General features: G+C 35.9%; 1 protein-coding gene and 1 long non-coding RNA gene across 13 annotated transcripts; one reads left to right on the top strand and one right to left on the bottom strand.

Moving 5' to 3' along the window:
- Positions 1 to 70,711: 70,711 nt before the first annotated feature.
- On the bottom strand, positions 70,712 to 79,794 carry LOC101694604. 2 transcript variants are annotated; one of them, XR_001177158.2, is made up of 4 exons: positions 79,708 to 79,794; positions 76,261 to 76,412; positions 72,892 to 76,133; positions 70,712 to 71,350 (listed from the first exon to the last, which is right to left on the bottom strand). It is a non-coding gene; the product is annotated as an uncharacterized LOC101694604 (long non-coding RNA). The 2 variants fall into 2 exon arrangements; XR_001177159.2 differs by having other exon boundaries at positions 72,892 to 76,412.
- Positions 79,795 to 79,847: 53 nt separating this feature from the next.
- ZEB1 (zinc finger E-box binding homeobox 1) lies at positions 79,848 to 269,680 on the top strand. 11 transcript variants are annotated; one of them, XM_045069141.1, is made up of 10 exons: positions 79,850 to 79,944; positions 120,064 to 120,223; positions 136,084 to 136,226; positions 204,374 to 204,574; positions 231,668 to 231,727; positions 245,021 to 245,158; positions 256,755 to 256,860; positions 263,191 to 264,998; positions 266,859 to 267,039; positions 267,157 to 269,680. In XM_045069141.1, the coding sequence occupies exons 4-10, from the start codon at positions 204,416 to 204,418 to the stop codon at positions 267,750 to 267,752; spliced, it is 3,048 nt and encodes a 1,015-aa protein (XP_044925076.1). In that variant the 5' UTR covers positions 79,850 to 79,944; positions 120,064 to 120,223; positions 136,084 to 136,226; positions 204,374 to 204,415; the 3' UTR covers positions 267,753 to 269,680. The 11 variants fall into 11 exon arrangements, with proteins under 11 accessions (XP_044925075.1, XP_044925076.1, XP_044925070.1 ...); XM_045069135.1 differs by having other exon boundaries at positions 231,665 to 231,727; XM_045069136.1 differs by lacking the exon at positions 79,850 to 79,944 and adding an exon at positions 80,025 to 80,103 and having other exon boundaries at positions 231,665 to 231,727.
- The last annotated feature ends 18,678 nt before the right edge of the window (positions 269,681 to 288,358 follow it).

Below are 288,358 nucleotides of genomic sequence, written 5' to 3'. Positions count from 1 at the left end.
TTTACTCTATAATTCAACTTGTGGAGACTTGGTATCTTAACTTTTAGTCTTCCAATCCATGACTATGGTATCATAGATTTAGGTATTCTCCATAGATTTTGGTATTCTTAATTTACTTCCATGATGTTTTTAACATTTTTGCACATTTTTCATTAGATACATTCCTAGATATTTGATAGTTTTTATGTTATCCTAAAGGGTATATTGTTTTTCATTTTTATAGTTCTTTGTTGTGATACACAGACATAAAACTTTAAGACTTTAAGACTTTATTTATTTATTTGACAGACAGAGATCTCAAGTAGGCAGAGAGGCAGGCAGAGAGAGAGGAGGAAGCAGGGTCCCTGCTGAGCAGAGAGCCCAATGTGGCTCGATCCCAGCACCCTGGGATCATGACCTGAGCCGAAGGCAGAGGCTTTAACCCACTGAGCCACCCAGGCACCCCCCACACCAAAATTTTTGTATTGATCCTTTATCTAGTGTTCTTAGGAAGTTAACTTATAAATAGTAATTGTTTGTAGCATATGTATACTATGCATATAATGGCAGTTTTATTTCTTCCTTTTTAATCCTTCTACTTTTTTCTTACCTTATTGCACTGGCTAGGACCTCTGTTCCTACGTTAAATGAAAATGGTGATGTTAGGCATCTTTATCTCATTTCTGATTTAAAGAGGAAACTTTTGATACACCAAACTTAAGTATAACACTTTCTCTCAGGTTTCTTGTACATGCTTATTCATCTAATTAAGAAACTTTCCTTCTATATCCAGTTTGCTAAAATCTTTCTTTTTAAATCACTGTTAGGGCTTTAATTTTATCAAATGTTTTTTCTGCATCTTTACATGATAATCAAATTTTCTCCTTTATATAGTTAACACGGTGAGTAGTATTTTATTAATTTTTATAATGATAAATCACCTTGCATTCCTAGAATAAATCCAGCCATTTGTGTTTTGTTTTTGTTTTTATAAATTGCTGAAATAAATTTGTTAATATTTCGTTTAGGATCATGCATCTATGTTCATGGGAAAAACAGCCTACGATTCTCTGTGTTCTGTTCTGCCATCCTTTGATAGCAAGATTATGCTGGTCTTATAAAAATGAACTGGAAAGTACTCTCTTTTTCTAATCTTGGGAAGAGTTTTTCTAAGACTAATGTTATATCTGCCTTAAGGTTTAAAAATGTTCACAAATGAAGTCATTTGTACCTGGAGACTTTTAAGTGGAAAGGTATTTAATTATAGATTTTAGCTTTTTTTCTTTTAAATATTATTTATTTGAGAGAGAGAGAGCGAGAGAGAAAGAGAGAGAGATAGCATGAGCAGGTGGGGAGATGGAGAAGCAGGCTTCCCAAGGAACCAGGAGCCTGACAGGGGGCTTGACCTTAGGACCCTAGGACCACAACCTGAGTGGAAGGCTGACTCTTAACAGACTAAGCTATTCAGGTGCCCCTATAGATTTAAGTTTTAAATAGATATTCAGATTTTTATTTTTATTTTTGTATCAGTTGTGGTAAAGTGTATTTTCTTAGGAATTTTTCCATTTTATCAAAATTTATAAATTTCTTGCTTAAATGCATTTTCAACGTATCTTATTATCTTTTAACTGCCTGTATGATCTCTAGTGACTTCCTATTTTTTTTCTAATCCTGATAGAGTTTTTGTCGGCCTTTTTTTTTCTTTTTCAACCTTCAAAGAACATAATCTTTCAGAGAACCAAATATGAACATTGTTGATTTTTCCCTATTGTACTTACATTTTCTATTTTATTAATATCTGCTCATATTATACTTAATTCTTTTAACCTACATTCTTGAGTTTAATTTTCTTGGAGTTTCTGTCCCTGGTTTTTGAGCTGAATAATGAGATATTTTGAAAAACTTATTTTTCCATTGTAGATCTGGTGGTTATACTTTTTTGTCTAGACACAGCATTAGTAGCATTCAACATATTTTGCTATGCCATATCTTTATTTTCATTCAGTGCAAAATGTCATAGTCCTATTGGGATTTCTTTTTTGACTCAATGTTTATTTAAAATAAATGGCTTAATTTCCAAATAGTTGAGGATTTTCTAGTGATTATTTTTTGTTTTATCTTTAATTTAATTCTCCTGCATAAAATAACATAATTTTAATCCCTTGGAATTTGCTGAATATTATGTCATCTATGTGTACTTCAATTTAAAAAATACATGAAAACCTAACAATACAAATTATTGAAAAAAAAAGAAATATGATGTGAGTTGTTTTATGGCTTAGCAAATAATTAATTTTGATCAAATTTGGCAAATACCTAAAAAGTATGTTCTATTATATTAGGTACACTGCTGATTAGGTTAATTTTGTTATTTGCATTGCTTACAGTTCTTAATCCTCTCTTCAGTTGTTTATAGTTAATTATAAAATTAGTTAATTACAAAATTTGTTTACAGACTCATTTACATTTTGTTTTTGTTTTTGAATTTTCATTTAAACTTATTTTAGATTTAGTACTCTTGTAAAATTTTCTATATTTATTTTAATATTTTGAATATAGTAATCTCCATTACTTTTAAGTACATATCTGATAACTACAATAGCTGAGTCACATGTAGGTCTTATTTCTCAGTAAGCCTAGTGTTTTATTTAATGATAGACATTATGATTTAAAAATGTATGGCTTTGGGTGCTACTATTTTTTTCCAAAGAGTCTTTGCCCTATCCTCTGTGAGGTATCTACAATGCAATCAGATGAGTTGCCTTGAAATGGAGTTTCAAACTTTGGAAGGGTTGATGCACTCTCCAGAGATCCCAGGGAAAAGCCTGGGTGTTTACTAGGGTTCCCTTCCCTTTTGGTATATTCTCAAATCCAACTTCTGCTTCCCAAGCACCATGAGACTGTCAAAAATTCCACTCTGTGTTTCAGTTGTTTCTGTTTAATTTCCCATACTCTGCCCTGCAAAGCTTAAGAGTCATTAAATGCTTTACAGAGACCGGTGAGGCCAAATGTTGAGGAAATGTTGAGCTGCCTTCACATTAGTCCTTCACATCCTGGCTGCTTCAGTAAAAGCAGTGGCCAGCTCAAGAATTCAAAATTTTCTCTCTAGTTTGAAAAGAAAATCCAAAACTTTAAGATAATTCTCCATTTATTAATGCTCTTTTTACTCCATCTTTACAAAGTTCAGCAAATCCAAGGTCTTATTTACTTAACATCACAATTTCTGTAACTTGGTTAATTTGGTGTGTTTTTTAAGGAAGCTTAGTTACTGGAGACTTATATCCTAGCCTCTATGAATCTCACTGGACTACCTAACTAGTTAACCTTGTTAAATTGAATTTAAAATTATTTTACTACACTTATTTTATTTTCTAAAAGATTTTAGGGGCACCTAGGTGGTTCAGTAGGTTAAGTGCCTGCCTTTGGCTCAGGTCCTGGATTTAAACCCTGCATTGGGCTCCCTGCTCAGTGGAGAGCCTGCTTCTCCCTCTGACTCTCATGAATAACATGTGACCAACTGAGGTACCTCTAGATGTCCCTAAAATCTTTTAAATATTTATTCATTTGAGAGAGAGTGCGCGTTCACATGTGAGCGTACATGAACAGGGAGAAGCAGACAAGTAAGGAGAGGGAGAAAGAATCTGAAGCAGACTCTGCACTGAGCACAGAGTCCTGACTCGGGGCTCAATCCCATGACTGTGAGATCATGACCTGAGCTGAAACCAAGAGTTGGGCACTTAACTGACTGAGCCGCCCAGATGCGCCATTTTACTGCATTTTAAAAAGTTGATTACTTACGGCCCATTCACTGTTAATCCCTGCTCTGTTAAATGGCTTTACAGGTGTTTGATCACAAAATTAGAAACAAAAGCTTTGGAGTAGTTTTAGATTCTGTCCCATAAGGCTCATGCCATCTAAATTTCTTTTGGAAAAAAATTGTCTTGTTTTGTTTTGTTTTAATTAAACTTTAAAATAGGTAATTTTATAGCAATCTCATTTTGTGGATTAAAAACTCAAGTCAAACCTCAGAAGTCAATCAGAAGTTTTGACTTTCCACCTAAAGAGCTAATATAATATTTGTTAAAAATTGAAATATATAAAACATTCAGGAGTGAGGAAACACACAAGAATCTGAGCCAAGATTTTTTAAACTTTCAGGGTAGGATTTTAAGTTTTGTTATAAAGCTCCTTTTTTAAAATGTAAAGATTTAATCAACACTCTTTTTGTTAAAAGATTCATTTAGAGAGAGAGTGGGGGGGGAAGGGACAGGGAGGGAAAGAGAGGAGGGGGAAAGAATCTCAAGCACACTCCATGCTGAACATGGAGCCTGACCCAGGGCTCGATCTCAGGACCCTGAGATCATGACCTGATTGAAACCAAGAGTCAGATGCTTAACTGACAGCCACCCAGATGCCCCAACATTCCTTTTTAGTAAATTTCCATGTGTTATTTATCAGCTATTAAGTCATGGACTGTTTTGTTCTCTGTGTCCTATCACATAAAATGTTTTTGGGAGAGAAATTTGATCAAAATCAAATGTGGCTGGATAACAAATGGATTCATTATATTGAAGGTGAACACATGCCTGTATTTTAGAATAGATAATTTAAACCAAACATGACACTATGAAAATTAACATTTGTTTTTCCTCAATACTGGGACACAGAGTAGTATTCTCAGGTCTTATTTCCCAGTTACAATAACATGAATAGATATTGATGGAACCTATTATCTCAGCAATAACACATATTACAACCAGTGATTATTTATTAGCAGTAAAATGTTTCTCCAGGGTTTAATTTAGAATGCCTGAAATGAGATAACAAAATCTCAGTCTTGGAAGTGATTCTCTATATAGTTATTGTTTGGGGAAATTTTTATTGCTTCACAGCAGTTAAAGATCCTTAATTGGCTAGTTTTTTTAAATGAAGGCATATGGTGAAGTACGAAGGTCTTGGAAGGCTGATGTGAATGAATGCATGGAGAACTCGAAGCTAGACTTTTACAAACAGATAGAAATGCTGGGCATGGATGAATTAATCCACCCAATTCTACTCTTTCATGATCAGGGCACAGTCGAACTTCAGGTGTGGACAGATGGAGCTTTGGGGGGGGTGGTTATGGTACAAAACTTGGCTGATCCAGTGGGTTCCAACAAACTGTCCTAGAAGATATCAGCACTGAGCAAGGTAATTCTACTTTAGACTTGCCAAGCAACAGAGAAGTCATCTTCCTGCAAGTTCTCGTGATAGCAAGGCAAGCTTCTAGCCCTAAAAATGCAGAGTCAGGGAGGAGCTCAGGAGTGCAGGAGTAAGAGAAGGATGCAAGTCTGGGATTTTGGAGTCACAGGTGTGAACTGACTAAAAAGCATTAAGTAAGAATCCATTTACCAGATTCAAGAATACAAGGTCAATGTAGGCACTAGAGAAAGGCTGACTTGATGCTGAGCCCCAAGCTGACACCTAAAGGTTTCCTATGTTCTTCCTGACTAGGAATGGAATCGGTCTTAGAGCCTGGGGCAAAGACGAGTCTCCAAGTCGTCCACTCAGTGATGCCGACGATGGGAGAGGAGAGCTTTAAAATCAGGGAATTGGGTCGTTCTTTACTCTACAGACCTTTTTTTCTCTGTGGACTTCTTTATCCCTTTCCAGGATTCTTAATTTGGGAGATCATTCAAGATCTAAAGGCAATTTTTGCCTAGATTACCAGGTATTATTCTTGTGACCCTTAACAAAGGTACAACAGGGACCAGGCATCATCTTCCTGGCATGGCTGTAGTTGGACCAAGATTTTCAGATGGCCCAGAGCCCTGGGTTTTTCCCTCCTCGCTTCCTTTGAATCTGCTGACTGAGTACTGAGTAATGGCTGGAAGTATCTATGACTGAACTAAAATCTTCATGCTTCCAAAACACTAAGATAAATTTCCTTAATGGGACTGCTGGCTAGCAGAAAAAGATTCTATAGAATTCTTACTTGTACTTCTCTCCAAAGCTTTTTTTTCTCTGATTCCAATCTCCAGGCTCTTAGTAGATTGCTTAATTATTTGGAAAGGTGCTGAGCCAGCAGGTGGCCTTGCACAGCCTGGGTCTTTGTCACCGTTGAGAGCAGCCTGTGTCCTACGCAAGTCTGCATCTCAGTAGACTGGCCCCTTCAGGACCACTCACACATTCTTCGTGTTGGGCCTCTTTAGTCCTGAATATCAGGGTGATGACTTGGAAAGAAAAGGTGCAGGCAAGGTAGGAGAGACTTGGATCTGGAAAATGGGCACACTCAACACAGATAAGCTATTGCCCAACAGCAGGCAGTCAAGAGGAGCACAGCCTAGGGGGTAAAGGATGGTCTTCAGGTTTTCACAAACCCTAAGTGGAATTTAATTGCTTCCACTGACTGGCCACATGCGTCCAGTACTTACTTACTACAGCCTACTATGGGCTCTGGTGCTGTACTAGATGTGTGCCAAGCCCAGTTATCTCGGGGGGGGGGGCAGGGTTTCTAAGTACAAGTCAGAACAGAATGAAATAAGGAAACTATTTCTTAAGTATAACATTAGGCACTTTCGTTCTAAGGATTTAATTTAATCCTTAAGACATTCCTGTAGATATTATTACCTCCAGTTCTGAAGAATGACAAAGGAAGCACATTTCATGAAAGTAGGATAAAGTAGAATAAAACTAGAGTGGAGATGATCATCTGTGGGACCTGCATGAAATAGAATCTGTGAGTCTCTGCTTCCTTACCTGTAAAACAGATCAGATACCTGTCTTAGAGGATAGTTGTAAGAAGGAAATTGGATTCAATGGCAAATCCTAAAGTCCCTACTGTAGCCCAAGAGGCTGGCAGAGCCAAGGACTGGAGCCTGGCCAGGATCACATACAACAGTGCTGGCGCTGGCAAAAGCTGGCTGGGGTCATCCTGGCTGCAGGTAACATGCCTCAGAAATCCAGAGCTCACCAGTCCCGAGGGGTCTGGAAAATCAGGGCAGGAGTGAATGGAAAACAGATTAGTCATCAGCACAAAGCAGGAACCCAGTCACTGGATCTGAGGTATGATGTCAGGGAAGGACTGGTCGGATGACTGGTCAGATGGCTCTGCGTTTCAGCAGGACCTGTGGTATCAGCCCCCGACAAGAAAGAAGTCAACCATCAGAATTCATGGCTCCCATCTTCCTATCTCCAGAGTTGTGGCTCTTGGTTCTTCCTTCCATGACTCAGCGACTACTCAGCTGTTTGATCTGCCTCCAGCCTTGTTTCTCTGACCCCAGAGACTGACTGTCTATGCTGCTGTCTTCCCGCTGATGTCAGCTAGGCTCATACTCACTTGATGCTGAGTCATCCCAGCTCAAGGGGGCCTGGGACTGCCTGATGAGTCACCAGACCTGTGGAAGGCTGAGCCTACCAGTGGGAAAAGTGGTCCCAGCTGGGGAAAGAAGTAATTTGCGGCACAGAGTACCAGGCACTTCCTGAAGTGATCATCTACCATTTGTAGAACATGGTTGGTCTCAGTGTTGGTCTCTGTTCTCAGTCTTTTCTATGACTAGATAGGATGGTATCTAGGCTGTAATGCTGCATAGGAGAAACTCTTCTTGCTCTTGACTTCTGCAGATTATGATGGTCTCCTTCTAATGGATCCGTGAAGGACACTCCAGCCGAGAGCTCAAAAATAGGACTTTCTCTAGCTCCTGTTCACTAATTATATCATAATTAAATAACAGGGAAGAAAGTTTGCTTTGTTTATGCAGTATTTATGTTTGTCTTAATTTATGAAATAGGACCTGGACTACATTACAGAACTGTCATACTTCTCTAGGTTTGGACTCCAATGCAGAATCCAGCCTGAAAAATTCTCTTTCTTGGACACCCACCAAGTTTGCACTCATCTGTTACTTGAACCCATGTCCACAAAACACCAGCAGAAAAGGTATTCATTTTTTTTTTTTTTCATTTCAATGTACACATTTACTTATTAGGGTAAAGCCAATATTTTTTTTTTTTATAAACATATATTTTTATCCCCAGGGGTACAGGTCTGTGAATCACCAGGTTTACACACTTCACAGCACTCACCAAAGCACATACCCTCCCCAATGTCCATAATCCCACCCCCTTCTCCCAAACCCCCTCCCCCCAGCAACCCTCAGTTTGTTTTGTGAGATTAAGAGTCACTTATGGTTTGTCTCCCTCCCAATCCCATCTTGTTTCATTTATTCTTCTTCTACCCACTTAAGCCTCCATGTTGCATCACCACTTCCTCATATCAGGGAGATCATATGATAGTTGTCTTTCTCTGCTTGACTTATTTCGCTAAGCATGATACGCTCTAGTTCCATCCATGTTGTTGCAAATGGCAAGATTTCATTTCTTTTGATGGCTGCATAGTATTCCATTGTGTATATATACCACATCTTCTTGATCCATTCATCTGTTGATGGACATCTAGGTTCTTTCCATAGTTTGGCTATTGTGGACATTGCTGCTATAAACATTCGGGTGCATGTGTCCCTTTGGATCACTACATTTGTATCTTTAGGGTAAATACCCAATAGTGCAATTGCTGGGTCATAGGGCAGTTCTATTTTCAACATTTTGAGGAACCTCCATGCTGTTTTCCAGAGTGGCTGCACCAGCTTGCATGGTATTCATTTTTTTTTTAAAGATTTTATTTATTTGAGAGAGAGTGAACAAGCACAAGCAGGAGGAGAGGCAGAGGAAGAGACAAAGGGAGAAGCAGACTCTCTGCTGAGCAGGGAGCCCGATGTGGGACTCCATCCCAGGACCCCAGGATCATGACCTGAGCTGAAAGCAGATGCTTAACTGACTGAACAACTCAGGTGCCCAGAAAAGGTTTTTCCGTATGAATCAGAAGAGATGTGAAGGTGGAGAAGGGGATGTGTCAATGACAAACCATATTTGAGTGCGGACGCCTGGGTGGCTCGCTTGGTTGGACGACTGCCTTCGGCTCAGGTCATGATCCTGGAGTCCCGGGATCGAGTCCCGCATCGGGCTCCCAGCTCCGTGGGGAGTCTGCTTCTCCCTCTGACCTTCTCCTCGCTCATGCTCTCTCTCACTGTCTCTCTCTCAAATAAATAAATAAATAAATAAATAAATGAATGAATTATTAAAAAGTTGTGAAGATGCTCACAGGGGAGGAAACGGCAGTGTTGAATTGCTGTATTGTACATTTGAAACTAATATAACACTGTATGTTAGCTAATTGGAATTAAAATGAAAACTTGAAAAAAATAAAAAATAATAAATACACAAATAAAAAGACCTAAGTGTTTGTAAATATATGTGAAGAAACATATGGGAATAGCCGTATGCTTAACTCATTGAAACTACACTGTGAATAAATCGTCTTTCCAGCAACATCTTCTTTCATTAAGATGTGTTTGTAGACATTAAGTGTTTGTAGACAGAAGTGTAGACTTTAAGGTATTGGAATGGCCATATGCTTAACTCATTAAAACTATACTGTGTGTTAACTTAAAAAATGTTATGAAGCATTTGCTTTTTTGTTTAGAACATCATTTGCCATATCTCTGAATTCAAGTTCCTCTGCTTGGTCATAGCTCAGGTAAAAGCTTGCTTTGATCACCGTGGTCGTGAATAATGTCTTCCTTCTCAGAACTCCCACAGACCCCCTTATGTTTCTCTCTCATCACACTCATTGCTTTGTACTGGGACAGATCCATGTTCCAGAGGCCCTGAGGTTTAAGCAATTTGAGGAGACCTCTTTAGGAGAAGTAATTGAAAATGCTTAACACAAAATTAGATATGAAAATGTGTATTTATTTAGAATAAAGAAATCACAACAAAATCAAGTCTTAATGAATTAACGAATACAATGAATATTCAAAATCCAGAAAAATAACATTTTTGTTCAGTAGCTACCTGGTGGAGCGACTTAATTGTAGAGAAAATGGAGATACAATTCAGTCTTTTTTCTGTTTTTATTGTTGATAAGTGGAACGACTAGACTGTAGAACTTCACAGATAGATGGATTCCCTCTTTGTAGTAGTGCTACCAGCTTGTGCCTCGAGACCTATGTATTCTATTATTTTGTGCGATTACCAACAAAAAGAAGGAAAGGATGGCACCTGTTCAAGTGTATTACCACTTATCCTGTTATTAAAAGTATTCCTGACTTTGGAAAGTTCTGATCTGACCAGCACTATTAGAACCAAATCCTCCATTTACAGTTCTACATGTCTGATTGGAAGAATTCTCCAGACTCATTTCTGGCTGCACACACGGCAAACCCTAGCATCTCCTCCAGGACCCACCTACTTCCTGGGCTGAGTGCCACAGGGCATGTTGCTGTCATGGTAAAGCCTCTGTTCTATACCCTCAAGCCATGAACTCAATGGGTCAGCACGGGGGGGGGGTAGTAAGACATTTCTAGAAATCACTCCTAAACCAGTGTAGCTGGCAATCAATTCATTCTAAAAGGAAGTATTTGTGAGCCCTGTATATATATTTCAATAAACTCAACTACATGTGTCCTCAATACAACTTTTTTGTTGGGTCTCAAAAATATCATTGGCCATTTCAATGGTAGGGAAAGTCAGATGAGAGAGAGACAGTTTAACTTTAGTTTTAAAAAAAACTTCTCACTTTTCAAAGTTTACCGAATGTATGACCACGTAAGTATGATTATAGGGTCTCTCCCAAAGCTTTGGAAAGGGCCTGTGGAAGTGAGGGGCACTTACACTGAAGCTTCTTCATGTTAAATCTGCCTCTGATTTAACTTTACATTGTAATAACTTATGTCCTCATTAATTATGCCTTCATTATTGGACCAGGTTTTACACTTCCAATTCCTAATACAAATAGAAGCAACTCATTGGGATTGACTAAGTAATTCATATACATTAATGGGCATGTTAGAAGAACCTGATCTCCCTCCCAACATGACCTGAGCATGCAATGGAATATTCCAGGCTATCTACCTCAAGACTGCTGCTCTTCCTTGGTGGGTGGAGGTGTTGGGGCACCAGACACTAGTTTTGGTCTTGAGTCTCTCTGGAACCACAGGGCTTCTTCCACTGTCTCTAGATGTCTGAGGCTTCTTGGTGAAGATTTCTGGAAGGATCATAATTGATTAGTTTAAATAATATACTTTTAAATATAATTTAAAACTGATTACAGTAAGAGAATGGTTGATTAAATTACGATGCATCTGAAAAACGGAACTCTGTGGTAAAATGGGTGAGATAGAACTATGACTTTTGAAATGGAAAAATATCCAGGGTGTATCATTACGTGGGGAAACAAAACAAAACAAAACAAAACAAACAAACAAACAAACAAAACAGGAAAACGCTCCACTCCAAAATCAGTTCAAAGCTCTCCAAGCAGCACCTTGGCCTTCCAGCTTGTCTGCTCAGATATCCCCACTAACACTCACTCTTCTGCAGCCTCCATGGAACATCTACCCCCAAACACGCTCTTTTTCCCTTTCCTTCCTATTCAGTTTGGATTCCAAGATCCATTATTTCAACTATTCTCTTGCATTCTACACTCCCTTGTCCCTTGTACCTTTGCTTTCCCCTACCATTTTTTTTATTATGGTAAAATACACAAAACATAAAACTCACCATATTACCAATTTTTAAGAGTACAGTTCAACAGCATCAAGTACATTCCCACTGCGGTACAACCATCACCACCACTGATACATGCAACTCTCTTCATCTCGCAAAACTGTCTCCATTAAACACCAACTCTCCAATACCCCTCCTGCCAGTCCCTGACAGTCACTACTTTACTTGCCAACTTGATTCTGAGCAGTCTAGTTACTTCACATAAATGGAATTATATAGTATTGGTCTTTTTGTGACTGTTTTATTTCACTCACCAAATTTTTTTTTCAGTTATCTTGGAATTGATTTATACCAAGAGGAAAAAGTCGTAATGTTTTCATGCAATATATACTTCATTCTTTAAATGATACTTGTAACAAAGGGCAGAAAGAATTAAGGAATGCAGAACTTGTGATCCTTATGAAACACCATCATTTTGGGTTGTGCAAAGTTTAAAGAAATGTCTCAAATATTTTGAAACACTATAGTAGCCAATACATAGTATTGTACCTTTGGTAGGAATAGGAGTGCAGTTTAGGTCATGCTGGGACTACTCAAAGTCTTTACAATCACTGAGCAAGAAAAGCAACATTGGACTTCCATGCTGACACTAAGTCATCTAACAAGGCTCATCCCCGCCACAGAAGAACTTCCCTCCTTTCCGAGGCTGAGTAATATTCCACGGTACATGTATACCACACTTATCTGGACACTTGTGTTGCTTCCACATGATAGACAGAATTTTATTTTTTACATTTTATATCTCTTTATAGATATTTCTGTTTTGTTCACACATTGTTTACTTGGCTTTCTCCTCATCTTTTTTTAGTTATTTGAACATCCTTAAGACAGTTGTTTTTAAATCTTTGTCTAGTAGGTCTATCATCTAGTTTTCCTCTGGGACAGTTTTTTTCATCCTTCGAATGGATCATACTTTCCTATTTTTTTGTATTTTGTGTGTGTGTGTGTGTGAGTTTGTTGTTGGTTTTGTTGTTTAAAACTGCAAATTTTCTTTTAGTGATGTGATAACTTTGTAAATCATATCCTTCTCCTGCCCCAGGGTTCACTGATTTTTTTTTAATCTTTTTTTTTTCCCTTTGATTTTTATAGGATGTCTCTATACTGAGGATCAGCCTGAGGTATAAACTTAGGTCTTCTCAGGTCTTTTCTGAGCCTGCGCCTTTCCCTGGGTATGTATAGTAACTTTCTAATGGTCCCTGTATATGTGGTTCCTTTTGAATATTCTAATCTTTCATGTCTGACTCCCAACAGGGGACAGAGATAAAAATGAAAGAGGGGAGTCACCAGACCTTTAAATGCCCTGGAAGTCACTTCAGGCAGAGGGGGGGGGCGGTGTGCCACAATGGTTGCAGTCCTCTCTCTCTGCACACCGCATGCAATCAGAGCAGCAATCGGGGATCAGTGCACAGGACAGGATTTTTATTGCCCATCCCAGCTTCCCAAAGTTGCACAAGCTGCTTTAGGAACACACAAGGCTGCTTGCCAGGGAGGGTGGCATTTTGGGGTAGCTGAAAGGATGTGGAGGTGGAAAAGGCATAGCCGCTACCACGCTGTGAGCTGAAATTGATTGAACTTAACCACAATTTACTGTCCAAGTTTTCCCTTGGAAGTTGCTTGACTTCAGAGTTCCAAAATAGTTAGTTACACAGGAGATATTCGGTCAGTGCAATTATTGTCTAAGTGGGAACACAGATTCCTGTGCTCTCTGTTCTGCCGTCTTCCCAGAATCCTCACCCTAACTTTGGTTTTTAATGACACTTCCCTGTCTGGCAAAAACTTCAACTATGGACCAACCCAGTCCCACTCCTCCTTCTTGTTTGCAATCAGGCAGTTGAATCTACTAGAGAAAATCATTTTCCTGGATATATTTCTAACCACCATAAACTAATGGTCACCAAGCCCAACTGGAATCTACCTAATGCCAACTAACCTTTTTCAAAAGAGTTGTATCCACTTCATATTTCTCTTAGTCTTTTTCCATTTTAAAAATATGGAATATTTTAAATGCTCTAGAACATAAGTTCTATGAAGCTGGGGGTTTTGTTGTTGTTGTTGTTCAGTTATCTATCCCCAGTTCTTAAAAGAGGGTTTGGCACATGCTAGGTATATATTTTGAATAAAATGACCCAGATAAGTATACAAATTAAAATAGAAAGGGCAATTGTACCCCGTTTTATCAGATTTTAACATATTACCATATTCTCTTCACATTTTTATAAGAAATTAAGTATTGCAGGTAAAGTGGAAGCCTCCTATGTACCCTTCCTGGGTCCTATTCACCTCTCTCCATCCCCATGAGAGTTTCTGTTGACAATCTAGTCTTTATCTTTCTTTTGTTCATTTCTGTTAGATATTGTCAAATTACTCTCCAAATATTTTGTACAAAGTAATATCTCCAACAGAAACATTTGAAAGTTCTTATTGTTCCACATCCAAGTGACCATTTGGTATTGTCAGAATTTAAATATTTTTTCCAATCTCATAATGTGAAATGACAGATTTCTATTTTGCATTTCTCCAATTACTGGTAAAGGTTGAACAATTTTTTATGTTTATTGGTCATTAGACAATCCTTTTCTAGAAATTGCATCTCATATAACTTTGACTATTTTTAAAAATCAAGACTTATTCTTTAAGAGCACTTTAATATTCACAACAAAATTGAGGGGAAGGTACAGAGACTTCCCACATACCCCTGCATCCACACATTAATTATTAACCTCACCTCAAAAGTGGTATATTTGTTACAGCTGAGGGACCTACATCAATAACCTACCTTATCACCCAAGGTCCACAGTTCACATTACTGTTCTCTCTTGGTGCTGTATATTTCATGGGTTTGGACAAATATATAATGACATGTACCTATCATTATGGCATCATACAGAATTTTCACTCCCTAAAAATCTCTTATGCTCTGCTTATTCATTCCTCACCTCCCACAATACTTTGCCTTTTTATTGAGATTTCTTCCTTCCTTCCTTTCTTTTTTTCTCTCTCTCTCTCTTTAATTTGTAGGTAACCATTATACACTCTGGCAACTAATCAGCTATATGCATTGTCAATATCTTTTTGTTGTTGTTGTTGTTTATCGTAAATTTATGGTGTCTTAAGGGGTTTAATATTTTAAAGGAGTCAAATTTATCAATTCTTTCCTTGATTGCTTTTGTATGTTGAGAACCCTCTTCTCTCTACCTTCAAGTTTTAGTAACATTTATAATGCTATGATCTAAGTTTTTAGAATGTTACTCTAAACACTTAGTATTAATTCAGCCTGGGAAATAAGCTAAGAACTAAGTTTTATCTTTTCCCATATTGATAACTAATTTTTCCACCACCACTTTATTACTGCACTGGTCAGTAACACAACTCCTGACAAATATTAAATGTCACTGTATACATGAGACTGAGTTCTGTATTCTATTCTGCTGGGCATCTTGTCTATCTCTGTGCCAAAATCATATTAATCAGCATAATTTTGTAAAAAGTATCGATTTCTTCCCCAGCTTGTTCTTTAAATATTTTTAAGCTATTCTTGTCCTTTTCTCTACTATATGAATATTAAGGATACTTGTCGAGTTCTATATAAAACTGGGATGATATTTTAAATGGAATTGGGTTTTATGCTGAATTTATAAGTTAATTTGCAAACAATTACTTCTTTATTACAATGAATCTTCCAATCCAAAAACATCACCTTTATTCAACACTCCTCCATTTACTTGAGACTCCTGTTACTTAGACAATGATTTATTTTACTTATAATTGTCTAGTACAACTTTGTTGGATTTATCCTTAGGTAAAGGTTTTTGTTGTCATTGCAAAAAGTATGCTTTATGTGCTGCTTTTGTAATGGATTATTTGGAGAGTTATTGATTATGCTGAGCACATATGAAAAATTTGGACCAACTTTCAATTTAGTTTTAGAATTTTATATTGGTTTATTACTAGAAATAATATTATATTCAGGTTTTAGATGTATATAAATATGCGTCATGGCTTTCTTTCAAATTCTTTTACCTCCTATGTTTTTGTTCATCTACTGGATTGTCTAGAATGTCTCGCACACTGTTGAATAGAAGTGGTGACATGAAATAGCCTTATTTGGTCCCTGACTTTAATGTGAGTGTTTTTAAAGTTTCAACAATATGCATGATTATTGTACGTTTTGAATATTATGTTCCCTCCTGTTCCTAGTTTGCTAAGATTTTTAAAAATCATCATGAACTGATTTTTTAACATATGCGTTTTCTGAATTACAGAGATAATCATAAGATTGTCTTAATCTCTGTATCAAAAGATTTTAGAATTCTTTCTGAAATCACCTTGCTACTTCTGAGATGAACCCAACTTAAATGTAAGTGCTACTGAATTTGATCTCCAGCTATTTTCTTTAGAATGTTTTGTTGCTGTGCTCATAAATGAAATGTATCTATACTTTTCTTTTCTTAACGTTTTCCCTGATCCCAACATCACACTACGTTTAAAAAGTAGCTAAGTAGCTTTTCTTTTTTTTCCCAGTTCTCTGAACTAATGTGTCTAAGTTGGAGACTATCCATACCTTGAAGATAAAATACTCAGCTATGAAATCATAAGTACCTGATGTCTTTTTGGTGGGGAAGAGAGCTTTGATTACTGATTTAGTCTTTTTAATGACTATCAGAATATTCATGTTGTAAAATTTTTCATTCTGTTAATTTTTGTGATTCTTTATTTTAAAGAAGTTTTTAATCTAAATATTTAAATTTGGAGCATAAACCTGTTCATAATAAACATTTATGTTTTTTAAAAAATCTTGATCTGTCATTAGTGTTTTAAGTGAGCTGGGGGAAATCAGAGGAGGAGACAAACCATGAGGGACTGTAGACTCTGGGAAACAAACTGAGGGTTTTGGAGGGGTGGGGGGTGGAGGTTTGAGTGAGCCTGGTGGTGAGTATTAAGGAGGGCACATATTGCATGGAGCACTGGGTGAGGTGCATAAACAATGAACTTTGGAATGCACACACACACATACAAAAATAAAATTAAATTAAATTAAACAAAAAATAAAGTTAGAGAGAAATCTTTTAAAAATCAGTTTTTTATTGTTTATCTTCTCTAATATTCCCTTATTTTTCACTTAATTAATTTTTATAAAATTACTTCTATTTCTTGCCTTCATTTTACATCTCTCTTCTAGCTTCTTAATCAAATCACTAGCTTATTTAAAAGAATATATATGTGTATAAATATATGTATTTTTTTAATAAAGGTATTTTGATGCTATACATTCAACTTTAAGTGCCATAACTTTAGTGGTTTATCATATAGCACATTCTTTGCTGCTTAGTGCTACCTGTAATTTCTAGTGTGATTTCCTCTTCAACTTATGTTATTTAAGTTTCCAAGCATATTTTCTCTATCTTTATGTTGTTGATTTCTAACTTAATTTCATTCAGGTTAGAGAATTTCTATGTCAACACTTCTTTAAAAAGCATTATTTCCTTTGTTATTTGGTACATAATTAGTATTTGGAAATACTCTAAAGTTTTTGAAAAGAAAATAAATCTCTTATGGGAAGGGATGTGTAGCCCTCTCTATAAAACTATTAGATCAAGCATATTAATTTTGTGTTTTATGATAGAAAAATGACTCGTCCACACTATTTGTAAGCAAAGGTACACTGTAGTATTGTAGGTGAGAACAAATCATGTAGTGAATATCAAGTAAGTTATGAATGAGGTTGCAGAGCAACGACTCTTAGATGCAACTTATAGGTTTTATTATTTTGTACTATGGTTGGTTACACTTAACAATTTATCTAAACCTTATCTTGAAACTTACACTAAAGCACTAAAACAGAATTCCAAAAGCCATCCGAAGAAAAAATGTGGTTTGAAGTTTCTGAATCTAAATCAGCCTTGGAAATATGTCTCTTCATCTCTAGTATACACAGTGCAAAACTTTATATAGCTTGTGTGGTGGGCAGAAGGGTGACCCCCTTGGAGATGTCCATGTGCTAGTCCTAGAAGCTGTGAATATGTTACCTTACATGGCAAAAGGGACTTGGCCGACATGATTAAGTTAAGGATTCTGAGATGAGGAGATTATCCTGATTATCTGGACCAACCCAACGTAATCACAAGTGTTCTTAGAAGTGAAAAAGAAAGACAAGAAAGTCAGAAAGTTTTATAGATGCAGACAGCTGGCTCTGAAGATAGAGGAAGGTGCCACGAACCAAGCAAGGCATGTGGCCTCTAGAAGCAGAAAAATGCATAGCAATGGATTTTCTCCTAGAGTCCATGGCCCTTGATTTTAGCCCAGTGGGAACCATTTTGGTCAGAAATGTTTGCTTCCCATTTTCATTCTTATTATAGGTTATCTCAACTTAATATTTTCCACCATATCTTTTGTTTTCCTTAACAATTTTTGTTTGCTCTATTCATTTCTTCTAATGGTTCATTAAAATCTTCAACGAGGATTATAAATTTGTCAATTTATCCATGTGATTTTGTCAATTTTTGGCTTTACATATTTTGATGCTATGTCTTGAGCTAATTCTTTTTTTTTTTTTTTTTAAAGATTTTATTTATTTATTTGTCAGAGATAGAGCGCGAGTTAAAGCGAGCACAGGCAGACAGAGTGGAGGGCAGAGTCAGAGGGAGAAGCAGGCTCCCCGTGGAGCAAGGAGCCCGATGTGGGACTCGATCCCAGGACGCTGGGACCATGACCTGAGCCGAAGGCAGCTGCTTAACCAACTGAGCCACCCAGGCGTCCCAATGTCTTGAGCTAATTCATGATTGGTTTGTTTTTTTGGTGATTATTCCTCTATTATTATGTAATTTCCCATTTTATCCCTTCCAGTGCCTTTTGCCCTAAATTCAATTTGACCTCTATTAATATTGTACTAATATAGTAAATACAGTAGAATTCACTCTTGCCCAGCACATGCTCCCTCAGCGTTCATCTCTATGTGTAAAAACCGCTTTCTACAAGAACCTGTGATTTTCTGCTCGAGGGCTTTTTTCCCCGGCCATGGTAGAAAACTTATCCATAAGGCAAGCCAAGAAAGCCAAAGAGCTAATGTCCCCAGAGCCACTGCTCAGCAATGACGGTTACAGAGTTGGTCAATAAACACTCAAGCTTCCTTGTTCCTCAGGTGAGTTGGCTCTGAGGCACATTTTCTCTGTCTCCCAGAGTCCCTCAGGAGACTGTTCTCCAGTTGCCTAAAGTGGTAAGTGGCTGACAACACCTCTTTGATCAATCAGCTTCTTCTTTCCCCTTTCTCATGTCTCCACTTCTCTGCAGATGTTTCTTGAGATGCCCTTTCGGTTAACTACCTTCACTTGAACCCTTGCCTCCAGGCCTGCCATTTAGCTTCCTTTGGCTTATTATGCTTCTAAGTATACATTTTCTCGCTCTTCATTATAAATCCTTTATGTGTTTTAAGGTTCTTTTCTTATGAGAAGCATATAGCTGGCTTAAAAAAAGGAAAGCCCAATCTGGAAATTTTTGTCTGTTAAAATTTTGATCTGGAGGTTGACCAGCTCCTCTCATTGGCTAAATATGGCCTGGAATCTGTTTTTGCATGGCTTGCAAGCTAGGATTTTTTTTTTTTTTAGGTCTTTAAAAGATTTAAAAGATTGAAGAAACTGTATGTGACCCACAACACCAAATATATTTATTATTTGGTCCTTTACAGAAAAATGTTGCCAGCTGCTGGTTTAATCCACTCATATTTTTTGTGACTATTGGTATATTGCATGTTATTTCCAACACTGGTAATTTTATTTTATTTTATTTTATTTTAAGATTTTATTTATTTTTAAGAGACAGAGAGAGAAGTGTGAGAGAGATCATGAACTGGGGGAGAGGCAGATAGAGAGAGAGAGAGGCAGGCTCCCTGATGGGCAGGGAGCCCGATGAGGGGCTCCATTCCAGAACCCTGGGATCACTACCTGAGTTGAAGGCAGATGCTTAACTGACTGGGCCACCCAGGCGCCCCAACAGTGTTAATTTTAATTTATTCTCATTCCCTTTGTAGTTTCCTTTTTTCTTTCTTCTGTTGGATTGATAAAGTTTTCATCTTCCTATTTCTCCCTTCCACTTGTTCAGAATTCTATTCTTTCAGAGATCACCATTAAAATTTAAAAATACGTTCCTACCTCTAATTTCTTTTTAAAGCTAAGTCTAAAGCTGTTCAGCATTTTAACCTTCTCCCACTGAATACTTCATATTGTTATTTAAAGTTTCAATTTTGGGTGTGTGGATGGCTCAGACAGTTGACTGTCAGATTCTTGATTTGAGCTCAGGTCATGATCTCAGGATTGTGAGATTGAGCCCCACATCAGGCTTTCCACTCAGCACTCTCTCCCTCTCCCTCTGTCCCTCCCTGCTCATACACTCTCTCTTTGTGTCAAAATACACACACACACACACACACACACACACACACACATTCTTTAATCTTTTATAACTCTAAAAACTTTTCAAGTAGTCAGTACTTAATAAACTATCTTATTTCTACTGACATCTGTGTTCATCATTATCTTGTATCCATACCTTCCCTCTGGGTTCATTTTTTTCTTTTTAAGTGTATCTTGCAGTGACAGTCTATGATTGGTTGATTCTTTAAATCTTTGTGATTATAAAAATGTCTATTTATCTATTTTTAATAGTTTTGTTAAAGATAAAGTGTTAGATTGATAGTTAATTTCTCTCCGGGTCATAAAGACATTATTGCCTTTTCACATCTATTGTAGTAATAACAATCTTCCATTAGTGCATCCAGTGATCCTTTGCATGGAATCTTTTATTCCTGACAGCTTTTAAGGTTTTTCTCTTTACTCTTGATGTTCTTCAATTTCATTGTTTTATACTTATTTTCATCTTGCCTGCTACTAGTGTGCTTAAAAAAAAAAAAAGATTTATTATAGAGAGAAAGAGAGAGAGAGCCTGTGTCGGGGTGGGAGAGGGAGATTCCACACTGAGCATGGAGCTTGAAGCCAGGTTCAACCCCACAACCCTGAGATCATGACCTGAGTCAAAACCAAGACTCAGACATTTACCAGACTGAGCCACCCAGGCACCCCAACTACCAGTGTACTCTTTTTAAAAAAAATTAACCTACAATATATTATTTGTTTCATGGTACAGGTCTGTGAATCATCAGTCTTCCACAATCCACAGCACTCACCATAGCACACACCCTCTCCAATGCCCATCCCCCAGCTGCCCCATCCTTCCAAGCCCCCTCCCCTCCAGAAACCCTCAGTTTGTTTCCTGAGATTAAGAGTCTCTTATGATTTGTCTCCCTCTCTGGTTTCCTCTTGTTTCTTTTTTCATGAGCGTTCATGCTGTCTTCCAATCCAGGAGGGTCACAGAAATGAAGGAGGAGAGTGTGTGATAAGGAAGGTGGAAGTCGGGCAGGGCCACCAGTCAGAGGACACAAACAGTGCACTTGCTCTGGTCACAGGGGCGGCTAACTGTGGAAAGTCAGGGGAGTAAGAGAACTAGCCAAATGGCTGAGAGCTTATTAACTTGCTCAGATGGATGCTTCGATACCAGCACGTCAGAGTCAGTAAACGGCTATTCCAACGGGAACATGGTACAGAGCACGCATCCCTTTGCTCCCAGTTATATTTGGGTGCCCTAACTTGGCAGAAAAAGGCCTTCACAGTCATCACTCCATTGTTGTCCTACTCCTCGCTCCCTCCAATGAGAACTGATCATGCTTCTCTTTGAATTGGATCTTCCTGTTTCTCATAGGCTGTGGCCAGTCCTCTTCTCCTGTACAGAATGTTTTCCCTCTCTTCCCCTTATGTCTCCTGCCTTTCTCCTACTTTTCCTTTAGGTCTTTGCTTAAACAGGGAAACTCATAGGAAGTGTTTTCTGTCCCCCAAGATCAGACAGAGACAGCACCTTTCTGATGTGTCTGCACAGCACCTGTTTACCCCCATGTAGCACCTGTCATACAGTTTTGAAACTATCACTTTTCACTATCACTCCCCCAACAAGACTATACGGTCCTCAAAGACAAGGGCTGAATATCATTCACAGATGTACCCCAGCACCTAGCACAACGACGGACACACAGAGGGTAGTTTGTAGATGGTTCCGGATGCATGATGAGTAAATGGCTGCAGAATGGATGAATGTGAACAGGTCCAAGAAGGCAGCTGAGTCACGGACAGCCTAAGCAGGCATGGTTATGCAGCTGGTTAAGTCCCAAATGCACCAAAGAAGAGTATGTGTTTGGCTCTGGAGTCAAGCAACTTTGGAGGAGACCAGGAGGTCTTGCTATCACAGCTGAGTTGTATTAAGCAAGGTGAGGTCAAAGGCAAGGTAAAACCATCAAGTAGACAGAGTTGGTCTATGGGAATTCCAGCCTTTCCTTTCTGATGCTTTCACCGATTCCTGCTGTAGCAGTTCCTTATTTAAGCTGACTCCAGACAACAAACTCCTGTCACCTTTTTCCTCCTTTCTACACTACCAGCTCTCTAGACATCTTATCTGTGAAATCCCAGGCACTGATTGGTGAAAGACGCAATCATGAGTATGTTAACCACAAGATGTTCTCAGAAACACAGGCAGCTACCCATTCTGCTGCTAGTCAGATGGGCGAGAACCTCTGCATTCACTTCACGGAAGATCAGAGAACCTCCTAGGGGGACACAAAATCAGCCTGAGAGAGGCACTGAGGTGTTACGGACAAAGTGCCTGCTCTAATTTCAGTGGTCTGGACCTGATCTTTAATGATGCACAAACCATATGTATACATTTTCGACCAACTGGAATCTATCATTTCTCTTAAGTCAGCTATTCTCTGGGCTTTGTTCCCTGTAAGGGAAGGAAACCTTGAGATATTCTCTCTTTTCAAACCTACATCCTCAGAAATCTATACCAATACTTTAATGAAGGGACTCGATTCTCCTCCAAGAACCACTCTGTGACAAAAGTATGTTTGGGTATAGCCTAATGTACTCATAATATATACAGCCACACAACAGAGCTAGAGTCCTGGTAGCCTGTTATTTACAGTAATTGTAGATTGTGAGTGGACATTTTAAAGAGAAGCTTACAAGTTAGTTGTACTTTCTGGTAGTAATTACCTCCCACAAACATGACTCACTTCGGCAGTTTAAATGCAAGAGTTGGGTGTCCCAAAATCAACAGTCTTATAAATAAATCTCTGAATCATGCACTGAATGCATAAATGCTTAAATATTTCTCCCTGATCTCAAAGACAGCTTTAGATTTAAGATTTTATGCCTTAAAATTCCTGAAGGGGGAAGAAGCACAAAGTTTAGGGAAGTCTCTGCTGTACTGTACCAAAGTTTCTGCACTTTGGAAGTCAAAGTCATCATCTTTGCAGGAAGAGACAGAAACTCCAGCAACCACAATGTTGGGTGTATGGTTTCTTCAATCCAGGAGAGGAGGCTGCTTTTTGTGCTAATGCAGCCCATTTGTTTCACTCACAGGATAGACTTTTATGGTAATACAGCAACCTTCAAGCTGTTGGGTGGGACAGCCCAGATGTCTCGGGGGTAATAGAACACGTAACTGAAGAAACGTGGCTGTGTCAACGAGGAATGGCAAAGAAAGAACAATCCGTGCCAGAATGACATATTCCCTTTTTTGGAATGCTCCCTCAAAGGCATTGTGTATCTCAACAAGCTTTGGCTTTCCAATCCATGAAACATATTTTTTTACATTAAAAAAAAAGCACACTTTGAAAGTATTAGCAGAAATTTCGGCACTGATGTCATCCACCTACTAGATTCATTTTTTGGTTAAGTCCTAAAGTTTTCTTTGGGTCTGTTGGAAATGGAGCTATCTCAGAATTCTCCATCTTTTTCTCACTCTATCCATGTATTTAGCACGTAATGTTAATCACCCACACAGGCCGAAGAGTAAAATCTAGATTCTGAACTCTTACCCCCTGCCTTACTCGTGTCGCTATAGATCCTGTTCTTTATCCCTGTTCAAAACTGCCACGCGGCAGCTGGCCGAGCACTAAATCCTACAGAATGTGCAGTGTCAGAAGAGAACTGCTGCTGTTGAAATTCTTTTTCAGGGTTTTCCTGAACTTGATGTCTATTTTGTTCCTGTTTTCCTCTCTCCAGCTGCTTCTGTTGCATTCCCATCTCTTGGAAAGATTCAGAGAATTACAAGGTTCCTCTGTGGCCAAGGGGAGAGACGCCTGCCAGGATACTGAACTTCTGGTGAAGGTTACTGAATGCGACAAAATGAACTAAGTACAGTAAATTATAATGTTGGCGCACACAGATGAATAGCCAATGGCGATGGCATTTTGTAGAGAGATCTGATATCACATAATAATAACACGACTACATCTAGACAGAGAGGAGCAGGGTGAAATACCTCTGGGGCATGCAGCAATTCCGTGGTTATGCAAGGAACAACCCAAAGCTCAGATCATCCCAGAATAATCCTCATGACAAAGAACTGGCATGGGCTGCACGTATTAGAAACACCATGTATAGCTCAGCATCACAGGCCAGAAACTTACCACCCAGCTCTCATTAAAAGCCCTTTGAACAAGAGGGAAAAACCAGGCCCACACAGTTTATTCTTTTGAATGCAAAAAATGATCACCTTTAATTGACTCTGGATTCATAGCATGACCAAATATGGGGCAAATTCCCTTTATATATCCATAGGGATTCTTACAGTATCCAGGATATTATTTCTGGTACAAGAAAAGTTTAAGTTTGAATGGAAAAAACCTATTTTGGAGGACATTCATCCCATGTCCATTCATAAATCATTTTTTAAACAAGAGTAATTTACTGCTAAGGACAGAGCTCCAAGGGACCTTAAAAGGCATCTGGGCAGAAGAGATGTGGTCTTGAGGCAAATCATAAAAGACTTGGGGTGAGGGCACAGGATATTCACTGACCCTCCGATCCGAGGCTCCTTGGCCAGAGAACAAGTGAGGTCTTATCCCCATAGACAGTAGTAAATCCTTCATTTTTTAAAATTCACTTTCAAAATAGTACCAAACTGTATGAATTTTCCCTGTAACTAAGAGAACGTACCTTACAAGGATTTGTAATTACATCATTAATATAAAAAAATGTGTTAATCTGATCCTAACAAATAGAAGAGAATGTACGAACATGCTTCCAGGAATAAGTGGGGTAACTCTTTTTTGCAAATGTTATTGCTACGTTCCGGAATTGGAAAACTGGTTCATACAAAGATGTTAACTTTTCCCAAATTTTCTTTCTCTCAGGATCTCCTCAAATGCTCTCAGCTTCACCTGCCTGCCTTTGCTTCACTGACCGTCCTGTGTTGGCTTTGCCTGGGCTCTCTCTGGGGTTTCTCTCTGATATGTAGACATGACACGCCGTGGGACTCACTGGGCATTGCTGGGTCATTTTCAAGCTTGAAGTGTATGGAATAGGCTCCCGGGGAGGTGATATTTTAACCAAAGACACATGAGGGCCGGCAGGAAAAAATCTCTCTTCCTCCCCCTGGATTGACTGGTTTGAAGTCCAACTTCCCAGAAGGCAGTACCAATGAGGTTGCGCAGTGAGCTGCTCAGAGCAGCAGTGAACTAGGTGACTGACACCTTCTTGCAAAGGCTTCCTCTTCTTCCTTGCATCACTGCCTTGTCCCTCACAGTGTCCCTTGCAGTTGCACATCCTAATATGCTTAAGTCCTTTGTCTTGGCTTCTACTTTTTGGAGAAGCTGGACGAAGACAGGCTTTTCCAGGGAAAATACTACTGTGCAATTCATTTGGAAGAATAAACCATTACAAATAGTGTTCAGTTGCTTTATTAAATATAAACAGGATAAAGGACTAGCCTAACAAATATTAATATGTATTATAAATCTGCAATGACTAAATCCGTATGCTTTTCATGTAAGGAGAGCTAGGCAGAAACCTCAGCTAGGTAGAGCAACTCAGAATCAGATGCCTACTGTGTGTCTGGCCTATACCATGCACTGTAAATGAATGATCTCAGTCCTCACCAGGGCCCTGTGTAATAGGTATCATTTAGTCATCATTTGCAAATTAAAAGAAACTCGAGGCCTAAGTACTGTCCCGTACTCACCCAACCAATCACCCAACCAGTATATTGTAGAGATAGGATTTGAAGTTTTTTATAATAGGTACATAGTAATATTTAGTGAAAAAATAAGTATATATATGTATATATATGTGTGTGTATATATATATATATGTAAAATTCATAAATAATAAAAGTTAAAATACATAGATTAAAAAGTTTAGGAGGAAAGCAGTACATATTCTGTTTTGTTTGTTTCCAGCTTGGGATTAAAGACTTTTTTTCTCTCTATAACTTTTTGTACTGTGGTAGACTCAATGCTACATGATCACACAAAGCATTTTACTCTTGCTGTGGACACACCGGAGGACTACATTTCCCAGCATCCTGCCAGGTATGGTCATGTGACCCATTCTGGCCACTGGGATATGGGCGTTAGGTGTCAACTATTGCCAGGCCTGGCCCTGACAGGCTGCACAGACTCAGGCTCATGGTTCCAAGATCCCAAAGGACTCCAGACCCCCAGAAGGCAGTGGAGCCTCTAAAGGAAAGAGGTTAGATCCTGGTTGCTGCTAGAAGAGTAACCCAACCAGCAGGAATGTGAGATGAAGGAGAAGTCTTCTATTGTGTTCATTTCTCAGAGAGGCTACCAAGCTTCAGGGTTATTTGTGTTAGAGTCATTTTACTTATTATTTTTTGGGGGGTAGCAGCAGAGGGAAAGGGAAAGAGACTATCTTAAGGGGGCTCCCCACTCAGCATGGAGCACAAGTGGGCCTCAGTTGCACAACCCTGAGATCATGACCCGAGCCCAAATCAAGAATTGGAGGCTCAAGTCAGTGAGCCACCCAGGGGTCCCTGTGTAACAGTCATTTTAATTATCTTCATAAATATACATACTTGTCATTTTTAAAAAATTGAAAGTAATTCAAACAAAATACAGCAACATTAGTTATTTTGCCCAAGAATTCCAAATTTAGCTGGTGATTTTTTTTTAACTCCCTTAAAATTGTAAGAATTGAATTGCCCATTCAAGGCAGTAATGACAGCAGCACTAGAAACAACAATAATTAACTCACTTTAGATGTAAAACGTCACAAATTTTCATAATTGTACATAGTCACGTAACCACAATCAATATCTGGAAGTTTCAATCACTCCTAAAAGTTCCCCTGTGGTGATCACCTCCCCCAGGATCCTGCCCCTAGGCAACCAGGGACCTATAACACTGTATTTGCTTAGAGTTTCACACAAATGGAATCACACAGACCTAACATTTTGTGATTGATGTTTTAAAAGATTTAATTTATTTATTTGAGAGAGAGAGTATGAGCAGGGGAAGGGGCAGAGGGAGAGGGGGAAGCAAACTATCTTCCCAGCAACCTGAGGTGGGGGGAGGTCCCAGGATCCTAAGCTGAAAGCAGATGCCTAACCGACTGAGCCACCCAGGCAACCCCATGATTGACGTTCACTTAACCTAATGTTTTTGAGATTCAACCATGTTGTTGCATATATTAATATTCTAACTCCTTTAATTGCTGAGTAATAGCAATTAAATATATTATAAATAATATTATAAATAATAGCAATTATAATTGCTATTTAATATAATATATAATATAATATATTATAAAAATAGCAATTAAATATATTATAAATAAATAATATATTAATGTTCTGACCCCTTCTTCTTGCCAGTAATAGAGTGCTCTAAGTTCTAGTTGTGTGCCCACAGCCCAGTTCAAGACTACCTTCTATAGGTGTGGCTGCATAACTAAATTCACTCCAGGGAGAGGTGGGCAGGAAGAGTAAACAGTATATCCAATTTCCAGGCAAGCTGCTCCCAAATGGCAAGTTGCTCATCCTGAATTTCTCCTTCCTGCAAGCTGGAAAATTTGATAACCACAGCAACCTTGGAAGCAACACGGTCAGGGTGGCGGAGCACCCCTATCGCCCTGACTCACCCACCTATGGATTGCTATCAGGGAAATAAATAAATTTCTATCTTACCTAAGCCACCGTAGTTTGGATCTCTTAGTTACAGCAGCCAAGTAATTATTAGTCTGACAAATGTGCTCCCCATGAAGCAGGGGCTATATTTTATTTCTCTTTGTAACCTCATCATGATCTAGCTCAGTGGCTTATATTGAATAAGCTTTCAGTAGCTGTTTACTAGAATAAATATTGAATAAATGAGCAAATGAATTCCATGTATGTGTAATGTTAGCACTGAGAGAAATATTTAAAATTTCAAAATCCCACATTGCTTTTATTTTTTAAACAACATCAAATGAAAGTATGTTCTGCAAGATTTGGCCTTGACACATCACAATATGCCTAAAGCTAAAGTTGGTAATGTCAAAAGTACAGAAAACAAGATGGTTTTCAAAAATGGTACATATATCATAACACTTCAGAGTTTTTTCAAGTTTTAAAGTATTATAGAATTATAAAATAATACAATCAAGGATAAATTATTATGTATCAACCATTTAAAGTAATTTTACATACAAATTTACATTTTCCAAGTGTAATTTTGTTCTTTCCAAGAAAAGTGATCAATTTCCAAATCAGTTGAAACATTGCTATAACAATTAACTAGAAATATGTTTCATAAAGGGTAATCAGTATGAATCTAAGGGCTTGATCTCCCACTGAAACAAAAGTGGCACCTTGCTGACAAAATCTGGTCAAAACAATTCATAAATTTATCCTGCATTTCTTGGAAAAATTAGCTGTGTGAAAAACTATAAATGGTTTAAAATGTTATTTAATTCATCTCTAGTTACTATAATTAACTTAAAGACCTAGGTCAATTTTTTCTTTGTGTTATTTCACAAATACAATTTTTAAAAGACCGTTGCTATTCATGACTAACCTATTTAACACCAGTCATTCTTTCTGCTATTAAAGCTTTAGTGAAAAGCTCTCTCTTGCTCTCTTTTTTAAAGATTTATTTATTTGAGAGAGAGAGAACACACACATGAGTAGGGGGAGGGGCAGAAGAGAAGGAGAGAATCTCAGGCAGACTCTCTGCTGAGTTTGGAGCCCAATGGAGGGCTCAGTCCCACACCCTGAGATCATGACCTGAGCCAAAATCAATGTCAGAGGCTTAAGCAACTGAGGCACTCAGGCACCCCCAGGAGCTCTCTTTTTAATGTGAAAGCAACAAAATTTAGTGTACAGGCTAGATGTTGATATAGAAATACCGAGTTTTAGGGCTTATACTATTGTCAAATGTCAGTGTCTTGTTTATACCAGAGAAGCTAAGCCCGTCCAGCTCTTAGGAAATCCTACAAAGGGTTCCCTTTGCTCTTACTCCACTGGGTGAAGTTTTTTCTTAAGGTCAAACTAATCCTTAGCAACTATAATTGTATGTTATTACCATCAATTTACTTAGTAAAATTAAGCACTTGTTAGAGTACATTCTAACCCTAAAAAACAGCAAATCAATCTCCATCCCCAGTAAATGTTGTTTTAAATGTAATGATTGATTAGCATCCTTTTAATCTAATAAACTGTAAATGGTATGTTCTCATTGAACTCACATTGATATCTCAAACTACTTACCCTTCTTTCATTTAGGATAATGAAAAATCACTTAAGGTTATTTACATGGCTGGCATGTAAAGTTAAAGTAGCTATTCATCACTAAAACATTATGTGCAATTAATAAAATGGCATTTCATTGTGCAGGCATATGTCACTTTATTGTGCTTCACACATATTGCTTTTGCTTTTTTTTTTTTTTTTTTTTTAACAAATTGAAGGTCTGTGGAAACCCTGAGAAGAACAAATCTACTGGCGCCATTTTTCTAATACCATTGGCCCACTTTGGAATATTGCAGGAACTACCAAAATGTGTAGTTCCTGCAATATTCCAAGATTTTTCATTTTTATTCATTTGTTATGGTGATTAGGGATCATATCTTTGTTGTTACTATTGTACTTGTTTTTCGGTGTCACAAAATGTACCCATGGATGATGGCAAAGTAATAACGGTTGTGTGTTCTGGCTGCTCCACCCACTGGCCATCCCCACTCCTCTTTTCCCCTCTCCTCAGGCCTCCCTATTCCCTGAGACACAATAATATTGAAATTTGGCCAATTAATAACCCTACAATGGCTTCTAAGTGTTCAGGTGAAAGGAAGTATCACATGTCTGTCACTTTAAAACTAAAGCTAGAAATGATTGCATTTAGTGAGGAAGGCATTATAAAACAAACTGAGATAGATGGAGAGGAGAAGGGAGTTGGGGGAAATTGGAGGGGGAGACAAACCATGAGAGACTGTGGGCTCTAAAAAACAATCTGAGGGTTTTGGAGGGGTGGGGGATGGGAGGTTGGGTGAGCCTGGTGGTGGGTATTAAGGAGGGCATGTATTGCATGGACCACTGGGTGTGGTGCATAAACAATAAATTCTGGAGCACTGAAAAGAAATTTAAAAAATTAAAATTTAAAAAATAACTGAGCTAGGCCAAAATCTAGGCACCAGTTAGTCAAATTGCATGCAAAGGAAAAGTTCTTGATGGGAATTAGAAGTGCTACTCCAGTGAACACCTGAATGAACGATAAGACAGTGAACTAGCTTGATTGTTGACATGGAGAAAATTTGAGTGGCCTGGATAGAAGATCAAACCTCCATAACATTAAGCCAAAACCTAATCCAGAGCAAGGGCCCGACTTTATTTAATTCTATGAAGGCTTAGAAAGGTGAAGAAGCTACAGAAGAGAAGTCTGAAGCTAGCAGAGATTGGCTCATGAGGTATAAGGAAAGAAGCCATCTCCATAAAAGAATAGAGCAAGAGGAAGCAGCATGTGCTGATGTAGAAGCTGCAGCAGTTCTCCAGATCTAGCTCAGATCGTTAGTGAGGGGGGCTACACTAAACAACAGATCTTCAATGTAGGTGAAACAGCCTTCTGTTGGGAGACGATGCCAACATAGTACATTACGAGCAAGAGAGAAGTCAATGCCTGACTTCAAACCTTCAAAGGGCAGGCTGCCTCTCTTAGTAGGGTCTAATGTAGCTGGTTGAGGCTAATGCTCATTAATTGTTCTGAAAATCCTAGAGCCCTTAAGGATTACATTAAATCTACTCTGCCTGGGTTCTATAAATGGAACAACAAAGCCTGAATGACAGCACATCTGTTTACAACATGGTTTACTAAATATTTTAAGGCCACTATTGAGACCTTCTGCTCAGAAAAGAAGATTCCTTTCAAAATATTAGTGCTCACTGACAATGCACCTGGTCATCCAAGAACTCTGATGGAGATGGACAAGATTAATGTCTTCATGCTTGCTAACACAACATCCATTCTGCAGTCCATGGATTAAGAAGTAATTTTGATTTCAAGTCTTATTAAGAAATACTTTTCATAAGGCTATAGCTGCCATACATAGTGCTTCCTCTGATGGATTTTGGCAAAGTAAACTGGAAACTGAGTCATGGAAAGAAAACTTTCCTTCTGGAAAGGAGTCCCATTCTAAATGCCATTAAGAATATCTATGGTTCATGGAAATAGGTAAAATATTAACATTAACAGGAATTTGGAAGGAGTTGATTCCAGCCCTAATGATGGACTATGAGGGATTCAAGACGTCAGTGGAGGCAGTCACTGCAGGTGTGGTGGAAGCAGCAAGAGAACTATGATGAGCAGAGGAGCCTAAAGATGGGACTAAACTGCTCATGATAAAACTTGAACAGATGAGCGGTTGCTTCTTATGGCTGATCAAAAAAAGTGGTTTCTTGAGATGGAATCTGCTCGTGGTAAGGATTCTGTGAAGATGGTTGAAATAACAACAAAAGATTTAGAATATTACATAAACTAAGTTGATAACGCAGTAGCAGGGTCTGAGAGGATCAACTCTAATTCTGAAAGAAGTTCTACCGTAAATAAAATGCTATCAAACAGCGTCACATGCTATAGAGAACTAGTTCATGAAAGAAAGAGTCAATAATGGGCAAAATTCACTGTTGTTCACCCCTGCCTTCAGCAACCACCACCCTGATCAGTCAGTAGCCATCTACCTCAAGACAAGACCCTCCATGAGCAAAAACATTATGACTTGCTAAAATCTCAGATGATAGTCAGCAATAAATTTTAGCAATTTAGCAATAAATTTAGCCATAAATTTTAGCAATAAATTTAGCAATAAATTTTTAAATTACAGCATGTTCATCAGCTTTTTAGACATATGACTATTGTACACTTAATAGACCACCATCCAGTGTACATGTAACTTTTATATGCACCGGCAAACCAAAAATCTCATTTGACTCACTTTATTGTGACACTAGCTTTATTGCAGAGGTCTGGAACCAAAACCACAGCATCTCCGAGGTATGCCTGGATTCAAAACTAGTTGTTCTAATGTGAATTTTAAGTAGGAACTGAGCTAAATATATTCCCCCATGTAATTTCTCCTCAAAAGCCTTAACAAACTGTTATTTGCAGAAGAATTTCAACAAATAATGATTATTTGCCCTACAATTAAAACTAGAATGGCTGCTTGACATTTAGAACTCAAAATGGAAAGTTCTTTTTATCCACCCTGCCTACCTTTGGGATTGCACTTATCTTGCTATTTGCCTGTGAGGGACTCAGCTCGTTTTCCGACTTAGGGTCACAGAGCCTTGGAAAACTATTGTATAATTTGAAAAATTACCATTTTACCAAAAGGGGTTTGCCTAAGGACCTCCCTCTATTTGCCTTTGATTCTATTTGCCTCTTGGGTGGGAATGAGGAAGAGGAGTAGTGGCTGGAAGGGATGGGAACAGTGAAGATATGCTGGGAAGGGAGTTATATAAGGTCAAGGTGAAAGCATCTGTCTCCTACGTCTTCTAAGACAGTGCTACTCTTGAGCTGGCTGAGAGGGACAGATTGCCCCAGGGGTAGTACACACCACCTGGAACTGACAAAAGGGATTAAGAATGATGATGGGTGGCTGCTGGCTCTCTGACTGTCACTTGCGTATTTTACACAACCAGATGCTTTCTTGGATTGACCAGATTAATTCCAGGCCCAAAGAGCAAAAGAATCATAAAACAGAGTCATAGAATGTGAGAAGTGAAATGAATTGTGGATATTACTGTCCTGATATTTAGAAAACCAAATATTTCCCATGACTTAACCAGATAGCACACAGGGCAGGAATCTGAGCTGAGAATCCAAATGCCAGGCCCCTCAGTCCATATCCTCATATTCTACACATTGTGGTGGTCCCAATCTTCAGACCCTGTCTTCCATCTGCAATCATGCCTAAAGCAACAGGGCTAGTGGGGAGGTGAGAATGAGACTCACTTTTCTGCCTGGCTCAAGCCTTCTGAGAAAGTTTGTTATGGACTTTGAAGCATTCTCTTCCTCTTAGCCAAATCTCTTACTTCCTTTCCTCTTTACTGTGCCTTATCTGGGCAACCAAGGGTATGGAGTAGAGAAATCTTGGAGTCCATGAAAAGATGATGCAGAGATTACTGCCACTAAGGGGACTCAAATCAGTCACTGAGGCATGCTATAAAGACTGATAATAAAGTAAGTTAATAAATCTAGGCATTTTTTCATCCCCAAACTCCTCCACTCAGGAGGGTAAATTCTCACGCCATCACTATGATAGGTCTTTATAAATGGGGCACTGCTGAGGAGCCTGGGTGACTCAGTCGGTTAAGTATCCCACTTCTAACTTCAGCTCAGTTCATGATCTCAGGGTTATAAGACCGAGCCCCGCATCTGCCTCCTCAATGGGCATGAAGCCTGCTTAAGATTCTCTCTCTCTAGGGGCCCCTGGGTGGCTCAGTCAGTTCTGCATATACTTTTAGTTTCAGCTCAGGTCGTGAACTCGTAGTTGTGAGACTGAGCCTTGCAAAGGCCTCTGCACTTAGTTTTGAGTCTGTTTCAGATTCTCTCTCTGCCTCCCTCCCCCTCTCCCCGCCTTGCTTGCTCTCTCCTTAAAATAAATGAACAAATAAAATCTTAAAAAAGAGATTCTCCCTCCACTTCTGCCATTCCATCCTCCCTCTTTAAAAACATAAAAAATAAATAAATGGTGGGAATGCAAGTTGGTGCAGCCTCTTTGGAGAACAGTGTGGAGATTCCTTGAGAAATTAAAAATAGAACTTCCCTATGACCCTGCAATTGCACTCCTGGGTATTTACCTGAAAGATACGGATGTCGTGAAAAGAAGGGCCATCTGTACCCCAATGTTTATAGCAGCAATGGTCACGGTCGCCAAACTGTGGAAAGAAGCAAGTTGCCCTTCAACGGACGAATGGATAAGGAAGATGTGGTCCATATACACTATGGAGTATTATGCCTCCATCAGAAAGGATGAATACCCAACTTTTGTAGCAACATGGACGGGACTGGAAGAGATTATGCTGAGTGAAATAAGTCAAGCAGAGAGAGTCATTTATCATATGGTTTCACTTATTTGTGGAGCATAACAAATAGCATGGAGGACATAGGGAGATAGGAGAAGGAAGTTGGGGCAAATTGGAAGGGGAGGTGAACCGTGAGAGACTATGGACTCTGAAAAACAATCTGAGGGGTTTGAAGTGGCGGGGTGTGAGAGGTTGGGGGAACCAGGTGGTGGGTATTATAGAGGGCACGGATTGCATGGAGCACTGGGTGTGGTGCAAAAATAATGAATACTGTTATGCTAAAAATAAAAAATAAATTTAAATAAATAAATAAATGGGGGCACTTCAGAAGCCTCCCTCCCTTTTTTTTTTTCCTTCACAATTCCCACTGCAGAGTGTTTTCTTGTCGACACCTGCACTGGCCTTACTATCAATAAGTCTGCCCATATTTATCAGTTTGTAAATCATATGAAATATGTCTTTTCTTATTAATAAACGTGCATGGTAGTCAGTCATAGTAAAAATGAAATTGTCTTAAAAAATGACATTCTTGGGGCGCCTGGGTGGCTCAGTGGTTTAGGCCTCTGCCTTCGGCTCGGGTCATGATCTCAGGATCCTGGGATCGAGCCCCACATAGGGCTCTCTGCTCAGCGGGGAGCCTGCTTCCCCCCTCTCTCTCTGCCTGCCTTCTGCCTACTTGTGATCTCTGTCTATCAAATAAATAAATAAAAATCTTTAAAAAAAAATGACATTCTTTGGGACACCTGGGTGGCTCAGTTGGTTAAGCATCTGCCTTTGGCTCAGGTCATGATCCCAGGATGCTAGGATTGAGTCCGGCATCAGGCTCCTTGCTCAGCGGGGAGCCTGCTTCTCTCTCTGTCTCTCCCTGCCACTCTACCTGCTTGTGTGCTCTCTCTCTCTCTCTCTCTGACAAATAAATAAATAAAATCTTTTTAAAAAGTTAGATTCTTTAGTACCAGTGTTCCAATGACCCACTCAACCTGGTTCATCTATAGTACTCTTCTCCCCTTATGAAATTTTTAGCACTAACTTTTATCTATTGAATGCTTCCTCTGTGCAAGCATGATTTAAAATATTTTTCATGCTGGACTCATTTATATCTTGTAATAAGTGTATGGGGTAGGTTCTGATATTATCTCATTTTACAGATGAGGAAACTGACTTACAGAGTTTAAGTATAATCATTTGTCAAGGGCCACACCTACTAACGAACAGAGCCAGGATCTGAACCAAGGCAGCCTGGTTCCATGCTGTTTCCTATTACCCATGTTACACTACTTCTCTAGAGGTCAGCTAGTCTTCAATAGCTGTGTGTGTGTGTGTGTGTGTGTGTGATATAATATAATCGAAAAGAGCACAGATTTTAAAGTCAACGAAACACTGAGCTTAATTCCAGCTCGTCCTCTATATGTTATTTGCTTTAAACAAGTTCTAAATGACTTCGCTTTCTCACCTATAAAATGAGAATAGAAATGACTACCTCACTGAGTTAAGGAATTAAATAGGACATGCACAGAAAGGGTCTAGGTGTGCATGACTCCTAGCAGGGGCCCAACATAAGTTAGCACTCTCCTTTCCCTCTGGTTCTGACCCAGTTATTTAATCTGACTGTTCTGGTCAGTCTATTCTCATTAATGTAAACCTTAAGACAAGAAGGGTTAGATCACATTATGGACATTATATACAGTACTTCCTTTCAGCCTGATTCTTTGGCTTTCCAGACTCTTACGTGTTTCATTACAGTCAGAAGCATGAAAGCAATCCTCGGGAACTGGATTTTCAATCAGAAAAAGATGATGTAGAATAAGGAAACAGACTGACTGTTATGTAAAATTTGGTACATATTTTTGATTCTTTTATTTCTATAGTCTCAGTATCTTAAGCTGTTTTTCCTTTCTAAAACATACGTTCAGGATCACAAGAATAACACAGCCCATCACCTCCTTCAGTGTTCATTCTTTTTTGCATCTGTTTAAAATGTTAAGAGGTTTGACTGGTAAGAAAGGCAATGATCCCTTTCAACCCAAGCTAATTTATATAATTTCTAGTTAAAAAATTATCTAGTGTAAAGGACTTGTCCAAATGTAACCAGATTTATCAAAAACATACATTTTCCAGCTCCTAAATGAGATGTGAAACCTTTATAGCCAGCTCGGCAGAGCATTCCACACCCCTTGGCACAGGACAGAGCAAGCTCGGTCAGGGTGAGGGCTGGGATCTGGAAGGTGTTCAGCTCTCGCAGCTCTTGACCACAATGTGGGGATATATCAGGAGAGCTTCAAGGGACTGAACTTCATGTGATTGACTGGGGAAAGGTACTTATTGCCTGTACAATCACCAACGGAAACTTTACTTTGGGAAAGTGTCATAGGGAAGATGGATGGTCAACCTGTTTACTTCTTCTAGAGAGGACACCTAGTGTCCCCTCTAGACGGATGCTGCATGTATCCGTTAGCAATGCTCTCAGTGCACTACTGAGTGAGAATCATCAGAGCTTTGATTGAGACAAACCCTAACCTTTGTATGATGTCACAGAATTGCATACGTGGAAAATGCCTCATCCCAGTCCCTGCCTCCTTCTAAATGGTATTTAATGTATTGGGGGCAGAGTATTGTCAGTGTGCTTCTCCAGTGTCTCCAAGCAAATACCCTCTACTGTTTGGTGACCCAACACTGATCTTGCACACTATTATTCTTTAGAATGGGTGACTGTATGTAACTGTATCCATAGGAAGAAAAAGAGGACATGGAAGGAAAGATGAAAAGCCTTGACTGAAGTAGAAAACAAAGAGCATGGATTTTAAACCCAGAGAGGGTGGTTGCAGCTCGGTCACTTGTAGTGTGTCACCTTGTACAAGTAATTTAACCTCTGAGCCTCAATTTCTTCAGCTGTAAAATGGGGATAATACATAAATTGGATCATAAATAGTGCTAAAAATAGTCATCTGTTATTACTGCGTGCTTCCTATGTACAGCATTTGGTTCCAGCACTTTATGTATTCATTTAGTATTCAGAACACTTCTAAAGAATAGATTTTATTGCAATCTTGACTTTACAAGGAGGAACTGAGGCACAGTAATTGACCTAGTCATAGCCATTACTATGAATAATCATGGTGTCATACTGTTGGGATTTAAAAGCATTAACGTCTAATAAAGGCAAGTAAAACCAACAGGAATTTCTTCACTTAAAAATATTATATAATCAAGACATGTATGGAAAAAACTGAGTAGGAGGTAAGATAAATCACTCTTTAGATTTGTACTTGATTTCCTCCCCCTTTCTTTCTTTCTCCAAAATGGTAGGTCATCATGAAAACCATTTGCAATAAAGGAGAGTTATGAATTAAAGAGCTCTGTAAAAAAAAAAAAAAAGTGATTAGAAAGTGAAATTATTTTCAAGTCCTAGTGAGAACAGAGAAAATGGATGCGGGCAGGAGTAGCCAAAATAATTTTCCAAAATGTTCTCAAACTAAAAAAGAAGAGTTTCCGAATTGAAAGGAGACTAGCACAATGAACAAGAAAATACCAACACCAAGTCACATCATCACAGAAATGTAAGAACATCAGAAGGAAGAGAAGACCCTAAAATCTTCCCAAAAGGACAAACAAGCAAACAGACTGCCTGCAAAGGTGTCAAATCTGACATCAGATTTGGGGAAGCATCAAACTCCCCAACAACACAGAATGGTGAAATCTCTTCAAAAGTTTGAGGCAAAATTATTCCCAATCTAAAACATTACACCAAAATTACCATTTTTTTCAGATATGTTATGAAATTCAAAGGATCACAAATTTTATCTCCTCTTGGGGCACCTGGGTGGCTCAGTCGTTAAGTGTCTGCCTCTGGTTCAGGTCATGATCCCAGGGTCCTGGGATTGAGCCCTGCATCGGAATCTCTGCTGGGCAGGAAGCCAGCTTCTCCCTCTCCTACTCTCCCTGCTTGTGTTTCCTCTCTCACTGTGTCTCTTTCTGTCAAATAAATAAATGAAATCTTAAAAAAAAAAAAAAAAGAATTTTACCTCCTCTCCATATTCTTTTTCAGGAAACTACTAGAGAATCTGTTCAACAAAAAAGAGGAAGTAAATGAAGAAAAAAGAAAACTTGAGATACAGGAAAGAGAGGATGCAGGAGACTAAGGAAATTCCCAGGACTTAGTGAAAGAATGTTCCAGAATGACAGCTGTGCAACAGCCCTGGACAGCAGGGCTATATTTCAGCAGGAGGACTGAAAAGCCATTGGAGAGAAATCTCCAGAGAGGGGAAAATAGACTTGATTGATTTGCTGCTGTAATTTATCTTTTAGTTGTTTGGAAGGTATGTTACAGCACTAGAGAAAAGTATATAGTGATAGATACACAGAAACTAAACAAATAACAATATAAGCAAGGTAATTATTAATTCTAGGAAGAATAAAAAGTGCTACAAAAAAGGAAACAAAGTATACTACCCGAATGAGCACAGAAACAATTTATGTAGTTCTATTCATGTAAACAGTAACTATTGATTTAGCCAAAAATTGAAATTTCACTCCATCAGTAAGATGGGAGAGGGGGTATGGAGAGTGTTGGGCACTTTAACTATAGCCCCACCTATCAAAGTATCCAGTTGATATTGTCTAGAATTCATAAACCAAGAACTGGATTCAAGTATATTACTTACAATGTTGAGAGCAGATAAAAGAATTTTATCTGCCTCTGCATCATCAGTGTGGTAAGTTAAGAGGGATAGTGAGAGAGGAGTGTTGTTTTTCAACAAGGCTTTTATTTTATTTTTTTTTTAACTGAGATGTAATTGATATATAACATTATATTAGTTCCGAGTGTACGGACTTCAGGTTTTTTAATCCCAAATATGTAAATATGCTCATGTACTACTCACAGATGAAAAAAAATATTCATTTAACAAGGACTAATTGTGAGTTGTTAACCTTCATCAAAAATGCTATATTAACTTAAAGAAGCTGCCTTTAGAACCATATTAAATGATTCCAATCTGATGGGTAAAGATTATAATTTTGTTCTTGTAAAAAAAAATAAATCCTGAATTTAAGAAGTTAATTTTAGTGCCTCAAACTGATGGAAAACAAGGAGAAAAATTAAGGATGAGACATATTCAGTAAGAGAAAGAGAAATAAAGAGGAGAAAATGAGAGAAGAAAAAACAAGTTAGGAAAAAAAACTTGAAGAGGAAATAACACTGAAAGCCGAGGAACTGTGGAAACGTTTATGTACTTAGTATAAAGTGGGAAAGAAAACAGACTCACAGAGACCTGTGCTGGTCATCCACAAGCATAAACAGAAAGCAATGGGAAGGAAAATATTTAATGAGGGCAAATAAAGCATTTTAAAATTTATTGGTAACTTGATTTGAAACTAATTCCTAGAAAGGTTTATCTTTTTTACTTTTGAGCTTAAGAAAGGAGACTCATGAAATTACATGAATATTAACAATCCATTAAATACATGAATTATATATTTAATTATAATTAAAGAGAATAGAACCAACACATTTTGAGAGGGAAAAAGAGCATTTCTAAAGTGGCTGAAAGCTCTTCCTTGGTGTGTATGTAACTGGGGATTCCAATGCTGGAGAACAGTCTTCTCTGGAACAGAGGACCATGTAGGGCAAATGAAGATTTGGAAAAGATCTCAGAAGTGTAGGGTTGTTTTTTTCTTCTCTAATTGAAAACAGCTTTAACTTTGAATTAATACCCCTTTCCTTGTATACTTTAATAACTATTTATGCTACATAAATTTCCAAACATTCGGAGTTTCTGGGTAAAGTGATATTTAAGCCTCATTTCCATGCATCCAATGGAAAATTGGATGCCTGGAAAAATCTGAATGCCTGTCCAACACTATGGAAACTACAGGTCCCAGGTAGATGGTTCTAAAGCCAAAGTTGCCATTTTGAGGTCACCATTATTTATCATACCAGAATTTTGAAGCCCTATCAACTGTGTGGAGAAAAGGAAGAAAAATGCTTTATGTTTTTTGTAAGGGAAATGTAAACATGATCTGCTTACTTTCTAATAATTTATACTTATTTATTTTGTAATCATTTCTAGGTATATTCACAAGAATTCTAGGAATAAAAGTAGCCCAGGTCTGCACTATGCTTTTCCCTCTTATGTTCTGGGCCTGTCTTCTGAAGAGGAGGAGTAAGGCAAGCCTTATTTAGAGATCTTACTGGCTTCCTACATGCAACTTTTATCTCATCATTGTTCTTTGTCTGCCAGCCAAGTGGCTCATAATTTGTCTCTAAGCAACACCCTTCTGGGGACAAATTACTGCAAAAGGTGCCACATAGATTAATTGTCTTTTGAATATGACTGTAAATGAACATGAATATAGAAAATATATAATTGTTTTTCCTATACCAACAACAAAACAGAAGAAAGGGAAATTAAGGAGTTGATCCCATCTACAATTACACTCTAAAACCATAAGATACCTAGGAATAAACCTAACCAAGGAGGCAAAGAATCTGTACTCAGGAAACTATAAAGTACTCATGAAAGAAATTGAAGAAGACACAAAGAAATGGAAAAACTTTCCATGTTCTTGGATTGGAAGAATAAATATTGTGAAAATGTTTATGCTACCTAAAGCAATCTACACATTTAATGCAATCCCTATCAAAATACCATCAACTTTTTAAAAAGAAATGTAACAAATAATCCTAAAATTTATGTGGACCCAGAAAAAAACCCAAATAGCCAGAGGAATGTTGAAAAAGAAAGCCAAAGTTTGGTGGCATCACAATTCCAGACTTCAAGCTCTATTACAAAGTTGTCATCATCAAGGCAGTATGGTACTGGCACAAAACAAACACATAGATCAATGGAACAGAAGAGAGAGCCCAGAAATGGACCCTCATCTCTAGGGTTAACTAATCTTTGACAAAGTAGGAAAGAATGTCCAATGGAAAAATGTGTCTTCAACAAATGGTGTTGGGAAAATTGGACAGCCACGTGCAGAAAAATGAAACTGGACCATTTACTTACACCACACACAAATATAGACTCAAAATGGATGAAAGACCTCCATGTGAGACAGGAATCCATCATAATCCTTGAGTAGAACACAGGCAGCAACCTCTTTGACCTAAGCCACAGCAACGTCTTCCCAGAAACATCGCCAAGGCAAGGGAAGCAAGGGCAAAAATGAACTATTGGGATTTCATCAAGATCAAAAGCTTTTGCACAGCAAAGGAAACAGTTAACAAAACCAAAAGACAACTGACAGAATGGGAGAAGATATTTTCAAACAACATATCAAAGGGCTAGTATCCAAAATATATAAAGAACTTACTAACTCAACATCCAAAGAACAACTAATCCAATCAAGAAAATGGGCAGAGGACATGAACAGACATTTATGCAAAGAAGACCAACAGATGGCCAACAGACACATGAAAAAATGCTCAACATCACTCGGCATCAGGGAAATACAAATCAAAATCACAACGAGACACTACCTCACACCAGTCAGAATGGCTAAAATTAACAAGTTGGGAAACAACAGATATTGTAGAGGGTATGGAGAAAAGGGAACCCTCTTACACTGTTGATGTCTATCATCTGTCTATCTATCTATCTACATGTGATGGAATATTACTCAGCCATAAAATATGAAATATTGCCATTTACAATGACAAGGATGGAGCTAGGATATATTACACTAAGTGAATTAAGACAATCAGAGAAAAACAAATACCATATAATTTCACTCATATGTGGAATTTAAGAAACAAAACAGATGAACATGGGGGGGTTAGGCAAACCAGAAAATACACTCTTAACTATAGAGAACAAACTGAGGGTGGCTGGAGGGGTGGTGGTGGGGGATGGGTTTAATTGGTGATGGGTATTAAGGAGAGCACTTTTGTGGAGCACTGGGTGGTTATACATAAGTGATGAATCACTAAATTTTACTCTTTAAACTAACATTACACTATATGTTAGCCAACTGGAATTTAAACAAAAACTTGAAACTACAAAAAAAAAAAGAGAGAGAGAGAGAGGGAAAGAGGGGCACCTGGGGGGCTCAGTGGGTTAAAGCCTCTGCCTTTGACTCAGGTCATGATCTCAGGGTCCTGGGATCGAGTCATGCATTGGGCTTTCTGCTCACCAGGGAGCCTGCTTCCTCCTCTCTCTCTCTCTCTGCCTGCCTCTGCCTACTCGTGATCTCTGTCAAATAAATAAAATCTTTTTAAAAAAGAAGAGACAGAGAGAGAAGTGATATACATACACACACTCATACAATGGAATAGTGAAAAAAGAATGAAATCTTGCCATTTGCAACAACGTGTATGGAGCTAGAGAGTATAATGCTAAGCAAAATAAGTCAGTAGAGAGACAAATACCATGATTTCACTCTTATGTGGAATTTAAGAAACAAATCAAACAAGGAAAGGGAAAAAAAGAGAGAGAAATCAGTAAATATATTCTTCTTCTTCTTCTCCTTCTCCTTCTCCTTCTTCTTTTTTCATAGAGAGAACTTAAGCAGGCTCCATGCCCAGTGCAGAGTCCTACACATGGCTTGATGTCAGGAGTCTGGAGATCATGACCTGAGCCGAAGCCAAGAATTGGACACTTACTGACTGAGCCACCCACATGCCCCAAGGAACAGATTCTTAATTATAGAAAACAAACTGACAGTCACCAGAGGGAGATGGGTGACATAGGTGACGGAGACTAAGGAGTGCAGTTGCTGTGATGAGCACAAGGTGCTGTATGGAAGTTGAATCACTATATTATCTACCTAAAACTAATAAAATACTGAATGTTAAAAAAAAAAAAAGTTTTCCTTTAGATAGACAAGTATATACGTATACTCCATGGAATACCTTTCCACATTAGAAAAGTCTCTGATTATAATCAAAAAGCTTGAATTAAATTTTGTAAATTTCAGTTAGCATATAATTTACATTGTTATGACTAAAACCCAAGGCATATTCTTGCTGGAAGTTGGTTCTTACTAAAATACCAGTGGTCCTCACATTCCTAGAGGACTTTCAAGAAATTCAGTCAATCTTATTTTTCCATCATGGAAAACTTCCTTAATAAAATGACAGAAAAAGTAAATTTATTCCACAAGTATTTGTTAAGCACCATCTCCTAGGTGCTGGGGATTCAGTAGTAGGCCAAAACATACAGAAAGCCCTACACTAATTAAAAGTACTTTGGGAAAGATGAAAGCACGGAAGGAAAGTCAATGTAAAAGTAAACTTCTTTTTACAGAAATGTGCTGGTATTTGCTATACAAAATGTTCTTGGATTTGGAAAACAGGTTGAAGACTGGTTAATTTATGTGGTTAAAATTCACTAAAGTATAATGAAAGAAATTAAATTATTCAGTAACAACTAAAGTACACATTTAGTTATGGAGGGAACATATATAGTCTTTAGATTTCACTTCTTATATCATGGAGAGCCTACACATAAAGGATTATATTATATCCTAATTCCTATATCATCTCATGGCTCCACTTCAATGTGGCAAAAATCTGTATTTCTGTAACATGTTTTTTATATACTTTCACTGCTGATGTCTGAGATTAATCAACTACTATTAGCCTCAGGAAGTGCCGTATCTATTATATGAGAATTCTCCACTTATTCCCACATAACAGTAGCAACAATAACAACAAAAGGGACAATAGACTCAGAGTTATGACAATTACTCAGATTTTTAAAAGGGGGTAAAGAGGTGGAAAGGGATGAGTAAAGAACTGCGCAATTAACCAGTGAGCTCATATACAGAATTCCTCTTCAGTCTCCTCCTGCGAGGCAGATGACAACAAGGAGAGGGAACAGGTAGGCAGTCAGAGAGTCAAGGTCAGCATGGGAGAAACCCTGACACCATGGCTTTGGGAATCAATATTCCTTCTAAAATCTTCATTAAATGAGGAATAAGACAGCTAATAAAATAAGTTACGCTGTTCTTTTTTTTTTTTTTTAAAGATTTTATTTACTTATTTGACAGACAGAGATCACAAGTAGGCAGAGAAAGAGAGAGAGGGAAGCAGACTCCCTGCTGAACAGAGAGCCCAATGCAGGGCTCGATCCCAGGACCCGAGATCATGACCTGAGCTGAAGGCAGAGGCTTAACCCACTGAGCCACTGAGGCACCCCAAGTTAGGCTGTTCTTAATCAAGGCAGAGAACAGAGGGAATTCTACATGGCCTACCACTTAAATAAAAGGCCAGTGAGTGAAACACTGGTTCTCAAACTTGAGTGTGCATCAACATCTCCACAAGGGCTTGTTTCTGACACAGATGGGACATGAGGATTTACATTTCCAAGTGATACTGATGCTGAGAGTCCAGGGATCAGACTTTGACCACCATTCTCAAGAGATACACACACACAAAAGATACAGAAAAGGAGCATCACCTAGTGCCTGGGTGGCTCAGTCGTTAGGTGTCTGCCTTCAGCTCAGGTCATGATCTCAGGGTCCTGGGATCGAGCCCTGCATTGGGCTCTCTGCTCAGCAGGGAGCCTGCTTCTCCCCCACCCCACCTGCCTCTCTGCCTACTTGTGATCTCTGTCTGTCAAATAAATAAATCTTAAAAAAAAAAAAAAGAAACAAAAGGAGGGGCATATGACAGGAAAAATGCTACAATGGCTCCCATTATTTTTGTGCCCCTCTCCTTGAGTACAGGTGGAATCTACACATGTGACAGTGTCACTCTGATGATTAAATTAATAATAAGTTAACTATGAGTAATCAAATAAAAGATTGTCCTGGGTAGGTTTTACCTAATTAGGTAAGCCTTTAAAGAAAATTCTGTGAAGAGTCAGAGACACACGTTTCAGCTGGCCCAGAAGAAAACAACATCTGTACTGTGAACCACCTATGGAGGCCACATATCCCCTATATTTAACTGGACGAGTATTTATTAACTATTATTTGTAAGACCCTAGTGGACTCTTCTATGAATTTTTTAAAAAATCACAGTTCTGTTACTCAACGGGTTCAGTGTCTAATAAGAGGGAATACAAACAATTTTTCTTCAAGGCAGACTATAGTAAAAGTCCTAAGAGATACATAAGCAAATTGTTAGAGCAGTTTAAAGGAAGAACAAGTCACATCTGGCTGGGAATAGAAATATTTACTAGAGAAAGAGGCATGGGAGAGAGTATTAAGAAATAAGGAAGATTACCATAAACAGAGATATTGGGGGGAAAAAAGAGCAAAGAGAGGGATCTATTCCAAGGAGATGGGCCAAATAAACAAAAGCTTAGAGGTATAGAAAAATTCAGGGCATATTTACAGAATTGCAGGTGGTCTACTAGGAGTATAGTATAAGTATCAACAAGGCAGGAGAGGAAGATGAGGCCAGAAAATTAAGTTATAAGGGCTTCTAAATGTTTAAAAGGATCAGTAATTGGAAGAATCAAAATGGGAATCAGTGATGCGAGCCATCTGTAGAAGTCAGTGGGACAAGAATTAACTGGTGACATAGTAAGTCGATGATTTATCAACTTTAAATTCCTTCTTTTCTGCTAAATGTTTCAAAATTGTTCCAGGGAATTATATTACCTTAATTTTAAATATAAGTATGTGTCTGTGGATATTAAGAATAGAAGTGATATGAGGCTCAGAATTCCATTACACTTAGAAAGATAACCTTCATGACAAACTGGAAATCTCTCATATATTTCTCTAGCTGTTTATATGTACTACAAACAGCTTACCCTAACTTTCATTACTTACTCTTAATGCTAGTTGCGTATCTATATCCCAATATTTTATCCTTTGCCAATCTGGTCTTCATTTAGAGGGATTTTATCTCCTTGGATTTTCCTTTCTAAGGACAGAAAATTCTCATTCTGCTTTTCCAAACAGTCATTAGAAATGTAGCTATCCCTATGAGTCAGTAGAATTCTTTATCTTTCTGATATTGGTCACATGTGTCCCTGTTCTCAATCTCTAGGAGGTATCACATGGAAGAAAAGAGATAACATCCCCTTCCTATAACATACAGAAATTTTCTTACCTTATTTTTAATTTTTAAAAAAGTATTTGAAAGGCCTTGTTTGGATTACAAACACTTTTTTCTTTAAGTAAGAAATTTTTTAGGTATGAATTACTTAAAATATTTTTTTCTTTAAGTAATATTTATTCTTTATGTAAGAATTACTTCCAGACTCCTTCTAGATTATATATAACTTATCTGACATAAAATGTTTAGTATTTAAATAGTAGTGTTAGTAACTAACCGGCTCAGCAACACACAGAAAATTTGGATCTTGTAAATCATGGATCAATTGAAAAGTTTAATGTGAAAAAATCAACTTCCATTTTAAGGGATACACCTTGGAGTACACCAACGCTCCTCCTGAGGGGAAAAAAAAATAGACAAATAGAAAATGAGATGCATAAAACATCTATTTAAATGCATCAGTGACCTACTGAAGCAATGAAAAGGAAGGGAGGCCAAGATTCTGAAGTCTTGAGAAGAAACCACCATGGAAAGAAAAGCTGAGAATCCTTCGCTGCTCTTTCCCCAGGGAAATTTGGCAGTGCTGGATCCTAGAATCAGAACTGGCTACTAACGAGACACACCAGCAGAGTTTTGGGTGGCCTTGCAGTACTGGAGATACAAACAGAGATTTATAGGGCTAGTACTCAAGGGAAAAGGACTGCTAAGAAAGTAGCTGAGCTACCTCACAGTATTGCTGCTTCAGCACACATTTTGTTTAGCCAAGTGACCTGCAGGGGCTTCAAACTGACACTAGCCCCTCATGTAACAGCTTTTGATAGTCACAAGCAAATTGTGATCAATTTGATAGACAGATAACAGCTTTTGCAGTCACAAGGAAATTGTGACCCATAATCTCCCCTGCTTCGTGGGGACTTCTTCTTTGTGCACCCCATCAGCCTACCAAAACCCCATTCTTTTTGGTTTGAATTGACCAATCTGACCTTAGCTTGGGAACCCCAAAGCACTTGGCCCATAGACCCTAATAAAGACATGTGCCCATGTCCTGCCTCTTTCTTTGCCTGCATCTTTCTTTGACCTCTTGATGTTGCCTATTGATGTGCCATGTACTTTCTCCAAGATCTGTAGAAAATAAACTTCTCTATTTCTATTTCAGCTTCTCTTATGGACTTTTGTTGAACCATGGCCCACCATCTGGTACCCTGTGCTCCACTTAACAAATGTTAACTTAACAGAGTCAAAAGAGAGACAGATGAAGCACTGGAATTGGCACGTGGTATTTTCCCCAAGATATTTGTTGAATTCTAAAGCTGAATGAGGTGGGGAACTAAGAACCTAAAAACAAAGACCACAAAAATCAGATCTGGGTTTCTGGCTGAGTAGAAAAAAGTAATAAATGTAAGGATTAAACAGAAGAAGACGCACCAGTGAACACATCAGGTCTCCTACTGAGAGCTCAAGAGAGCTATACCCTGGAGAGGTAAATGGAGCCCTATCTCCTGTGAACAAAGCTTACTTCAATTGGATTTAGGTGATCAGTCTTCACTCCTGTCTAGCAGAAGAAAAGGTCAAACTGGAGAAAGATTACATGACCTGGAGCCTCTATGATTTTTTTAATACCCAATGTCCAAAATTAATTTAAAAAATTATTTACCATGCCAAGAAAAGGATCATATAAACAAAACTTAAGAGACGAAAAAGACCTCTATATGACTTGGTGATTGGGTTTAGCAGATAACAACTTTGGAATGACTATGATTAACATGTTCAATGAAATAGAGGAAAATGAAAAATTACATTAAAATAGTGAAAAGGGCAAGAATTAAAATTAAAAATTCAACACATGGCTTTAATAACAGATTATATACAAGGGATTAAAAAGGTAAGTAAACTCAAAGACACATGATTGTGAAATAGCAATACTAAAGAATAAAAAATGAGTGGTGAATACAAAAAGGAATATGAAATATATGTGAAGCATAGTAGAAAAGTCTAACAAAAATGTAATTAGAGTCTTGTGAGGAGTGGAGAGAGAGAGAGTGAAACTGAAGAAATATTTGAAGAAATAAAGATGACTAGTCCAAAAGATGAAAGACATCAAAATACAGATTAATAAGCTCTGTAAACCTCAAGAAGGATAAAATACAAAGGATAAATATTCTTAGCACATCAGAATAAAACTTCTAAAAAAAAGTTCAAAGCAGCCAGAGAAAATTTTTACTTGAAAAGAATCCACATATTTGTTGGTAAGTTGTCCACAATAATAGAAACCATAAAACAATGATATGACACCTCAAAGTCTTTCAAAATGATAGTAATACACTTTTCCAAAAAACAAAAACTGACACTGAAATAATTTGTTGCCAATAGACCAAAAGAAGGAAAATAATCATAGATGAAAACACCAAATATATTAAAATAATGAAGAGTTAGAGGAAAACTAGACATTTAATTGAATACTGACTCCACAGCATGATGATGGTGGTGATGTCATCATATAGGGTTCAAACTACAGAAAATCTATAATGCATATAATAAAGAAGGCAGAAGGGTGTAAATTGAATTAAGAACTTATTAGAGCTAAGGATTATCTGGGAACTGTTAAAAGTAATCATTTATATCAGCTTGTTAGAAATCAAGAACATAAATTATAATCTCTAAGATAATCACTAAAGTTAAACAATGACTAACAAGTAACATATGAAAACAAAATAATAAAAAGCATTAATATAAAGTAGGCAAGAAAGGAGGAAAAAAACCCATAATATTGGCCGGTCAAATAGAAAACAACAGAAGACAGATTTAAACCCAACAGTGTCAGTAATCACAATAAATGTAAGTGGGTTAAATATTTTAAGAAACTAAGACTGTCACACCAGATAAAAACAATCCAACTACATTCCAAATCTAAGAAACACATTTTGAATATAAAGATACAAACTGAAACTGAAAGTATGAGAAAAGTTGCTTTAGTTATAGTAACACCAGATGAATAGATTTTAAAACAAGAATGATTATCAGAGATAAAGAGGAATTTTAATAACAATAAAGGGATTAATCCCCAGGAAATATACATTTCTAAATCTGTATGCACTCCAAGACAAAGATTCAAAATATATAAGGGAGAAATTAACAGTACTAAAAGAAAAAATGCCCCAAATATAATCATAGCAGGGAGACTAATAAGTTCATCCAAGTAGTTCATAGAGCAAACATGCCAAATCTTAGAAAGGCTATAGAAAATCTGAACACTACAATTAGCAAAGTTGGTCTAATTTATGCATCAAGAAGAAAAGAATTCACATTCTTTTCCAATGTATATGAAATATTTAATAAGCTCTACTATTTTGGGGTCACAAAAATGTCTCAACAAATTTTAAAAGAAAAAATTATTTAGAGTATATTTTTGATCAGATTGGAATCCAGCTAGAAATTGATACTAAACCCAACTCCCTGCAAAACAACAACAACAATAACACATTATAATCCATTAAACAGCTGTGAAAAGGAGCATTTTATGAGGTGCAATCTCTTCAAAAAATGGATCAAACTTTTTAACTCAACATACTCATGTTTGTAAATAAACTTATAGCATGAAAAACATACATTACAAAACAATTCATGGGGAAAAAAGGAAAATTAGAAAGAAATAGAAAATATTTTGACCTGAATTGTAATGAAAAAATAACATATCAAAACTCAAGGATGCAGTTAAAGCCTTACTTAGTGAAAAATTATGTCTTTAAAAACAGTAATGAGAAGAAAAAATGCTAAAAAGCAATTTTTAAAGTTTCTATATCAAAAGATAGAAAAAGAAGTATACAGACCCTAAGGAAAAATAACAAACACAATGGCAGACATCAACCAAAACTGATGAAAATCTACCAAGACCAAGCTTTGAAAAAAAAAAAAAAGCATACACAAATTACAATATCAGGAACAAAAAAACAAGCATCACTACAGATCTTACAGACATAAAGAGTATATTAAAGGACTAGCTGGAACAAGTTTATGTCATAAAATTTGACAGTTTTGATGAAATGAACAAATTCTTCTTTAAAAATATAATTTAGCAAAGCTGACCAAAGAATAAATATAAAATCTGAATAGTCATACATGTGAGCACACATGTACATGCACACACATTAAATAATTAAATATATTATTGAACACCTTACCCTGAAGAAAACTCCAAGCCCAGATGGTTTCATTGGTGAAGAATTCCACTAATTGTAAGAAAGACATGTCACTAATTAACAAATTCTTCTAAAGACAGAAAAAGTCAGAACGAATCACAACTCTTCAATGACATCAGAATAATCTTTTTTTTTTTTTGTATGCATTACAATTCAGGTAACTGTTCATTTAGACACCTTTTTTTGTAATCACAGAATAACATTTAATTGCAAATCAAGACATGGCATGATATAATGGCCATGTATGTTCCCAAACAGGTTTTACTATTGGGAGAATGGAAATATGTCCAGAATAATCTTGATACAAAAACAAGGACATTACAGGAAAATTACAAGTCAATCTCTCTTAAAGATAGATGCAAAATTCCTAAACCACATAATAGCAAGTCAAATCTAGCTGTGTATAAAAATAATAATAGATTATGAATAAGTGGAGTTTTTTACAGGCACAAAAGGGTAATATGACATTTGAAAATCAGTTAATATAATTTACCTCACTAACAGAGAAAAAATTAGGAAAAAAATGGTATGGTCAAAAAAAAAAATGGTATGGTCATTTCAATAGACACAAAAAAGAACATGATAACATTGAGCAATGCAAGAATTTCACCATGTACCCAGAACAGGGAAAAAGTTTCTCTAATAATGAATAAGAAAATGGGAAGAAATGACAGTTTGGAACTCAGCTTCCAGATAGAGATATGTTCCAGGGCACTGATTGGGCAATCCAGGATACAGATATCCAGGTGCAGTAATGGCTGCTTCCCCAACAGAAAGGTATTCATTTCCCAAAGTTAACACTCATTAGTGATATAAATTTTTAGCAACAAGGAAAAGAGAATTTCATTAATCTAATAAATGATTATTTACAAAAGCAAAACAAAACTTACAGCAGGTGTAATACTTCATGGTGAATTACTGAAAGCCGTCTCCCTGAGACAGAATGAGACAAACACATCCAAAACTAGCATTTCTACTCAAAACTGTATCAGAGTTCCTAGTTAGTACAATATGGCAAGACAAACTTAAAGATATTTGCAACACTATATATGACTAAAAACTAGAATAAAATAAGAACTATGGATTAAAAATAACAAGGCAACTGGTGGAAACTTACTTAAATAATAATATTTAGAGGAGTGAAAAGAAGTAGTTAAGCTTCAGGGTGGCCTTGATCCAGTGGCTCAGTTTCCTTTAGTTTCACCATTCTACCTTCAGCAGTGTCAACTTTATTTCCAAAGGCTGGCTCTCACTATGGTCAAAAGATGGTTGTCAAGAACTCCATAGCCATATTATTTCTCACTCAAGAGAGAGAGAGGAGATTAAAACTGAGATTGTTCAAGTATTTTAAGCAAGGGACCTGAGATTTACTCTGACTGGGCTGATGTGGGACACATGTTCATCTCTTATCAAAACCTAGAGAGTGCACTGCATTGATGAATTTAGTTTGATCATATACTCCATCCCTTGGATTTGGGGGTAAATTCAATGTCTCAGATCCATGTGGATTCTCAAAGAGAAATAAGTTGTTCGGAAGGGGGTAATGCAGAGGTGCCCAAACTTCCTCTGTTCACAGTGCCCTTAGTGCCCCACTAATTTTTTCATGGTGTCAAATAACCAACAGGTCTTTTTTATTCCTTTTATTAAGTAGTCAGGAACAAACAACTTAATAATAGTAGTTCATGTAACATCCAACTGTTACAGTGCTTCTCTTGAGAATTTAAAAGATCTCACAGGGCTTCTTTGAGTTCTCCATGGAACAGAACACAGCAGGGCAGTTTGGGAACTATGGTAATAACAGCTGATGGAAAGGCAATCACACATAACCACTGACTTCCTAAGTCAACAATCACCAATTGTTTGGGAACAAAGTATAGAAACTTCCACACAGGAGAAATTTAGAAAGCATAGTTGGTGACACTATCTTAATGAGACCACAGAACATAAGGAAGAATGATGTAGTTTAGAGAAGGGGGGGAAAAGATGATAAAAACATCCCTTCCTGCTCACCACTGGGCCAAGAGCTTTGAAAGATCATGAGAATTGAAACTTCTAGTTGAGTATCTTTAGCTCTCTTCTACACTGGCTTCTTTGCTCTGAACCAAAACAGTTAAAGCACTTTGTAGATTTGTGATCAAAGGACAGGCTTAATGGCAAGTAAGGATTTTTAGATAGCAAAAACATAGAGGCAAAAATAAGAGAACTTTAATAATCTTTATTATAAAGGCTATGAGTTTAAAAATTAAAGTTAAAAACTTACCTATAGCTAACTAGCATAATTCTTACTTTACTGGATCTTTCTGTCACTTGAAAATACATCTTAGATCTCTAAAAACCTGCTCCAAGTGTTTCTGGGCGTTCCTTAGGACTGTCTCACATGAGCTCATTAACAAATGTGGTTAATTTTCACCAAGCAGTTAGAATAAATAAAGGTAATTCATCATTGTGTAGAGTTCTAATCCCTTTTTTCTCTCTGTGTCCCCTCCACGGATTATCACTACATCCTCTGGGCACTGTGGCATCCACTGGGTCTAGCCAGGCCTGACATGCACCACCATATTTTATGTGCATGACTGGACACTGTTGTGGATGCCTCCTTCTCTAAAGTACATATCTGTATGGTTTTCCATGAGAAAAAGCAGAGATTTAATATTACAAAACAGCCTCCCCCACCGACCTCCGAAAACCTTACAACCACATCAACAGGGCTCCGGTATAACAAGCATGGAATACAACCGAGAGAACTGCAAGACACAGACTCTATTTAAGAAGGAGTTCTTAGGGAAACCTAAAGTCAAGGGAAGAAAAAAATGCATCCAACCAACCAACCAACCAACCAACCAACCAAACTTACACATGAAACCAAAAAACCCCAGAGGCAACTGAAGCCTCTGACACAGCTACAGCAAACATAAAACACAGCCCAGCTCCTGGCTAGATTAACATAACACCTCATACTTCAAACCTGATTACCTCAGTTCCTATTCTCAGACATATCATATATAGCTTTCAGCAAAAAAATTACAAGTCATCTTTTAAGGCATAAGGTTAAGATGACCATTTCACAAGGGATACATGCATAGAAATACGTGTGCCCTTGTCTAGTCCCTCTGCCCCAAAGCAGGAGATATCTCCTGACCAAATGACACTGTGTGCTCTGAAGTGGGTGAAGACAAAAAAGATGTGGAGACTCAGGCTTCGCAAATTCAGAATCCAGTGAAACTCCACTTCTAGTGAAATAATGAAGGGTAGGAACTCTGTAGCCATATTACCGGTTTGAATACTGGTTCTGCTTCATTCCAGTGTCTACTTTGCTTAGCATCTGTACACTTCCTATTCCTAATCTGTGCAATGGTGCTTTTTGTAACATCCAAGTTATAGGGTTGTAAATTAAGTACTTACAAGTGCACCAAGCACTTAATAAGCACTCAGAAACTTGCTATGATTGTTCCCGAAATCTAAGTCATTCAGATACCAAGTTTCCACCATATCTCCTGTTCTTTCACTATTAACAATCTTGTATTACAGTGAAGAAACATTGTATTTTGATGAATAGTATAGGTAAACAACAGAGAGCTAGAGTACCAATTGTCTGGCTATAAAGAAGAAATTGTATCTGTTCCTTTCTAAATTCAACTTTTTTAGAGCACATTAATACAAATAGTGTCCACTGCTTCATTTCTAAGAGGTTTTGATGTCTTCATTTCCTGGTGTTAAACTAAGGATCCCTATCAGCAGTAGGTACAGACTTAAATGATCAACAGTTCTCCAGCAGAAGAAAAACTCAATTCTTAGAACAGCATGACTCAAGGATGATCTCCTTTTAGAGTAAATGTGGCCTCATCCTGAGAAGACAATTTCTAATATAAGGAATCTAAATAAAATATTTTACTTGATTATTACTATTATAAATTTGTGATTTAATTATATTAGAATTCTTGTTTGTGAATAGAGACTGTACTTTTAAGTTTTGTTTGTTCATTCTACATTTGACATTCAAATGGTTCTTGTGACTATGGGCTTGGAGTTGGGGAAAATTATCTCCTGTATGTCTTTCCTTCTACTAAAACCCTATACCATTAATGGTTTAGTATATCCTATCTGTCTTGAAAGATTCGTTGGTTCCCATTTTGGTGTTTTACCTGAAATTAGTTTTCTTGATATGATGCTCTATCAAGTTCTCAATGACTATTCACAAAAATAAAGTTTGGTTGCGTTATTTTCAATGTCAAAAAATATTTATACTCTTAACTCAGCAATTCTCATACATATACTCTCTCAAATAGACATGCACACACATGCACACACATACACATGCTCTCACACACACGCATAGTGTTGTAACATTTTTGTAATGACAGAAAAAAATGGGAACAATCTATATATTACAAGAAAGGCCAAGTAATGAATTTTCTCTGTTGGAATATTATGCAACCATTAAAAAGAATTGTATAACCAGGTGATGGGTATTAGAGAGGGCACAGATTGCATGGAGCACTGGGTGTGGTGCAAAAACAATGAATACTGTTACACTGAAAAGAAAAAAAAATTGTATATATATTACACAGATTTAAAAGAATGATGTAGATATTTATGTAATGACATGCAAATATGCAAATATGCTCAAACTATATTGATGAAAAACAAAGTTGCTGAAGAGTATGAGCTCAAAATCTATAAAAAAATCACATTGACATATACATAGAGAATTTATGGAAGGATGCAAAAAACAATGTATTAACATGCTTAATTTTAGGAGACAGGATGGAGGAGGGGAGGAATAAAGGGGAATTTAATTTTCACTCTATAGTCTTTTTAGTTTGAATAATTTAATTTTATAGAAATAAATGAAAGGATTTCAAACATTCGTTTTAGGTATAAAAATAAATCACTCAGCATAATCTCTTCCAGTCCCATCCATGTTGCTACAAAAGTTGGAGGCATAATACTGATGGAGGCATAATACTCGTATTCGTCCTTTCTGATGGAGGCATAATACTCCATAGTGTCATATGGTTTCACTTTTGTGAAGCGTAACAAAAAGCATGGAGGACATGGGGAGTTAGAGAGAAGGGGGTTGGGGTAAATTGGAAGGGGAGGTGAATCATGAGAGACTATGGACTCTGAAAAACAACTGAGGAGTTTGAAGTGGTGGTGGGGGGGTGGGAGGTCGGGGTACCAGGTGGTGGGTATTATAGAGGGCACGGATTGCATGGAGCACTGGGTGTGGTGAAAAAATAATGATACTGTTATGCTGAAAATAAATGAAAAAAAAAAAAAAGAAAAAAGAATGTAAGCACTAGTTCAATGTATAAATAAAATGTTTTACATAGAAAAAATCACAAAATAACATGTAGTTTATTAATACATTTTATATTTTTAAAAACTATATATTTTTCATGTGTTGATAAATGCAGGCATGAACTAATGTCTGAAACCATAGACTATATCTTAATTTGGAATTAAATATTATTTAAAAAAGTATATACTGGGTGCCTGGGTGGCTCAGTGGGTTAAAGCCTCTGCCTTCAGCTCAGGTCATGATCCCAGGATCCTGGGATCGAGCCCCACATTGGGCTCTCTGCTCAGCAGGGAGCCTGCTTCACCCCCCACCCCCCTGCCTGCCTCTCTGCCTACTTGTGATCTTTGTCTGTCAAATAAATAAATAAAATCTTTAAAAATAAAAAATAAAAAGGTATTTACTTGCTAAAGTGCTCTTGAGATTTTGTCCTCATGCTTACTATCTGAAAATATCCAGTCATTTTTCATGCCAAGATTATGATTTCCCAAGGTGCTATTATATGTATTAGTTCACCTAGTACCTTTCCCCACAACAATAAGACACTATACAAAAATAAATGATTGACAAACTGGTAAAAATGGCACTTAGGAAGTAATAGTTGCTATACTGCAATGGGTATTTTAAAAAATTTTTTTAAAAATTTATTAAGTATAGGGGCGCCTGGGTGGCTCAGTAGGTTAAAGCCTCTGCCTTTGGCTCAGGTCATGATCCCAGGGTGCTGGGATCGAGCCCCACATCGGGCTCTCCACTCAGCAGGGAGCCTGCTTCCTCCTCTCTGTGTCTCTGCCTGTCTCTTTCCTACTTGTAATCGCTGTCTGTCAAATAAAATCTTTTAAAAAAAAATTTATTAAGTATAAGGGTGCCTCTGCAGCTCAGTCAGTTAAGCATCCAACTTTTGGTTTGGGTTCAGGTCATGATCTCAATGTCATGAGATTGAGCCCTGAGTTGGGCTCTGCATTCAGTTGAGAGTCTGCTTGAAAAATTGTCTCCCTCTTCCCCTCCCCACAATTCATTCTCTCTCAAATAAAATTTAAAAAAAATTATTAAGTTTAAAAGACATATTAAAGTGAACACAACAAACTCAATGAATTATCACAAAGTGAACACTGCTTTTTGTTTATTTTATTTTATTTTTGTTTTTAACCATCACACAGGTCAAGAAATAGAGCATTACTAAACATTCCAAATACCTCTTTTGGTCCTTCTCCATTTAGAAATCCTGCCCCCTCCTAAAAAATAATCAACGTTCTCATTCTTATCACCATAGTTTTATCTATTTTTGAACCTCATATAAATGGAATAGCAGTGGTTACTTTATTTTCATTGGTTGAATGGGCATTTTACCATGACATTTGTTTATATGCTGGTATGACCATTCTTGTACATGTCTTCTGGTATCTGTGCACATATGTATGCATTTCCAACAAGGAGCAGAATTACAGGTATGAACCTGTTCAGTGTTTTTTTTTTTTTTTTAAGATTTTGTTTATTTATTTGATAGAGATCACAAGTAGGCAGAGAGGCAGGCAGGCAGTGGGTGGGTGGAAGCAGGCTCCCCCCTGAGCAGAGAGCACTATGCAGGGATCGATTCTGGGACCCTGAGATCATGACCTGAGCCGAAGGCAGAGGCTTAACCCACTGAGCCACCCAGGCGCCCTGGAACCTGTTCAGTTTTGGTAGGTAATACAAAACAATTTCTAAATTACCAGTACCAATTTACATCCCTACCAGCAGCAATGTGAGTACCCATTGCTCTACATCCTCCCCATCGAGTACTGTCAGGCTCTTCTATTTTAGCCATTCTGCTGGATTTGAAATGCTATCTCCTTGTGGTTTTAATTTCCATTTCTCTGAAGAGTAAAGATGTCACCTTTTCATATCTTTATTGGCCATCTGGATATCCTCTTTTATGAAGTGTCTGTTCTTGTCTCCTGCCCACTTTTCTTTTGGTTATCTTTTTCTTATTGACCTGTAAGAGTTCTTCACATGTTTTGGATATGAGTTCTTTCTTGGTTATACAATTGACAAATACTGTCTTTGACTCTAGTTTTCACTTTTACTCTCTAAATGGTTTCTATGAGTGGAAGTTCTTAATTTTAATGTAGTCTACTGAGTGTGATGTATCAATCATTTCCCCTTTTTAGGTAGTGCCTTCTGTGTTCTATTTAGGAAACCTTTGCCTATCCTAATGCCCTGAAGATAATCTACTATTTTATTTTCTGCAAGATTTAATTTTTATTTCATATTTATATCTACAATCTACTTGTAGTGGATTTTTGTAAACAAAGGCTCCTGTTTCATCTTTTATCATATAGCCAGTTGACTCACACCAATTATTTTTTTAAATATTTTATTAATTTATTTGACAGAGAGAGATCACAAGTAGGCAGAGAGGCAGGCAGAGAGAGAGGAGGAAGCAGGCTCCCTGCTGAGCAGAGCGCCCCATGCGGGGCTCAAGTCCAGGACCCTGAGATCATGACTTGAGCTGAAGGCAGAGGCTTTAACACACTGAGCCACCCAGGCATCCCGGCTCACTCCAATTATTGAAGATGTCACCTATCATAAACCAAGAGTCCATAGATATATATGCATATATATATGCATGGATACATATGCATAGATACATATTCTCATTTTTTGGTCTTTTTCTCAATCCTTTTGCCAATTCACACTCTTAACTCTTCTGTTTTATTAAAAAAGTCATGATATTTGATAAAGGAATTTATTCATTCTTCTTTTTGTAAAGATTCTTTGCTATTCTTGGTCCTTTTCATTTCAATATAAATTTTAGAATCAGCATATCTGTTTTCATAAAAACCTGGAATTTTTATTTGGTTTGGTTGAATATATTCATTACATCAAAATCACTGAATTTAGGGAGAATGAACATCTTCACAATAGCAAGTTTTCCAATACATATATATTTATTAAGGTGTTCTATGCTTTCAATAATGTTTTATGGTTGTCTGGGTATGAAAAGCTTTTTATTAAGCTTTTATTAAGTTTATTCCAGGCATTTGGTGCAGAAAGCAATATTCTATATGGTGTCTTCAAATTTTTTTCTTTTTCTAAGTCCTACTTATTTCAGCTATTATTTGTATATCGTATAGTCAGCCTTCTAATACTCTAATTCTAATTAATCCTAAAAATTACCTGAAGATTCTTTTGAATTTTCTTTGACCCAATCATATCATCTGTGAACAAAGAACTTCACATTTTACTTTCAGATTCTTTGTTTCATGTCTTTTTCTTGCCTATTGCACTAGAAGACAATCATTGATTGGAGGACAGTCATTATAATATTGACGTGCTGATATAGGGCATCATTATCTCCTCAGATCTTAAGTGAGAATGTTTCCACCATTTCACTGATAAACATAACGTTTAAGTTTTTGTTTAGGTACTCTTTGTCAGATTAAGTAAACATCCTTCTATTCTTAGTTTGAGGTTTATTTTTTTAAAAGATTTTATTTATTTATTTGACAGACAGAGATCACAAGTAGGTGAGAGGCAGGCAGAGAGAGAGGAGGAAGCAGGCTCCCCACCAAGCAGAGAGCCCGATGCGGGGTTCGATCCCAGGACCCTGAGATCTCAGGACCCTGAGCCGAAAGCAGAGGCTCAACCCACTGAGCCACCCAGGCGCCCCATTTTGAGGGTTTTTTTTTAATGAAGTTGAATTTTATCAAGTGGTTTTTCTGCATCTATTCAGATACTTTTCTTATTAATATAATTCACTAGCTGATATAATGTTCAGTAAGACTTGCATTCATTTAACAGTCATGTCTTACTACCTATTGGACAAAGACATCTGATAATCCTTATTACAAAATCACTTGGGCCTTCTCCAGTTTCTCTCTCTTCTCTAAGATTCTGTTTTTCTCACTCACCACTGTATCCCTCCCTAATGTGAGATTTGACATTCGTGTGGTCAAGGTAGATGCCAGCACTTAGTTGGTACTGAGTTAACATTTGTAGACATTAGATGCCTCTAGCTTAGATAATCTGTGTTATACATCACAGAACTCTGTTAACATCTTCTTTTTAGTTCCGTAATAGTTTAGATTTTAGGAAATAGCCAAGCAACATGAAGTAATATGTTCAGCATTCCTTTTAATGGGGCATTTAAAAATCAGCATATGATTTAGGTACTATGAAAATATTCTGATTAGGATTTCTGGAGAGTCTCTATAAACTGTTTAGATTCAGGAACAGCATGTGGAATCTGAGAGATCTTGTTTCCAAACCTTGCTCTAGGGCCCAAAACATGCCTGGCATATTCAAGGAACATTGAGGAGGCAGATGTGATTGAACTGGGTGAAGGATGGGGACTGTAGTGTAGGTAAGGTTGGAGAGCTGGGTGTGGACAGATCATGTAGACCTTAAAAACCTTGTAAGGACTTTGGCTTTAATTTATTGAGAAGGGAAGCCATTGGAGGGTTTGAGCAAAGACCACAATCTGACTAGTGTTTTAACAGGAAAACTGTGGCTGGTCCACTGAAACAAGCCAAAGGGTGACAAAGGCAGAAAGAATACTCCGTGAGGGAGAGAATAACAAAAAAACTGATGAAAAGTGGTCAAATTCTGGATGTATTTTAAAAGTAGAAGATACGGGGGGGAAAAAAAGAGTTCAAGGAGTTTAAAGGAGAGTTATGAAGAACTCCAAGGTTTTCACCTGAGCCTTTAGAAGGATGGAGTTACTCTTGTGTGAAAAAAGAAGTTGAGATTGCAGATGACACAGGTTGGGGACACCAGGAGCACAGTTTGGGGCAGTGTTTGCAACGTCTATTGGCCATCCAAATACAGAGGCCAAATAAGTCTGGAGTTCATGGGTTAGGTCCAGGCTAAAGATATTTATTTGGGAACCATTAGCATATAGATAAGAATTAAAGCCAAGAAGAGGGATAAGATCATTTAGGGAAGACATGTAGACTGAGGGAAAGACTTCCATGGACTGACCCTAGCATTTTAATATTTAGAGATTGGGAAGAGGAGAACAAGAAAGAAAGACTGAAAAGGACTAGCTTAAGAAGAATTAGAGAAACCAGGCAAATCCTAAAGCTAAGGACAGGGGATCAACTATGAGGATTTGCTTATCACAAGGTATATAAAGACTAAGAATGAACCACTGGGTGTAATAATATTATAGCACATTGTACTACTGAAGAGAATACGGACACAGAAGAAAGGAGGTAACTTCGTCCCTGAGTAGATGAGAAGTTGTGGGATTCAGTGTGTACATCAAAGGGCTCACTTTGTCTTATTACCAGTTAAAGAGAAAAACAGAAGAGAAATCCAAAATTGCAAAAGTGGTAAGCTGTCTGAGCAATAAAAAGGTTATCTTAATAAACCTGTAAATATCTGGAATGAGATTCTAAATCTCCTTACCTGGGGAATCACTTCAGTCTTTAGGGACACTTGATAAACAATACAGTGATTTTCACCTGGGAATGGGGTAGGACACTTCTGCTGGATAATGTTACATTTCATCCCATTATTCAACATGCAGTTAAACTTGTTTACCAATCCCTTAATAGAGTGCATGCACACGTGCCCACACCAACACCTACCCACCCACCCACCCACCCCAACACCTCCTCCCACTCCAAGAATATTTTTGGACAAGGGAAAAAAACCTTTAAATTTCAAGAATAGTAATTTTTTATTGTCAGTTTCATAAAACAAAATGTGATATGTTATTCTTTTGCAAGCTTAATGACCAACTTGAGAGACCTGAGGCAAAGCCTATGGCAGTTAATGTTCTAGACACTAATATACAGCAAAAGACTAAATGTTTAGCATTTCTAGTCCTGTAATTATTTGAGTATTGAGACTAGAAATTTTCACAAACTTGATTGCTAAAATTTTGGCTTGATCCATAAATTATGTATAAAGTAGTAAAAAGTAGGCTTTGAAATATTAATTTTTACAATACCCATTTTGAGATTTTTTTCAGTCTTAAAAAATCATGAATTATTAAGAATGATTGTTCAAGAGATATTGTTTCACTCAAAAAATTTTTACAGTCCATAGCCTCAGTAAGCGTAACATTAAAAATAAGCCAACTAAAATTTCTGTGCATCCTTTGTCACTTACTTTATTGGAGATCACTGTTTCTGCCCTGGGAGCTGAGGTGAGCTGTGCTATTGGCTGGGGCAGAGAAAGGAACAGTGGAAAAAAGATGCTTTGTCATTTAATGACAAGCATTTACCTAGACAATGCAATGTTTAGACTTGGTAAACTCTATTAAATACTCTTCCAGTTTTCACAACAAAACCAGGTCACTTAACATAGCTTAGAATATGTTGTTTTTTTAAAGAACTGTAGATTCATCTCAGCCCCTTGCACTGTGCTCTCCACCCCACCCCTACTAGTTAGTGACCTTGGTAAAATAACCCTCTCTGAGCCTCAGTCTGGAAAGAAGCTTCCTGACATCACGTAATAATGAGGATTGAGATTTTAAGCAGTAAAGAGCACAAAGCTCTTTGAACTACTATTGTAGTTTAATAGTAATACATTAGCTTCCTATTTCTAATGATCTTCCAAGAATTGAGAAAAGGAGGCAGAAGTTCCTATATTCATGTGGTCTATGAACTTACATGTCATTGATAACATTGCTGCAATAAACTAAAAAAGCTAAGCAAAAGGTACACGAAGCCTGAGGTCTTTGCCTGCTCCTAACTTAGTAAATCCCTGTGCAAACAGAGGAGATGGATATATTCACCTGTGGTAAAGAAATTATTCCTTTTTTAAAGCATACTCAACTCAAAAAATTATATTATCATTAACAATGATGGAAAGAATAGAATGTAAATGTTTTGTGACTAATAGTGCACATATGTCAGTTATTTTGTTTTTAAAACAGTAGTGAAATGGTACTTAACAAAATGAAAAACAAAAGTAAGGTAAATGAAGAGAACAGGTGTTAGGGATTCAATTAATGGGACACATCACAGATTTTGTTTATTATAGCACTCATTTAAAAAACTATATATTTCTTTTAGGAGAATTCCACAACTTAATTTCTGCTATGACACCTGCTGTGAACCAAACAAGAATTACTGAGCAGTTAAAATCAAATGGTCATTTACTGGATATATCTTAATGCTTATCTCCACTGACATCCTCAATATACTCACGTGCATCTTTCTGAGAATCCATTACATAGTCCTGGAATTTTATGTTTTGTAATTTAAAAGAGCAACCATGATGTTTTTGCATCTCCAGTCATTCTTATCCTGCTCTATTTTTCCAGAGCAGTAAAACCTCTTCTAACATATAATTTGCTTATTTATTATATTTGTTATTTGTCTCATTTTACTAGAATACAGGTTCTGCTAGGCAGGGATTTTTATCTCTCTGGTTCCTTATCGTAGCCCCAAGAACTCAGACCTGTACCTTGTACAGAGAAGCAAGCAGATCAACAAATATTTGTCAAATAAATGAATAAACAAATTTGTAAGTGTTCCCCTTTAAAAAGATAGGGCACTCTCCCTTGGTTTCAGGCTAGGTTTTTTTTTTTTTTTTTTAAGATTTTATTTATTTATTTGACAGAGAGAGATCTCAAGTAGACAGAGAGGCAGGCAGAGAGAGAGAGATAGAGGGAAGCAGGCTCCTTGCTGAGCAGAGAGCCTGATGCGGGACTCGATCCCAGGACCCTGAGATCATGACCTGAGCCGAAGGCAGCGGCTTAACCCACTGAGCCACCCAGGCGCCCCTCAGGCTAGGTTTTTAAGATTAAATAGCATGTTTTGATATCTTTGGTTCAATATTTTATCTCAGTTTTAACAAACCCACACACAGAGTTTTCTAAAAATAATCCAGCAATATTTTCTGTAATGATCTTACCACATTGACCTTCCCCACCAATGAAAGAACAATAATTCTTGCGCCTTAAATTAATAGCTGGTTCCATCCAGAAATCCTTTAAAAAATCCTTCTGTTTCTACTGATTTCTTTTGATCTTTCTTAATGACTTGATTCTTTTAAAAAATATTTTATTTACTCATTTAACAGGGAGAGAGAGCACAAGCAAGGGGAGCGGCAAGCAGAGGGAGAAGCAGGCTCCCCGCTGAGCAGGGAGCATGATGAGGGGCTCAGTCCCAGGTCTTCAGGAACATGACCTGAGCCAAAGGCAGACACTTAACCCATTGAGCCACTCAGACACCCCATAACTTGAATGATTCTTAAAAGGCATTCCTTTTCTGTTGACATTTTTTGTGGAAAATTATTACCTGTATCTATATTCTTTCCTGGTTTTTTTTTTTTTTAGATTTTCTCCCAGCTCTCACGTCTTTCTATTATCATTTTCCTCAGATATACAGTTAATATATTTATTTCATTTCATTCTCTAAAATTATCAATCACTACATTTTGCGTGTTTCTGTGTAACACTATCTTTATTCTTGTAGAATCAGTCTTGGTTCCGAAACACAACTTAAAAAAACTTTTTAACTTCTAAATTTTTACTTCACTTTTAAAACCATTTTTTGGTAGGCTTCTGAGATTTCTTCCTATTCTGGATTTATTTGTTTTGACTATAGGTAGTCTTAGTTTTGAAAAAAAAATAGATTGCTAAGATATGAGTGATACATTTTTTTGAGATCTTACCCTGCTACTTATGTTTCATTCCATGATAACTAGTGACAACTAGAACATCTTGTGTTATCTTTAAAAAACATTTCCTCCCCTTACCTCTATTTCTACCATTTATTAATTTTTCCACTGGTTAATATAAAATGTGCATATTGAAGGAAGGCTACCCTGAGAGTTCTACAAATTAATATTATATCTGGTTGGCAATTTTTTCTGTGTCAGGAGGAACTACGATGGCTATGGGGTCTTGGCTCCATATATTATATTAATGCAAGAACTTTAAAATTATATTTTAAGAGAATCTGTTTGTGGGTAACACGAACAACAATGTAGTATTAGTTTTCTAACTCTTAGCTTTCCCCACTAGAGGTATTCACTCCTCTAGATATATTTTCTTTCCTGTCCCTATAACTCTAAAGAGGTATTGTCATGTGTCCTCACATCCATTAACAATGTAGATTCCTTTCTATCCCAGAGCTACTAAATTCTAATTCAGAATTTGAGTTGTTTTGGAGGGTGGATATCAACTTCTGAGTGCTGTCTTCCTTTTTAGTTTTTGCCTAGTTATGTTAAAGGTGTTTGCTTCAAGAATCAGTCTTTTCTTCTTTGGCTCTCAGAACTCAGGTATACTAATATCATAACACCATATATAATGGTACTAAAATGTGATGGTTAATCCCTGGCAGCTCATTTAAAAAGGGGTACTACTTTTTCAGCTCTTGTTTCCTATTGGGTTAAGTTCAGGTTATCAAGTACACTGAAGAAGACTGTGGTCTCTTTCCATATTAGCATCCAATTAGGATCGTCGCTTTTTTTTTTGAGAGATTTTAGAGAGAGCACATGTGCCCAAGAGAGTGGGGGGGAGGGGCAGAAGGCAAGGAAAAGAGAATCCCCAAGCAGATTCTTTGCTGAGTGCAGAGCCTGAACTAGGGCTAGATCCCAGGACTCTGAGATCATGACCTGAGCTGAAATCAAGTCAGCTGCTTAATCAACTGAGCCACCCAGGCCTCCCAGGATCCTCTTCTTATACCAGCCATAGCTGGTAGTTATCTATCATAAAAGATATTTAAAATATATATTTTTTCCAGATATGGCCATCACTATAGCAGGAATTATTAGCCATGGTCTCTATCATAAATGAGTTTATAATATGGAATGAGAGACAAGACACAGAGTAACTGATTATGAAATATAGCTGGTAAAATTTGTGGTGGGTCATCAGGGCAAGTGGTGAGGGATGGCGACTGGGGAATAAGGAAAAAGATGGGAGGGAAAGAGACTGGGAAGTAAGGAAAAAGATCCTCTGAAAGGGCGCAGGAGGGCATGTTTTATGTTCAATAAACAGAGAAAATGAAGTATAGAAAGAATTATATGCCACTCAAAAGTTTTGCATGAGAAAATTTATAGAAATATTGAACATATAACAGAATATTCACTAAAAAGAATATTCACAATTCTTTTACTGAATATTAATTTTATGCTTTAGAATAAAGGTTTATGCTTTAGAATCTTGTCTTTGGACAGCCCTGGATATTTTATGTTTACTGAGCACAACAGAATTTACACATGGAATCTAAATTTGAGTCCCAGTCTATATGAACTGGCTGACTGTAGCCTCTCGAATTGGTCTCTCTATACATAAGAGATGGAAATAATATCTACTAATGTCATAATAAAGCTCAAATAAAACCATATGTAGTAATTATAAAGGCTCTAAAAGAGTACATTCTCTATGAAAATTGGTGTGTATTAACATACGCAAACTATTTCCTTCTTTTACTTTTTTATCCTAGAATCTAAACAGGGGATATGTGATTCAACATTTTATTCTGAGAAGAGATTTCATTATTTATCTGGAACATGACAGCAATCATTCTCTAGTTAGATCTAAATGACTGAATTGCAAGGTGAACCGTATTGGTGACTAACTCATTTTCCCTCACCTTCAGCACCCTCTTTTTCCAAGATCAAGCAATTTTCCTGTGTAATGAACTGTATCTGCTATCAAGTGGCCTGAAAATTAAGAGGTCCGAAGCATCTCCCAAGTCCTCATTTCCTATTTGGTATCATGATGTCTTTTACTGCTACATCACTGATCTATGCTTCCCAAGGCTATACAAAGCAGGAATGCAAAAAATGAAGGGAATGACAGAACAATTTTACATATGGGGGGAAAAGCTTCAATCGATTTTGAATTATTCAGGTGATGGTTTTCTAGCTAATGGGTTGTCAAATTCTTTGCATCAAATGCTTTTGTGGTGTTGATAGTCTTTTGGTCAGTCCGCGCTGTCTAGCACTGAAAGGAGAGCAGATGCAACAAGGACAGGATTTGAAACCAACGTCAACCACCAAAAGTGGATTTTAGTAGTTTGATGCATGTCCATAACATACCCGAAGACTGAAGAACTTGATTTCAAGGGAGGACAAAAATATAAGTAAATTAAGTAATAAGGAAAAAAAAATCAGGTTGCATTTTCCTCTATAAACACAAAAAATAAAGTAAAATAGGGAAGAACTATAATCAATTTATTCAATCATCTCAAAAAACTAGTATTTTTCTCATAGAGTCAATGTTTTTAGTTTTTTTCTTTAGAAGACAATATCTGAGTAATATCTTCTACTATTCATTTCTGCTATTTATAAAGTTGATGCTGAACATATGATATTTTATAATCATATATTACTTTTGGCATTTACTAAAAATGTTACCAGTTAGCTAATGAAAATACCCACCAGAAAATTCTTCATCCTACTATGACATTATTTGAAAAACAGTAACATATTTATTGGTGACTTTAACAGATCAAAATCACAATATCATATGGGTAGATTCAGGAAATAAGTAGAGCTACTAAAGAGAAAAGATATTTATTTAATGACAGTAAAGAATTCACAAAATGACTAGATTCCACAGCTATTTACAACATTAAAATAATGTAAATCGTTAGTTGTAATAGCAAAACACACAGAATAATGTTGACTCTAAATGTGCATGCTTTATATACTATTTTAACTAGGAATAAATTCAGCTATAACTATTAAAATATGGTTTCTGAGGGTGAAACAACATAATTATCTATACATATACAGCAACAATGTAAAGCAATATCAAATGTAGGAATAAAGCAATAATTTGGCTCTTTGTGGACATTTTTATGATCTGTAAAAACACTTCATGAAGCTACCTACAAAGAAAAACTTGCTTAAATGCAATTGCATTTGACAGTTGTTCAAAATCTAAGTAGATAATTTCAAAGACAAAACTGGTCATAAAACCAAAACCAGTCCTTTGCAAACACCTTAAGAAATAAAAAGCAAATATTTTTAAAAACTGTATCAAGGCAGATTTAATGTAATAGTCAAGTATTTGATATACCATGTCAATTCAGACCTGTTTTTGACATTTTAACTCCATCACGGTGTGAACAAGAGGAAGAAGTAAAAAAAAAAAATTCGTTATTTTTTAAAAAATAATTCATGTTACTCAAATGAGTTATTATCATAGGGGCTGTCATAAAATACAAAAGAGTCAATTATTCAAAATTCATGAGTATTTGACTCTAGAGAGAATTATGTTGATCTAGCAGGTTTGTACAATAAAAATTCAAAATTCTATGTCTTACAGTTTTTTAAATAACTTTCCCATACATGATCTCATGTGACACTCACCAAAACCCTATCAATATGTAGGGAATTTTTGGTGTATGTAGAGAAATTAGATTTGATTTTGCAGAGAAGGAACTCAGGTTCAGAGTCAGAGATGTTAGGGAGGTATATCCAAGGTTATTCCCATAGGAAAGAGTTGAGTGTGGACCCTCAAATCCCATTCATTCATTCATTCTGTTAATAGTGAAAGTATTCTTCCATTCCCTAAGTGCCCTTTGCTACTTGAAGGCAATCTTGATAGAGGAGAGCAAGAAAAGCCACCTGAGATTAAGAACTTACCATAGAAAATCAGCAAAATAGAAAATTGGCCAGAATTGTAAGGTTTAGATATGACTTAAAAGTATAAATATTGGCTAACAGAGATCTGTGATTTTGTCAGACCATGCTATGCCTCTGCCTGTTAGCAGGGCTAAGAATTGACTTTGTCTCTACAGCTTTAAATGGAATCACTTTATTAATATAGAGAGAAATAAGTTACCATTATCTTAGATTTTCTGTTGTAGGCAGCCAAAGTTAATCCTGTTTGATATAGGTATATATAGGAGTTTCTTAATGTTACTGCAAAAAATTATCACAAACTTAGTGGCTTAAAATAACACAGTTATCTTATAGTTCTTAGAAGTCAAAAGTTGAAAATGGGTCTTACCAGGCTAAACTCAAGGTTTTGGTAGGATTAGGTTCCTCCAGAAGGGTCTGGGGGGAATCTTTCTTGGTCTTCTTTGGGGCCACCTACATTCCTTGGGTCATGGCCCCTTCTTTTATCTTCAAAGCCAGCAACACTGGACAGAGAGCGCAACACTGGACAGAGAGAGTCCTTCTCCTGCTGTCAGCTCACTAATTGTATTTCTGCCTCCCTCTTCTCTTTTTAAGGGCATTTTTGATTGAATTAAGTCCACCCATATAATTCAGGATATCTCCCCATTTCAAGATCAGCAAGATTAATTCCACTTGTTTATCCACTTCTGCAGCCTCATTTGGAATAGGTATTCCTTTTATTTGATGCTCTTATTCTATTGGATCCTCTGTCCCCAAAACACTGTACTTTCATCTGGAGGGGTCTGCATATGCTATAATTTCTGCATTTAACATTCTTCCCTCATTTTCCTGACAAATTCTATCCTTCTCCAAGAAAGACTTACTTGACTCCAGGTTAGTTTAGACGTATCTCCTTTGTATAGTAGATCTCCTGGACATTTATTTAAACAGTATTTTTGTTAATCTGTTTCTTTCTGAACTTCTTGAGGTCAAAAAGTGTATGAAGCATTTATAGCCCCACAAAGCATCTGTCACATAGAATATGCACAAGAATAGTAGTTGAATAAATGAAGTAGTCAATGGGATCATAATTTTGAGTACTGCAGTCTTTCTACTTTACAACTATCACCCCTTAGGGAATAACCTTATGCCCAAAAAAAAGTTTTAAAAGGATTCTCTAGCCCTTTGTATCCATTATTAAAAATTACCATTATCCATAGTTTTGGATGTGTTCACAATACAAAATTCAAAAAATATGAAGATATGTATGAAGTAAGTTTCTCTTTCTTGTGGTTTAGTCTCCCAGAACTCCTCTCTAGAGGCAAACACTGCTATATGTGCCCTCCCACAGAAAATCTATGCACTTACACGTTTGGGTATGCATAATTGTGTGTTTGTGTGTGCACGTAGTAGATGGTAGAAAACTATATACACACTGTTCTTTACCTTTCCTTTCTACCAGACTTTATTTTTAATCTTTAAGAGCTTTTCAGATTAGCTGTTTCATCCTTCCTAAATGATTGCATAGTATTCCTAGAAATTCCTTTGAATTACTTTCCAATTTATTTTGCAGTCAATTACACTTACCCAAGAATTCTAAAATGGTTAACTTTTGCCAGCATATAACAGGAATCTTTGCAGTTAACTAATTATTGCATAAGAGCTAGCAGGAATTTAAAACTTAGAACAATTCTAAGGATGGTTATTTTGTTAGACATTTCTTTAATTTAAAAATCTAGTGATAAACTTAGAAGCTAAATGAAATACAAACTCTTCTTTCAGCAAGGGTATTTTAAATAAACAAATATACAGGGTTTTTTGTTTATTTTTGTAATACTAGGCATAAAAGAGCTTGAAGAGGTTGCAAGATCCAGAACTGAAATGATTATTGGTTAAATCCAGTATGGAATTTAATACACATTTATGTGTTTTCCTATGTACATATTCTAAACCATTAGGCAATTCATGTTTACAATCAGTGTAAATAAACTACCAATATCTTTTCTTTTCAAAATTTTATTTAAGTTCTAGTTAGTAACATACAGCACAACACTAGTTTTAGGTGTAGAGTTTAGTGATTCATCACTTCAATATAACACTGGGTACTCATCACAAGTGCCCTCCTTAATACCCAGCACCCATTTAACTCATACTTCAACCTCCCCCCAGCATTCAGTTTGTTCTCAATAATTAAGAGTCTGTTTGCTGGTTTGCCTTATTATTCTTACCCTATTCTCATCTCTTCTGTTTCTTAAATTCTACATATGAATGAAATCATATGGTGTTTGTCTTTCTCTGAACAACTTACTTCATTTAGTATAATACTCTCTTAGATCCAACCATGCTGTGCAAATGGCAAGATTTCATTCTTTTTTAATGGGTGAGTAGTATTCCATGACATATACAGATATAGATATATATGCACCCCTTCCACATCTTTATCCATTCATCAGTCAATGGCCATTTAGGCTCTTTCTATAATTTGGCTATTGTTGATAAATTGTTTCTATAAACACTGGGTACACGTATCCCTTAGAATCAGTATTGTGTCCTTTGGGTAAATACCTAGTAGTACAATTGCTGGATTTCAGAGTAGTTCTCTATTTTTAACTTTTTGAGGAACCTCCCTACTGTGGGAATGCAAAGTTCATCCATTCTAGAAAATAAGCTACAAATTTCGAAAACTTTTTAATCATGGTGAGACAAGCTCATGTATTTCCAGTGGCATCATACATTGGTATGATCCTTTGCAAAAACAAGCTGACAATAGGCTTAAAAAGATACAACCATATTTATTCCTGTTGACTAAATAATTCCAGTTCTGAGACTCTTTCCCCAGGAAATGATCAAAAAACCAAACAAAAACTATACTACAACAGTGTTCATTATTCATAAAACAAAAAATGGAAGTGATTCAAGTGTTCAAAATATGTAACTGGTTTAGTAAATTATAGTAAATTTAGGAAATTCCAATTCGAGGAATATTCTAGCCAAGTAAAAAAAATTCAAGTGTAAGGTTATGTGCCTATATAGGAAAAGGTGTGTGGTATGTTAAGTGAAAAGGCAGAATACTAAAATTTAATGTAGTTCTCATACGTGTATGAGAACTAAGCATCACTGCAACTATATAAACTATATAAGTGAAAAAAGCACTGAATAATACTAGTCTTAGGGTAGGAATAGGGACGATTTCTTTTCCTCTAAGTATTGTGTAATTTTATAGTGGGCACATTTAGGTGTCTTTTCATACCTCTTTTGAGTCGATACCACCTTCGTGCACAGTGGTAAGTCCTGAAAGAAAGTTAAGCAGAAGTGTGGAGATGCAGAGGTAAGAGGTGGAGAGGTTCTGTCTATCTAAAGGTAATTCAACTCTTTACTTAGGAGACCTGATTGTTCTCCTATTCTTGGATGCTGTGGGAAAAAAAAAAAAAATATCATGAACTTCTATCTGAATTGGTGTCTGCTCCACACAAACCAAGAAATAAAACTAAGACAGATTTTATAGTTCTTCTATAATAATCTTTAATTGTATTTTTAAAAATGTTCTTGCCATCTAATTACATTGAAAATAGTGTTATTTATGCTAGGGTAGTAAGTTTACTTACCATGCAGACAATTCCTTAGATAATATAGTTAATGGAAGCCAACAGTATCTCTACATGATATAACAAATATTCCAACTAATGCTAAACAACAAGTTAATCTCACCTCTTCCTTTTGTCCTTTATTAGAATCATTGCACCTATGCCTGAACTGACATTTTCAGGGATAAAAATTATATTTTAGCCTTGCGGAACAGAAAGGTGTGGTGTGGGTTATGCTCTGAATATCTGGCTCTGATCTTTGTCTAAAAATTTGCTTTTGCTGTATTACCTATTGTTTACGATTTATCATGTGCCAGGCACCATGTAAAAACACATCACATACAAGATCTCATTTGCTCTTCACAAAAGTGCTTGTGCCAGAATGATTCCCAGACGGCAGAAGTTTCTGCTCTATTCCATAGTTACTGAGTGTGCTTCCTGTTTGACAGGCATTGTTTTTGGTATCAGAAATACAAAGATGAAAATTTCAGGCTAGGAGAGAAGACAGATGTAAAACATAGTAAAAGTGGTAAATGCTACCATAGTGGTGCATACAAGGTACTCTGAAGGATGTGAGAGAAAGAAAATGAAGTCTGCTTTCTTGGAAGTATATAAGGTAATTTGGAAGACAGCAGAATCGGAATGGGGTGGTGTTAACTTTAGTGCATTAGGGTGTTGTAAACATAATAGAGGGAAAACAGTATTAAAGGATATACTGAAGTCTTTTAAAACATTCACTTATCATATAATTTTGAGGACCTGGCATGTAGCAAGACAGTTTTAGGAGTCCAACCTGAAACAATTTATTACTTAAACATTACAAATATTAAGTATGATATATGTTGCTTACAATTTAACAATAGTATTATCTATTTGTTAATATAATCTAAAAATGTTATTCTTCACCTGTGCTTCATTTCGGACAGGCTCATCTTGTATGGCTTTTAGTTATGGCTAAGTTATTCCTTTATAAATGATTATAGGAAAAAAACTTGAATTAAAGTTCCCTTGATGAATGCTGTTCTGTTCACTTTTCCTCTGCTCCTCTTGCTATCCACCCACCATCAGAACACTTATATAATTTGGACACTCTTGACTTTTAAAAAACCCTTTCATGGATTACAATTGCTTTCTGTACAGGGTCCCCAATCCTTAAAATCTTTATGTGATCTGTTTCCTGTTTACCCACTTCTGTAGCCTCATCTGGAATCAGTATTCCTTTTATTTGATGCTCTTCTTCTCTTGGATCTTCTGCCCCCAAAACATCACACTTTCATCTGGAGGGGTCTGCATATGTTGTAACTTCTGCCTTTAATAGCCTTCCCTCATTTTCCCAATAAATTCTATCCTTCTCTAAGAAAGACTTACTTGACTTCAGGCTGGTTGTCTCTCCTTTGTATACTAGATCTCCTGGTATTTATTTAAACAGTCTTTTTGTCGATCTGTTTCTTCCTGCACTTCTTGAGGTCAAGAAGTGTATGAAGCATTTATAGCCCCCACATAGCATCTGTCACATAGAATATGCACGAGAATAGCAATTAAATAAATGAACTAATGAATAATTATTAAAACTTCTACATGGCACAATGCTAAATGTTACATTAAAAGTAATGACCAATTACCATAATGTTTTAAAGCTGTTTATAAATTAAAGATGAACAAATAAATCAATAAAAATATTTATCATGAAACTTAAAGCCTGCATACTTTGGTAGGCAGAACAGTGGCCTCCAAAGATGTCTATGCCCTAATTCCCAGAACCTGTGAATATGTTAGATTATGTGGGAATTAAGGTTGCACATGCAATTAAGTTTGTCGATCAGCTGATCCTGAAATGTGGAGATATCCTGAATTATCTGGGTGGATCTAATTTAATCACAAATGCCCTTAAAAATAGAAAGGGGAGACAGAAATATAAAGAACAAGTAAGCTGACAGCAGAAGAACTTGGCCCAATGTTGCTGGCTTTGAAGACAGAGGAAGGAACCATAAGCCAAGGAATGTGGGTAGCCCCTAGAAGCTGGAAAAGGTAAAGAAAGAGCCCCTCCTAGAGCCTTCTGGAGGAAATTAATCCTACCCTAACCTTGAGTTTAGCCTGGTGAAACCCATTTTGGACTTCTGACTTCAAGAACTGTAAGATAATGGATGTTATTTTAAGCCACTAACTTTGTGATAATTTTTTGTCATAACAATAGGAAACTCATATACATACCAGTATCAAACAGGATTAACTTGGGCTGCCTACAACAGGAAATCCAAGATAATGGTGGCTTAAAGAAGATGCTTATTTCTCTCTAAATAAAAGAGATCTGGAAGTAATAAGAAGTCTAGAGTTAGTTATGGTATTCTATCGTGTCAAGGACTCAGGCCCCTTCAATCTTGTTGCTTTACCTTTCTTTATCTTAAGAATCTCTAGCTAGCAGTTCTGATTCAAACCAGCAAGAAGAGAAAGAATGATGAACCATCTCCTTTCGAAGGACAGACTTCCTCGACATTGCACACATCACCTCCACTTATATCTCACTGGCCAGAACTGAGTAGCACAGTAACACCTAGATCTGTGAAAAGACCATTCAAGTGGCCATGGGTAGGAGGGGAGGGTTCCATTAAGAAGAAGAAACATACTGGAGACAACCAGCTATCTCTACCTTAATACTGTGGTATTAAGATTTTCTTTTCCCCTTCATGTTTTAATTATATAAAAGCAGTCTCTCTTAGATTTCTTATCACTAGCACAGAGGCCTTCATTCTACAAATAGTTACTGAATAATTACGATGTAATAGACTCGGGAATATTTTTAAGTATTTGTCAGATTTTGCATGTACACACAGTACATGAGTATATACTTAGTCACTGAATGATATATTTATATCATATTCAAACTTTGGTGTTGTGATCAATAGAAATAAAATTCTGGATTGATAAATAAGGGTAAATGTATTTTATTTCTCTATGTATAGTATCGAGGGGCCTGGCAGGAAGCAAATGGTACACTCAAAGGGTAAACAGAAGAGAGTTTGATGAAGAGACTATTTACAGAGATGTGGGCAGGCTTTAGGGGAACCAATAGGGAATAAAGTCCCCAAGGACTCATAATATGAGGACACCATTGCCATCCCTAGGCCTGAAGGGACAAAGGGAAGCAGTTGCTGGAACTTGCCAAGACCTGTTGCCATGAGATAGGGTTGTATGACTAGAACCATGGCCTTGGTTCTAGAGGAATGAAGTTACTGCCAAAAGCCACAAACAGGCGGGGGGCAGTATGGGGAAAGGTGAAATAAATATCCTGACCTCTCTCTTTCCTTTCTGTGATCATTTGCCAAGGCCTCCAAATTGGTTGAAACCAAACAGAAACCAGAAGGCAAAGGATCCTGGGTGGTGTGGTCCATAAAAATTAGCCTCTAAGAACATAGAAATGCAGAGAATAGACTTTGAGGGACAAAGAAAAACCAGAATATGAAAAATCAAAGCATTTTACAGAGTTGGGATGACTCAAGATACTTCGAACAAAGAAAGGAATTGATCCAAATAGGTATGTTAGACCTGGCACAAAGAAAGATGAAGAGAATGATTAAAACATAAACCAGTGGAGAGGGGCAGAGTCTGTGATCTATTTATGTAATTAGGATAAAGAGAGTGAGCTAGAAATAGAGGCATATGAAAGAATGAGAAGGGTCTGACCAAGGATCTTAAAGTTGTGGATATATTTCAACACAGGGTGTTTCTTATTGCCAACTTTTTCATGTGAGCTTAACACAATTGTGGGACATTGAAAACCTTTTACTGACTGCTAATATTTAAAAAAATATATATACCCCAAGGAATGAAAAGTGGCAGTGACTGTTAACTGAGGATCTGTGGACTATAGGTCAATGATATAGCTATACTCTGTCAGAGAACCAGTCAACTGCTTTAAAAAAAAAAAAATCAAGATGCCACAGAAAAGACATACATGGAGACAAGAGGGGGGAAAATCAGCAGTAGAAACCAGGTATCAGATCCCTGATAAGGTAAATTCACTGAAATCCAGAATATGTATGTAGAAGTAGCTCTTTAATTTACCTATAGTTGTCAAGTATACAAAAAAAAGTGTTAAACATGTTCTAAAAGAAACTATCTTCCATGAAGGCAGCCTTTGAAAACAATCATATTAATTACTGTGATTTTATGGAAAGATTAGTTTTAGTTTTTGGATGTTCATTAACACCCTCCAAACATTTTTTCTACATTTATTTATACTTACATCTGTCCATATTAGACATGTTCCTGAAAAAATGCCCCCAAAATAAGAAGCTCCGTGTGTTAACATTTCATTGACTTATCTTAATTAAGAGACTTATACCCAAAAGGAAAAAACCATTTTCTGGTGCAATATATAATAAAACCACATGGAGGTTTGGGGAAACCATTTGTCCCTATTATTACCTCCTGGAAGACTTTATTAGAAGAGTTGGTGTGGGTCCCAAAGGCAGCTGTTGGTTCTGGATCACTTTGTTGTCATGTTTCCTTCCTGACTCAGCGACTGTAGAATTTGGTCAAACTGCAGCAGTTAAACTACCATTGCCCTCTTTTGTCTCATTGTGAACTCCATGTCCAGAGTCACTTTTGAGCTAAGGAATGAAGGGCAACATTATGGGACTTCTAAATTCTATACTTTGATGGGTAACCTATGTCAAATTTATTCTTTTTCTTTCAAAGCTCTAAAATTAAAATTACAAGGTAATAGAATTAATTTACCTGATCCAATTAATGTTATCTTCTGATGAAAACAACCAACTTCTTATTTTGATGGAGATTATAAAATCATATTATAAGTTATATTTCCCAAATGTGTTCAGGAAGTGAGGTATGAGAAAATCATATGCTTGATGTAGAACACCATGAAATATCTACATTTTAAATTCAAAAGAATTTTATGTCAAATTTTATCCTAACATACATGAACCGTACTTGGAAAGCAAATAGCAGGTGCAAAGGGTTTATGAAAAATTTATAGAAAAAAATCAGTATTGAATATTCTATCCATTTATTTCCTTATAAATTTTAAAAAGATTGTAATAATTCATTTTTACCAGAATACCTCTTTCAGCACATGTGCACACTAGAATTTCAATCCCAGTGCACACTAGAGGCAGAATATAAACATTTCATTTACACTTAAATTAGAAGTACATATATTGAATAAATATTGTATATGGACACTATAACAACTAAAATCCATGATAAAAGATACATGTTAAACTCTTAATAGTATGCCCACCATGGTGATGTAAATGAACCTAAATTTTTTACTGAGGTATAATTGACTAAATAAAGGTAAACTTTAATAAAGTTTAATAAATTCTCCCTTTTCTAAACTTATTCTAAAGATTTTTTCCAATTATTTAGTTATATTTAAGAGATAAGAAGCAACCATCACATATGCATAAGGCAAGAATTTATTCTGAGATTTACTTTCATCTGCTTTCCTTTCAGTCTAGATTTCAACAATTTTGGGAATGTTACAGTGAACAAAATGTATTACTCAAATATTCAATTTGTAATATATATCATTATTCCAGAATTTTACAAAACTGAAATTTTGTATTATAATATTTAGAATATCAATATTTCCTATGTATATTTAAAACACAGGAGTGAGCAGAGTTAATCATTTGGGGACCATTATGGAGACACTAAAATCAAAATCAATTAGTTTCAAAATAAGGCAAGATAAAAATGACAGTATTTAGCTTTTACATCCATGACTTCAACTTTTCCTAGCAACTAATGTGACGAAGGCAGATAAACAATCCTCACTTATATAGGAAAGATCAAGAATATTAATTTAAGAAATATTTCCCTATTGAGCATCTACTATGTAACTAGGTACTCCACTAGGTTCTGAGGGCACAGAAATGAAAAACAAAAAAAGTCTAGCCCAAACTAACTAAACCAGTAACCATTAAAGCAAGGACAACAGTAACTACCTACTTGTCCCTTTCTCTCTTTGATTTTAAGAGAGGATGGATATTAAAGGAAACTTAGTAGGGAGGTATAGGACAGGCACTTCAGAAAGAGAAAAGGACAGGAAGGACAGGAGCAATACTGCCTAAGTTTAAGAGCAGATAGAATGTGTGCTACACACTTTCTACTTAGAAAGTATTTTTTTTCCCCTTTCTGACTGGAAATTAGGGTAGCTATAAAAAAAAAGTTGTGTGTGGTGGGAGGAATTGCTGGATTCAGAAGGCAACTGAAGAACACTGTACAGCTTTTAGGAGGTAGGAAAAAATTACTGCTTGAACCAAGCAAAACATGGGCATGGTTCTGGTTCTGACATACACAAATGCAGTTAACATATTAAGGAAATTGAGGACTGCCTGTTCTTAAAATGATCATTAAGAGGGCGCCTGGGTGGCTCAGTGGGTTGGGCCGCTGCCTTCAGCTCAAGTCATGATCTCAGGGTCCTGGGATCGAGTCCCACATCGGGCTCTCTGCTCAGCGGGGAGCCTGCTTCCTCCTCTCTCTCTGCCTGCCTCTCTGCCTACTTGTGATCTCTCTCTGTCAAATAAATAAATAAAATCTTTAAAAAAAAATGATCATTAAGAGTAATGATTCTGGTTTTGGCATGAGGATGAGTAGATATATAGACATAGTGTATAGCAAAGAATATTTACAGTCACATTTCATGCACTAATAAATAATGCATTCACTTCTCTAAATGCCAAAGAAAATGTGGGAGAGAAAATTTTCATCTATATTCAGGATTAAACTTTCTAATTTTAAATTACCAGACTTCAGATGTAAATTTATTTCAGTTGAAAGGTTTGAAGAGATTATTAATGGATCTTCTAAACTTCTAGAGTGTTTAAAAGATAATTTTAATATAATAATCTTGCCATAGGCATGGCAAAAATTACAAATTTATTGAGCACCTACAATGTGACAGCACTGTGCTGGGTGACTTATTTCTAATACTCTAAGTCACATTTCAGTTTTCTCAATTTCTCTATCAGTAACTTTTAAAAAATATTTTACCTATATATTTTACTGAGACAGGGCGAGAGAGGAAGAAGCACAAGCAGGCTTCCCGCTGAGCGCGGAGCCTTGTGAGGGGCTCAACCCCAGGTCCCTAAGATCAGGGCCCCAGCTGAAGGTAGACGCTTAACAACGGAGCCACCCAAGCTTCCCTCCATCAGTAACTTTTACATTGTTAATTTACAGCTAAATTACTTGAAATACAGCTCGTTTATTCTATAAAGCTGGTACCAAAGACATGGCCTCATCTGAACGGGGCAGAGGAATGGCTGGGAGGGAAAGCTAAATCCTACTGAATACGGAAGACCTGACTTTCTTGTTATTTGTAGTGTTATCTATATGGTCTTTCAGAAATCCCCAAACTTGTATAAAGTGAGAGACTTGAGATAAGATCAGCAATCTATCAATTTCAAAGACATTTGTCAGCCCTTGTCTCTTGCCTTAAGGTCCTATTCAGCGATAACTGCCCATTTAGGTAGTAAATCATGGCCCCTTAGTACCTTAACTCTACGTCTCAGCGCCTCCGCTCTCCGTCTACTCTAAGGGGAAAGCAGGGAGGAGGGCCCACAGCTCGGCGGCGGGGCGGGGGAGGCCGAGGTGACAGCAGGTGAGAGCCTGGTGCGGATGAGGAAGTGAGACAGGGGCCGTGTGGGGATTACTCATTCTGCTTCACCGCCGGTGTTGCCTGCAAGAGGAACTTCTCGCCTCTCTTTCGGTCCAGCTGAAGTTTTATCTAATTGAAGCCACTTCCCATCCCTGTTCGCTTGGGGGAAAACCGTGCGTCCGTGTCAGGCAAGGGAGTCAGAACTGCGGGGTCAGGTAGTCTCTCCGTGACGCCGCGTGTCCTCGCCATCAGAGGCCGAGCTTCCCAAATCAGCCCCTACGGTTCCCCGAACCTGCCCTCCCTCTACGCTTGGGAACACTCCCGGGTAGCCCAGAGCACGACCCTCTCCCGCGCCCCAAGATGCGCTGAGAGAACACACGCTGCGTGGGAGCGGAGCCCAACCTTGACCAAGCCGGAGGACAGGTTGCTCCGGTCACTGCGAGGGGGCAGCTCTGAGAGCACCGGGTCCAGAGAGCGATCAGCCAGACCCGTCCGCGCCCCAGGCAGCCGCGGCGGGTGTGGCCAGTTCAAGAAGCACAACGCTGCTGAGCCTCCTACTTTACCTTTCTCACTCCAACTGCCTGCCGCCCTTCAGACCGCGTCTCCACAGTTTCCCAACACCCCCTCCCCCATCCCACGACACCTGAGGGAAACTTTTCCCTCTCCCCTCAATTCAAACTCAGCTGCTTCTACGGTTGCCGCAAACCGTCCTCTCCCTAGCAACGAGGTTCCGGCCGTAGAGCGAGCGGCTCTAGGTGTAAGGAAGGTGATGTCGTAAAGCCGCGAGTGTCGTAAACCAGGTGCGGTGGGGAGGGGGGAGGGGTGGAGGCGGAGGGGTGGGGGGGAAGGGGGAGGGAGGGGGAGGAGGTGACTCGAGCATTTAGACACAAGCGAGAGGATCATGGCGGATGGCCCCAGGTGTAAGCGCAGAAAGCAGGCGAACCCGCGGCGCAATAACGGTGAGTGGCGGAGGGGACCGGGGAGCGGCGGAGTCAGGGGGAGCCGGGCAGCCGGGGCGCCCCCGGGGGTGAGGGGGGCGAGCCGGGCTGGGGGCGGCCGGCAGAGACGGGCAAAGTGGAGTGGGAAAGTAGAAAGTAGTGCTCTCTGCCCCCCTCCGCTGCTGCCGCTGCCGGAGCCGCGCCGCGGCCGCTCGCTCTCCCTGAACCGTTATGTCTCTTACCTGGTCTCTCTCCGCCTAGCGGCTCCTGCCGCCCCTGCCGCCTCCTTGGACCGTTAGCCGCCGCATCCCCGGCGCAGGGCGGGCGGCCGGGACGCGGCCGGCCACTTTTCTGGTCCCGGGTGGAGCGGCTGTTGCTTCTTTTCGCACTTTTCCCCACTCTTTTGCCCCTCGGCGCCTCCCCTCTCCCCCTCCTCTCAGCCCCCTCCGCGTTATTCTCCCTCAGCGCGGAGGCCCCCGGGAGCCGAGGAACAAACTTGTGGCCGGCGCTGACCGTGCAAAGTGGCTTCCGCGCGCCGCGGCCCCGGCCGGCGCCGTCGCTCGGGCCCCGCGGCTCCAGCCGGGCCGGGCTGCGGGCGCGCGGCGGGCGGCGGCGGCGGCGGGACGCGGCGGCCGCGGGCTGCGTGTCGTCCGTGCGCGCGTGTGCGCGGGCGCCGGCGGTGCGCGCCGCTGGCGGACCGGGCTCGGCCGGCGGCGGTAAAGTTGTGACCGGCCGGCGAGGCGCGCTCGCGGAATGGGGATTAGCGGAGCGGAGGCGCGGGTCCCTAAGCGCCCCTCCTCCCCCGCGCCTCGGGCCACCGTACCGCGGGCCCCCGTCTGGGGACGCCGAGGCGAGCCCCGCGAGTGAGGTCCACGTTCGGTGGGGAGCTGGTGGGGCGGCAGAGGAGATGGGGCAGGAGCGGGCACCTACTTGCTGCTGTGGGAGATCTGTGGATGGCGGCGAGCTGGGCAGCGGGTGTGTTTGTGGAGTTGTTACCTGGTCTTAGAGACAGGGAAGCACCACAGACAGATCCCCCCTCCCCGGGGGACACTCCTTCTCCGCGCTGGGATGGGGTTCTGTGCGTACACCTCTCATTTTTCTCTTTCGGTTTTTGGGGAAGTTGTTACCTGGGCCGGACGCACGGAGCGCTGAAGCCGGATAATGGAGCTTGGATGGCGCTCTTGGTCTCGGGTGGAAGGAGGGTGGGGGAGGGGGCAGACGGACCGACGGACGCACGGGTCTGCTGCTGTCGCTGCAGCTGCAGTGTTTATTGATTTGTGCTGAAGTGCCGGGGCAATACACACCCCTCTGCCTGGCATGAGAGTTAAAAATAAATAAATAAATAAAAAATAAATAAATAAATAAGAGAAAGAGAGAGACAGCAAGAGAGAGCGAGACCCGAACATGTGGTTGTTGTTGCACAGTCGCCTTTTCCAGTTTGGAGAGACGTTGTAAGTTGATTGTATTTCTGCTTATCTTGGGGGCGATTCTGTGCTTTCTCTCCCTCTTGTTCAGCAGCGAAATGTCTGCTGATTGTTATTGTCTGGACAGTTCCTGTGGCGAGAGGGGCGAGACTTCTCCGCCCGGGGGCGGCGGTAGCGCGGGGCGAGGTCCCCCGCCCGCGCCGGCCCGGTACCTGTTTGTATAATAATGGGCGGCAACGGCCCTGCCGCTGGCTGCAGCCGAGTCTATATAAGGAATTACACGTACATTTCGGACCGAGGGGCTCATTTTGGTTCCTACGTTATTTTTGAAACGAGTTTTTAACTGTAGGGAAATAAATGCACCTATAATGGGAACGCTGTTTCTTCCAGAAAATGAGGAAATGCGTGTTTAAGTAAAAACTCTCTCGCGCTGCCCCCGCCCCACCCCCAGCTCCTGGGCTCCCTTTCTCCCTCCCCTCTGGGATGCGAAACGCGAGGTTTTGTAACCTTTCCTGGCAATTTTAGATTTTGTGTGGGATTTCCTGTCTAGAAGCAGATACGAAGATTTTTAGCTGTTTCAAGATGTTTCCTTCCAATCGTAAAAATATTTTTTATATTTGAGCCGACAGTAAAATCACTGCCTTCATGACGATTTTAGCAATACAAATAAACATTTGCGTTTTAAAGACGTCTGTTAGTTATGATTGATAACTAATATTTGGTATCGTCATTGTGGAGAGATGACTTGTTACAGCAAGGAGCGGAGCATAGGCTATTGCAATTTTAATTTCCTGTTTTAGCGTCAAATAGTGTGCTATATTGAGCTGTTGCCACTGTTGCTGATGTGGCTTTATGAAAGGTAAGTTGCTTCGGAAAGGGCTGCTCGCTTTTTACCTTATTTAAAATGTTCATCGCCAGAGAAAGGGGCTTTTCTTGTTGCTGACGACATGTGTGTGACATGTGAGTCTGAACCACCCAGCGTCTGTGCAGCTGCTGTAAACATGTTTACCTGAACGGGAAAGAATGGATTTTTCTCCTAAAGATCCTGTGATATGATTATTACACTCATAAGGCATATCAACAGATGACTTAAGGGGGAAAAAGCTTTCCTGAAAGGTACTTGAAATCAACAGGAAAAAGAGGTTCTCGATCGCTGCAGCAAATGGCAACTTGTGCAGGTAGAAAAAAGATGGTGTTTAGTTTTCTCCTGCATGTATGTCAGCCCCCTCCTGTCTGCTGCTTTCATTCTCAAGGGAGGGATTTATTTACCATGCTTGCTGTCAGTGTTTTTCCTTTGTGTTTAATATTAGAAAAACAGATTTGGGCTGTTTAGCACAAAATGTCTTGTCTGCAGTATGCATTACTCTCAGAAAACAAAAGGTGTTTAAGATAGCACCGTACTACTACAGGTATCTTCCATTTTCATCACTTTTGGCTCTGTCCTTGTATTTCTTTTTGTTCTCAAATGCATTTCATGCATTGCCGATGATTACAGCCATGCTATTTGATTAAGCCTTATAATTTACAGATTAAAATGAAGTTATATGCCATTGTGTTGGGAAACCTCAGAATAGGTGCTGGTTAATATTTCTTAGCAACGCAGTCATATTTAAGTTGCAGTTGTTTATTGGAGAGAATTGCATGAAAGATAACTCTTAAATCTTTTTAATGAGGAAATAAATGATGTGTACAGTGGATGATAGCATTAGAGATAGTTTATGTTGTTATTTATATGTAAATAATTTTTTGTTCATTTAAAAATAAGATATGCAGATTTTACTGCGAAGCCTCTAGTGAAACATTTTAATTTCCTTTCTGGAATATATCTGCAGAATAGGATATTAATGAGAGAATCAAGTAATGTAACTTGACAGGGGTAAACCAACTGAGCAAGGCTTGGCCAAAGCATCAAACATTAGGTAGTAACTTCACGGTGATGATGTTAGTTGTGTATAAAGGAGTGGCATTAGAATTACGTAGAATTGATTTTTACCATTTGTAATGTCATGCTTTATTTGTTGTATTTTAAAAATATGTCTTCTAATTTTCCACTTCTGTTCTGCGTGGTTTTCGTATGTAAGTATGTATGCATTTTGGAGGGGGAGAGAAATGTGCTCTAGTTACTAATGACCACATGCTGATTAATTCACTTTAGATGAAATAGCAGGTACATATTTTTCTGTCATTTGCACCATTTCCACTTGCTGTCTTTGGAAACCACCAGTAGAGGATGCTAACAAAAAATGATAATTGGTATAGTAGCACCGTAAGTCTATCTCCTGTTGATTGGGACCTCTACATTAATAGGGACCTTTGGTGTAATTCTGGGTCTTCATGTTGCTTAAAACTAGCATTGGGTAAATCAGGCATAAACATTTTCTGGTTTGCTAAGATGGAAAGAAGTAGAAATGTTTTAACTTGAACGATTTATATATTTGAGCTTTTTGAATACTGAGATTGGTATTGCTATCAATTTAGTCTTGCTTTAGACCACTTATATTACTACTCTTTTTGTTTGTTTTTATGTTGTTAGATTTGGAAAAGAATATGTGATGATTGGCCTGTATTTATCTTGCATATTTACTGTATTTTTAACATTTTTATTCATTAGAAGATTCCCTGAAAACATGTATTTTAGATGTTTAAAGATGTAAACTGTTAAATATGGTTAAGAAAAATTGCAATTAATTGTTAATACTTTCTAATTATCTTCCCATAACTTAAACTGTATACATGGATGGGCAAACAACAACTAAAGAAGGTGTTAACCAGCAGCCACTCAGATGTTAATGATTTTTAGATTTTATCCTTTCCTTTCCCTTTTAATTAAGAATCAGGTAGTGTAGACGTTTTACATTTGTCAATTGTAAATTAAGAAATATGTTAGCTTTGATGTTTTAAATGCAGCAAATAATTATCTGTGGTTTGATAATTATTGTATGTTTGTATTCATGAATTCTTTTCAAAGTGTGTAAATTGGTATTATAACTTTCATGTATAAAAAATTGCATGAGACTTGGTGTATTTAGTAATATTTTTGGTGTGTGTCTACAATTAATATAACTGTAAACTTTTGGAAGACGTTCCTTAGGTCAAATGTTAGAAATATTTCTTTGCCTAATTATTTTTAATGGTGTTTCTAAAAATGCATCAACAGTAGTATCATAATGCAATAGTAATACTGTTTATCTTGAATTCAGTAGGAATTACCTGAATTACCAGGTAAGCCTGTGTGATTTCTTATTTTAGAATGTCATGGTTTTTCAAGAGTTTGTGTGTGTGTGTGTGTGTGTGTGTGTGTTTGTGTATGTATGTATAAATATAGTTTTACATTTCCTGACAGATGTTTCTTGAATTTGGTGTTCACTTAATTCTTAGAGCTCAGTAGTAGTAGGTGTGATTCACTCACTACTTTTATGAAATGGGGAAGTTTACCACAAAGCTATAATGTATATGATGGTGGCATGGAGCAAACTTGAAGTATCTTATAAACTGAGAGCATCCATCATTTGTTAAGATGAGCCTGTTGTAAAAGCACATGGAATATTACATTATTTTTTCTTTCTTTAGTTTGTAGTATTTTTGAAAGTTTGTACCCTCTGTTTGCAATTTTAGTTGCTTTGAAGCATTTGGTGAGAAGTGAGAAAGTTCTACCAAATTGGAAATGATACTTTAAAAATAACATAATTATATCCCATAATTCTTTTTATTGTTTTTTTCCTCCTTTTTTTTTTTTTGCTTTCTCCTGTATAAATTACCTTTAAGCATGTGATTAGAGCCATATGTAAACACAGATGCAACATCATGTGGAATTCTATTAACTATTCTCAACTACCTGTATTGAATTGTAGTAGAGAAGAAGAAAAATCTTGTGGATGTTGGAAGAAGATATGCATTAATATGTAAAAGTGCAATTAAAGTTTAGAGGCCTTGATGAAACTGTGGAATAGTATTTGGGATTGGAAAAGGTTTCTTAATGTTTGCAGCATGATCATTAATTTATGGGGAAATGTCTGTTCTTCTCTAATTGAGACAGGAGCTAGAATAAAAGTTCATTGTTAAAAGAAAATCTTAAAAATCTTAAACCAGAAAAGTGCCTGATTAGGAAATAAAAAGTTTTTGAAAACACTTTTTAGAAGCCTATATTTTGTGCATATTACTAGTAAAATATTTAACTGGATGTAAGTTGAAAGAAAATTAATGGATATATATATCTAAAAACCAAGTTTTTAGTAACCCAAGTTAAAATGTAATCTATTAGACATACATTACTTTAGGAAATAAACTTTCCTTTGGATGGGATAGGGTTTTCAGAATTGTATTCCTAGAGGAAGCCTTCTTAAGACATCATTTTTAACTAATAAAAATTTTCAGTGTGGTGTATAAGATCATGTCCGGACTTTTAACCTTGAGGGAGGTGGGTTATACTGCTTGTTAACATGGAACTGGGTTGCTTAAAAGATGGCACTATTCTATAACACTTAAGTATAACTGTGTTCTCTAATAAGTAGAATATCTATTATGATTGTTTTCAGAGAAAAAAAAATTTAATATTTAGAACTCAATTCATTAATTTCATTTAAACATATTTTGAAGTATATCATTTAGGTATAGATAAATTGAAAGATTCACTTTTAAAAAGCAAAACAGCCAAATGTAAGTCTACGCTTGTATTATAGCTATAAAATGTTATTATTTTTTCATTCTCTTAAAATTTATCTTTATCTCATTTATTTCTTCAAACACCTTCCTGTTATTTAATCCATGCCTACTATATTTATAGGGATTGCACATATCTGTCCATGTAGACAATTTTATGTATTTATTGAGACTTAATACATCGAGTTTGAGTATAAACTATGGCTGTTGGTAGGAGACAATATAGTATGGCAGCCTGCGAACAACTTCATCATCTCTTTTGCAGGAACAGCTACATCTGTGCTGGAATTATTAGTAACAGATGTTTTGTGACCTCTTAATTCCCACCCCCGCTTCCCCATCCATATTTAAAATTAAATGTGAATGGGAGATAAATAAGGGAATGATGTCAGTTTCTCATACTTATTGTTGTATTCTAAGAATATTGCAAGTCTTCTGTTTTCCCCTTTAAAATGTAATTTCAAATTTTTAGGTATCTAACTATCTTAATTTGGTTTTTAGATATCTTTAATATTCCCGTTTCAATTTTCTTTTTATACTATTATTTTTTAGATATCTCAGTTACCATTCATGGTTACCAACCTCTGATATATTCTAATTTTCCTTATTCTTAAGGAAAATTATCCCCATTTATCCCCATTTAATCCTCACTTCTAATTGAATGCTTGGCTTTTTGTTAAATGCTCAGAGTATGACTGGTCTGTTAATTTAAAAATTCATTTTTCTCCTGGAATGTTACATGTTTAGTATGGAAGGGATCTTTAGAGACCATATTTTTTTAACTGAAAACTGATACAGATCAGTTGAAGTTTAGGGCCTTCAAGTAGAAATTCTACTAGAGACTTTAACTTACATTTTAGAAGAGGTAATAGTGACTTGTGGTAAATCCTTCAGAAAGTAGATTGAACTTGGGCTGAAATACTCTGCCTTACATACTTGTAAAGGCTGTGAATGAAAATCACTGTATCTCTTTAGTGTTTTCTCCTTCCTACCTTGAGAAGCTAAGTTGCTATTCATACTTATTGCTATACCACTTTTCTAAATCTCTTTTGATCTTGTTTTGTTGTTGTTGTTTTTGTGGGGGCAGGGGTAAACAGTTGGGAGAGAGAGAGAATAATTCCAATAATTCCATAAGTAAGTATTAGGAAAATAATAATTTTAGAGCTGGAGAGATTTGAAGAATCATTCAAATTTGATTTTGCAGATAAGCAAACCTTCAAGGAGGTAGAATGACTTTGCCAAGCTCCTTCTACTAGTTAGCTTGGACTAGGTTATAGCTTTTCAGGTTCATAGCTCAGTATTCCTTTTATTAGGCCATTTGAACATGTTTATCTATGGTGGCAACAAGGAAGAACTAAATGCCATCAATTTTCAATATCATGCTTAAAACCAAGAGGTATTGTAAGGAATGCTCAATCATCCCAGGAAAAGGAATTTCTTAACCATTTGCATAAATTTACCAAATTTAATAGTTGACATTACTATATCACTTAAAACATTTCAGACAACAAAGTTAGGTTTATATTGTTTAAAGGCATTCTCTCATTATTTGGATTTATAGTTTTTCCTCTTCATTCTCAATCTCAACTCCTTCCCAACCCTTACTTGCACCCAATTTAGTATGTTTTATATATCTTCCTGGTTATGTCTCTGTCCTTGTAAAATAATGTGTGTTTTACATTTGTATAGCTGCTATTTTGCTATGTATTTTATTTTCTTCACTAAGCATTGTTTGATATTTGTTCATGTTGCTCTGTGCCCATCTACTTCTCTGATTCTAACTGTCTAATATTTCATGGTTTGCATGTAGCACAAATTATCAGTTCGCCTAATGATGGATGCTCAGGTTGGTTCCAACTCTTGAGTAAAATAATGTGATAAACATCTTCATACATGTTGCTAATGGCTGTGGAAGAGTTTTTCTGGATATACATATCCAGGTGTGGTATTGCTGTGTAATAGGTTAGTCACATATTTAATATCACCAAATTATGCCAGATTATTTCTGAAATGGCTACAATTTTTACCCTTACCAACATTGTATATGAATTTTTACTTTTTCCCAGTTTTGTCAGCATTTGGTATTGTAGAATGTCTTACATCTTGCTAATTTAACTGTTGTTAAGTGGAATCCTATGGTTTTGTGCTGTGATATGTTTACCAGGGTGGTTGATTATGTCTTCATATCCTTGCTAGCTGTTTGAGTTTGCCTTCTCATGTCTGGCCTATTCATACCCTTTGCCCTTCTTTTTGGTTGGATTTCCATTTTTTCTTGGTTTCCCAGAATCCTCTATCTGAGGTCGTAATCCCTTGGTGGTTTTAGATATGGCAAATATTTTCCCAGTGTGTCAGCATGTGTTGAATTTGAAAGTGGTACACAAATCCTTAATTTTAATGTACTTAAAATTTTTTATTTGTGGGCGGTAGAAGTCCTTCCTGATCCACAAACTGCAAAGATATTTTCCTATGTTTTCTTCTAATAGTACTATAATTTTACCTTTCATATTTAAGACTTTAATGCATCTGGAGTTCATCTTTCTAATATAGAGTTTCTTTCTCTCTCTCTCTCTCTCGTTCATTCTTATTTCTTTCTTAAGAAAAACAGAGTGGTGAAGAGTGTAGGTTATCCTGTCATTTATTAGCTGAGTCACCTTGATCAAGTTGTTTAGTCTCCCTTTGAATTTCCCCATGTGTAAAGTGGGCAGGATAATCTCAGAGCTGGGAATGTTAAATGAGGAGTATAAAGCACTGTGCTTCATATCTGTTTGTTTAAATTTTTATTTACATTATTAGATTGTTTGTTTTAAATATATCTTCCATCAGTTGACAATTTCTTATTCTTTTTGTCCAATATTAACTCCGATGTAACTTCAGTCTAAAAGGATGTGGTTATAAAATTTATTCTTTGTTTCTATAGCTTTGACTAGATATTTCTTAGTTGTTCTGGCCTTAAGGACAAGGCTCTTTGTTAAGTCAGTAGTAGAACAATATCCTAATGCTATTTGTGATACGGCTTCTTTCAGCCTGAGGAAGGCTGCCTTGGTGTCTTTAAGGGGCATTATATTGAAGGAGACCTTACCGTATTACTTTTATATGTAGTAAGGAAAATTTCCCCCATGCTGTTCTTTCGGATAACATAAAGAACCCAACCCCAAGGAAGCTAAACTTTATATTCTATATTTGAATACCATAAGCAATGTGCAGTCCACAGATTTTCATACAGATTCATTCATTTAGTTGGGAATATTTTTAAGAAGATGGTGTATGTATTCTTAATACATAATATGTTCTTGTGGCATAGATTGGGGCAATCCTAAAACAAAAGTTGAAATTATACCATTTTGTGTGTGTGTGAATGAACTTTATTGAGGTATAATTTACGTTCATCATTATGCATATACATTTTAATGAGTTTTCACATACTTACATGCATGTGTAACCACCACCACAGTTAAGCTATAGAACATTTCCAACATCCCAGAAAGTTCTCTTGCTCCTCATCTCAGTCAATCCTCCTCTAGTCTAACCCAAGCAACTAATGATCTGTTTTTGATAACTAGAGATTAGATTTACTCTTTCTAGAGTTTCTTCTAAATGGAATAATACAGTATTTACTCTTTTGCCTGCCTTCTTTTACCAGTGATGTTTTTAAGATTAATCCCTGTTATTGCTTGTATCAGTAGCTCATTCCTTTTATATTGTTAAGTGGTATTCCGTTGCTTGAATATATCACAATTAGTTTTTCCATTCACCTATAATGGGCAAAATATTTGGGTTGTTTCTGGGTTTGGGTATAGAGTGGAGCTACTGTGAATATTAACATATAAACTTTTATGTGGATATATGCTTACATTTCTTTTGGGTAAATACCCAAGATTCAAATTGCCAGGTCATATAATAAGTTCAGGCTTGACTTTGTAAGAAACTGCTGAACTAGTTTCTAAAGTGCTTGTAACATTTTACATTTTACAAGGTATGAAAGTTCTAGTTGTTCCAATCCTTATAAACATTTGTCCATGTTTTTAATTTTAGCTATTCTAATAGTTACATCATGGTATTTTGGTTTTAGTCTGGACTTCACTGTAATGTTGTTTGAGTATATTTTTTATGTACTTACTAGCTATTTGTGTATTTTCTTTTATGAAATGACTGTTCTAATCATTTTCTCATTTTTAATTAGGTTGCTTATCTTTTTATTATCAAGATATAAGACTCTTTATTCTGGGTCCAGATTCTTTTTTGGATATAGGTATTTTAAGTATTTTCTTCCTTTCTGTGGTTTATCTTCTGATTTTCTTAATGGTGTCTTCGAAGCGCAAATGTTTTAAATTTTGGAGAAGTCCAATTTATAATTTTATTCTCTTAGACTTTGTGCTTTTTGTGTTTTAAGAAATCTTTGCCCATCCCAAGATTTTCTTCCCTTGTATTTTTAGAAGTGTATAGCTTTAACATTTAGGCCTGTGATCCATTTCAGGTTAATTTTTTGTCTGTTACCCTGTTTTGATACTTCATCTAGAGGCATGCCTGAGGTAGCCCTGAGTAGTTTGCAAGAGGCTAAAACTTGGTCTTAACTAATCAAAATTCTCTGTGAGAATTTCTGTTGAGTATTTTAAAAAAATATTTTTCAGGACCCAACTAAGAACCAGAGCTCAAGATTGCAGAGAAACACAAATCCTACTTTCCTGGTTTTATACATTTTTTTAAAACTGAGAGCAGTGGTGTTGTGCTTAGTGTTTTCGGAATTTTTCATGTTTTTGACACATTTTTAATTCACAGAGCCAGATTTGAGTGAAGCTAGAGTTTAAGAAAAAGATGCCCAAAGAGTGTCCAAAGTAAAAGTTATCTTCATGATCTCTTATTTCCTACACAGTTTTAAAGGGTTTAGCATCATACCAGTTCTTTTTTTACATTCCATAGCTTTTATCTTTATATGGGAATTTGTTCAAACCTGCCATTTATCTTGAATTCATTAAGGGACATAATTTTATCCCTTTGAAATGAACATTTCTTTAGCCATCTCTGAGTTTCTTGTATAAGGATTCCATCTTACTGTTCCGCTGAAGCTGCAGTATGAGTAAAGGTCTCCAGTGACCTCCAATCCTGCCAACCTTTCTCAACCTTTATCTTACTTGACTTTTCTACATTTGTTGTTGTTAAATCTCCTGAAAGATTTTGCTTCCGTAGCTTCTGTATTTTTACTCTTTTCTTAAATTTTCATTTTTCCATTCTTGTTTCTTAGAGCCTCTTTCTCTTTGACATTGCCCATGGCTGTGTCATTGCCATGGCTCTTCTCACTCAATATACCCTACCTAGAAATCTGACCCAATTCTTATAGTTTTAGCTCCCACCTATATGCTGATGTTTTCAAAGTTTTTATCTCTTGCCCAGAACTAGATTGAGTTCCAGATATGTATACAGTTGTCTGTGCAACTTTTCCACATATATATCCCTCAGGACTGTCAAATTCCACAAGCCCAAAGTTGAACTAATTTATTTCCCAGGTCTCACTTTCCTTCTCATTCATGATCTTGTTAGCGCCACTGCCAATGTATTACATTTAAGTTAAAACCTAGGATTAACCTTCCCTCTCATAACCTGACATCATCAAATCTGCCAGTCCTATATTCTGAATGTCTTTCAAGTCAGTCTTTTCCTTTCCATTTCTATTTCTGTTGCTTTAGGACCTTCATTTCTCATGCAAACTCTTATACTGGCCTATTGTTTGTCCCTACTCTTTGCCATGCAGGCTGCTGCCAAAATTATCTTTGTGCAAAACAGCTGATTTAATACTTCTTCCAATCAGATGCCTTCCCTGGGTATTTATTAACTTAATGGATGAAACCAGGATTCTTTCCATGACATACAAGATCCAGATTTATTATCATTTCCCTGCTATTTCTTCTGTCTGCTGACCACTTCCCTCCTCCTCCTTTTAACTATAGATACTTAAATCCACAGGCTGTTTTTCCCTCCATGCATTTGAATATTACTTTTGGTCCTTCTACCAGAAATGTATTTCCCCTTTTCCCTACTTCATATTTTCTGCTGTATTTTGAAAGGTGGACAGGAATTTATCTCAGATATTTCTTCTTCAGAAATGCTTTCTCTGATCCCATTCATTCTTCTTAAGTTGGTGATTTTTCATTTAAGTTAAAATATTATCTCCCTCTACCTTTTTTATTCAATAAAAGGTAACTTATGTAACCAAATAAAGCCACTCACCTTAACCCCCTTTTTACCTTAGCATAAATTATTACTATGCCAATTACCTTGGCATAAATGCTTGATCTTACAGGTTTTTAGCTAAATACTTTACCCCTCATTTTGTTATGGTTAAAGAAAAAAATGTTTATTTCCTTTAAATGATGAGTTGATTACAGATACATTCATTTACTTACTCATATTTATGAGTAAAATGTATATGTCACTGAAATGCTCCCTCATAATTCTTACTTTTAAGATAATATTTTTTCTGATGATTCTATTTCTTTTTATCACCTATTCCTATTCCTTGAAAATCCATCATAACTATCTTGTGTTTTATTTTTGTTTTTAAAGCACTTACTTTTTTATACTCCATTTAGCTCTGTATCTGCCTTGAACATTCTAGATGTTAGTGACATAATTCCTTCTGATCTGGTATCTGTAGGTGTATTTATGGAAAGAGAATTGAACTAGGAGAAAGAAGTCTTACATAAAAGTCTTAGTCTAATATTAAATCTGCCATTAATTGGCCTATGAAATTGGGAAAATAATTTATTTGGCCTAGGTCTGTTCATCTGTAGAATGAATATGATGGATTAATGTGTGCTAGGCAGTGAGACTCTGAAGATAAGAAATGTAGCTTCTTTCTTTAAAGAGCTTACAGTATACTAAAGGGGGAAGAAAGGAAAACAAAACTTTAGAATATAGTTTGGTAACTGATTCTATCCCAAATGTAGAGGGGATGGCCAAATCTTAAAGGATGTGTATAGGTTATCTTAGTAAAAATGTGGAATGTATTACTCCAGGTAGGGAAACAGAATGTACAGAAGCATATGAGAGACACATGAACACACACATACATGTGCACATATACATATATTATGGGATCCACAAGTCATAGGTTTGGTTGAACTCTAGGGTGAGTAGAGGAATGGCTAAACATGAGGCTAGAGAATTCGATAGGAAGCAAATGAAAACAACAACAACAAAACAGCTTTATACTGCCATGATTGGATTCGTCTTGAAAGTGTTGAGGAACTGCCAAAGATCTTAAAGCAGGGAATGACTTGAATATAACTGTATAGTTCATTATCTTATTTTCTTTATGTATTCTAAATGATTAAAAATTCAAGAATATATATGTTTTACTAAAAGTAAAAAAAAATAAAAGTAAAAGCTGATTTGTCTTGTTTTCCTGAGTTTTTGCTTATATATACTATAATGCGAATAGGTTCACATAATAATTGCCCTAAAATGGTGCTGCCACCATACTACCATCATCATCAACATAAATAAAAAGCATCCTTTACTAGAAACAAAAGTGGCCTTGGTTAGAGTTGGTTGCTAAAATTTTTGACTTTGGGGAGTATATGTGTTGTAATGAGCACTGGGTATTAGATAAAACTGATGAATCATAGTCCTGTACTCCTGAAACAAACAATATATAGTATGTTAATTAATTGAACTTAAATTTCTTAAAAATTAACAAAACAAAAAACAAATTCATACATCAAGTTGGCTATGCATTTCTGAACTCTGCACTATTGTGAGGGAATTGTGTTTTCATTTTGTTTTCTCTTTCCAAATCATTAAATCACCACTTATGTGGATGTGTTGTGTACTTATAGTCCCTATGGAATAAGATGGTTCTCCAAATGTGTAAAATTCTTTGAGTTTATTATTTCTTCATAAAATTTTGGATTATTTCTGATATTTGTTAATGGTTCTGTTTAGAACCTGTCCATCTTATGAACCTGTTATATATACTTTGATATCCATTCTCTATAATGGATATTTAATAAAATACAGTTAGACAATCCTTGCCATTCTTTTGACTAGCATGATCCCAGTACCTGATTATGATAAATGAGGATAATGAGTAAGCTGGCTATTTTGTTGTTTGCATTGAAATAACTGGACATCTGTGAAACTTCAGATTCCAAATCAAATAGATCTTTATTTTCCTGAGTGTTTCTTGGTGAGTGAGGGAAAATAGCCATAGGCCTGATATATGTTTTTATTATTGAACAAAAAAATTTGAGATTTTGAAGGGAGTTACACTATATGCAACAAGACGTACAGATTGAAGGCAGGGCCGTTTTTTAGTCCAAGTGCTGAGGAAATACACTATCACGTTTCAACCTGTAAGTTAATAATTTTATGTAAAAAATAGTGTCTTATTTATACACCATTTCTCTCAGTATTTTACATATGACCTCGTTTGTATGTTAAGGGGCTTTTGTGCTGATGTTTTATACGAAATGTTTTTAACCTAAACTGTAAAACTTATCCTAATTCTTCTAGTATCCTTTATACTTATTATACATTATTTATATGCTTAACTTGTCTTATGTATTATGTGTTATAATAGTCAAACTTAATGGTCATAAAGTTCTATGTAATTTCAATTCTATCACATCAAGCTGATTTTTTTTTTTTTTTTTTTTTGGTGGGAGGCATCATCCTTTTTTGTTGTTGTTCTCATTAGAGATAGATTTCTAGTCTTACTGTACCAATGCAAGAATAGTTCAGGACAGTAAGACAGATTTTGAGTGTTTATTATATTGAGAGTCTTAATATATTAAACATATGGGGAGGGAAGCAAGGTGCTCACTATTTTAAGGTCTCATGGCCACACTAACATCCATCTTGTTCATGTTCACCTGGGTTATACAGAGCTTGGGGATTTCCATCTACCCTTACTTTATTTGGTTGAGTCAGCAGTCAGGTAACAGTAATGGTCATACTTCTGCCGTTATTTTATCTGAGTTTCTGATCACCATAGTCTCACAGATGAGGAAAGTGGTTTCGTACTTAGTATTGATAATTACTGACAGGAATGATATTTAATGATAATAATTAATTGAAAATAGTAACTAGAAAAAAAAAAGTGAATCATTTTAGGGAGATGCTGTGTATTTCCGATGTATCTACATTTAGTCTGTGAATTCTCATATATAGTCAATTTTTTGGCTTTTTTTTTTAAAGTAAATTTAGTACTATTTTTGTATTTTATAGAGCATAATAGTTTCTGTCCCTTGTTGTGAGACACTGCAAATGTATTCATTTTCTCAATTTTAGTTCTTTTACATTTTTCTAAGCACTAAAGACATGACGTGTTATAATCTAACATGTTTTCTGCCTCATGTATTTCCTGAGTTTTTTAAGAAGATTTTATTTATTTATTTATTTGGGTGTGTGTGTGTGTGTGTTCATGAATGGGGGTTGGGGAGGACAGTGGGTAAAAGTGGGGGACAGAGGGACAAGCAGAAGCTGGGCTGGATCCCAGGAGGCTTAGATTCTGACCTGAACTGAAATCAGATGCTTATTAACTGGCTGAGCCACCCAGGTGCCCCTCCTACATTTCTTGTTTATTGCCCACATTTTAAGACAGTTGAGAAATACATTGCCTTACCTTATATTTTTCTTTCTTTTTCTTTCTTTTTTTTTTTTTTTTGTAGAGAGAGAGTGAGCATGTGAATGGGGCTGGCAGGGATGGGGGCAGAGGGAGAGGAGAAAAAGAATGTTAAGTAGACTCCACTCTCAGTGAGGAGCTCTATGGGAGCTCGATCTCAAGATCGTGGGCTCAATCTCAGGACTGCGAGCTCATGACCTGCGATGAAACCAAGAGTCCCAAGAGTTGGATGCTTAACCTATAGACTGAGTCAGCCAGGTGCCCCTTAAAGTATTTTTAAATTTTTTTTGTTTTTTAAAGTAAGCTCTATACCTAACATGGGACTTGAACTCATAGCCTTGAGATCAAGAGTTGCATGCTTTACCAACTGAACCAGACAAGTACCCCTTATATTTGTCTAACTTCTATGTCTTTTTTTCTTCTACATTTGTAGGTATAACATTTTGTTTCAGAATATTACCCTTTTGTTTATTTATGAGACTTTATCATGTTTATATGTCAGACACTGTTCTAAGCAGTTTAAAAATACTAACTCATTTCATCTGCAATAAAATCCTATGAGGAAGGTACTGTTATCCTTACTGTAATGGTAAGGAAATGGAGGCACAGAGAGATTGTTGTCTTGGGTCACGTAGCTAGTAGGTGGAGCCTATATTCAGATGTAGGCATCCTGGCTCCATATCGTGCATTTAACCTCTAAGCTGTAAAAAACCATAGGAAGTATATTGCTAAGAAGAATATGCCATATTTTTCAATATTCTTTAATAAATAAGGTACTATTTTTAAAGCTTGTTAGCATATATTGCATACAATGATGAAAAGATTATGTAATTCCCTTTCTTTTATCCAAGAATATATATCAACAATTGGTATTTTCAGATACTGCTTTATTTTTTTTTTTAAAGATTTTATTTATTTATTTAACAGAGAGAGATCACAAGTAGGCAGAGAGGCAGGCAGAGAGAGAGGAAGGGAAGCAGGCTCCCTGCTGAGCAGAAAGCCCGATGTGGGACTCGATCCCAAGACCCTGAGATCATGACCCGAGCCGAAGGCAGCGGCTTAACACACTGAGCCACCCAGGCGTCCCTCAGATACTGCTTTAAAATGAAATTTATATCCATAGATCCATGGGATGAGAAAAGTATATAGGTAAAAGGAGCTGTTAGTCTAATTGCAGATATGACCATATGCATAAATGGTGATAACAGCCTCTCTTTTTTATTCTGAAGGTAAGTTCATAGAGTCATAATTTAAAATCAGAAAATTTAATATATATATATATATGTACATATATATATATTTAACAAAGCAATATTCAGGGATGTTGACATGGTATTTTTGGAAAATTCTTATGGTAAATTAGAGTTAAACTGTGAACAGAGAAAGTTAGGCAGTTGTGATTTGTAAAGCTAGTAGTAGTATTCGAAAGTGACACACCAAGGGTAAAGAGAAAAGAATCAGACAAATTCTTGCAACCGTTTTTTACCACTGAGAATATGATGTTAGCTTACAGAAATTTCTTTGTTAAGTTCAAGGGTTTTATAACTACATGAAAGTCTTTTCATGGGTCAACCCCTAACCCTATTCTGAATTGGAGCCTTTACTTCAGAGGCTTTTGAGAGAACTCATCCTATAGCTATATGCTTGTGATACTATGTTGTCTCTAAAAAGTTCACCTTTTTTGTGTATGGCTTTTTGTCAGCCACTTCAGATAACTTAACTTTCAGCAACACGTGGTTTTACCAGTCAATACACATGACTGTTACTGATTTTTCCTTTAGAGTTGAAACTGTCTATGTGGCCTAAATATACTTTCAGAGATTCTTCAAAGAGACAGTATTTCCTACTTAATTTACTTTAGTGGCCTGTTTTGTAAGATCAAGCACATATGTAGCATACTTTAAGCATTAATTTACATTTAAATAAAGAAACCTCTTGCAGTTGAATAAAGGCATTTATTTATTTATATTAACATATAGTGTATTGTTTGTTTCATGGATACAGGTCTGTGATTCATCAGTCTTACATAATTCACAGCACTCACCATAGCACATACTTCCCCAATGCCCATCACCCACTGCCCCATCCCTCCCTTCTCCCTCCCCTCTAGCAACCCTCAGTTTGTTTCCTGAGATTAAGTCATTTCTTTTTTAAGAACACATATGAATGTACAGCAATTTATAGCTCCAACCATTAGGTAATTTGAGATGCTCACATAGGATTCTGAGTGATTATGACAATGTCCCAACTGCATCTGTATTTGTTTTGTCCGCTTCTCTACTAGGAAGACAAATATCTTATAATATGCGGTATTTTCAGTTATTTTAGATTAATCCATCTTAACATAGTGAGGGAAAGTATATTATATATGATACTACATGAAATAGCCTTTAAGAATTTGGATGATAACTGCCACAAAATGTTTCTCAGAAAGTGAGAAGTATCTTTTGGTTATAACTTTTATAATTCAAACTTGCTGTGTTACTCCATAATTTAATGTAAGAACTATAGGAATTTGTATTCATTTTTTACCTTTAAAAATGGAGTCAGTTGAGTTCTCTAGGATGGGTACATTGTTTAATCTGTGGCTTCAAGTCTCCATGTTGTTACTCCCTTCTACCAAGTATATCCTGCTTTTGGCACAAGAGATCTTCCTTTCAGATGTCAAAACACTTAGGAATACATTTTTTAAAAGTTACTTTTTATTTATTTGACAGAGAGAGAGAGGTCACAAGTAGGCAGAGAGGCAGGCAGAGAGAGAGGGGGGAAGCAGGCTCCCCGCTGAGCAGAGAGCCAGATGCGGGGCTCAAACCCAGGACCCTGGGATCATGACCTGAGCCAAAGGCAGAGGCTTTCACCCACTGAGCCACCCAGGTGCCCCAGGAATACACTCTACAAATTATTAACTTATTATTTTAGTACAGACTTGAAACCATTTGGAGGATAAACTATAGCAATTGAAAAGTCTAGTTTCTGTTGAATGGAGCTGCAGCTAATCTTGAAAACCCACTGATAACATAGCACTTAACATTCAGAAAAGATAAATAAGTCACCTAACTTTTCATTTTCAGTTTTATGTAACTTTACAGTGTGGTACTTGATACTTATTGTTGGTAAGAGGTAAGGTTATATGATGTAACAAACATTTAATAATTGCCTACTGTGTTTCACTATGCTAATTGCTAGGGATACAGTGTGGGTAAAACTAGGGTTCTGCACTTACAGACTTGGAAATGATGGATAGAATCACAAAAACAGATATTTGTAGTACAGTGCAGCCACTGTAATATAGAGAAATGGAAAGAATGGCCAATGAAAAGCAGTACTGGAGGGGTACCTGGGTGGCTCAGTGGGTTAAAGCCTCTGCCTTCAGCTCAGGTCATGATCTCAGGGTCCTGGGATCGAGCCCTGCATCGGGCTCTGCTCGGCGGGGAGCCTGCCCCCCCACCCCCGCCTGCCTCTCTGCCTACTTGTGATTTCTGCCTGTCAAATAAATAAATAAAAAAAAAGAAAAGCAGTACTGGAAAAGTTAATGTCTGATCTGAATATTAAAGGATCAGAGAGAGAGAAAATAGAAGTGAAGGAAATGCGGGAATGGGACTAGAGGACCAACTGGTGGAGAACAGAAGCAAAGTCACGTTGGTAAGAAATAGCATGATTTGTTCTGGAAGTACAAGCATATATGTGTGGGAAGAGTATAAATAAGGGACAGAGAATGATGAAGGGTATGGAACCAAATTCTGAAGGGTTTTTAATGCTGTATTTATGACTTTGAACTTACCTTTCTTTCTAGGCTTGAGGAAGTCATTGAAGACTTTGAAGCAGGGACCTGGTTTGCTCTTATTTAGGTTTAAATAGAACACTCTGGTAGCTGTTTTGAATGACAAATTTTAAAGGGAAATGATTGGAGACAGGGAAGGCATTTGTGAAGCAGTTGGCTTGACAAGATCTGATGGGGGCTTAAACTAGGGCTGTGATAATAGAAATGGAGAAAAGGGAACAGATTTCAGACTTTACTTTTGTTGTTAGTAAATCATACATTCATTTGGACTTGATACTTGGAAATGGCCAATGAGGGAGAAGCAGACAAATTTAAATCCAGAGTTTCTAGCTGGGGCGACTGCTTGGATGGGGATGATGCCAAACAGAGAACAAATACATGAGTAAGGGTCAATTTAGAAGCTAAGAAAATCAGGTTTAGATATTTTGAGTTTGAGATGGTAATGAGATAACCTGTGTGGGTGGTCTAACAAGGCAACTGATCTTTTGAATCCAGTGCTGTGGGATGTGGCTGGGGGCCCTGGGCTGGAAACCGTGGGGCCATTTATGGAGGGTATATGGGCTGAGAAGAAAATAAAGAAGGCAGTAGATAGGATCTTGGGGAGCATCAGTGTTTTAGAGACCAGCAGAGAGAAAGAAGCCCCATAAAGGAGAGAAGAACCTAACCAGAAACAAATGAAATAATTAGTGAGCCAACCTGTGGATCCAGTTGAGACTAGAAACTATGCATTTTTAATGGAACAAAGTGATAAAGTTGTAATTCACTTAGATGCCCTCTGTAGTAAGTGATGGGAGATTAGAATGTAACATTAGTCTAGGATTGAGATTTTACCAGAGTGGTACAGTGACAAGTTATGAGCCTTGGGAAATTTAAGATGTTGTAGTTAAAGAGCAGTTTAGATGATGAGCTGTGACAAATGTTGCATATTACATGCTGTGCATTATTCTTTATAAACATTAACTCATTTGATCCTGACAACCAGCCTGGTAAAACCTCTGTCCTAGAATATAAATTCCATGAAGGAAGGGAGTTTATTTTATTGTCTGTCTGTATCCTCAGTGCCTGACCTGCAAAATGGGATCAAATACCTGTTGAATAATGAATGAAGATGACATGCATTATTATTTCCATTATACAGATGTGGAAACTGGGTAAGGAGAGGTTAAGTAATTTATGCTCTTTAGTAACAGTGCTAGTGGAAGAGAGTATGAGCCAAGGAGAATGATCTGGTAAAAAACTGGGGGATTCTAGGACACAAAATCTCTATGTGATACAGTAGAAGAGAAGGCATGAGTGATACGGAAGAAGAGGAAGTCTAGTCAGAGAGTAACGTGTTAAAAATTATAATTTGTTGAGGTGGAGTTCTGAATGACAACAAATGGTATGGTCCTAGGAATGGAATGGAGTAGATGTTTATTATGGAAATTCTATGGGTATATATATATATATATATATGATAGAAATTTTGACATAGAGGAAGATTATGATACAGTCTTCAACAAATGAAGAGTTATTATAAGAGTTATTATATTATAAATGAAGAGTTATTATAAGAGTTATTATATAAATGAGAAAAGATAGTGGAATGGGTGAATATCACTTGGATAATCTTGTTGGAAAACTTCAAAAGTACTCAGAACGTAAATATGAATGTTTAAAATTTTGCCTTGTTCTTGCAGCCATACTTAAGGTTGAATTCTGAATGTTACATTTCTCCCTGCAAAAAAAACTGCTTACACTTTTTTGTGGAAAAAGCAGGGGTAGAGAACATAATTTTGTTTGAGTTCCTAGCAGCATGGCTTACTTTTTTTGTTTGGTAGTTGAGTACACATCTCAAGGATGGTGAAAATAAAATGCACTTGCTCTTCTGAATCTCCAGCGACTGCCCAGTGTCTTGTCAATCATTGCCAGTTCCCTTGCTGATCCTTTACCCTCTTCCCCCAAGGCTCTTTTTGAATGCTTTTGTTTCAAGAAGCCCTTGAGAGCTTTCTTTCTATATTATCCTTGTGGCAGAGAAAAAAGTAAAATTTATTTTAGCACTAAATTATAGTTAACATTTTAAGTTGAACATTTTAAGCTTGTTTCAATAACCTAAGCAATCAATTCAGGTTCACTTTAAGAAGATTATTCAGTCTCATATTTTGTTTGTTTTAAAAGGCTCAAATTTCTTTTTCATATGTTTTAATAGCATTGTAATTTCTGCCCTGAATATTTTCCTTCAAAAAAATATGAAAATCCTGTAATTTATTATAAGAGGATATTATACCTAAAATTGAATTATTTATATCAGCTTAAAGCATAGACTTTGAGTTACAGAATTTTTCATTTTGCAGTTGCATAGTTATATGCTCACCTATCCTCTTGTGTGTGTGTGTGTGTGTTTCCCACAAATAAATATCTGAATAGTTATGAGGAAATTCAGCTCTTAGGAAGTTCAGAGTTAAACATTTATATAATGAAAAGGCTGGAAGAGATGATTTCCAGGGTGTCTTCTAGAGCAGATATTCTGTGATTTTGTGGTTCTCTATGCTCTGCCCACTTCAGATCTTAGTAAATAGTCACTGAAATACTGCTAAATGACCTTTGACACAGAACCCATGAATGCCCTAGGTATGATTTCACTTTCACCTACTTTGTAAACTTAAATGCTTGTCAAATTAAATGTGTGTTCACCAAGGTGAGTGCTGTGAAGTGTGTAAACCTGGTGATTCACAGACCTGTACCCCTGGGGATAAAAATATATGTTTATAAAAAATAAAAAATGCACTTGCATTTTTTAACACCTTAACACCTTTTATGGGAGATAAACTCTGTCATGCGTTTTGGCACTCATCTGGACTAAGCAGAAGGCTGTAGGAACTAGTAGTCTAAGAGGAAAGTGACCAAAAGGAGGCTGTTAGCAGAGACCTCATTCATTCATAGGAGTCATCGTAACCAGGCTAATCAACTTTCCTAGATCTTAAGGAGGGTTTTGAAATGCTGGGAAATACAGACTGTCAGAGAAAGATGAAAATGTTTTCTTTTGCTCTAAGTGTCTTATTACTTTTGAAAAGAATTTGAAAAAGACTGAGAGAAATGAAATAAAGATTTTTAAATTGGAGAGGGACTTAAATTCATTAGGTCTAGCCATTTTATAGGAAGGAACTGAGCCTCTCAGTAATGTGATTTGGTATAGATCACATAGTTTGAGTTGAAAGCTACAATTTTCTCACTGGGTTTATTTGGTTCAAAGTGTAAGGGGTTTACAAGAGACCCTGTGACAGAAGAACTACTACTTTACAGTTTGTTCACTGCACCCCATCCACTTTGTTTCTGAAGAAAAAGTGTTCAGTGACTTGTGGGAGAGACTCTGACCTTCCTACAAATGGGAGTTATCAGAAATTTCTTGCCAACTTGGGTGTTTCATCTACTTCAGGATTATTTTTAGGAACTAGATTTCAGAATCCTAGTTAGACTTAATAACAAGAGAGTATAAGATTTGTTGATACATGGAAATCTTAGGCAAAATAAAGATAGAATGATGGGAATTTATTACTTAAAATTTGAATGGAATAATGCATTCTTAAAAAGATTTTATTTATTTATTTGACAGAGACTACAAGTAGGCAGAGAGGCAGGCAGAGAGAGAGAGAGAGGAGGAAGCAGGCTGAGAGAGAGAGAGAGGAGGAAGCAGGCTCCCTGCCAAGGAGAGAACCTGATGTGGGGCTTGATCCCAGGACCCTGGGATCATGAACCGAGCTAAAGGCAGAGTGCTTTAGCCCACTGAGCCACCCAGGTGTCCCTGGAATGGTGCATTTTTTAGATGTTTTGCCAGTTGCCCTTAACAATTTATCTTAAACAGGTCTGAGAGTAATGCTGTTTCTTTTGACAAAAAATAAATATATGAAGGAACTTTTGTGTATTTGTTTTCTTTTCTCTTTTTGAGGTAGATAAGTCATTTGAATGTATGTCTTAGTAAGTTGAGAACAAACCACTTGTTGAAGAAATTAATGAGTAATAACTAAAAGAAAAAAATCCCCTTAGGGAAAAAAATAGACATTTTTCACTGTCTTTTTGTCTGGTTATAAAAAGAAGCTTTTATAAGCTAAATGAATCTTGTCAACTTTCACATAAGTCCCATTTGTGTCTTATTTCTGCCACTTATTTATTTATTACAGAATAAATAAATGTGTTATCAGATCTTTGAGTCTTAGATATGAATATCCTTTGCACTTTTTTTTTGCACTGCCTAGTTGGTGATAGATACACAAAATATTTTTCTCTCCTCAGACTGTGCCTCTGCTAGTTCAGCCCCTAAACTCAGGGTTAGATTAGTCAAGATTTATAGACCTTTTAGAATGAGATTTTTGAAAAGCCTCTATTGAGGATCATTAGAAGCTTTGGTATTTAGTGCATTAATAGCTAATACTGCTTTACTAACTTTAAAAACATTTCTCAAATCACTTGGAAAATATTTATTCCAGTTCTTCTAAGTAAAATGCACTTCAGCTTTAGATAAGGAGACTCTTGAAGTTTTATTTGGGGTTTAGGAAATTCATTTTATTTCTAGTCCAAAGTGATAATCAGTGCAAGTTTTTGTTCCCTGTTAAAGCTCTAGAGAAAGAAAATGAATTGTGCACTGCCAATTAAAAAAATAAGGCAAATGTATTTCATAGAGAAAGATCATTTTCTCTCCCTTATAAATAAGATTCCTCTCTTATTTCTGTCCATTTTAATGTAATTGAATGAATGTCATTCAATGAAGAGCTAAGGATTTTTTCCTAAGATTTTATTTGGTTATTTGAGAGAAAGCGAGAGACAGAACATGAGCGGGGCAGGCGGCAGAGGGACAGGGACAAGCAGACACTCCCTGCTGAGCAGGGATCTGGTCTCCGGGCTCAGTCCCAGAACCCTAGGATCATGACCTGGGCTGAAGGCAGCTGCTTAACCGACTGAGCCACCCAGGCTCCTGGGAAGGTTTTGCTTAAGAACATTTGCTTTGTATACATTCATAAGTTTTGTAAGTTATCCCTTTCCCCAAACACATAGCACCACTTAACATGGGAAAGTGCCTTTTATAATAGTACTCTAAAATTTTAATAAACATTTCAAATTGTTCCATTATATTTCTTTTAGTGGATATACCATCTCCTCTTATTATTGGATATATATAGATATATATATATATAGATATATATTTATTTATTTATTTGTTTATTTTAAATGTTCTTATTACAAATACCTGACATGAATATTTGTATAAAAACTTACCTGACAATTTATCCTAAGATAGTCCCAGGAGTGGAATTACTGGGCAAACCCTCTAAGCTTCACAGTAGATATTGCTAAAGTGTTTTCCACAAGGCTTTATTAGTTACTCTTCATTATGAATTCCAGGATCCATTTGGGAAGTTGGTGAAGACTGTAGCAAAGAGTACCAGATGGTGTCTGGAGACTTGGTTTCTGATCTCTGCTATGCCACATACTAATTGTGGGTTTCTGATTAATAACATCGTTCCTATAGATCTCAGCCACATTATAAACCTAAATGAATTTTAAGTACTCTCCCAGCTCTGATTCTCATTCTGTGGAAAAAAAAAAACAAAAACGAGTTTAAACACGGATCAGTGCTGACATCTGACCAGGTGATTTTTCTGAAAGGAAAACAGAAACAAGGTGAATCAGATGTACCTGGACCAGGGAGGGAGGGAGCTAGGCCAAATGGATGAGACATTTGGTTTACTATTTGGGTATTATATCTGAAGAAGAATGCAGTCCAGTCAAATTATAGACACTTCTGTTGAGATTTAGGGATTCTCAAACAATTTTAGATGAGAACGAATGTATAAGGAGATTTGTATGTAACTTTTCAAAAGAAGTTATGTTCTATGTGGGTTATAGGTTACAAAATGCCTTAATTCAAGCCTAAAAAAGAAAGGGAGATTGTTAAAGATTCAGACATTCACACAAAAGGCAAAATATTTTAATATTTCTAGAGTAATTTCTTTTGTGGTGAGAAAAGAGCAAAAATTCTACATCATCTTGAATACATGGAGAAAGGTGACAGGTATAAACCTGCTTATTTTTCTTTTCACGAAGCAAGTACTTGATCTGTGCCTTTAGTCAAAGACTTAATCTCTATTAATAATTTAGGCAACCAAACATTATTAATGTTGTGAGGGAAATCCAACTCTAGCTTGGCTATCCTTATCAAGAGCCAGATTACCTTCCAGAGATTTCTATAAAACAGATCTCAGTGACATTAGCACCAGCAAAAGCAACGGTTCCTTGAACCAGCTTCAGATACTTAATTATTAAGCAGACACGAATAGAAGTAATAATAAAAAGTTTCACAGATGAGAATTTTTGTAATTAGCTTCCTAAATTAAGAATAACAAGGGACGCCTGGGTGGCTCAGTTGGTTAAGCAGCTGCCTTCAGCTCAGGTCATGATCCCAGCGTCCTGGGATCGAGTCCCACATCAGGCTCCTTGCTCAGCGGGGAGCCTGCCTCTGCCTGCCATTCTGCCTGCCTGTGCTTGCTCTCTCCACCCCCTCTCTGATAAATAAATAAAACCTTTAAAAAAAAAAGAATAACAAAAAAGTTTATTAATTCTTAATATCTTATGATGAAAGTTATTAGCTGATTTTTGCTTGTTTTCAAAATTGACACTTCTCATTTGATCTATAAACCTTATGAATTAGAAATATAAATTATTCTGTAAAAACACTATTTATTCAGTTAAAAATGTTTTTAGGTAGAAAAAATTAGCTAAGTTGTGATAGTTTTTAAACCTTTAATTAGTCTTTGAGTTCACTCTTTACAGTTCCCTGATTGTTAGAGTTAGAAATAGTGAGTTCATTGCTTGAGTGAACAAATAATTCATATGGCACAAAAGCAGCTTTTCCTTCATCCCCTGTTCCTTTCTCCCCCATTATATTCACTTTCTCTCTTTTAAAAGGATCCTTTGCAGCCAAAGAGTAACTTTGTGTGAATGTGCAAGGGCTTCGGCATCATTGCAGACTTAGTGTTAGCTGAATATCTGGGATCAATCTAAGAAAATGAAGAATCTGTTTTAAATGTATATTCTGTAGTAGCAACTGAAAAGATATATAGTAATTATAAATCATTAGACCTTACCCTTATGGTGGAGTTGTCTTGGAAATTTCTTTTAGCAAAAGACAGTTTCTTTTTGGATATAGTATCTTTCGTAGTGTCTGCCTTAAAATCAAATTGAGTTTTAAAATTGAGTAAATCATTGAATTTCTTCTAATTTTTCGGAAACCTTTTTAGTAGATTAAATGATATGGAGTTAGCAAAATATGAGTTAATAAAATACGAGTTTTTAAAAAAATTTTTACATGATATTTTAGAATTCTTTATTTTCTAAGGATGATAAGATTATATTAAATATTTATATGAAATTATATTTATTCTACCTTTTATTGTAGCACCAGAGTATGAATCATGCCAGATTATTTTGTCTCTGCTATTTAAATCATAAGAGACTCAGTGTTATATTGAATCAGAGCAGTTGTCTATCCTAATAATCTCTTTGACAATGACACTGCTGGAGATGATGGTTGTTTTTCATAAATCAACTTCATTCTGATTTTTTGTAAAAAATTCGCATTTGATATCCTTAAGAGATATCTAAAAGTATTTCTTGAAATTTGTCTATATTCAACATATTTCATGGTATACCAATACTTTCATATAATAGAAATTTAATGTAAGCTAGTCAAGACTTCTATCCACTGGAAATATTTATAAATATTTGATATTTTGCAACTTCTCCAGTGTGCTAATACTTTAGTTCTTCTTTGAAGAAGTTTCTGAATAAGATAAAATATTATGTTTAGCATAATTCAGTGCTGTATATTTTATTGTATGCTGTTCTTCATATGATGGTAATCTATAATACATAGGCTAATAAATCTGATCTGGATTATCTATTTTGATGTAACCAAACTTTGTTGCCTATTTGCCTTTCTTTTCTTTAATTTAAAGTGATGCCATCTTATTTTCTTATTTTAAGACAGCAATTCAGTCAATGTTAACTTTATCTGTAAATAGTCATTGTGATTTTACCAAACTTTGTGATTTTAAACACTGAACCACATCTTTTTTTTTTTTTTAATTTAAACTAGGTGTAACCCTTAGTAATTCTTTTTTTTTTTTTAAAGATTTCATTTATTTGACAGACAGAGATCACAAATAGGCAGAGAGGCAGATAGAGAGGGAAGCAGGCTCCCCGCTGAGCAGAGAGCCCAATGCGGGGCTCGATCCTGGGACCCTGGGACCCTGGGACCCTGGGACCCTGGGACCCTGGGACCCTGGGACCCTGGGACCATGACCTGAGCTGAAAGCAGAGGCTTTTACCCACTGAGCCACCCTGGTGTCCCACCCTTAGTAATTCTTAAAACTTGGGCTTTACCATTGCTTTTCATGATTTTATTTCATTAGTCACAGAAACCAAATATTATTGGTTTTTATTGGCCACTTAAGTGTTGACACTGGTGGTGTTGAAACATATTTCTAAGGAGAATAGTATTTCACTTATCAATTACTGCATAACAAACCACCCCAAGGTTTAGTGGCTTAAACACCAGTAATTTATTATTTCTTACCATTTTCAGTGTTGACTGAGTCAGTCTTCTGCCTTGTATGGTCTTTGTTGGGATGCTAGGAAAGCAGGGTAGTCTCAAATGGCCCCCACACATGACTGGCAATGGATGCTGGTTGCTGGGCCCTAGTCCTTAGTTCTCCTTAAGGGTACGTCTCTGATGTTAATTGGGCTTCCTCACAGTAAGATAGCGGGATTCTATAAAGGAATGTTCTGAAACATAAAGGCTGAGATTCTGGAGTTACCCAGAATTACTTCTGTCCATTCTGTTGGTCAAAACAGGTCACAAGACCAGCTCAGATCAAGTAGAGGGGCAATAGGTTTTATTTCTTTGTGGACGAAATCACACTATAAAAGAGCAAATGGGATGGGATATATTGTTGTAGCCAATTTTGGAAACTCAGACTCTATCACAGGGAATATAATTTTTCTTCTGAATTTAGTTGTTTGCCATTCCACATCTCACAAACTGGTATGGTCAGGCATATAGTAATATAAGCTGACTTATATTAGAACTCACTATTTTCTCAGGTAAACATGATAATGTTAACATCACATGATAATTCAGCAGTTAAATGAGATGATTTGTTTGGAAGTACACTGCATAGAGATGGAAATTCAGTTACTCCTCTCCCACCCTTTTTCCATGTTTTCATGTTTGATTAATATACGTATATATTTGTGATGAGAGTACTTAAAAGTATGTTTTTAATGACAAGTAATAATTTATCTAAAGTCTTACCAGTCCTATCAAGGCATATTGATAGCTGGACTCTGAATAAAATTCATAAAGATCATATAATTTATAGGTCTTCTAAGTATCTATTTAATGCAAAATTCTTTATAAGCTGTCTATATGGCCTGTTTTTAGCATAAGGAACTGTTGTCTGTAGAAAAGTTTAAACAAATTGGCTGTCCTTATTTGCCATAGTTCTACATTCTATTCTGCCTTCCATTTTTCAGAAAAGTCTTGCAACTTTTCCTAAGCAGTTTTTTTAGGACATCTTCCAGAATTTGTTTATGACCTAATGTATAATAAGTCCTTCACATAGGAATTAACAAACTGAATCAGAGAAAGAAGTCTGAAGAGATACATAATTTTCCAGTGGTCATTTATAAGAAGGGCATGGGGATACTATACTTTCTTTGCTCAAGAAAGCGAAGAATTGTTCTTAGTACTAATTGTCAAAAGTTTGATTCTGTTTGAGTCAGCTATTGTTTGTCCCCATCTCAGTCGTCACCAGTGCCATGAACCTGTCATATTGTCAGTACATAGTTTTGGTCACCAGGTGAGCAAGTCCTAGAAAACCAGTACTGCTTGTATAAAAATAAGTGAAAGCCAGTGTCCTGTTTTGCTCTTAAATACCAGAGTGAAGGGCGCCTGGGTGGCTCAGTGGGTTAAGCCGCTGCCTTCGGCTCAGGTCATGATCTCAGTGTTCTGGGATCAAGCCCCATATTGGGTTCTCTGCTCAGCGGGGATCCTGCTTCCCTCTATCTCCTTCTCTGCCTGCCTCTCCATCTACTTGTGATCTCTCTCTGTCAAATAAATAAATAAAATCTTAAAAAAAAAAAAAGACCAGAGTAAAGAGGATATTGATTTGGCTTTAAAAAATATCTACAAAGATACAAATTAAATATCATATTTAATATAACAGGCAATTGAAAGAATGGAGATAAAAAAAGGAAGTTTTGGACAGTAGTAATGTTAGATATTAGAATAGAATTCCAAGGAGAATATTTGAAAGAATTGAGCATATGACCATATTATGGATTGTGTGGGAAGCACTGAAGGTGAGAATAAGACAAAAGAAATGGAGTCAGTTTTGTCAAGTCTGCCTACTAAAAGGGGGAATGTTTCATTTCCTCTAAGAAATTAGTAACATTTAAATCTTGCTTCATCCTAATTTTGAGCACTGACTTTATAAGTGCTTTTTGGGAGACGCTTTTAAGTTTTATGTAAAGCATTATCTTCTGTACGCAACACACAATGGGCACCTTTAAAACTACCTATTTGTGTAACCCTTAATTTGCAGAATATGTTCATGTATATTACTGTATTTGCTTAATTCAAAGAAATCAACAATTGAAAGGCACATTTTTTAACTTAATAACTTTGCCTCTTGTTTTTGGAAAACTGAAATACTTTTGTTGGGGGATGGAGGAGCATTGTATCTAGGGATTATTCTAAATTACTTTTAGCCACAAGCAATGTAGCCACATGCTACTCTTGACCCCTAAAATCTTTAGGATTGATAGCATACTTCTGAGGCACATCTAGCAATTACTTTGGCTTGGTTTCCATTTCCTATTTAAACTGGTAGTTTTTTTTTAAACTAATTATATTATCTATTACTAGAAGTTAAATATCATTCAGAAGAATTTAACATTATGTTAAAACTCAACTGTATATGGTTCTATCAATGCAGATAACTGAGGTGACAGATAAAAGGTATATTCTTGGTTCTGGCAGGGCTCTTCTGATATCTACTCTAGGACTCCTCCTGGTTTAAAAAAAGTTAAATTGAAAAAAATACACATTTTGGAGTTGAAAAAATATAGAGTACTTATTTTTTTCCCTCCTGAAACCTACATAAGGAAGACAGAACAGGTATTGGATAGTGTTATTAAGGTAAAGAATTGGAGTGTTTGAGACTTAAAGTCGCATAATAAGTAGTAGATCTTGGACAGATCTTCAGTATTCCTGGGTAAGTGTACTGTCAACTGTACTGTGCTGCCTTTTCAACAAGTTATCAATTAACTTCAATTTCAGGAGATTCACTATTCAACAAATATTTATTAAAAGCTGTTTTTGTATGTCTGACATTATGTTAAATTATATTGTGAGACAGTTGATAAAACAATAAAGATCTGTGTGCTCACAAAACCAAAAACGTTGAAAAAGACTGAAACTCAACAAATAATTACAAGGACATGAACGTTAAGAGAGAGACTAGGGTGATGTGAGAGTACATCAAGAGCAAACCGAACGGCCTGGAATGAGGGCAGTGTTGATGGTCAAGTCAGGCAAGGACAAGAGAAATAACTTTTTGGCTGAAATGCAAAGAATCAGCATGAGTCAAAGAGCATTGCAGGTAGCAGAAATAGTGTCTGCAAAAGCAAAAGAACTGAAAGGATTCCGCTGTTAGCTGAGCATTGAGAAGAAGGAGGAATAAAGATAGAAAAGAATGCAGTAAAGAGATGATGTGATCTTGTTCAGGATTTTAGCCTTTATCCTAGAGGCTACTGAGAAGCCTTGAAAGGGTCTTAAGCAGAGGCATGACATGATTAAATTTTCATTCAAAAAAACATGAATCTGACTGCAGTGAATAAGCTATTTCTGCACATGAGGTTGGAGATGATGGATACAGCTGTTGAGTGGAGAGAAGGTGATAGATTTAAAATTTTTGAGATAGATAAAACCTAAGGATTTGACAGAGATACAAAACCAGTATTATTATTGTTTCATTTGTAGAGTTTGAGTGCAAGATCATCTCTAAAGTCCTTTCAATAACTTGTGCTTGATGTTAGGAAGTGATTATATTATATAATTTAGAAAGCATTATTCCTTAAATAATTTGTGAGTTGAGGTAATTCCTATTGTTTATTTAATTCCATTAAATAGTATAGGGAGAGCTTAATTTCAAAAGAGAATTTGGCATCTTAATTTATATGGCAAAGCATATAAGTAATTTTGTATATACATGGTGTGTGTGCACATATAAAGCATGTTATTTTGTTTATACCACTTGTTAGTCTACATCAGATTTGAAAGTCAACTAATATTTAGGATTCTTCTATTTGTTGATTGGTTGAAACTCAGATGAAGAATTTAAACCATTCTCTTTCAAGTAACATTCTATTAAGAAACACTTTTTCTGGGGCGCCTGGGTGGCTCACTGGGTTAAAGCCTCTGCCTTCAGCTCAGGTCTATGATCCTATGATCCTGGGGTCCTGGGATCAAGCCCCGCATCGGGCTCTCTGCTCAGCGGGGAGCCTCCTCCCTCCTCCCTCTCTGCCTGCCTCTCTGCCTACTTGTGATCTCTGTCTGTCAAATAAATTAATTAATTAATTTTTTAAAAAAGCTTTTTCTTTATTATGAATAAAAGTTATTGCTGGATCATTTTGTTTTAGAAACAGACTCCTAGTTAAATTAGAAGATTCAAGAAGACAAAGTTTTAGAAACATATTTCCCTGAATGCCTTTAAGAGCTGCTTTATTTTCTTAACTAACAGTTTCTTTTGTATACTTCTGGCTGTTATTAGCTGTTATATCAGGCGTAGTGTAATCAAATACCTATAAGCATTTTTGACTATGAAGAATTAGGCCATTTAGGGAAATATATGGAGATTGGATTTCTAGAAAGTCTGTGCTCATCTCAGTGGGGCAGGGAACAGCTAGTATTCTATTCTGCTTGATTGTGGCCATGTAAGTATTCACACTGATTGTTGCCAAGTTTTTCAGTTTTTCAGCAAGATCCTAAAATACATATCTTTATGCAAATTAGTTGGTTACTAATTCAGATGTTTTAAAAATACTTTAGCTCTGCTGTGCAAAATATGCCTGTGGAATATATTTGGTCCACAGGTCTCTGTTTTAAATCCTCTGCTTTATGGAGGTCTTCTGTATATAGGTAAAAGATCAAATTATTCCGAGGCAAAGTAAATGTCAAATATAAGGGAGGAAAAGAAAGGGAAGAAAAGAAAGAGAAGATACTTTTTATGAAAAGGACGAAACTAATTATCTAGGTGGTATTTTTAGTTTAAACTGAGTTCAAAGAGAAATTCATTGTCCCCAGAATAATTTTATATGCTCAGAACATATTTCTAACAGGTTCAACTATCTGAATATGGATAACTGGAATGGGAGTATGTAGCGTATAGGAAGCCAGTGAACTAGAGCGAAGTCTAGTGGTTCTCTCTTAAGCAGTTAAGAGTAAATTACAGCAGAAATAAGAGATGTGACATCAAAAATCAGACTATAGCAATCTGAGTAGATGATGGACCCATAAAAGCATATTTGACTTTTATATTAATGATCAAAAAAAGGCCCAATTGTTTGGCGCACTCTGATGTTTTAAATACTGCCCTCCCAATAACATATATGATACATGATCATTGTAGGCAATTAAGAAAATACACAAAAGTCACATAGAGCACTTTTTTTTAAAATCCAGGAAAGGTAAAAATAGATTTCATAATTTCCTGAAATAATTTAGAACTTGGTGGTTTTTTTTTTTTTCTAAAAGTTAGTTTCCAAATTCTTCTGATTTTGGCTTAAATAAAAATATTAATTGCCTCATGTAAGAAAACACCTTAAGTAAGACATACGTTGTTAGTTAAGCCAGTGGCTCCTTGACTTCTTCAGGGACACAGTTTGTCTTTCTGTTCTACTCTGTCTACACAGTATTGCCTTTCTCCCAATGCTGTGGTTATAGAATGGCTACCAGTTGCAGTCAGAATTATGTGTTTCTTCTTTCAGATCCAGAGAGAGAAGATAACTTCACTTTCAAGGGCAATATAGCTTTTTTTTCATTCCCCTAAGCAGTTACCCTTTACCTTCACCCCTGATTGCTTCTCATTGTCCTAAATTTGTCTAATCGAGAAATACCTAAACTAATCACTGGGAAGGGGGGGATGGGCTTACCATAATAATGGGTTAAACTCATGGTGGTGTAGGCTCCTAGCTCAGGGTCAGTCAGCTTTCCCTGAGGTGTATTGAATTAGTAGAGAGACTTGGACACTGAATCAAATCATAGATCATTAGGAAGGGGAAAGCAAGGGAAGGCTGGATAAGCCCTCTGCATGGTCCATGATAGGTACTTTAAGAAGTATGTGTTATCTGGAACTTTAGAAGTACCCCTGGGAAGCCCCACCAATACTGGGTAGAATGAGGTGGGTCTGTGGTGAGTGTGTGCTGTCTCCTGTTCCAGCACCCTCATTAGCTAAATTTTTATAGCTACAGAGGACTTTTTTCTCAAAAATTTTCTTGTCACTTAAGAGACAGTTCTGTAGAATAAACGGTATGGGCCACAAACAGAATAAACAGTTCCTTAAATAAGCTTTCCTTTGAAAAAATGTATATTCTCCTTCTGCTCTTCAAAGGATTTTTATACCATCGTTTCTGAAATAGGTAGTGTTATCCTTACAAAACAAAAATATATGTTTTTAACATTTTAAAAATCTTTGTGTAGAAAATGCTAATTATATATTTTTAAGCACCTATCATTTTGGCTAAAGTATTTTTTTTTACTAAAATGTGTAACCAACTGACCATGTATTTCATTTCTCTCAGTTTTCAGATTTCTAAATATTAGCCAAATATTTAGTATCTGGGTCACATTGTCATTACAAACAAATCTAGGCCAAAATGGGTTATGCTTCTCAGTTGCCAGCTTTAGTTTCTCTGTTTGACCAGGCCTGACTTTCTGTTATTTGTTTCCCTTTCAACTACACTTGATTTGTTTCATGGAGTGCTATGTTAGTTCCTTGTGTGGAACTGGGTCTCTTTTGGCTCCCCCAGCCCCGAATCAAGGTAACGGAGCAAATAAATAACTGCGATGTTTTAGAATTATGACAGTGCAGAGAGGGTCACACCTGTTAAATGACCTACTGCAGTGCTAATGATTGTGTGAGACCTTGTTTAAGATGCTAAGGAAACTGTGTCTGAGCATAGAAGCTGTAACATTTCTTAAAGATTCGACCTGTATGCAGATATTGAGAACATCAAAACTCATAAAGACCCTGTGAAAATCTTCAATGTAAATTTGTTCCACTTGTCATACTAGATGTGACAGCATCTTTCTTCAAGTTAAAATGAGAAGTCTTAAGTGTTATGGTATCAGAGATAAGGGAAGAGAGAAGGAAAGTATATTAGAACAACAAATATTTCACCTGCATTTTTGAAGAAGTAAAGGCTGTAAAAGACTATTTTGAAATATTTTTAACTTTGAAAGTAGTATAGTTTATGGCAGTTTTTGTGTTAATTCAGGGCCCATAGTTTTGCTGAAGTTAAGAACTTTGTACCTTTTGGGATTTTTAATGCTGTTTTTCCCTCTAAATTAGTAATGCTTGATTTCACAACTGCTGTATCCTGTTGTGAAAATATAAAATGATAGCGTGTATACTTCTTGAAGGTTTCTAGATAAAATAAATTTGTTATGATTAGATACTCAATTAGTATATTTTCCAGATGATAGATGCTTAACTTCTTTGATTGTGAAAACATTTCATCTGAACCATTCTTACTGTACAGTATCTTAGAAAGACTAACATATCTTAATGACTCTGGATTGTTGAGGGATATTTGTTAACACAGTGTCTTCAGGGGTACTGAGGTATGTCATAGGGCCATTTGTCTTTAACAATAAGCAGTTTTCAGTAACTATTCTTTTGAGTTTTGTTAAATGGTGTTTCTATTTTTCAAAGCTGGATATTCTTATGGCTACTAGAATGCAGAGAAGGGTATTTGTGAATTAAGTAAGAGAAAGAAGATTCTTAATAGGCTTGAAGAGCACTTCAGTGAGGGAAGTACTTGGACTTCATGATGTTTACTTTTATTTCACTTGGTGCCTCCCCTCTGTTTAATGAGACTACTCCCTTATAGCCAGCCCCTACCACTTTTTTTTTCCCAAAAAGCATGGTACTTGGTACGTGTTCCAGTTATTATAAGAAGGTTAGGCTTAGATTTTGGAGCTAGACAAACAATGATGGGGATTGTAATTGGATCATTTAATAGCACCAGAATCTTAGACAAGTTCATAGCTCTAAAATGGGTATGTTATACCAATCTCTCAGGGTTGTGAGGATTTAAAAATAATGGATTTTGAATCTAGTGTTGGAGGTACTTTAACAAATGCTAGTTCCCTTTCCTCATGTTTTAAAATAAGTGACCCACTTACTTTGGAAATGATACTTGCTTGTTTTAGTATGATACTATAATGATTAATGAGTCAGTGTCCCTAAAATATGGTAGTTTTTAATATCTTTTAAATCAGAAATAAATGGTATATGACAATGTATTGTTGATTAATTTGGTTGGTCATATGAATGAAATGAGGTGGAATTTTTTGAAGACAACTGCAAATTCAGAAGCAAGAAATTTTTTAAAATAAAACGTGGGAAACATTTTTTTTTCAGCTAGTAAGATTAATCATATTGGAATATTTTGCTGGTATCTTCAGAGAGTTCGTAAACTAATGTAATGAGTGCTGTTTCTTTAGTGAAAAGGTGAATGTTAACCTGGAAACCATGTAGATAAGTTAAAAACCCCATAGAGTTCTCAAGGCCGTTTTGTATTTACTAGGCCACATCAATGATGTATCCTATTGCAGCATGCTTCAGTAATCTGAAACAATCCTGCCTGGGTGCTCCAGTAAATCATGTATTTACTGCTACGAAGTTTTATAATAATCCATAGCTTTTAGCTAATCCATTTACAGATCAGATCCTGAGGATATCATGTACTTAATAAATATACATCTAGTGCCATTAAGTTTCGATAGTACGGGAGGGGAAAAAAACAAAAAAGCATATAAGGAGCTGTCTCACAATAAATCAAAGATGTGATTTAAAATTTTCTTATGTTCAAGAATGATGTATGAAATTTAAGGTGAGTTCAGGGTAACAAAGCAAGGATTCTCACTTCCAAAGGAAATAAATGAGCTTTATTATTGAGTTTTGTTCCAAAATACAGTCTTGTGATTGTTTTGGTAGTGGTAGGGTAGAATTAATTTGTTTAGCATCATTGCCTGTTTGAAAGAGTTTTGGTGAGTGGTGAATGATTTTTTAGGTGTTGCCTAATGAGTCCTCTGACTTTTGAGACCAGTTCAACTAAAAGCATGTTGTTTCACTAGAAACATGACTTATGACTTGAGAGACAATGAAATCTCATGAGAGTTAGTAGCCAAATTTTATTCATACAACGAAATCAAAGCAGCCTTTTGACTATTTCTTTTTATATTTCCCATTTATAAATATTCTGAACCTCTCTTTTTGCCCATTTTTACACCGTTGGGATTCATTACATCACCTGAAGCAGTCAAAATAAGACTTTTTATGAGATTAAGAGTCACTTATGGTTTGTCTCCCTCCCAATCCCAAACTGACGGTTGCTGGGGGGAGGGGGTTTGGGAGAAGGGGGTGGGATTATGGACATTGGGGAGGGTATGTGCTTTGGTGAGTGCTGTGAAGTGTGTAAACCTGGTGATTCACAGACCTGTACCCCTGGGGATAAAAATATATGTTTATAAAAAATAAAAATTAAAAATTAAAAAAATAAGACTTTTTATTTCTAATGTTATCTGTGTAGGTGCTTGAATTGCTAGACAGTCCTATGAAAAACTGAATAAAATTGGTTGCCAGTGAAAGAAAAGTAGAAGTGATGTCATGGCAAATTCTCAGAAATAGTCTTTTCTATAAAAAGATTTGATATAATTGCATATATTCCTCAAACCCGTGTTCTTAGTCTATAAGTTTGATATAAAACCGAATCTATGCCTTAAAGCTTATAAAAGGGTTTAATTTAGTCATACAGCTTTACTTCTCTAACTTTATGAATTGGTTCTTTGTGTTTGCTGGGGCTGATGACTTGGATGTTTGAGATTTACTTTGGAGGTTAAAAAGTTGAAATCTTTCTAACAAAATTATATCTCTTGCTGAGTTGCTACTATTTCTTTCCCTGATTATAGTAAAAAAAAATAAAAAGGTATTTGTTCTTGAGAGGTCTTAATTTTGCTCCTGACTACCTATGTGACTTTGCACAAATAATGTCATATTCCTGGAACTGTTTCTTTGTTTATAAAATTAGAGGTAGTGTTAAAATTTAAAACTCTTCTAAATAGATTAGTAGGATATATTTAAGATCTATACAAACACATAAACACATTGACAGGTCCCTTGCTGCTCATGATTACTAGAATATGAAAATTGTTTTTTTATGTTAGGTGCATTATTGATAATGTTACTCACACTGAGGATATCATTGTGTGCATTTTTGTTTCATGATTTTGTTAATCTGATAGTACTCTTCAGGATTATGTATCTTGTATTAAAAATTAACTTACTTCCATTATGATTGGAATTATTAGGGTGAGTGACATACATAAGCAAGTTGAGAATTGTTTCACTTGTACTGAAGACCCATTTTAAAAAAAAATATACCTAGTATTCTGTAATTTCATTTGGCTAAATAATAGATCTTTGACCTTCTTCCAGAGTAAGGACATGACAATGTCTATAGTTGTATTCTGAATTAGTTTTTGCTTTGTGGGTTTCATTGGGCTATATAAGAATAAAGTGGTTGTCTATTTTCTGCTTTAAAAATGTTCTTGTTATAAAGTCTTCTCAGATCAGCATCACATATCACAAACCTATTCAAACAATTTAAGCTGCCCTAGTATGCTTGTTTCTTTCATGGAAATCGAACCATTTGTATGCCTTTGTGAGCTGTTTCTCTCCTCCTTACACCTGCATGTTAAGTTGTAGATGATAAACTTGCTAAGAAAGGAATTTAATCTTTTCCTTGTATCTCCTAGTAGCCAGGAAAGAATTCTGTTAGTCACTGAATAGTTTATAAATGTTATTACTATTGAGAATTTTGGATTAAAATTACTGGATAAAATGAGCCTTTTCTAGGATATCAAATTTGGGTCAGTGTGAATAACTCAAAGACGTAGCAGTTTTGTTAAATGACGTAAGTCAGTTTACCTTGATTTAACCATAAATTGATTATTCACCTTATATACTCTCATATACTATTTAGTATCAGGTTATTGGTAGTGGAAAGACTGTCGGGGGGTAGGTTGGATAGATGTGCACATGCTCATACACATGTGCTCTTGTATGTGTATGAGAGATAGTGTGGGCACATGGAATATATGGGAATTAGGGGTACATGTTAAATTTGGCATTCTAATCTGAGTATTACAGAATTATCTAGTTATGTGCACCTAATTTTAGACTACTGCCATTCAGTAACAACTTCTGATCAATGGTAAATGTGATAATTCAGGAAGATAAGGACGTTTTCCATTCCTTTCAGATTTTCTTTTTAGCTTTATTCTGTTGTATATTTTCCAAATACCTAACTTATCAAAGATAAAGAATTACTAAAATGGGTCAACTTCTGTTGCTGGCAGAGTTGATTGGAGCATATCTTAACAACGTATAGGGACAATTTAATATGCCTAATATTTGAGAAGCATTAAAATAAACTATAAAACTTAACAATCATAAAGTTTAGTGGTCAAAAGTCATATATAATTAACAGGCTGTATACAAAGATTAGCTATAATAATTGAGAGAAAAAGAGACTAAATTTGGTACAGAAAAGGAGCTGATTTGTTTTGATACTATAATTAGAAGTTTGTATCCATAAATTTTTTTTTTGTATCCATAGATTTTTGTCTTCTCAGTACAAAGAATGATATTTGTAGGCAGGGTATAACCTTTAACTTCTTGTGGTATGTACTCCTACAAGTAGTTGATGATTTAGTAAATATTTTATGAATGTAGATGATACTATTAAAATGTTTCCAAATATTACAATTAGTTTTAAGGTAGAGTCAGTGTTTGACAGAATATAAATTTTGAGACTCTATAATTTATAGATAGATCATTGAATACATGCCATCTTTATTGTGTGTTAATTTGGATTACAAAATAATTGGGGGAACTTTATTTAAAAAAACTGAAGTTCACTTAAAACTGTTCTCTAAAGAGATTAGAATTTTAGAGGGTTTTTTCTTTCTTTTGTCCTAGCATTTCTTCTTAAACATAATGTTTGACTACTTGAAAGGAGATAAATCAAAGTCACTCACTTTATATTCCAGTTTAGAATCATTGCTCATTTTCAGTTGGTGGGTATGGAAACAACTTAATAAAGTTTGGGTAATTTAGTTTCAGTTTAAATTCTCAACTGGCAATTGGCCGAAAACTCCCATCAGAAGACGTGAGCATCCAAATGCCTTTTTGTGATTTGGCTACTGTCTGCTTGACATAGGAAGGCCCTATCAAGAAAAAACTAATGGAGTGATTAACTATCAAAAGAAAATCAATGGTAAGAGTTTTCATTTAAATTATAATATGTGTGTGTATATGTGTATATAAAACATACCAACATTATTTGAATTAAAATTTTAGAACTTTAAAAATCTAGGACAAATATTTGAATTTATATGTCTGTGACTTACATTTGTAATAAAATAAATGCAAAGAATGGTTTTATAGATGTTTTATATGCTTAATGTTGATAAGAAAAATTAAAATTATGAAAAATCAGTTATATAATTCATATAGTTTAACAGATTCAGCTTTTTTGTAGTTCTGTAAAAAACATGCTATTAAAAAATAGCATATTATAAATATTATAAATATTGTTTGAGTGAAGCTTAACATTTTTCAAAAACAAATTTATACCAAACTGAATTAGATGCTTCTTACTAAAGTAAATGTCATAAGTTTTGCAGTAGAATAGTCTATTGATCTTTGTTTTGTTTTTTACTTCCACTGTAAAATGATTGGGGGGGCAGGGGGAGAAAAAACACATCATGTAATGAAATCCACTTTAACATTAGGTCTTTAAAACTGTATCATTGCTACTATATCTCTGGAAAATAATAAATGGACAGGATTAGATGTCTGTATAGCTAAAATGAAGTGGAATATCTATCCATAATATAGCACAGTATCAAATTTCGGTGATAAAACCAGACCTTTCACACCTGCCTTACACAGGTTTGCATTGAGAAAATAATTTAAGTTAGATGCTTCAAGTGACCTTAAACCTAATATTTTTATTCTCTTTGTATTGCTTCCTTTATATCCCTTTATTTGGACATCTGTGTCCTATCAGATTTGTGATTAATAATGTTCACTTTGGACAGGAGTGGAAGTAGTAGCTTAGAAAGGTTGAAATAAAAAATTGCTGTTTATCAGAGCTTATTTTAGTATCCTCATGGACATAGTAGCTTTGTGATAACTGGATAATGGGTGATAAAGCTCAGATATTAATAATATACTGTGATCCTTGTCAAACTTACAATCTTTGAGATTGACATAGTTTGAGTAATTTTTCTGCTCAATTAGAGATGTCAAAATGATGGTAACTGAATGTGACCATGTTTTTAACTATTTTCTAGAGCTTAAGTAATAACCATATCAGGAATTGCACATGTGGCAAACACCTAGCACAGCATCTGTCATTATGTAAGCATTCAAATATTGACAGTGAACTAAGTACTCTAGACGGCAACATCTGTCCTTCAATCCATCTACCTCGTAATTCCAATTTTTATAGATTGTCTGTTATGTGTCATTCATTCAGCTAGGTGCTGAGGATAAAATGGCACTGTTAAAAACAGAGATACTTTCTAACTGCTCTTGAACTTCCACTGTAGATAGTAATTACAGTGTAGAAAAAATTATACAGACAAATGTAAAATTGCAACTGGAACCAGTACTTTGGAAAAGCAGAAGTTGCTATGAGCTATAATTCTTACAGGAGGCTTTAACATTTCAGGATTGAATGCAATGAATGAGGGACCCTGATTTCTTCAGCGGAATTTAAGCTAATTAAAAGATGTCAACCATAAAATAACTGCTCTCCTCTCTTAGCAACTGTTCCATTCTGTTATCAAGCTAGTACAGGGATTTATTTATCACTCCTTTTACATCATTGACTTGTTACATGTAGACATTTCTTAATGGCAGTATGTTTTTTCCTTAATCAACTTTTATCCCTTTTAGAAAGAAAATGTAAAATTTATATTTCTCTTATATATTACACACACATTTACTAAATTTTTGGAAATAAAATGGGAGAACATTTGGAGGCCGAAATGTGTACACTTTCTCTATGGGACACATGGAATCTCATCTAAGGGAAAGACCCTAGTGATGTTTGAGGAATTATAAAATTGGTTGTTTTATGTGTTCAATCTGTCAACATTTTTAAAAGCTCTCATTGAAGACTAGCTGTTTTCTAATCATCTGATAGTATAAACAAGTTGAATCAGAGAATACAATCTAGTATGCAACTAAAATTTGAAAAACTTAGTTTTACAAAAGCAATGATCTTTCCCTAACTTACTACTAAAATATGTAAGCTATTTAAAATATTTTAAAAATGTCTTTTTCATTGATCTATATGTCTGTTTTTGTGCCAGTACCATGCTGTCTTGATGATGACAGCTTTGTAATATAGCAAAATCAAAGTTAAGTCCATTGTTAACTTTTAACTTAAAATTATCATGTTGAATTTCATCTCTATATTGATGTCTAAATTTAGTTTTTTGATTTGATTTGTATTCTCAGTATTCTGATTTGAAGTTCTTAGCTCAAATACCTAGGGAGGTCTGCTTATCAGTGCCAGACAAGATGTCCTTTCCATACCGCCCAGGAGAGTCTTGAGGGAAATGTTCCTTGCTGGGTAATATGCCTTGCAATGCCCATGACATTCCATTTTTTTTTACAACTCTTTTTTGCTTCTGTGCAGTTTGCTTTGATTGGTCTGTGATGTCAGCTGGACAATTGGGCATTAGCCACACAACAGTATTTTAAAGATGTAGATATTTAAGCATCACAGTTGGAAGATGATACATAACATTTCTTTTACTGAAATGAATGAAAAATAAACCTTGTTTCTAAGCAAACAAAGGTCTACCAGACATTATCAGTTTTTAATTATATAACTTTTAAATATAACAATGTATTATCTGATTGGGTACATTATATAATGGCTTCTGTTTGGAATTTTGGGGCTACTACTGACAAAAGAGGTGATGATTAATGAAGGTGTTTAATTGGAAAGGAAAACTTTAATAAAAGTTAGTGTTTACATTTGTTGGAAGGAAAAGAACATTTTCAGTTCATTATATAAGGAAGAACCTTTTAACTGTGAAAAATAAAATAGAATGCCTTCTAGAATCTATTCTTTTAAGAATCTATGACAGAAATGTATGAAGCAGGAATTCTTGCTGATCTAAGAATCATTAATATTAATATTAATCATTATATAATAATCCATAAGGATTATTATTATTGTTATAATCCATAAGGATTATTTGGAGAAAATTTGTGGCACCTTAAAATTAACAGTCAGATAATAAGTATATAAAATACTATATGAAATAGATGTCACTAGCAATATGCTACTATTTTTGATGGAATCTTTACTAAATAAACTTAAGAGATAAAAGAGCAAATCCATTCATTCATTATATAAATTCTTACTGACAACCTGCTTTATGTCAGGCATGGAACTAGACCTTGCAGGTGTAGTCATGAATAAGACTGATATGACTCTCTTGTTTATAGTCTCTCAGGGAAGATAGAAATTAAACAAATAATTATAATAAAGTTTAGTGGCTTGTGACATTATAAAAACAAAACAGTCCTTTTTTAAGGATACCTTGAGAATTCATCTCTAGATGCTAATCATTTAATCAGCTTACTTTCTTCATGAAATGTATTTATTCATTTTGACAGAAAAATTGGATGAAAATTATTTGGGATTCAGTAGAGACTGAAATAGTCTTGGCTTTTCTGTGGCTTATTTAAAACAAGAAACGATTGTGGAAAGATGAGTACGAAGAAATGTGAATATATGTAGAATAAACTTCACATTGTCTTATATATATTATACACTATACAGATCATTTAATAAAATTATTAAAGCAGTTTTACATGAAAAATTTCAAAGTTGCAGTGGCTAAGGAGTTGCCCTCTAATCAGACTGGCTGGTTTGAGTAATAACTCTGACACAAGTTTTGCAGTTTAAAGTTGTATAGCTCCTCTGATCTTCAGTTTCCTTTTCCATAAAATGGGGATACTAAAAGTACTTGTCTTATTAAATAGTTATTTGATGTGTATAAAATGCTAGAACAGTGTCTGGTCCGTAGGAAGTGGTTAAGACCCTATATGTAGCTGCACTTAACAATGACAATAACAATAATGAAATAATTTCCTCATGTCAAAATGTCTTACCTAAGTTATGAAGTTGGGCCAACTATAGTAATTTCAAAATGTTGCTTCAAATATATAGGTATTGCACTACAAAGAGCTGTTATTTTTTTTTACTGCTAAACAAAATCTCAGTAAATTCTCACCCAAGTTTCGGGCTCTCTTTAGCAGCAATACAACAGTCATCCAAACGTCTCCAGAGAGGGCCATCTCCAGGGCCTAGGTTATCTCAGCATTTAACCCAGGACTAGGTCCATCCCAAGCATCATGGATCTGATCCTTCTTGTCTAAGAAAGGAAGTAGCAGAGACCTGATTTACCCCATGGGAGATAAGTCCAAACCAGATTAGAGTAAGTTTGGGAAGGAAGTGACTATGTTGATATTAAGTATTTTTTTTTCCTGCAGAAATCTAAACAAAGGATTTCTTCCTATAATAGGTCTACAATGTATTTGTAACATTTGTACACTCAGTCATACACTCAAACAAGTAGCACTACTTGTTACTTTGCTTATATTAGAAAACAAATTTTCTGCCATAAAATAGTCCTATATTACATTACTACATCCATATATAATTCGTGAAACTATTTTTTAAATTCATAAAAATATGTTTATGTAGTTTTTACTATATCTTAGTTAGATAACCTAGAAAAATGTTTGTAAGAGTTAAATAATTTTTGCTAAGTAATTCTTGTGGAAAAACAATTTCAGGGTAAGATTTACCATGACATTTTCAAGTCTATATATGTAAAATGGAAATTTATATATTTATAAATATAAATGGATTAATTCAACTTATTTATCATAATAAGTGCAAGCAAGTACTCTAATGAATTGTTTTCAGATTGAATGTTTCATTTAAATCTAAAGTATTTCATAACCTAGTTGTTTTCATTTGTAATGAAAATGTTTCTTTCATTGTAAGACACTGAGAGAAAATTCTTTGAATACAAATGTGGTTTCCCTTGACCACAATGAGTTTGAATAGGATCAATCATTAGGTGTCTATTGAAAACTTACTAGCTATCTAGCACTTGCTAGTAATAGTGACATGGTAGTCTAAAAGAATTATTCCATTGCTCTGTTTAGGCTCTAGGAACCGTGAAAAGAATAATTAGACATGGAGCAGAAAATCTAAGACCTAGTTCCTGTTCTGCTACTAATGAATAGAGGGATCTTAGATATAGAACCTTTTAAAATTATGAAGCCATCTTAGCATCTCAGTCTCCTCATTATATATGTTATGTGTGTGTGTATATATATATGTGTGTGTGTGTTCTGCCTCTATATGTACACATATGTATATATTCATCCTAAATTATTGCACTAAATTGGAATAAAGAGCTAAGACTTTAAGTTTTTTAATGTCCAAATATATAAAGAATTCTGTACTTTTATAAAATATTTCACATGATTCCTTCAAGTGAAATACATTATTGATTTTTACATATACTATTTTAGGGCTTATCAAATATTTCCATATAAATTATGTACTGTTCCAAAATTTCACAAAGGGAATGTAGAATTTCTTTAGTCTGCCTAATTTCATTTTTTAAAAGATTTTATTTATTTGAGAGAGAAAGAGAGAGAGAACGAACAGAGGGAGAGACGGAAAAGCAGACTCCCCACTGAGCAGGGAGCCCGACCTGGGGTTCTTTCCCAGGACTATTGGATCATGACCTGAGCCAAAGCCAGACACTTAACATACTGAGCCATCCAGGTGCCCCAGTCAGCCTGATTTCAAACTGGATTTCCTTGTTAAGTGATTCAGTTTTTTCCTAATAAACATTTTCAGTACATACCGAATTAATTTTTTATGCCATGATTCATTTTTTTCTTAATAAACATTTTCAGTAGATACCAAATTGTTTTTTTTATGCTGTTGACTTACTTTTTATAAGCCAGTTTTAAATTGCTACATCAATCATTATGAACTCTACTATTTGCTATATTGTTAAGTCTTCCCTAGTTTTATAGCATTGTGAATTCTCAGATTAATTTTACTAATTCATTAAAAGAAATACTGAAGCATCTAAAGAGAAAAAGCAAGCATTTCTTATGTGTACACACACACACACACACACACACACACACACTTGCCTACTTTACTGAGTAATCTCACTGACTTCACGCAAACACCATTCACTGCTGCTAAAGAGAAGAGGACTAGTTGAGAGCTGTTCATTGAAGCACATTTTTAGGGTTGTAGAGATATATGCCCTGACTGGTTTTGAGTCAGGTGAATGTTGGGTGTAAAATGTTATATGTATATATATCTACTAACCATGAGAACTTATTTAGTGTTTTATGGAACTAATAGATGCTACTATAGTCAGAGTAATTTTTCATATAAAAATAAAAGAATTAAAATTGATACCTTTTTAAGCCTAATAGATTTAGGAACACCTGTATTGTGAGCTATTGCATTTTAAATGTTAAAATGTTATGAGGGTATTGAATGCAAACATTTTTGGGACAAGAATAACATTTAAATTTATGAGTTATTTGGAGGAAATATGAAAGCAATCATATAAAAGCAGACTAGAGTTTTTAAGAAAATAAAATTAACAGAAAAACTTTTCTTTGGAGGATTTGCTTTGGTGTTGTGTGAAAAAAAAATTTATGCATCATTAAGCAATCATTAACACTGTAGAAATGAAAGGAAAAATAATCTAATTGCTATTAAAATGACACGTAGACAATCCCATCTTAGGCTGTAGAATTCTTTTTATGAGGGGAAGAGTACCTGACGACTGTTGCTCTTTGATGGAGATGGTGGCTCATGGAAGTCTTTCAGACTTAAATGTATTTCTGCCACAAACTTTATGCATTAGAAACTCATTTAAATTTTTAAGAAAAGCATATAAGTCCAAATACCCTTATGGATGTTAAACTTTTATCTGTCATTCACTTGACTACCTGAGTACCTGCTTACTAAATGTAAAATATTGTGCTTTTCTACTTTGCACAGCGAGGCTGCGACACACTACCTCCTGTTACTTAGCTGAGACCAGTAAGTCTCATTCAGAGAAGGTCCTATCCCCAAAGGGGTCCTTTGAATATTGGAACAGTTTTTGAAAATGTAGACCCAACTAATATGTACCATTAAATATAAAGCAGCAGCATGAATTTATTGAGGTTTAAAGGAGATAGGAAGATATCAAAATAAAATAATTAACCTTGCATTGACTCACTGTGCCCTACAAATTTAATTTAATTTTAATTGTTTTTTTTTTAGTTAGTTCATGTGCAATGTTACAGTAGTTTCAAGTGACCAATATAGCGATTCAACAAGTTTATACTATGCTATGCTCAACTCAAGTGTAGTTACCCTCTGTCACCATACAGAGCTGTTGTAATACCATCTACTATAATTATTTCAAATGACAGAATTTTTTTTTTTTTAATGACTGAATGAATTACCTGGGCAGTTACCCTTTCTAGAGACCAAAATGCTAGTATTAGCCAAGGCAAATCCTTTCTGGTTGTAGGGAAACCAGGAAAACAAATTCAGTGAGTTAGAACTTAATCTTAGTTTAATGTCTTTTGTGTATAACAGTGGATTATTTTTTCTTTAAGTGTTATTTTATTAAATCCCTCAATAGTTATGTCAGAAATATGTTGTGATCTCTCTTTTACTGATGAGATTTACAGATTCAGAGAGGCTGAGTGACTTTCCCAAGGTCACACAACTAGTGTTCAAAGTAGTTTGTAGGCCAAATAAGGCAAAGTCTAGAGAGTATTCATTGCATTTTACAGTTAGATGACCATTTGAGCCATTAAAGAGGGCACTTATTGCATGGAGCACTGGGTGTGGTGCAAAAACAATGAATACTGTTACACTGAAAAATAATTTTAAAAAAAGAAAAAAGAAAGAAAAGACCATTTGATGATTCAGTGAAGGCATTAGGCTGACTACAGTTGGTTTAAGGGTGGATAAGGACCTAGAAAATGAATAGAACAGGTATGGGCTAGTTCTGGAGAATTCTGGCTGAGAGGAAGTAGAGGAGGGGACTAGTAGGTAATTTGAGGTGCAAAAGAAAGGTGGAAGGTTTGGATGACAAGGTGGAGATTTTGCAGAAAAACAAAAGCGAAAAAATAATTTTAAAATGAATCTTTTAAAATGTGGTTGTATCTCTTGCCAGGCACAGAATAGTCTGTCCTATCTTTTGCATTCTTGCTTTGTATCGATTGTTAATGTTTGGTATGCAGTATGATAGTAAACAACAGTTCCATTTTTACTTTGACTAAAATATATTTGGCTTATTAGATGATGTTCCCAGGGCCTGGATTTTAAAAACTTACACTGTAAAAATTTCAAACATACACAGGAGAGACTGGTGTAATAAATCCCCTCTGTCTGTGGCCCAAATTTAACAATTAGCCAAATTTGTCCACATTTGTTTCATCCACTTCCTCCTTTTTTCTTAACTATTTTTTTCTTAACTATTTTAAAGCAGACTCCATATTTCAACTCTTTTTACTCCTACATTCTTCAGTGTGCATTTCTTTTTTTTTTCTTAAAAAAAGAGTTTTCTTATGTAAACAGACACCTTTCTGACATCAAACAAAATAACAATAATTGTTTCTCACCTGATATTATCTCCCTATTCAGTTTCCCCTACCTTTGACTCAAAAACATCATGTACCATCTGGGTTGTTCATGCAGATTGCACCCAAGATCCATATAGCATTTTGTTGTTAGGACTCTTCTATAATTAAAATGACTTTTCTTCTCCTCCGTCTGTTTACCTCCCTACATCCTTTACCTCCCTCACCTCTTTTCTTCTCTCCTTCTTGTCTTCCTCTTTCTTTCCTTCCTGTTCATGCCTTATTAAAGAAATTGAGTAGCTCTTCCACGTAATATTCCCATTCTGGATTTTTCTGTCAGCTTCCCCAGTTAACTTATTTCCCTAACCTCTAAACTGCCTGCAAAATAGAAGTTAGCTCAAAATACTTAGCTTGAGTTTCAGTTTTTATTTTGGTGAGTAGGGAGGGTAGACAGATAATGTCTACTTGTCATGCTCTTAGTGACGCTGAAATTGGTCTGGCGACAGTCCAGTCTCTCCATTGAGAGGTTTCCATCAACCTCTCCTTTCACTGTTTCATCTCTTGCTGATGGTTCTCTGAATCAATTCTATCATTAGGGTTTACAGGATAATACATTTTTACACTGCCACCCATTCCACATTTATTAGCGGAAATAAAGAAGAAAATTCTCTGTTAAGAAGAGATTCTATAAAGAAGAAATTCTATAGGAAGAAATTTGTCTCATGAACTATGACTTTTGAATTTCCCTGACATAGTTCATGCTAGAAAGAAACCTGGTGCTTTTGGTATCTCTTAAATGCCTAGTTTAATATTCAAGAATAATTTTAGATAGGAGGAGTATATAGCACTTAAGTACCCATATAATTGTAGAAATTTTATGGAATAAAAGTATTTCTAGTGTGATTTTCATGAACATTGTCAGTATTTTTCTTAAAGATTTTATTTATTTATTTATTTGACAGAGAGAGAGAGAGAGATCACAAATAAGCAGAGAGGCAGGCAGAGAGAGAAGGGGAAATAGGCTCCCTGCTGAAAAGAGAGCCTGATGTGGGTCTCAATCCCAGGACCCTGAGATCATGACCTGAGGCTGAAGGCAGAGGCTTACCCCACTGAGCCACCCAGGTGCTCCAAACATTGTCAGTATTAAGATAACTTTGTATAGTCAGCATAATTCAGTTTTGATCAGAATGGGATTAGGGACCTCTTCTTTGTTCTTCTTGGTCAGATGTACTGCTTTGTGGTAAGTTATGGATGATAAATTGAGCTTCAAGCAATAGGAAACTTCATTTAGCCAGCAAGGTAAATAGTATCATTTAACAGTAGTAGCATAGGTGGGGATGATTTTATATTGCTATAGTAGTAAATTCAAGAATGAAACAATCACAGTTTTTATTATTGTATTCAGTAGTAACCACTAACTCCATTTATATGTAACACTGTCAATGGACAGAACCTGAAGAAGAAGAAGAGGAAATAAAACCAAAATATTTCATTTTTAGATGACATGACTGATTAGGAAAATCTATTAGCAGTCAGCTTTAAAAGCATTTATGAAAAAATAAAAATTTAATAAAGTACAGAATACAATGTATCTTAATGTAGATAATAATGAAAATAATGGGAAAAGACCCAACTCAGAATTATAACAAATCAAAATACAATACCTAGCAATAAATTTGAGAAAGATGTTAGACCTTTAGAAAGAAACCATTAACATACTTGAAAATACTTTAAGATCAAATAAATGGAGAGAAACTTTCTGAATCATGAGAATATTGGCAAATTGTCTATAAGTAATTTATAGATTTCTGGGTTTACTTTTAACTTTCAAAATTCCTACCAGTTTATTTTAATTTTTTTTTTTAAGATTTATTGACTTATTTAGAGAGAGCACAGCTAGAGAAGGAAAGGGAGAGGGATAGATGATTTTCAGCAGACTCCGCATTGAGCTTCACACAGGCCTCAATCTCGGGACTCTGAGATCATGACCTGGGCTGAAATCAAGTTGGAAGCTTAACTGACTGTGCCACCCAGGCGCCCCCCTAAGTGATTTATTTTATAGTGATTCTACAATAAGGTTAAGTCTCACCCTTACTATGCATCAAAAACCTTTTAAAGCAACAGTGGAGTGATGCAGGAATAGATAGGTAACCTAGGTAATACAAGAGACCTCTCTGCTCCTTGGCAATTTAAATAGAAACTTTTCTTGACCCTGACTTCCAGGTCAGTGCGAGGTAAGGGAATGCCTTCCATCCTGTGACTTACAGGGTAAGATATCTGTGCCTGACTGATGCACCCTCATGTTTCTTGCTGCTGCTTGCATGCCTCCCTGATTTCTGCCAGTACCAATACAGATGTGAAATCAGCTCCTTTTTAACTAGTTTCCAAAACTAAATAGCAGGACTGTCCATATCCATGCCCTACTTCTACTCATACACTTACCTAAACTAATACATTTTCTTTCTTTCTTCCTTTTTTTTTTTTTTAAAGATTTTATTTATTTATTTGACAGACAGAGATCACAAGTAGGCAGAGAGGCAGGCAGAGAAAGAGAGGTGGAAGCAGGCTCCCTGCTGAGCAGAGAGCCTGATGCGGGGCTCGATTCCAGGACCCTTAGGATCATGACCCGAGCCGAAGGCAGAGGCTTTAACCCACTGAGCCACCCAGGCGCCCCAATAAAGTTGCTTTCTTAAGGGGAATTCTGAAGATTAAGCCTTTTTTCCATTTTTAAAATGTGAATCACTGCAGCATTATTAGGAATCCAAAATTAGTCCCATCTACTACATATAACAACTGAACATATGATAAAATATTCTTTCCTATAGGAGAGACCACTTAAAGGATTTACTCAATAGTATTAAATAGTAGTCTTCAGTAGACCAAAAAAATTTCATCCATACTTTATACAACCATAGGAATTTTTCTTAAAGCATAGAATATACCTTTACATCTCATATTTGATGCATTAATGCACTCACCAAGGTGTAAAGATGTACTTGAATATCTAAAAAAAGTTGCTTGACTGAAATACTATAATTAAAAGGATCACAGGAGATTATAGGAAATCTCTAGATCAAAATTTACAAAGAAAATGATAATAGCTTTAACAATTTTATATTGTTGCAGAATTTGCTAATTTAGACATCAAGATCCTAGGGTATAAGTGAGAAGAAATATGACAGGTTAAGAATATGAAGTTAAATACGAATATTTACAAGGGAAATGAATAAATGGATATATGAATAAATACAAGTGAAAATATCTACCCTTATTCTAAAATTACAAGTAAAATGACTTTGTTTTTTCATTGTATTAAAGGAACTAAATTCTTTAAAAAAAAAAATCTAATACTGGCAAGGTAATAGTGATACCAAACTCTTTTAAAAGGTAATAACCAGGAGTATATGCTGAGAGTCACAATAATGCTCAGATAGTTCCCTCATAGGAATTTAGCAAATAAATACTGTGCTAACTGTAAGTCATAGATACAGAAAAAAATGCTTAGAGTCTAATTATAGAACATCAATGTAAAATATCATGTTGTCTTTAAATAATTATTTTTGAAGACTCTAGAACAATTGTCCAATAGAACTTTCTGTGTTGATGAAAAGTTCTATAATTTGCACAGTCCAATATGGTATCTATTAGCCACATGTAGCTACTGAGCACATGAAATGTGGCCTGGGCAACTAAGGAACTGAATTTTAATTTTTATTTAACATTTTTTATATTGAAATACATAGGGCTAGTGGCCATGTTATTAGACAGTGCAGTTCTAGAAATATGAAGAAATGTCAGCTGAAAATAAATTAGTAAGTGTATATGACATGATTACAAGTATGTAAATGCATCTATGTATATAAGGAAAATGATATTAACAATTCAGATATCTGTGTTAGGATTAAAGGAAATGGGTGATTTTTTTTTAAATGCTGATTAAAATATCATGTGAAAATAGTACACTACTCCAGCACTGTGCGACTCAATATGGTAGCCACTATCCTGATGTGGCAATTTTCATTTGAATTAATTTAAGTAAAATTAAATACTCAGTTCCCAGTCACACTAGCCACATTTCAAATGTTTAGTAGCACACATGGCTAATGTTTACCATTTAGGCAGAGGAGATTATAGAACATTTCTACAATTGCAAAAATTCTATTGTATATTTCTGTGGAACGGATAAAAAGAATATATTGCAACAAGTCATATGATTATTTATTAGTAATTTCTAAGGGCCCAAATGAATTAAAACTGGAAAGTGGATTTAGTGAAAAAGCATAAGGACCAGTATCATAAGACCCTATAGTTGTAACTTAGATCAGTGCTCCATAAAATATGGGCTGTAAACTAGTGCTGGTTATACCAGTCCATGATTAAATGCTTATTCTTAATTTCATACTTATTTAGAAACTTTTGTAGCAATGTGATATTTGTCTGTCATCTAAGCCTATCAGCTATCTTATTTTATTGAACTGATGGAGTTATTAATGAAGCTGTCTGTAGAGTTCTATGTAGTATGAGCTGAGTTATTAGTTGGGAGCAATAGTAGTCCATGAGTGGAAATAAAAAGAGTTCTTTACTACAAATACCACGTGATCTCATTCATATGTGACATTTAAGAAACAAAGCAGATGAACATAGGGGAAGAGAAAGAGAAAAAGAGAAAGAAGCAAACCATAGAGACTCTTAAGGATAGAGAACAAATAAGGTTGCTGGAGGGTAGTTGGGTGGGAAATGGGCTAAACGGGGATAGGTATTAGGGAGGGCACGTCTTTGTTTTTGTTGTTTTTAAAGTTTTTATTTATTATTTGATAGAGACACAGTGAGAGAGGGAACACAAGCAGCAGGAGTGGGAGAGGGAGACGCAGGCTTCTGTCCAAGCAGGGAGCCCAATGCAGGGCTCCATCCCTGGACCTTGGGATCATGGCCTGAGCTGAAGGCAGACAGTTAATGACTGAGCCACCCAGGTGCCCCAAAGAGGGCACTTCTTGTGATGAGCACTGGGTGTTTTGTGCAACTGATGAATCCCTAAATTCTCCTGAAATCAGTGATACACTATAGGTTAAGTAACTAAAATTTAGTATAAATTTGAAAAAAAATTAACAAAACTCTTAATTACTGTAGGCAGTATGAGAAACATTGGTCAAGATAAAGAAGAGAATGTAGAGGGCTCAGGGAAATTTTGTAAGGAACCTAAAGTAGCTGTTAGTATAGCTTAACATATACTTGCAAGTGAAATTAAAAATTGAACACTAAATCTCTGAATGTGATAAACTTAACTTCATCTCTCCTGCTAGTAGAAATAAAACAAAAGATTCATTCTTCAACAGTGTGAATAAAGATTTTAAAGGAGCTCTTTCTAGTCAGTGCCTCTATTTTGGGTGTCCTGTTTTCCTCCTGGGGATGGAGGGATTTAACCAGTTAGCAGAATCTTTTCCTTTTAGCAAAATTTCCAACTTTGTGTTTTCCTCTACCCCTTCTAAACTCCCTTTGGCATGCTGTTACACTTAGTTCTTTGTACCTCTTTTCATCTCTTCTTCACAAAGTTGGTTTCAGAGGCTTGCAAAATGTCCCAAAGGAGAAAATTGCTTTAGACTAAGTGAGCTTCTCACGTTTTGTTTAAAAATTTTGTTTTTTTTTTCACACTTAAGCTTGATTGATTCCCTGATACAAGATACTCAATTGAATTATTTGTAAAATGTGAAGAGCTTTTTACTACTATAATAAAGGTATAATCTGTCAGCTAAAGCGTTGTAATGATAGAGGGTAGGCATAATCCTAGATTTACTAACCATTTTCATATTGTGGCTTTGGCTCTACATTAAATGGCTGCCTATTCCCCTGAAATGAAATGCCCCATATGGGCTGTCCAGTTTGTTTTGAGGACCAATTCCACACTTGTGGAATTTGTGAAGTGGAAGCAAATACTTACTATATAATAGTTCTTCTGATTTTAATGACATTGCATTTTGGATTGAAAAACATATACATATTCAGGGGCACCTGGGTGGCACAGTGGGTTAAGCCTCTGCCTTCGGCTCAGGTCATGATCTCAGGGTCCTGGGGTCGAGCCCTGCATCAGATTCTCTGCTCAGCGGGAGCCTGCTTCCCTTCCTCTCTCTGTCTGCCTGCCTCTCTGCCTACTTGTGATCTCTGTCTGTCAAATAAATAAATAAAATCTTTTAAAAAAATAAAAAAACATATACATATTCAGTCCTTCATCAATATGATTGATTAATCTGTTACTGATTTTAGCATTTCTTTTTCTCCCTAACTTATCAAATCTGAAAACGGTTAGGAAACACTTGAAGGATATCAGCTGTTTTCAATAGCAGTCTGTAAATTACAGAAAAAAACAAATGCACAGTGTTTAGCATTTCTTGTTTAAATTTTGTATTTTTTGAGATTGAAGAAACTGTACATATTTATTTAAAGTATATATAAATATCATACTGATAGAATGGCATCTTCTGATTTCACTTTAATATTATGATTTGCTTTACTTAGGCAGAATTACAGATCATCATATCATCACTTGGCTTATATAGTATCTTCAAAAGATGAAAAATAATATTAATGTATTAAAATGTGTTACTTCTAATCTATATTAATCTTATTTAATATTTGGTAATATTATTTTTCTGGTAATATTATTTTTAAGATACAATGTATGATTTCCTGATCTGAACAAAGTATTCCATTTCTTTTTAGGATTTGGGTGGTAATAATAGATTTATAGCATTTTCTCATAATTATGTTAAGATACAGCATTTTAAAAACATGATACTCTTAGTGTGTAATTAGAGGTTTATATTACTAATACTATTTTTATATAACACACTTAAGTCTCCTTATAATATTGTTAGTCTTCTAATTGTTTTATTTTATGCAAATTTTGACCTTGAGAATATTGACTAATGGGTTAATATTCTTTCTATTCAAATTTTTTTAGTGCTTACTATGTTTTAGGAACTATTTAAGGCTCTTCAGAGAATCAGTGTGGGGGAAAAATACCCCTTTCCTTTGGAAGCTTACATTATAGCAGCTCTTCAGTGAATTTAGCTTTACTGATTTTTCTAAGGGAATTTACGAGTATGACCATTAGGCAACCCAGGATTTCTCTGTATTTTTTCTCAACTTCCCAACTGATAATTCAGTGCTGGGGTAGAAGTTAAACTAGCCACCTAAAGTTTTGGGTTCAAGGAATAGTGTTTGGAGCATGCAATATTCTTTAGGGAAGATACTCTTTTTCTGAAAGAAGAGAATGTGATTTGGGAATACTCATGATTTTATCTAATTTCTTTTTTTTTTTTCAGAACCTACATTTTGCAATATATAGGTAGATAAACTTGAACTAGATGGTATGATCTCAGTATAATATTTTACTCTTCTCTCCTCCTTCAGGAAAATCTTTAACTTCCACCACAAGAAGATTAAAAAGAGGTCCCTCCTGCACCAAGAAAGATCTGCAGATCTTTTTCAGTGTTCTTGGAGGTGTGGGGTGTGAGAACTTGATCAGTTTGTGTCAACCACCTTGTTCTCTAAAGGTAAGCACCGTGTAGTGAGTGCACACTCATGGGCCCAAGCTCCTAAAGCAGGTCTGGTTTTGGAATGCTCCATTGAGGGTTTGAGGCCATCAGATTTCCTCATAGAAGGATGGCCTAGGCAGTCACTTGTGGGCAAGACATCACACACATTCATCAAGAGATGGCTTTCCTTGTTTAGAAGTGAAGCATTTCCTAGAGATGTATGGGTGTTTTTTTTTTTTTTTAAATCCCAATTATAGTAAAACTTGTCTTCTGGATCAGCCTGCATTTGAATCAGTTTAATAACTGCTGTGGTTGATAGCTTATCAAGAACTCTTCTTGAATGTCTCAGTGACAGTGTTTAAGCAGTCTGATTACTTAATAGCTTAAAATGAGATAAACCACTCTGAAGAGTTGCTTTTCATGATCTTTGTGAAGCTGTCTCTTAACTTTACTTCAGAGAAAGTCCCTTAAACCATTTTTTAATCAGTATTAAGCTTCAGAAAGTATGGAAGCAAATACCTTCTTAATCTTTAATAGGTATATGATCATAAAATTGCTATGTCATCTCCTAATTTTAAAAAAATTACTTAAAATGAGCAGGTTTTTATCCCTATCTTAAAGCTTTTTCCTATCTTTAGGAAATGAAGAAATATACATTGTTGGTTCTATGAGGGAAACCTCATAAAGGATAAATAATGTCTCACCTTTACTTCTAAACTCCAGTATCAGAAAAGCTTATTGTTCTGTTGTACAATGTATTGATACCTCCCAAAAAGACCAATCCTAAATTATATTGTCATTGGAAAAGCATTCATTGACCATGAAAAAGAACAGGAGCATGTTGATTTTGAAAATGCCAAGATTAAAAGTAGGTTAGCATTAAATAACAATAATTTGGACTGCCACCAAGAGACTAAATGTCTAACAAAACATTCACATTATAGTCACCAGGATACTATGGTATTGACAATGAGGATTTGAAGTGCTGCTGAAGAAATTAATTGGTCCACATCTAGTTTCATTCATCTTTTTTTTTTTTTTCTTAAAGCTCCTAAACTGATCTTGAAAACTTAGCTCTAAAAGATATGAATGATTCATGAAGCATTAAATTTGGGAGAAATCTGCTGATTTTTGTCTGGTAGCCTTGTCTTTGGTTTATGATAAATTTTATTGTCTTTTCAAAATACTTTTTCTTCCTATATCTGTATCATAAAAGATATTAAGGAGGAAAAAAACCTTTTGTATTTGCTGTTAGTATGGGGAAAAATGTAGCTGAGACCTTTTTCGAAAAAACCTTGTGAACCAGGTCTTGCTTATTGTAACTGAAGACAACTTTAAAAGATTTAAATCTTCATAGTAGATATGATATAGGTTATATAATAAAGACATAGAGATTTACTGAGTCTTTAGAGATAATCTCGCTATATAATTCTTTGGAATTTTTATTTGTGAGAGCATGTTAAATATTTTTAACCTTTATAATAGCATGGACAGAATAGATAAATGCATTAAATTTTTGAGCCAGTTGAGAAAAAAAATTGAATTAAAAGCCAAACCAACTGAAAATGTAAGGTGGGATATAAGACTAACTACCTAGATTTTTATTTGGTACCTAAAGTATTATTATAGCTGAATTTTTAAAATCAAAACCATCCCCATTTTTTAAAAATGAGCTCTGTCTTACAATAGTATTGATGATATATTTTGCAAAAAGAAAAATTTATTTCACCATGTTAGAACTAGTGTTCTAATTTCAAAGCAGTTATGTAGTATGAATTATAAAACGGGGACCGCTGAGATCTTGCCTTTTGTATCTAGAGTATGAAAAATAAGATCTTTTTGTAACAATTCTTATTAATAACTTATGTCACCTCCATTCATATTAGACAGTAAAATAAACTATTGTTCTTTGATTTTGACGGTATATAGGAGTGCAAACTCAACATATTGGCACTAAGGAATTCATCTCTTGGAATTGGAACTAGGATCTGGGAAGATTTTATTTTTACGTATATATATACATATATATGTATATATATACACACATACTTAATCATACACACATACACATCTTAATATTTAATTCTTCTTTTGAATTATGTAAGAATGATTTGTCAAAGAATAGGTTTCTGATTTGTCTCTCACTAGTCTTAGATGCCATGTTTTGTTTTTGTTTTAAGGATTCAAAGCTAATCTATGGAAATAGTCCCTACTAAAAATTTAGTTTCTTTGGTATGATCATGCTCCCTATCTACTCTACTAGCTAAATGAAGGTGAGAAGAGCAGCTGTATGTTCAACAGTATTGATTTTTTTAGAGAAGGAACAAGGAAATTCTAGCCCAGCCCTTTCCTTGGAGCCATCTAGACAGCGCTGGTCAGTAAAAATATAATACAAGCTACAAATATAAGCTACATATATAATTTTATTTTGTAACCACATTTAAAAAGGAAAAAGAAATAGGCAAATTAATTTTAATACTATTTAAATTAACCTAATGTATCTAAAATATTATTTCAACATTCAATCAGTATAAAGATTTATGAGATGTTTTATTTTTATTCAATGAAATATTCAAAATCCAATGTGTATTTTACACTTACAGAAAATTTTGTATTGAACTGGCCACATTTCAAGTTCTCAGTAGCTACACATAGCAGTAGCTACTATATTAGACAGTGCAGATCTTCACCAAGAATGGAGCTCCCATTTTAGCATCATCCATGGTGAATTCCATTGGGTAACTCTGTAAGCTCCCCTGGTCTAGAGTTTCCAGATTTTAACAGAACACAAAAAATTAAGAGCAAAAACAAAATAGGATGCCCATTTTAATTTAAATTTCAAGCAAATAACAAGTAATTATTTAGTGTAATTTTGACTCATGTTATACTTGGGACGTACTTAGAAAAAAATTATTTGAAATACAGATTTAACTGGGAGTCCTATATTTTATATGGCAATCCTACCCTGTTTTAACCGTGCAGAAGACATCATCAGCCTTCCCAGATAATTGTAAGACTAGAGCATAGAGAATCTCTTCGTCTGCAGAGGATTTTGATCCCACCCCCAAATCAATAGGCAAACCAGAAAATATCTATAGCTCGTTACCTCCTAATTCCCTAAAATGTTTAAGACAGAAGATGGGCTTGTATCACAGAGGCTTGGTCTTTACAAATTTAAACATTTTAAATCTAGAGTATTACATTAAGCTGTAAGGTTTATGAAATTGACTTGCATGATTTGATTAGTTACTTGAGTTTTATAAAATAGAAATTGTCTAACATCATATTGTTAGTATCACATCTTAAGAAAAACATTTCACCCTTGGTGACAGTCTCGGCAGTTTTCAGGGTCTTGGCTATTTCATATTATTCTCCTACCTTCAGTTACCACTGCAGCTGTCACATCGTCTCAAGTTGGCAGGCATTAACACAAAACATTAGGTCGCTAAATGTCAGGATAAAGGCTTTAGTTTACATGGCAAGTATTTAAGTACTTGTAATTCTGGGCTCTAATGTTGATCACTGGAACCCTGCCCCAGTTCTTAAACCAGTATCTCTCATTCATCCTGAGGGCTGCTTTTCCAGGAGAACAGCTTTGGGTTCATATTTTTTTAACATGTTTAATGTTCAAGTTTTAGCACCGTTTTAAAACATGTAACAATTTCTTTAGTAGTAGATCTATTCCTCTTAACCTCTAGAAAAGAGACCATTTATAATTCGTGTTCTCTAAGGACAGTAATTACACCAGCTCCACACTCCCTCTCAAGAGGAACACGTGCCTTCATGAGATGAATGACGTCAGGTGTCAGGTCGACTTCATCACCAGCCAGGCAGGTAGATCAGCCGCCAGTGCGGTTGGGCAGTTAAGCAGTTCAGTTTCAGCCATGGCGCATTCCAAATCCATTCGTGCTTAGGAGAATGTACCCAAGAGTGTGGATGTGTTTATAATTACTGCATTTCCTTCAGAGAACAAGAATTACAGGTAAGGTTTTTTTTGTTGTTGTTGGTTTTTTGGGTTTTTTTTTTTTTAGTGATCCAAAAATTAATTTTAGATAAGAAATTTAAGGATTTGAAAGGATTATTCTTTTCCTGAAACAGTCACCTAAAACATCTCAAATATAGCCTATATTATATAATAGTTTTCTTCCTCACTCTAAGAAGGAATTGAACCTGGAAAGGAGGGGAGTGGGAAGAGACAACTTATTGTCATTTGAAAGCTGTGAATATCACACATTTCCATGTCTAGAAATATCCTAGGTTTATGTAAGAATCTTACTTTGCCTAACTTCTAAGGTCTAAGGTATGAATTATTTTGTCAAATTAACACCTACATCTATATATAGATAAGGTGTTCAGCCTTTGTGAGCTAATATTTTAGCAGCAATGAGTAAATTAATGAATTGTGTTTGGGTTTTCACTTTTATTCTCAAAACTGACTTCCTCTGGTTTAAAGGTTTTAACCTTGTTTCTGATAACAGAATTTAAAGCTGTGGCAAAACACCTTAAAATGTAGCTCCTTTCTTACCCCATGATGTTTGGATGAGCTTTAAAGGGTCTGTGAATCCCCTAAAATTATACTAAAATTTTGTATGTATGTGTTTTTTTGCTGGGAAGTTTGTACATAATTTTTATTCTGTTCTTAAAGGGCTTTGCAACAAAAAATTTGGTTAACAACCACTGATCAAGTCTAACATCATCACTTAACTGATAAACTGAATTTCAAAGAATATGTTATTTGCTTTTACTCATTTGAAATTTAATACTTGTAAAAACTAAAATTTATTTCTAAAAAAAAGTTGTACTTGTTGTTAGAAGGAAAAGCTTTACCTTGAGAAGACCAGCCTAAATGGGGGCAGTTAATTTGCTACTAGTTTCTTCCATTCTGCCCTTTGACTGAAATCTTTACCAGTTGTTAACATAAAAATGGCCCCTCAATAAAGTATGAGACTGAGTGCTAAATTCTTGAAGATCAGTTAAGGAAAAATGAATTATCTATTATAATTTGACTCCTACTTTTTTTCTCTTTTCAAATTCTTTATTCAGAGAGTAACTAAAACTCAAGAAAATAGGTGAAAATGTTGTTTTGAGGGTATTAAAAAAGCTGTTAATTGCTTTAGTAAACATCACACTGGGCATTGTTGGGACTCCTTCTGGTCTGGACCCTAGTTAAAGAAATTCTACAGTAGACTGTACATACCTTACATACATACTTTACATGTATTTCGGTGATACAGTACTTTAAGGTTATTCTTTTTTTTTATCAGAAGATAAGTTTTTGTTATTACAGTAGTACTTTAGAAGTAGTAAGTAATCAAATTCCATATTAAGGAAACTCATACATCTTTCTTGAAATAAAGGAAATACTTTTGTTTTTTTAAATTTTTTTCTGGTACTGGCTAGGAAAGTCTGCCTAATTCAAGATTTAATGAATTTAGAAGGAATTAGAAGGAAATTAGAAATTGAATGTTAGAAGAAAAAGAAATTGGTAGATGATCGACAGAAAGCACTTATTTCCCAAAAGGAGCAGAAAAGAGTAAGACAACTTAGGACACTTCCTAAATTTTTTATTTAAATTTAATTATACTTAAAGATTCTGAAATACATAATATAAAGTTCATTATAGAAAATGGCATTGATTTCTGAAACAGTTTTGGACATTATCATGCAAGATGATTATCTATCACTTATGCTCTCCTGCCTTTGTAGAAGGTAACTTTTGAAGTGAGCCAGTTTTTTTTCTCATCCAGGAAGAACAGTATGTATATGCTACCCAATAGGCCACCTCTGTTACTTTCTGTGGGTAATTCTAACAAATAAAAACTATTTTTTTTACTTTTCATTCATCAGATCATTTTATGTTTAAATAGAAAAGCTTACATTCTTCTTAGGAACATCTACAAATATTTAGAAATAGTTGGGTTTTTTAATTTGAGGTAGACCAATTTTTTTTTTATAATTTTTTATTTTTTATAAACATATATTTTTATCCCCAGGGGTACAGGTCTGTGAATCACCAGGTTTACACACTTCACAGCACTCACCAAAGCACATACCCTCCCCAATGTCCATAATCCCACCCCCTTCTCCCAAACCCCCTCCCCCCAGCAACCCTCAGTTTGTTTTGTGAGGTTAAGAGTCACTTATGGTTTGTCTCCCTCCCAATCCCATCTTCTTTCATTTATTCTTCTCGTACCCACTTAAGCCCCCATGTTGCATCACCACTTCCTCTTTTAAATATTCTCTGCATTCAAAGAAATTGAAATAATTGACTACTCATTCAGCTCATTAATCAGTGGTGGGGCTTTGGTTTACATGGCAGATAAAACTAATGCAACATCTGAACATAGAGGAGTAGAAATTTATTTGCAATCAATTTCATATCAATTTTATTAACATAGATTATTGTTTAAAATAGAAGTTTCAAATAAACTGGAACTATTAAAAGTGGCTCCTCTGTGCCCACATGCATAGCTTATATCTTTCTGTGTATAAACAGTTTAGCGTTTAACTCTTATTTCTTTTCAGTTCATGTATCAAAAATGTTTTAATAGCAATTTCAGTTTCTATTGCATACAGAGACTTTGAAATTTTGCCACAACTACTTTCTTGTCTAGGACATAAATTTATTCAGTCAGTCATATAGAGAATTACGAGAATAGAATGGTAAATGAAACACATTCCCTCATGAAACACATATGCTCCTAGAAACTATAGTTTACTAAAGATGTGTGATGGAGTGGTGCAAAGGGAAGACAGAGGGGATTCTAACCTAAGCCGGGGGTCAGAGAAGGCTTCCTTGCCAGAATGAAATTTTGACTGAACCTGAGGCATTATTAGGAGTTAGTCAAACAAAATGGGAAGGCAGAATAAACATATGTGAAAGCCCTGAAGGTAGAAACAAGAAACACTGAAGAGAGAAGACTTAGGAGAGAGGGAGAGATGAGACTGCACAGCAAAGTATCTTTAAAGTCATTATCAGATATTTGACCTTCGGACTTTAGCTTCAGAGCAGTGGGAAGACATTGAACATTGTATTTTATTTTTTCCAAAACTTTTAATGAAAGCCTAATAACACAATTAGAAAAGTGAGCATATTATATCACTCCATGAATTTTCACAAGCGAATTCTTCACTCCTGTGTGACCATCACCCAGATGAAGAAACAGAACACCGTCAGCAACCCAGAAGTTCCCTTTCATCTTTCTTTTCAGTCAGTCTTGCCCCCTTCCAACCACCAAGGATAACTCTCACCTGACTTCTTATTGCAGAATTGACTTCTTATCGCCTGTATTGTACTTTGTATAAATGGGGCTTACAGTATATGCTCATTTCTTACCAGTGAAAGAAGCCAGACACAACATTCTGATTTTGAGTGTGGTTGCTAATTAGTCTTGTGGCTGAATGCTGCATCAACTGAATACCAAGAGATTTGCCACTTCTGCCCAATGAAGAGTAGAAAGGTATGAAGTGAGGTATGAAGTCAGTTTCACAGGAAGTCTAGGGGAGAGATAATAAAGTTTGAGCTGGTGTGGTGACAGTGGGGATGAAGAGAAGTGGGCACATTAGAGAGAGATTTAGGAGTTAGAATTTATAGGGCATGAGGATTAATTCAGTGAGGGGATGAGGAATACAGAAGCACCAAGGATGACTCAGGGCTTTCTGACCTGAGCAGAAGTGGATGGTGCTGCCCTTTAAGTCCAAATACCAGAGAGGAATGGATTGTTGAGTGAGTTTTAGTGATAGGAGTGGATAATGAGTTCAGCATCCATGTCTTTGAGGTACCTGTGAAACATCGCACCGGTCTGCTTTCTACTGAATGAGCGCGTGACTTGACATTCATTAATAACAGCGTGCTAACAAAGAACTCCTGTATGTGGGGGAAGTTGTAAATCTTGTCTTCTCGCTGTCTGTTCTTCACCTATAAATCTCATCAGATGCTCTTTCTAATGTTTGTAGGAGTGGTTTTGGCACATCGTTGTTTTTTTTTTTTTTTTCATATATTTGTATGTTTAGTATATTTCTCGTAAAGTATTGCTAACTTAATATGCATGCAGAGGCATACCTTCCCATATGCGTGGTAGGAAAGGCATTGTAATGCTTCCATACTTTAAAAATTGTGCTTTTATCATTACAGTCTTGAATTATTGTACCATAGCCACACTTTAAAGTGAGTTTATTTATATGAGATGATTAACCTACTTTCTTGGCAAGACTTAAAAAGTGATTGCAGGTGAAAATGAGGTAAAACCTGAAGCCCAAGTACAAGCCTAGGTAAAGAGCCCCAGAGAAAGCCCTAGGTGTCAGCGAGGAGAATGAAAGCCATGATTTTAAAGGGATGAGATACTGAAGGGGTTGGATGGGAACTAGATAGAAACTTTGCCTCCTTTTTACAGTGCTGCCTGGGACTGGTGCCCTTGGGAAATTTTATGGGAGGAGGGATAATAGGTATGGCACTGAATTAAGCAAATGCTTAGCACATAGTAGACTTGACAATTTACCCAGTTCACACCACTCAATTGTGATTTAGTGTTCTATTTAGCCCACAAAATTTGAACTAAAATTAAGGCATTTTATCGTATCCATGGGGGGGAAAAAAAAAGCCAGTAATCAGTCATGATGATGATTTTCAGTTTATGGAGTTTTCCCTAGCTTTAGGCTCTGTCACTTATCAGGTAGTAGTGTTTTCAAAATTAAATACTCTACTTCCTTTTGTGGAGTTGGGTTTTTTTTTGTTTTTGGTATGTTTTAAAATTTTTGCCAAATCAGCATTTATATAGTGAAATCAAACGAGTACTTTCTGAAGCCATTGGAGTACATTTATGAAAAAATCCAATATTTGTAATAGTTTTATAGCATAGGATGATGATGCAAAGAAATATTTCTGCCTTCTGTTACTGGCACTATGGTTGGGAGACTCAGAACATACAAAAACAATGTGATAATACAAATTATTATTGGATTAACTGAATAGTGTTGTAAAAACAATGAATTCAGGGGAAAGAAGTTATAGGCTATGGTACCAGAGAAGAAATGGTGGAGGTTGTAGAATTTAATTTGGGTTCCAGTGGCTCAATGGGATTTGAATAGTTGTGCAAGAGCCCTGCAGCAAGGGAGCCATCACGAGAAAAGTGCAGAAACAAATATGGCAGATATTCGGCACAGTGAGAAACTGGCCAGACTGCACCAAAGAGCACAAGCTGGCATGTGGAGAGAGAGAAATGTTTCATTAAAATTTGACCATGTTGTAAGAGGCTTTGTATTACTCAAAAATCCACCAGATCTAAGAGCGTGGATTATTGTCTTCATTTTTAGATTATCTGTAAGTTTAATTTTACTTGTCATTAGGTGATAATTATTAGGTTTTACTTGTCATCATGTGGTAATTACTTAGATTTTTATCTTTTTAGGAACCTCATGATTACCTATAGGAGCAAAGTGATTGTCCTTTTTACATTCAGGGAATCTTTACTTGGGGTCTGTGGATTGGTTTTAGGAAGTCTGGATCTCTCTAAAATTAAGACAGAAGTTTGGATATATCTCTTTTTTGCAGGAAGAACACATTACCTTTATCAGAGGCTTAAAGGATCTGACAATCCAAAAAAGGTTAATAAAACAGCTTTTACTCTCCTGACTTAAAATATTTTTAATCTAATTCCTTTGCATATACATATTTTAATATAGGAAATTAAACAGGGGAATTGAAACTTTGAATATTATTGGACATTTTTCTTTTACTAATTATAGGTATAATATCAGAGATAGTGGCTATTTTATAAATTTCATGGCTTTCAGTAAAAGAATTACTAAGTTGCTTTTTTAGATATAAGCATATTGTTAAGCATGCTATTTCCAGTAGAACTTACTTCCTGTTTTTGGGGAAAAAAAATATATATCTCCTTTCTATAGAATGTAAAACATTTTAAATAAATATCCATTTTAATCCTGAGATATGACTCACCTGGATCCTAGCTAAACTTATATACAACAGTTTAAAGCAGGAATCAACCAATTAGAGCGAATGGGCCAGATCAAGTCTTCAGCCTATTTTTATATGGCCCACAAGCTAAGAACTGTTTTTGTATTTTAAAATCACTTCAAAAAAAAGGATTGTGGGACGCCTGGGTGGCTCAGTTGGTTAAGCAGCTGCCTTCGGCTCAGGTCATGATCCCAGCGTCCTGGGATCGAGTCCCACATCGGGCTCCTTGCTCCGCAGGGAGCCTGCTTCTCCCTCTGACTCTTCCTTCCACTCTGTCTACCTGTGCTCACTCTCACTCACTCTCTCTCTGACAAATAAATAAATAAAATCTTTAAAAAAAAAGAAAAAAAAAAGGATTGTAAGTGATTACAATTGTTAAAAAGAAGATGAGGAATACTGAACAGAGACGTGTGTAGCCCTCAAACCTAAAATATTTACTATTTGGCCTTTGGCTTTCTTGACAACGCTTGGTTTAAAAGTAGTTCAGTTTTTAAGCTCTTCCAAATACATATGTTATGCTATAAGGGGATACATTTTTGGAGTTGGGCATATATTTGTATAATTCTAGCAGTCTTCATTAGGTAAAATAATCCATTTATTTTTCTTAACAGGGTATTTAACTAGTAGTTCAGCTTTATAAATTCTTCAGTGAAAGCATATAAAAAAATGTGGACTTAATGATCCATTTCAGAGAACTATGTGAATGTAAAAGTAGATTTTGTTCCTCACAAATACATAGTGCAGCAACTCCAATACAGATCAATTGATAAATACTAAAATATGATATTCAACTTAACATAAAAATACCTAAAGCATGTATATTGTATAAAGGCAAAAGAAGATATACATTTAACTCATAAAGTGTTGGACAGGGCAGTTACTACAAAGTATATTATTCATTGATTTATTCAACATTTATACTTATATCTGGAACTGTTAGATATATTTTTTTTACTTTTTAATTATTAATGTATGGGATACTGTGATTCTAGCTTTTAGATAAATATTGAAAAATTCTTATTAATGGGAAATAATTATGTATCATAACTAAGTCTCAAACAGTTAGGGCAAGTCTAACTTCCCTCTCCTGCATTATTATTTTTCCTTCACTACCAGATCTTTTTCATCAACATACAAGTAATACTAGATTTTTTCATCCCATCTTATAAAAACTTCTTATTTCCACTTCTCCCTCTGTTGCTTTCCTATATCTTTCTGTTTGTAGCTCCTTTCTTTGAAAGAGTTGTCTGTACTCTGAATTTATTTTCCGTAACCCCTGCCATGGCATCAGAATTGCCCTTGTTTCCGACCCCTATGCTGCTCACTTCTCTGTCCTCATCTTACTTGACCTACCTGGCAGCAGCACTGAACATACTCCTTGTTTGGCTTGCAGCTACTCCACTCTCCTTATTTCTCCTCCTACTTCTCTGGTTGCTACTTTCAACCTCTTGCTGATTCCTTCTTACTTTCCAACCTCTAAACTGGTAGTGCTCCAACATTTGAAATTTGGACCTCTTTTCCCCCCACATTTACTTCCTTGATGACCTCATCTAGTACCATGGCTTTAGATGACCATTCATTTGTTGACAAAGATAAGTCATTTAGTGTTCTCAAAATGTAACGTGGTAAATTGAATTCCTTATCTCCCCTGCTCTCACCAAAACTTCCTCCCAAGTTTTCCCCATCTCAATGAATAATAGCTGCATTCTTTTGATCAATCTTAGTGTCATCCTTGATTCCTAGCTTTCTTTTACCCCATATCTAATAATTCCCCATATTTCTGTCATCATATTCTCTTGTCTGTACCCTTCATATATACTCAAAATTCAGAACCGATCACCATTTCCACTGCTGTATCTATGATCCAAGTCATCTTCACATCTGCCCTTGATTTATTTCAATCAATTCTTAATACAGCAATAATTATATTAAAATATAAGTCATGTTATATCACTCCTTGATGAAAAACCATATTTTCATCTCTATGAAAATAAAAGCCAGAGACCAAGAAATGGCCTACCAAGCTCTAGCTCTTGGGCCCCTTTTACTCCCAGACATCAACTACTTTTCTTCCCCTACTCACTCTGCTCTTCTCTCCCCACCTCACTCTGCTCTAGTTAGACTGACCTCTTTGCTGTTCTTGGAATGCATCAGGCAAGTTCTTGCTTTGGAAGATTTGCACTGGCTATTCTCTGCCTCTAATGCTTTTCCCTATTTTCTGTATAGCTCATTTCCACCTCAATTTGGGATTTTTCTTCAAGTCAATTGACTTTCCTTAGACACTCAATCTAAAAGTGCGAAATTCCCCCACTCCACCCTAATTCTCCTTCCCCCTTTATGTTTCTTTCCTTGTAAGTCTTTTTGCCATCTTCCATCCCATATTTTACTTACTTTTCCTGTTCATTTTCTTCCACCTTCCACTAGAATAAAAAGGCAAGGTTTTTGTTCACTTTGTTTACTGCTCTATCCTCAGCATATAGATGTATGGCGCCTGGCTCATGTATTTCACTGTTAATATTTGTTGAATGAATGAGTGAATGAATGTGGTTGAAAATAGTCAACACAAAAAAATTTAAAATAATTCAGGGATTTGGAGAGTCTCTGGATCATTTAATAAGTGCTCAAACATTACAGTAGACAGCATGAATGGAACTAAGGTATTAGAAATATGAATGTTTATACTGATATTATAACATATAGAACTTGCTTCTTTGAACAAAGCCTTGGTTTTGACCATTTACCCATTTACCTATCCAGCTTTGTTTTGTTTTGTTTTGTTTGGGTGGGGGAGGGAGGGAAGGAGCGCATGCGCCAGGGGTGGGAGTAGCGGTGGGGGGTCAGTGGAAGAGGGAAAGAGAGAATATTAAGTAAGCTCCACGCCCAACACAGAGCCTGACACAGAGCTCGGTCTCTCGACTGAGATAATGACCTGAGGTGAAATCGAGAGTCAAATACTTAACCAACTGAGCCATCTGGGTGCCCCTTACTTATCCAATTTTATAAGTATAGAATGCTAAAAAAATAAGTGCTATTTGAAATTAAATATGACACCTTAAGTATGCTATAATATGAGTATTTATAAAAGGAAGTTTTTGTCAGGTTTTCAGGGTGGCTCAGATGGTTAAGCATCTGCATTCAGCTCAGGTTGTGATCCCCGACCCCTGGGATTGAGCCCCTCATTGGGTTCCCAGCTCAGTGGAGAGTCTGCTTCTCTCTTTGCCTCTCACCACTGCTTGTTCTCTCTCTCTCAGTCTCTCGCTTTCCCAAATGAATAAATAAAATCTTTTATTTTTTTTTAATCTTTTTGTCATTAAAAGTATTGGTCACTTAGTGCAAGGTGAGAGGGTTTTTTTTAAGCTTTTAAAACTTTTATTTTGAAGTAATTTAGATTTATAGAAGAGTTGCAAAAATAGTACAAAGACTATACTCTTCAGGACCCTTGTTTTATGTTTTATAAGTTTGCAAGCTTCGAAAAGCATAAGATGAATACTAATTCATACTGCCAATGTAGCTTTTGTTAAGGTTACTGCTTTTTTAAAAAAAAATATTTTATTTATTTATTTGACAGACAGAGATCACAAGCAGGCAGAGAGGCAGGCAGAGAGAGAGGAGGAAGCAGGCTCCCTGCTGAGCAGAGAGCCTGATGTGGGGCTCGATCCCAGGACCCTGAGATCATGACCTGAGCTGAAGGCAGAGGCTTTTACCCACTGAGCCACCCAGGTGCCCCAAGGTTACTGCTTTTTAAAATAATTTTTTTGAAGTAACTGTTAAAAAGTACCAAATAGCTACTGTTTTCAAATTTCCATATTTTCTGTCATGACTACATGCATAACTATTTTAAATAATTGTAGTCATATATGTATTTGATTTTGATTCTAAATTATAACATCCATTTTCCATGTTTTATTGTAGTCTCCATTTTTAGCTTTTTGAACAACTGATAATAGATCATATTGTGGATGTTCATTATTAATAAACTGTTATCCTTTTGGAGGTTGTCATCCAGCATGGTGGCAGTAAGAATGGAAAAGCAAGTATGAACATGAGTGGTAAGATTTGTTTCCCAATAAATGTAAGATAAAGAGGATGTAAAAATAAATATTTCTCTAGTATTGCTCTTAAGTATCCTGAGTAGCTAAATAATAATAATCCTAAGAAAAAGAGTGGAAGATCAGAAAGAATTCTGTGAGTGGAAAGAGAGGGTATTCTTGAAATGACGTGCTTAGTACTGTACTCAGTGTCAGGAAAGTCTGATTAATCACCTGGGACCCTAGATGGCCATTTACTTCTCAAGCTTTCAGTTTTGTCATCTGCAAAATAAGTATTGGGCTACTAGATGATTGCTGAAGTCTCTTCCAACTTTTGGACAATTGCTGTGTCTTCTGTTTTATTTGAACTTCATTTTTGTTCTCACTATTTTCTAGTGACCTTTCACGAAAGCTTTGGTTTATAATGAAAAGAGCATGAAATACTCAATCCTGAGTCTATTGGAGATTAAACTTCCCTTAATACTGAAACACTTGACTTGACACAGGAAGTACAGAACTGCTGTTTCACTTATCTTTCTCAGCCAGAAGCAACTTCTCATAGATCAAAATTTAGAACAAGAAATATTGGATTAAGGCCAGACTCAGAAAAAGCACTATGGAATTTTCTTTAATACATTCTTGGGGGTTCTTATTGTTATTAGCTATCAGAAATCCCGGTAAATTATTCAGAAAAAAAGTAATGCAATCAAATATAATATCACATAAGTATATGTATAAAATAAGTATTGTAAGTGTAATCTAGGGGAAGCAATATCCCATAGTGGAAAGATTAGACTTTGGAATTAGGTTGGGTTCAATTATCAGTTAGCTGTGTCACCTTAGACAAATTGCAATGAAGAGCTTAATTTTGGAGGATGATTTAGTTTCTTTCCATGTAAAATTGAAATAGTAGCACTGAGTTTGCAGAATTGTCATAAGGATTAGGGAGAATATTTATGAAGTACTAAGTATAAAGCTGATATTCAGTGAATAGTAACCCTTACAAATTACCAGTTATGTGTATTTACTTAACACTTTTTCAAAACTTTACCTATATGAAACACTTATTCTATACTTCTATCCTGTAACTAGGATCATATGTGTTGTGTGTTGGGGGGAGATAGACCTTGGGATTTCTAAAATTCAACTTATTAACAGTTTTAATGATTTGTCAGAACTAAAGAATTATTTTAAAATTCTCACTCTGCAGCTTCAGCATATTCAAGTCTCAGATGGAATAAAGTTTCTGTTTAAAGAAATGTTTGTTTCCTTATAAATGCTCATCTTGTACTGCTCTTATAAGAGCTCTTGTTAGATTGAGACCATAATTCAATAGAATCACTGGAAGTACACTTTTAGGGGGTTGGGTCATATAATGCAGAATGTTTTGTGATAGGAATCAGGAGGGCTAATTTTCTTTTCCTTAAAGATTATTGGTTATGGGCGCCTGGGTGGCTCAGTGGGTTAAACCGCTGCCTTCATCTCAGGTCATGATCTCAGGGCCCTGGGATCGAGTCCCGCATCGGGCTCTCTGCTCAGCAGGGAGCCTGCTTCCCTCTCTCTCTCTCTGCCTGCCTCTCCATCTACTTGTGATTTCTGTCAAATAAATAAAATCTTTAAAAAAAAAAAAAAAAAAAAAAAAAAAAAAAAGATTATTGGTTATAATTTATAATGTTATACAAAGTATGACCATACTATATACAAATTTATTATTTCTAATGCCAGAGCCAAAGAATTGACCCGGGAACTTAACTGGAGGAAGGATCTTATGGTTCTCTGTGGCCTCTTTCAGGAACTTTATTTGTTTGGGAATCTAAAGAAAGTAGTTGTGTTTCACTGACTTGATAGTATAATTTTTAAAGTAAGCCCAGAAAATTAATTATTCAAATATATGTAGAAAAAGAAAGAGTAGTAAGTGAGGGAACAAGGTTCATATAGACCAATCATGAGCTTCAAAACTAAGAAAGGATAGATGAAAATGACTTTATGGTTTGTCAAGAAAGATTTTAGTCAGGTATGCAAAACAGGATAAGGTGAAAAATCAGAAAGAAATTTTTAAATATCCCTAATACTTGGAATATATATTTTATGACAGGAGAAGGAAGATTATTTACCTTCAAGAGAAAAGACATGTTGAATTCTGAAGAAGCATGGACATGCAGATATTATTAATGCTAAATCATATGCTATCAGAAGACCTAGTTTATGCTGGAAGTGATGAAATGTCACAAGTTAGCTGTGTTTTCAGACCAGTTGTCCTTAAGGAACAGGCATATGTTTTCTTTCTTTTATGTTGTATTCTTCTTATGTTGTGTATTGTACCTGTCGTGAGTTCAGTAGGTGTTGTGCACTTAAGATTTCTCAATTCCTCAACTATAATAAATAGTTATAAATAAAACTATAATAATAGTTTCTCAACTATTATATAGTTGCTACTTATAGCATTTTTGTGGTTCTTTTTAACCTGTTGTTGACCAAAAAATTACATTCAATCATAATTTCTCATATGGTTTTTTATATTATTGCTAGAAAGAGTAGATTTAATATATTTGTAAATTTCTGTGTTTCTTCTAAGCTGCCCTTAAACTATACATTTGGTCTAGGGATACTTTATAAATAAAAAATACATGAAATTTGGATCATTTAATTTCAAATATCTTATGATACATTTTGAAGACATATTAAGCCACTGGTTCTTAAACTTTAGCTGCATTAGAATCACCTGGAGAACTTGTTTAAATAAAGATTGATGGGTTCCCCCCATTATTTCTGATTTAGTAGGTCTGGGAACGGACCCCAGAATTTCCAAGAAGTTTCTAACAAGACCCCAGATGGAGCTGATGCTATTGTTCTAGGGACCATAATTTGAAAACCGCTACATTTAATAAATGGGTAACTTTACTTGACCCCTCCTCTAACCAATTAAAAATTAGTATTGTTGAATTACATGCATTTAAGCTAGTTTTGTGACTCTTTTTTTTTTAAATTTTATTTATTTGACAGACAGAGATCACAAGTAGGCAAAGAGGCAGGCAGAGAGAGAGGAAGGGAAGCAGGTTCCCTGCTAAGCAGAGAGCCCGATGCGGGGGGCTCGATCCCAGGACCCTGAGATCATGACCTGAGCTGCAGGGAGAGGCTTTAACCCACTGAGCCACCCAGGTGCCCCGTGTGACTCTTTTTTTTTTACCAGTTTAAGCATAGAGGCAAAAAATGACCTTGTTCCTGGTAGTTAGTAACTAACTGCTTAGTTGGTTTAACTAACTTAGCAGGTAGGTAAATTAACGGCTAGTTAAACACAGAAATCACTCCTTTGTGAGAAGGATTTGTGAGAAGAATTATTTGTGTAAAATTTTGGTGACTTTCCTTCCATTTCTTACATTTAAAGATAGCATTATTTCTGAAAAAGTTCTTAAAAAATAAGTCTTCATACTAGTAATCTACTAACTAGAGCTGACAAAATAATAGAAACAACGTCTTAGAGAATCTTGTTTACACTACTTCCTTTACAAGATAGTTGATATTGCAGTTATTAAAGATGGCTTGTTAGTATATTAATTACATTTTATATCTATCTTTGCTTTTACAAAACTTATCTACATATTTCAAAAAAGTATTTTAAAACTATGTACTTCTTAATATATTTTATGCTTTTGCTTTAAATGAAAACATGATGCTAATATGGTAAAACTGTCATGTTTTTGCAGAAACCCTATTTTATTTTCTGAAATAATAAAAGCAGTTTTTAAAATAGGTAGAGAAAATATGAAAGGCACATTGCTGCTGAAAATTCACATAGTTTTTAAAGGGAAAACTATTAAGTGTTGACTAAGAACAGACTGGCCTATATTTATTAAATTTCTTCTTAAGTTATGAATGATTCACTATATTATCCTTCTGGACATTTAAATCACATTCTGTTTAAGATCAGGAACAGTGTGTTTGAAATACATTTTATGATTGCAATTATATTTAAAGAGTGTATCTTAATAAAATCAGTCATTGCTTTTCTGCTCATTACCCTTCCTTTTCTATAACCTTTTAATTTTTTACTCTTAAAGTGTCATTATACTGATTCTTTTTCTTACTTTAGAAATGTAAATGATTATTTATTTGTTAACAATAAATCCAAGCTTCTTCTTACCTGCTTTTATACATTACTTACTTACCTATATACAGCATTTACCTATGTAAGCAAGTATTAACCTACTAAAAAAGTTGCCAACTTTGTAGCCTTAAAGTCATTTTTTAAAATCTTGTTACCTGATGATACTCAAGTTAATAGCAAAATGTAACCTCCTACTTGAGAGAATTTGTTTTTACCTTTGAAGGAAAAAAACCATATTTGGTCATATTTTAAGTATACTTTCTGCTCACTTTCATATTATTATGTAGTTTGTATTTTGTGTTTGTATAGTTTTCTAGCAAGTTTATCTTTTTGTGGATTTATTATATACTATTCTTAACCTGTAAGGACTGGGTTACAATTAATATATCTCAAAGACCATTGAGACATGATATGTTAAACTGAGGACCTTGCCTTTCATCATGTTCAGCCTGAGTCTCTCCTTTTATCACTCAGTCTGAAGAATCTGAAGATAGTGGTGGTATCAGAGAGTGAATGAGATCTCTTGTCAATTAGCCATGTGGTAGCTAAGAGGTGAAGGCAAATGTGGCTAACTTTAGAGGAAATAAGTTTTCCACTGGGTGAGGGGGTGGAACAAAGGCCACATAGGAAGAAGAATACAGACAGCTTTGTGGGCATGTGATTTGGGTAGTCATACAGGGCTCAGCAGCATGTGGTAGAATGCTCTCCTGGTACCATCTTTAAATTTTTAATAATTCGCAAACAGGGGTCCTCCTTATATTTTCATTTCTCACTAGATTTCCCAAATGGTGTAGCTAATTGTGCAAAGAAGAAGAGATTTCTTGTCTCATTGGTTCTTCCTTCCTTTTCCTAGCCAGAATGGGAATGATTTTTAAGATTATGGACATTGGGGAGGGTATGTGCTTGGGTGAGTGCTGTGAAGTGTGTAAACCTGGTGATTCACAGACCTGTACCCCTGGGGATAAAAATATATGTTTATAAAAAATAAAAAATTAATAAAAAAAAAAAAGTATGACTTACAGGGGCGCCTGGGTGGCTCAGTGGGTTAAAGCCTCTGCCTTCAGCTCAGGTCATGGTCCCAGCATCCTGGGATCAAGCCCCGCATCGGGATCTCTGCTCTGCGGAGAGCATGCTTCCTCCTCTCTCTGCCTGCCTCCTTGCCTGCTTGTGACCTCTCTCTCTGTGTCAAATAAATAAAATCTTAAAAAATCTTAAAAAAAAAAAGTATGACTTACAGATAATGAAATGTGGAAAATTAGCCTAATTTGAAAGTGATTATGTATGTACTCAGATCTGTATTTTATTCACTTACCAAAGAATTGGGTAAGGAGAAGTAGGAGCTTATTAAATTTTTTAATAAAAATATCAAATGTGATAAACTTCTAATAGAGACTTTACTAAGTAAATATATAGTATGTACAGCTCGAGAAGTAAGAATAATTGAAACTACAAAATTTTATTTCTGATTTAATCTACTATATGTTCATTCACTCCACAGTAGTGTTTTCTTCTGCCACAGAGCCTGAGGCTTTATATTCAGTACAGTCCTTTATTACTTGGTAATTATTTCCCCCTAATATTATTATAGCTAGCATGGTAGTTTTTTCTTGCCTTTACAGTGCTTGTAAACTTTATTTTCAAAAGATTTTAGAAACTAAAATTTAGAAATTCAAAAATCCCAAACAGTGTTTAGGGAATTTTTTAAGGAGTCCTGTCTTGTTTGTTACTTTTATTTGATAGTTACATAGTACTTATCTATTGTTGACATCACACCAAGACTTTTTCCGGATCTCTTTCTTGCTTCAGCCTGTTAATTTCATTTACTGCATAACAAAGCTAAAATGTAAAACCATACTTTTTTACATTCTTTCATGAGAGAGTTCTTTTATTCTAATAACATATGAAATAATGGGTGGAGTAGGGGATTGCATGAGTTCATAAGGATCTTTGTAAGTAAGCCAGTATAAGATTTTCTGCTATATACAATTGTACTTTACAGGTCTCAGCCAAAATTCGTTATATTGAAACCACATGGTATAGAAGGAGACTTTATCTTTCAGGAGCAAAATTGTGAGAAAGATAGGACTGTGGAGAAATAACTAACAACACTATTTGTTTCTCTGCTATATGTGCTCACTTTTATAAAGCATCTAACAATATAATAGAGAACTAATTTTTGAAACTAGAGAGGGGAATATCAACATTTTCATTATGAGATGACTCCTTGGGGAATTTCTGTTTTGAAATTAATAAAATGTTTATCTCACATAATTTTAAGGACTCCTTGGCTTGATTTGAGTTCTCCTTGGCTTCAGTCCAAAATATTTTAACTGCCTTGGCTTCTTAAGTGTTCCAAAAAAGCTCTCATGAAGCATCAGGCTAAAGATTTAAACAGGAGTACTGTCAGTCTAGTAAGGGTGTTCAAACTCTTTTACATCCTGGAAATATGTCTAAAGGAGAGAGCCCCAAAGCCTGAAATTTACCCTGCAGTTTCCCCAGTTGTAGGAGCACATTTTTAAAGAGTAATCTAGTTAATAATTTTAATAGCCATAGATTCTTGAGTGATTTTATTTTACCTTTTCTTATCCAGAATTATACAATTACATAGAAAATAAACTACATAGAAACATTAGTTCTGCATCTAGTTTAGCATGACATTCTGTAATTTAGTAACTATAAAAATGAAGTCAAATATAATGTCCATTCATCAGAAGCCTAAAACTTATGCATTGTCAACACAGCCCTTTAGCAATATGTAAGCAACTGAACAAATAGCATAAGTCAGAGAATATATTGATAAATTGGTGAGTGCATTTTGGGCTTCACAGATAATAAACCCTTCTTTCTGTTGGAATAGTCTAGCAAAAACTGCATCTTTTTCTTTAGCCTAAAAAGCTTTACAGAGAAGGTATAATTTTATGTGGATGATGAGAGAAATTGCTTTTGACAAGCTGCAGTTTAAAAAACAAGTGAATGTGTGATTTCAGGTACAGAGGTAGGAAAGCATCAGCTTCAAGAATCAGTGGCCATAATAGACTTGTGGTGGTGTAGAACTGGAAAGCAAAACCTACTGGACAAAAGGACTGAACATATTTGTCAAAAAAGAAGAAAGGGACAAAGAAATACAAGAGATGAGTAAAAGCTGATGCAGAGTGAAGCTGATGTGCCCAGTTGTTCACTAATAGGCATTTCAGTGGTTTTCTTTTTCCCCAGAATAAAAAAGTTTGAAAGAGACAAAATATTTACAGTTTGATTTTATAGCGTGAACATTTTTATAATTTTATGACAATTAAAATAAGCTTGATGTTCATAAACATAAAAAGATAAAATGTCTTGGTCTCTGTGTCAGCATGTGCCTCCAGCTTCCCAGAAAAACGCTCTTTTGGTTGTCTGCTACTGCATGGAAGTGCTTCCATTGCCACAGTCTCCTTACCCTCCCCACCCTCCACCCCCATCCCCCAACCCCCCACCCCAAGCCGGCTCCTGGCCCAGACCTGCCCCCACTTTCTTTCCCTCTTAATAGCATTTCTAAGGAGTAACAAAGTCCTATTTTCTCTCCTTCCTCTACTTTTTTTGATCCTAAATATAATTTTTGTAAATCGAGTAATCTCTCTGTAGCTTGGTTTTCTGAAATGTAACATGGGGCTAATAAAATTTTATTTCCACTTTCAGAATTAAATGAGTTAATGTTTGAAAGCACCCAACATAGTACCTGGCACATAACAGTTGTCCGTTAGTTCAACAAAAGTTATTTGTTTTTCTTCTCTTCTCAAATGGTAATAATAGCTCTACTGGAAAAATAATACAGTAATTTAGGGAAAGATTTTAAATGAACCATGATGTTTGCTAAAATTTTGGTTTGTATGTGTACAGTGGATTATGTATACATTTGTTCTCACTAGATAGGTTATTGAATATTTTTACTTTAATTTTCTTTTTTTAAGATTTTATTTATTTATTTAACAAGCAGAGATCACAAGTAGGCAGAGAGGCAGGTGGAGAGAGTAGGAGGGAAGCAGGCTCCCTGCCGAGCAGAGAGCCCCATGCGGGACTCGATCCCAGGACTCTGGGATCATGACCTGAGCCGAAGGCAGAGGCTTAACCTACTGAGTCACCCAGGCACCCCTACACCCCTAGTTTTTTGTTTGTTTGTTTGTTTTAAAGATTATTTATTTGGGAGAAAGAGAATGAGAGAGATCATAGTGGGGGGTGGGTAGAGGGAGAAGACGACTTCTTGCTGAGCAGGAAGCCCAATAGACAAGGCAGTCATTTAGCCAACTGATCCACCCAGGCACCCAGTTTTGTTGTTTTAAAGGGTTAATTGGGACATAGCAGAATGTAGGATCATCTTGTAAACAACCCATAAAATCGTAATTATTTTAAATTAAGTAGACTGTGGATTCTGAGAAACAAACTGAGGGTCATGGAGGGGAGGGAGGTGGCGAGATGGGTGAGCCTGATGGTGAGTATTAAGGAGGGCAGGGATTGCAGGAAGCACTGGGTGTGGTGCATAAACAATGAATCTTGGAACATGAAAAAAATAAAATTAAGATGTCAATAAATAAATAAATAAATAAATAAAATATCTGATTTCCTAAAAATAAATAAAGAAAAGAAGTTTGAAAATTAGTAAGAAGGCCTGTTACATGAGACACATTTTGAAAATTAGTAAGGGGGTTGTTAGACACATTATTTTCAGTTTAGTTATGAAATTATTTGCTTCTCAAACTAAGGCTACCTCTATAATTCCATCTCTCTACCAATGACTGTGTGATTTTAGAAGTTGTGATTTAATTTTTTTCACATTTGTACCTGTAATGACTCATTTTATATTATCTAATGATGATATCCCTGACATGTACAGCATTGTATTGGACACTTTATAAAATTTATATGAAACCTTTTATGTGTCAAAAGTATCTCCTTTTCTGCCTTTAAAGATCTCTTAGTAAAGTAAAATTGAGTCCTCATTTATTATAAATAGCAGCATTGTCAATTAAACCTTTAGATATATTAAATAAGGAACACCCCTCAAAGAATGATAAAAGCATTGTTCATACATTATAATGCACTGATGAAAGATTGAAACTGAAATTTAACATGAGCAGATCAGCTTTATTCAAACAAGATTATTGAGAAGCAGGAATCATAGGTTTCATCTAAGCCAAGTTTTATCAGTTATACTTTGTTTCTCACTCAGGATCATTTTTGTTATCCCCTTAATCCAGCTCCTTATCCTTACTTTACAAAGATTTTTGACCTGGTACACATTGCTGTTGGTGAAATACAATGTCCTAAAGTCTGTCCTTGCAATACAAAGTTTATGTTTCTGAAATAATTAGCTGTTCAAAAGGGAGAACAAGATTTCTGTGAAAAGGTAGAACAGTCCTAAAAAATAGATTTATTTTTACTTTGTTCATTTAATTCTGGAAACTTCAATGTCAAAAAATTCTTAACCATTGGTGTAACACATGTGTATAAGCCAAATTACATTTCTGAGAAGTAATGTTAGGAACATTTCACCCATATATGTTGTATAAATTAAGTGTACCTTAATAATTCTGACTGCTGCTGCTGCTGCCACTGCTAGTGCTGGTATGACTCTACTACTGCTAGTATAGAAGAAGGTCTCTCGGGCAGTGACTATGGGTGGTCGGTTCACATCTCTTTTAAAGTCTTTTTATGTATCCTTAATTTTTAAATTTTTAATTAAATATTTTATTGAGCTTGTTTATACCAAGCTCTATTAATAGAGCCATTTATAATTTACTCTCAACAATTCGACATACTTTGATGATTCTGTAAATACCGTTCGAGTAATTCTGAGTTTGGAAAACTGAAAAATACGTGTGAATGTAAAACCTGTATTTGGGATATTTTTTGCCTTTTTTGCATTCTACAGGATAATTTAGAAACACTAAAATGATTGGTTATTTTGTTTTGAAACCCTTTATAAAATCATTTTAGTAATAAATGTTAATTTCTCTTCCACTGTGAGCAATAACAAGAAAGTTATTCAGAATTACTTGGTGATTTAACATACCCAAGTTTGACACTCAAAAATTTGAGAGGGCTTCAGAACATGAGATAGTGAATTGTTTTTTCTTGTTTATTTTTTTAATTTATTTTCAGCTTAAACAGCATTCATTATTTTTGCACCACACCCAGTGCTCCACGCAATCCATGCCCTTAAAAGAGAATATTTTTTTAAAATTAAATTTATTTTCAGCATAACAGTATTCATTATTTTTCACCACACCCGGTGCTCCATGCAATCCGTGCCCTCTATAATACCCACCACCTGGTACATTAACCTCCCACCCCTCCGCCACTTCAACCCCCTCAGATTGGTTTTCAGAGTCCATAGTCTGAGAGATGAGATGGTTCACCTCCCCTTCCAATTTCCCCCAACTCCCTTCTCCTCTATAACTCCCCATGTTCTCCATGCTATTTGTTATGCTCCACAAATAAGTGAAACCATATGATAATTGACTCTCTCTGCTTGACTTATTTCACTCAGCATAATCTCTTCCAGTCCTGTCCATGTTGCTACAAAAGTTGGGTATTCATCCTTTCTGATGGAGGCATAATACTCCATAGTGTATATGGACCACATTTTCCTTATCCATTCGTCCGTTGAAGGGCATCTTGGTTCTTTCCATAGTTTGGCGACCGTGGCCATTGCTGCTATAAACATTGGGGTACAGATGGCCCTTCTTTTCACAACATCTGTATCTTTGAGGTAAATACCCAGGAGTGCAATTGCAGGGTCATAGGGAAGTTCTATTTTTAATTTCTTGAGGAATCTCCACACTGTTCTCCAAAGAGGCTGCACCAACTTGCATTCCCACCAACAGTGGAGGAGGGTTCCCCTTTCTCCACATCCCCTCCAACACATGTTGTTTCCTGTCTTAATTTTGGCCATTCTAACTGGTGTAAGGTGATATCTCAATGTGGTTTTAATTTGAATCTCCCTGATGGCTGGTGATAATGAACATTTTTTCATGTGTCTGATAGCCATTTGTATGTCTTCATTGGAGAAGTCTCTGTTCGTATCTTCTGCCCATTTTTTGATATGATTGCCTGTTTTGTGTGTGTTGAGTTTGAAGAGTTCATTATAGATCATGATTCTTTATATGGAAAACCCAAAAGATTCCACCCCCAAACTACTGGAATTCATACAGCAATTCAGCAACGTGGCAGGATACAAAGTCAATGTGCAGAAATCAGCAGCTTTCTTATACTAACAAAGAAAATACAGAAAGGGAAATTAGAGAATCGATTCCATTTACTATAGCACCAAGAACCATAAGATACCTGGGAATAAACCTTACCAAAGAGGTAAAGGATCTGTACTTGAGGAACTACAGAACACTCATGAAAGAAATTGAAGAAGACACAAAAAGATGGAAGACCATTCCATGCTCTTGGATCAGAAGAATAAACGTTAAAATGTCTATACTGCCTAGAGCAATCTATACTTTTAATGCCATTCCGATCAAAATTCCACCAGTATCTTCAAAGAGCTGGAGTAAATAATCCAGAAATTTATATGGAATCAGAAGAGACCCTGAATCACTAAGGAAGTGTTGAAAAACAACAATAAAACTGGGGGCATCACGTTACCTGATTTCAAGCTTTATTACAAAGCTGTGGTCACCAAGACAGCATGGTACTGGCATAAAAACAGACTCATAGACCAGTGGAACAGAGTAGAGAGCCCAGATATGGACCCTCAACTCTATGCTTAATTAATCTTCAACAAAACAGGAAAAAATATACAGTGGAAAAAAAGACAGTCTCTTCAATAAATGGTGCTGGGAAAACTGGGCAGCTATATGTAGAAGAATGAAACTCGACCATTCTCTTACACCGTACACAAAGATAAACTCAAAATGGATAAAAGACCTCAATGTGAGACAGGAATCCATCAGAATCATAGAGGAGAACATAGGCAGTAATCTCTTTGATATCAGCCACAGCAACTTCTTTCAAGATATGTCTCCAAAGGCAAAGGAAACAAAAGTGAAAATAAACTTTGGGGACTTCATCAAAATCAAAAGCTTCTGCAGAGCAAAGGAAACAGTCAAAAAAACAAAGAGGCAACCCACGGAATGGGAGAAGATATTTGCAAATGACAGTACAGACAAAAGGTTGATATCCAGGATCTTTAATGAACTCCTCAAACTCAACACACACAAAGCAGGAGATAGTGAATTGTTAATCAATGCTGACTTACTGGTAATAATCTTAGGTGTAAATGGTAATGTCTTATTGGTTTCCTACCCTATCTTATAGCTGGTATAAAAATGTGTTGAAGTGTTTGAAATTATTTCTTCTGCTATAGTTTAGGACCTCTGCAGAAGTGTGTCTATCTGAGGAGTGTGTTTCCCCCCCGGATTTTTAATATAGATATTATTTACTACTAACGCATAGTTATAAAGACCACTTTGGCTAAATATTTTTTATTTTGGTTGTTTATAATTTAATATTTCATATATTTGGGAAAGAAGAGAGACAGTTAATTTTAAGTGTATTTATAAGTGATATCTTAATATCTATCTTTTTGTGATGTAGACTTCTAAGCTGAAATTGGTATTATTAAATATATTGACTATTTTTCTATTTTACTACTATAGTATAAAATAAAATGGCCTCTGCCATCACATGCAGGCTAGCCACTAGCCTCCATTGCCCAGCTCCCACTATAGTCTTGGTTTTCATTGCTATCCATGCACTGGTTATCAACCCCCACAGCTGTGTACTCACTCTGCTGGCACTACCCCTACATAAGTGCTCATAGCAGGCCATCACCACACATATGGCCCCCATAGCTGCATTCAGTTCCTGCCACCACCCTGGCTCCACTACTGAGCATGTTCCTGGAGATGACCCCTACAGCAGAACAACTATACTCGTCTGTCCTTGCCCTTCCTGCCACATTCATACCTGTAGCTGGCCCTCACTATCAGCTCCAATCAGCCTAATCACACTCTCTCTTAGACCTGGAAGCATTGCTGAGGACCCCACTAGCCCTCTCAACCACTACTAAACCCCACAGTCATTGCTACCACGACCATGAATGGACACTAGTTGCCATGCTACTAGGTCCCTCCTGACACCTGCAGCTGCTGTACACTCCTGTACTTGGTGCCCCATGAACAACTAGACCTGGTGCAACAGTGCTCTTACACACAGCCCTTCAAGTGACACCCACCCACCACCCCTCCCCTCCTCACTACAGGTGAAAGTCTTTCCTTATGGAAGCTAATTCCTAAAATCTGGAAAATGTGACAGACACCAATGCAAGGAAATAAAGAACACCAAAAATCAGGGAAACAAGGCACCACCAAACACACACAATAAATGTCTAATAAACTACCCCCAAAGAAATGGAAATTCACAAATTACCTGAAAAAGAATGCAGAATAACTGTCATAAGGAAACTCTGCATGCCAGAAGTGAACATAGGTAAACAATTTAATGAAATCAGACAGATAATATGAAAACAAAAAGAGAAGTTCAACAAGAGATAGGGAAAGTATTAAAAAACAAATTATGGAGCTGAAACATGCAATGCCTAGACTGGAAATGCAATTCAGAGTTTCAGCAACAGACTTGATCAAGCAGAAGAAAGAATCAATGAATATGAATACAGGTCATTTGAAATTATCCAGTCAGAGGATAAGAGTGAAAAAAGCTTACAAAAGTTATTAGTCACTATTAAATGAACCAATACACATATTATGGGAGTCTTAGAAGGTGACAAGACAGAGAAGGAGGCAGAGAGCTTATTTAAAGAAATAATAACTTGAAAACTTTCCAAATCTGGAAAGTGAAATGGATATCCAGATTCATGAAGGCTGTAGGACCCCAAATAGATTGAACACAAAGAGGTCTACACCAAGAAACATTACAACTAAGCTGCCAAAATCAAAGACAAAGGGAGAATTTTGAGAAGACCTAAGAAAATAGTGACTCATCACATACAAAGAAACACCACCACACACACACTGCACCACCAATAAGACTATCAGTGGATTTCTTAATAAAAATCTTGCAGGCCAGGAAAAAGTGGGATGATATAACTCAAAGTGCTGAAAGAACTGCCAACCAAGAGAACTGTACCAAGCAAAGCTATCCTTTAAAATGAAGAGGAGATGAAGTCATTTCCATATAAACAATAACTGAAGACATTTGTCACTAGGCTACTTTACAAGAAATCCTTAAGTGAGTTCCTCAGATGGAATTGAAACATGCTAAACAGGAATATTAAAACATGTTAACATATAAATTTCACTGATAAAAATAAGTATATAGACAAATGCAGATAATATAACACTCTATTGATGGTATACAAATTATCTGACATAAAAATGAAAAGACAAAGTATTAAGAATAACTATAACCACAAAAATTGGATAACAAATTCACAGTATAAAAAGAAGTAAACTCTTAATTAAAGAACACAAAATGTGTGAGGGGCAAAAGCATAAAATTGTATGCAGTTGAATTTAAATTGTTATCAAATTAAAATAAATCATTATAAGTAAAAGAAACCTTATATGAGCCTTGTGGTAATGACAAAGGAAAAACTTGTAGTAGTACACAAAAGATAATGAGAAAGGAATCAAACCAGGAAGGGAATAAAAGGAAGGGAATAAAAATAACTGCAAAACAAAAAGCAATAAAATGGAAATAATTACATCTTTACATTATCAATAATTACTTGAAGTATTAATGAATCAAACTCCCCATTGAAAAGGGATAGAGTAGCTGACTGGATTTTTTTTAAGGAAAAATAAGAAAACAAGATCTAATGATAAGCTGATTACAGGATACTCACTTTAGGTATCATGGGCTGAAAGTGAAGGTACAGAAAAGAATATTCTATAGAAATGGCAACCAAGAGACAAGGCTGGCAATAACAGACAAACAGACTTTAAGTCAGAAATTGTCTCTGGAGACAAATAAGGTCATTATATAATGATAAAGAGAAGATCTAACAGATAAACAGGTAGATATATACCCAATATCAGAGCACCTAAATATTGATAGATCTAAAGGGAAAAACTGACAACAATAGAATAATATAATAGTAGGAGACTTAAGTATCCCACTTTCAACAATGGGTAGAACATCCAGGCAGAAAATCAATAAGGAAATAGCTGACTTAAACAACACTATAGACCAAATGAACCTAACAGACATATACAGAACTTTCCACCAAATAACAGCAGAATATACATTCTTCTCAAGTGCACAGAGAACATCCTCTGGGATAGATCGCATAGGTACAGAACAAATCTTAACAAATTAAAGAAGACTGAAATCATATCTTCTCAGACCCACAGGGGAATGAAGCTAGAAATCAGAAAAAGAAAGGAAATAGAAAAAGTCACTATCAGATAGAAACCAAACAACATACTCTTGAGCAACGATTGAGTGAAAGAGGAAGTTGAAAGAGAATTTTAGAGCTAACTTTAGACAAAAAAGAAAGTGAAAATATGATTTACCAAGACCTGGGATCAGCAAAAGCAACAGTGAGAGGGAAATTTATAGCAATAAATGCCAGCATTTTAAAAAGAAAACTCACGAACAACCTACCATTACATACAATTTAAGAAACTAAAGAATAAATAGCACCCAAAATTAGTGGAAGGAATGAAATAATAAATATTAGAAGTAGAAATAGATAATAGAAAAATAATGCCAAAATCAACAAAACTAAGAGTTGTTTTTTTGAAAAGATAAAATTGACACAACCTTAGCTAATTCAAGGAAAGAAAAGAGAAGACTCAAACTCAGATACAAAGAGGAGACATTACAACAAATGACCCAGAAACAAAAAGGATCAAAGAGCCTATTAAGATAATTATATGCCAATGATTAGATAACCTGGAAGAAATCAGTATATTCCTAGAGGCATACAGCCTGTCAAGACTTAATAAAGAAGTAATAGAAAGTCTGCACAGACCTATAATAAAGAGATTAAGTAAGTAAGTAAGTAAGTAAGCAATAGAAAACCTTCCATAAAGAAAAGACCAGGACCAGATGGCTTCATTGGGGGACTTTTAACAGACACAAAAAGATGCACTAATACCAGTCCTTTAACATTTCTAAAAAATGAAGTAAATGAATACTCCTAAACTCGTTTTCAGACCAGCTTTACCCTGATTCCAAAGCCAGACAAAGACAATGCAAGACAAAAAAAACAAAAAAACAAAAACAACAACAACAAAAAAAAACAAAACTATAAGGCAATATCTCTGATGAACATAGATGCAAAAATCTTCAATAAAATATTAGCAGCAGCTCATTAAAAGGATCACACACCATGGCCAAGTGGGATTTATCCCTGGGATGCATGGATGATTCTACCCATGAAAATCAATGTAGTGTAACCCACATTAATAGAATGAAAGACAAAAAAGCACATGATAATCTCAATAGATGTAGAAAAAACATTCAAATCTTTTTATAAAATATCTCCACGAAGTATGTATAGAAGGAACATACTTAAACACAGTAAAGGCCATATATGAAAAAAACAAGACTAACACCATAATCAATGGGAAAAAATTGGGATCCTTTTTATTCAGAAGATTCAGAAGAAGGCAGAGATGCCCACTCTTACCACAACTAGCAACATAGTATTTTAAAAAGCCATTAGAACTAGTAATGTAAATTTGAAGGATGTAAAATCAACATCAACATACTCCAACAAGGAGTTATCTGAAAAAGAAATTTTGAAAACAGTCCCATTCACATTAAGCAAAAAATGAAATGCTTAGGAATTAACCAAAGCGGCAAAGACTTAGACACTGAAAATTATACAGCCCTGATGAAGAAAATTAAAAGACACTAATAAATGGATCCCATATTAATGGACTGGAAAGATTAATATTGTTAACATGTCCATATTGTCCAAAGTGATCTAAAAATCTATTTTTTAAAAGATTATTTATTTGAGAGAGTGCACATGAGCACAAGTGTAGTGGGGTGGCATAGAGAGACGATTCTCAATCAGACTCCCTGCTGAGTGTGGAGCTGAAAGCAGGGCTCCATCTGATGACCCTGAGACCATGACCTAAGCAGAAATCAAGAGACACCCAGGTGTTCCCCAAAGTGACTTTTTTAATGCAATCCCTATCCAAATCCCAAAGACAATTTTTTACAGAAACAGAAAAACAATCTTAAAATATATATGGAACCATAACCCCAAACAGTCAAAGCAATCTTGAACAAGAAGGCATCTAGAAGAGGCATCACACTTCCTGATTTCAAATTACATTATGAAGTTATAGTAATCAGAACAGTACTGACATTAAAACAGACATGTAGATCAATGGAACAATATCAAGTAAGAAATAAGGCTACACAGGTATAGTCAGCTGACCTTTGACAAGGGTTCCCTTAAGACACAACAGGGAAAGGGTAATCAAGTGGGTGTTGGGAAAACTGGTTATCTACATGTAAAAGAATTAAGTTGGACTCCTATTTTATACCATTCACAAAAATCAACCCCAAATGGATTAAAATTTAAATGGAAGATCCAAAGCTGTCAAACTTCTAGAATAAATCACAAGGGAAATACTTCTTAGCGATTTTTTTCTAAATGACACCAAAAACACAGTAAACAGAAGCAAAAAATAGACAAATATAACTACATCAAACTAAAGAGCTTCTGTACAGCAAAGGGCAATAATCAATAAAGTGAAAAGGCAGCCTACAAAGTGGGAATAACGGTTGCACATTATATAATAAGAAAGTAATACCTAAAATATATAAGGAATTCCTACAACTCAATACCAAAATACAAATAACCCAATATAAAATGGCCCAAAGAACCTAATAGGCATTTCTTGAAGGGAATTCAGGTGGCTAAAAGGTATACAAAAATGTTCCCATCATCTCTAATTATCAGGGAAATGCAAATCAAAACCACATGTTATCACCTATCAGGATGACTGTTATCAAAAAGATGAATAACAAACATGGGCAAGGGTATGGGAGGAAAGGAAAACCTTGTACACTGTTGGGATTATAACTTAGTATAGCCAATGAAAAGAGTATGATAATGATAGTTAATAGTACCATATTATATACCTGAAATTTATGAAAAAGCTATATCTTAAATCTCTCCACACACAAAATGGCAACTATATAGAGGTAATGATATATTAATTAGCTTGATAATGGTCCTCCTCTCCCAATTGTATATGTGTATCACATCATCAAGTTGAAAACCTTGAGTATACATAATTTTATATGTCAAAGGTATCTCAGTAGAGCTGTCAAAAAATAAAAAATTTAGGAAAAATATTTTTTAAGAAATGAAATTCCAAGTTCTTTCTGACTCTCATATGATGGTGTGGTAATATATATTTTCTAATCTTTATCATAGGCTTACAGTTATCTACATGATGGTAATGCACCAGACTGATTAAAATGGAAAACAAGAAATTGAAAATACTGAATTTGAATCCTCCTTGAACTCTTTAGTCATTTTTCCTCAAAGATTTTGAAGTAAATTTTAAAATATGTTATTTGACTAAAGATTCAAAACACCTTGTAAACTAAGAGATACTACAGATATACCTAAGTCTTACTTTGAGAGCAGCAAAAAGAAATACAGAAATACATAGAGAGTGAATCCACTGCACATTGTATAGCTCATCCAAGGACTTAACCACTTGGGCACATATTTACCAAATATAATGATTCTGTGAAGCAAACATTTTCTTGATTGTACCACAGCAACCTAAAAGTTTATATTTGTGGCATCACTCTGATTATTGAAACCAATTCCAGTGCATACATTTGGACTGTTAGAGTATTTACAAAACCATTATTGTCCAATTCTACAGCTGCTATACTAGTTCTGGCTCTCATCTTTTTACACCTGGTTTACTTTATCTTCCATGCTGGAACCAAGCCTCAGTCTTGCCCTGCTCAAATTAATGTAAGCAATGTCCTTATGTTTTCCAGTCCCTGTTAGAGTTTTAGCAGTCCCAAATTGGTTACCAAATCAAAACTAATCTCAACCTAGAATTTAAAGTTTTCCATATTGTACTTATTCTTGCTCTTCAACACAGTTTCTTCATGGTAACATTTATTCTTCTTAGCATGGTATCCTGCTTCTTGTCTTGGTACCTCATCATTTCTCTTTATGGATAGCCTCTTCCACCATTACAACTTAAAGCAGTAACAACAGTCAAAAACACCTTGCTAGGTTTGGGTTTTAGGTTGATTTAGTCATCTAATCTGGGTCATACTTTTTACTCTGGATCCTGAAAGCATCACCAGGAAGTTGAGTATTCTAGTTAATAAATGCCTTATCACATATTATTCATAAATTATCAAAGCTAAGCTCTCTTTATTCAAATTCATGTTATAAGAAAATATACTGCAATATATTTAATGCTTCTGTGAAGATATAGAAGGCATTTCACTTAGAAATTTTGATGCATAGGAATGGTTAGTAGAAATGTATAATTTTTGGGAGGGGTGTAAACCTGCAGTTTTGTTTTTTTTTAATTTTTTATTTTTTATAAACATATAATATATTTTTATCCCCAGGGGTACAGGTCTGTGAGAAATGTCTAATTTTTACTTTCTTTCATATTTGGTAATGTTTTATCTATTTGAAGATATTGCAAATATTTTACATGTTTTATATTTTTAATCAGGCAGTAAGTGTCTCTGTTCCCCTACTCTGAACCCCAAATATAGGACTTTGTATTTCCTAGGTTTTCACAAAATTCTTGATTCATTCTGTCAGAAAATACTTACTAAAAATCTTCTATGTGCCAGGATGTAGAACTTTAGTACTATAGCCATGGAAGGACAGTCTTTGCTCTTAGCTTGCTTATAGACTAGTGGAAGGGATAGATAAATAGATGACATCCCTAATACAGTGTAAGTTCTCTAATAGTATGTGGTACCATTTTAGTTTGGAGGGTGTCAAACAAGCTTTTCCAGTAGAAGCAGCTAATATCAAGGAGGGAATTAAGAAACTTAAGTCCCTCATATTCTTCAGGCCCCCCAAAATGCACCAGATGAAATTTATGATCCCAGTAGCAATGTGTTTTTGTTATGCAAAGATAGTTCTAAGACAAATCTCCAGTTTTCTTTTCCTTCAGAGTACCACCACTAAGCCCTCTTATATAGAAATTTGGAGCCACCTCTGAGAGAAAGGGATGGCCAAGTGAGATAAATAGAAAGTCATCCTGAAGGAGAAAAGGAACAAGATATTCCTCAAATGGGAACATGAACAAAGGCCAGTGGTGGAGAGCAAGGTGAGTTGGGGGCAGTAGTTCTCCAAGGCTAGAGTTTAGATTTAGTTGGAGGGCTTAGTAAAGGAAAATGGCCATAGATGAGTTGTAGAAGTAGACAGGACATAGGTCGTGAAGGGCTTTAAAGGCTTCGTGATTCATGATTCTTGGAAGACCAATGGGAAGTCACTGAAAGGTTTTAGGTGAAAGAAAAATTATAGGATCCTCTTTGTCACAGTTTTCTAAGCCCAATTTAGATTCCTAGTTTACTTTGCATGCTATTTAGTAATCAGATTTTTTAAAATGGTACTCTATACTCTCTTACTCTTAAAAAATATTCTTTATAAAAAACATTTGGAATCCTTACCTCAGTGATTTTAAGACTTGTTTTCCTAGCATTGGAATTCTTAAGAATTTTAAAATTCCACACAGTAGTTCAGTGTTCAAAAAGAGTAATATTAAAAGGATAATTACTTTGTTTTTACTTCTGGTGCAGTTTATTGTTTATTTTGTTGTTTTTTGGTGAAGTGGTGTAGTGGTGGGATCATAGATGTCTTGGTTGCTTGCCTCTGTACTTCACTGAGGTTAGGGATTGTATTCTAGAGTGACTTTATTACCAGGTGATGCTCCATAGTTCTAATGATGGTAGCAGTAGCTTTTTCATAGTTTATGGTTGGTAGTCTCCTAGCCCTTTGCTTTTAAAAAAAAAAAAATTTAAATTAACATATAATGTATGGTTGCTCCAGGGATATAGGTCTGCGACTCATCAGGCTTATACATTTTACCGCCCTTACCATAGCACATACTCTCCCCAGTGTCCCTAACACAGCCACCCTAGGCCTTTGCTTTTATTTATTCAACAAATATGTATGAAATATTCTTAGAACTAGTGATATTTCTCTGGGCAAAATAGACAAAATCCTGGACCTAATGGAGCTTCATTGTAATGGATGAGATGGATATTAAAAAGTAATCATACAATGTAATTGTAAGCTATACAATAAATGCTGTGTAGAGGGGTAATTTATATTGAGAGATCATTGAAGAAGTGATATTTAGAGTTTCAAGCTGGGATCTGAGGGATGAGTAGGAGGTAAGCAAAGACAGAGGGTTCTAGGCAGGGGGTATAACAAACATGCATGAATGCTCTGAGGTGATAAGGTGAGTAGCAAAAGATAAAAGCTGGAGAAGAAGGTAGAGCCCAGGTTATGGAAAGACAAGTTAAAGTCTTTGCCTTTATCCTCAGTATAATGAGAAACTACTAAAAAGTTTTCAACAGGGGAATGAAATAAGATGATTGGTCTTAAAACATTACTGTGGCTGATGTGTGGAAGTACGCTAAGAGGTAGATTGGATACAGAGATATCAGCTAAGAAACTGTTGCAGGAGTCTTATCCTAGAATCTGGCACACTAGTAGAGTATTAGCTTATATTTGTGGATTAGCTAGATGACAACTCTACCCCTGTCTCTGTTGTGACATCTCAAATTATTCATACTTTAATAGAATTAACTTGAAAATTTTCAAGAAGTCGCAAAGAGTAGTACCAATTTATACTGTTTCCTCATAAAATTTCGTATTTTTAATCTTTAATCAATGTGAAGTAAATTCATTCATTCATTCATTCATTCAGCAAACATTGAGTACTTAAAATATGCCAGATACTGGTTGGGGGCTGAGGACAAAGAATCAGTGAATAAAATAGGCATTGCATCTGCCACCAAGTGACTTCTAGTCTGATTAACCAAATAAAAGCAAAGCAAGCAGTATATTGACCTAATCCCTATGAAATGATGTGGCGTGAAATTTGTCGGTTTATCCCAGCCTCAGCATCAGGAATGCTGATGAACCATGTGACCTTTTTATCAATTAAACTGTGTATTTTCCTTACTTGCTTCTGGTTCTAATTTATACTACTAGGTTTCTACTTTATCTTTGCTGAAAATTCAGCCCCTCATAAATCCTAACACATATTTCAAAGACCTGACAACCTAAAGATTGAATCCCAACCCTCCTTTACTCTTACAGAAGCTGGGACCTTGCTTAATGGATTACCCTTCTATTGCTACATAACAAATCACCACAAATTTAGTGGGTTAAACAACACGTATTTATTATCTCACATTTTCTGTGGATCAAGGGTCCAAGCATAGCTTAACTGAGTCCTCTGCTCAAAACTGCAAAGCATCAGTCATTCTGTATTCTCATATGTAGCTCAGTGTCCTCTTCCAAGCTCATTTAAATTGTTGACAGAATTCATTTCCTTATGCTTGTAGGAAGGCTGCCGCCTCCATAGGCAATTCACAACATGGCTCTTTGCTCCTTCGAGGACAGCAGGAGAAAGAGTGAATCTCTGCTATTTGGAGTCTCTGAGTTCAGGGAGGCCTTTGGCCTCTTTTAAAGCTTTTGCCTGATTAAGTCAAGGCCATGCAAGATAATCTGATACACACAAAGTCAACTGATTAGACTGGCAATATAGCTGCAAAGTCCCTTCACATTTGTCATATAACCTAATATTATAATGGGAGTAGTATCCCATCATATTCACAGCTCCCGTCCACACTCAGGATGGGATTATTCTGCCTGTCTCACTTGCCTCTTTTTAAAAATCTCCTACATCTCTTGGCTTCCAACAAGGCGTGTTCTTCTTGGTCTCTCTGTGCCTTTGATGGTTTCTTTTCCACTCTGTCTCCATTTCATAAATGTTAAGGTTCCTCAGAACATCCCATTAACCATCCACACTGTTTCTTGACTCTATATCTATTGTTTTCCACTGGCCAAGGACCAATTTCCTACTAAAAATAGTAAGAGCGAATTCTTGCCGAAGAACACAGACTGATCAGATAATGAATAAAACAAAAGCAATCTATTATTCTGCCATTCTTGGATCCATTTGGGGAGAAAGGGGATGACTCCTTGCTTAAGGGAGCACTATTGTTTCAGCTTCAGATATTCAAGGTAGGGGAAGTTGTTCATGAATGGTGAAGAAAATCCCGAGGATGGTTGGGAAAACTTCACCAGATCAGAGGATAGGCAATTGTGTCAGCTGATTCTATAAAATGTAGCTGCAATAGTGTAGGGTGAGTATTGTCTTGTTATGCCAGGATACCTTAGAAGAATATGAGTGTGGTTATGGCTTTCATTGAGAGCGTCCAGATACAAATGAATTGGACAGCAGTGTGTTAATTCACCCACCAGTGATTTCAAAGTATATTGCTAAAAACAACTAAATTCCTTGACATCAACCATAGAATGATTTTTCTAGATATGTCTCTTCTGGCAAGGGAAACAATAGCAAAATTGAACTATTACCAAAAAGTTCACCAAAATAAAGAGCTTTTACATAGAAAAAATCAGCAAAACAAAAAGGCAACCTAACAGATGAATATATTTTAATATATTGATATATTTTAATGATATTCAAATGATATATTTTAATAAGGAGCTAATATTCAAATTATATAAAGAATTTTAAGATTTTATTTATTTATTTGACAGAGGAGAGTACAAGCAGGGGGAGCAGCAGGCAGGGGGAGGAGCAGGGAGCCTGATGTAGGACTCGATCCCGTGATCTGAGCCAAAGTTGCCTTTGGCTGACTGAGCCATCCAGATGCCATATATAAAGAACTTCTACAACCCACCACTAAAAAAGCCAAATAATCAAACTAAAAATGGGCAAAGGACCTGAATAGGCATTTTTCCAAATAAGACATAGAGATGGCAAACACACACATGAAAAGATGCTCAACATCACTAACCATCAGGGAAATACAAATTCAAACAACAATGGAATATAACTGTACACCTGTCATAATGGCTAAAATGAGGAACTCATGAAGTAGCAAGTGTTGCTGAGGATGTAGAGTAAAAGGAAGCCTTGTGCACTGTTCATAGAAATGCAAATTGGTTTAGCCACTGTGGAGAACTGTATAGAAGTTCCTCAATAATTAAAACTAAAGGGCACCTGGGTGGCTCAGTGGGTTAAGCCTCTGCCTTCAACTCAGGTCATGATCTCAGGGTCCTGGGATCGAGCCCCACATCAGGCTCTCTGTTCAGCGAGGAGCCTGCTTCCCCTTCTCTCTCTGCCTGCTTGTGAGCTCTCTCTCTCTCTGTCAAATAAATAAATAAAGTATTTTTTAAAAAGAATTAAAAATAGAATTACCTCATGATCCAGTAATTCCACTACAGGGTATTTACCAAAAGAAAACAAAAAAACTAATTTGAAAAGATATATACACCCTTGTGTTTATTGTAACATTATTTATTAATAGTCAAGATATGGAAGCAACCCAAGTGTCTGTTGATAGATGAATGGATAAAGAAGATGTGATACACACACACACATAGCAATATTACTCAGCCATAAAAAAGTGAAATCTTGTCATTTGCAACAACATAGTTAGACCTAGAGGGTATAATTCCAAATGGAATAAGTCAGTCAGAGAAAGACAAAAACTATATGATTTTACTCATATGTGGAATTTAAGAAACAAAACAAATGAACAAAGAAACAAAAAATCAGACTCTTAAATACAGAGAACACACTGGTGATTGCCATAGGGGAGGTAGGTGGGGAGATGGGTTTGAAAAACAATTTCTTAAATAACTCAGCCCCCAGTGTGGGGCTTGAAATCATGACTGCAGGATCAAGAGTGCTTGTTCTACCAACTGAGCCAGCTAGGCACCCTGAAAAATAATTAATAAAAAAGTAAAAATGAATACATTCTTACAATTTAACTGTAGCATTTGCACTTGAATTTCACATCTGTCCTCTAGCAAAATTGAGTATTTTGCATTGAACTTAAGGTCTTCATTCCTCTGCAGTTTTCTTAATTTAGGAATAGCTGGGTGGAATTTACTTGGAAGAAGCAATGCCTTTCCTCTTTCTGAAATGACCTTCATCTATTTTCTTATATGATTGGTTTATTGTTAAAAAGGGTTTTGAAGGGGCAGGGGGTGGGAAGTTGGGGTACCAGGTGGTGGGTATTATAGAGGGCATGGATTGCATGGAGCACTGGGTGTGGTGCGAAAATAATGAATACTGTTATGCTGAAAATAAAAATAAATTATTTTTTAAAAAATAAACACTTAAGGTTCAAGGCTTAAAAAAAAAAACAACAGGTTAGCGGGGTGCATGGATGGCTCAGTCGGTTGAGTGCCTGATTCTTGACTTTGGCTCAGGTCATGAACTCAAGATCATAAGACTGAGTCCCACATTGGGCTCCATGCTCATAGGGAGTCTGCTTGAGATTCTCCTTCTCCTTCTTCCCCTCCCCACTCTTCACTTTCACTCTCTGTCACTCTCTCAAATAAATAATCTTTTTTTGAAAAAGTTTAGACATTATCTCCTTCTTAGAGCATTTTCATTTTAGAAACCTGCCCCCCAGTGCCCATCCTAGAGAAAGTTCATCGTTTTCTCTGTTTTCTTCCAGATTTATATCAATTACACCTATCATAATGTATTACAACTTACTTAATTACATGTTTGTCCACCCTACTAGTCAGATCCTTGCTGGTAGAAATTGACATATTCATATTCTTTCTTTCCCTTTTTTTTTTTTTTTACAATTTTATTTATTTATTTAGAGAGAGAGCATGCAGGGGGGGAGGGGCAAGGGGAGAAAGAATCTCAAGCAGACTCCCTTCTAAACATGCAGCCTGATGCAGGGCTGGATCCCACAACCCTGACACTATGACCTGAATGGAAATCAAGAGTTGGACACCAAACTGACTGAGCGACCCAGGGGTCCCAACATTATATTCATTTTCTTAACTCTAGTACCTGAAACAACCAATGCTCTGTAAGTGTTTTAAATAAAGAAATGAATCAGTACTTGCACTCATCCAAATCATAATATTTTCATCCACTTGACTTCAAATGACCAGATCTGATTCCCTCAGCTACAGACACTGATCCTGATAAACCTTTTCTTACTTTGCTCCATGGCTATAAATATGAAGTACTAGCCATCTGTTCTGTAGCTAGTTTGGAGTTCTTTGGCCTGGAGTTCTTTGCCTTCCCCCACCCCTTACCACCACCAATCATCATGTTTTAAAGTCATAAGACCAGACTTCTAAAAAGATATTACAGCTGGGACAAAGCCTTTTTGTCTTGAAGCCCTGTAAGTTACTCCAGAAAGTATAGGAAAAGAAAGTGCTTGGCAAAGTATAACAAATAGCCAAGGATCTTCTTTATAATTCTTCACATCTGAGTGAATTTCTGAGTGTATGAAAGAGAAAAATAGGAGCTGTCATTCCAGCATCCTTAGGTTTGGGGTATGGAGTAAGGAAGACCTTCAGAAATCTCACTTTGAAATGTACATTACATTTTTAAGGCTGTAGATGCTGAATAATTTTAAGAAAATATAATATTAGGGCTACTAAGGAAACTAATTTTACAGTCATGATTAACAGAGAGCTTAATCAGAGGTAGTCTTCAGATTGTCATCTCCACTGAAGATCTTTATATATTTGACTGTTGAAAAGCAGCATTAAAGATGATATAGTAGCATCTCTAGAAATATGGCCTTGGAAGAACACAACTTCCTATTAGAAATGTCTTTGTAATATGAGAATTCTATAAAATATTGATAACTATAGCGTAGAAGTATAGAATTAAGAGAATGATACAGATAATGTTATAATGTTTCTTTGATTTCAGAAACCTTATGCAGCTCTTCTGGAATATGGCAGAAATTAGTTTCATGGTTTTCTATAGTCATCATTTTCTGTTGGTACTTACCTAGTCAGAAGATATCTAACTAAAGTAACTAAAAGTTGTTGTTTAAGAAAGAACCTTTTGTGGATGGAAAACAGAGCCTACAAGGTTACTAACTTCGTACTGTGCAAGAAATGATGCTTTTAAGCTAACAGCTCTAAAGCCAGGTGAAGGTAATAAATGATTCAGTACAAATTGGGACATGTGAGTGATTTTATAAAAGATTTTAAAACATGTTAATATTATGTATGATTTTCCAACTTTTTTTCTGTTTTCAAATTATTCTCATAACAGAAATCTATGCAGTAGGCATATTCACAAGGTTGTGTTACCATATAATGTGACTGCATAAGGTCAGATTTTAAGAAACTAAGGGGTCACAGAAACCTCATTTATCTCTTGGTTCCCCAAATGTAATGTTTTATCTTTTGTTATCTCTAAACAGGTTCACTGGTAGGAAGAAATGGAAAATGGGGAAAAGTTGGTTATGTAGGATTTTTAGTCTGAAAACTTAATAGGAAATATTAAAATAGTTAATTAAAATCTGATTGTATTTACTTATTAACAAATGTTCTTCAGGCTCAGTCTTTTGATATTATTAGTTCTGTTTTATGAATATTTATTTATTTTTATTAACATGTATTATATGCCCCAGCAGTACAGGTCTGTGAATCATCAGACTTACACATTTCACAGCACACACCATAGCACATAACCTCCCCAATGTCCATAACCCAGCTACCCTATCCCTAGGCCCCCATCCCAGCAACCCTCAGTTTGTTTCCTGAGATTAAGTCTTTTATGGTTTGTCTCCCTCCCAATCCCATCTTGTTTTGTTTTTTCCCCTCCTTAACCCCCAGGCCCCTATCCTGCCTCTTAAATTCCTCCTATCAGAGAAATCATATGATAATTGTCTTTCTCTGATTGAATTATTTCACTTAGCATAATACCTTCTAGTTCCATCCACATCATTGCAAATGGCAAGATTTCATTTTGATGGCTGCATAATATTCCATTATATATATATATATATATATATATATATATATATAATTTTCTTTATCCATTCATCTGTTGATGGACATCTAGGTTCTTTCCTAGTTTGGCTATTGTGGACCCTGCTGCTATAAACATTCGGGTGCACATGACCCCTCGGATTGCTACATTTGTGATACTATTAGTTCTTAAATGAGGAATTTTCACTCTCAGTTCAACAGGTTATCTTTGAAGGTGCCATAGTGGTAGAAAACCACTCTGGAATCACAGGGATAATTTAGATTTTTCTAGAGATTCTGTAATGATCAATTATTTATAAAAGACCTGTTACACAAAACCAAATGGTTTCTTTTTTTGTTGTTTTATTGTCTGTTGTATTGTCCCTGTTATACTTTGTTTTAACTTATTTTAGATCTTTGCCTTCTAAGTGGTACTTTATCCCCTTATTCTCAACTTTAGCTTAATTTTTTTTAGAAAGATACTCTGCCACTCTGGTAAAACATTTTGCATCTTTTCTAACATATTTACATAAATTTATGTTGAAGAAATGCATTCAGATTATCAGCTAAATGGGTTAATTAAGAGCCAGCGGCATCATCACTGATACTACACATTTTTCCTTATAGAATGGTCTTTTCATCATGACTTTGCATGGCATTGTTTCAGATAAATCAACAAATTGATTATTGTATTTTGCTTTTATTATACCATGGGTAATGTCTCATAATGAATGAATGAAATTTATTGGACAGGGTTTCTTTTTAGGCTGCTGTGTTTAAATAATGCTACAATTGAGTTACTCCACTGAATCTACATAGAGTGTGTACTTGACATAGTTAATAAAAGATTGTGTTAGCTTTCCTTATATTGAACATTTGAGAAATACACAGTTCTGTTGTGCATTAGGATTTGAATTCCTTATGTACAAGAATATTTACTACCTTCTTTGTTTCATTTCAGAATGACCTTATTTAAAAATGTATGAGGCTATTTATAATCGACTCTGTGGCAGTGATTAAAGAGGTGTGAATAATAGGTTATTGGAACTTGACAGCTCCTGGTTTGCTAAACTAGTGGTAGAACATTTATGCTGCTCAAATGTACTTTATTTTTCTAAGGTGGGAATTTCTCTTTTGACATGTGGGTTATTGGCATAATATATTCCATAGGTTTTTCTCTTTAAAGTGGTTTACCAAATCATAGTATTTTATTGATTTATGTTTCATATTTTCTTCAACTTAATGAATCAACATTTTATGCTTAATAATTATAACCTGAGTATGGGTTATTAATCAAACATCCGATAATAGACAGAAGATTGGTCCTTTAGCAGAGCATTGGCCTACAATCTGAAGCTTTCCTATAAGACAAATGCAATCAAGATTTTATTGTTTTTTTTTTAATTAAATTTATTTATTTTCAGCATAACCGTATTCATTATTTTTTCACCACACCCGGTGCTCCATGCAATCTGTGCCCTCTATAATACCCACCACCTGGTACCCCAACCTCCCACCCATCCGCCAATTCAAACCCCTCAGATTGTTTTTCAGAGTCCATAGTCTCTCATGATTCACCTCCCCCTCCAATTTCCCCCAACTCCCTTCTCCTCTCTAACTCCCCATGTCCTCCATGCTATTTGTTATGCTGGAAGAGATTATGCTGAGTGAAATAAGATTTTATTGTTTTAATGGAAAAACTCTTTCTTACTGAAAATTTGAAAATGTTTAGTTGGTTGATACTCAGCAGTTGTTACTTTGGGGGAGATGTTAGTACTTCTGAAGATATTTGGGATAGCACATTATAGCCAAAGGGGGAAAAAAGGAGTTGTATACTTAACATTTCAGCAAACCATTATTGATTTTAAATATCAAGACCAGAAAAACATTAAATTAGTTAAATTTGGATTAGATAATATTTTTATTTAAGAATAAAAGGGAATGTAGTAAAGTATTTTAAAATTTTGAGTAAATAAATAATTAACCCAGTGATTTTTCACTGTTATTGTAGATTCAGAGCACTTTGTCAGGTGCCTTCTAAACTACACCAAAGATTTATTACTAAATCCATTTTAGCATTATCACTCCATCATCCCTAACCAGCCTGAAGATTAGGTTTCAAAAAGAATAAGATTGGTGAAACTGAAGCAGAAAAAGTCAAGCTTCACAGAAAACAAAGGTTAGGGAAATAACAATAAAAATTACCCTGTATATATTTCACTACAAGTCTGACCTAAAAAAAAAACCTTAAAAAATGCAAAATAGGGGCACCTGGGTGGCTCAGTGGATTCAAGCCTCTGCCTTCCGCTCAGGTCATGATCTCAGGGTTCTGGGATTGAGCCCCATGTTGGGCTCTCTGCTCAGCAAGGAGCCTGCTTTCTCCTCTCCCTCTGACTACTTGTGATCTCTGTCTGTCAAATATATAAATAAAATCTTTTTTAAAAATGCAAAATAGGGGCGCCTGGGTGGGTCAGTGGGTTAAGCTGCTGCCTTCGGCTTGGGTCATGATCTCGGGGTCCTGGGATCGAGTCCCGCGTCGGGCTCTCTGCTCGGCGGGGGGACTGCTACCTCCTCTCTCTCTGCCTGCCTCTACCTGCTTGTCATCTCTCTCTGTCAAATAAATAAATAAAATCTTTTTTAAAAATGCAAAATAAACCCCATCTCTCAGCAAGACAAACTTCCTAAGCTCTTGCTTCAACCCACTGTCCTCAATTGTGATCTGTACCATCAGACTCTCCCACAAATTTTGAATTGTCCCCATTTTTAAGGTTTTTAATCTGTCTGGTTTGAAACTTACTTTTTCACTTTATTTTCCCTTGCTTTATTATTTTCCAAGCCTGAAAAATTATTGTGAAGCAGTTTGTACTTTTATGGAACTTAAGAGCATATTTTTCTAAAACTGAACATCTTCCCATCTGTTGAGAAACTGGAATACAAATGTTTACCAAAGAGTGGAAAAACTGGTCTAAATTGCCAAACAGAATTGTATGTGCATATATATAAATAGCCCAAAGGTTTGGTGAATATTTAATGTGATGATGTATTCAAAGCACCCAGCAAGAGACTTATATTTATTCCTGGAGTACCCTGGTACTTTGAAGAGAATGCCAGAGACATTTTTACTTCTTACTTTCCTAATTATTTTCTGTGTGGATTTGAATGGTCTGCCTAATTTCTTCAAATTTCATATGACTTTTTCTTAAAAAGTGATAACACCAGCTCTTACCTTTCAGTCTTACAGTATTGTTCTGAGGGTGTTCTGGTTAAAGTGCTTTGCAATTTGTAAAATGCAATGGAGTTGTAAAGTTTGAAGATGTTCTTTTACTCCTCATGAACTTGAAGATTCAAGGTGAATACAAGAGAAGTGACCAAGAGAAAACATGATTCTCCACCCCTCCCCGACCTAGTGTGACTCAGGTTGCCAGCTGCTCTGAGTTAAGAGATATTTGGGAAAAACAAGTTAGTTTGGGGAGTTCCATATGGATATTCATTGACTTCAAGTTCATTTTGGTCTTCTGAAATGCTTTTCTTGAAAGACAGTTTTATGTTTGTAACTTCACTCCAGCATAGAACACTGTGATAGAACACTTTGATTAGAGAGTCAGTCTTACTTTATAGATCTGTAGTAGTGCTGAAAAACTTGGTGTTGATTAGGTTTTACAACTGGGGACGTCCTGTGTTCTGACCTTTCAAGTGTGCAAGCTAATCCCACCCGTATCCTGTTTGTGAGTAATTGGATGGATGCCTGGAAATTCTAGTGCCAATTATATAGCACCTTCTTCATTAGAAATTTCTAGTTGGAGTGTTTATTTACCTTCTCCCTAAACAAACACCTCCTGTAGGTGAGTCCCTTTGCTCAAAAAGGCAAGATTACATAATAAGCTAGATCCTTAGTTATGTTTCCGTAGTCACTCTTTGCATAGCATTTCCAGTTGATGTGGATGGAAGACATATCTGAAGTACAAATATAAGGCTGTAGGCTTTCTGTATAATTGAGGAAATGGGTTTTAAATTGTACACCTCTTCCCATAAAAATAGAAGAGATCCTTCTGGGAAGAGAAAGAATTTCTTAATTATCTTCTTATCTAAATCATTAAGAATAGGAAAATACCATTTACATCATTGTAGTCTCTATTTCTATTCCATTCTCTTTACAGAGTATCAAATGTATGGTTAAAAGATACATATAGATGTGTGCAACCTTGTCTTAAGTCAGTAAAGAATTCTATTGCTACATCTCAAGAGGATAAATGCCATCCTGCTGCCATTTACTACAACATTGTGATTAAGGGCACAAGCTCTGAAATCAATATCCTGACTATGAATACTAAATCCATCACTTACTAAATAATTCTAATTGGTATGGTGGAAATTCTCACCCATCATTAGTATATTAATAAAGACTGTTTTGGTTGTATTAGAAACACAACTCAGTTAGGCATAACCTGAAAGAAGGAAGAGAACCAGGAATGGATTTTATGGATTGATCCTGTGCTTCAAACTATAATCATCAAGACTCAGTCACAATCTCTCTTTCTCAATCTCTCTTTCTCTTTTTCTCTAATTCTTTCTCTCCCCATCTCCCATCTGAGTTATAAAAAACTTGAACTGGTTCTTTCAAGTCAATGACTGTCAGGAACCATAGACTGAATTTTTACTGAAGGGGGAGGAGTCTCATAAGATTCTGAGATCCTGTTTTTGTGTTCTTAGTATGCAGTGGTGCATATGATTTGAAGTCTAAATATTTTAATTTTCTTATTTATATTTCTAAATAATATTTGAAAAAATAATTTACTGTTTAAACTTATTATATCAAATACAGTTTTCTAGAATAAATCAAGGTGAAATGCTTATAAATATAGTTGTGTCCTAAGGAAACTATGTGTGTACGGTGTATAGGGCATTATTTAATCACTGTGAAATTTACTCTGCTAAGCAGTTTACATAAATTACCTGATTTGGTCCTTTAAACAATCTTATAAGTGGTTTTTATTATCATTTTATATGTAAGGAAGCCAAGGAAAGAAACTTGCCCCAAAACAACCAACCATTGAGTATTTGACCCATAATTTGAACTTATATCAGCCTGACTGCAAAACCTCTGTTACATGGTCAGATTATACATTTACAGCTTTTATTAATAAATTTGCCTCCTTATGCAAACTAAGTAAATACTGCCTTTTAATATAGTATCTTGCTACTGTTAATAGACATGACTTGAACTTATTAAAATTGTTTTTTCAGTTTAATAACTACTTAGTCATATGACTTTCATCTACATTTTCTAGTATTTAAATGTTAAAATTTTTAGCCACCCTGAACTATAAAATCATTTTACTTTTTAAAAAATTTCTGCCACTGAAAATATAGCCTAAAAATTTTACACTTGACTGTAGATTGTTACTTGGAAAATAAATTATTACATAGGCACACAGCCAGTCTGTATGGAAAGCAGAACAGTTTATGAAAATATGTTAGCTCTTATTTAGATAGTAAGACTTACTAGTGACAGAAACAATGTTTAGCAGGAACTTCTATAACAAGACAAAATTGAGAACAGAAACTTTAAAATTTAGTATAATATAAAGTGTACAGTTCACAAAAACTATTTAAATAGCAACTATTTTATTTGCTTTTATTGAAAGAATAAATTCCTACGATTCAATTTATGATACATATTCTTCTGTGTGGAGTAGCCCTAAAGGTGTAAGGCTTCTCATTTCCCACTCCTTGTTACACAGATCAGTTTTGTAGATCATATTTTTGCTTCTCTCATCCAAAAAACAGACTTAAGAAATATTTTATTCTTTCTCCAAAAGAATCTGTGGGGGTATATGGAGAGAGTGATGCATAGTCCTAAATTAGTAGAGGGCTTGTGTGTATATACAAGCCACTGATCTCTCACCTAGTTCCAGGTACATGTCTTGGTTGTTGAACAGAAAAGTACCTGGCCAGAAGCCCACATATCTGTCCTGTTATTCTCCTTCCTATAAATGTGGTTTTGCTTGCCAGGAGCATTCCTCAAACTACACTGGAGACAAGCCGCATTCATTACACTATAAATCTCTAACTACTGTACAAGGAGTAATAGAGGGCAACTAGAACATTACAGGCCTGCCCTAGCCTTTTGGTATCCCAAAGTCCTTTTCAGTTCTGAGATGTAAAAATCTCCCAAAATGTATTAAAACAAAATTTAATTTAATTTAATTTAAATGTTAATTTTAACAAGCTTTTACAAAGTCCATTCACTGCTTTTAGTAGGAATAAAGACTGTCAAATTAAAATAATAGGTGCTAAAATTTGAGAAAGTTAGAATCCTACAAAGCTATGAAGGAAATAAAATCAAACTCTAAACCCCAGGTGATACTAACTTATTCAAAACAAATTTAGTTATTGCTTACAGATTTAATGTAACTTCTAAAACATTGCTTTTAGCCACATGTATGGAAGTCTTTAGAAAGCTTGCAAGTCATAATTAATAGTCCAGAATTATGAACTATAAGTCTTACTTCATATAACCAATAGGTAATAAGAGGAAAGATTGTCTTTAATCCTCATTTATGAAAATGTGAACTCAAGCAATGTAAACATTAAATTGTTGATAGAATAGTTTATTTAATCACATGAGAACAGAAAAAGTAGAGACTATCCATAAATTTGGATATCCTATCCATAAATTTGGATAGGAATATAGTGAAATATGAAAGATAATAGTCATAATTACATGGTAACTGTCATATAAAACTCTGAATAGATATTTATTCAGTTAATAAATACTCAGTTTAGCAGGTATCTTATTCAGTATATTTATTCCTAGTAATATGTATCTGAAGCATCTTATGGGCTATAACATCATATATATACATAACAATTTCATTATCATATGTAGATATAGATATCAGTATTCTAGTCTTAGCCCTCAAAAGGTGCATTTATTCTTTTTAAGAAGTTAAAACAGGTAGGATAAAATATTGTAGGATTACACCAGTGATATTTAGTAAGATTCTAATTAATTTTCCCCCAAATATAGATCAGCACTGTCTAGTAGGACTTTCTGTGGAATTAGAAATGTTCTATATCTATTATATCTCAAAGCCACTAGCCACATGTGATAATTGAGTGCATGAAATGTGTCTAGCATAAATGAGGACCCAAACTTCATATCTTATTTGTAATTTTGATTGACTTCAGTGCAAATAGACATATGTGACTAGTGGCTATCTTATTAAACAGCATGATTTTGAAAACTTTTTGATTTCGTGATCCCTTTACACTCTTTAAAAATGTTGATGACCCTAAAGTGCTTTTGGTTATGTGGGTTATATTTATCAATATTTACTATATTCACAATTTAAAGTGGAAAAAAATTAAAATATTTGTTAATTAATCCTCAATAATAAACGCAGCTGGGTTTTCATATTTGCTTCAATCTTTATAATTTTTATGGTTGAAATATATTAAAACTTCACCTCACATAGATATGTATGTGGAATTAGCCTTTTCAGATAATTTGGGGTATTATTTGATGACTGCACCAAAACTGACCAAGTAGCATGTCTCAAAGTCTAGTTGTAATGCAGAATATGAAACTGTATCTTGAATTTCATAGTCTGTTACACTGAAATCCATCAGTCTCTCTTGAACTTTAAATGGATCTTTTTTACCCACTCATGAATTTGTAGTTCCTGCATTAGTCATTTCAAATATGTTGGTTCACTTAGTTGTATTGATCTTTCAGGTGTGGACCCATTGCATCTTACCCTATAAAAAAAAAAAAAACCAAATTGAGAAGCTGTAAAGCTCACAATGACAGTTGCATATTTTCCAGAATTCTAATTTATACCTGAAAGCCCAAATTTTATTATTGGCAACACATTCGGTCTTTTGTTTTCCTTGAAGTGGCAGGCTTATTACTTGGCTTATTTTTTAGAAAATGTCTTCCAAATATTCAGGACTGAAAAATGATAACTCAGTCGTTGTTCTTTCAAGTAAAATTGGTGTACCATGAGAAAAACAGCTAGTTCCTGACATTTCAAAACAACTGCATGCTTTGATACCCAGCAGAAGTGGTTTATCCCTACATCCTGTTTAAAGACATATGCTGTACTAAGAGGTCATGATTTAATAGAATAGCTTCTGCTATTTTATCGGGGACATCCTTAAATGAAATTGGCAATTTTTAAAATGTTTTTTACTGGGAATGAGCATCAGGGAAGGATGCAGGATTCATATGGTTTGTTGCTATGGACTTCAATCATGCTAAAGTACTAACGGTTCTACCCACCATTGCCTTTTCATCAATGCAAATGTCAAGAGTCAAGAAAGCAAATAATGTAATGCCTTAGTATTAATATAAAAACAATTTCAGGGCGCCTGGGTGGCTCAGTGGGTTAAGCCGCTGCCTTCAGCTCAGGTCATGATCTCAGGGTCCTGGGATCGAGGCCCGCATCGGGCTGTCTGCTCGGCAGGGAGCCTGCTTCCTCCTCTCTCTTTCTCTGCCTGCCTCTCTGCCTGCTTGTGATCTCTCTCTGTCAAATAAATAAATAAAATCTTTAAAAAAAAACAAAAAACAACAATTTCGACCTTGTCATTACAAGCATGAAGGGAGGAGAGAAATTGCTGTTAGCCTAGAATAAACTGGGGAAGTCTTCATGATATTCATGACTCTGCATATGTGATATTCATGCTCTACTTTTTTCCTTCTCTTTTACCAGCTTTGTCCTATAAAAATTGTTTATTAAATTATTTAAAATTGTTTAATTATATTTGTATTTTACTTTTCAATCATTTATTGATTCAAGATTTTTTTAAATAAAGATTTATGTATTTATTTATTTGACAGAGACCACAAGCAGGCAGAGAGGCAGGCAGAGAGAGAGAGGAGGAAGCAGGCTTCCCGCTGAGCAGAGAGCCCGACACAGGGCTCAATCCCAGGACCCTGGGATCATGGCCCAAGCCAAAGTCAGAGGCTTTAACCCACTGAGCCACCCAGGTGCCCCTTGATTCAAGTATTTTATTGAGTACCTACTTTGTAGAAGTTATTTATATCGTTGAGAAATGGGAAATACATAGTGTTTATGATAAAAACATCTACTGTGCCCCTTATTTGTAGAGCACTTGTTCTGTGCTAGGCACTCTGTTTATGTGTGTGCTTTTAAATTAATTAAATTCATCTTCATGGCAACTTCAGGAGATTTTTATAGAAGGTCCACTGGATTTTGTGTCAGGCTCACAACTTTTTGTGTAACTAGACAAATTAGTTAGCTTCTTTGGGTTTCAGTTTTCTCAGTGTAAAATATGGAACAGACATTTATCTTCAGACCCTTAACAGGTTTAAAATTCCTTAAATTAATATACATTTTATAGCAAAGTAATCCTTTATCAACACATTATTAGAATATTCCACACACTTTATTAGGAATCATGAAAACAATTACAAAATTATTAACATAAACATTTTGGAAACTTTTACTATCCCTTTCACTTTAAAATTTATTTATTCAATACCTCTTGCACACCACTTAATCCTTTATTAACATATTATAACATGCTCACACTTGACTAAGGACTTAATGATAAGCATGTGAACATAATGGGCACTATTGCTGGGAGGTGTAAAAAATTATACAGGAGCACAAAGTTTAGAACAAGAGTCAGAAAAAGTCAAGAAGGCATCCCCAAAGCAGTAGTGTCTTAACTTGTTCATTAACTCAACAAATACCTTATGTGCCTTTGATGTTTGGAATTTAGACTACTGGAGTGAACAAGACAGTGTCCTTGCCCCCGTGAAACTTACATTTTAGTAGGGAAGTATGGTAGGTAGAATAATGGCCTCCCAAAAATGTCCCATATCCTAATTCCCAGAACCTATAAATATATTACATGGCAAAGGAGAATTTTAAAGTAGCAGAAGAAACTAAGGCTGCTAATCAGCTAACCTTAAAATAGTGAGATTATTTTGTGTTCTCTGGTTAAGCCCAGAGACTCTCTGGAAGAGTCCTTAAAAGTGCAAGCAGGGGACAGAAGAAGGGTCAGTGTCAGGCTAATGTGATGTAAGAAAATTCTCAACTGGCCCCTGCTGGCTTTGAAGATAGAAGGGGGCCGCATGCCAAGGAATGTGTTCGGCCTCTAGAAGCTGGAAGAAGCAAGAAAACAGGTTCCCCTGGGGCTGCCAGAAAGAACACTGCTCTACCAACACCTTGATTTTAGCCCAGTGAGACCTTTCTTGGGCATCTGACCTTAAGAACTGTAAAATCACAAGTATGTGTTATTTTAAGCCTCTTAAGTTTGTGGTAAGTTGTTACAGCAGCAACAAAAACTAATCTAGAGAGAAAATAAACAAGTAACTAAACAAGATAATTACAGATTGGATGCTTTGAAGGAAATAAACAGGGTGATGTGAGAAATAAAGGATGGAGCATGTATGATCAGGTGGCCATACTTCAAAGACCCTAGGACATTGGAGTGGAGACATGAGGGAAAGAAAGAGCCAGCCCTGCAAAGAACTGGGAACAGCATTCTAGTGATAAGCAAAGAATGAAAAGAGTGGGAATGTAGAAGAGTAGTGGAGAAGAAGGTAAGGGCCCAAGCTTGTGAACCCTTGCAAGCCATGATACAACACTGAAAAGCCATTGAAAGTTTTGAAGAAGTAGAGTGACATATTCTGCTTTGTGGCTTGAAAAGGTCACTCTGGCTGCTATGTGGTAAATGGAGACAAGAGAACCTAGGATAGGGGACATGACAGTTTGAAAAAGAGTAGTGGCAGTGGAGATGGTGAGATACAACCAACAGGATTTTTTGATGGGTTGGAAATGAATTTTGAAAGATGAGTAGCAATTTGGTAGTAGAGGGAAAAGGGCAGAGGGAAAGCATGGAAGTCCAGGAATGTCTAGGGAAAAGAATATATTGGGCAGACTGTTAGGAGATACAGATATTCGAGGCCCTAATGTTCAGTCTAGAGCCCTTTATTTGCTATCCATAGGAGTTCGGAATTCATAATATATGCAATGGAGAGCTATAAACATTTTAAATTAGGAGAGTAAAACAGTCTCTGAACTTTGGTTTTATGTATCTTCCATTGTCATTCTGATACAAAGATGAATAGTAAGGATATTTAAATTTTTATTTTCTTAAGATTCTGAGTTCAGAAAGATTTGATTAACTTCTTGTCAATGAAGTCTTTAATAATCCATTGTAACATCTCTTCCATTTAGTTTTTGAGGATTTTTTGCTCATTTGTTGACTATAATCTGCTTGCTTCAGAGAAACAGTGTAAGTAGGTTCAGAGCAAAGTCTTTAGAGCCTCGTGGCCTGGGTTGGAATCCTGAATCCAGTACTAACTGGTCTCCTTTTGCCAAGTTATACAACCTCTAAGTCTCAGTTTCTTTATCTCTAAAACGAGGGTAGTAATTCTTCATGTGTCCCTTATAAGGACTAGGCAACTGAATGCAAGTACTTTAAGGGCAGGGCTGGAGCAGCATGCAAAACTACATAAGCAGCATTGATTGATTGAACTTTTCTTTCTGCTAGTAATAGAAATTTGATGAAACAGTTTCTTCAAAATACTTTTAAAATACCCTTTCTGTGTTTCTGCATAGGGGTCTAGAGTTTTCATTTATCTGTATTTTTCCAAGATGCCCACTTCTTTCACCACTAAGTCCATTTACTCTCTAAGAAAAAATTTATATGAAAATGTAAGTGGGGGTGAGTTCACATGGTCTTCTAGTTTATTGGATATTATTTATTTTCTGAATAGGTTGTATTCACAGATGATTATCATTTTAACTGTTTTTCAGATAAATCAGGCAAAGCAAAACACAAGGAATTCTTTGGTACCTCAGTTCAAATCCATTTAATTTTCCAACAACATATTTCAAATTTTAAAAAAGTAAATTTTATATCTTTGGAACATTAGCAGGGCATAAAAAATAGATACAGTGGAGTAGAGAATCCTCTAGTATTTATGTTTTATATCACTCTTAATTTAGCACAGAATTATTTATTGTCATAATTCTGTCTATAATATTTAATTTACATTACTCATATTTTATAACTAGTGCACGTATCTCAGAAGCAGAGACTGTAAGTACTCTGTGTCTTCATTCTGTCTTCTCGAGCACTTAGGTCAGAGGAACTAAATTATTCATTCTAATGTGATAATTCGCAAGTTTGTAACATGTGATGCTTAGAAGGTTTTAGGAAAACTAAACTCTGTTTTTAGTGCTTCATTAAGAAATAACTTCCAATTCAGGTTTTATTAGCATGATCCTTGTTCTTCCATGTCTGTCTAGCCAGTAGAGGAGTAGAAGGACTTTAGACTCAGGGAATTAGCATACATGTATTAAAATTTGGCCCTTTCCAAGGAAAGCTTCCTATGAGGAGGTGCGCTGGATGGATACCATTAAGCCTTACTTGGATTATTGTTTACTGCCACTCCCATGGAAACAAGGAAGTTAGGTCCCCTGACTGCATCCTTATAGTTCATGGCCTGTTTCTTTTCACTTATCCTATTATTTTCCCATTGTGAACACTGGTATCTAGCACATAACCTACGGTTTTAAATTATACACACTAATTATATTATATTACTAGCTTAAAGGAATCCTAGAAAACCAAATGAAATGAATTCAAATAAAATTCTTGTCCTCTTCCTTCATCTTATTGTTCATAACCAGTTCACCTCTGAATCAATGACTCCCAAAACCAGAATCTTAAAACCAATCTCTGCTGCGATAGGTAAATGACAAAACGTTTCTTAAAACTTCCTTGTAAAGTAAGAAAAACTTAGAATCAAGCTAAATCCTGTAGCAGAAGCTATGAAACATATGAGTGGATGGGTATGTTGGTCTAACCTGTATTTGGAGGAGGGTATTGGTTGCCCTTGACAGGGGAAATTCCATGCTCCCCGCAATGCCATCCTCCAGGACATCTGTGCAGAGTGTGTGTAGCTGCTCTCAGCACTGGCGAGAAGGAACAGAATTCACTTATCTTGGCCTGCACTTAATCTCTTTTTTGCAAGTGTTACCTTCCTTTTAATTTTACATAACTTCACACTTTATGTAGCTATGAATAGAAAAGGTGAGTGTTATTCATACTTTAAAGCAGACCTCTGTCTTTCATACATAAAAAATAGAGATTGTTCCCTAATAAGAACTTAAAATAGTTTTATTTCAAAACCCACAAGATAAAGGTTTACAGCATAGCATTTGTTTTTTTCCTCCTTAAATGTCATTTTAAAACTTTTATTTTTAAAATTTCATTTTAGTATGTTTATTGCTGTTTCTAATTATACCTCCTGTCTACTGTTATCAAAATTCAAATAACAAAAGCATTAAGAAAATATTTCCACCAATCCCAGTTCAATTTTCCAAAGTTCACCATTGGCAATGGTATGTTGAGTATTATTTCAGCCTTTTTCCTTGCACATTCAAAATATATCTTTAAAAATTTTGCCTATGATTTTATTTATTTGAGAGAGAATAAGAGAGAGCATGAGAGGAGAGAGGGTCAGAGGGAGAAACAGACTCTCTGCTGAGCAGGGAGCCCAATACGGGACTTGATCCTGGGACTCCAGGATCATGACCTGAACTAAAGGCAGTCACTTAACCAACTGAACCACCCAGACACCCTTAAATTTTTTTAAAGTAATATATACACTTGAAGAATATAGAAGACACAAAATAGAAAAAACAAGTCACTCTTTCATTATTTTTTCATTTCATTCATTATTCAGGTGCATATATGCACATACTGTTGTGTCTTCATTTTCTGCAAGAATGGAATCAAACTATTTTGGAGGACTTCTCTCTATATCAGTGCAAAGGGATCTATCTTGGGTGGCTATTTAGGGTTTTTGTCATTAAAAACAAGTTTGTAGATAAACATGTATCAATATTTACATACATGTATAAGTTAATTACAGGGTGAATGCCAAGAAATTTCTGGTTCAACAGGTAATTTTTGATAAAAATTAATTAAAAATAAAAGTTTGTTTTGATAAACAACAGGTTAACACAACAGCATGTAAATATATACTCATTTCCTTAACTCTTGCATATATCCTGTGTTATGGAGAAATTTTTCTAATTTATTAAACATTTATTGAGCAGTTAATACTTAATGGACAGTGTTATACATACAAGGGGCACAGCAGTAAACAAAACAAAACAAAAATAATCCAGGCAATATGGAATTTATACTCCAGTGAAAGACAATAAAAAATAATAAAATCTTATGGAAGTTGGTGATAAGTATTTTAAGAAGAAATAAATCACAGAAGAGGGTGGGATATGTTCTTGGTTGAAGGAGGTCTATAAATTTAAATGGAGTGTTCATAGAAGACCTTACTAAGCAGGTAAAATTAAGCCATGCTCCAAGAACATTCTAAGGGGAACAACAAGAAGTACAAAAGCTTTGAGGCAAGAGGCCAGTGTATGTGGAATGGAGTGAGCAAGTTTAAAGTAGAAGATGAGAGATAATGGATGAATGGGAGTGAGCTCATGAAGGACCTTGATCGTCGTGAGGTGGGATGCCATTAGATGGTTTGAGTAGGGGAATAAGTTTCTTTAATGATCTAGAAGAATTGTATTGGCTGCTGTGTTGATACTGCACTATAGGAAGGCAAAAGTGAAGGTCAAGAGACCTGATGGAGGGGGGCCAGTAGCAACACTAGGTGAAAGTTGGTGGCTTAGAACAGGGAGGTGGTGGTGGGGAGTTAGTGGTAAGGGGATCAGTTGCCAAATTTTAAGGTATTTCTCTCTAGATTAGATGTAGGTTATGAGAGGATAAGGGTGGGGAAAAGAGTCAAAATTGACACCAAGAGTTTTAGCCTGAGCAACCTGAAGAATAGAAGTACCATTTGCTGAAATGGAGAAAACTGAGTGGATCAAGAATTGGGTTTGGGGGGGCACCTGGGTGGCTCAGTGGGTTAAAGCCTCTGCTTTCGGCTCAGGTCATGATTCCAGAGTCCTGGAATCGAGCCCCGCATCGGGCTCTCTACTCAGCAGGGAGCCTGCTTCCCTTCCTCTCTCTCTGCCTGTCAAATCAATAAATAAAATCTTAAAAAAAAAAAAAAAGAATTGTGTTTTGGATATGGCATTTTGTGAAGATATCCAAGTGGAGATGTCAAGTAGGCAGTTGGGTTTAGAGTGCAAAAAAGTCTGGGCTTGGATATAAAGCAGGGAGCCCTCAAATGGATTTTAGAGCCATGAGACAGATTGAAGTCTGGGAGTGGAGGAAAGAAATGGAAAGGTAGCAGTCAGTGAGTTAGGGAAATCAAGGAAGTCAGGAGAAGAGATTGGTTTGAAAAGGAGAGATTTTATGTCAACTGCTGTTAGTAGGTCAGATAAAATGAGGATTGATCATTGTCATTGCCTTTAACGATCCTTCATAATCATGACAAGAACAGTTTTGTGACCAGAGTGAGTTTAAGAGAGTATAGGAAAAAAACAAATTGGAGACAAGTGTAGGTAACTTTTTCAAGAAGCTTTGCAGTAAAAGGGCCTGAGGTATAGAATTTGGAATTGTATAGACTTAATCAAAATAGAGGTTTAGCCTGAATAGGATTTTTAAATGCGAGAAAGGCAGGAGAGTTAAGAATGTATAGAAAGAGTGACTATAATGATATTTTATTAAATTAGGTATTTCTTTAATTAGTGAGGTTGGACATCTTATTACATATTTATTGTCCATTCATTTGTGTATGTGAATTTTCTTTGCATATTACTGGGTGATTCTTTTGTTTTCCCCATAGATATTTAAGAATTCTCTTTAAAAAATCAGTCTTTGGTAACATGTATTACAGTTATTATTTACAGTTTGTCGTTCATCTTTTGATTTGATTTTTTTTCTATATATAGTCATGGGGTTTTTATCATGCTTATAACAGCCCTACTTATTCCAAGATTGTAAAAGGATTTGCCTATATTTTCTTCTATTACTTATCACTGTGACAGTCCTATTAGGGACATACTGTTACTATCCCCACCTTAGAAATGAGGAAGCTGAGGCGTGAGATTAGGAAACAGGCCCAAGATGGCATGGATAGTCCATGGTGAAGCTGTGGTTTGAACCAGGCAAGCTCATTCCAGAGATTGTGTTCCTACCTCTCCTTGTAAATGTTTGAATCATTTGGCCTAAATTACTTAGATTTAGATTTTAAAATACCATATTAATATTTGGATCAGAATTTTATTGAATGTATAGACTATGTTAGGTAGAACTGACAACTTTATAATACTAAACCATTCTACCCAAATACAAGGTTTATCTTTTCTTCTTTTTTTTAATTTATTTTTTATTTATTTTCAGCATAACAGTATTCATTATTTTTGCACCACACCCAATGCTCCATGCAATCCATGCCCTCCCACCACAGGGCTCCCCCAACCTCCCACACCCCCGCCACTTCAAACCCCTCAGATTGTTTTTCAGAGTCCATAGTCTCTCATGGTTCACCTCCCCTTCTAATTTCCCCCAACTCCCTTCTCCTCTATAACTCCCCATGTTCTCCATGCTATTTGTTATGCTCCACAAATAAGTGAAACCATATGATAATTGACTCTCTCTGCTTGACTTATTTCACTCAGCATAATCTCTTCCAGTCCCGTCAATGTTGCTACAAAAGTTGGGTATTCATCCTTTCTGATGGGGGTATAATACTCCATAGTGTATATAAACCACATCTTCCTTATCCATTCGTCCATTGAAGGGCATCTTAGTTCTTTCCACAGTTTGGCGACCATGGCCATTGCTGCTATAAACATTGGGGTACAGATGGCCCTTTTTTTCACAACATCTGTATCTTTGGGGTAAATACCCAGTAGTGCAATTGCAGGGTCATAGGGAAGTTCTATTTTTAATTTTTTGAGGAAATCTCCACACTGTTCTCCAAAGAGGCTGCACCAACTTGCATTCCCACCAACAGTGGAAGAGGGTTCCCCTTTCTCCACATCCCCTCCAACACATGTTGTTTCCTGTCTTGCTAATTTTGGCCATTCTAACTGGTGTAAGGTGATATCTCAATGTGGTTTTAATTTGAATCTCCCTGATGGCTGGTGATGATGAACATTTTTTCATGTGTCTGATAGCCATTTGTATGTCTTCATTGGAGAAGTGTCTGTTCATATCTTCTGCCCATTTTTTAATATGATTATCTGTTTTGTGTGTGTTGAGTTTGAGGAGTTCTTTATAGATCCTAGATATGAACCTTTTGTCTGTACTGTCATTTGCAAATATCTTCTCCCATTCCGTGGGTTGCATCTTTTCATTCATTCAGATCTTCTTTTTTGTTTTTATTTAAATTCCAGTTAGTTAATATGCAGTGTAATATTAGTTTCAGGTGTAAGTACAGTGATTCAACAGTTCCACACAGCACCTGGTGCTCATCACAGCAAGTGCACTTCTTACTCTCCATCGCCTATGTCACCCATCCCCCTACCTCCCTCCTCTTTGGTGATGATCACTTGTTCCTTATAGTTAAGAGTTTCTTGGTCTGCCTCTTTTTTTCCCTTGGCTTATTTATTTTGTTTCTTTTCTTTTTGTCTGTTTGTTTTGTTTTGTTTTGTTTCTTAAATTCCACATAAGAGTGAAATCATATGGTATTTGTCTTTTTCTGACTTATGTCGCTTAGCATAATACTCTCTAGCTCCATTCACATCATTGACAATGGCAAGATTTTATTTTTTTTTTATGGTCAAGTAATATCCCAATGTGTATGTGTATGTGTATATGTGTATGTATGTATACATACACATACATACACACACTGGGATTTATAACCCTCAATAGAATGCTAAAATTTTCTTTATATAGGTTCTCCTGTTTCTTTTCTTTCTTTCTTTTTTTCTTTTCTTTTTTTCTTTTTGCCTTCATGGGTTATCTTTTGTTGGATAGAGTTGAGAGAGATTGGTTGAGTTTTTCTTCTGTTACGGTTTTTAGCAGGTTATTTTTGGTTTATTGGGAAGCTATTGATTTTTTTCTATTGAATTTGTAATTATTCATTTACCAGATTTCTAATTGCTAGTAGTTTTTTGCAGTGATTTTTCTTGATTTTTTCCAGAAACATCCACAGATCCCTTGCAAATAATAATTTTGCTTTCTCTTTTCCAATATTTGTGCTTTTTCCTTTTGTTGTTTTTAAAAAATAGCTTATTCTTTTAAGATACTGTCAATAATGATAACAGGAAACATCTTTATCTTATAAATGCTTCTGATACACAGTCATTTATCATAATACTGACTTCAGTTTTATTTTTATGAGAAAGTATCAGCAGGGAATAGTGAATTTTATCAAATGCCTTTCATGGTCTATAGAAGAAGTCATTCATATTCTTTCCCTTTTACTATGTTAACTTGGTGGACTTGTATATTTCCTAATGTTGAATAATGCTTGCTTTATTTATCACCTAATGTACCACTAGATTTAATATCTTATTTAACATTTTTACATCAGTGAGACTGAGTTTATGAGTGTTGTGCATGTGTGTGCACATGCACACCAGTATGCTCTTAGATTTTAGTTGACTCTTAAAAAGCTGGCTTCACAGAAATATTTTAGCCTCTTTACATTTTACCCCCTCTTGAAAAAGCAGCAGAATTATCAGTCCTTTGAAGATCTGAAGAAATTCATCTGGGAAAACACCTGGCAATTTTTGGGTGGTTAACTCTTCGATGTCTTCCTAAATTTATTCTATTGCCGTAGAGTTGCTCATAGTATGTTCTTATAATAGTTTGTATTTCTTTGGTGTTAGTTGTGATCTCTCCTCTTTCATTCATGATTTTATTTATTTGGGTCCTTTCTCTTTTCTTTTTGATAAGTCGGGCCAGGGGTTTATCAATTTTATTAATTCTTTCAAAGAACCAGCTCCTACTTTCGTTGATTTGTTCTATTGTTTTTTTGGTTTCTATTTCATTGATTTCTGCTCTGATCTTTATGATTTCTCTTCTCCTGCTGGGCTTAGGGTTTCTTTCTTGTTCTTTCTCCAGCTCCTTTAGGTGTAGGGTTAGGTTGTGTACCTGAGACCTTTCTTGTTTCTTGAGAAAGGCTTGTACCGCTATATATTTTAAATTTATTCTAGGATCTGTCTATATTTGCCATCTCTTGTACAATTTTATAAATTCTATAAAATAATAAATGTAGTTATAATCATTAATATTTTCCTAGAAAGTTATTTCATCCAAATTTTTAAAATTTATTTACTTAGATTTATACAAAATATTCCTAAATTAAGTGTCTTAAATTCCTTTCTAGCTATAATTACTTCTCTGTCTGTGTTTATCTTGAATCCTTGTGCTTCTCAATTTTTTCTAGGATTACATGGGTTAGTGATTTATCTATTTTATTGATGCTTCAAAGATCTGGATTTTGGATTGATTTATCAATGATATGTCTTCTCTATATTTTGAATCAATAATTTCTGCATTTTATTTTTAGTTCAGTCTTGACACTTTACTTGGATTTTGTCATCCTGCCTATATTCCACAAGTAACAAGTCCTATAAGTTAAAAAAGCATCCTTTTTATAAATGCATATTTTCCTATGAAGGAAATATTACTTGTTGATAATTTCATGTGAATTCTTTTCATCTAGATACTTTACACACACACACACACACACACACACACACACACATGAGAACCAGCTGTCGATGGGACTGATTTTAGGTTATCTGCTAAAGAGCTTTGCTATTTAACTGTTTCATCTATCTTTTTGTGAATTGTACTTCTACTGACTGAAATTAGCTATCTGAATGAGCAGGAACTTTGATAAGTCAGGGAAAGGAGAGGTAATTTGGGATGACTCTCGTTGGGGTATATAGACAGAGGACCTGTGGAGAATGAGAAAGAGGCCAGAATAAAAACTGAGAGAACAACCAGAGATAAATCCCAGGAATACTTAGTAATGATTGTGTAATGAGAAAGGGGAGAAAATAAGAACTAGGATTCTGTACATGAGGGCAATCCTCTCCCCCCTCCCTTCACCTCTCAGCTGTCATTCTATGAATAGCTTGTATCTAAAGGCACCAAAAACCACCAGCCCTTTGCAGGGGTAAATGTCAGAATTACTGACTTTTGGGGCATGAAAGTGGCTCAGTCAGTTAAGCGTCTGCCTTTGGCTCAGGTCAGGGTCCTGGGGTTAATAGAGCCCCACGTCAGGCTCCTAGCTCAGCCAGGAGCCTGCTTCTCCCTCTCCCTCTGCCGGCCGCTCCCCATGCTTGTGCTCTCTCTCTCTCTCTCTCACTGTCTCTCTCTCTTTGTCAAATAAATAAAATCTTTTAAAAAATCACTAACTTTCAGTGGAGTTAGATTTTTAAAATTATTTTGAAAATGTAAAGACAGTCTGTGATCATTGTTCAATTTAATAGGCACCCTAGATTAAAGATTTTACCTAGAGAGAGAGATTATAAAACTTTCCCCTAGATTTGCTGAACTGATAGTATTTATTTAAACCTAATATTAGGTTCAGGGGTACCTGGGTGGTGCAGTCAGTTAAGCAACCAAGTGGTGATTTTGGCTTAGATCACGATCTCATGGGTTGGAAGATCCCCATGTCTGGTTCTGTGTGCTCACTGTCATGCTCAGCAGGGAGTCTGCTCCCTTTGCCCCTCATTTCTCCCTCCCCCCACCACATGCACATGCACACGCATGTGCTCTCTGTCTCTAAAATAAATAAATAAACCTAACATGTTCATTGTGTTTGGAGCACTCTAAAATCATTATGATGCCTATTTTTAAAAGACTTAAGTTGTAGCTCTATAATATACATATTGCATATTATAATACTTACATGGTACATTAAATATGCATAATAGGTCATAACATTTATTATACAGTAAAATGCATATACATTAATATTATCTATAGGTTAGATCAAAGGCCAGATTAACAAATATTTACTGTATGCCTGGGTATGGTATTCATGGACACATAAGCTCCTTTTTACCGGAGTAATACTATTTGCAGAAGTTTTCTCCCCTTAGGATTGTCACATAACCTCCCTTTTTCATTTTGTGTACTAATTTCCAGTTCTTTGGTTATCCACTACAGTTTTGTCATCTTCCTGAATCATCAGTAACACTTAAGTATATTGACTTTTCACTCAGAAAAAAAGAAGTGTGTCCCCACATCCAATTCAACAAGTAATTCTATACCTACTACGTGGAAGGCAGTGTGCCAGGGACTCTTTTCAGGATAAGAAAAATGTGTCAAGTGATGTTGTTATGACTTTGTCCCAAATGATGTTAAAGAATAATGGAAATCCTTGTTAAGTGTCTCCAGATATTATTTTCATATTTTATAGCATTCATACCTAAATTGTGTTATTCTCAGCATAGTGCTAATGTTATTACTTACTTGAGTCTATTACTCATCTTTTTTTGTCCATTACTCTTGAGAACATGATTCAAAATGTATGTTCTTCTGGGTGTTTCTTAAATTATGGCACTGGGTTAGTCTGATGGATATGGAGCAATTTGTTAGAAGTACAGTAGTCTGTTATTTTGTAAGGATCAATCTTATGTCTTTTCCTAAGAGGGATTTTATCTTTCTTTTCTACCATGCAGAGGAATGTGTGTGTTTGATAGGAATGAGTGAGACATAGTTAATAAGCATGTATTAATGGCATGATGTAAGCATAACTTCTCCCTCTAGGAAAAATAAAAAGCCTTTTTATGCCTGAAAGTATGTTGACATGTGGCCTTAGCCTGTGGCTTTCATCAACACATGCCATGGTTATCACCTGATGAGAATCAAAGACCTGCAGGTTAAATATGTCTTCCCCCCATTCCACCCCGCTGCCCTTCCTTCTCCTTTTGCCCTGTGAAGCCTAACCTGCTATTCAGAGCTATAATAAATAGTGCTTTGCAGGATTCTTATTACTAAAGCATTTAGATGATCTTGCCCTTAATGACTGAAGTTGAGATTGTGTTGCTCTTTTTTTGAACTGATTCATCTAATTTATTTAATTCTTTATTATAATTGTACATTACTTAAGAAACAGATGTTTACATGGGAGTTTAATTAGTGCAGTTGATACCGTACTACACATAATCAGGTGCTAAAAATAACATGGTATGTGAAAGCCTTTCAAAATTTTATTGACTATAATGATGATATTACCCTATGATATACTGTCAGTTATATTATAATGAGATTCTGATGGTTTAAATATTTTAGTCATTTGGAAATGTTTTAGTAGCATATTGTTAAGTATGGAATTCCAGAGCCCCAGAATAGACTAAACACAAAAATACAAATTTAAAAATATTTCTCATTAGTGCAACAATTTTCAGTCAGGAGGTTTTATACGTAAGTAGTTAAAGAATATGAGCTGTGGGATTGGGCACATGAGGATTTCAATCCAGCTCCATAACTTCATAGCTAAACAACCTCAAACAGGTTACTCAGCTACTCTTGTTTTGGTTTGGGGGGGTTAATTTTTGTTCTATAAAAAGGGAAATATAACAATACCTACTTCTTAGGAATTGTAAAGATTCAGTGGGATGATGATGATGATAAAATAATAATAATGGCATACACTTCTATAGTCTTTACTGTGTGCCAGACACTGATCTAAGCACATTTTTAAATCATTAGATCCTCACAACCACCTTATTCAGTGGATACTGTTATATCTGGGATTAGATTTTAGCAAGTACTACCAACAAGAACTACCAGCAAGAAGTTACTGTGTCCTTAACCACCTTCTAGTGAAAATAGATGCATTGAAAATGTTACCATTTTTCTATAGAAATTTCAATTCATATTGTGTTTTGTAAATTACATTTAAAGATTTTAAAAACTTTACTTTTTCTGTTTTCCTTTATCTTTGTTTTCTTGGAATTCTTCATTTTAATTAAAACTCAGAAACAGGAGATGATAATCACCTGTTTGTTAAGAAGGTACCACTCTTTAGGTAAACTATATTTTTTAAGCCAAAGTTTTAAAAATATAAAGGTATAGAGACAGTTAAGATAATGGACATTTTCACTGGCTACTGGAATTTTTCAGGGCCTGATTACTATTTATGCTTTTCATACTGGGCCTCTATTTTTTAAATTAGCCCTGTAGAGCCACAAAAGGGGAAATCCAGAAACACAGAAAGCTTTACTTTTTTCTAAGTTACACTAATCAATATAAGCAATTTTCACTGCTTTTTCTCTCAGCCAAGTAACTGTGAAGCAGAAGACAGTAAGAAGACTTGGAAAATAGTTATTGGTCTTTTTCCCATCAACCGATAAAATCTAGTGGATTGTTTTATTTTTCAAGTTCTATGCCACTTATTCAAAACATGCCTTGGGAAAATTCCCGAGATAACTATAAAATATATTCAGTCTTTTTGGCTTGACGTATTTAGCTTAAAATCTTCCATACCACAATGGCAACTCATACTGGAGGTCAGAGTCCTAGAAAGTGATGGGTATTCTTGAAGAGTACTTTGGGCGACAGTGACCCAGGCAGAATAAAACAGGGTGAAAGAACTCTGGGTAAAAAGAACCTAGTGCAGCTCAGGGTAGAAGGAACTTAGTGAAAACTATGAAGCATGCAAGCAAATACTGGAACGAAAATACATGTATGTCTTGAAGACTAATTCTGTAAGGTACTTTTTAAGCCTCAAATACTCCAAATGTAAATGTAGGGTTCGACGAGCTATATAGCTAATGAAATTGGTAATGATAAAACTGAACTGCAGGATTACATCATTAGAAGGCAAGAATAGCACCAATATAAAACTGTGGCCAACTCAAGATACTGAAGAATCACTAAACCTCTTCACAAAATAGTCAGAATTTCAACTATCCATACACACCCAACTATGGTGAGAGCTATGGAACAACCTTTGAGAATCATTCCCTTTATCTACACTTAAAATTGCACAATTGACTCTGCTCATTGTATGTGACTGGAATACATGAATTCCCCATGTTTCCATATCTGTCTGCTTTTAACAAGTTTTCCATTTGATTCAGGACTTCCATCTCTTCTAATATACCTAACAAATGTATTTAAAGAATGACCAAAGATCTGTTCACAAGAAAATTTGTTGCTAATGCTTAAAAAACACTTGGAAACATAAATGTTATCAATATAGTTATTGGTTAAATTCTATCTGTACAATGAAATGATGTGCAACCAGTGAGAGGAAAAGGAGAAATCTTCACATATACTGAAATAGAAAAATTTCTAAGATATGTTATTAAGTGTCAAAAAACTAGGTGGCAAACATTATAATGTGATCCCATATGTGTGTATTTAAAGCTGTATGTTTATATAGAGAAATGATATTAAATATGACATGTGAATACATTGAGGTCCACATTATAATTAAATAGGATAAGGTATGTAAAATGATTAGTATCATGCCTACCTTGTGCATAGACAAATTAAAATTTGCTGTTATTGTTGCTTTAAAGAGTGAGTCAAGGAAGGGAAATTTGGTGGGAGGGCTTTTACTAATTTTACATGTTTTATATTTTTTTGTACTAAACCTGTATTACCTTTATAGTAACATTAAAAAATAGTTTGCTCTTGGGAAAAGATTTGGAAAAAAATGTATTCACATTAAAGTATTTATAATACAACAAAACTTAATATTTTTCTTCTGGCACAAGATATTGAAGGATTTCTAATGTGGGCAAAAGGGTAGCTCCTGTACTCTTTTGAACAGAGAGGTCTTCCTAAGGTCTGTAAAAGCAGTTTTGGAGATTTTTGCTTATTCATTCTCACTGTGACATATACATCCATATTTCTGATTGTATTTCTTTCTTCCTTTTTTCAGGCATGTAGTATATATTTATACAGGAAGGAGTATATACATATATCACTTAAACATTTAGGTTATTATCTTCTTTCAAGAATGGTTGGAAATTTTGAGGGAGAAATGGAAAGAATAACTGAAAATAGTTATTGCTTAGTTATCTCAATGAAGCAGATTCCTTTTTTCTCCCTTTCAACCTTTGCTTAGCAAATAGGAATCACCTTGCAAATAATTGAAAAGAGATATTCCAGTGACCATACCCAATGGTGTACTGAATAATTTATCCCAGTAGAGTGATTATTACAAGGACTATAAAGAAAAAATATTGACTATACTGTATTATTTATTTTAGAGAATTTTATTTGCAGCTATTACTCATGGTTCTGCAAACGGTGGTCATTCCAAATACTTATTTATCTTCATAATGCTAATGTTAAGTTTTATTGAAATTCATTAAAAATATGGAAAGGATGCCCATCTGAAAACTTCTGAAAGTCAGTTATATTTTTCCAAAATTATAGACTTACATATAAACATTAGTTAAATCACGCCTTCCTTATGCCTTCCTTTCTTAAATCACGCCTTCCTTAAATCACGCCTTCCTTCCTTGGCTAAGTTGATTTGATAGATTTTTTCTTTTTTTAGGAGATAGGCATTTTATTTAACACCCTTTTAAAAAAAATGGGGGGCATCTGGGTGGATCAGTCAGCCAAGTGTCCGCCTTTGGCTCAGGTTATGATCTTGGGGTCCTGGGGTTGAGCCCCGCATCAGGATCCCCAGATTTGATAGATTCTTTCTAAATTCATGCAGGATTAATATGAAATGTATGGACTGAATTGGTATCTTGAAAATAGTCTTTTTTGTGGTTAACTTGAGGAGGTTTTGTTGTCTAGGAGAGATGAACTCTTTTCTTAACTGTGGAATGCTTTAAAGATTTGTGGCTCTAATTGTGCATAAGCAGTACCATATAGAATAAAGCCATTATGACTGGAGAGGATATTTAATGTAGTGTTTAAGAGCACAGGACATAGAAATAGACACTAGGGTTCAAATCCTGGACTTCCCACTTCTTAGCTATATGATCTTGGACAAGTTACTTACCTTCTTATGTCTTGGTTTCCGTTTCTGCTTTTAGTGTTATGTGTAGTGGATGGTAGATAGATACTCTATTTCATAAGGTTGCTATAAGGTAATGAGTTACTATTTATAGAGTACTCCTATTAAGTATTTTTTAAAATTTCTTTTTACTGAGGTATAAAAACTGATTTTTGCAGTAGTTGTTTTTGATTATTTGTTTCTTGTTTGTATTACAGTTACAAATTATAATACTGTGGTAGAAACAAATTCAGATTCAGATGATGAAGACAAACTCCATATTGTGGAAGAAGAAAGTATTACAGATGCAGCAGATTGTGAAGGTGGTGTGCCCGAAGATGACCTGCCAACAGACCAGACAGTATTACCGGGGAGCAGTGAAAGAGAAGGCAGTGCTAAGAGCTGCTGGGAGGATGATGGTAAGTTTAATTTTTTCATAATATTCTAATCTCTTGATTCTTTAAAAATATATATATATTAACTGAAAAGATAAATTTGGTGAAAAGTTTGAAATGATCTGTGAATTTGCCTATTAATTAATTGAAGGTGGTAGCCCACTTAACCAAAAAGTAGATTGTGAAACAGAATAGTAGTTACACTGATTATTTGTACAATGCATATAATATATTGCATTTTAGTCATTTTTTAACCAGAATCAAGCTTTCCATATTCTGTTGATACAATTGAACCTACCTGTAATTTCATATTGTAACTTCAAATGAAGACTCTACTTATAAACCTAGATTATATTTTAATACAGTAAAATTATGGCACAACTCAACAAAAATCCCAGAACAGATAAATCTCAGGAGTACTTTTAATGTTTGAAAGCTTCTTCCTCCTCCTCCCTGTTCTTCATCCTTTCCCCTTCCCTGCCTTCTCCCATATATCAGAATGCTATAAATCTTCACTCAAGTAAAATTTTTACTTTTATTGATCTCAAGCATTGTTGAATGGAAGGATTAGTGAAAGTCTTTCTAGGATGAGAGAGTCTCTCTACTTATTAATGCGGAATATTTAAAATTCTTCCTTATCTGTCAAATGAATAAATTGAGCTATAGCCTTTTCTTCTAGATCAAAAATTCCTCCTCTCTTCTTTTCCTAATAAAACTAAATTATTGAGCCTGTCTTGGTGGGATTTAAACAACAGTGGTATAAAAACAGAAGAATGTGAAGAAAGCAGGTATTATGAATTAGAGGGATTGGGGATTAGGAATAAGGGCATCAGCAAAGGCAAAGAGAAGCATGTGCAAGTGATCACATTCAAAGTTAGTCAAATGCAGCCTTCCCAACAAGTGGTTAGATTTGGGGAGGCCATCTAAATAGAATATCAAAACTCAGTTTAGGTAGTCTGGGGAAATGAGTCAGGTTTGCAGGTCAGAGAATCTAGATACAAAAATGTGGAAGCTTAAATAAAATGTGGATCTGATGATAGGCCCCCTATAGCAGTAGTTGAGATTTCTACAATAGGACAAATTTATAGCTAACAAAGAACTTTCAAAATCATTTATCTGCCCCCTCATTTTATAGCCTTGTTCATTGGTTCATTAAGCAAATTTTGCAGGAATGAATTTGCAAAAAAGTTGAATAAAAAGGTTCAAAAAAGTTGAATAAAACTGTCTCTATATGAAAAGTACTTATACTTTAATGAGTGAAAAGGATAAATAGTAATTCATTACAGTTTGATGTAGGTGTAAATTTAGAGTTCTGTGGAAACATTAAGCAGGAAAATCCAAATCAGAGAGAGGAAGAGAAGTCCTAAAAGAATTTCTGAGTCAAACAGAATTGGTCTTGAGTTATAAAGGACCAGTGGAGGTTGATTAGGTAAAGGAGAAGTAAAAGAAGGTGTTTCCAACAGAAGCAGCAATATAGATGAAGCCATAGAAGTTTGAACAAGCGGTGTTTACAGAAAATCAGAGAATAAACAAGGAAACGACTATGTAGGACACTGTGTACTAAGCCAAGGAATTTGAACTTTTACCTTAAAAACTATGAGAACATCATTGATACATACTTTAGAAATAAGTCTGGTAGCAATATGGAAAATGAATTTGGAGGGAGAGAGTATAGACAGATAGTGCCTTCAGTAAAGAGACTACAAAAACCAAAAATATAAGATTTGATTTGTTTTTACATGGACGGTAACAGATGTAAGGACTGACAATTCACAGGCTTCTAGAAAGTAGAACCCAGAGAAATTAAATTATTTATTTATTGTCACAGTTCATTAACAGCAGAGGTGTTAACTTATTAAACTATAATATTGAGCTCAAAACTTTTGGAAGCAAGGGTTGTCATATATATTTCCTGTCTGGGGACAGCATTGATCCATTGGCATAATTGATCCAAAGTATTAATATGGAAACAAGAAGGTAATGATTTTTCTGGAAAAAGGGGAGATAAGAGAAAGAGGGAAATAGAGGGAAAAAGAAAGATGAAAAACCAGTGAAGAAGTTCTGTTTCTGAAAATTTGCGATAAGTTATTTGAACTGTCTTAGCTGTATGACCTAAGTCTTATATGTCTTAGCTATATGATCTATGCTATCTGAAAATAACAAATTATGCAAGATTTTAAAATAAATAAATTCTCTTGAAAGCTTTAAAAGAGCTAACTAAATAGTAGGCATTAATGGATCAAAATCTAAGTGAGGACAGGAACCCATAAGGGTAAGCAGAGCACAGTATAGAAGACTCTGGCCTTAAGGACATTTGCCTACCCAGGTTAACATAAGCCATGGTTTTTCAGGCCTCTGAGAAAAAACAAAGCCTGGGACCACCTAAGAGCTTAATAGCAGATCCTCCCCTAGTATGAATTACATAATAATAATATGATGGACTATGGTGAACTAAAAGCAAACCCTCTACCATCCCTACCATCCTTAGGAGTTAGCAAACAAAATTGCCTTGGCCGGGGGGTTGGGGAAATAGAAGACTGTCTCTGCCAAGGAGTAACCACCATCTGTCTTGCACTGATTTATATTTTAAATTCACATTACTATATGGCCTGATAAGTCTCAAGCCATAACTGAGTTTTTCTAATTGCCAATATTTAATTTTATTTTATTTTAAGCAACTTCATTTTTTTACTTAAATATAATTAATCAACATAAAGTACATCTTTAGTTTCAGATGTAAAATTCAGTTAATTATCAGTTATATATAGCACCCAGTGCTCATTACATCACATGCCCTCCTTAATGCCCATCACCCAGTTACCCCATCCCCATACCTCCCTCCCCTTCAGCAACCCTCAGTTTGTTTCCTGTAGTTAAGAATGTCTCATGGTTTGTTTACATCTCTGATTTCTTTCCAGTCCATTTTCTCTCCCTTCCCCTTTGATTCTCTGCACTGTTTCTTATATTCCACATAAGTGAGTTTAAAGTAGAATTGCTGCGAGTACTCATTGGCACCAAGAAGAAGCAAATCCAAATCTTTTGGAGGAACATACCTTTATCCTAGCACTACAGAAATCTCCCAAATAAATTAGCAAGAAGAGAGCAACATGAGTGACAATTACCAGAAACAAAAGGATGTAGAAACTTACCCATAAAGACTTTAATTAGTAAAGTTATCAGATACGGATATAAAATGACTGTCATTTTTTAAGAAAAATGAACAAATTTGAAACTACGTGCTCTGAGAGAATAAAATATAAACCAGCATATTTTAAGAAGAACGAAGTAGAACTTCTAAAAATGAAAAATTATAGAAATTCAGATTCAAAGGATGGATTTTAATAACAAAGTAAACAGAATTAAAGAATCGGAAAATGGGGGGAATTATACTAAATACAACTCAGAAAGACAGATTAAAAATACAAAAAACAGGATAAGAAACATGAAGGATAAAATGACAAGGTCCAATGTATGTCCTGATTCAAGGAGAAGAAAGAAGAGGGAAGCAAGAATATTTGAAGAGATAATGGCTGAGATCTTTTTCAGAATTGACAAAGCACACCAGACCACAGACTCAAGAAAACTGAGAAATCTCAAGAGTATATAAATAAATCTACCCCCCTGACATTATGGTGAAATTGCAGAAAAACCAAAACAAAAAGAAAACTCTTAAAAGTAAATTCAGAAAAGTGAGATTTTGTTTGAGAGAGTGATAGACCGCTGAATTTTCAGTAACCACAATGGAAGCCAGATAGTAAAAAGATGCCTGCAAATATAGACTTCTGTACTTAGCAAAAGTATCTCCTAAAGAAAGGGGAAATAAAGTAATCATTTCAGGCAAGTTTGAAAAAAGGAAATTTGTTATCAGTAGACTCTTACTACAAAAGCAAATTTTAAGGAATGTATTTTACGCATGAGGAAAGAGATCCTTGATGGAAGATCCGAGATGTAAGAACGGAGAAAATTACAAATGGAAAAAATAGATACAATAGGTACATCATATTTCCTATGAAAATACTTTAAAAAGTGGATGTGACTAAATTAATTTCAGATAATATAAACTTTTAAAGCTTAAAAGCATTATTATAGATAATAGGATCACTTTAAAATAATGAAGGATTAAATTCCCTAATAAAATACTATTTTAAGTGTGTTTGTACCTAATAACAAGGCTTAAATATAGGGAAAGAAAAATAGGCAATCTACAAGGAGAGAAATACAAATCTAGTCACTGTGGAAGATTTAACACACCATGCTTAGTCATTGATGGAGTAATCACACAAAACCAATGAGAATATAGAAGGTCTGAAAGTATGCCTAAGGTGTATAATCTGTACACAATAATCACAAAATATTTTTCAACTACATGGAATATTTATAAAAAGCAGTTTTTAGAGGGAAATTTAGAACCTTAAGTACATATTTTAGTAAAGGTTCTGGCTAAAAGTCAATGGGCTAACCATCTATTTGAAGAACTTAACAGCAAACAAATTTTGAAAATAAAAACAAAAAAATAATGTAAAATTGAAAATAAAGCTACAATAAAAAAGGTCAACATAGGCAAAACTCTATTCTTTGAAAACTATTAAAAAACTTTTGACAAGATTGACCAAGAAAAAAGGAGAGAGAATATATAAATAGATGAAATCAAGAATCGAAGAGGATGGGACTCATGGGTGGCTCGGTTGGTTAAGCTTCTGCCTTCAGTTCAGGTGGTGATCGCAGGGTTCTGGGATCAAGTTATGCATCAGACCCCTTGCTCAGCAGGGAGCCTGCTGCTCTCCCTGCTTTTGCATTCTCTCTCTCTCACTCTCCCCCGCCCTCTCTCTCTGACAAATAAATAATATCTTAAAAAAAAAGAATGAAAGGGGACATAATTAAGATACTACAGACATTGACAAGGTTAAAGGAAGTATTGTGAGCAACTGCATTCTAATAAATTTGAAAATATGGGCAAGATACTAGAAATTCTTAACCAAACTGGCTGGGGAATAATTAGAAAACATGAATAGTCTAAAACCTCTAAATTGAAATGGTAGTCAAAAATATTCCCATAGGAGCGCCTGGGTGGCTCAGTGGGTTAAAGCCTCTGCCTTGAGCTCAGGTCATGATCCCATTGTCCTGGGATTGAGCCCCACGTAGGGCTCTCTGCTCAAAAGGGAGCCTGCTTCCCCCTCTCTCTCTGCCTACCTATCTGCCTACTTGTGATCTCTGTCTGTCAAATAAATAAATAAAATCTTATTTTAAAAATATTCCCATAAAGAGGTGGTGAAGATATGGAACAACTGAAACTCTTGTAAATTGCTTATTTTAAGATCAAGGTGATGCTGGCCTCATAAAATGAGTTTGGAAGTTTTCCTTCCATTTCTATTTTTTGGAACAGTTTCAGGAGAATAGGAATTAGTTCTTCTTTAAATGTTTGGTAGAATTCCCCCGGGAAGCCGTCTGGCCCTGGGCGTTTGTTTGTTTGGAGATTTTTAATGACTGTTTCAATCTCCTTACTGGTTATCGGTCTGTTCAGGCTTTCTATTTCTTCCTGGTTCGGTTGTGGTAGTTTATATGTTTCAGGAATGCATCCATTTCTTCCAGATTGTCAAATTTTTTGGCATAGACTTGCTCATAGAATGTTCTTATAATTGTTTGTATTTCTTTGGTGTTAGTTGTGATCTCTCCTCTTTCATTCATGATTTTATTTATATGGGTCCTTTCTCTTTTCTTTTTGATAAGTCAGGGCAGGGGTTTATCAATTTTATTAATTCTTTCAAAGAATCAGCTCTTAGTTTCGTTGATTTGTTCTATTGTTTTTTTGGTTTCTATTTCATTGTTTTCTGCTCTGATCTTTATGATTTCTCTTCTGCTGGGCTTAGGGTTTCTTTCTTGTTCTTTCTCCAGCTCCTTTAGGTGTAGGGTTAGACTGTGTACCTGAGACCTTTCTTGTTTCTTGAGAAAGGCTTGTACTGCTATATATTTTCCTCTGAGGACTGCCTTTTTGTGTCCCACAGATTTTGAATCATTGTATTTTCATTATCATTTGTTTCCATGATTTTTTTCAATTCTTCTTTAATTTCCCGGTTGACCCATTCATTCTTTAGAAGGATGCTGTTTAGTCTCCACGTATTTGGGTTCTTTCCAAACTTCCTCTTGTGGTTGAGTTCTAGCTTCAGAGCATTGTGGTCTGAAAATATGCAGGGAATGATCCCAATCTTTTGATACCAGTTGAGTCCTGATTTAGGACCGAGGATGTGATCTATTCTGGAGAATGTTCCATGTGCACTAGAGAAGAATGTGTATTCTGTTGCTTTGGGATGAAATGTTGTGAATATATCTGTGATGTCCATCTGGTCCAGTGTGTCATTTAAGGCCTTTATTTCCTTGTTGATCTTTTGCTTGGATAATCTGTCCATTTCAGTGAGGGGAGTGTTAAAGTCCCCTACTATTATTGTATTATTGTTGATGTGTTTCTTTGATTTTGTTATTAATTGGTTTATATAGTTGGCTGCTCCCACGTTGGGGGCATAGACATTTAAAATTGTTAGATCTTCTTGTTGGACAGACCCTTTGAGTATGATATAGTGTCCTTCCTCATCTCTTATTATAGTCTTTGGCTGAAAATCTAATTGATCTGATATAAGAATTGCCACCCCTGCTTTCTTCTGATGTCCATTAGCATGGTAAATTCTTTTCTACTCCCTCACTTTAAATCTGGAGGTGTCTTTGGGCTTAAAATTAGTTTCTTGTAGGCAACATATAGATGGGTTTTGTTTTTTTATCCATTCTGATACCCTGTGTCTTTTGATTGGGGCATTTAGCCCATTAACATTCAGGGATATGAATGACATTGAGAGATATGAATTTAGTGCCATTGTATTGCCTCTAAGGTGACTGTTATTGTATATGGTCTCTGTTCCTTTCAGATCTACCACTTGTAGGCTCTCTCTTTGCTTAGAGGACCCCTTTCAATATTTCCTGTAGAGCTGGTTTGGTGTTTGCAAATTCTTTCAGTTTTTGTTTGTCCTGGAAGCTTTTAATCTTTCCTTCTATTTTCAATGATAGCCTAGATGGATATAGTATTCTTGGCCGCATGTTTTTCTCGTTTAGTGCTCTGAATATATCATGCCAGCTCTTTCTGGCCTGCCAGGTCTCTGTGGATAAGTCTGCTGTCAGTCTAATATTTTTACCATTGTATGTTACAGACTTCTTTTCCTGGGCTGCTTTCAGGATTTTCTCTTTTTCACTAAGACTTGTAAATTTTACTATTAGGTGACGGGGTGTGGGCCTATTCTTATTGATTTTGAGGGGCGTTCTCTGAACCTCCTGAATTTTGATGCTCGTTCCCTTTGCCATATTGGGAAAATTCTCCCCAATAATTCTCTCCAGTATACCTTCTGCTCCCCTCTCTCTTTCTTCTTCTTCTGGAACCCCAATTATTCTAATGTTGTTTCATCTTATGGTGTCACTTATCTCTCGAATTCTCCCCTCGTGGTCCAGTAGCTGTTTGTCCCTCTTTTGCTCAGCTTCTTTATTCTCTGTCATTTGGTCTTCTATATCACTAATTCTTTCTTCTGCCTCATTTATCCTAGCAGTGAGAGCCTCCATTTTTGATTGCACCTCATTAATAGCTTTTTTGATTTCAACTTGGTTAGATTTTAGTTCTTTTATTTCTCCAGAAAGGGCTTTTATATCTCCCGAGAGGGTTTCTCTAATATCTTCCATGCCTTTTTTGAGCATGGCTAGAACCTTGAGAATTGTCATTCTGAACTCTAGATTTGACCTATTACCAATGTCTGTATTGATTAGGTCCCTAGCCTTCGGTACTGCCTCTTGTTCTTTCTTTTGTGGTGAATTTTTCCGTCTTGTCATTTTGTCCAGATAAGAGTATATGAAGGAGCAAGTAAAATACTAAAAGGGTGGCAACAACCCCAGGAAAATAGCCTTTAACCAAATCAGAAGAGATCCCAAATCGTGAGGAGGGAGAAAGGGGATAAAAAGAGGTTCAAAAAGAAACAAAGAGAAAAACAAAAGAAAAGAATTTAAAAAAGAAAATGAATAAAGAAAAGTATAAAAAAGAAAATATATATATATTAGATAAACTAGTTAAAAAACGTTAAAAAAGAAAAGGGCAAAAGTTAAAAAAATTTAGCAGAAGAAGAGAAAAAAAATGAAAAAAAAATTAAATTAACTGCAAGACTAAAAAATCACAGGGAGAAAGCCATGCGTTCCATGCTTTGCTTTTTCCTCCTCTGGAATTCTGCTGCTCTCCTTGGTATTGAAACCGCACTCCTTGGTAGGTGAACTTTGTCTTGGCTGGATTTCTTGTTGATCTTCTGGGGGAGTGGCCTGGTGTAGTGATTCTCAAGTGTCTTTGCCCCAGGCGGAATTACACCGCCCTTATCAGGGGCTGGGCTGAGTAATCCCCTGGTGTTTGCTTTCAGGAGCTTTTGTTCCCTGAGTGCTTTCCGTAGAGTTCCAGAGGACGGGAATACAAATGGCGGCCTCCTGGTCTCCAGCCCCGAGGAGCCCGGGGCCCCACTCCTCAGTGCACCCTCAGAGAACAGCGCCCAGTAACTCCCGTCTGCCTGACCTTGGGCTGCGCTACGAGCTCACTGAGCCTGCGGCTGGTTCAAGGTAACCCCGAGCTGTGAGCTTACTGTTGGCTCTGTCTCTGTAGCCAGCTTTCCCGTTCCAATACCCGCAAGCTCTGCGACACTCAGACACCCCCGATCCTTCTGTGACCTTGCGGGACCTGAGGCTACGCTGACCCCGCGTGGGCTTCGCCCCGGTTTAGCCTCTGGAGCGATGTCCCTCAGCGGAGCAGACTTTTAAAAGTCCTGATTTTGTGCTCCGTTGCTCCGCCGCTTGCCGGGAGCCGGCCCCTCCCCACAGGGTCTATCTTCCTGTCGCTTTGGATTCACTTCTCCACCAGTCCTACCTTTTAGAAAGTGGTTGTTTTTCTGTTTCTAGAATTGCTGTTCTTCTTCTCTTCGATCTGCCGATGGATTTGCAGGTGTTTGCAATCTTTAGATAAGCTATCTAGCTGATCTCCTGCTAGCTGAAGTAGTCTCAGCCTGCTGCTTCTCTGCCATCTTGACTCCTTCCCCTACATTGCTTATTTTAAGTGCTATGTCACTCTGGAGAAAAGGTTGGCAGTTTACCATAAAATTAAATATAAACTAAACTATATGACCCCATAGTCCCACTCCTGAGTATTTTTTCTAGGGAAATAAAAACTTAGGTTTACCCAAAAACTTGTACACTAACTCTTTTGTCCATAATTGACAAAAACTGGGAATAACCCATTGTCCTTCAACAGGTGAAAGGATAAGGAAACTATCATATCCATATAATGGTCTTCTACTTAGCAGTAAAAATGAACAAACTATTTAAATAACAAGTTGGATGAATCTCAGAGTCATTATGCTGAGTGAAAGAAGCCAGTCTCAAATGATTACATATTATCTGACTCCATATATATGACATCTTCAAAAAAACAAAGTATATGTGGGGTAACAAATCAGTGGTTATCAGGGGCTGGAGCTTGGGACAGAGTGACTGTAAAGGGATAGCATTAGGGAATTTGGGGGCATGATGTAACTCTTCTATGTCCTGATTTTGGTGGTGCTTACGTGAACCTATACATGTGTTAAAAATTAAAGAACCATACACCAAAAGAAAAAACAATAAAATTTTCTGTATGATAACTTATGTATCTGTATGTATATATTATAAAATTTATGGTTTTTTCTGTCCTACAAAGAAAACTGTAGTGCAGATGGCATCACTGGTAAGGTTTTCTAAGCATTCAAAAGAAACTAATAATTCCAGTTTTAGACAACTCTTTCAAAGCCTAGTGTAAGAGGGAAGATTCCTCAGCTCTTTAAATGAGGCTACCATAACCTCAATACCAAAAACAAAATAAGTATTAGAGAGTAAAATTATAGACTCACTCAGTTGTAGAAAGACAGAGTAATTCCAAGCAAAGTATTAGTTATTCCAAATATTTTATATATATATATATATATACATATACATACATACATACATACATATGGGGAAGCAAGGTCAGAATAACACTTAAACCAATTGAAAAATAACACTTTACTGGACTAAATGAGAACTATCAAATGTTCATCTCAACAGACAGAAAAACATTAAGTAAAATTTAGTACATATAGATAGTATCATAAAAGCCAGAAACCTAGGAATAGAGGGTACTTGCTTGTTCTAATAAAGTATATTTCTTTAAAATCTATCACATTATATTTAATGACAAAATGTTGAAAATGCGTTTTTGCAATCAAGAACAAGGTAATGATTTCTTCTTTCACTTTTCATCAGTCTTATTAAAATTGCTACCCAGTATAATAAAACAAGAAAATAAATCAATAAATATAGGTATTAGAAAGGGGAAAAAAGCAAAACTCTCATTATTTACAGATGATATAGCTGTATATAAAAAGGAATCATACTAAGTTATTAGAACTAATAAGGGAATTTGGCAAGTTTTTGGATACAAATAATAAAAGTCAAAGTCATCTTTATACATCAGTAAGAGCTGTAAAGAGAACAGATGTGTAAAACCACATGAAAAAATTATAAACTCTTATTAGAGGTATTAGGAAATTTCTCAATAAGTGGAGATATAAATTTTGTTCATACATTAGAAGACTCAATTTTTAAAAATCTAAACTCCAGACTTTATTTGGATTTCACTGGTTTTTCCATTAACGTCCTCTTTGTTAAGGATCCTCTCCAGCCTACTGTATAGTATTTAGTTATTTCTCCTCAGTTTCAGGAGACAGCCTTTCATTGTTTCTCATGTTCTTGACAGTTTTAAGGAATACTGATGAGGTGTTTGGGGTTTAGGTTTGTCTGTTATTTTTTTCACAATTATATGAGAGTGTGGGATTTTGGAAAGAATAACACAGTGCTAAAGTATCCTTCTCATCAACTTAATATCAGTGGGTCTCAAGCCATCACTTTGATTTTTTTTCCTATTAATTTCATGAACTTTATTTTATATGCAGCCATATGCAAAGTAGTAAAATTGGACCACTGGCTTACATTGCACATAAAAATTAACTCAAAGTAGATTGAAGACTTAATCTAAGGCTAGAAATCATAAAACTGCTAGAAGAAAACATAGGTGGTAAGCTCTCTGACATTAATCTCATTGATACGTATTTGGGTCTGATTCTAGCAATGACAACAAAAGCAAAAAATTAAAAAAAAAAAAAACAAAATGGAATTGAATTACGTGAAACTAAACCAAAAAGTTTCTGCACCATGAAGGAACTCATTGACAAAATAAAAAGGCAACCTGCTTGGAAGGGAGAAGATATTTGCAAATCATATATTCATATATTCCAAAGTCTATAAAACACTCAAACAACTCAATAACAACAATAAAAAAGCAGTCCAGTTAAAAATTCAGAGTATCTCAAGAGTCATTTTTCCAAAGATGGGCCAACAGGCCCATGAAATGATGCTCAACAGTACTAATCATCATGGAAATATAAATCAAAACCACAATATCACCTTATACACGTGTCAAAATGGCTGTTATCAAAAAAATAGATAAAAAGTGTTAGAATGTGTCTTCTTCAATTTCTTTCATGAGTGTTCTTTAGTTCCTTGAGTACAGATCCTTTACCTCTTTGGTTAGGTTTATTCCCAGGTATCTTATGGTTCTTGGTGCTGTTGTAAATGTAATTGATTCTCTAATTTCCCTTTCTATATTTTCATTGTTAGCATATAAGAAAGCAACTGATTTCTGTATATTGATTTTATATCCTACCACATTACTGAATTGCTGTATGAGGTCTAGTAGTTTGGGGTGGAGCTTTTGGATTTTCCATATAAAGTATCATGTCATCTGCAAAGAGAGAGAGTTTGACTTCTTTTTTGCCAATTTGAATACCTTTTATCCATGCTCATTGATTGGAAGAAAAAACATTGTTAAAATGTCTGTACTGCCTAGAGCAATCTATACTTTCAATGCCATCCCGATCAAATCCCACTGGCATTTTTCAAAGAGCTGGGAAAACAATCCTAAAATTTGTATGGAACCATAACAGACCCCGAATTGCTAAGGAAATGTTGAAAAAGAAAAAACTGGGGGCATCATGTTGCCTAATTTCAGGCTTCACTACAAAGCTGTGATCACCAAGACAGCATGGTACTGGCACAAAAACAGTGAAACAGAGTAGAGAGCCCAGATATGGATCTCAATGCTATGGTCAACTAATCTTCCACAAAGCCGGAAAAAATATACAGTGGAAAAAAGGCAGTCTCTTGAATAAATGGTGCTGGGAAAATTGGACAACTATGTATAGAAAAATGAAACTCGACCTATCTCTTACACCATACACAAAGATGAACTTGAAATGGATAAAAGACCTGAACATGAGGCAGGAATCTATCAAAATCCTAGAGGAGAACACAGGCAGTAACCTCTTTGACATTGGCCACAGCAACTTCTTTCAAGACATGTCTCCAAAGGCAAAGGAAACAAAAGTGAAAATGAACTTTTGGTTCTCCATCAAGATCAAATTTCTGCACAGCAAAAGAAACAATCAACAAAACAAAGAGGCAACCCACAGAATGGGAGAAGATATTCGCAAATGACACTACAGACAAATGGTTGATATCCAAGATCTATAAAGAACTCAAACTCAACACACACAAAACAGATAATCACATCAAAAAATGGGCAGAAGATATGAACAGACACTTCTGCAAAGAAGACATACAAATGACTAACAGACACATGAGAAAATGTTCATCGTCATTAGCCATCAGGGAGATTCAAATCAAAACCACATTGAGATACCACCTTACACCAGTCAGAATGGCCAAAATCAACAAGACAGTAAACAACAAGTGTTGGAGAGGATGTGGAGAAAGGGGAACCCTCTTACACTGTTGGTGGGAATGTAAGTTGGTGCAGCCACTTTGGAAAACCATGTGGAGATTCCTTAAGAAATTAATAATAGAGCTACCCTACAACCCAGAAATCACACTACTGGGTATTTACCCCAAAGATACAGATATAGTGAAAAGAAGGGCCGTTTGTACCCCAGTGTTTATAGCAGCAATGGCCACAGTCACCAAACTATGGGAAAAGCCAGATATCCTTCAACAGATGAATGGATGAGGAAGATATGATCCATACATACAAAGTAGTATTATGCCTCCATCAGAAAGGATGAATACCCAACTGTTGTATCAACATGGACGGGACTGGAGGAGATTATGCTGAGTGAAATAAGTCAAGCAGAGAGAGTCAATTATCATATGGTTTCACTTACTTGTGGAGCATAAGGAATAACATGGAGAACATTGGGAGATGAAGAGGAGAAGTGAGTTGGGGGAAATCAGAGGGGGAGACCAACCATGAGAGACTGTGGACTCTGAGAAACAAACTGAGGGTTTTGGAGGGGAGGGTGGTAGGGTTGGGGTAGTCTGGTGGTGGGTGTTAAAGAGGGCACATATTGCATGGAGCACTGGGTGTGGTGTATAAACAATGAATCTTGGAACACTGAAAAAAAAATTAAAATTAAATTAACAAGTGTTAGAATGTGAAGAAAAGGGGCCCTCATGCATTGTTGGTGAGAATATAAGTTGGTATAGACACGATAGAAAACAGCATGGAAGTTCCTCAGAAATTTAAAAATAGAACTTTCATATAAACCAGCAATTCAATTTCTGGATATTTATATGAGAAAATGGAAAACACTAATTTGAAAAGATGTATGTACCAATATGTTCACTGCAGCGTTATTTATAATAGCAAAGATATTGAGATAATGTAAATGTCCATTGATGGATGAATGGATAAGGATAATGTGTGTGGGATGATATCTATATATAATAGAATACTACTTAGCCATAAAAATTGATGAAATCTTGCCATTTGTGACAATATAGATGGACCTCCAGAGATTATGCTAAGTGAAATAAGTCAGACCAAGAAAGACAAACACCATATGATTTCACTTATATCTGGAATCTAAAAACAAATGAAAAACAAAAATTCTAGATATCAGAAAATTCAGTGGTTGCCAGAGGGGAGGGTGGTGGTGGGTCAAAATTAGTGAAAGAGGTGAAGATGTAAACTTCCAGTTATAATGTAAATAAGTCATAGGGATGTAATGTACAACATGGGGACTATAGTTAATAATGTATTGCAATTTTGAAAGTTCCTAAGAAAGTAAATCTAAAAAGTTATCAAAAGAAAAAAGTTGTAAATTTGTACGGTGACACATGGTAAATAAACTTAATGTGGTGATCATTTCTCAATGTATACAAATGTCAAATCATTATGTTGTGCACCTAAACTTAATACAGTGTGGTGTCATTATACTTCAAAAAAAATGGAGAAAGATACAGTCTCTTCGTTGAAATAGAAAATATAAAAAAGCACCAAATAGATAATTTAGAACTGAAAAAGATAATAAATAAAATTTTAGAACTCAGTATATAGACAGTAGCAGCATGGAAGGACAGTTGAAACAATCAATGAAATTGGATATAGAACAATAGAATTTAACTTACCTGGTTTGAACAAAAGAAAGGAAATAGGCTAGAAAAACAGAGCAGGGTCTGAGCAACCTGTTTAGATCTAATGTTTATGACATCAGAATTCCAGGAGAAAAGAATGAGGAGAGGATGGGAAAATATTCAAAGAATTAATAGCTAGAATTTTCCAAAATTAGGAAAATGACATAAACCTGTACCACAAACAGGATAAATCCAAAGAAATCCTTGCCAAGACACATCAGAGTCAAACTCCCAAAAACTAAAGACAAAGAAAAAAATCTTAAAAGCAAACAAAGAAAAGGGATATTTTTATGTATATGGGAAAAATATTTGAATGAAAGTAATTTCTCATAAGAAACTCTGGAGGCCAGGCAGAAATGGGACACGTCAAACGCTGAAAGAAAAGAACTGTCAACTCTGATTTCTGTATCCAGAGAAAATAAAAACTGGAGAAGAGATGAGGACATTTTCACATGAGGGAACACTAAGAATTTGTCCCCAGCAAATCTACCCTATACAAATAGTTAAGAAAACCTCTCTAAACAAAAAGGAAATGGTGAAAGAAGGAATCTTGGAATACCAGGAAGAAAGAACCCCACAAAGAGTAAAAATGTGGATATATACAACATAATTTCCTTCTAGATTTTTCTTAATTATATATGATGATGAAGCAAAAGATATTGTAATATGGGTAAATAAAATTAATGAAACATGCAGTGAACATTAATACTTATTATGATTTGTATAATAATTATAATTTGATTTGTATACAACCTACCTAAAGAGTTATATATAATGAACTTTTATGATAAAGTTGATATCCAAGTCATAGGATATTTAGAAGTACACATTAATTCCTACTTTAACATAACTATTTTCATTTGAGTCATTATTATTCAACATGCATTCTTTTTTCTTTTTTTTTCTTTTTTTTTATTTTAAATTTTTCAATTTATTTATTTTCAGAAAAACAGTATTCATTATTTTTTCACCACACCCAGTGCCCCATGCAATCTGTGCCCTCTATAATACCTCCCACCTGGTACCCCAACTTCCCACACCCCCGCCACTTCAATCCCCTCAGATTGTTTTTCAGAGTCCAACATGCATTATTTTAAAGAGAATATTCTCAGACACTAAAAATTACTTAAAATTTCTATAAAGAAAAAAATCCTCCAGTTGAAGATACATTTCTTTTATAAATAAACTACATTTTAAACCCATCGAAGCACTAATTTTTAAAGTTTTAACTCACCTAATTTTAAAAAATGAAAGGTTTATGTGTGTCATACCATGTTCAAAACAGTCTTGCCTAACCATATGGAGCAAATCAGTGAACAACAGAACTGTGTTCCTTTCATAAACAATTTCAACCAAAGTAAGAAATTAATGTCAGCCACCAAAAGTCACAAATCAAGATAATTCTCACATTCCATTAGTTAAAGAGTATCCTTTTTGTCTGTGAGACGTTAAAATATCCTTGAGAAAACGCACACAACAGATCTACAACACTGCCCAGTGATACAATGCAACAAGACTTTTTGCTAGAATACTGATTGAAAATTCTCAGTAAATTCATTTAAATTCACAAATATCAAGGTTAGTAACTCTTAATAGTTCATTTAGTTGGTTACCATTAAGTCATGCATTTAACTAAAAGTTGATGTAGTGGGGCTTCAGATCCGAACAGAGTACTTCTACCTTTGAATTGTTTTCTGGCTCCTCAAGATGATCCCTGTGGCTGAATTTGAAAAGTTAGTCTATCAAATTGTGGGTGGTTGACCAAACCAACTTGCTCCTAAAGCAGGAAAAGAAAACTTGAGTTACCAAGAAAGGAACTTTCTCTAAAGGGCAGTCAGCCAGCTTGATAGAGCTCCACTGTTTTCACAGTTACTTTCAGATTCTTTTCTTCCGTAAGCCATCTGCACTGCTCTTCCTAAGTTTTTTCTTAAGCATCCCATTCATAAACTACTACCCAATGTGAAAAGCAAAACAATGAGAAAAGTGCAGGGTGATCATATCACTACTAAAACTTCAAGAAGACAGCAATATGTAAGATTTCCTGCTATTGAAAAAAAGAGATTAGCACTGTTTTTGCTTACAAACTAGCTGCAACTTAGGTTTTTGGAAGACAAATTGCTCAGTGAAGTGTTTCCTTTATAGTTACTCAGGGGTGATCAAGTGAAGCAAAGGCCCTTTACTGTCAGTTAATGGAAGCCACACCATTTATGTCAGTGAGTTACTCTAAAACTGAAGAAAAGGGAGAAACAATAGAGAAGAAAGTGGTCACTGACATTTAGCCATGCTAGAGACTAGCATGTGAAACTGATACTCACAGATCTGTAGCATAGTGTAAATCAACAATCCAAAGTATATTTGAAAACGTAATGTGCCATTGAAAGTTTAACTGTGTAATAAATACCTTTAAAAAGCTATTCTTAGCTATGAATGAAATCTCAAGTTAGATTGAGTTCTTAGAAGGAATATATAGAAGAAGCAATATTTTTATTGTAGATAGTAAGTACACTGGGACATGTACACTTTCAAAAATAAATAAAACTAGGTTAATTAAGTCCTGTTGTGTGTGGGGAAGATAGTATAACTTGGCAGTGCTATAACATATCTATATCTTTTAACTAAGCTGATAATATAAAAATGTTTATTACGTTTGTTATTCCTTGTTCTTTTAACTGATGAGCTGAGAAAATGATCCCAATAATGACTTAAACATTTTTCAGACTTGACGTTTTTAAAACTCTATAGAAATTTGCACATTTACAAAAATGCCAAGGAAATGAAAACTTCTTTACAATAAAAATAGCAAAAGGCTTATTTAGGCACAGGTTATAACAAAATACTATAAGTAATCTTATGCAAAGAATACATCAATCACTATATAACTCAGCATTGAATCATTTTATAATTATCTCTCAAGGGGCAGTTTAACCTACTCTTTGGAACCTTTTTCAACCATAGCTAGTGTGTAATGTAGAAAAAGCTCAGCACGTGGTTTCTAGTCTTCATTATACCACTATGTCTCTTGAGTTCCACTTCTGCTTCTATAAAATGAAAAGACAGGCCCACATGACCACAGAGATATTTTTTAGCTGTACTTATGAGAGAATCCAATTTCATTTGTACTAAATATATATCTCTAATATTTAATTACCTCTAAATATCTAAGTACTAAGAGATGACACTAATGAAGGAATTTTGGGTTTTTCCACAATGGTGAACCTCAGTTGTACACTCTGTTCTCTTTAAAATCCTGGTCAAACAAACTTGCTACCTCGATCACAATATGTACAGTTCTTTCATCATTAGCTTTATAGTATATATTTAGAATGTTGTTTTCCAAAGTTACTTAGGTTATTTCTTGTCTTTCCCATCCCCTTCAATATGTTTTATAACTCATTTATAATATAGTTAGGGTCATCTGTCATCGCTTGTATTTCATTGTCCATTGCTGAGTGACTTTAATTATTTTTGTATGAATGGAAAACATTTTCATGGTTATAAACTGAACTATACAAAAAGGTATGCTCAGAGATGTGTCAGCCTCCCATGCCTACTACCCCATCCACATATTCCGTCTAGTAAAAAAATTTGTTTCTTAAAAGCTATGTTTTATTCTGAAACTACTTTATGTATATACTGGAATTGAAAATATAAGCAGATATATTTAAGATAATGAGACCAAAATTTCTCACTATCAGAGAGAGAAGTTACAAACAAGGAAATTGAGAAGGCTATAATAAATCTATGGCTTTCTGTTGGAATCAGAGATGTCAATATGAACTCATGGTTCTTAATATATATATAAATATATGTAGAAAAATATAGATGGACTTTATGCCGGTATTAGTATACATACATATATTTCCTAGCTCTATTTGCTGAAAATACATGAAACAATGATACCTAGTATCAGTGAACATGCCTCGTGCTCAGACTTGGGATTCAAATACCATTCTCCAATAAAAAGTACCCAAGGTCATTTGCAAAAATGACTGATTCTAAAACCAAGGTAGGGAAAATATAAGCTAATCCCAGAACAACAAGTAAGAAAATGTTTTAAAAATAAATCACCCTGTGAAAAGAGACCAAAGAGCCACCCTGAGGGAGATCCCATTGGCCAAATCTGGGACAATTTTAGCAACAAAATAAATAATGATAGTGCTGGATTATAATCAATAGAATAAAATAAATATCCATACATCCATACTTATATAAATATTTTAACAAATGGGGGAGAAGTAGGATTTCAGTTATAAATTGAGAAGTAATTAAGGAAGTGGAAAATCACTGTTAGGCAGACACTATGGTAATAATTGATGCAGGCAAGAACCATCAGTGGGGCGCCTGTATGGCTCAGTTGGTTAAGTGTCCGACTCTTGGTTTTGGCTCTGATCATGATCTCATGGGTCGTGAAATCAAGCTCAAGAGAGTCTGCTTGAAGATTCTCTCCCTCTACCCTTACCCCACTCAGGAATACTCTCTCTCTCTCTGTCTCTCCCTCCCTCCCTCCAATAAATACATAAATTGTTTAAAAAAAAAACCCATCAATGGATGCTAAAATATGTAGGTAAAAGTATATGAAGAAAAAGGATATTTACATAATATCAAAGTATTTCCTCACTGAATAGTTATTAATCTTAAAGAAATATAAATATATATTATATATACAAATATATATATAAATATAAAAACAAAGAAAAATAAACCTGACGGACACCTTCTTAACCAGGTGATCAAGGTTAATGTCCCAGTAATAAGATACAGTGACATTATACACCACTGGTGAGATACATTAACAAAGGCATATCACTTCAGTGGTATTCTTGCTGACAATGTATTTCCTCATCTAATCATTAGAAAACATTAGGGAAATCAAATTGAGGGGCACACTACAAAACCAGTGATCAGTACTCTTCAATAGTGTTAAGGTCTTAAAAAAAAAAAAAAGCAAAGACTAAAGCAACTTCTCAGAGACATGATTGGGTTGTGAAATTCTGGAGGAGGCTAAAGAGACCTGACAACTAAATGCACTCTGGGTCAATAATTGATTTCTGAACCAGAAAAGGAAAGGGAATTAGTGGAAAAACTGGCATAAGTCAAATAAGGTCTGTCTGTTAGTTAATAGTGTTATATTAACATTAATATGATGGTTTCCATAATAGTACTGTGATTATGTAAGATGTTCTCATTAAAGAAAGCTTGTTTGGAGGGTTTACTAGAAGTCTGTGCTAGTTGTACAACTTTTCTGTAAGTCTAAAACTATTTTTAAATTAAAAAGCTTTGAAAAATCCTGATCAGAAAAAAAGCAAAACCCCTTTCCTTCCTTCTTTTTTCTCAAGATTGCTTTGGCTAAATAGGACCTTTTAAGAATGTTTTTTCTTATTTCTGTAAAAAAAAAAAAAATCCCACTGGAATGTTGGTATGAATACCATTGAATCTAGAGTGGCTCTGGGTAGTACGGACATTTTAACAATATTAATCCTTCCAATTCATGAACATAGAATCTCTTTCCATTTATTTGAATCATATTCAGTTTCTTATCAGTGTCTTACAGTTTTCAGTGTATACATTTTCACCTCCTTGGTTAAATTTACTCCTAAGCATTTTTTTATGCTCTTATATGTGAGATTGTTTTATTTCGCTGTCAGATAGTTCATTGTTGGTATATAGAATAGCAGCTGATTTTTTATGTCAATTTTTTTACACTGCATAGGCCTTTGATTTTTCACATTACTGTTTTGTAGTTTCAAAAACAGATTATATGCATCTTTTGTTAAATTTATACCTATGTATTTCTTTTTTAAAGGGAGAAACTATTGTGAATGTTTTGTTTTTAATTTAGTTTCCATTTGTTCATTTCTATTAATATAGCAAGCAATATGATAATTAGTGATAATCCCTAATCCCCATTATTCCTGATGTTAGTAGTTTGTGACTTCCCTCTGTTTGTTTGTCAGTCTTACTAATGGTTTGTTAATTTTATTATCTTTTCAAAGAACTAGCTTTATTTTTCATTGTTTTTCTCTTTTTTGTCTTTAATATTATTGATTTCTGCTCTTTATTCCTTTCCTCTGCTTGCTCTGGATTTATTTTATTCCTTTTTATGTTTTCTTTTTAACACAGAAGTTTAGAATTTTAATTTGAGAAATTTTGTGTAACGTAAGAATTTAGTACTATAAATTTTCCTTTAAATATTCTTATGTACATCTCATAAATATTGATGTGTTGTTTTTATCATTTTTCTCTTTGACCCATGGATTCTTTAGAAATATGTTAATTAATTCCCAGAGTATTTGGAGATTTTCTTATCTTTATGCTATTGATATCTAGTTTAAATGTATTATGGTCAGAAAACAAACTTTGTATGATTTCATTTCTTTTAAGTTGTTAAGTTTTATTTATGATCTTGGAGAGATATATATAGTCTGTCTTTGTTAGTGTTCTGTGTGTGTTTGAAAAGAATATGTAGTCTGATGGGATTGGGAGGGAGACAAACCATAAGTGACTCTTAATCTCACAAAACAAACTGAGGGTTGCTGGGGGGGAGGGGGTTTGGGAAAAGTGGGTGGGATTATGGACATTGGGGAGGGTATGTGCTTTGGTGAGTGCTGTGAAGTGTGTAAACCTGGTGATTCACAGACCTGTACCCCTGGGGATAAAAATTTATGTTTATAAAAAATAAAAAATTAAAAAAAAAAAGAATATGTAGTCTGCTGTTGTTTGCTGGAATAGTCTACAAATGTCAGTTGGATGGAGTAATTGATAGTGTTGCTTAGTTCATTTATATCCTTGCTGATTTTCAGCTTTTTTTTTGTTGTTCTGTTTTGTCAATTAATGTGAGAAGAGTATTGAAGTCTCCAGTTATACACATGGATTTTTCTCTACTTTCTGTTCTGTTGGTCACATATTTTGAGTATGTGAATATCAATATTTTGAAGCTGTGTTGTTAGATGCCTAGTCTTTTAGATTGTTATGTCCTCTTGGTAAATTGGCTGTCTTATTATATCATGTTTCTCAAGGTTTCTGGTAATTTTCTTAGCTCCAGAGTCTTCTTTATCTGATGTAAAATAGTCACTCTAGATTTCTTTCCCAACTTTTTACTTTTAGCCTCTCTCATTATTTTTGAAATAATTTTTTTTTGTAGACTGCTATAAATGATTTTTTTTAAATCTATTGTAACAATCTCTATTCCTTACATTTTCTCATTTAAACCATTTACACATAATGTAAGTTTTGATGTCTGGAGTCAGGTCTACCATTGTATTATTTGCTTTCTGTTTCTTCCCTCTGTTTTTAATTTCTTCTGTTTCTCCTTTCTTCTCTTCTTTTGAATGATTTGGATATTTTTTAGTATTCAATTTTCATTTATTTCTTTCATTTGTTACTATATCTTCTTGTATTGATTTTTTAATAGTTGCTCTGTAGATTCGAGTGTACATACTTAACATCTCATAATCTACTTGGAATATTTTACCAAAGTGAAATATAGAAACTTTACCCCCATATGAGTTCCATTACCTTCCCTCCTTTATGTTATAGTTTTCATGTATACTACATCATTTCTTGTGTCCTCTTTCAGTCCTAATATTTCAAATTTTCCTCTAATATCATTTCCCTTTCTTTCTGAAGATCTTCCTTTAGCAATATGTTGGGTTTCCTGATAGCATACTCTATTCACGTTCCTTCATCTGAGAATATCTTTATTTTACCTTTGTTTCCAAAGTATATTTTCACTTGGGGTTGACAGGATTTTTTTTTTCTTTCAGCACTTTAAGAATGTCCAAGTTCCTTATGAAATCCCTCATTTCTGATGATAAATCTGCCTTTTAAGTCCTTGTTCACTTATAGTTGTGTATCATTTTCTTTGTCTCTTTTCAGTATTTTTTTAACTTTAGTTTTTAGAGTTTGATTGATGGTCTAAGCCCATATTTAGGGGGCTTTGTCCTATTTGAGATTTAGCTAACTTCTTTAATCTATTGATTTGTGTTTTTTTATTTAAATCTGGGAAGTTTTAGATACTATTCCTTCAACTATTTTTTCTGCACTATACTGTTTTTTCTCCTTCTGGAACTCTAATGACAGAATGTTAGATATTTTAATATTGTCCTACACATCTCTGAGACTCTATTTTTTTTAAATATTTTCACTTTATTGTCCAAATTTCCCTTTACCTACCATCCAGTTCACTGATCTTTCTTCTTTCATCTCCATTTTACTATTGGGGCCATCCAGTTATTCTTTTTTTTTAATTAATGAAATACTTCTTATTTTTATTTTCTTTTTTAATTTTTTTAAAAGATTTTATTTATTTATTTGACAGAGATCACAAGTAGGTGGAGAGGCAGGCAGAGAGAGAGGAGGAAGCAGGCTCCCTGCCGAGCAGAGAGCCCGATGTGGGGCTCAATCCCAGGACCCTGGGATCATGACCTGAGCCGAAGGCAGAGGCTTTAACCCACTGAGCCACCCAGGTTCCCCAATCCAGTGATTTTTTTTTTTCCTAAAAAATTTGTTACTAATTTTTAGTTCTAAATTTCCTTTTGTTTTCCATCTACATCCTTTTTTTGCTGATAAGGATTAGCCTAGACTTTTTATCTTTCCATTCTTTTCAAGTGTTCTTCCTTAGCTCTTAGGTACTTTCCTAATAGCTGCTTAAAGCCTTTGTTTGATAGTTACAACATCTGTATCTTAGTGAACAACATCTTGCCATCTTTTGATTATCTTTTTCTTATAGAAGTTGAGATTTTCCTGGTTCCTCATATGCTAAGTAATTTTGGATTGTATCCTGGATATTATTTTATGAGACTCTTGGTCTTATTTAAATCCTGTGGAGTATTTTGATATTTTTGGTTTAGCAGGCAACTTATCCAGTTGTTATCAGGCTGTACTTCCTAAATAATTTCTGTGGGTTATGGTTCCAATGTCAGTTCAGTTGTCAAAGACTTTACAGTGCTTTTTGGATCTGTGCCCTACAGTGGCCATTCTGGGACATGATTAATGATCTTATCCTTACTTCAGTTCTCAAAGCATGTGGTCAGATCCGCACATGGGAAGTTTGGATATGAACCCAGAACTTCACAAGCAGCTTATTCAGTTGATTTCCAGTGTTCCTCCCTTTCCATGATCTCCCTAGTACTTGCAGTTCCCTGGGACTTCCCAAAAATCTGGGACTTCCTTCGTTATACTTTGCCAGATTCTTCCCACAACTATGCTGCAAGAAGATGGGGAGAAAGAACTTGATGGAAGTTTGTACCATCTCTTGGGGCCACTGTTCCTCCGAGTGAATAAGAAGGCTCCCCTTTCTTGGAGTTTTAGGTGTCTTTATGTTCTTGCTGTCAACATGATCTCAGCAGCTACCTTGGGACTGGGACACAAGAGAATTGAGGGGGAAAAAATTATTTCTCCCTTTTTTGAGTATTTCCTGTTCTGTGAGCCTAAACTAGAGGGTTCTTCCTAGAGTTTTTCTCTGCCATGCCCCAGTGCCCACTTCTAAATCTAGGCTTCCTTGAATCTATGCCAGGGGGTAGGAGAAATTACTTCCTCAGTGATTCAGTGGTACTTTGAATTCTTATCATTTCTTCTTCCCCAGTCTTCCTGCTATGATTTACCTTGAGAATCTTCAAGTAACTCCTCCATGAATTCTCCCCAGGTTTTTTTTAGCTGCATTTAGTGGAACACAGAGGGTGGTTTATGTTCATTCTATCTTAACCAAATCTGATCTCAGTTATATGTATATAAATATGTATATATTTATATATATTTTTTACCTTTTTTAACCTTAATTTGTGTTATCAGCCATTGACTGACTTGTCAAATAAACTTTAAATTTTGAGATAAACATAGATTTGCAAATAATTCACAAGTAGTTCTAGATTCATAAATAATTCAAAGATCCTGCTGTATACCCTTTACTCCGTTTTCACCAATGGTAACAGCTTGCAAAACTGTAGTATAGTATCATAGCCAGAATATCAATATTGATATAGACAAAATACAGAACACTTCCATCGCCACTGAGCTCCCTCCTTGCCTTTTATATACCCACCCTCCCCTCCCCTCTGCCCCAGTCCTAACCCCTCACAACCACACATATCTTTCCATTTTTATAATTTTGTTATTTCAAGAATGTTATATAAATGGAATCATACAGTATGTAATCTTTTGTATTTATGTTTTCACTTTCCATAATTTCTTGAGAGATTCATCTAAGGTGTTGGAAGTATCAATAAATTGTCCCTTTTTATAGCTGAGTAGTATTTCATCACTATTTTTTCAGCTATATTTTGCCACTATTTGAAAAAACAAAGTCTTATTACTTGAGTGTTTTTCCTCATTTATATATTTGGTTTGGAATTTAGACTAACAGAAAAAGCCTTAGAACCTTTCCAGTTTACCTTTCTAAGTTACGTTACGGTTAGTCAATCACGATGTGTTGACATTAAGTCTTGCAGGAGAGAAAAATCTCACACACAAGGAGGTCCTATTACTTCCCACTTATATTTTCTAAGCTATAAGTAAAATCAGAACACATGAGGGAGAAGGCATCTTGGCCAGTATTTAGCTGTTCCAGTACTGCACCCTCAAGCTGCTCTGTGGGTGAAACAGAAAAGAGCCTGTTGCTGGCAACACCCCGTAGTGGAAGAATTGTGTTCATGCTGCAGACCAGCATTAGGATATTTTCTGTTTTCATTAGGCAATACGATTTTAATTGTTCAATCAAAATTCTAGCCGCAGTGATGAGGGAAAGAATGGAGACTTCCAGTTTTTAAATCACAGTAAAAAAGTCTGGGACCAAATTATGAATTATGTTAAATGCTCATCTAAGGAGCCTAGATTTTTATCCTGAGCAGAAATGAAGAAATCATTTCATTGAATTGAAGACAGATTTTTATTTAACTATAGTAACTATAAGTAAATAATTATTGTCTAAAATATCATTTTAGCTTTTAAATCACTGTCACTTTCAACTTAGTAAGTAACACTGACTGTCTTAATTTTTTCATTTGGGGAGAAAAAAAGAGCATAGATCGATCAACAATAAATAACTATATTACTATCCTATAATTATCCAACTGTCATACTGTTTATTATTTTAGTTTAAGTAGACGCTTCAGAGAGAGGAAAAAACGATGTTGGAGATTTTCAAATACTTAGGCAACATTGATGTTTGTCCTACTATACTTTAGCACAGGTTTTTAATTGTCATTTTGCTGATGGCAAATATAAAATGAGAGTTATTTATCAGACACTAATTTCTTTATTACCTACTGTAGATAGTGTTTTTCATGCTGATCTAAAGAGGTTTATGCACATTTTAACTATTTTTCACATAGTGATCATCTTTAAGTACTAATATAAAAGTTAATGAGTAAAAAAAAATCTGCCAAATAAACCCACCTGATAATCCAAGGCACTTACAGAAATACATGCTTAAATGTGAGCAAAGATTTTACTTGATTAGTGTTCTAGTTCTCAATTCAATTACCAAACTTAGGGGAAATCTAAATCAAGATTTTTTGACTGGCGTATTCAATGGGATTTGATTGGGGTGCAGATTAACGACATGATGTGATGTTTTAGCATGACTTTATAAGTATTCTGATCATAATTACGTATACTCTGCTGCTAGTTTTTTTTAAAAGCAGGTTTTAACTTCTTCATGTTCTTTATATAGCACATGTCTTAATAAACTATTATAATAAAATGTACCTGAATATACAAAACTGACTTTCTGCTTGCTAAAATAATATGCTTATTTACTCTGATCTTATTCTGTATAGAATACTGCAGTCAGCTCACTATAAATCTAGGTGGCAAAGGAGGACAACTGACAACTAAAAATGTTTACCACTACTATTATTACTATGATTTACCAGTAGTTAGAATAATGAATAGAGTGAAAGAGAAAGTATAGTGCCCTCGGTGTTTATTCTGGACACAGTGAAGTTTAGTACAGTCTTCTCTCTAGTTAGCTGTCCGGTCGTCTGGTCACAGAAAAGGGCAGAGGAGGAAGTAGATTTTACAGCCTTTCAGACCTGAATTCAAATTCCACTTCCACCATTGAATAACAGTGTCCTTGGGCTCTTTAACCTCTTCAGGCCTCAGGTTTTTGGTTGCCTTTTATTTTTTTAAACTTATAAAATAAGTAGTTATGAATGTTAAAGGAAGTAAGTTGATAAAGCATCTAGCACAGTACCTAAAATATAGAAAATTGTGCTTTGCAGAAGGTATTTTAAAAAGGAGTCCTGCTACCTAGAGGTAAAACTCTTCTCAAAAAAATAAATAAATAAAAAACCAGGATGCGTATAATTCTAATATATGTGTAATTCCGGGATTACATATAAATCTTCACTAATTTTGCTTCTCTATCATACCTTTGTGAGTTTGGTAAAACTACCTGCTTAATCTTTTTTTAAAAAGTTTACTTTTGAAGGACACTTTACTTCTAAAAAGAAAAAAATCCAAATTAAATATAATCCAAAAGCTCCTCCTCAGATTTCTAGATGTTAAAAATGTTTGTACCACATGGATCTATTTTAATCCTTTGTTCTTTGATTTTAGCAGGAAAGGAAGGACAAGAAATCCTGGGGCCTGAAGCTCAGACAGATGAAGCGGGATGTGCAGGTACGCGCTCGTCATTTTCTTTCATACTGTAGCCTTTGAACAACGTCTTTTGTGTCACTGGTTTTTGCATTTTTGAGTCGTGAATTTAGTCTGTTTCTTCCTCTTTTATCTTGACCTCCTTTGGTGCTTCAGTACCCAGGAATATAGGGCACTATGAAAAGTTAGAAGTTTATATTCTTTAAATACAGGGTAAATTTACGGATTCATCTAACAGCATATTTTCCATTCTATAAGGATGACAAGTACAATCTACAGATAATCCCAAAAAAAGTGTTTAAATGATAATGTGAATTTATATCAAATTTTTTACCCAAGCTATAGGAATGTAGATTTAACTATTTTGAGTTTCATTATTAGTTACCAGGATCTGCGTTGAGTTGCCCACAAGAGAGAAAGCAGAAGGGAGAAGAATAAGCAAATATCATGAGTTATCTATAAACCAGATGAGAATCCTGAATATTGATGAGCTGAGTGAATATGTCACAGCAAACAAGAGAATTAAAAATTTTTCTTATAATTTCTGTGATTTTTGAAAAAGGCTAAGATGAAGTTAAATTATAATAAACAAGGAGTCTTGCTTCTAAGTGACTAAAAGTACATACTCCCTGAGACTTTAAGTTATTCCTCTATAATGGATTCAAATCAGATTTAAGAAGCAAAATTTAAGTGGAGGACTTAAATCAAGATCTTATGTATGATAAGAGCAGGCACTTACTATCATGTCACATAGGTCAGCTAGAGCTCTTAGAAAGAAAACTTTAGAGATGAAAGTTCTAAGTTATTAAAACATTTCTCAAAATACTGTACTTCAAACTAGTATAATTGTATTTTATATCATATAAAATACATATGCATTTTATTTTATATCACATAATCATAAGTTAGAAATTTCTATCATATCATTTTAATCAAATTTTGTTTTTCCTTTTTTGGTTTAAAACTTCTAGTTTCTTTTTCTCTTTTATGCAGTGCATTTTAAAAATATTCCATAGAGTCCTATATATTATCTTTCTTTATGTCAGATGAGTATATTTCATAGTATTATGTCAAATATAAATTTTCATCTATAATATAAACAAGCACTCCTATCCTGTCAGTCAGTTCTGTAAAATAGAGAGTAAATCTTCATTCTGTTATTAAAGATGCATTCCAAATTATTTAAATAATAATGGGATATTTGATGATTTATGGTACTGCTGCCTAAAATTTTATATTCTGCCTTTAACTTGGTTGGTTGCAACATGAATGAATAATGTATTCAAACATGTTGTTATCAAATATTTGTCATGCTAACTTATACATTATATAAAATATTTAAACTCAATATTTATTAGGAAAAGAGTCTTAATGAACACAAAAGAATGCTATTTATTACTGTTTTACCTGATGTTAGATGATTTACGTTACAGAAGATCATTTGCCCTTTTATGCAAATGCTATAAAAAAAATTCACAATTCCACGTGTCAGTATTTTACCTTATGCTCTGCTCTTCACTACAAAAATAAATTCTTTCATTTAGTACTGGGTAGTATTTAAATTCCCTTAACCACCTCCCCCCAAAAAATCTCAAAGGTAAAGTAACCTTGTATTAACTTAAATTGTTGCTGAATTGTGAGGTCCCCCACCCAGTGGAAGATGATCCCTGCTGCATTATTTCCTGGGAACATGGGGAGTTGGGAGTATGCAAACATTTTAATAAAGCCCTGATAAGTATAGTTTTAAGGGAAGAAGGATAGAAATTGGAAGGTTGAAGCTTTTGAACATTTAAACTTAAAAATTATGTTCTGCCTTTGCTTTTGTTACTTCCTTGACTTTTAGGGAATAATGTGCTGACAAAGTAAATAAAACTTTATACAAAGGCCACCAACAGTATTTCAGAACTTTGTCAGAGCCTTTCTTCTGCTGCTTCCTTTCACAATTCATGAAGTTAAGAGAACTGTAGTCTCAGCTTAGTATTCAGAGTGAAAAATTCATCCAAAACGTCCTTTGTTCCTTCTGAGCATCCCTTTTTTGTTTATATAGTTAATAGTTTTATGAGGTTTGAAAAATGGAACGTAAAGATAGGAAGAAGCCTAAGCACAGCTGAGCAGAAATACCATCAAATGCATTTCACATTTGAGAGTGGCTCTGGTCATGATTCCAGTGGAAATAAAATATAGCTATATCATTTTTAATCTTTCTATTAAATGTTTGTGTCTCTCTCCCCTTGCTCTAATCATAACCCTGTAATTCTATGCTTTCACAAATGGTTATGGTCAAATAGGCCTATGGTCCAAAGTAATTTTATATTTGATAGTAAGTTCTGAGTTTTGTCATATCTAAAGAAAGCCAAATTATTATTATGTTTTTATGTATTTACTCCTCTCTCTACTACTTAAATATGTAAGCTTTATTAGTCTTAAGACAAGAAATTTTGTTTTATAATTGACCCTTTTACAGTATGCACTTCCTGACACTTTACATGTAAAACTGCAGGATTTCTGGTCTCAGCTTGAAGTTGTTTGGGCTAGATGCAGTCTCATGAAGACAGTGTAGTTTAGTTGAAAAGAACCCAGAATTTGATACCACACCAAATACCAAACCTTCTAATCTAATAGTATTAATTTAATTCTCAAAAATACCCTTAAAATATACTATTATTTTCCTCTAAACTTTATATTAAATAAACTGATTATGTACCATTTCACATATTTCTTAATGTACATTTAGAATTTTTCATCTTCAGTGTAAGTAGTTACAATCGAATTTCTGGCATATTAAAAATGACATTTTTGGTGGGTAACTGGGTGGCTTGGTCAAGTGTCTGCCTTCGGCTCAAGTCATGATCCCAGCATCCCGGGATCAAATCCCACATGGAGCTTCCTGTGCAGCAGGGAGGAGGCTACTTCCTCCACTGTCTGCCATTCCCCCTGCTTATGCTCCCACGGGCATGCAAGTGCATGCGCAGTCTCTCTCTCTCTCTCAAGTAAATAAACAACACCCTTACATGTAAGTCATAACACTTTAATACCTGTTAGTCATTCAATTTTTTTAATGAGTCAGAAATGTTATATCATAATCTTTACTCCTTGAACTCATATTTCTGTTCTACATAATCAATAGAATTTGATGATAACAGAGAATATATTTCCCATTTGAAGGTATTTCTGATCAGTTATCTTTCTTTATAAGAAAAGCATGTATATAAATTGAAATTTAGGTTTCTTTTTAATTTCTAGGGATAAGGCTCTTAAGATTTTTTTAATTTATGGATTGATTTATCATATAATTATCAGTACTGCCCAGCTGATCACAACATAAATATATTACAAGTTTTAACAAATAATTATTACAAAAAATTGTTACTGGAAATGAGATTGAAGGAGCTGAAGCATTCTTTTTTTTTAAGATTTTATTTATTCATTTGACAGAGGGAGAGAGAGAGAAAGGAGGGAAAGCAGGCTCTGCATTGAGCAAAGAGCCCTATGCGTGACTCGATCCCAGGATCCTGAGACCATGACCTGAGCTGAAGGCAGAGGCTTAACCCACTGAGCCATCCAGGCACCCCAGGAGCTGAAGTGTTCTTTGATTAGTTCAGTTATCAATAGTTTAATGTTACTTATTTATTTTTGTAAAATATTTATTTATTTGAAAGAGAGAGCATGGGATGGAGGGAGTCAGAGGGACAAGTAGACTCCCCACTGAACAGGGAACTCAATGTTGAACTCAGTTCCAGGACCCTGAGATCATGACCCCAGCCAAAAGCAGCTGCTTACCTGACTCAGCCCCAATATTACTTATTTCTAGAGGAAAAGAGTTCAGCATTAATTCTGTTTGTGTTTCGTTTAGCACTCAGATAACCTTCTCATAAATAAAAAGGTGAAATACATTTTTGTGATAACTGATTTACTTTGGTTCTTTAAACACCCTTAGAATGATGTGCAAAGAGTTATATATCAATAAAAATCTTTTTATTGTTTTGTTAACTGACAAATCTATTAAATGCTCCTTCAATTCTGTTGAAAACAAAAATTCAGGGCTGCCTAATGGCTCAAGAATTTGTTTTCCAGTCATTAGACTCCTTCACTCCCTGATTTTCTGGGACATATACCAAAAAACTTTGCCCACACTTCTCAAAGTACTGATGCTACCTGTTCTTGGCTTTTGTTATTTCTTCCCCTCAGGTAGAGGCACCTTGATTAATAAATTCCAAAATAGTTAGGGAAATTGAAATATTGTTGATTTCAGTACCTTTGCCAATACATTTTGTATAAAAATTCTTTTATCCTGCCACAGGAGATAATAATATTCTCACTAATGCCTTAGTGCTTCAAACTTAGTTCATTCAGTTTGTGGAAATTTTACACCTAGTAATCTAACTAGCAAAGCCAGGTATTACTGTTATACCAATCAGCCTCATCAGACTTTCTGTCAAAAAAAAAAAAGGTGTGTTTTCATTTTTCCAATTCAAATAATTTTGCCAGTACACAATTTGAGAGATTTTATAAAAAGTTCCTTTTTGAAAAAAAAAATAAATTATAAGTAATGAGGAATATACAAAGTACAAGGAAACATATCTTTTAGAGGGCATGGATTGCAAGCACTGGGTATGGTGAAAAAATAATGAATACTGTAATGCTGAAAATTAAAAAAATATAAAAAATAGATTATTTACTTAGCTATAGAGAACAAACTGATGGTTACCAGAGGGGAGGTGGGTAGAGATTTAATAGGTGAAGGGGGTTAAGGAGAGCTCTTGTAAGGAGCACCAGGTGTTGCGTGGAATGGTTGAATCGCTATATTGTACAACTGAAACTAATATTACGCCCTTTGTTAACTAGACTGGAATTAAAATTTCAAACTTAATAATTATCTTAAAAATAGATTATTCAATAGTGAGGTGAAGATTATTTATATCTAATACAAATTTTTTAGTTATAAAGATTTTTGTCTCCAAATGAGTAGTACATTTAAAACCAGTCAATACATAGGTAAGCATGTAACTTACTGAAGATGCAAGGTTCATGTATAAAATACAGACTATATAATTCTGCAAAATGTATACAATTTAAAAACTCATTATTCTAGCATCTAACCTATACACACAATCATATATACACCTACATACCTACATAATAGGATATAGGAAAAATATAAACTTTTTATAAGTGATGACTATAATAGAAATAATATAATTTGATAAAAATATTTGAAGCATCTTGTAACCTGTATATGGAATATATATAGGAAGAATATATATTTTATGTATATAATGTATGTGGAAGCAATAATCACATAAAATATAAATTTCACTTGTGAGTTTTATCTAGAGTAACTTGAAATTTTGAAGTTACATTGAAAAGACTCAGTGACACTGACTTGTCGTTATTTAGTGTTTAGTTATTAAAAAATGCTTATTGGGGAGGAGTCAAGATGGCGGAGAAGTAGCAGGCTGAGACTACTTCAGCTAGCAGGAGATCAGCTAGATAGCTTATCTAAAGATTGCAAACACCTGAAAATCCATCGGCAGATCGAAGAGAAGAAGAACAGCAATTCTGGAAACAGAAAAACAACCACTTTCTTAAAGGTAGGACCAGCAGAGAAGTGAATTCAAAGCGACGGGAAGATAGACCCCGGGGGGGAGGGGCCGGCTCCCGGCAAGCGGCGGAGCAAGGGCACACAAAATCAGGACTTTTAAAAGTCTGCTCCGCTGAGGGACATCGCTCCAGAGGCTAAACCGGGGCGAAGCCCACACGGGGTCAGCGTGGCCTCAGGTCCCACAGGGTCACAGAAGGATCGGGGGTGTCTGAGTGTCGCAGAGCTTGCGGGTATTGGAACGGGAAAGCTGACTGCAGAGACAGAGCCGACAGTAAGCTCACAGCTCTGTGTTACCTTGAACCTGCCACAGGCTCGGTGAGCTCCGAGCGTGGCCGGAGGTCAGGCAGACGGGAGTAACTGGGCGCTGTTCTCTGGGGGCGCACTGAGGAGTGGGGCCCTGGGCTCTCGGCTCCTCCGGGCTGGAGACCAGGAGGCCGCCATTTGTATTCCCGTCCTCTGGAACTCTACGGAAAGCACTCAGGGAACAAAAGCTCCTAAAAGCAAACCCAAGCGCATTACTCACCCTGGCCCCTGGTAAGGGCAGTGCAATTCTGCCTGGGGCAAGGACACTTGAGAATCACTACAACAGGCCCCTCTCCCAGAAGATCAACAAGAAATCCAGCCAAGACCAAGTTCACCTACCAAGGAGTGCGGATTCAATACCAAGGAGAGCAGCAGAATTCCAGAGGAGGAGAAAGCAAAGCACGGAACTCATGGCTTTTTCCCTGTGATTTTTTTTAGTCTTGCAGATAATTTAATTTTTTTCTTTTTCATTTTTTGTTTTTTTTCTTGCCTTCTGGTAATTTTTTTTTTTAACTTTTACCTTTTTCTTTTTTAACGTTTTTTAACTAGTTTAATATATATATATTTTCTTTTTTATATTTTTCTTACTTGTTTTCTTTTTTTAAAATTCTTTACTTTTCTTTTTTTTTCATTTTTCTTTTTTTTCTTTCTTCCTTTTTGAACCTCTTTTTAACCCCTTTCTCCTCCCTCACGATTTGGGATCTGCTCTAATTTGGTTAAAGCATATTTTCCTGGGGTTGTTGCCACCCTTTTAGTATTTTACTTGCTCCTTCATATACTCTTATCGGGACAAAATGACAAGACGGAAAAATTCAACACAAAAAAGGAACAAGAGGCAGTACTGAAGGCTAGGGACCTAATCAATACAGACATTGGTAATATGTCAGATCTAGAGTTCAGAATGACAATTCTCAAGGTTCTAGCCGGGATCGAAAAAGGCATGGAAGATATTAGAGAAACCCTCTCGAGAAATATAAAAGCCCTTTCTGGAGAAATAAAAGAACTAAAATCTAACCAAGTTGAAATCAAAAAAGCTATTAATGAGGTGTAATCAAAAATGGAGGCTCTCGCTGCTAGGATTAATGAGGCAGAAGAAAGAATTAGTGATATAGAAGACCAAATGACAGAGAATAAAGAAGCTGAGCAAAAGAGGGACAAACAGCTACTGGACCACAAGGGGAGAATTCGAGAGATAAGTGACACCAGAAGACGAAACAACATTAGAATAATTAGACTATAATAAGAGATGAGGAAAGACACTATATCATACTCAAAGGGTCTGTCCAACAAGAAGATCTAACAATTTTAAATATCTATGCCCCCAACGTGGGAGCAGCCACTATATAAACCAATTAATAACAAAATCAAAGAAACACATCAACAATAATACAATAATAGTAGGGGACTTTAACACTCCCCTCACTGAAATGGACAGATCATCCAAGCAAAAGATCAGCAAGAAAATAACGGGCTTAAACGACACACTGGACCAGATGGACATCACAGATATATTCACAACATTTCATCCCAAAGCAACAGAATACACATTCTTCTCTAGTGCACATGGAACATTCTCCAGAATAGATCACATCCTCGGTCCTAAATCAGGTCTCAACTGGTATCAAAAGATTGGGATCCTTTCCTGCATATTTTCAGACCACAATGCTCTAAAGCTAGAACTCAACCACAAAAGGAAGTTTGGAAAGAACCCAAATACATGGAGACTAAACAGCATCCTTCTAAAGAATGAATGGGTCAACCGGGAAATTAAAGAAGAATTGAAAAAAATCATGGAAACAAATGATAATGAAAATACAACGGTTCAAAATCTGTGGGACACAAAAAGGCAGTCCTCAGAGGAAAATATATAGCAGTACAAGCCTTTCTCAAGAAACAAGAAAGGTCTCAGGTACACAACCTAACCCTACACCTAAAGGAGCTGGAGAAAGAACAAGAAAGAAACCCTAAGCCGAGCAGGAGAAGAGAAATCATAAAGATCAGAGCTGAAATCAATGAAACAGAAAACAAAAAAACAATAGAACAAATCAATGATACTAGGAGCTGGTTCTTTGAAAGAATTAATAAAATTGATAAACCCCTGGCCCGACTTATCAAAAAGAAAAGAGAAAGGACCCAAATAAATAAAATCATGAATGAAAGAGGAGAGATCACAACTAACACCAAAGAAATATAAACTATTATAAGAACATACTATGAGCAACTCTACGCCAATAAATTTGAAAATCTGGAAGAAATGGATGCATTCCTAGAAACATATAAACTACCACAACTGAACCAGGAAAAAATAGAAAGCCTGAACAGACCGATAACCAGTAAGGAGATTGAAACAGTCATTAAAAATCTCCAAACAAACAAAAGCCCAGGGCCAGACGGCTTCCCGGGGGAATTCTACCAAACATTTAAAGAAGAACTAATTCCTATTCTCCTGAAACTGTTCCAAAAAATAGAAATGGAAGGAAAACTTCCAAACTCATTTTATGAGGCCAGCATCACCTTGATCCCAAAACCAGACAAGGATCCCATCAAAAAAGAGAGCTATAGACCAATATCCTTGATGAACACAGATGCGAAAATACTCAACAAAATACTAGCCAATAGGATTCAACAGTACATTAAAAGGATTATTCACCACGACCAAGTGGGATTTATTCCAGGGCTGCAAGGTTGGTTCAACATCCGCAAATCAGTCAATGTGATACAACACATCAATAAAAGAAAGAACAAGAACCATATGATACTCTCAGTAGATGCTGAAAAGCATTTGACAAAGGACAGCATCCCTTCCTGATCAAAACTTTTCAAAGTATAGGGATAGAGGGCACATACCTCAATATCATCAAAGCCATCTATGAAAAACCCACCGCAAATATCATTCTCAATGGAGAAAAACTGAAAGCTTTTCTGCTAAGGTCAGGAACACGGCAGGGATGTCCATTATCACCACTGATATTCAACATAGTACTAGAGGTCCTAGCCTCAGCAATCAGACAACAAAAGGAAATTAAAGGCATCCAAATCGGCAAAGAAGAAGTCAAATTATCATTCTTTGCAGATGATATGATACTATATGTGGAAAACCCAAAAGACTCCACTCCAAAACTGCTAGAACTTATACAGGAATTCAGTAAAGTGTCAGGATATAAAATCAATGCACAGAAATCAGTTGCATTTCTCTACACCAACAGCAAGACAGAAGAAAGAGAAATTAAGGAGTCAATCCTATTTACAATTGCACCGAAAACCATAAGATACCTAGGAATAAACCTAACCAAAGAGGCACAGAATCTATACTCAGAAAACTATAAAGGACTCATGAAAGAAATTGAGGAAGACACAAAGAAATGGAAAAATGTTCCATGCTCCTGGATTGGAAGAATAAATATTGTGAAAATGTCTATGCTACCTAAAGCAATCTACACATTTAATGCAATTCCTATCAAAGTACCATCCATCTTTTTCAAAGAAATGGAACAAATAATTCTAAAATTTATATGGAACCAGAAAAGACCTCGAATAGCCAAAGGGATATTGAAAAAGAAAGCCAACGTTGGTGGCATCACAATTCCGGACTTCAAGCTCTATTACAAAGCTGTCATCATCAAGACAGCATGGTACTCACACAAAAACAGACACATAGATCAATGGAACAGAATAGAGAGCCCAGAAATAGACCCTCAACTCTATGGTCAACTAATCTTCGACAAAGCAGGAAAGACTGTCCAATGGAAAAAAGAGAGCCTCTTCAACAAATGGTGCTGGGAAAATTGGACAGCCACATGCAGAAAAATGAAATTGGACCATTTCCTTACACCACACACAAAAATAGACTCAAAATGGATGAAGGACCTCAATGTGCGAAAGGAATCCAACAAAATCCTTGAGGAGAACACAGGCAGCAACCTCTTCAACCTCAGCCGCAGCAACATCTTCCTAGGAACAACGCCAAAGACAAGGGAAGCAAGGGCAAAAATGAACTATTGGGATCTCATCAAGATCAAAAGCTTTTGCACAGCAAAGGAAACAGTTAACAAAATCAAAAGACAACTGACAGAATGGGAGAAGATATTTGCAAACGACATATCAGATAAAGGACTAGTGTCCAGAATCTATAAAGAACTTAGCAAACTCAACACCCAAAGAACAAATAATCCAATCAAGAAATGGGCAGAGGACATGAACAGACATTTCTGCAAAGAAGACATCCAGATGGCCAACAGACACATGAAAAAGTGCTCCATATCACTCGGCATCAGGGAAATACAAATCAAAACCACAGTGCGATATCACCTCACACCAGTCAGAATGGCTAAAATAAACAAGTCAGGAAATGACAGATGCTGGCGAGGATGCGGAGAAAGGGGAACCCTCCTACACTGTTGGTGGGAATGCAAGCTGGTGCAGCCACTCTGGAAAACAGCATGGAGGTTCCTTAAAATGTTGAAAATAGAACTGCCCTATGACCTAGCAATTGCACTATTGGGTATTTACCCTAAAGATACAAACATAGTGATCCAAAGGGGCACGTGCACCCGAATGTTTATAGCAGCAATGTCCACAATAGCCAAACTATGGAAAGAACCTAGATGTCCATCTAGAAGAAGTGGTATATATACACAATGGAATACTATGCAGCCATCAAAAGAAATGAAATCTTGCCATTTGCGACAACATGGATGGAACTAGAGCGTATCATGCTTAGGGAAATAAGTCAAGCGGAGAAAGACAACTATCATATGATCTCCCTGATATGAGGAAGTGGTGATGCAACATGGGGGCTTAAGTGGGTAGGAGAAGAGTCAATGAAACAAGATGGGATTGGGAGGGAGACAAACCATAAGTGACTCTTAATCTCACAAAACAAACTGAGGGTTGCTGGGGGAGGGGGGTTGGGGGAAGGGGGTGGGATTATGGACATTGGGGAGGGTATGTGCTTTGGTGAGTGCTGTGAAGTGTGTAAACCTGGTGATTCACAGACCTGTACCCCTGGGGATAAAAATATATGTTTATAAAAAATAAAAAATTTTTTAAAAATGCTTATTTTTCCCGCTAATGACAGACTGTAGGAATGATTTTTGAGAATATTCTTTGATTTACTCTGACCAGCTTCCTGTAGAGCAATGACATTTTTAATAATAGTTAGGCAATGGAATAGATGAGGCCATTAAAAGAAAACTACTCTCACTCCCTCTGACCATATTATTATATAGCTAATTTCAGAGCTTCCTAACTACAGCCAAAATATCCCCATAACAGAAAATTGCCATGCTTTAACCCCAGATATAAATCCATATAAACAGAAAAAACTGAAAGGCCTGTCTTAATTAATCAATAAGAAAGTTTTCCCAGGGTGCCTGGGTGGCTTGGTCAGTTAAGCCTTCAGCTCAGATCATGATCCTGAAGTCCTGGGATCTAGGGCCCCCACCCTCACTGCGGGCTGCCTGCTCCCCCAGGAGTCTGCTTCTCCCTCTCCCTCTGCCACTCCCCTTGCTCCTTCTTTCTCTCTCTCTCTTTTTCTCTCTCTCTCAAGTAAATAAATAAATCTTTAAAAAAATATATGCTAAAGAAAGAAAGGGAGGGAGGGAGGGGGAGAGGAACAAAGGAAGGAAGGAAGGAAGGAAGTTGTTTTCCCCCCATCAGTATTTTGAATTTTTTTCCTTTGGCAACCTGGAGGTTTTTACACTCCAAGGCAATGCACAGGATGACTGTACTGGGATATGACTTTTTCTCTTCTTCCTTTTTTTTTTTAAGATTTTATTTATTTATTTGAAAGAAAGAGCAGGAATTCCAAGAGGGGCTTGATCCCAGCACACTGAGATCATGACCTGAGCAGAAGGCAGACACTTAACCGACTGAGCTACCCAGGCACCCCCCTCTTCTTCCTTTTTAAAAAGATAGATTTATTTATGTATTTATTTATCTATCTATCTATCTATTTATCTAAGAGAGAGCTAGAGACAGCAGCAGCATCAGTGGGGGTGGGGTGAGGGAAGAAGAAGGAGAGGGAGAGGAGCAAGCAGACTCCCAGCTGAGCACATGCAGGGCTCAGTCACACATCTCTGACATCATGACCTGAGCCACTGAGCCACCAAGGCACTCCATCTCTTCTTCCTTTTAAGGAAGTCTTAGAAAGTCTGGAAAGGGGAGAGTAGAGAGAACCTTCCAGATTCTAAGAAAGAATATACACGGAATTTGAGGATTTGGAAATAGACTCCCTTAATACCCACAGTACCAGCTTACCTCTTCAAGAGTTTTCACTTCCCCCTGGATCCAGTAACCCAGTGCTAAATAATTGATAGCTATTGGCTATATTAGAAAGGAGGGGGAAATGGTGGGTCACCATTATTATTATGTCATTGGCTCTAAGGTTTTAAACAGCAGCTGACCTGAGGACTTTAAATCTCCACTATGTGGGAGATTTAACAAGATTGTTTCAATAACTAGCACACAAAAACATGCCTACACCTCAGCATTTTAATTTGGCCCAATTTTAGTCTGCTGGGAAATGCTATTTTACAGATTTAGAAGTGACAGTTCAGCCTGAAGCGTATAAGAAGTCAGCCACGAGACAGCCATACAACACATTGCAGTTACCAGCAGCATGGAGTAGACACTGTCCTCTGGAGCCAGTGGAGGAAATGGAGGGAAACCATGGTGCAGCAATACTGCTTTAGGAACTCGAAGCACTCTGGGTTTCCTTCTCAAAGTGGCAGTATTCCATTATCTCTTGAAACTTTCTAACCAGAAGAAAAAATGCCTCTGCCCCTAGCCCACTGTTAAACATTTACTGAAGCAGAAATAAAGGAAAAGTAGCCTTGTTTATTATATATGAGTACTAGAGGAGATAAGCAGTTTTATGGATTTGATACTCCTAACTCTTAGTAGATATTTTTCCAGCTATAGATAACTATTAACACTGTTGTCTAGGAAATCAGATACCTGTACTGAACTTCAAAGTGGTTTAAATTGAGCATGATTCGGATTTACAACTCTAAGTAAATATCTAATAGGTTCCTAGGAAGGACTAAGGTTTGAGAACTAAGGTTTTCTCCCTTTTTTCCTTGATTTATCCTTGATTGAGAAATTAAGAATTCATTCAACTATATTACCTTTTCTGTGTCCTATCAGTCACATAGACTAGAAGTACACTCTAAAGTTTAAGAGAGATATTGTGAAAATTCAAGACTGTTGTAAAGCTTTCTTAAAGACTTCTTAATAATAGACAACAGAATGAGTAAATTTTGTTTTTAATTTTGGGCAAATATTTCCTACAAATTCAAGAACAATAGTGTGTTCTCTTAAGGTAAATAATTTCTTATTTAGAAAAGCTTTGTAACAACTTGGCAGTATAAAGTATGCATTTCTTTTAGTAAAAGATGATGAATGTGACTCAGATGCAGAAAATGAACAAAACCATGATCCTAATGTTGAAGAGTTCCTGCAACAACAAGACACTGCTGTCATTTACCCCGAGGCACCTGAAGAGGACCAGAGGCAGGGCACCCCAGAAGCCAGTGGTCATGATGACAATGGTAAGTAGAGCTTCACAGTTGCTTTTGTTTTCATCTTTACAGGATTATCATTTCCATAGCTTACAGTGGGAACCTACTCTACTCTAGGGAACATTTCTGATATCTAACATTTTTGGCAGATGCCCATAGAAAATAATCTCTTTAATAAAAGGAACACGTGTATGATAACAGCATAGTATTAAATTTGTGGCATCTCACTACTGGTAAGGCCACTGCAATGAAGTGCTTAGAACAATGCCTGGACGTTGATTTCCATTCACTCACAGGGCAAGTATTAGAAATGGGAGCTAGGATGACCTTTAACTGCCTCTTGATTTTTTTCCACTGTTCTGAAAGTCATGCTCTAGTCTATTCTGATATGAACAGCCTGTGTATGAAGAGTGGTAAAATGTAGTTCTAATATTTCATACTCTCCTAAAAGGAAATAGACTACCATTCCCTCCTTCCATGCTAGAAACAGATGACAATTGCAATCAAATATTCCTATAAGAAATTTTATGCAAGATCTGCACCACGAACTAAGACGTCACTTGGAATGTTTGGGGATATTTAAAGTATTTAAGATCCTATATCTGGTTTGATTTTTCTGGGGTTCCCAGTTTAATGGATAGATATAACTTAATATTTAAATAATCAACTTTTTTAAAAGACATTTTTAGAAAAGCCGAAAGTTCACCAAAAAGTGAGACAGAAGTACAGGTATTTCCCATGTACCCCTTGCCCCCATTAACTATTCCCATTATTAATATCGCTCACCAGAAAACACCCAAAGTCTATCATCTCCTTTAGGGTTCATTCTTGGTGGTGTACATTTTGTGGGTTTGGACAAATATGTGATGACATGTATCCATCATTATAATATCTCATAGAGTATTTTCATTGCCCTAAACACCCTCTATATTTTGCCTATTCATCTTTCCCCACCTCCCCTCATCCCTGGAAACCAAAGATCTTTTTGTGTCTCCATAGCCTTTTCCAGAATGTCATATAGTTGGAATTACACAGCATGTAACCTTTTAATTTGGCTTTTCTCACTTAGTAATATGCACTTAAGTTTCCTCCATGTGTTTTCATGGCTCATTTCTTTTAAGTGCTGAATAATAATTCCGTTGTCTGGATGTACCATAGTTTATTTACCTGTTCACCTACTGAAGGACATGCAAGTTTTGGCAATTACAGATAAAGTTGCCGTGCACATCCATGTGCAGATTTTTGTGTAGATGTAAATTTTCCAACTCCTTTGGGTAAATACCAAGAAGTACATATGCTGGATCCTCTAGTAAGAGTATGTTTACTTTTATAAGAAAGTTTCTGTAGCTCGACATCCTCGCTTGCAGTTTGTGGTGTCAGTGTTCTGGATTTTGGCCATTCTGATAGGTGTGTGGTGGTATCTTGTTTTAATTAGCATTTCCCTGATAACGTATGATGGGAAGAGTCTATTTGCCATCTGTATATCTTCTTTGGTGAGGTGTCTGCTAAGGCCTTTGGACTATTTTTTAATCAAGGTACTGATTTTTTATTGTTGAGTTTTAAGAGTCCTTTGTATATTTTGGCTAGTAGTCCTTTATCTGATGTGTCTTTTGCAAATATTTTTCCCAGTATGGCACTTGTCTTCTAATCCTCTTGAAATCATCTTTCACGGAAGCAGAAGTTTTCATTTTCATGAAATCCTGCTTGTCAATTCTTTCTTTCCTTGGTGTTATATCTAAAAAAGGCATTGTCATAGGTAGGGTCATCTAGTTTTTCCCTGTTATCTTCTAGGAGCTTTATAGTTTTACATTTTACAGTTAGGTTTGTAATCCGTTTTGGGTTAATTTTTGGGAAGGGTGTAGGGTCTGTGTCTAGATTCAGGACATTATGCATGTCCTGAATGTTCAGTTGTTCCATTACGTTTTTCTTTTTTAATATGGTGTTTAAATTCATTTTAGTTAACATATAATGTTATTATTATTTCTGGGGTAGAATTTAGTGATTGAGTAGTTCCACATAACACCCAGTGGTCATTCTATCAAGTGATCTCCTTAATGCCCATCACCCTGTTACCCCATCTACCCATCCACCTCCCGCCCAGCAACCCTCTGTTTGTTTCTAGAGCTAAGAGTCCCTTATGCTTTGCCTCCCTCTCTGTTTCAATATTATTTTATTTTTCCTTCCCTTACCCTGTGTTCATCTATTTTGTTTGTTAAATTCCACATATGTGAAATCATGGTATTTGTCTTTCTCTGACTGCCTTGTTTTGCTTAACATAATACTCTCTATTTCCATCCATGACATTGCAAATGACAAGATTTCACTCTTCTTGATGGCTGAGTCATAGTCCATTGTATTTATATACACCGTATCTTCTTTATCCTTTTGTCTGTCAGTAGTCATCTGGGCTTGTTCCATAGTTTAGCTATTGGGGACATTGCTACTATAAACATTGGGGTGCAGGTATCCCTTCAAATCACTATTTTTGTATCCTTTGGGTAAATACCTAGTAGTGCAATTGCTGGGCCATGGGTAGTTCTATCTTTAACTTTTTGAAGAACCTCCATCCTGTTTTCCAGAGTGGCTGCAACAGTTTGCATTCCCACCCACAGTGTAAGAGGGTTCCCTTTCTCCACATCCTCGCCAACATCTGTTTTTTCCCGACTTGATAATTTTAGCCATTCTGACTGGTGTGAGGTGGTATTCATTGTGGTTTGGATTTGTATTTCCTTGATGCCAAGTGATATTGAGCATTTTTTCATGCATCTGTTAGCCATGTATGTCTTCTTTCGAGAAATGTCTGCTCATGCCTTCTGCCCATTTCTTGTCTGGATTTTTTGTTTTTTGGGTATTGAGTTTGGTAAATTTCTTATCGAATTTGGATACTAGCCCTTTATCTGGTATGTCATTTGCAAATATCTTCTCCCATTCTGTAGGTTGCCTTTTAGTTTTGTTGATTTTGTTTCCTTTGCTGGTGCTAAAGCTTTTTATCTTGACGAAGTCCCAGTAGTTCATTTTTGCTTTTGTTTCCTGTTCCATTACTGTTGTTGAAAAGACTATCTTTACTCCATTGTATTGCCTCTGCTCCTTTGTCAAAGACCAGTTGACTTTATTTATAAAGATATTTCTGGCTCTCTGTTCCTCTGATCCATTTCTATATTCTCACACCAATACCACACTGTTTTGATTACTATAGCTTTATAATAAGTCTTAAAGTCAGATAGTGTCAGTCCTCCAACTTTATTTTTCACCTCCCATATTGTATTGGCTATTCTGTGTCTTTTGCCTCTCCATATAAACTTTAGAATGTTTGTCAGTATCCATAAAAGGACTTTCCAGATTTGAGTTGGAATTCCACTAAATCAAATTGGGAATAACTGGCATCTTGACAATAATAAGTCTTCCTATCCTCAAACAATGAATATCTCTCCATTTATTTACTTCTTTGATTTTGTTCGTCGGAGTTTTATAGTTTTCCTTGTATAAATCTTATACATACTTTGTTAGATTTATACGTAAGTATTCAGCTTTTTTGGTGCTAAGTTAGTGTTATTTATCAATCCACTTTTAAATTTCTGAAGGAAATTGAGAATGGTGTAGAAAACAAAATAGATTCCATTGCAAAGAATCACCTGTACCTTCCTTAAATCAGGAATCAATTATGAAAAATGCAGAAATAGAAGTTTCACCTCAGAATCGATAGGATTTTCTGTAACTAAATCAGTGACAAAGGAAATAGAAGTAGGACACTCTAGAATTGATTCCTCCAGTGTGCCAAAAGGATGCATTTTTGAAGACAATTATTACAAAGATTATTACCCCTGGGGATACAGTATTACAGTTATATGAATAGTGTTGTGTTGATCTATTTGCATATTTGGTGAGTCTATAGTTATAGGCACTCTAAACTTCTGTAGGTCCCTACCATTTGTACTTTGATTTCTCAGGGTGTTGGTTTTTTGTTTTTGTTTTTTTAAGATTTTATTTATTTAGTTAGTTTAGAGAGAGAACGGGTGGGGGCAGGCAGAGGAAGGAAGAGAGAATCCCAAGCAGAGTCTATGCTGAGTGTGGCGCCTGATGTGGACCTCATAGTTACAACCTTGAGATCATGACCTGAGCTGAAACCAAGAGTCAGACTCTTAACCAACTGAGCCACCCAGGTGCCCCAGTTTTTTTTTTTTTCCTTAAAGGAAATTTGTTAAATTTCACCTGAGGAACCCATAGGTTATAATAAATAAGAAAAGGAAATTTAAACATTTTAATATACATATGTAAATCTTTTATGTAACAGAAAGTTCTTTAAGAATCCTCATGAAAGGAGCACCTGGGTGGCTCGGTGGGTTAGGCCTCTGCCTTCGGCTCCGGTCACAATCTCAGGGTCCTGGGATCGAGCCCCACATCGGGCTCTCTGCTCAGCAGGGAGCCTACTTCCCCACCCTCCTCTCTCTCTCTGCCTGCTGCTCTGCCTACTTGTGATCTCTGCCTGTCAAATAAATAAATAAAATCTTAAAAAAATGTTTTATTGCACGGATCAAATAAAGTTAAACTTCGTAAAGTCCATTGTTATAATCAACACAGTAAAATCCTATAAAAATTGGGGCCCTAATCATTCTGAATTAGTAAAACATTTGAATTCTAGAATCTGTTTTTAATTCAGATACTCATTACTTTCAGGTATACAGCTAATAAAATATTTCATAGTAGACATTCTGTCACACCAGTAACATCAGATTATCCTCAGAAGCCCTCAGCTTTTTAAGTGTTGGTGGATTCAACACGCTCTCTGTACTTCATAAATTGTCAGAGGGCAAACTTTTTTCTGGAAGGCTGAAGTATCACAAACTCTGAATCAGTGGTGCACAATTAAAGGAGATTTTGCAAATATTTTATATCCAGTACTACTATCAGTCTGAAATGTCATGCTACTGAGCAAAGGAGGTTTAGGATACAAAAATTAAGGTTTTTTTTTAAAGCATATTCATAGTCACAGATACATAAGGAAATTATAGACTGCTCAAAAAATAGACATAGTTTGGATTTCTTTCTAAAGTTATTTATAAGAATTCTAAAAAGAAAAATTTTTTCCTTATGTGATAAGCCTTCTTTGCTTAAAAAAGTGATTCTTTTAAATAAACATCCAATATTTTTCAAAAATAGAAACAAAAATTTTCATTTAACTCTCAAGCCTGTTAGTTCTATAATTTGCTCTTATTATGTCAGATATTCAGGTTTACTTTTTGTTGTTTTATGCTAGTATCCTAAAAGAATAAATTCTTATCTCCTTGTGTGAGAAATTCAATATAGATTGATTTATGAAAATAATAACTTGCTGGTAGAATATTATGAGCACCCTGTCATATTACAAAATTACTAGTATTTTGTTTATTAATGATGAAGGCAAAAAAGAAAATAGAACATAATGAGAACAGACAGCTGTATTACACTTGGATTATAAGCAGCTTAAGTAATAGAATCACATGTCGATTGTGGTGCCAATAATAAAGCACCTGCAATGGCTCACTTGGACTTCTGCCACTGTAACCAGCTAAAATCAATAGGACGGATTAGGTACTCTGGCAAGGAGAATGTCCCAAATGTTGATTTCCTACTTACCTTTACAAATAGGAAATTAATACCAGACAAAACATAACGTGATTTCCAAAACAATTTCATGTGGCTAATCTAATCCCATTAGAAGTAGGTCATTTTAGAGACATCACCAGCAGAAAATTCTCTGATTCCAGTTGCCTTGCTGGCTGATAATAAAGACACCATCATAAACTTTGGGGGATTTGGTTGTTTGATTTTATTCATATGGGATCAGGTGCTCAGTCTATTACATGCAGGCTGGTTCTCAAGCAAAACTTTTAATTTATATTGACTTGGATTTCAATAAAGGTAATATATGTTTATGAGGGATTTTGAGATTGTAATATAATTTTCTTTGGTAGTCTTTTTCTTTTTATCTTTTTTTTTTTAAGATTTTATTTATTTATTTATTTATTTGTCAGAGAGAGAAAGAGTATGCACAAGCAGGCAGAGTGGCAGGCAGAGGTGGAGAGAGAAGTAGGCTCCCTGCTGAGCAAGGAGCCCGATGTGGGACTCAATCCCAGGATCCTGACCTGAGCTGAAGGCAGCAGCTTAACCGACTGAGCCACCCAGGCGTCCCAAGTCTTTTTCAATAAGAAATTCAAATGAGGGTAAAGATATGATTTACAATAAGTTTTATCTTTTAGGAACTCTTTTTTTTTTTTTAAAGAAATAAACCAAATATGGAAAAGCACTCTTAGTTAAATAATATTAATTGGCAAAATAGTATTACGTTTTAGGATTGTCGGGCTTAGATGGCTCCATGTGTAAAAATATGGTTCATTCAGGAGCACTTGGGTGTCTCAGTTGGTTAAGTGTCCAACTCTTGGTTTTGGCTCAGGTCATGATCTCATAGGTCCTGGGATCGAGCCCCACATCAACCCACGTGGCAGTCTCCATGCTCAGCAAGGAGTCTGCTTGAAGATTCTCTCCCTTTACCCTTCCCCCCATTCACACACCCCTCTGTCTCAAATAAATAAATCTTAAAAAACTATATGGTTCACTCAGTGAACTCCAGTTTTTCTCTATTTCCTTTATTTTCTGAATCCTATCCTATACTTATCCATATAAAATTCTACAGAAAATGTATCCATGTAATTCAGTAAGGAAAAGAACATAAAGAAGCATGCGTGGGAGGTTTTTGTGGGACAGACCTAGATCTGGCTCCTGTTACTCATTTCCCCCAGCACTTGTTCTTGTGGTCTGACCTCTGTCATATGGCTACACCTAACTGCAGGGGTGTCTTGAAAACATAATCTAATTATATACTACTCACTGTGTGATGGCAATAACTTTATAGAGTGTCATTTCCAAATTAGAAAGAAAGCATTAAATAATTAATGATACATCATTACCAATGGAAAGATTCTATTATGGTGTACAAGTCCCCTTCAATATGTATATATTTATAAAAGTAATGTATATTTCTAATTTTGTTTATATTTTCTTTGTCTAATTAACCCTACAAAAAGAAGGGAAGATTTGTGGTTTAGTGGAAAAGACATGAGAGTTTAAAGTCAGACAGCACATGTTTGAATCCTGACTTCATCATTTACTGGCCAAGTGACTTTTAAGTTATTTAACCTTTCTGAGCATCCTGTTTTCTCTTTTATGAAATAGAGATAGTATCATTGTATTATTTTAAGGATCAAATATAAAGTAGGTAGTATAATATCTGGCACAAAGCATAGGGACTCAGTGACAGCTTTGGTAATTTTTTTTGGATGTTTTAAATTCAAAATATATTATCTTTCTTATTCAGGAACACCAGATGCATTCTCCCAGTTACTCACCTGCCCATATTGTGATAGAGGCTATAAACGTTTTACCTCTCTGAAAGAACACATTAAATATCGCCATGAAAAGAATGAAGATAATTTTAGTTGCTCCCTGTGCAGTTACACCTTTGCGTACAGAACCCAACTTGAACGTCACATGACATCACATAAATCAGGAAGAGATCAAGTAAGTGAAAGCAACCATCCGTACAAGGCAAGGGTTTTAATATACTTAAAAGGATGTAGTAGAAAGCATCTTATCTACAGCCTTACAAGAATAAGTGATTATTTGAATTATCTGGTCATTTCTGAGTTATAAAGTACATGTGAACACTATTGTTGAGGTCCCTAAGTTTTTTTATTCTTTTTCAGATAAGGTCCTTTTTTGTAAATTTAATTATTTTGCTTATACCGTAACAAATATTTCCCTGAAGTTTAAAACTAGATTTCAAAGTGCATTCTACCAAAATGCTCAGTGTAGGAAAAAGAAATACTGGTTTCATAAACCATATGACTAAGTACTTACCAAATTGAGAGGAAAGTCAAATAATAAAAGTTAATTTTCTGGGAACCAAAGACTACTTTATTTATTCTCAGTGTAAGTTACTGTGTTCTATTTACTGTAGGAAGGGAAGTTGCTTCCTTTAAGAATCTGAAGTTTAGATTCTAAACATTCTTATATTGAAGACTCATTTTTCACATGGTTTGTTCTATCCCTATGTCATGTTGCCTCAATTTCTAGTGTATAAAATAAGACTATTCTTCTAGAAGTTAACGTTTGAATGGTTGGCTTTGTACTTAAGGATTAAAGGCCAAGAAGCTCTTGCCAATTGCCCTTCTTTTGGAAGATCCTGATAAGTATCAACTCTAAACAATCAGATTAATATCAACATGACGCTAACTTTAAAAATCAGAGAAATGTTCAGCTGCACAGTGTATTTTAAGTGTATGTGTTATTGTTGTGGCACATGTCCAGTTTCTTGTATCAGAGGATTATGACTATCTATAAATGCAAATCTGTGAGAATTCTGCCCTATGTATGTACCTCATATAGTCCTGTATCTCACAGAGCACAAGTTAGACCCTTTCTAAGATGATGGCTAAACCAAACAAAAAAAAATACAGCAGAAACAAAATCTTCAAGCAGGGTCAACCTATCTTCTCAGGACCTTGACAACAACACTCACAAATTCACAAAATAAAGGGGGAGAAGGATGGCAATCAGGAAGTATAGAACCACGATTTCCTTAGATAGGTTAGTGGGTAAGTCCATGAGGGAACACTTGAAGTTGGCAAGAATACCAAAAGAAGGAAGAAATTGATACAGAGAAGGAACTCCTGAAGACAAAGACCATCTGTCCCTATGCAACTCTTATTAGGGATGATGCTTTTTCCATCTGACTACAGTACAGCCAAGCTTTGGGAAAAGAGCCCTATTTGTGTGACATTTGGGGAGCAGGCACCAACTGCACCTGTTGTCCCCAAATCCTGTCTCAGAAATGATCTGCAAAGCGCAGGTGGAGCTAATGGTGAAAACAAGAGATGCCATTATAGAAAGAAATCATAAGATCAATGATGAGCATAAGAGCCAATTTTGTGGTGATTTTTCAGATGAGTGAAAGGCAGTAGGTTTTATATAAAGTATGTGATCAGGCAAAAGTCAGAAAGGAGCTGTGGTTAATATGGGGACCAAAAATGTGAGGAAATATGATTGGGATGTCTTAGAAACAATTTAGGTTATGGGGCAGCAAACTTGAGTTTGAAAACCATGCCATGGCTTAAAGATAAGCATTTCCATGTATTATTAATTTATTCATTAAACAAACATCTGTGTTTCTATTACATCAGAACCTGTTCTGTGTTCAGAACCTGCTCAGTGTTAAAAGGCACAATAGTGAAAAAGATAGGCAAAGATCAAGAAAGTGGGGAGCATATATTAGCAGATGATGTAAAATATAAGAAAAGAGATAGTATGAAGAAAAAAAAAAGCAGAAGGTAGAAAGTGAAGAAAGCTGCTATTTTTTTAAGGAGAGAGAGACCTTTCTAAGAATGGACATCTGAACAAAGACCCAAAGGAAAGGAAGCAGCCAGTCATAGGATAATTAGGGTAGGTTGTTCCAGTCAAAGGGAACAGAGGGAAACATGAAAAGGCCTTGAGGCAGAAGCCTGCCCAGCATCCCCAAAGGATAGCAAGGAAGCCAGTATGAATAAAGGGGAGAAAGATAGGTGAGGCCAGGAAGTATTTGGGGCTGGATGATATTCCCCATTGTATAGACCCTGGTAGAGACTTTTTATTTTATTCTACAGTGTGACAGGGAAACCTTTGAAGGTTACTGAATTTTGTCTTTATTTTTTGATCATTTTTAAGGGAACACTGGCTGTTGGGTGGAAAGTAGATCAAGAAAGATAAGAATGGAAGCAGGGAGACCATTTGGAAGCTATTGCTATAATCCAGGCCTAATGTGGTGGTGGCTTTGAAATCACTGGTAGTGACTGACACTGGACACTGACGAATGTTAGATACAGAGTATATTCAGGTGGCTTGCTGATGGAGTGAGTAAGGGAGTTAAAGAGAGGAATCAAGGATTACTCCATAGTTTGGGGCTGAAGCAATAATCAGATAAGTGATGGTGTCCTTCACAAAGACAGGAAACACCAGAGGAAGGCCTGACTCTCAAAAGGGAAATTAAGAGCTCGGTGTTAATCATGTTAAGTTTCACATGCCCATTTCTTTCTGACTGGTGGTATCAAGGACTCAATTGGTTCTCAGAGTCTGGAGTTAAGGGGAGGGGTCTAGAGATACACTGTTGGGAGTTTTCACCATATATTTGGTGCCTACAGCCATCGGTTTGGATGAAGCAGGATACATAGTAAGTACTCATTCTCTTTCCTTCCTGTATGGAAAACAAAAGAAGGGAGATTCCAGCTAGAGGAGCATGAAGCAAGTCGTACTTGAGTTAAGCCTTTGAAGTATGGCTGGAATCTTAATAATCAAAATTATAGGGAAACATAACCAAAAAATAAGAAATAGTATAAACTAAAGCAAGGAGATAGAGTAGTCTATGTACAAAAAACTGAGACTCACTGAGTGACTGAGGCATGAACTTCTTCCAGGGAACTGGTAAAGAATCAGCCTGGAAACTCAGGTAACCTCAGAATGTAAAGACTCAGAATCTGTATTCAGGGGTTCATGGGGGGAGCCTTTGGAGGGTTATGAGCAATTTATGGTTTATGAGGTTTATGATAGAACTCAGTTCAAGCAGTGCTTTTGTACAATTAATCTAATGAACAAAAAAAAATCAGAAACAGACTCACACAGAGAACATACTGGTGGTTGCCAAAGGAGAGGGAGGGAGGTGGGCACACTGGGTAAAAGGGAGTGGGAGGTCCAGGCTTCCAGTTATAGAATGAATAAATCATGGGGATGAAAGGTACAGCATTGAGAAGCTAGTCAAAGGCGTTGTGATAGTGTTTTATGGTGACAGATGGTAGACACTTGTGATGAGCATAGCGTAACATACGGACTTATTGACTCACTATGTTCTATGCTGAAACTAATGTAACACTGTATATCAATTAGACCTGACTGGGAAACATTTCATAATAATAAATAAATTTAATGATGGATAAAGAAAAGTAAATAAATAAAGTAATGGAAACTTTACTTTCTGGAAAAGTAAAATCTAAAGTAAAAAAAAAAAAATACAATTTTTTTTAAATTTTTTACTCTGGAATAAAAAAATACAATACCTGGAAAAAAAATCTAAGAGTGCAAAATATATTTGAAATACATAAAAGTGAGAATTTGATAAACCAGACAGAAAGCTGTTATAATACTCCATGTTTGGATGAAAAGATGGAGGTATTTTTTAAAATTCATCAGATTAAAGTACATTTTGGAAGTACCAAGCATCTAAGAGATAGGATAAACTACTGGAAAAAGCCAGGCTACAGAAGGGATAATCTCTAGTTTCTAGTAATGTATATACTATCTTACTTGTGCTAAATACTATATTACTCAATAAAGCATGATTCTAATGCTCTAAATTAGCAAGTGGAGATTTTTCTTTATGTCCAAATTCTGATCCTACTATCACCCTTCTTTTTGGTGCAGTATTCCAAGTGTTAGATTTTTGTGACTGACTCAATTTGAAGCCTTTGAGAAGCAGAATTCATCAAAATGCTTTTAGCAGATTGGCTATTCTTTTACGTCCAAAGCTTTTTTGCCTTGTAATTAAAATATCAATTCTTTCCTACAGAGACATGTGACACAATCTGGTGGTAATCGTAAATTCAAGTGCACTGAATGTGGAAAAGCTTTCAAATACAAACATCATCTAAAAGAGCACTTAAGAATCCACAGTGGTAAATATTTCTTTTCTGTCTACACCTTGAATATTATAGCATATATGGTAATAAATAAATTTGTTGTATTGTGATCTACACACATGGTCAGAAACTTTGCTTTTCTTGTAGAATGAAGACTAACCTGGAGAAATTTTTTATTTATAAATCATATTTTATTGGAATCTTGATCTTTAACTAAAGCATAATAAGCTAATATAATATGACATACTTCTCCAATTTTTTAATCAGAATATATATTATATATATTATATATTTTTTTTAATATAGAATAAGAAGTGCAACCTCCTTGAGCTTTCTGATGAATACTAATTCCATTGCCTCTTTTGCACAGTTAACAAGGGAGTGAAAAAGGATATAGAGGTACAATTTGTACAAGAAAGTAAAAAGGCCAAGATGTTCTTTACCTGAAAGAAATAGAAGTGAGTCAGGGTGATGCAGAGTCACCCTGAAAATTTTAAGGAAAAATTTAAAGCATCGAAAATTTTAAAGAAAATATGTTTACCTACCATTTCACCTTTCTATTCCACATCCTTTTCTAAATTTTACTTACAAAATGATATTATCTGAGAAAAATATGTCTGTTTTAGAAACTTAGAAACAAAAAGAGCTGTATTTGCAGGTCTTAGGGCTTTACTTCAAAAGCTATAACAAAAACTCCATAGCATCTCACATTGCACTGTGACATCCATTCATCTGATTAATTTTGGTATGTTATTTTAGATTTATTTTATTTTTTTAAAGATTTTATTTATTTATTTGACAGGCAGAGATCACAAGTAGGCAGAGAAGCAGACAGAGAGGAGGAAGCAGGCTCCCCACTGAGCAGAGTCCGATGTGGGGCTCGATCCCAGGACCCTGGGATCATGACCTGAGCTGAAGGCAGAGGCTTTAACCCACTGAGCCACCCAGGCACCCCTTTGTTATTTTAGATTTATTAAATAGTAGTGAAAAATAACTCTTTTCTAATTAATGAGAAATGATGGCTGTCTGCACGTGACTTATTTTGTGGAAATGATTGTATTGACATTTACATCTTATAAACATCCTACAAAAAGAGTACAACGGGTGGCTTTGTGAAGGGTGACTAGTAATATCTGTGTTTTATTTTCGAACTACATTTCTAGCCGCTTCACTGTCTTGTTTGTTGAGGGCTAATAAGGTTAAAGTTACCAATTTATTTAAACCAAGATTCTTGCAAAAACATTTATTTATTTGCACACTTAAATGTTCCTGGAAATGAGAAGTTGTCTTTTGCAGTTTGCCACAAAATCCTATTTCTTTTCTTAGCTCCTGGGCTATCAAAAAAATTTTCATCAAGAATATATTTTTAATGACCTGCTTTCTTATTACAGATGATTTGAAGTTGTTGATAGAGATAGAGCTAGTTCAAGAGCATTTTCTTAAATGTTGAGATTGGAGTAGAGGAGGGAAAATAAAATTTAGAGTAAGATTCATGTACAAAATGAGTCATATGGTCCTATTGCAGTTTTAGAGGCTGTGGATCTGTCAGAGCTGCAGAGGGTACAGAATTGGGAAGCATGCATCACTCCAGGGATTGCAATGCAAGGCAGAAACAGGAAGTTGGTATTGCAAAATTCTGCGTTGATATTCAAAAATCCATCTCAGTCAAGTAGTAGGTAGGAAGCTACTGTCTATAGTACAGACAGAAAGTGTGCAAGAGCTCCAAGCTTGTTAGCAGTACACTGCTGCTGCTGCTGCTGCTGAAGTAGCTGGTGCGAATCAGGTCACATCACGGAACACAGGGCATCACTTTACTCTGCACTGTCCATCCATTATGTATTTACATGATAGTCTTGTCCTTAAGGATATGTAATGTGAAACTGTATACCTCTAATACAGCAAGAAATTTTAATTTTAAAATGTATTAGGAAAATAAAGTTAAGGAAGTAACACAGGCATGAAGTAAACGTGAAGTAAAATGGATATACTGTGAAATGCCAAGCACATGCTGGAAGCAGACCACACATTAGACTCTCAAGGTTTAGGAAATCAGAAAACTGTGATCAATAACCATGACCCAGATTGTCTGCAAGTAAAAGGAATTAGTCGCTAGGAAAAGTACAACTCTGCCCACTACGAAGACCATAGAAAAACAAAATGCATTTTATATCATTTTCCAAAGTATCCTTAAAATAGTACAGCAGAAAAATTGATAGAGTTTTCTTTTTAAAGTAAGATTCTCCATGGACGCCTGGGTGGCTCAGTCAGTTAAGTGGCTGCCTTTGGCTTAAATGATCAGGTCAGGATCCCAGCGTCCTGGGATCAAGTCCCTCACCAGGCTCCTTATTCATCGGGGAGTCTGCTTCTCCCTCTGCCTTCTTCTCCCCCTGCTTGTGGTCTCTCTCCCTCTCTCTCTGACAATTAAACAAAAACCTTAAAAAAATAAAAATAAAATAAGAGTCTCCAGTAGGAAGCCAGTGCTATTTCACCAAAATGCAATTCAGAAAAAGTATTTCTCCAGAGTAGCTGCTCTGATGGCCTGGTTTATTCCAAAGGAAGATTTCTTGAGTCGGGGCTTCTCAGTGTCATCCCAGGATGGTACCAGTCTATAAGCTTTTTTGAGACTGGTTCTTGAAGTGCTACGTACAGAAATCACAAGTAATTTAGAAACTAGCAGATGAAGAAAAAACTGTGACAATTTTATTATATTTTATACAATATTGATCTTACAGTAGATTGGAAATTAAAAAAAAAAAATGGAGGGGGGCGGATAAAAATGTCCTTCACTGCAGATTTGAAAGAGCTGTTTAGAGTCTCAAATAATGGATGAGCTTCATATCCTTCAAGAAACCTCTGTAATCTTTCTTTGTTAGCTCACTTTCTAATCAGGGTCTTCAAATTATACTCCATAAAATTACCTGGATTGTTGCTATCTTCCAACACCACTAAAATGAGCCGTATGCAGAGTCATGTGTTTTAGCCATCATCTGAATTTCTCATGTGGGACCTGAGCTATGATGAGGAGCAGGTCACCTCACCTCCACTCAGAGGTGAGACAAAAAAGGCTCCTGCTCCCGGGCTTTGATCCTCCCCAGAAAATAACCTGAGTTTGTTCCATGGCCCTATGAACTTTAGCCTGGAAAGTTTTTACATCAGATGCAACCAAACGTCCACCTCAGCCATTACAAAAAAGAAATCGGTCTTCATAGGACATCAGACTTCTTACAGCACAACTTCACCTCATTCAACAGTTGCTAGACAGACAGATTAGGCGAGGTACTCTATGTATAAACCATTAAGCTATGAAGTTAGAAACAAGGGGTTTTCCAACAAACTTAGTAGATTTGGCTATAGAACAACTGCTCCACTTCTTTCTGGTAATGATAAAATACCAGGTAATTCCCAACCATAATACTGACAACTAACATTTATTGCATACTTAACTGTGGACAGCCCCATTCTAGTTATTTGTGTACATTAACTCATACAGTCTCAATGATAGCCCTCTGAGGTAGATGCTATTATTTCCTCCCTTTCTACTGATGAGAAAATGGAGGTTCAGAGAGCTTAATTAACCTATCCAGAGTCACTCAGCTAGTCCATGGAAAAACCAGGGCCTCGGTGTAGGTATCCTGACTCCAAAGCTGTTACCTTAGCCACTGTGCTCCTCTGTCTCCCTGTTTGTAAAGATAAAAATAATCTGTGGGGCCCCTGGGTGACTTGGTCAGTTAAGTGTATGCCTGCTTCCTGCTCAGCAGGGAGTCTGCTTCTCCCTCTCCCTCTGCCCCTCCCCACCACTCCTGCTGTCTCTCTCTCCCTCTCTCAAATAAATAAAATCTTTTTTAAAAATAATCTATATCATAAATTCTTATTTTCCAAGTGTCTCTAACAAGAGAACAAACATATAGCTCATCTAAAAATGTTATGCAAGAATTTAAAATGTTAAAATAGAAATACTAGAACACATCCATTGTTTTACACCCCTCCTTCAGAAATTTACCTGGTACATTTGAGTATTGAATCATATTTCAGGCATCCCCTTGGAAAGATACTGATAAGCTGGAGAATTTCCAGAGATGAGTTAACAAGTGGGTAAGTGGGAAGGGTTCTAAAAACTATGTCCAATAAGGAATCTTTGAAGGACCTGGGTATATTTAAGAAGGGAAGTGTAAGGATACGGATGACAGCTCTTCACAGGCTAGGGCAGGAAATTGGGCCTAATAAAAGGTGAATTCTGGCTTAGTACTCAACCTGTATATCCATAGAATTACTTTTTAAAAGAATCACTAACATCTATTGAGACCACACAGAGTTTTGCTGTATTATGTCATGTAACTGCTACAACAATCCAGTAAGGATGTATCTACATTTATTTATACACCAAAACACTGAGACTCGGAAGATTAAGAAAATAGTAAGAGGCACTTGGGGGACTCAGTCATTTGAGCATCTAACTCTTGTTTTCAGCTCAGGTCATGATCTCAGAGTCATGAGATTGAACCCCGCTTTGGGTTCCATATACTCCCTGCGAGTCTGCTTACGATTCTCTCTCTTTCTCCTTCTTCTCTTCCCCCACTCCTGCCCCCACTTCTCTCAAAATAAATAAGTAAATAAGTCTTTTAAAAAACTCATGGCAGAACCAGGTTTTGAACCCAAATTCATGCTTCCCGGCAGAACCAAACTAGACCATCTTCCATAGGGCTGTCCAGCAGGTAATAACCTACTTTTAATAAAGGAACTTAAGCAAGAGGCTAGCTAAAGTCCAGGATGATATAAAATGAACTCTTACTGTACAAGAGGGCCTCTTAGATCCCTTCCAGTTCTAATATCCGATTATACTTCGAGAAAATATAACTCACCTTTTAAAAATTGTGCAATACTGAAATTACATTAGAAGAACTTACATTCTCACTGCTTTCATTTTCATTCTTAAAAAGAACAGAGGAAAGAAAGAGCTCTATCTTGATATTGAGTAGATAAATAGTATCACCATATTCCATAAGTTTGCAATTAGCCATCCATTCATCCAAAAAAGGCTTGTTCAGCATTTTTGTAACCTACACTTCAATGGATAGAAGGCATAAATGGCACACAAGACTCAAGTTCCTACCTTATTGAAACTGATAGTCTTTAACCTATAAATTATAAATGAATGAACTATATATATAAATTAAAATTAAGATGTGAAATTAGGGTTGTCTGAAAGTATTCCACTTGGCTCCATGCTTCTCAAAATTTTCTACCGAAGTATACCTAATAGCTGACAAGGATAAATGCCTTCTCTCCCAGGTCTAGAGAAGCAACTTGACATAAGCCTCTACAAGCAAGGAGCTTCTTTGACATTGTGGATTTTTCCTAACAAGTCACATGAATTTTGTCTTTTTCTCCATGGTATAATCTGTGTTTTAATATTAAAATGTTTTAAATTACTGTAACCACTCTCACTAAAACTGAAACTACAAGAAAGCTTTACATACCCACTAGAACATTGCCTTCTAGCTCCAGGAGTGCATACCTCCCAGTTTAACAAGCCAAGACTGATAGCAATACCTCGTATGGAAAGTTTTCTGCCCACTGAAAAAGATGTTTTCAAGGAAACCTTAAAAGCTTTTGGGTATGGGAAGGAAGTATTCATACTTGTTAAGTCTTATATAAAGGAAATTTTATTTACTTTTCTTTCCTGTAACATTAATTTATCCTGCAGATGGTTAAGTATAGTGAAATGTAGAAAAATTACATAGGTGGTAAAATAGGATAAGAAAAAAAAAATAACTTGAATGAGTAGATGTACATTTGACCCTTGAACAATGCAGGGTATGGGAGCTGGCCTTTCATGCGGTCAAAACTCCACATATAACTTTTGACTCCCCAAAAACTTAACTACTAATAGCCTACTGATGACCATAAGCCTTACCTATAACAGAAAGTCAATTCATACATGTTTTTATGTTATATGTATTACATACTGCATTCTTACAATACAGTAAGCAAGAGAAAAGGGTATTCAGACTCATAAGGAAAAGAAAATACATTTACAGTACTGTAGGATATTTATCAAAAAACTTCTACGGGTTAAGTTAACCCATACAGTTCAAACCCATGTTATTCAAGGGTCAGCTGTAATTCTTTTTAGCATTTGAGAATTATTTGAAGTTTTAAAGGTTAGCAGGAATATTATACACATGTGCTAAGAAGATGCCCTTATGGGCTAGCACGTGTACTACAGATGAGGGTTTTGCTAGTCTTTATAACATTTCTGTCAGTTTTGAACTTACAATCAATATTCTAAATTGAAACTGTTTAAGGACAATGTGGACACATAACTTGTATGTAATAATTCAGTGAATATAATTTTTTGTTGTTCAGGAGAGAAGCCATATGAATGCCCAAACTGCAAGAAACGTTTTTCCCATTCTGGTTCCTATAGCTCACACATAAGCAGTAAGAAATGCATCAGCTTGATGCCTGTGAATGGGCGACCAAGAACAGGACTCAAGACGCCTCAGTGTTCCTCACCATCTCTTTCGGCATCACCGGGCAGTCCCACGCGACCACAGATACGGCAGAAGTTAGAGAATAAGCCCCTTCAAGAGCAACTTTCTATAAACCAAATTAAAACTGAACCTGTGGATTATGAATTCAAACCCATAGTGGTTGCTTCAGGAATCAACTGTTCAGCCCCTTTACAGAATGGGGTTTTTAGTGGTGGTGGCCCGTTACAGGCGACCAGTTCTCCTCAGGGTGTGGTGCAAGCTGTTGTTCTGCCAACAGTTGGTTTGGTGTCTCCCATAAGTATCAATTTAAGTGATATTCAGAATGTACTTAAAGTGGCAGTGGATGGTAATGTAATAAGGCAAGTTTTGGAGAATAATCAAGCCAATCTTGCATCCAAAGAACAAGAAACAATCAGTGCTTCATCCATACAGCAAGGTGGCCATTCTGTTATTTCCGCCATCAGTCTTCCTTTGGTTGATCAAGATGGAACAACCAAAATCATCATTAACTACAGTCTTGAGCAGCCTAGCCAACTTCAGGTTGTTCCTCAGAATTTAAAAAAAGAAAATCCAGTCCCCACAAACAGCTGCAAAAGTGAAAAGTTACCAGAAGATCTTACTGTTAAATCAGAGAAGGACAAAAGCTTTGAAGGAGGAGCGAACGATAGCACTTGCCTTCTGTGTGACGAATGTCCAGGAGATATTAATGCACTTCCAGAATTAAAGCACTATGACCTAAAGCAGCCTACTCAGCCTCCTCCACTCCCTGCCCCAGAAGCTGAGAAGCCCGAGTCCTCTGTTTCATCTGGTGGAGATGGCAATCTGTCTCCCAGTCAGCCACCTTTAAAGAACCTTTTGTCTCTTCTGAAAGCTTATTATGCTTTGAACGCACAACCAAGTGCAGAAGAGCTCTCAAAGATTGCTGACTCAGTAAACCTACCCCTGGATGTAGTAAAAAAGTGGTTTGAAAAGATGCAGGCTGGACAGATTTCAGTGCAGTCTTCTGAACCATCTTCTCCTGAACCCAGCAAAGGAAATATCCCTGCAAGGAATGATGAGCAGCCTCAATCTACAAATACAAATGAGCCCCCGGAAGGCACAGTAAATCTACAAAGTCCCCTGAAGATGACTAACTCTCCAGTTTTACCAGCGGGATCCACCGTCAATGGTTCCAGAAGTAGTCCATCATCCCCATCACCTCTAAACCTTTCCTCCTCCAGAAACACACAGGGTTACTTGTACACAGCAGAAGCCGCACAGGAAGAGCCACAAGTAGAACCTCTTGATCTTTCACTACCAAAGCAACAGGGAGAATTATTAGAAAGGTCAACGATCACTAGTGTTTACCAGAACAGTGTTTATTCTGTCCAGGAAGAACCCTTGAACTTGTCTTGCGCAAAAAAGGAGCCACAAAAGGACAGTTGTGTTACAGACTCAGAACCAGTTGTAAATGTAATCCCACCAAGTGCCAACCCCATAAATATTGCTATACCTACAGTCACTGCCCAATTACCAACGATCGTGGCCATTGCTGACCAGAACAGTGTTCCATGCTTGCGAGCACTAGCTGCCAATAAGCAGACTATTCTGATTCCCCAGGTGGCTTACACGTACTCGACTACGGTCAGCCCTGCGGTCCAGGAACCACCCTTGAAAGTGATCCAGCCAAATGGGAATCAGGTAAAGAAAAGGACCCTATGCCAAAGCTATTTGCTAACATGCTAGTTTGACTCCTTTGGGTGAAATTTTTCGAATAAAACCAGTCTATTTGGAGCCAAGCATGTTGTTAAAAGTTTTTTTGAAAGGAAATAGATTTGCCTTAACTTTCGTAGCATCACACCTTCAGTTTCTTACTAATCCCAAGTATGGTTATCAACTACCATTGTGCTATTCTCCTGGGGAAATGAGAAGTCTTAGCTAAAGACTTGACTATCTGAAGCTTGAGACATTAAAGAAAAATTGGAATATTCACCAATTAAATTTCTGTTTCTAGAGTTATATTCCCCAAATGAGTAACAGCTTCTGCTGTATCATCAATACATGGAAATACATTCCCATTCACAGACCTGTCACACTAGCAAAACTGAGCTATTACTTTTTATGCGTTAGCATCTATATTTATTAAAGGCTTTGATTAAACAAGAATTAAGTATACAAAGAGCTCATCTAGTGAATTTGCTGATCACTTTACGAGCTGTAAACTAAGACAGCTTTCAGTCATAATTTATATACATGAGTCCATATATCCATTTTCCTCCTTACCTTCCCCCAAAAACTGATGATGTAGTTTTAGATAGAACCATTTTTGTGACTGTTGTGTGGCTCATTCTCCAGACTATTTTTTAGGTCACTAGCCTTGATGTCCTCAGTTTTTTTCATTGGTTTCTTATTGAATCACCCAAATACTAGAGATAAATTTGATTTTCATCCAAATATTTGCTGTAGGTAGGTGCAGCTGAAATAATTACAATATCCTGTTCAAATCTATATCTGCTGCTTTCTTCCCCCTTAAATATCACTACTGATTGGGTTACCTGTAGTGATTTCATCTAGACTCTCAGTGTACACAGCACTGTGCACACCTTTGAATAATAAAGGAGGACACACCAACATTTCACTTAATCATAAGACCACATCCCATAGCAATGAAAGTAGTCAAGTTGCTTTAGCACAAACTGGCAGCTCACAGACCACCCAGGCAAATGGCTGCACCTCTCCCACTTTGCAAATTATATGAAATGTTGTGAAAAGCCTTTGAGCTTTTAGACAGTTTGTGGGTTTAGAAGCAATAGAATGGAAAACTTTAGGAAAGACATAAGGATCTTGAGGGACCCAATTCCTCTACCAGTAACTGTTTACTTACATGAGAGCTTCCTACACAATATTACCACCCTGAGGCTGCCTAAAATGTTTTTATACCACTGAAATTCTGAAGATTGATTTTGTCTAGCAGGTATTCTTGTTTCAAAATATAGACCCCCTGCATTGTTTTGCCATCTTGTTCCTTAGAAAAGTGGTAGAGAAAAGCCCTCTCTTTTCGAAGAAACCACAGAGGTCAGTTTGTAGACCTCTGAAGTTCTGGAGGATACAACTGAAAGACCACCTTTTAAAAATAGAATCTTCATTTTTGCACAGTAAAACCCAGAAAGAAAAAAATGAAGGTAAATGAGGCAGTTAGAAATTGGTGATGATGTAGCAAACTTCTAAGTTAAAAATGTGTGCAAATTTCTCATTAAATCACAATTCACTTGAAACCAGATAAATTTTGTTACTGTACATTTTACATTCTTTCTTTTCATCAGTTGATCACTTGTTTTTATCATCATTATGACTGTATTGCCCCAACCTCACTTTTTTTCTGTATCAACCCCCACATAGCATCTAGCTTTCCACCCTTGGACCCTGTCTGCAGTGATGAGCTTGCTTTCCTCGAGCTATTGAAAGTATAAATCAAATTAGTTTTTTTTAACCTGTATTTTTTACATGTGTCTCTTGTTTACCTTTTAATCTGAAATTAAGTGTTCTTCTTTTTTTCTATAGGATGAAAGGCAAGACACTAGTTCAGAAGGAGTATCAAATGTAGAAGACCAGAATGACTCTGATTCTACACCACCCAAAAAGAAAATGCGGAAGACAGAAAATGGAATGTATGCTTGTGATTTGTGTGATAAGATATTCCAAAAGAGTAGCTCACTATTGAGACATAAATACGAACACACAGGTATGTCGATGAATCTGACAACTTTTGAAAAATGACTCTGTAACCCTTTCCACAAACCAAAGTGCTTCCAAAAGCCTTGTGAGGATTTTGTGTCATGGCTGTGTTCTTATTTTGCAGGTAAGAGACCGCACGAGTGTGGGATCTGTAAAAAGGCATTTAAACACAAACATCATTTGATTGAACACATGCGGTTGCATTCTGGAGAAAAGCCCTATCAATGTGACAAATGTGGGAAGCGTTTCTCACACTCTGGGTCTTATTCTCAACACATGAATCATCGCTACTCCTACTGCAAGCGAGAGGCCGAGGAGCGGGATAGCACGGAGCAGGAAGAGGCGGGACCGGAAGTCTTGGCCAGCGAGCATGCTGGGGCCCGGGCGTCTCCCTCGCAGGCCGACTCTGACGAGAGAGAGAGTCTGACGAGGGAAGAGGATGAAGACAGTGAAAAAGAGGAAGAGGAGGAGGAGGACAAAGAGATGGAAGAACTGCAGGAAGAGAAAGAATGTGAAAAACCGCAAGGGGAGGAGGAAGAGGAGGAGGAGGAAGACGAGATGGAGGAGGAGGAGGGGGAAGAGGCAGAGAATGAGGGAGAAGAGGCAAAAACTGAAGGTCTGATGAAGGAAGATGAAGCTGTAAATCAAGCGAGCAGCTTAGAACAAAAAGTGAGCAAGAAGAGTGAGCAGGTGTCTGAAGAAAAAACAAATGAAGCCTAATAGTTTTTCTAGAAGGAAAATACATTCTAATTGGTAATGAAGTTTGTTCTATATTATACATGCTTTTCATGGAAACACAGTAACCTGTATACTGTGGTTTCTGTTCACTACTGTGTAAAGTAAAAATTTAAAAAAAAATACAAAATACAAAAAAAAAAAAAAAAAAACCACACAAAAAAAAATCCGGGTGTGCCTGATCTCAGACCTAGTAATTTTTCATGCATTTTTCAAAGTTAGGAAGAAGTTTGTAACACGAAGCAGATTAGAAGACTTTAATGACTCGGAAAGCAAAGATTTAACAGGTTAAAGGAAACTGATTAATTAGATAAGCATCTGGCATTGTTTCTTTTTGTCAGTATTAATTATCACTCTTACGTTGGTTTATTCTTAAGCTGTACAATTGGGAGAAATTTTATAATTTTTTATTGGTAAACATATGCTAAATCCGCTTCAGTATTTTATTATGTTTTTTAAAATGTGAGAACTTCTGCACTACAAAATTCCCTTCACAGAGAAGTATAATGCAGTTCCAAACCATGCTAACTACCTTTTATAAATTCAATCTAGAAGGTAGTAATTTCTAATATTTAGACATCATAGTGGAGTATTATCATTTCAAGTGTATTGTTAGCCTTAAGAAAGCAGCCGATAGAAGAACTGAAGTTTCTTACTCATGTGATTTAAAATGGAGTTCAGAAGATTGTCTTGGAGTTCTGATTGCAGGGACTAACATTGTTAATCCTGGGAAGGGTAGCAGAGTCGTCAGAATCAGTGTTCGTAATTGTGTTTGAGTATGTGGTGACAAATATGAAGGATATGATATGAAGCTTTGTATCTCCTTTGGCCTTAAGCAAGACCTGTGTGCTGTAAGTGCCATTTATCAGTATTTTCAAGGCCCTAACCCGCCTTCGTTCGATGCGTGGCCTACAATAACTAGCATTTGTTGATTTGTTTATTGTATCAAAATTCCAGATAAAACTTAAAACCACTGACTCTGTCAGAGAAACCTAAACACTGGGACATTTCATCCTTTAATTCCTCAGTATTCATTTTATGTTAATTGACTTTCAAAATTTCTCTACAGAAATGAAAGGGAAATTTTCTAATCTGCTCTATCCATGTACTTGCATTTCAGACATGGACATGCCATTGTTATTTGGCTCATAACTGTTTCCAAATGTTAGTTATTATGGACCCAGTTTATTAACAACATTAGCTGATTTTTACCTATCAGTATTATTTTATTTCTTTTAGTTTATAGATCTGTGCAACATTTTTGTACTGTATGTCTTCAAACCTGGCAGTATTAATACCCTTCTTACTGACATGTACTTTTAGTTTTAGAAAACTTTTATATTTATGTGTCTTATTTTTATATTTCTTTATTTATTACACAGTGTAGTGTATAATACTGTAGTTTGTATTAATACAATAATATATTTTAGTATGAAAATTTGGAAAGTTGATAAGATTTAAAGTAGAGATGCAATTGGTTCTCTTGCATTGAGATTTGATTTAACAGTGTTACGTTAACATTTATACTTGCCTTGGACTGTAGAACAGAACTTAAACGGGAATGTATTAGTTTTACAACTACAATCAAGTCATTTTACCTTTACCCAGTTTTTAATATAAAACTCTTAAATTTTGAAATTCACTGTGTGACTAATAGCATGATGCTCTGCAGTTTTATTAAGAGATTAGCCTAACCATCAAACTCTCATCTCCTTAGTAAGCCAAATTAGGATAACCTCATATAAACAGTGTTGGGAACAATGTTTAACATTTTGTGCCAATTTGTTCCTGTATTCATGTATGTAAGTTACAAATCTGATTCTTCATTTTTAAGTTCCTTGTTACACCATGGTCATTTTCTAGTTTTTTACCAGACTCCCCCATCTCACAATAAAATGCATCAAGAAGCCTGACCTACTGTCATTCTGTTCTTTATTAGCGAGGTTTTCTTTGGAAATCTCTCTGTGAAATGAGATATTGCACAGTCATCTTGCACTCAGTTTATCTTGGGCTGAATGTGGGTAACAAACTAAACGTTTTAGACATTCACCACTAAACCATGGACTTCCCTGTGGCCAAATGTTTCTGGGAAGATCAGAGTTGGCAACTAAAGGCTTCCTCAGAGGTTGTGCCATCTCTCTGAAACCCTGACCGCACCCCCTCATGATCTTGTGACTTCTCATCCTCAGGTCACTTCAGGAAATCCTGGGTGTAGATGCCTTCCCTCTGTACGTTCCTTGTACCTTTCTTGCCATAGCTCTTACACAGTTATTTATATTCCCTCCCTACTAGGAACATGAACCATATCTGCCAGAGTCACTCTAACACCCCCAACGCCTAGCAGAGTGCCTGGCACTAGAGGTACAAGAGATTTTATTGAAAGAAAATGTTATTTGCATGTTAACTGAGCTCAGCTATCTCTTTACTACTCTTTTGCCTCTAATCCAAGAATATTCATATTAAATTATTCCAGCAATCTTTTTCTTACTCAGGTCTTATTAAACATTTGACATTATAGACAGTAAATTATGCCACCCTTTTCAATAGAATGCCTTATGATTCTGATGAGAGAGTTTATCTCTAGGTGTCTTTCTGATGCTTACCCTCCTGGTACATGACACAGGCATTCAAGGCCTATGGAAATGACTGCTTCTAGTATGAATGATGTGACCAATTCCAGAGGACTCTATTTTAGGACTCACTTCTGTTTCTATGACCCCACATTCCTAAGTACTCATTAATGTCATGTTGCTTCATTTCTTCTGTCACCGAGAATAGTTAACCAATGAACAAACTCACCATGTAGGGTTGGGAACTAAGGATAAGTAACCTTTCCTAGAAGGCATTTATACAGCAATCTCTGTAGTAAGAGGCTCAAAGAAGACAATGCTTGATACATATGGATAAATGGCTAACAAAGGAAGCTAGCCGTTATCAGAGAAGTTGTGGAAAGGAAGACAAGTGAACACTTCCCAGTATTTACTTAAATCACATAACAACAGTAGGGCTGTATGTTATTTACTTGTGCGTTGCAAAGGTGCTTCACTACTATTACCAAAATTAATCTTCACAAAATATATATAAAAACCATGTTCCTATGAACACACACACACACATATTAGTAGCAGAATAAGGATTTAAACACAGGACTATCTGGCTCTAAATCCATGTTCTTAACTGGCCTGTATCACATCTCATATAAGAATAGCTTACACTATGTTTAAACTCAAACCCAGCCTTAAAGAATATGAGAAGAAAATGTCAGCAAAACCAATATGCTTTTCATAACAGGATGAAAAAGGAAAAGAGGGGCAAAGATTTTTCAAGTCTGTGTGCAAACTTAAAATTAACCTTGAAAACATGAAGCTACAGTAACTTATATTTCTCCTCTTAAGATCAAGGGAGGATGTATCAGGAGAATCACAATATGGACTTTGTCTCTGAACCTTCTGCTTTAATGAACAAATACATTCCAGTCAACACAGCAGAATATACATTTTTTTTTCCAGTAGCACATGGGACATTCATAAAAAGAAACCATATTATGGGCTGTAAAACAACTCTCAAATTCAAAAGAATTGTCAGTGGGTTGAGCTGCTGCCTTCGGCTCGGGTCATGATCTCAGGGTCCTGGGATCGAGTCCTGCATCGGGCTCTCTGCTCAGCGGGGAGCCTGCTTCCCTCTCTCTCTCTCTCTCTGCCTGCCTCTCTGTCTACTTGTGATTTCTCTCTGTCAAATAAATAAATAAAATCTTTTAATAAATAAATAAGAATTGCAAATAAAATGTTTTCTCAGACTGTAAATAAACTAGAAATCCGTAACAGATTTTTATATCTATAAAATCCCCCAAAATTATTGGAAATAACACACACACATTTTTAAGTAACCCATGGGTTAAAAAAACAATTATAAAATAGAGTGAACTAAATGAAAATGAAAATTTTCATTTCACTATATCAAAACTTTTAGTATGCAGCAAAAACAGTGCATATAAGAAAATTTATAGTATTAAATGCTTATATGAAAAAAAAATCGAGGGTTCAACTATCTAATCTTCTACCTTAAGAACTAGAAAAAATAAAATTAACCCAAACCAAGCAGAAAGGGAGCAATAATAAAAGACAAATTAATGGCATAGGAAACAGAAAAATCATAAATCAGTGAAAAAAATCAATGAAATCAGAATCTGATTCTTCAAAAGGATTAATAAATTGATAAATCCCCAGCCAAGTAAAAAAAAGGAGACACAAATTGCCAATATCAAGAATGAGAGAGAAGACATCTTTGCACATCCTACAGACTAAGATAAGAATAAAACATGAACTTTATCCCAATGAATTTGACAACTTTGATGACAATTTCTTGAAAGATCCAAAATACCAAAACTTATTAAAGAAGAAATCGCCGCAATAGTCCAATGTCAAAGAAGTTAAATTTCTAGTTGAAAATCTCCCCCACAAAGCATGATACGCTCTAGTTCCATCCATGTTGTCCCAAAGGGTTTGGGAGAAGGGGGTGGGATTATGGACATTGGGGAGGGTATGTGCTTTGGTGAGTGCTGTGAAGTGTGTAAACCTGGTGATTCACAGACCTGTACCACTGGGCATAAAAATATATGTTTATAAAAAATTAAAAATAAATAAATAAAGTCTTTAAAAAAATAAAAATAAAATTTAAAAAAAAGAAGAAAAAGAAAATCTCCCCCACAAAGGCTCCAGGCTCAGACTGCTTCATTGGTGAATTCTACCTAACACATAAGGAAGATATCGTACCATTTCTACATGAACTCAGTGAGAAAATTTCAAAAGGAGAAAACATTAGTCTGTGAAACCAGCATTAACCTGATATCAAAACCAGGAAATGACATTATAAGAAACAAAAACTACACACCAATATCTCATGAATATTGATGCAAAAATCCTTAACAAAATATTAGGCAATCAATTTGAAGAGTGCATCAAAAGGAAAATATCTCATGACCAAGTAAGACTTATTCCAGGATTGCAAGGTTGATTTGGAATTGAATTCAAAATTCATTTAATATAAGGCATCATATTTCATCAAATTTACAAAAAAAAAGGAAGCTTATATAATCATCTCAACAGGCATAAAAGTAGCATCTGACAAAACTCAACATCAAGTCATAAAAATTCTCAGCAATCTAGGAATAGAGGATATTTTCTAAACCTAATAAAAGTCATCTTACAAGCAACCTATAGTTAATACCATACTCAATTACAAAAAATTAATTCTTTCTCCTTAAATTATGAACAAGGCACGAATGTCTGCTCTCACTGTTTAATTAAACATTACACCAGAGTTTACACCAGGTGCAACATAACAAGAAAAATAAAAGGCACACAGGTGGGGGGAAAAAAAGTAAAACTGTATCTGCAGAGAGCTTGGTTGTCTATGAGGAAAACAAGGAATTTGCAAAAAACCAACTAGAAATGGTGAGAGCAAGTTTACAGATACAAAGTCATTATATAAAACTCAATATCTACTACTTAGTAGTGATAAAAATGGAAATAAAATTTTTAAAAAACAGTACAATCAAAATAATGAAATATTTAGGGATAATTTAACAAAATTCATGCACACACCAAAACCCTGTGCCCTGAAAACTATAAAACATTACTGAAAAAATCTAAAGATGCAAAGAAATTAGGAGACGTTTCTTCTTTGTGGGTTAGAAAATTCAATATATTATGGTGTCAATCCTCCCCAGATTTATCTACTGATTCAATACAATTTCAGTGGAAATCCCAGCCATATAATGGTAGAAATGAACATGCAAAAGACTTCAAGTAGGCAAAACAATTTTTAAAAGGAATACAGTTGGAAGACTTACACTACCTGATTTCTAGAGTTACTATAAAGCTAGAGTGACTATAAAGTAGTCAACACAGAATATTATTGGTATGAGAATAAACATATAAATTGAGAAAACAGGATTGAGAGTTGAGAAGAGACCCACACATTGACAGTCAATCAGTTACTGCCAAAGATGCCAAGATAACCCATCTTTTCAAAATATAGTACTGATATACATATGCAGGAAAATGAACTTGATCTCTATCTCATATTCACAGAATTGTTTTAAAATGGATTATAGACCTAAACATAAGAGCTAAAATTGTAAATCTTGAAACAAATTCTTTGTAACCCTGGGTTAAGAAAAGGTTTCCAAAATAAGACACAAGAAAGATGAATGAATCATAAAGAAAAAGCTGACAAATAGAACTTCATAAAAATTGTAAACCTTTGCCCTGTAAAATACACTGTTAAGAAAATCAAAAAAGAAGACATAGATTGGGAGAAAATATTTGCAAACATGTATCTATACACCCAAGGGAGATGAAAACATACATCCACACAAAAACCTGTATACCATGTTTATAGCAACATTGCTTATGATAGCTTAAAACTGGAAACAAACCCATTGTCAATCAACTGATGAATGGATAAATATGGGGTACCCATAGAATTAAATATTATTTGACAATAAAAGGAATGAAGTATTGATGCATGCTACAACATAGATTCACCTTGAGGACTTTATGCTAAGTGAAAGAAGCTAGTCACAAAATACTACATGCTCTCTTATTGCACTCTAAGAAATGTCCAACATAGTAAAATAGGTTAGTGGTTGTCTATGGCTAGAAGTGGAGAGAGAAGGATAGTGACTGCTAATGGTATGGGTTTCTTTTTGGGATAATGAAAGTGTTCTAAATTAGATTATGGTGATATTTCCACAAGTCTGAATATACTAAGGACTATGGAACTGTACACTTCAAATGGGTAACTTTATGGTACATGAATTACATCTCAATAAAACTGTATGTAATGTTGAATATATAAAGAACTATACAACTTAATAATAAGACAACAACCCAATTTTTTTTAAGTAAGCAAAATATTTGAAAAGATAACTTTACCAAGGAAGGTCTAGGGATAGAAATCACCACAAGGAACAATGATCAACGTCATTAGTGACTAAAGAAAGGCAAATCAAAACCACAATCTGTATCATTACACACTCAATAGAAGGCTAACATTCATAATTGCTAAAATACAGTAATACCAAATGTTGGCCAATATATAGAGCAACCAGAATTTCCAGGCATTGATAGTGGGAATTTAAAATAGTACCAACCACTTTTAAAAATATTTTGTCAGTGTTTTCTAAAGTTAAACGATGCTTAACATACCTAGAAATTCTGTCCTTAATATTTACCCAAGATAAATGAAAACTTATGTTCAAAGACTCGTATTAAGATATTCATAGCAGTTTTATTCATGAGAGCTGCACCAGTGGTAACCCTAATGTCTATAAAACAGTAAATTAATAACAATTGAAGTATTTTCATACAATGGAATACCACTCAGCAATAAATAACAACAAACTCATAACAACATGGGTGAATTGCAAAAGCAGATAATGCTAAGTATAATATGACTGTTGGCTACAAAGGTATATATATTTGTAAAAATTATAAAAATTATCTTTTCTGATATCAACCTCATATAACCTCTATTTCCTTTATGAATTAAAAGAAGATAAAAACAACAGGTAATTTGCACTGGTTTTGTGTTCTAAGTATGTATTTAGGTGGTGTTGCCTTTGTTTTGGGGCAGTGACTCAATATTTCTGTTATTGGATTGAGTTTCTTTTTCTTTTAAGTCTTCCAATACTGGAAGGTAGAAAGAAATATCTCTGAAAAGGCAGACATATTCAAGTTAACTTACAAGTTAAATCTTCTTCCAAGTCATCTGGATCTTCAGCAAATGTTATTTTCTATTTTTTTATTGGGCTTGTATGTTCCTTTTTATCATCAAATATACCACATGAAATACAAAATTGCCTTTTTAACCACTTTCAAGTGTACAGTTCAGTGACATTCACAATGTTGTGTGGCCATCACTGTTATCTATTTTTCAACACCCTGAAACATTAAACAATAACCCCCACCACCCCATTTTCCCCAACCCCTGTTAACCTTTCATTATATTTTTTTATTTCTATGAATTTGCTGATTCTAGAAACCTCATATAATTGGAATCATACAATATTTGTCCTTTTGTGTCTGGCTTGTTTCACTTACTATAAAGTCCTCAAAGTCCATCCTTGCTATAGATTGTATCAGAATTTCATTTCCTTTTAAACCTAATATATTCTATTGTATGTTTATGCCACATGTTTATCAACTCCTCTGTTGATCGACATTGGGATGTTTCAACCTTTGATTATTATGAATAATGCTTCTATGAACATTGGTGTACAAGTATCAAGATCCCTGCTTTCAATTCTTCGGGCTGTATACCTAAAGGGGAACTTGCTGGATCATATGGTGATTCTATGTTAAACCTTTTGAGGAGTTGCCCAGTTGTCTTCCACAGTGGAAGACATTTTGTGTTCTGCTAGGCTTGCACAAGCATTCCAATTGCTCCACACCCTTGCCCACATTTCTTTCTGTTTTGTTATATATATATATATATATTCTAATGGGCATGAGATGGTATCTATGGTGGTTTTGATTTACACTGACTCTTGACTTCCCTGCCCTTACCAACAACATACTTCTCCCCCAGCCATCCTCATCTCAGTAAAAACCACTGTCACCCACCCAGAGGCTCAGGCCACATTTTAGAATCAAGAAGAAGGCATGAAGGAGGGAGCCTCTTTCCTGTGGAATGTTTCTGGAAGAAACTATCTTTTATTCTCCCCTTTGAAAATGAAAACAGCAGTTTTTATTTTTCTGATTGCTATAAGCATCATTATTTTGGTTACAGACAAACATTTAGCAAGGTAAAAACAAGGTAAAAATCAAGACCTATGAGAAGGAACAGCTGTCTTTTAATTCACTCAGTATTTTTCTTCTTTTATTTTTTTACTATTAATTTCATGGGTAGAACTCAGTGATTCATCAGTTGGATACAACACCCAATTGTCACCCTATCAAGTGCCCTCCTTAAAATCCATCACCCAGTTACCTCACCCCACTACCCATCTCCCCACCAGCAACCTTCAGTTTCTTTCCCATGATTAAGAGTCTCTTATGGTTTGTCTTCCTCTCTATTTCTATCTTATTTTTGTTACCTTCCCTTCCCCATGTTCATCTGTTTTGCTTCTTAAATTCCACATACGAATGAAATCATATAGTATTTGTCTTTCTCTAATTTATTTTGCTTAACGCAATACCCTGTAGTTCAATCATGTCTTTGCAAATGGCAAGATTTCATTCTTTTTGATGACCAATATTCCACATGTGGTATATATATATTCCACATTTTTAGGAAGCAACAGATGTTGGTGAGTATGCAAAAGAAAGGGAACCCTCTTAAACTGGTGGTGGGAATGCCAGCTGGTGCAACCACTCTGGAAAACAGTATAGAGGTCCCTCAAGAAAGTTAAAAATAGAACTATTCTATGATCCAGAAATGCACTACTAGGAATTTACCCAAAGGATACAAACATAGGGATTTGAAGGAGTACCTGTACCCCAGTATTTATAGCAGCAATGTCCACAATAGCCAAACTGTGGAAAGAGCCCAGATGTCTATCAATAGATAAGCGGTTAATTCACTCAGTTTGTAATGAAATTGAGTTGGAAGGCAGTATGCACAATATTAAGGACAGACCAGATTGCCATGTTCACATCCCAACTTGGACAGTGATACACCTAACAGCTCCATGATCCTTGGCAAGTTACCTAATATCTCAGAGCCTATTTCCTTCCTGGTAAAATGGAGATGGTGTTAAAAGAACCCACTTTATAAAGTTCTTGTGGTGATTACATGAATTCATACCCTGAGAGCTAGTGATCATCTATGTTGATCATCTATGTTGAGGTATGTTTGTGAGGGAGAAGCATGTGTGGAATACCTTGTATGTACAGGATATGATCATACACAAGTCCATCCAGGAGAACACATGGAAGCCTATGGAGCATAGGGTCCCTCCTTTCTCCCCCCATGCTTCTCTATCATTTGGGTCTTTTTCTCCATTCTTACAATCAAATCTCATTGTTACATCTTATCCTATCACAAAGAAACCTTTGGTTTCTCCCAGTTGAATAGACCTAGGTTTAACTCTCAGAATATGAGAAATCACTACTCAGATTCTTTATTCATAAAATGTTGTGAATATGCTCTGTCATGAGAATTAAATGAGAAAATGTGTACAAGTGTTTTGAGCATGTGCTTCACACAGTAGATGCTTAATAAATGGATTTCCTCTTTTGACTGTTCATCTTCACATGCTGCCCTATTATCTTCCTTAAGGACAACTCTGATTCCATGTCTGACCCATTCCTGTTTGACCATCTTAACTGAATGCATGAATAAATAAGGAAGCAAGAACAGGGAATACAGCACAGCAGGGAAACATTTTTCCAAGTATGCTCTCTGTGATATTAGTGAATGTTGTTGGGGGCAGGGGAGGAATTCCATGGTCAAATAAGTTTAGGAAGTGCTGAGCTGAAAAAATTAACAGATGTCTTTAATGTATGACTTCTCAGAGCATTTAAGGTGCTACTTTTGTTTTGTGATTCTCCAAAGAGCAGAGTCCTTATGATCCCAAGATTGGTGTTCTGAGGTTGGGAAACATAATTATGAAGAGCACATAAATTTTCCAGAAGACATGGGGCAAATGAGCTGATTCTCAAAGAATTGCAAGGATTTCAGTAGACCAAGATGGAAGAAAGAAAAAGAAAGTTCCAGACAGCTGTTCATAAACTACAGAGACAGGAAGGTACAGAGAAAAGCATGAAAATTGCTTATCTCTAAGGTTCCTATAAGAGCCTGAAGGATGACAAGGCCAGGAAGGAAGGTTGTGAGAGAGTTGCATTGCAGACTGGGATACTTGGCCTTTATCATATGATGCTATGAAGGTTTCAGCACCCAGACCTGAAGGAATAAATGGTGACAACGAATCACTGGTTTTAATTATAAAAGCATGCTACATGTGTAATGGTTTGCCAAGGAGAAGTCCATATGCTGCAAAACCAAATGAAGCAATCTCAAGTTTTATAACCAAAGCGATTTGTTTGTCACATTACTAAATCTATAGTCATAATAAGGCTTCTGTCATGCTTAATGTTCTAGCTTGCAATAAGTGTCATGGGAAAGAATCTATTAAAACCCCATTAGGATGAACAAATTATTTTTTTCAACTTCTTCAGAACAGAAGCTATAAATCACTTCCTCTAAATTTCTTGGCTCAGAATTGCAGCCTACATGCTCATGTTTGGGGCAGCTGAAGTTTGTATCTTTTAAGCAAACCTGAAGCTTATTCACTTCCACTTCAACAAACTGAGGATTTTGGAGGGGAGGGAGCAGGGGATTGGGTGAGCCAGGGGTGTTGGGTGAGCCCTCCAGGTTATGGAGGGCATGTATTGCATGGAGCACTGGGTGTGGTACATAAACAATGAATGCTGGAACACTGAAAAGAAATAAAATAAAATAAATATTTAGTGCTTGTGGATATCATCTTTCAACCAAAAATGGCACGATGTAGACACAAGTGCCGATGCATGCATACCATTTCCTCCCTAAATCAAGGCCATCATCTGCATTGCTGCTGAGTTTGGCTCTTAAGAAAGACTGGTTGTTGCAGATCAGAAATTTCCTAATCAGCACCTTTCCACTCAAATTAAATGAAAAACATATTAATTTTTGTTATTAAATAATGGGAAAATTGAACAAATTTTGGTCCAGATCTAACATTTTCCCTTGGATTATATCATCATCCCAAAGAACCATTTTTTTTTCTTGTGATAAGAACTTTTTAAGACTTATTTCTCTTAACAAACTGATGGATGCCAGCAGGGAGGTGGGGGGGGGGTGAGATAAATGCTGGGATTAAAGAGTGCACTTGTGATGAGTGCCGGGTGATGTATGAAATTGGTGAATCACTATATTGTACACCTGAAACTCATAAAACACAGGGCATTAACTATACTGGAATTTAAAATTCCATTACAAAATAATTTCATAAAAAATAAAATTGAGTGTTTATTCATGCACATGCACAAAAGATTTATTCTCTTAGCCACTTTCAAATATATAATACAGTATTATTAACTATAACCATATACTGTACATTACATCTCCATTACATTTATTTTATAAGTTTATACCTTTTGACTTCCTTCATCTAAAGAATTATTTCAAATTTAATTTTTTTCTATTTTAAACTGCAAAATTTTGAGTTTTAATTATTTCAAATCAATGTAGGAACAATTTCGAATACTTCCAAAGACAATATTTGTAATGGCACTTGCAGTAAGGGAGAAGTATTTCCTGAGGGTACGCTCACTTATTAAAATCTGTCTCCGTAGTTTTTCTCCGGATGCAAATAAGATTTATATCTTGCAATTTGTCTTTTATTTTTTTCCAGCTGTAATTCATACCCTTTTAGTTAATAACCTAGTGCTCATTCTCAACACTACTCTATCTAAACATACAACCAACCCCAGTGTTAGAGACTTGACTAGAGGAATTCCTGGATGTATTTATTTTTCTTTCTCTTCAGTCAGTCACACTGGCTCCCTGCGCTAGGACCTTTGTTCATGCTGCACTCCCCTCCCCCTCCCACCATATAAAATGCCATTCTTTCTCCTCCTCACCGGATGAAGTCTCATCATTTACAAAGAGAAAATTTCCTTGTCAGCCATCAAGTCAGTGCTCCTTGTATCACTTCCCATAGCCATTCTCCACTTCTTAGAACTTACCACAGGTGTAATTTTTGTGTTTATGTGATCACTTGATAGTAGCCTGATTTCCCCTAGATCCTAATCCCCCTGAGATAAAGGGATCTGGACTCTTTCTTCTATCATATATGACATGAAATTGCATTTAACTTACTTTAAAACCTTTAATATGACCCCCAAGAAGTTGTTTGGTTTGGAAAAGTCCCAAAGAAAATTGAAAAGAGGACAAGAATTACCAAAAATTGGGAAAAGTTTTGCTGATTTTTAAAGAAAATTGAATCTGCTTTGGCCAATACAAACAAATTAGATGAATCTGCCTAATCAGAGAAACATACCTCTGGCACAACTATCTAAGATAAAAGGAGATGATGTAAATCAAATCCTGAATTAAAGGAAGATTAACTATGACACAACAGAGACAAAACAGAAGTAAAAATATTAAGAACCCAACTGTTAACAAGTGTAGAAAATCTAGACGAAATGAATAAATGCTGGAAAGATATAAAATATTAAAAAAAAGAGGTGCAAGAAGAAAGAAATATTGAGTAGACCAGTAATTATTAGGGAAATTAAGGTTTCTAAAAGGTACCCAGACCTAGATGGTATTGCCATGGATTGAATGTTTGTATCCTCCCAAAATTCATGTATTGAAGCCTAATCCCCAGTGTGATGGTATTTAGAGACGGGGTCTTTGGAAGGTGGTTAGATCATGAGGGTGGAACCTTCATGATGAGATTAGTGTCCTTAAAAAAAAGACTCCCAGAGAGCTCCCTTACTCTCTTTCTTCGATGGGGAAAGTACAGGATGAAAATGCCTCTTCGTGAACCAGGTAGCAGATCTTCATCAGACAGCGAATCTATTGGCACCTTGATCTTGGACTTCCCAGCCTTCAGCACTATGAGAAATAAGTGTTTGTTGTTTATGTCACCCAGTATATGATATTTAAGAATTAAGACAGGTATTATGCGTGCATTCTACCAAAGGAATAGATAATCCCTCTGGTCGGCTTGATTTTAATATTTTATAATGAGAGCACAAGAAAAATAACTGTTCTTTCTTTCCATGAACCTGAACAAAATATTAGCTAACCAATGAGTATTGGCAATGTGACAGCATCAATAAAAGGTTATCCTGGAAATTTAGGCATGAGTTAGCATCAGGAAAGCAGCCACCTTACTGGCTATTTTTTTTTTAATTTTTTATTTTTTATAAACATATATTTTTATCCCCAGGGGTACAGGTCTGTGAATTGCCAGGTTTACACACTTCACAGCACTCACCAATGTCCATAACCCCACCCCCCTTCTCCCAACCCCCCTCCCCCCAGCAACCCTCAGTTTGTTTTGTGAGACTGGCTATTATTTTAACACTATTTGCAGGTAAGTACTAGGTAACATTCAACACCCGTCAATGATTTTTATTCAAAAAAGAACTCAAAAAGCTATGAATGTAAGAATCTCTGGGATCTGGGTGGCCCAGTGGGTTAAACCTCTGCCTTTGGCTCAGGTGGTCCTGGGATCGAGCCCCGCATCTGGCTCTCTGCTCAGCCAGGAGCCTGCTTCCTCCTCTCTCTCTGCCTGCCTCTCTGCCTACATGTGATCTCTGTCTGTCAAATAAATAAATAAAGTTTAAAAAAAAGAATATCTTCTTATTTTGACAAAATCTAAGTAGAAAAAGAAGACATATTTACTCAACAAAAACATCTAACTTAAGAGGAAAGCTTAAACATTCCCTTAAGGATTGGAAATGGCCACCATCATCCTTACTACCTAATATAAATTCTCAGGTACTGGTAATCATTCTGAGACCTAAATAAATAAATAAATAAATAAAAGAAATAAGAACTAAAAGAATCCAAAAAGGAGAGATAAAAGAGTCTTTATTTGCAAATTTGATAATCTACATAGAAAACCCAACAAGACCATTAGATAAATCATAATAAGAAGAGTTTACCAATATTGTAAGGTAAAATATCAACTACCAAAAAAGAATTTTGTTCTTCAACTATGATAGCCAACCTAAAATAGAAAAGAAGATAGAATTCACAATAGTTACAAAGACTATAATGTACATAGGAATTAAAATAGTAAATAATATTAAAAATATATTATTAATTTTACAAAAGGAAATCCAAATAAATGATGAGATATACAATGCTCATGGATGGATGAGTTAACATTAAAATCACTTGTTCTCTAATTAATCTATAAATTGAATGCCTGATAAAATTCCAGCTGGATTATTTGAGGGGTTCAAAAATTCTACTATAAATTATTTACAGAAAAATTAAAATGCACAGAAAGAAAAGGAAGAACAAAAAGTTGAGAAATCCACCCTATTGGACACTGACACAATCCAAAACAACTAATAAAACTTTGGCAGTGGTAGAGATACATGCTCATAGACAAAGGGAACAGAAAAGTGGCTCCGAAACAAATACAACTGATCCTCATTAATGGTGGATCCCATATTCTTAAATCTGCCCACTCACTAAAATCTATTTGTAACCCCAAAATCAATATTCTCAATGTCTCAGTGGTCATTTGAGTACTGGATGTACATGTTCATAGCCATGGCAAACAAGGCAATGCTCTGTCTTCTCATTTCAGCCTTCATATTCTAAGCAAATGTCCTGTGGTCTATCCAGTGCCACATTTTTCACATTTCTGTGGGGTTTTTTGGTTGATACCAATGTTTAAAATGGTCCATAGGTGTAGTGCTGAAGTACTATCTAGTGGTCCTAAGCAAGAAAGTTGTGTTGTGTTTTATGAAATATATATATATGTACATATACATACATGTGTATATATATATACGTGTGTGTGTATATGTATAAATATATTCAGGTGTGTATATATATATACACAACACTTGTGTATATATGTATATATGTATACACAAGTGTTGTGTATATATATATACACAGGTGTGTGTATATATATCTATATAGATATCTTTTTGATAAATTTTTTTCAGGTATTTGTGAGGATGCTCTTGGCCATGATGATTTCAATGTTAAGGACCCAACAATACAATATGTCCACAAAAAAGGCAAGGAAATTTGCTAAACTGTACATGAGGCCTCTCAGGAATGTATTACAGTAATAGCCAGACTACATGATGAAGTGATGGTGAGTGGGAAGGCAGTTATATTTGTGAACTCACTAGATGATCACCTATAAGAAAATCATGGTAGACAGCACTATTGTGAGACATTAAAGCCAAAGACGTTTACTATTACATTTTACCCAGGGGCAGAGGATGCTGAATCCTTCTTGACTGGTACTGGATGACTTGCAAGTTTCAAAAAGCAATACCGTCTGAAAAATGTTGAACGTGCAGGAGGGAAGGTTTGCAGACCAAGAAGCTGCAGAGGAATTTTTAAAATACCTGCTAAGTATTATGCAGGAAGAGTTCTTTGTGGAAAAGCAGGTTCTCAACACAGACGAGATCATCCTGTTTTATGAGGATATTAGCAAATGAACCTATAGAATGTGAGTGGCCTCCAAAGCCCCTGGTTGTAAATCATTCAAAGATAGCAAATTTAATTATTTGTGAGAAATAGATCTTAAACAAGTTGTTTCTAAACAGAAATACCTACAGAAAAAGGTTCTGTGTGCATGGGTTGTTGAAACCCTTGTGATCAGAGGCACAAAGAAACATGACCTTGTATTTCCCTAGGAACAATGGTTCCCCATTCACCGATTTTGTATCCGTTTAATACTATTCACTAATTCAGCAGCAGAGGATAACTACAGTGAGTAATGAGAATCTGACTGTGTGTGTGTGTTGTTATATTAATGAACAGGGAGTCCGTTAGCCTGAGGTGGATCTGATGCCTTAGTACCCTACTTAGGGAACCAACACCTAAGCCTATAAATACCTCAAGATTATGAAACTGAAATGCTAGGGATGACCAATCACAAAAAGCCAACTAGTCTTTAAGCTACAACCAATCAAATAATTTCCATTCTTTGCTTCTGAACCTATGCCCTTCTCCCAGCTCCTATCAGGACCCTAACCTTTTTGGCTTGGTGCTGCCCTATTCAAATCAACTTTTGCTCAAATAAATCAAAAATTTTAACATGCCTTATTTTCTATTAACAGTGTGTAGGTGTGTGCGTTTGATATAAAATAAACTTGGCACCACAAGTGAATGGGAAGAGGGCAGATGATTTAGGAGGTGGAGCTGAGTAAATTGAACCACGACATGGAAAGATAAAACTAAATTCCTATTTATATGATTTGTAAAAATTGATCCAGAGGAATTAAAGACAACTGAATTTTGTGGGGAAAAACTAGAAGGCTAATAGAAGGAAATGCAGGAGAGCATCTATGACTAAGGGACAGAAAAGGACTTCTTCAACAAGGCCCCAAAAGAATGAAGCATAAAGTAAAAGAATTAAAATATTTGACTACAAAGAATTGAAGATTTCTTTATCGTAAGAGATAACCTAATCAGATTTAATTAACCTATAACAGACTAGGAAAAGATATTTTCTTTATCTAAGACAACACTAGGGAAATAATGTCTGGAATATGCAAGAAATCCCCGGAAATCAATAAGAAAAAAACAGCTGAAAATCCTATAGAAGATATGGTTTATATATTCAATGGAGTATTATGCCTCCATCAGAAAGGATGAATACCCAACTTTTGTAGCAACATGGACAGGTCTGGAGGATATTATGCTGAGTGAAATAAGTCAAGCAGAGAGAGTCAATTATCATACAGTTTCACATACTTTTGGAACATAAGGAATAACATGGAGGACATTGGGAGAAGGAGAGGAGAAGTGAGTTGGGGGAAATCCGGAGGGAGAAACAAACCATGAGAGACTGTGGACTCTGAGAAACAAACTGAGGGTTTTGGAGGGGAGGGTGGTGGGGGGTTGGGGTAGCCTTGTGGTGGGTATTAAGGAGGGCACGTATTACATGGAGCACTGGGTGTGGTGCATAACAAATGAATTTTGGAACACTGAAAAAATTTTTTTAAATTTCAATTTAAATTTAAAAAAAAGAAAAGCCTATAGAAAACTTTGGAAATGGGTATGAATGGGCACTTTATAAATGGGAAATCCAAGTGACTAGAAAAAATATAAAGAGATGCACAAACTCACAATCAAAAAAATGCAAATGTAAACACAAAGAGCATTCATCAGACGAGGGGGATAAAGTCAACAAAACAGGTCAAATCAAATGAGACTAAGAACATGAAAAAAACTGCAAAAACAGAAATACTCATATACTGCTTGCTAATGGGAAGGTGAGCCAGCCCAGCCAACCTGCCTATATGCAGTCAGGTTAGGTATGCCCATATTACTGATCTTGCAGTCCCACCTCTGAGAAATTCCCGTAGACGGCTTTCCTGATGGTGGGTAGGAAGGAGTTCACAGCGTCGTTTATGGTCTCAAGGAGCTCAGAAATCTCTGTTGATTTCTATGAGAATAAGCGAAAAACTATGTGGAAGTCATATTTCTTAATGCTGTGTAGTTTAGAAGCTACAAAATCAATCTGCCTACCACAATGGGAGGAGGTATTAAAAACAGGGTTGAGTGGCCAAAAAAAAAAAAAAAAAAAAAGGAAAAAAAGAAAGAAAATCAGAAATACATACAGTATCATATATTTCATAAAGTCGCATTTATACGGTGGCTCTAAAACCTGAAAACATGAATAATATTTTATTGTTATACATATTGACTATGCGCCTTGTTATGTTATGCGCCTTGACTATTTTTCCTAGAGTATAATACAGGCACAAGTTTATTTAGTATAAATCAGAGGCACAAGTCATCAAAACCAGCATAGGATAGACATTTGTGCAGGGATGGTAAAATGCTGGGATGATGCATTCCTTGAGATTCTGCCTTGAACGGTGCATTTGTTAACGAGGGGTCACACACCGAGCATACCATGCATTATTGATATCAATAAACCATTTATCATGTACATTTAATGATGTGTCCAGACCTCATAGACATGGGATGTCTGTGGGCATATCAAACACAGGAATGTACATGCCTAAGACAAATGCAAGATTGGGAGTTAGATGGTGGACGAAGGAAGAAAAAAGTCTAACGAGACGTTTTCGCATGGACTGAGGAGAAAAGTAGGCTGTAAACTGAAGGTGATCAACTCAACCCTTTGTCTGTCAGCCTAAAACCTGGATGCAGCCAAGTGTGACAGTTATGCTGGAAGAGGACTTGCCCTGTCACATCTGGACACAAGATTGAGCCCTTTGGTTTTCACATGGGTTTTTTTGGTTTTACATATTTTGCTTTTGTTTTTTTGTTTTTTAATGATTGCTACTACATACTTCAGAAGGAAACACAGGCAAAAATATTTATGATGTTGGGATAGATCAAAATGTCTTCAAGGTGATACCAAAAGGCCAATCCAAAAACAAAAGAATGGGTAAATGGGATTTGGTCAAAATTAAAGCTTTTGCTCTTTAAAAGGCATCACTAAGAAAATGAGAGGACAAAACATGAACTGGGAGAAAATACTTGCAAATCGTGTATCTGATAAAGGTCTGATGCAGAAAATATTCAAAGAACTCAAAACTCACAAAACCACCCAACTGGAAAGTATAGAGAACGTATCCAAACAGATGTTTTCTTAGAGGAAATATATAGATGACAAGTGAGCAGACGCAAGCATGCTTAACATCCCAAGGCATTAGGAAGATCAAAGTCATGACAAGGGCTCCGGGCATCAGGGCCTCTGCAACACAGGGCCCAAAAGAGCTACTGTGGATTGGAAATGAAATCATGCAGTGACCAACCACCACACTCAGGGTTGTAATGAGGGCTTTGCTTGTGCTGAGGCAGGTTTCCAGCTTTGCCACAGGTGACCCATGTCCATCTGTGTTTGGCCTGACCCGGCCTGGCTCCATGGGGGACGGGGATCTTCTATTCATGCCTCGGAAGCTTTGGGGCAGATTGCTGCCCCCAGCAGCCCCGTCCACTAGGATGGCTGTGGCCGGACCACCCTGTAATGGGGTCCACTTAACACCAAAGGCTGTGGGGAGTCCCAGCAGGAACTGGATCAAGAGGCACCGGGATTCAGAACTCCAAGGTGGGCACCAGGTAGGGACAGCATGACCTTCAACAGGCCGCTCAGTCTCTCCTGACCTCAGTGTCCTCATCCGTGCTCTGGTCTTTATGAGGAAACAAGAACCTGTATCTGAAAGCAATTAAAATTAGTACATGACAAGAATATAAACTATTTTCTGAGGTCCCTTCCAGATCCAAGCTCTATGTTTCTGCAAAATCCAGACTCAGAAAGTCCAGCGGCTTGGTGACTCACCAGAGGAAGAGCAGGCAGCACAGCAGGAGGAAGGAGCTGGGTGTCCACAGGCCATCTTCCCACTGACACAAGCACATGGCCATCCCAGTGGCTGACATGGCACTGTGGAGAAATGGAAGCATATCACAGCGTCTGACAGTCCTCAGTGTCTGAGACCCACCCTTAAGGAGCTGGGGATATTTTCCTGTTGGCTCATTGACCCCTCAGGTCCAAATCCATCACTGGATTCCATCTCCCTGGTCCAGCAACACCAGAAAACAGTTCATCATGGCTGCGATCATCCCAGCACTGAGGGACGCGGCATCCCCATGGAGAGCCTGAGGCCAGGCAAACCAAGAATGGGAGGCTCTGAGGAGGCCATCGCAGGGGTCTGGCTGAGCGCCAGCTGAGGGGGCAGGGCCAGTGAAGGACAGACACTGTGTCATCCTCAATGGCCATTCTCTCCATAGAGTCAGCAGTGGAAAAGGGAGTGCCTTCAGGTGGAGAAGAGAGACTTCTAAAAGGGGTTGAGGCCGAGGGTGTGGTTAACGAGGGAAGACAGGGAGGCTGTGGACACCTACCCAGATCCCCC

Source organism: Mustela putorius, unplaced genomic scaffold (assembly GCF_011764305.1).
Source record: "Mustela putorius furo isolate JIRA1106 unplaced genomic scaffold, ASM1176430v1.1 tig00003913_pilon_pilon_pilon, whole genome shotgun sequence".
NCBI classification, from domain to species: domain Eukaryota; kingdom Metazoa; phylum Chordata; class Mammalia; order Carnivora; family Mustelidae; genus Mustela; species Mustela putorius.
This window is presented reverse-complemented; position numbering and strand designations above follow the sequence as displayed.

Excerpts from the sequence above, each read along its gene's own strand:
- ZEB1 (XM_045069131.1), top strand. The coding sequence starts at position 80,046 with ATGGCGGATGGCCCCAGGTGTAAGCGCAGAAAGCAGGCGAACCCGCGG. Across the intron at positions 256,861-263,190 it reads GCACTTAAGAATCCACAGTG|GAGAGAAGCCATATGAATGC; the intron begins GTAAATATTTCT and ends TTTGTTGTTCAG. Across the intron at positions 264,999-266,858 it reads TCCAGCCAAATGGGAATCAG|GATGAAAGGCAAGACACTAG; the intron begins GTAAAGAAAAGG and ends TTTTTTCTATAG.